The 264,185-nt window shown below is 46.8% G+C and overlaps 5 protein-coding genes and 9 non-coding genes across 19 annotated transcripts; 3 read left to right on the top strand and 11 right to left on the bottom strand.

The window, feature by feature from the left end:
• Nucleotides 1-64: 64 nt before the first annotated feature.
• Nucleotides 65-255, bottom strand: LOC144275914 (U2 spliceosomal RNA). Its single transcript, XR_013348145.1, has one exon. It is a non-coding gene; the product is annotated as a U2 spliceosomal RNA (small nuclear RNA).
• Nucleotides 256-18,034: 17,779 nt separating this feature from the next.
• Nucleotides 18,035-82,126, bottom strand: PXN (paxillin). The gene is made up of 11 exons (XM_077835006.1): nt 82,047-82,126; nt 49,014-49,240; nt 48,402-48,502; nt 44,045-44,184; nt 43,649-43,850; nt 42,777-42,912; nt 26,260-26,430; nt 25,737-25,910; nt 25,082-25,163; nt 24,186-24,334; nt 18,035-21,893 (listed from the first exon to the last, which is right to left on the bottom strand). The coding sequence occupies exons 1-11, from the start codon at nt 82,057-82,059 to the stop codon at nt 21,627-21,629; spliced, it is 1,662 nt and encodes a 553-aa protein (XP_077691132.1). The 5' UTR covers nt 82,060-82,126; the 3' UTR covers nt 18,035-21,626.
• A 5,757-nt stretch (nt 82,127-87,883) lies between these two features.
• LOC144275896 (U4 spliceosomal RNA) lies at nt 87,884-88,024 on the bottom strand. The gene has a single exon (XR_013348130.1). It is a non-coding gene; the product is annotated as a U4 spliceosomal RNA (small nuclear RNA).
• A 1,400-nt stretch (nt 88,025-89,424) lies between these two features.
• Nucleotides 89,425-89,565, bottom strand: LOC144275897 (U4 spliceosomal RNA). The gene has a single exon (XR_013348131.1). It is a non-coding gene; the product is annotated as a U4 spliceosomal RNA (small nuclear RNA).
• An 11,686-nt stretch (nt 89,566-101,251) lies between these two features.
• Nucleotides 101,252-101,386, bottom strand: LOC144275903 (U4 spliceosomal RNA). Its single transcript, XR_013348135.1, has one exon. It is a non-coding gene; the product is annotated as a U4 spliceosomal RNA (small nuclear RNA).
• A 2,470-nt stretch (nt 101,387-103,856) lies between these two features.
• On the bottom strand, nt 103,857-103,997 carry LOC144275898 (U4 spliceosomal RNA). The gene has a single exon (XR_013348132.1). It is a non-coding gene; the product is annotated as a U4 spliceosomal RNA (small nuclear RNA).
• Nucleotides 103,998-109,162: 5,165 nt separating this feature from the next.
• Nucleotides 109,163-109,303, bottom strand: LOC144275900 (U4 spliceosomal RNA). The gene has a single exon (XR_013348134.1). It is a non-coding gene; the product is annotated as a U4 spliceosomal RNA (small nuclear RNA).
• Nucleotides 109,304-111,818: 2,515 nt separating this feature from the next.
• LOC144275899 (U4 spliceosomal RNA) lies at nt 111,819-111,959 on the bottom strand. Its single transcript, XR_013348133.1, has one exon. It is a non-coding gene; the product is annotated as a U4 spliceosomal RNA (small nuclear RNA).
• A 604-nt stretch (nt 111,960-112,563) lies between these two features.
• Nucleotides 112,564-112,704, bottom strand: LOC144275904 (U4 spliceosomal RNA). Its single transcript, XR_013348136.1, has one exon. It is a non-coding gene; the product is annotated as a U4 spliceosomal RNA (small nuclear RNA).
• A 2,865-nt stretch (nt 112,705-115,569) lies between these two features.
• Nucleotides 115,570-115,710, bottom strand: LOC144275905 (U4 spliceosomal RNA). The gene has a single exon (XR_013348137.1). It is a non-coding gene; the product is annotated as a U4 spliceosomal RNA (small nuclear RNA).
• Nucleotides 115,711-116,519: 809 nt separating this feature from the next.
• SIRT4 (sirtuin 4) lies at nt 116,520-133,601 on the top strand. 5 transcript variants are annotated; one of them, XM_077835011.1, is made up of 5 exons: nt 116,520-116,544; nt 124,341-125,037; nt 126,544-126,838; nt 128,235-128,432; nt 129,203-133,601. In XM_077835011.1, exons 2-4 carry the CDS (start codon nt 124,532-124,534, stop codon nt 128,385-128,387), a joined length of 954 nt encoding a protein of 317 aa, XP_077691137.1. In that variant the 5' UTR covers nt 116,520-116,544; nt 124,341-124,531; the 3' UTR covers nt 128,388-128,432; nt 129,203-133,601. The 5 variants fall into 5 exon arrangements, with proteins under 5 accessions (XP_077691137.1, XP_077691135.1, XP_077691133.1 ...); XM_077835009.1 differs by having other exon boundaries at nt 116,522-116,544; nt 124,532-125,037; XM_077835007.1 differs by having other exon boundaries at nt 116,539-116,653; nt 124,532-125,037.
• A 767-nt stretch (nt 133,602-134,368) lies between these two features.
• On the top strand, nt 134,369-141,022 carry LOC144275618 (hydroxysteroid 11-beta-dehydrogenase 1-like protein B). The gene is made up of 6 exons (XM_077835013.1): nt 134,369-136,441; nt 137,673-137,803; nt 138,230-138,341; nt 139,440-139,628; nt 140,299-140,442; nt 140,735-141,022. The coding sequence occupies exons 1-6, from the start codon at nt 136,342-136,344 to the stop codon at nt 140,947-140,949; spliced, it is 891 nt and encodes a 296-aa protein (XP_077691139.1). The 5' UTR covers nt 134,369-136,341; the 3' UTR covers nt 140,950-141,022.
• Nucleotides 141,023-159,899: 18,877 nt separating this feature from the next.
• Nucleotides 159,900-195,460, bottom strand: MSI1 (musashi RNA binding protein 1). Of its 2 annotated transcripts, none has more exons than XM_077834817.1 (14): nt 195,325-195,460; nt 194,812-194,852; nt 194,342-194,423; nt 194,139-194,223; nt 189,052-189,093; nt 187,135-187,227; nt 174,213-174,261; nt 170,804-170,886; nt 170,077-170,194; nt 168,170-168,250; nt 163,679-163,747; nt 163,402-163,556; nt 162,306-162,371; nt 159,900-161,034 (listed from the first exon to the last, which is right to left on the bottom strand). In XM_077834817.1, exons 1-13 carry the CDS (start codon nt 195,381-195,383, stop codon nt 162,330-162,332), a joined length of 999 nt encoding a protein of 332 aa, XP_077690943.1. In that variant the 5' UTR covers nt 195,384-195,460; the 3' UTR covers nt 159,900-161,034; nt 162,306-162,329. The 2 variants fall into 2 exon arrangements, with proteins under 2 accessions (XP_077690943.1, XP_077690942.1); XM_077834816.1 differs by having other exon boundaries at nt 163,402-163,574.
• Nucleotides 195,461-260,040: 64,580 nt separating this feature from the next.
• On the top strand, nt 260,041-263,153 carry COX6A1 (cytochrome c oxidase subunit 6A1). Its single transcript, XM_077834953.1, has 3 exons — nt 260,041-260,256; nt 261,760-261,899; nt 262,899-263,153. The coding sequence occupies exons 1-3, from the start codon at nt 260,154-260,156 to the stop codon at nt 262,983-262,985; spliced, it is 330 nt and encodes a 109-aa protein (XP_077691079.1). The 5' UTR covers nt 260,041-260,153; the 3' UTR covers nt 262,986-263,153.
• The last annotated feature ends 1,032 nt before the right edge of the window (nt 263,154-264,185 follow it).

Raw genomic sequence — 264,185 nt, forward strand, 5'->3', positions numbered from 1 at the left:
AAGTCAGTACTGGGTGTACCAAATTCAACTAATTCTATTTTTTAACCACAATAGTCTCCCCAAGGGGAGGTGCACCGTTCCTGGAGGTACTGCAATACCAGGTCGATGCGTGGAGTGGATGGAGCAAGCTCCTATTCCATCTCCCTGTTCCAAAAATCCATTTAATATATAGTCCTCAGATAGAGGACGTATCAGATATTAAACTGATAAGAACAGATACTACACTTGATCTTAGCCAAAAGGCCGAGAAGCGATAACGATATGCTGAAAAACGAGGCAGCCCTACCTCTGCCACAGCTTTCTATGTCACCACGAGGAGCTCCCAGACAGGGACCAAGTGCCCTCAATGAGACTTTGACAACTAGGAAACTCTCAGTGACAATCGCTCCCCCTAAATGACTCCAATGTAATAATTCAAGCAAGAACTCAACACACAAGTCTGCTCAAGGACCGAGAATTCTTTCAGTCTGGTTACTTGGGTTCATCTCGCTGCTTTCCCTGGCTGCTGCCGCATACTCCTAAATTGCATAAACCCACCCACTTCCTGTGACATACTCAGTCACTGTTAACTCTTGCAGCAAAACAGATCAAAGAAAATGTGAGCAAGCGCTATCCGGCCGGGGTGGCCAAACTGCGTGCGGCTCTTTTACAGTTACAGTGCGGATCCTGGAGCTCCACGTTTCCCCCTACCCGTTCTCCACCTACCACAGACTGGGGACGGGGAGCTCAGGGCTTCTGCCCTGCGGCAGAGTAGTGGGGCTAGGGGCTTCTGCTGGAGGAGACTGGTGCCTGCCACAGATAGCTCAGTGGTTTGAGCATTGGCCTGCTAAACCCAGGGTTGTGATCCTTGAGGGGGCCATTTAGGGATCTGGGGCAAAAATTGAGGATTGGTCCTGCTTTGAGCAGGGGGTTGGACTAGATGACCTCCTGAGGTCCCTTCCAATCCTGATATTCTATGATACACTTTCGCTGCACAGAATGCTTAGGGCAGATTGCTTTTCTTGCAGCATTTTCTAGGCAGACTTCTCTCTTCGTGTTCCCTTCGGTCTCCCCAAGGACCGCTCATTTATCTTGAGAAAACACAGAGGACGCACACAGTGACAACAAGCCAAAGAGAGAATGGTAATCTTTAGACAGGCATGGAGAGAGTGAGGAAAATCTAGCCTATAGTCAAGCAAATATAATAACTAGCCTATAAATCTTATATGCACATGGTTTGAAATAACTTGCTCACCAAGTACTCAGGATATTTTGATATAGATAGATCTAGATCTTCCTTCCCTTCTCTCAAAACCCTCTATTTATCCTTTCGTCAGCACTCTGATGTTTACTGTGAAGTTTCCCAAAACTGATGGAGGGAAGCCAAAACAAATGTATCCTCTTCAAGATCCGCTCGACTCAAGTCCATAAGACGATCGCCTGCAAGCTCAGGCACGTGAAACGTGGATGGCTCATGAAGCAGAAAGCGGCGTGCGCACTAAAATACACTATTGTACGGATCAGAAGAAAGAAAACACACGAACACTTAAGAAGACGAAGAAAAACAGGAACGAAGGCACTATACGACTCAACGTGCTGGACTGTAAACCAAAGACGGCGCCCTTCCGGGTATTACCAGCCAAGGGGGACGCTACCCATGACCTCGCTCCTAGGACGAGTCCCGTACGAGTATGAGCTTGGCAGGATTGCTTCCTGACACTGCCGTCTCTGACCTCACATTTCCTCCCGATTTTTACTGGGGCTGAGGTTATTTATTTAAATGAGTTCTGAAGGCACGGTCAGAATTTTACCAGTAGCAGCTGGCCGACAAAACGCTGCCTTAGGAGACTGACAGCAGACTTAATTGTAGAAATACTAATTTTACAAGTGCAATTCCCCCTTCCCTCAGCCCTGGCCTCGCACCTGTCAATAATGAACAATTAGTAAAGGGTAGGGGGTTTTGTCTAGCCAGATGTGTATATTTGTCATATGTGAACGAAAATCTCCTCTTTTTCCCTTATCTCCTTTATTTATTTATCAACCGATTTTGATAAAATTTGAAATGGAGTCAGTTTTTTCTTTTTTAGAGGCCTCTCCTATTGCGAGGCCCTAAGCTGTTCCTTAGTTAGCTTATGCCTTAAACCGGCCCTGGCCCCTGTGCTCTACGGTAGCCCCAATGCTCTTTTCTGCTCTCCCATAACTCTCTCAAACAGACAATCAGGCTTGCCTAAGGTACTTACTCTCTTGCAGTACCAGTCCAGTTCCTTGCTGACTCTTGTCTAACCACTGCCCCTACACCCTATCCTGAGCTGATTCCGTTCCCAACGCTCCCGCTCAACGCAGGAAAACCAAGAATTAAGAGGTAAGCTGTGCAGGGAAATCCTGTTGAGGGTAGTTTTCTGGTGGTGGGGTGGGTGGCACGACGCATTCCAAAGCATGGAGTAATAGAGACAAATACCTAAATTAGATATAAAAATAGAGCTGGATAAATTTAAGAGTGGGATTGTATTATGTGAGAACAAGGCTTCCAAAAGCCAACTCTCAAGTGACCAGAGGAACTAGCGAACAGGAGCAGCTAACATGAGTTTTGCGAGGGAGTTCTCCAGGTGAAGGAGGAACAACAACGTGACCCCCTAGGGTGTGTTTGGGGGTGTGTGTGTGGGGGGGGGGGTGCTTACTGAAGTCTATAGTGCGCATAGACGGCCAGTTCTAGGGGCCCGTAGTTCCTGGGCACCAGGAATATTCCTGGCCAGGGGTGACAGTAACTCTGCAGACTTACCTGTATGGGGGCTGGGGCCAGTTCCGGCCCCCGGGAGGGGTGGGGCTGGGCTGGGGGGGTCAGCGTCCCCCAGCCCGCCCTTGCAGGCCGCCTGAGCCACACCACCCGGGGCGCCAGTGGCGGTAAGAGCTATTACCAGCAGGAGAGTGTGTGTGTGTATGGGGGTGGGTTTTTGGAGGGGGGTGAGGGAGTGAGAGAACCTGGATTTGTGCAGGAAATGGCCTAACTTGATTATCATGCACATTGTGTAAAGAGTTGTCACTTTGGATGGGCTATCACCAGCAGGAGAGTGAATTTGTGTGGGGGGGGTGGAGGGTGAGAAAACCTGGATTTGTGCTGGAAATGGCCTAACCTGATGATCACTTTAGATAAGCTATTACCAGCAGGACAGTGGGGTGGGAGGAGGTATTGTTTCATATTCTCTGTGTACATATAAAGTCTGCTGCAGTTTCCACGGTATGCATCCAATGAAGTGAGCTGTAGCTCACGAAAGCTCATGCTCAAATAAATTGGTTAGTCTCTAAGGTGCCACAAGTACTCCTTTTCTTTTTGCGAATACAGACTAACACGGCTGTTACTCTGAAACCTATGTATGTATCTCGTGAGCCTTGTAACCGATAAGTGCCTTAAGCCTGACCCCAGATGTATCCTACCTTCCTTGTTAACTTGCGTAAACTTGATTTCAGTGCCCCTCTCCCATGTACATAGGCCAAACCGGACTGTCTCTACGCAAAAGAATAAAATGGACACAAATCAGACATCAAGAATTGTAACACTCATAAACCAGTAGGAGAGCGCTTCAATCTCCCTGGATACTCAACAAACAAACTTAAAAGCTGCCATTCTTCAAGAACAAAAACTTCAAAACAGACTTCAAGGAGAAACTGCAGAACTGGAATTAATTTGCAAACTTGACACCGTCACATTAGGCCTGAATAAAGCCTGGGAGTGGCTGGGTCACTCCAAAATGTAATTTTCCCTCTGTTGATACTCACTCCTTCTTGTCAACTGTTGGGAATGGGCCACATCCACCCCTGATTGAATTGGCCTCGTTAGCACTGACCGCCCCCCCCCCACCCCCACACACTTGATAAGGCAACTCCCATCTTTTCATGGGCTGTATATTTATACCTGCCTCCTGTATTTTTCACTCCATGCATCTGATGAAGTGATACTTACTTTTTAGAACCTGGATTAAACAACTGTGTGAATTAATTAGACTTGGTTGTATTCTTCTCCCCACCCAACATATGTTCCATGGATCTTGATTTGTGAGACCATGTGAAGGCACTAGGTGTCCTACTACATGCAGAGGTCCCCGTCCTGATTTTTTTTTTTTTTCAAACCTACTATAAAAATTCTAACTCATGATACTTACCGTCTCCTTCTTAGGCTGTGACTTGGGACAGGCCACTTAACAGGGGTGGGAGCCTGCAGCGTGAAGATTAAGCTCATCCACAGGAGCTTTGTGATGAGCGTACATGATCTAGTGCTTGTGGCAGGCTTTCCCACTGTGAAGTGCTCCTCGTTACTCTTCCATTCACTCTCTTTTTGTGGGGATCGATTTACCCCTGTCAGGCACTCAGTGAGAGAGTTGCTTCCCCCGCCCTTGCAGTTGTTTATTTTTCTACCAAGCTTTGAAATCCGAACCAGCAGGTGGCGCCATCGCTCCACAGCCGACCCTAGAGAGGGGAAAGTGAAGTCTGCTCTGCAGGCTGAGCAGCGCCGGCTGTTGGGACCCACAGGGCGTGCAGTCGACGGGCTCCTCTGCCCGGCATCGTAGCTATAAGCCTAGTACCTGTTCCAGCACCACGCCCCCACGTAGACTCTATTCCAAATAAAATCAACTTGGTTCCCCCAAATTACGACTCTGCTTGGATGAAAAGCGTCTTCTTCCATCTCCGGTTTTCCATGTACTACCCATGGATGGCATCCTCCAGGGTCCTCTCCAGCATGGTTCTCGCTCTCGGAGTGATGATGGTGCGCTCGGTGTTCTTGACCCGTGGCAGCAGGACTCCCAGCTCCCGACGTTCCTCACACCACATCAAGTAGCTGCCGATATGCTTTTCCAGCTGTTGTGTTGCATTGCAGGCATGAGTCCAAAGTGGAGCAAAGACTCCACCGTCTCTTCCAAATACGGCTTCCAGGCGACCTCTTGGCTGGAAGGGGCCACGGCGATTCGCTTCCCGATGATGTCACGCACAGCACTTGCCACAAGGTTCCTCACCGTAGCATCCAGGCACATCGAAAGATGGAACGCGCAAGTGATCGCCGCAGCGTCAGACACATCACCCCTTCGAGGGATGTTGGTGCCTCCCTACCTGTGCTCGTTACTAGCCCTCCAAGGGAGTGACAGCCTCTTCTTCGCCAGCTGCCTTATGGAGCTGTTTGCCTTGTTGAGAGGTACCTTTGCCACAGCAGTTAGCACCAGGAAACCACGATCTGTATTTTTCAGGAGTTGTCGTACCAAATGCTGTCCTTTCCTGGGGCTCTCCTGTGTGTCTTCATGCGTCTGTCACTATTTGCTGTGCTGTAAAGTCAACTTCTTCCAGCACCACTTCATGGCTGAGCTGGGGCAGGGGCGAAAACCATTTTGAACGCTGCATATCGTTCGGGACTACACGGTCAAACACAGCCATGGAGTATGAGAAGAGTCTCTCGGATGGGATGGCACGGTAGGATGAGGGCCCGTCCGAGGAGCTCCCTCATAGCCTTAGGACTGTTTGACCATTATTGCTTCTGAATCCTGGAATCTGCTGTCGGATCATAGTGGTGACTCAGGTGTTTCTTCTCCCGGCTTCCTGGCTGTAGTTATATCTAGACGCAGGGGCTCTGTGAGAATTCGCTGTGTTCCCCTGATTTCCATTCTTCCCCGATGGAATTTCTGCAGACAGGTCTTTAGTGAGCCTGTCTACAAGGCGGTCAAAGTCACTGAAGGATTCTATCCCCCATCCCACTCAACTCCCTCAGAGCTACAGCCAGGAAGAGATGGTCCAACAACTTACTGCATGGTGTGCCATGTTGTAGCAGTCTGCCGCCGGCCTGTAGGCCAGGTAATCATACATCCTACGTTCAGTGCAATAAACTGGATAGCCCCCACTCTGTTGCTGGACTTCTGCCTGCATTCTCTTTTTACTCCTGCAGCTCTTTCCTTTCTTCTTGTTTTTGTTTTCATCAGGGGGGTTTTATTTACTTAAACTTCATTAACATTCTTTAAACTTATCTTCTCCTCTCCCTCCCCCCCCCCGCCCACTCCCCTCTAATCTCCCTCAAAACTTTCCTGTTCCCTAGTTCCCCTGGTCCCTTAGGAGCAGGCTTTTTAAAGTCTTCTTCTCCCTGAGGAGCCCCACCCACCGATTAAGAGTTAGCACCCACCAAAGGGCTTGGCCATCAAAGCCTTCTTAAGAAGCTCTCAACTTGCCTAGCAGGTCTCCAGGCTCAGCACAGGGTCCCTCAAACGACCAGACCACACTATATACTTCCTTCAAGCAGCAAGCACACAACGGACAAGCCAGGGACCATAGGTGCTGACTCTGCGGGTGCTCAGCACTCAGGAGCCAGAGCTTCAATGTAGAATGTGATCAGTTCTGTGCTGCGAACAACTTCTGCCCTTTGGGCAGGGAGTTTGATTGTAAACAGAGGCAGGGTGATTAATTACAAGCCTTTTGTAATCTTAAATTAAGTTAAGGATGGCTAGATCATGAAAGCATTCCCAGGCGCTCCAGTAAAAGATAGGAAACAAAGGGTAGGAATAAATGGTCCATTTCCAGAATGGAGAGAAGTAAATAGTGGTTTCCCTGAGGGGCTTGTACTGGGACCCAGTCAACAGATTCATAAATGATCTGGGAAAAGGGGTAAACAGCGAGGTGGCAAAATTTGCAGATGGTACAAAAAACTACTCAAGATAGTTAAGTCCCAGGCAGACTGCAAAGAGCGACAAAAGGATCTCAGAAAACTGGGTGACCTGGCAACAAAATGGTAGATGAAATTCAATGTTAAATGCAAAGTAATGCACCTGGCAAAATATAATCCCAACTATATATCCAAAATGATGGTGCCTAAATTAGCTGCTACCCCTCAAGAAAGATCTTGGAGTCATTTGCAGTACTCCGGAAGCACTGTGTTTCCAGCGTACTGCAAATGTATAAGAAGCCTTCTCGCTGTGCCTCTATCATCCTGAACTCATTCTTCAGCTTCAGAAGACTTCAAAATTATCTCCAGTCATCAATGGGACAGACACAACTGAATAACGTAGCTGGGCTTAACATGCATCAAAACAGTACCAAGGGACCTAGATGTAAATAAGATTGCTGACCCTTTCATCCAGAAAGCGACAGTGATCCATAATGTCTTTAAACTGGGACATTAGTGAAGACCGCTTTTAAGTAATTGCAATGATTTTAATCTGCTGTAATTCATAATAGTGTAATTATGTAGTTCAGAACAACTTAATTTTTAAAAGAGTAAAGATAATGAGAGACACATTCAGTAACTAGAATAGAATAGACGTGTGCAGTATAAATGCTGACAATTGCTTCCCCCAAAAACTGGCAGAGTGCCCCCTTCACCCTCCCTCCGCAAATACACACACACACACCCACCCCTCTTCCAAAGCCTCCCCCAGTCAGCACCTGTGCTACAGACAACAAACTCCCCCCAAGGGTCACGTAGTCGCTCCTCCTTCACCTGGAGAACTGCCTCCCAAAAGTCAGATGAGCTGCTCCTGTTCCCTAGCTCCTCTGGTCGCTTAGGAGCAGACTTTTTAAAGACTCGTTCTTCATGATTAGCCCCAGCCCCGAGTGAAGGGTTGGCAGGTCCTACAGGGATGGGGGGATGAAAGCCTCGAGAACATGCTCTCAGCCTGGCATTGCAGTCCGCTAGACTCAGCGCAGGCTCCCTCAAACAAAGCAAGTACACCACACACACAACCACACACACACCAACCACAAACTCACCCCATGGGCTGAAAGTTTCCTGTTCCCAAGCGTCTCTCATCCCTTAGGAGCAGGCTTTTTAAAGACTCGTTCTCCCTGAGGAGCCCCAAACCCTGCTAAGGGTTGATGGATGCTCAAGGGCTTGGCAATCACAGCCTCCTTAAGAAGCTCTCAACTTTCCTAGCAGGCCACTAGGCTCAGCACAAGTTCCCTCAACAGACCACGCTATATCCTTCATTGAAGCAGCAACCACACTACACCACACGCACCACACCACAGAGAAGAAACTCACCCCAAGGGTCATGGACCTGCTCCTTCTTCATCTGGTTACCTGCCTTGCAAAACTCACAATAGCTGCTCCTGTTCTCTAACTTCTCTCCTCCCTTAGGAGAGGGCTTTTTAAAGCCTTGTTCTCCCTGAATAGCCCCACCCGCTGGTTAGGGGTTGATGGGTGGTAAAGGGCTTGGGGATGAAAGTCTCCTTATGCAGCTCTCCACTTGCACAGCAGGCCCCATCCATGCCCTGACGAGGTGTGAACTGCCTCTCTGTTCTTGGAGAGTTTTTGCATGGGTTTGCTTTAAGCGAGGATACATTTTCAGCCTCATAACTATATACATGAAATTGTAACCGTACTATAACAATGACTGTGACAATTTAATAATTTTATTAAGATGAAATTTATCACTATAACAACCATGCTCAGTGCATTATGAGCCTTCCAAAGGCACCCAACATGACAAACTTTGCATTGCATACCAATCGTTTTCTAAAGATGAACCTGGTGTGTAGGGTGTTCCCCCGAGGTACAGAGCATCACACCTCCCCTCTGAGTTTACTGATCTCAAAGGTAGTTTGTTGTTATAGTTCTCTTGGCATCCAGCCATTAAGACTATGAGGCAGCGTGCCTCAGTTTCCCCATTCACACACAGCAAACCAGGTTTTTTTTTTTAAATGTTTTCTCTGCTGTGATAAGGTTTAAACCTGTTTACAGGTATTAACTGAAAAGCAGCATTCTCAAAAAGTTTAATGTCTGTGTTGAAATTCTTATCCCCAAAACTTAACATTAATACCAACATTTTTATCACAGATGGGTGTTTACAATATCTTTTTGAAACCACTCCCCTCTGTTCAGTTAGTGTAGTTTGAGGTTAGTTTGTTCATTACCCATGGTGTCCTTTGACTCTCCCATATAATCAGTCACAGGCTTCTCTTTCCCTCCAGTGTGGGCTCTTAATTTAATCCTATTTCTGGCATTTTGATATCTCAGCCTCTGGCAAGATAAGGGTCCAGGGGGATCCTGCACACTGGCTGGCCCTTTGGGTAGCAGTCTCCCAACCCCAGGACTGTACAAATATGGGCAATCCAGCTCCCCTTTCGGGGTTACCCTGTGTTTCCCCTTCCCTGCTTCCAATGGGCTGTGATCACAGAATATCAGGGTTGGAAGGGATCTAGGCCAACCCCCTGCTCAAAGCAGGACCAATCCCCAATTTTTTCCCCAGATCCGTAAATGGACTGAACTCACAATGCTGAGTATAGGAGGCCAATACTCAAACCACTGCACTCTCCCTCCCCCCGCGATCCCCGCTCTCTGGGCTAGCTGTGTTTACCCTTTGACCAGCTGCACCTCTTCCCTGCAGCTTTCCCATAACTGCTCCCCGTCTCTCAGCAGCCCGGGGAAACACCCCCCCTCTCTGTCAGCTGGGTCATTTGTGTTCTGGCCAAGGACCACCTGGAAATTTCCTGGTCTCAGCTCCCCTGCTGTGATGTAAAGGGACACAGTTACTTTCCAAAAACCTTATCAGAAATAGCATCTTGAAAACTTGGGACCTGGATTGGGGTACCCTCCGCCACCCCTCTCTCTGTCCCTGAGAAGTCAGCTGTGTGACTGCTCCCCTCCAGGAAGTCAGTTACACAGGTCCTTCTCAAAACCTGGGTCACAGGCTGAGTGCCTGGGTGCAGGGATGCTGCCCCAGCCATCCTACTAGTGTCCTAAGCATCCTGCCCCAAGTGACTAGGGAGGAGACACTCCTGTACCTCCACTATTCCTTCCCCAGTTTCCTCCTCTGGGCCCCCTCCTTCAGCTGCAGAACTCTGCCAGCTAACAACTGGGACAGTTTCCGTCATGACTGAGGACACCTCTCCTGCCCCTGTGCCTGAGGGCATGTGGCCTTCTGCTGGAAAGGAGCTAGTCTCAGTCACTCCCATACTTAGAAGCACCCTGCTTCCCTGTGTTACAGAAATCCTCACCCACCTCAGTGCTTTCTGAGATTCCCTGCTCTTTCTCTGGGACACATCTCTCTGCTCCCTAGAGCCGAGTTTTTCTCTGGTTCAGCTGCAACCTGGACAGTTGTCTCCCTGGCAGGCATTACACCCCCATCCCTTCCTGATGTGGTGTTGCCTCCAGCTGCAGTGTAGGAGTTGGTCTCAATCACCCTCCCACCTAGAAGCACACTGCTTCCCCCAGCTGCAGAAGAAGCAAGGGGACTCTCTCCCATTCTCTCAGAAGTTCCTGAGACCTTCCCCTTCCCCTTGGGGGGTCCCAGCATAAAATTCCCTCCTGCTGCAGGCAAACGCTTTAACCTGAGGTAGACAGAAAAAATCGTTACCCAGGAGCAGGCCGAATAGGAGGTGTTCCATTACGCGCCCAGTCAAAACGCCTTCCAAACCACATGGATTTTAGCTAGTGGTATGAGGAATCTGCTTTTGTGCACCCCCAGAATCTCTGCCATTTGGCCAGGCAACATACTGGCCTTTGGGACCCCATACTGCTTAACCAGAGAGATCTGGGCCCCTGTATCCCTCTGCCCCAAGCATTACCTGCCATCAATTTGGACAGCCTTAACATGCTCCATATCTGGTTCTGCAGTGGCTAACCTCACAGAACCAATATGATTGGTTTCAATTGCTTGGGGGGGGGGGTGTCTCTGTGTTGAGGACAGCAGAACTAATGAGCTATTGTTTGCTTGCTTCCTCCTAGCACAGGGCATTTATTCCTCCAGCAATCAGTGGAATTACACTGATCACACCTTTGGGCTCTTCTGCTTTTACAGGAGATTTGGGATAGGAGTTACCAGTAGAGGAATGTTTTTAGGTCAGAGAATGTTTAGGCTCCCAGCCCCCTTCTCTCTTCCCAGGGACAAAATGGGATCCTCCCCTCCCACCAGCTTTAAACCCCTCTTTCTCTAGCCTGCCTTCAATACGCGCTTGATTCTGTTTGAAGGCATCCGCTAAAAAAAGCCATCTCAACCACAGACTTTACATCTTTGTCCCATTGACGCTGCTTCACATCAGCCTTAGGTATGCTTATATTGCACCACAAACACACACTACAGACAAACTCACCCCAGGGGTCATGTAGTTGTTCCTCCTTCACCTGGAGAGCCCCCTCACAGAACTCAGGTTACAGCTCCTGTTTTCTAGCTCCTCTGGTTGCTTAGGAGCAGGCTTTTTAAAGCCTTGTTCTCCCTGAGGAGCTCCACCCCCTGGTTAGGGCTTGATCCATCCATGCCTCAGCACAAGGTCCCTCAAACAAACAGACCACCCTATATACTTCAATCAAGCAGCAAGCACACCACAAACGCAAACACACACCAGCCACAGACAACAAGCTCACCCCAGGCTCCTCCTCCATGTGGAGAGCTCACTGGCAAAACTCACATTAGCTGCTCCTGTTCCCTAGCTTCTCTGGGCACTGAGGAGTGGGCTTTTTAAAGCCTTGTTCTCCCTGAGTAGCCCCACCCTCGGGTTGCCAACTTTCTACTTGCATAAAACCAAACAGCTAGATGGACTTTGGTCTGACCCAGTATGGCCATTCTTCTGGTCTTATGAAAAGTTATACTTGGAGTAGCTTGTGGAAAGTAAATGTAATGAATGTAAATTGTCTCTTAGTAATCAAGAATTTAGTCCCTGAATAAATACAGTCCATTAAAGAAGTATTTTGGCTACTTACCTGTCTTGGCTTCTCACTGAAACTTTAACTCATTTCTCCTGGTATTGCCAATGTCTGGTGATATGTTCTAAATAAATGTCCCTTGACCGCCTGATGAAATACCAGGAGAAATGAGCGACGGTGCCAATGAGACACAAAGAAGGGAAAGCAGCTGAAATTCTTCTCTAGTGGATCTTATTTACTCACAGACAACCTACTTTAAATTCCCAGTTACTGAGGGACACTGTATTTATTCTCTGCAAGTTGCCCCTAGTATAACTTCCTGTGAGTGATGTATCTGAATATTTGAATACTGATATTTAAATTGTACTGCTAAATGTATTAACCCCAATTTGGGATATTGGCATGATTGTTGAACTCGTGGTGAGTTTTGAGGTTGGCGAGACTGTAGGAACCATGACAACAGCTCTGTGACCTTTGAGGATCCTCTACTCAGTGAGTCTGCAAGGAACCAGATCCGGTCAACGGGCCTAGCAATTTCCCTGGCACACACAGTTTATTTCCCCAGCCACCATCACAGATAACTAAGCTGGAATAAGACGTTTCCCCCCTCAGTCCCCAGAGTCTACACTAACAGCACCAAATGGCACCGTTTTCTGCTGATGTCACTGTGGCCTCATAGTCTTTTACCAAGGGAGGCTTTATGATTCCACTTATAGCTCAAGGAGAAGCTACAGCTAGGGGAGGGAGCATTGCTTTTGTGGAGACAAATGGGTAATTTGTTACACAGGCAGGAAAGAAGCTGGTGAGAAACGAATGGGACATGGGTGGAAGGGTCCCTCCGAGTGGAAATTTGCTTTTCAAGTAGTTGGTGCAGGTTTTTTTGTCTAGGAAAAACTATTTGCTGGCTCAGACTACTCTATTTAAGACCAGGGGGCTATTCTTCAAATAATAAGGCTTAGTACAACTGTAAATGCTTTAAATTTTCAAAGTGCCTTAGGTCCTAATTATCTCACACAACATGCCTGCAAGGTATTATCCCCATTTTATTACTAGGTGTATATTGTGCCGTCCTTGTATACAGTGTATTTTCTCTTTCTGAAGAGCTGGAGCCAGATTCTGATTTCTGTGACACCAGTGTAAATGAGGAGTGACTCCACTGACAACAATGGGGTTACACCAGCATAAACCTTGTGAGAGCATCAGAACCACAGCCCCTGCTCTGAGAAGCTTTTGCTCTATAGTGGGAAACAGAGGCACAGAGAGAGAACTGACTTGTTCAAGGCCAAACAGCTAGTCAGTGGCAGAGCCTGGAATAGAACTCACAAATCCATGGGTCTTAGCTCCACGGCAGGCTGGTAATTTTAGTCATTTCTGAGTTGCTGCAGTCCAGATTCCTACACTGAAACTCAGTGTTTAAAAAATGTCAGTGCAGTAGACTCCACCCACAGACAAAGGGTCTCCTGCTGCCGCATACACGTTGAGGCAAAGCAGAGATTTATGATTTATAGGAAGTGGCTGGCGAGAGGCAGAATTTTTTTTTTTTTTTTTTGGCGAAGTGGGGGAGGGGGCAGTTGATCCTGGTTCAGCACTTAATTATAATTACTTCTATTAAAACCAGTGTCAGATGGATGCCAGTGCAATAGAGGAGCAGCTGCTCTCCGAACTCATATTGGTTTGTTGCATTCTGGCTCGTTAAGTGATTCAGCCAAGCAGAGAGCAGTTTAGGCAGGAGAGTAGAGGGTTTAGGGTGCTGTTTTCATTTAGCACATGCTTGGGGTCTAGTTATGCAGCTGGAAATTCTGGTCAGCCACCCCAACACCAGAGTGCTGGGCTAAGAGTCCATGAGGTGACAGGAGGACTGGTTTTGTGAGGAGCCCTTTATTAACACCATTGTATGTTTAAGGGCTCATCTACAACAGAAAAGTGACTCAATTTAAAAGTGTGATTTTCAAACCTGTGCAAAAGTGGGAGTGGCTGGTGCAGTTCAGTTTAAATTGATGAGGAAGAGGTTTAAGATCAACGGAAATAAAATGGTCTTAAATCCCAGTAAGTCTCCACACAGGGTGATTGTGGTTTAAAAAAAGAATTTTTAAGATAAAGTTGGTGCAACTTTCTCATGTAGACAAGGCCTAAAGCCCATTTCCGACCAAAGGGTTTCACTGTTTGCGACATGACACGTCTGTAACAGCCAGTGCCCTGCAGAAGGAAGAGACCCTTTTGCCCAAACAAACAGGGACAAGGTTCTAATCTTACAAAAAAAGCAAGGGGTCTTTCACAGCTGCACAGGGGATGTAGCATCTCCCTCCTTCATGGCTCTCGCTAAAGACACATAGTGAAGTGCTTGGTATTCCACTCATCGTCCCTGCAGGATTTTTCAAGCCTGAAGCTCGGTCCAATAGATCAGCCCATCTGGATTTAAAAATGCGTTTGGTCCCATTCATAGAAGGTTGGTTACAAAATGCTCATCCATGGCAAACACGAGCTTCTGGTGTGGCATCTGGGCTCAATCCATGGAAATCACTAGGCACTTAAGACCCACCCGGGAGGGGGCTGGTGACTGCAAGGGAAAGAAAGGGAGAGAGGCCTTGTATAGAGTTCTCTGAGGCCTGTGCCCACCTCTGAAGTTTTGTCAATGGGCCCTAGAGGGAGCCGTGAGTCTTCTCCGAAGCTGGAGTGTCAGCCAAACTCCTGCAGGGAAAGGCGAAAACAGGGAGGCTCTGGAAATTAAATATAAATGTGGCTGCCTCCACGATCAGGTTTTGTCTCCATGTAAATACCAAGCTGCCCCACGCAGGACAGCGCAGGGGGACTGAAGAGTAAATTCTCACCAAGTCCAAGGTTATTTGGTTCTTGTAGATCCTCTACGTGTTTCTGCAAAATATTCAGAGGCTGGGGCCTGTTCTTAATCCTCAGCCTCACGCTGATCTTGTATATGTTGCACCTGTGCGTGTTGTGTCTCTAAGTGCCTGGAGCCGGTTGTTACTGGGATTAGAGGGGGGTGAGAGAATGTTTGCCAGACGTCGCGTTAGAAATCTCAGTCAAGGCAGTGCTCAGTAGGGACATTATTTATTGAACTCCATTTTTGTGTTTAGTGTGCAGTATGTAGAGGAAGTCACAACTCGGATTCCAGAAGAAACACCCCTGGACTTATCCTACAATACCTATTGTATTGGACATGCCTCGCCGCAGTTCAGATTCTTTATGTTGTGACGTTCCCCTCTGGTGTTATCCGGATGGGTGATCTGCTAGGCCACTCCAATCCTTGACTCTGGGAGCCAGCCTTACCCTGCTTTGCCGTGAGAACCCCCATTCGTGGGTTGTTCACGCACAGCCTCTGGCATGTAAGCTGCTCCCAGCTACTTGCAACCAAATGACACTAGCCAACATCTCCGGTCCCAGACACAACCCTAGGAACCTCCGTCTTGCAGTGTCCAGTTATGCCCACTGGATGCTGCAAGCTTATCTAAGTTCATCAATTTAACAAAGAAATTGATATGTACCAGGCTTGTTATCCCAAGGGGAGCCTCTGATACACTTCAAACCAAACACACTGCTTCAGATAGGATAAACAAACAGATTTATTAGTGATTATAAGTCAAAGCATAAGAAGTCAGATTTGGTCAAATGAAATAAAAGCAAAACGCATTCTAAGCTGATCTTAACATTTTCAATGTCCTTACAAACTTAGATGCTTCTCACCACAGACTGGTTGGTTGACCTTCAGCCAGGCTCTCCCCTTTGATCAGCATTTCAGTCGCTTGGTGGTGTCTGTAGATGTAGGTGGAAGAGAGAGCATGGCAAAATGTCTTTCCCTTTTATCAGGTCCTTTCTTCCCTCTGGGCTTTGCCCCACCCCCCTTCAGAGTCAGGTGAGCATTACCTCATCGCAGTTCCAAACTGCCCAAAGGAAGGGGGTGACTCCCTCAAGGGCATAACAGATTCTTTTGTTGCTGCCTAAGCCAGTTTCCATTGTTCCTGTGAGGCTGGGCTGGGTTTGTCCCATCCATGCCCTGACAAGGTGTGAACTGCCTCTCTGTTCTTGGAGAGTTTTTGCCTGGGCTTGCTTTAAGCCAGGACGACACATTTTCAGCCTCAAACTATACACATGAAATTATAACCTATAACCTTACTATAACATTACTGTAACAATTACTATCACATCACTATAACAACCATGCTCAGTGCATCATGAGCCTTCCGAAGACACCCGACATAACAAACTTTGCATTGGATACCACACAATCATTTTATAAAGATGAACATGGTGGGGGTGTAGGGTGTTCCCCCAAGGTACAGAGCATCACATATATAAACTAGCTCAAGGCAGATGGCCAGGTTCTGGCAGAATATGGAGGTCAAATCACTCCCAGCCCCATTAGCTAGTAGCCCCAGCCTTCAGCACAAATAGCAGGAGAGACAACTAGTAGCCTCTCTCCTCTCTGGAAGACCCACCTAACCTCAATGGCTGATTGATCCACGCCACTCAGCCAGCAGCAGAGAGGGAGGCACACAAGTTCTGGTTCTCTAGCTTGGGGAATTCGGTAAATAGTCAGCATGGTAGTCAATGACACCACCACCACCTAGGCAGGGCGCTGCACTCCTTGGTCCTGTGTTAATGGGAAGGGAGAATTATGCTGGAAACTGGGGTGCAGCAAGTCAAGAAAGGAGAAAGCGTTAGCGAAAACTACTTAGAATGGTCATTAACCACTGAAAGTCTCTGCCATCTACTTGTTGGCTTGGGGCCAGCGGAATGAGTTAGTAGGTCTGAATCAAGTTCCTAGTCCCCAGCTGTCAACATCACAGGTCACCATATTCCAGCTGGCATAATGGACTAGCCCAGCCTAAGCAGGGAGGCCGAGAACTAAATGGAATGTGGAGACTGAACAATGCTCATGATTTCTGTCCAAAGAGGCTGTTGCTGAGACTCTTAGCATGAGGGAGTTTGCAACCATCGCTATGAAATAACTGTCAAATCCTCTCTCCAGCCCTAACCGTCCCACTGTTATTGGGGGCAGGAGGAAATGGCAGGCATGAAAGCAAGAACCGGGGAAGGTGACATTTTAGTCTTTTCCCCAAAGTAGTTTTTTTTTTTTTTTGTTTGTTTGTTTTTTTTTTAAAGGAACATATTTTGTTACTCCAAGCCAGGCAAAAAGGAACGAGGTGGGTGGTTTGTGGCCCTGTGTATGTGCTAAACCAAAAACAGCAATTACAGTCAGCTACATGTTTAACCAGGAAAAAAAAATCCGGAAAATATTTTGTGCTCATAACAGGACCCAGTTAATAGTGCTAGGAGAATCCTTAACTTCTTAAATTGTGAATTGAAGTTCTAAGTCGCGGGCCTTAACACTGCATTCCTGTCAACTTTTGGATTTCATACATACATGCGCACAGCACACAAGGGTTTAGGATTAACCAGCTTGAGAGAATTTTAATTAGAATTTCCTGCTGTTGTACTGCCGCCTGCCATCCAGACGCTGCTTGTATGCTGTGGTGCGGGATCTGGGGGCTTTTAATAAATCAGTTTAGGACTCAGATCTATAAAGGCCACTTCATTTTCTTCACATGCCCTCTGCTCAGAAATCGGAAATCAGACCAGTTCCTCCACATGCAAACTGGGAGTTAACTCCAGTCTCTATGAAGGGTACAGATTTTTTTCTTGATTAACAGCAGCTTTCTATTGACCTTTTACTGCATTATTGTACACAGGACCAGGTTCATGCCCAAAGCCTTGTTTTCATTTGCTTCTTCGTGATCATTCCTTGTGAAGGTCAAAGTCCCAGAGCCAAACCCTATTGTCTTTTTCTTGTGCTACTGGCATTGGCCTGTATAAGTCCCTTTAGACTGAGCTCTTTAGGGCAGGGATGACATTTTCTGTTCAGGCATCTGGGTTTTTTTTTTAATTGTTATTACTGCAAACAGCCTATACATCTGTGGTGTTAGGTGGAATAATCAGTGGCATGATTTCAAGTGCTTCGCACAGAGGTGCATCAGGAAGGTTACTATGCAGTCCAGGGGGTTTAAATGTAGGTTGTGATTTCCAGCTGCTGTCATCATGCAAAGGTTGAGAACGACCTGAGGGTATTAGCACTCTTCATGACCCAGTGTCTGGGCAGTTATTCCATTGCACTAGGGTGTGGCAACACCAGCGTATTGTGCTGAGGCAGGGGGCTGAGAAGGATGAAGTGAGTGTGTCAGGATTCACATCTGCTTATTGCACAAGTGACAGTTTCTGTTTTAGCACCTTCAGTTTTACATCTCTGCCCTGTCCATGCTAGATGTGCACTTTGGCCCTGTCCAGGCTAAGGCAGAAATCGTACTAAAAAACATCACCCTCCTCAGCTCTTGCCAGTGTGGCCTTTGGTTTCTCCATGATGAAAGGCAAGAGGAGCGATAGATGACAGATGCTTTGAACCATTTCCACAAGATTAGAAATGACTGGAACCAAGTCAAGTGAAAATAATGGTAAAATTTTATTAGCATAATCACAGGAATTTTAAATGGAAAAAGCAGAGTTAGAAGTTTACAAGGGAAAACAAATGAAATAACTGTCGACCCAGAGGGAAATCCCCCCCCCCCCAAGCTATTCGGGGCGTGATTTGATTGAGACCCACCTTGTCTGACAGCTCTTTGATTGCACTGCAAGAGTTCATCAGATTAGGAGATCATTGTAAACAGAGCACTAAGGCCTTGAAAGACAGCACTATAGTAACCCCAGCACAAAACCTGTCAAAGCAACAGGTGTATCTAGAGCTTAACTTGCCTCTGAACGGGCAGCGGCAAGGCCTCTGCATGCACACTCCTTTAGCTCCTCAGAGGTTTTGTACTGTACATACCTGCCTCCTGTGTCCAGTTTAAGCCTGAATAACCCGTCTCAGCCTTCCAAAGGCACATTCTTGCCTAACCCCTCCTAAACCCTCTCCTAACCACTCCTTGGGACATGTCCTCGGACCTGCAACAGTGCTAGTACAACTTGCTGGTCTGCACTTTAGCACCATCAGTATCCGTGAAGTATACCTGCAAATCACCCAGGGCAATCTTAACACAGCCCTTTCCCCAGTTTGCTCTGTACAGCATCTCAAGTGTTCGAGTCTAAACTGTACTTGAAATTAGGAAATGTGAAATGGGTATTTCTGGCCCTCCTACTCGCAGCAGCCATCTCGAGGGAAAGTAACATTTGGAGGCAACAATGAGCATAGGACCTATCCCCAAACCAGTTTAAATCCCAATTTATCAGGAAAGCTCTCAACATTTTGCTAAGGCAGTAATGGTCATGGAGACTATTAAACCATTATTAAAAGGGGATGAAACTGTTTTGCTCTAACATTGGGATACTGTAACAAGATTTTCCCTTTCTACAGCACCTTCCCTCCAAGGATCTCAAAGCCCTTCAGAAATATCAGTGAATTAAGCCTCAACACCCCAGTGAGGTAGGTTAAGTATTATCCCCATTTTACAGGTAAGGAAACTGAGGCACAGGTTATAAACTCACTCAGTATCACACAGAAATGCAATGGCAGAGCCACTCCCAATCCTGTGCATTGGACACAGGACCGTTCTCCCAACCAGCAGAGTCAGAACAAGTGTCAGTTTCAGCAGGAAGCTCAGAAATCCCAATTTTAAATCAAACTAATTTCAAATCCAAAGTGACAGTTTAGACAGTTTCTTGCCTTGTGAACTTTCCAAAAGCTGTGCTCAGTCCAGCTAGAGTAGCTTTTTGTTTTACCACTTGTTCCACAAAACCCTGCTTTCACAACCACAGCCTGAGGCTCATTTGTCTGGGAAACCAGTGAAAAACAGTTCCACTTATTCAAGTGGGGTATTGAAGCATCGAGACAAGGTTATTTAAAATAGTAAGCTAGGATCCCTCTGTTAAAGTGAGGGTTTGTTTCTTACACAGTTAATCCCAGAACTCCCTATGCCTTTTCCATGTTGAACACTGTAACCACCCTAATGTTGCACGCCTTAATAATCAAAGGTCTATAATATTCTAGAGTCATATTTTAAAACCCACTTCTCACTGCACCACTTTGGCCATTAGTGTAGAACACTGTAGGGTTGTTTCTAACACACAATCCTTTGCCCTTCTACAGCACCCTGCTTCTGAAGGCCTTTGACAAATATGAACCAAACCTCAAAATCCTACAAGGCGGGAATACTACCCCATTTTGCAGATGGGGAAACTGAGGCACAGAGTGGTTAAGTGACTGGCCCAAGGTTACACAGCAAGTCCGTGGCAGAATCAGGAACAGATTCCAGGTCTCCTGACTCCCAGCCCTTTTCTTTAGCCCCAGGACAATCCTTCCCACCTACGGGGAGGACTCACCTTCCCGAGTTAACCCTCTGCTCTAATTTCTGATGGCTGAAGAGGAATAAAACTATGAGGGTGGACTTTGAGTTCTCCATCTTGCAGCATGTGGCACTGAATTAAGACTCACTTTATTACCCTGGAAGTCGGGCTTTGGGAGAAAGGCAGGTAAGTCAAATACAGCAGTTTACAGGTTACAAAATAAACTTTCCAGGTGATCTGTGAAAATTAAAAGAGCTATTCACAGCTCACCTGCTTGTGCTAGAAAAAAAATACAAGTCACGTTCCCTTCCCCTGCAAAACCCAGAGCCCTCCCAACCCCCAATAAAAAGAAAATACTTCATGTTAATAGTTGGTTAAACCCAAGCATTGAGGTTACAGATACAGTAACCAGCACAACTGGTACACTGCTTAGAACAGCACAGTTTGAGATATAAAAGTAGCTTTCTTAAAATCACGTCAAAACCAATTTCTGTATAAGAGGATTAAAAGAAAATTAGTTAGGAATTCAAACCTCAGTGTAGAAATCCACAGTTTTTATCAAAGCATACAGTATTCAGTTCGATAGCAAAACTCCAAGTGTCACACACACCAGATCTCAGGGACTTGTTAGACCAGTAACAGTCAATATAAAAGGTTATTGCTCGAGAGATTCTCGGTAGAACATGTTTATCAAGAGCAAGGAACAGAACAGTATCAAAGAGGATGGACTGCAGGCCTGCTCAGCAAAGAGCAGAGAGGAAGATGAACAAGGAATATGAAGTCTGTAGCTTTATTTTTTCCTTGCTTTTTAAAAAATCCTAGAGGGGCTTTTCAGGCCCTTTCCTTAGTAAAATGCAGGCCAGACACACAGCATAAGCTACATTCACTCAGAGGGGAGGGCTGGGCCCTCAAATTTCTCTGCATTTTCTTTTAAAATGAATTGGTGCCAGTCTCCTCCTCTCTCCCCGGAGCAGCAGAATTAGGAGCATTTGCCCTAACCACTCCTGGGGAGCTGGGGGTGTCCTGCACAAAATGGGACACTCCATTCAAGCAGGGAGGGGGTTTTCTTCCACCCCCTCCGCCCCAGCGCGTTGAGGAGGGGGAGAGAATCACAAACTAGAAAAACAGACTAACCCCCGACACCCCCTTTCCAAAAAATAAGTGGCATCACTTCCCTGCAGTGTTACTGAACTGGAAAGACTCCACTGCAGGGTCTTTCCAGCTTCGGGGGCTGCTGCTGTAATCTTAGTAAATCCTGTGTGTCCCAGGACTCGACCAGGCACAGCCCAGGCAATGCAGAGGTCACAGCATGGCCTTTGCTGTGCAGGAGCGGAGCTACTGCCTGGGTCACACAGCATTTCAATGCCCCAGCGAAGCCGAGGACACTTTTGTTTGGAAGTGTCACATGTTGGTCAGGGAGAGCTGACTCAAGGCTGGCTTTATCCAGCCCTCTCCTTGAGAAAGGCGTCTCCTCGCTAGAGCCTCAGGCTCCTCTCGGCTGTCAACGATCATACAACACTTTAATGATGGGGCTCAGCATCTCCCCGCTGAAGCACAGCATGGGCATTTCCAGTTTAATGGTCCATCTGGTCTCCCTGGATCCACTGTCTCTCTAGAGCAGCAGTTAGCATCCCACACCCTTCCCCTTTTCCCTCCCCCCCGGCCCTGGTAAGGTTTCTAAATCACAGTAATGCTCAGAGAGACTTGGCTGCCTAGTGAGTGGCAGAAAGATGCCCCGTTCCCAGCTAGGATGAGTCTAGCAGAAGAGTTTGAGGAAGCAGTTCTGACAGTAGGGCTTGTCATTCTGTTCCTTGAAGGTTCCTTTGTTGAGCTGCTTGAGGCAGAAGGCACAGACAAAGTGTTCTGGGTGAAATTTCTTGGCCATGGCAGTGATGCAGCGTCCCGTGATGGGCTTCTGGCAGCCGGAACACAGCGAGCCACGGCGTTCGTGATAATGCACCTCACAGTAGGGCTGCCCATCATGCTCAAAGAAGCTGCCGTTGATGAATGGCGTGAAACATTCCTGCAGGAGGAGGAAGCAAAAGGGAACAGATTGATATGGCGCTGGGGACACAGGCAACTCCACAATCCATGCCTTCGCCTGCCATGCCTAGCTGCCTCCTGCAGGAAGTGGGCAGGGTGAGTCATCTTCATCCAGCAGAAAGGGGAAGGGGGCTGCAGAAGTACTGCTGCAAAGACTGATCGGTGCCCAGCAGAGACAGGGTTACTGAGCGCAAGCAGGGCAGATACAGAAACTGGAAGGGAAAGATACAGAAACTGGAAGGGAAGCCCTCAACTATAGTTCATGTCCCTTTACTCCAGGCTGGCTTTATTAACACAAAGAAAATCCAAACCCAAGAGCAAAACTACTGAGAACACTTGGTAAGCAACACCAGAGCCTCTCGGGAGGGAAGAGAACACCCCCATCCGCACAGACAGCTGCCACAACAGCAGCTTTTATCACCCCACCCACCCCAGCTCACCCAGGTGATAGTCAGGGAACCCAGGCTCTCCTGGAATTCCTTATGCTCCAGGGCATCAGCATCAGGGGCACCTTTTACCTTGTCACACTGGGCTGGTTTTAATTTCTTTAGCTGTATCTGCCCTGCTTACGCTCATATTAATGAAAAAGAAGGTGACAGCCAGCTGTTTTTTTTAATTACCCATATAGAATGCCAGATATTATGCATATTCCCTGGGTACAGCACCCTCCTTCTCCATGCATCCCCAAACTATACACATACAAGAGTCACTTCACCACTGAAATACAGTGGCAGGCGGAGGGTGACAGCCACTGGAGAAATGTGGAGGGGGGAGAAATTTTGGCTAAGGACCCTAGGGACAAGTCCATACCCTTACAAAAGTGATACTGGGTCTTTAATGTCTTTGAAGAGAAGCTGTTAGAGACCAATTTTTTAATAGGCACCCATCTCTCCATAATGGTTATCACTGTCTAAGCCCCTCCCAGACATTAATGGATGTACCTTCACTACAGTCATGGGACTTTAGGAGGAATTCCCCCCATTTTACAGATGGGGAAACTGAGGTATACAGCCATTCAGGGACTTGCCCAGGGTCACACGATGAGTCAGCAGCAAAGTCAAGAACAGAAGCCAGATGTCCTGAGTCCTAGTTTTGTACTTGAGCTTCATGACCATCCTTCCTCCCTAGGGGACATGCACATGACTGCATGTGCACTCATGGTTGGACATCTATTTAGTCACAGGCAAATGCAAACTGAGCCCTGCATGCAGGCATCCAGCAGAGTGCAGCCACAGTAAGTGCATATCCATGCATGTTCACACACCGTGAACTGCAAGGAACTCCATTTGCCTGCAGCATTGAAAGGCAGCAGGTCCCTGGGAGCCTGATGCTGAGACTACTGACCCATCCACCTCCATTTGAAAATAAACACTAGAAATTGGCCTTACTTTAACAACAGAAAGACAGAATCCGCCCAAAAGTTGCGGGCCCCACAAACAGGCAGCAGCATGAAGAATGCCAAGCAACATCTCCTGAGCAGAAGAAAAGCCTGAACCCAGGTCCAGGCAAGGGCGGAGCTGGTCCGCTGCCTACAAGAGGCTGCTAGAATTTCTATTCACAGGGGCCTTCGAGTGATGGAGTTTCAAATGGACAGCTTCAGCCAACTCCTTTCATGCTGGCTGCTCTGCAGCAGAGGAAAGCAGACTAGTGGTCTGAGCACAAGATTTGAAACAGGAACTCGTGTTCTGACCCTCATTCTGAACTCCGCCTTTCTGCCTCAGTCCTGGTAACATGTGGCTGATATTTAATCTTTACACTGCTTCTGGGAGATGGGTAAATATTTGCAAGGCTCTTTGAAGAGGTGCTAAGTATTTATTCTGCAGCATTACAGTTCACTATGCAACAGCATATTCAGTTTACAGCTATTTCATTTGTTTCCAAGTTGGTCCAAATAGGTCAGTCTCATTAAGTTTACATTTCCAGAGTGAGCACACGAGGAAGCTCCTCAAATCAGGGTGCTGAGGCGGAGTGCTTAGAAAGCTTAGCTCACTATTACTAAGAAGCCACTGGAAACATTCTGTGCTTCTCAGTGAACTACTGCAGAAACCCATAACTGTGGCTATGGGGGAAGGAATTAAGCCCCTAGGGAATTTAATGGAAACAGGCAGAGAAGCAAGAGGGTGCTTGGTGACTATCACGCTATGTATTTTGTGGGGCTGGCTGTCCTGTGCTGGCACAGATCCCTTGTTCTGATCGAGGTAACCACCAGACACCCACTTACGGGAACTGGGAGAGGGGTCAGGTGACAGTGGGGCAGCACAGGCTCTCTTACCCGACAGACAAAGCACTCAGGGTGCCACAGGGTATTCAAGGCAGAGATGTAATTTTCCAGGATGGCCCGGGCGCAGCCCCCACACTTTGGAGCGAACATGTCGAAGTAATCCTTGCGGCAATAGGCTTTGCCATCCTTCTCATGAAATCCTGCCAAGGACACAAGGGAAAAACAGAGCCAGACAGCATCAGCCTGTGACCTTCATTTGTGGGAACACCTAGCCAGACTCGATGGGGTTAACAGGGTGGCTGGGATCCCCATCCACAGATCAGTTATCCCCATCCACTAAGTAACGCCACAGTCCATCTCTACCCTCATACCCCCAGTTTTCTACATTGCTTGCTCTATGACAGTAGTCCCCACACTTTTCATGTCATGCCCCTTCTTATCCCTGTCCACGCCCCATTCCCCAGAGCTGCGGTTGGGAGCGGGGCCGCGACTCCTGGAGGGAGGCGTGGACAGGGTAAGGTGGGCGAGGATGGGGCTGGAGCTCCAGCCGGGAGTGGAGTTGCAGCTGGGCCACAGTCGGGGGCCAAGGATCGGGCGGGGCCGGAGCTGAGCCCGGGCGGAGCCGAGCCAGGGCTGGGCCCAGAGGGCAGCCACAGCCGGCCCCAGAGCATAGTACAGGTGGCAGCCAGGGCTGCGGTTGGGTACGGAGCCACAGCCAGGCCAAGCGCCAGAGGACAGGGCCACAGCTGGGGGCAGAGAGGGTTTGGCGCTTCCTCCCCACCCTCTATGGGGGCTGGACAGGGCCCTACCACTCCCCCCAAACCTGCCCCACAGTTTGGGGACCACTGCTCTATGAAAAGGACCCATCACAGCCCCTTACGTTGCCTCCATTCCCATCCCTTACTTGCTTCACCAGAGTGGCTTCTCTCTGCACAAACCAATAGTACCTTCAGGTCCAAAGAAAGCTCCACACTGCGCACAAAAGAAGTGTTCTGGGTGCCATGTCCTGTCCAGGGCTGTCACCACTTTCTGTTTGGGAGAAACCACAAACAGTGAGCACTCAAACGCCAGTGCTGAGTGCAGCAAAAATCAAATGTGCTTAAAGAGCTGAGCTAAGCCCCCTCCTTGGGGATTCAATCCCCCCCTTTACCCTAACAAGGTCAGACACACCACTCCTTTCCTCTGGCCCCCCACAGGGGGTGGGGGAAGGGGGCACAGTCCCTTGCAGTACTCGAAACTCGGGAGGAATGCCTCTTACTATGGTATCCCATTGGGAAAAACCTGGAGCTCCTTACTGCAATGACAATAGATCGATCCTAATACTGAGTTCAGTAGAGTTGCAATAGAGGCAAATCTATTTCAGTAGAACCTGCCCTCTCATTGCAGGACCTTACAGCAGATGGAGGGAGATAGCTGCACTGGGTCCAATTATTTCCCCTACAGCACTAGGGTGAAGGAAGAATAGGGGTCCCAAAACTACAAGAGAGGAGTTATCAGGGATAGATGGACGTGTGCTTTTCTACTTGACTGTACAGAACCAGACTCCACCGTGCATGGCCAAGAGAGACACTCCTACTGACACGCGCTGGCTCAGGGACTCACATCAAGGATCGGCCCGTTGCAGTAGTAGCAGCGAGGGGAGAAGAGATTATGATAGTCCTTCTCACAGTAGGGCTGACCGTCACGTTCAAAGAAGTTGCGTGACCCGATTTCCTCCTGGCAGTGGGTGCAAACAAAGTGCTCCGGGTGCCAGGTTTTCCCCATGGCTGTGACGACCTGCAGGGAAGATGGAGCGGTTATGGGGGACGACTCTACTTCTTTGCTGTGGCAACTCACGTGACAACACACCAGGCAGAGTTTGGCACTAACTACACGTTCTACTACTCAAGTGAGCCCTGGACTGGGGTAGCATGAAAACTGAATTACCTATCATCTCAGGAGAGGGCAGTCCCTCAAGGGCAGGGTAGAGGTCACTGGAGGAGCTTACAGCGTACCTGGCCAGTGGATAAATAGAGTACTTCAGTTTCTTCAGCATCGCCAGTCCCTTCAGCCTCATGATACAGCCCTCCCAGTTACTCCTTGCTGTAGCCCAAGGCTTAGCAACAAGATGGTGCCTTAGACTTACCTGACCAGCAATTGGTTTCTTGCAGGCTCCACAAACACCTTTGGCAACAGTAGCTACTCCCAGTTTGTTCAGGTCAGACTGGAGGCTTCCCAACATACTGTCCAACTGGCTGCCAGGTTTTGGAGGTGCAGACGGAGGGGAGCTGCCCCCAGCTTTCCCCTGGGCCATGAACTGCAAAGAAAAAACCCAGAGACTGTAAGACAAGCACTGTACAGCTCCTCAGGGATTTCTGCAGTCTCTGAACATAAGAACAGCCATACTGAGTCAGACCAAAGGTCCATCTAGCCCAGTATCCTGTCTTCCGACAGTGGCCAATGCCAGGTGCCCCAGAGGGAATGAACAGAACAGGTAGTCATCAAATGATCCAACCCTCTGCCCACAGCTCTTCAGCTGTCCTGCATATGGACAGACCAGGACTTGCTCTGGAGAGGCTAATGTGTCTACAGAAGGCAGTGAGAATCAGGATGAGGGGCAGAGATGCACCCTTGTTACAATGGGGTTGTGACAAAAGTGTGGCTTACCCAGAGACCCCAGGAGCTAGAACATCAGAGTGTGGAGGGGTGGAGATTTGGCCTCCTTACCCTCCCAATAAAGCAGAGATTACTAGAAGGCCACAAGAATTTTTTCCAGTAGAGCCTCCACGGAGATCTTCCCTTTACCTCATAGGTTCCTGGCTGGCTTACAAAGGCAGAGACATGCTCTCTGAGTGGTTCCCAAACTGTCTCCCCTCCCCTGTCACACACAGTTGTTGCTGTCTCTCCAGTCTCTCCTCTCCTCTCCAGTCTCCTTCTCACCCTCCCACACTTCTTGTCTGTTCTTTTCAGGGTATTTCCCCCCTTTTCCTTTGGCATAGTTTTGCTCTCTCTTCTGTGCCCTTTTGGATAGCTCTGACCCCACTCCCCAGATTCACTAAAGGCTGCAATGGAAGAAGTGAGGGAAGGTGGGGAGCATTCAAGGAATCACCTGTCGCTTTACCTGCAGATGTGGCAGCACATCAGTAGTGCATGGGGAGGAGGTGGTAGGCCAGCGAACACTGCACGATCCACATGAGATTTACAGGAGGGAACGTGGAGAGGGGATAAGAAAGGTCTTTGGAAGCCCACTTTGGGAATCACCTCAATGAATACTTAACTTTGAACCCTGTTTTCCACTGGGGGTGGTTGGGGGGTGCGGGGGAGAAAACAGATCTATTTTCTTTAGTATTCTAACCTCAAGAGGAAGTAGGGAAGAGGAGAGAGGAAGTGTGCAGGACTTTGCTCTTTATGTTTGGATACTCATCTCCATGTGACTCAGAGTTCACGTCCTGTTACACAGTAAAGCGTAGGTTATTTTACTTGACCCTGCAGCGCAATGGTGGTGGTCAGGTTTAGAGATCTCCACTGAGCCGTTTCCTGAAGGGACCTTTTGGGTGGATTTATTGTAGGACATTATGTCATGTCGCTGTTAAAAGTGAAATGACACGGCCATAACGCTAACAATATTTGTGAAAAAGGTGCAGGGTGGAAGGACTGAAGCAACCTAACATCCCAGCACTTGTACTGTTAGACTACCGTGGAGTGCCAAAGGGAACGGACACATGCTGAAGTGCCCTACAGCCCTGGTTTTACTGAAAGGGCCCCTTCCACTGCATACACAGGGAGTGTCACCCACCCTCCTGTAGCTACTGGCATTAGACACTGTCCATATAAGCTAGTCAAGTACTAACACTTGTTTCCATTTGTTCGTCAGAAGCTGCATACCACACGCATACTTTACCCCATCATGCCTAACCAGCATGCTGGGACTCAAGAGATCAGCAGCACTCAGCTCCTAATGGAACATAAATGCACCTCCTTCCTACTATCCCCCGACCCCTCTCCTCAGACAGCTGGTTCTAGCAGTCCAGCACCATGAAGCGCACACTGAACATAAAGGCCTCTCTCTAGTCCGTCCAACCCTCAAACTCCTATTCTATGCTGTGATGAATGAGGACATTTTTGTAATATTTCCATGATTCCTATGTGTGTCTCAGTTTCTCACCGGGCTTTGCATTGAGTGTAAAGGGAAGGGATGTGGTGTTGACTCAGCGGCCTTGCTGGAAACTAGAGACAAAACAAGCTGAATGAAGTCTACACATGTGAGTGGAGGATCGGAAGAGACAATGGAACTTCCAATCCCTGGGACAATCACACCTAGCGACCAACAGCCAAGAGGATGGAGATTTCCCCCCCACTTCTCTACAGGGAAGCAGAGCAAAGGCCCCGGGATTGTTAGGCAAGCACTGTACAGTCCTCAGGGAATTTCTGCAGTCTCTGCCCATAGCTCTTCAGCTGTCCTATGTGCAGACAGACAAAGAGGAAAGATATCAGGTGGCTGTTGTACGAGCTGTTCTCACAGAGAGACACAGCACACACACCGCACCTGAAACCAAAGACAACAGGATAGAGACAGAGACAAAATGATTCCACAGCAGCTTGGCTGGCCACACTGAACTGTGTCTTAATCTTTGCTTCTCTGTGCTCACCCCTAACGACTTTCAGATTCTGTACCCCAGCTGACCAATACGCTGTTTTGAAAAGGCTCCCTACCGTCGCTAGTACTGGGAACACTGCACTCTGAAGGAGCGAAGGACACACCTCCCACAGGAGTCTGGCTCTGCCGGATTTGCTGCAGGGAGCCATGGAGGGAAACAGGGATTGCAGGTGCCCAAAAGCCCAGTTTCGGAGTCTGTGGAGTCTTGCCCCTGTGGAACTGGGTGAGTCCTTGGGGCCCGGCACATGAAAGGGGTCAGCCCAAAAAGACTGGTTACAGGCTGAGACATAGACCAGACCCTGTGGATCTGATACACAGGCACACAAGCATTTGTCATTTATACCTACAGTGCAAATTCCCCAAGACAGTGTTATGGGGAGGGAACATCTTGCCAGACACAGAGTTTAGGATTCTCCCTCTCTAAACTGCAGGGCAGTCAGGGGCCTGATCCTGAGAGGTGCAGAGTACAGTGAATTGGGGACGTTCAGCACCTCTAAAAATTAGACCAGCGAATCTAGACTGATCATAACTCAAGCGTATAGAAAATGGGGGTGGGTGGACATGTTTATGTATCTAGTAGCTCTTATCTCCTGCCCTTACACCCAGGTTTCTCTGAAGCTGGTTTTTCTCTAGCATCAGCACCTTTCCTAGTCTGATCCCTGGAGCACTTCAGAGCCAACCCACAAAAAAGGTAACAATACAAATGTGTGGGTGCCCATATGATGCAACAGAGGGGCACAGGGAGCCACATGCTTCCTCATCCTGGCCAGGGGCCTGTGGCCATTGGACAGGGGGTGCCGAAACCGACAAGAAACAGACAAATGAGAAGAGAAGTGCCACTTGCAGAGAGGATGGCAATGAATGGAATTCATAGTTACACTTCCCTCCCTGCCCCAGGGACCAGCCTGCCTCAGCTAACTTCAGTGCAGCCACTGACATCTCAGGGCAGGACAACATGGACTTGACCTTTACTGGTGGTACAGGTACTGCATTCTTACCAGCCAAGGGATGCAGTTCCTTTTGGAAATATTACACACACACACCCAGGGGTGCACACCCAATGCCTGCACTTTGTAGAGAAACTCATGAGCACAGCCCCTTTAGGGAACACTACGAATGCACACCACACTCGTGTGCTAGAAATGCTCATGCAAAGGCCTTCCAAATTCCTGCCCTAATTTAAAAAGTCTGCCACTGCTGTCAGGTTCAGCAACACACCCGTAAACAGCAGACCATGCATAGAAAAAACAACAATCCAGCATTCATAGCAACAGGACTTCTAGGAACAGCTCAGAGGACTGTGCCAGAATCACATCCCTCTTGCCTTAACAGCACACCATGCTGAGAGGGGAAACAGAAAGGGTATCCTGCCTTCTCATGGGTGGGCGGCGTGAGGGGTGGCCGAGCAGTAAGTGGATTGGTGTGTTGGACCAGCAGCGGAGTAGGGATCACCTGCAAAGTATGACAACAATTCATGATGCAGAGGAGCTTCCTTGATGGATTGGTGCCTGTGGAGACTGAAGCTGTACTGCACTGGCTTGTGTGTATGAGGGTCACTACCTATAATGGATGGAATCAGGCCTGCTCAGGTACTGAGTCTTCCTACGCTTTTCTAGCAGTATTCTCCCTGGGTTTAGGCAGCAGGACATCCAGAGCAACTATTTATTGCCTCTGCACTACACCCCAAACCCCATAGAATTGCAGCTAAGCAGTGTCCCCATGGATGGGGTTTAGGGGCATGTGGAATCACTGTTCAGCCTCTTCTGGTTCTCAGGCTCTTCCACATTTTTCTCCCCTTCCCTTAGTGCCACACTGTGGAGGGGAGTATTGGGCCCTAACTAATGAACGTGATTCCTTCAGTTCAATGGAGAGAAACAAAAATCACGGTCCATTCCCAATGCCGCATGTATGTGGCCAGCAAACGGACACAGGATCTGTATCGTTCCATGCATGTGCACCTCACACAGCTATAAAGGGACACATCTGATAGAAAATCAGCCATTGGCAGCACTAAACTCATCTTCTGAGCCTAGTACCAGCCTTTACCCAAACAGTCTACCTAAAGAGCCAACAGGCCAGAAGTGCTGGACTCAGACTTGTAATTGCTCTGTTAAAGGAAGAGCATGAGGAAAAGCATGCCTGCATCGGTGGGAAGAATGGATCTTCATCAGTCTGACAGCCAACAGAAGATAGTGTCTTGGCAGAAGAAGACGCTACCACTGGCTCAGTCAGCATGGCAGGAGGAATCTGGGCTTGGGGAGAATGGAGGAATCTATGATCTTCAGAGGGAGGAGTGCCCACCACAGAGAGTTCCTGGTAGTCATCAGAAGTAGTCTCCCACTGGAATAGAGGCTGGGGAGGCAAGCTGAAGTAGCAGGAGACTGGACTAGAAGCAGCAGCAGAGCATACATAGGAAGATTGTGGTGGGAATGGAGGAGGGGGTGGAGGGAGTGGAGAGGGAATAGGGTGAGAAGAGGAAGAAGCTTTGGCTGGGAAAATCTTGGCAGCTTCTTTGGGATGCTGGAGTGGGGGAGAAGCTGGCACAGAGACTGTTCTTCTCATGGGCAGGGGGGATTCTGGAGGAATTATAATCTAGAAAGAAAGAAGGGAGAAAGGTGAACAAATCTGGAGACGAACCGAGAAGCACTTCCTGCATCAGAAGGACAGGCAGCATGAAACAGACGGTAACACGGCACTCACTACCTAGCACTTCTCTACTTTCCTTTCAAAATAGTCTTCCTTTCACGTCAGAACAGAGTGCAAGCAGGCCAACCTCACTGCTGTAGCCAAACAGAAATAGAGACCATGGTGCCATTTTCGACAGACCTTCTTTGAGGAAGTGCCAGATTCTCAAGGACAAGGCACCTAGTAACACCTGCCTAGCTATAAGCACTTCAGGGCAGGTTCCTTATCTTGCATCTAAAAACATCATACACCCCTATGTTGCCAAATAAAAGAAAGAAATAAGGTCTGCTTATTGACTGAGCTCCCCACTGTGGAATGAAAATAAACCTCACTTCAATGCCTGACCTTAGACAGCGTTAGACTTCCCATCAGATAACACTGCTCTCCCAAGAGATTGCTTACTCCAATTCCTACATCGCTGGGATTTGGATTTCCTAGCTGATCTGAAAAGGGAACAGTGCTAGGACAGAGGAGTCAGATTCCAAAACTATCCCAGGACTTTCAAGAGACCTGTCACGCCCACCTCCTACTCTACATCTCCATTAGAGACCTTCTGAGCAGAGGGACACAGGGGAATACCCTAGTACAGAGTTTGCTCTCTACCTTCTGTACTTGCTGTCCACCATCCTGCTGCTTCCTCTGTGGCCTGGCGGTGACAATGACCCCCTCAGTCAGCCAGTCTTCCTGGCTTTTCCATTCCTCCTCTTCCTGTTTGCTGATGCCCAGTCTGTCTTGCAGCTCTTCAATCAAGCGATCCTGCGACACAGTCTTGTGAAATATGACTGGCCCTACCTTCCGCCTCGGTGAGCGCTCACGATACATTGGGTGCACATTTAAGGTCTCTTTTGTCCTCTCAATTACAGATTTTATCTGAATGACAAGGTGACAGTTTCAGCATGAAAAGAGCTATGCAACACCAAGCCCCAAGATGCAGCAGCACAAACCCAAACTATTAGTGACAACTGTGAGCAGGAAGAGTGATGGTATTTACTGCACAGTGCCAAAGTTCCTCTTGGCAGAGCCCAGAGCAGTGACTCAGTGCAAGGAAAATCACAGCCAGGCCGATCATAGCAGCCAAAAAGAACTCCGGCAATAAAATGAAGAGAGATTAACCAGCACAAAGCCATGATTTGAGGTACAAGGTCACAGGTCAACAAGATCACCCCATTACGTGTTATGGTTTCCCTAACACCACAGTGATCCATGTCAGCCTCTTTTTCACCCTTCCCCTGCACAGTTCTGGGGTAAATAAAATTGCCCAGCACAGAGGATTCTGAGATGCAACAGCATTTCTAGTGCTGGAAGGACCCTAGGGGCTCCCGTGTCAATACCTTAACAGGCTCAGATCTAAGCCAGCAGGGAAGAGGAGTTGCCATCCCAAGTCTGGGCAGTCATTAGCAAATCGCTCCATCACTGTGGAACAGCACTTTGCTCTTCAGAGACCTCTGTGGATCATGCACTTGCCCCATTCTAGCTATGAGACAGCCTGCAGATTATGGTTGCTATTCATGTTCTATGCTGCACAAGCAGCCAATCACTGATCCACATGCAAAAGGTACCACAAAACTGCTGCTAGAGTAGAGGGTCTCAGACCTGTGCGCCATGCAGCTGTCATTACAGTGACTCCAAGCACTCCAGAACAGCATGCTGTTAGTCTGGAGTAAGCTATCAGACTGCTCCGGAAGAGCCCAAATATGCATTCACACCATGCACAGGCGGCTGGCTAGGACCTGCCCACTCCTGCATTCACTCAATGCCTGCCTGGCCTGATGCAGAAATCCGCTCAATAGGTGGCTTGGAGACAGACAGCAGATCCAATTCATCTTTCCAAACATTTTCAGCTGTTTCTGGAGTGACTGTTGAGCTTCTGACTTGCTCTCTTTCCCAGGCTTCTCCTGGCTTGCTCTTAGCAGGGCCACCTTTCCTAGGAGTTCTCTCTCTGCTCTGCCTCTTTTTAGCTATATCAGGAGAGTCATCTGTCCTGCTTTCATGCTCAATTTCAGCATCCTGCTTCTGTCCTTGTTCTGCTCCAAGACCTAACTGGCCTTTAGTGTCTGGGAAGACATCCCACCGGTCCACAGCCACAATAGCAGGTTCACATGCTGACTGCAAGACATGGTCATTCTCAGAATATAGCTCTGGTATAAGTTCAGATAGCTCCAGAGCCCACAACTGATCTAAAGCTGCTTCCATTTTTCCATCCTTCTGGGAAGGAAAGGCTGAATTATCCCTGAAAATTGCCTGCTGCGCTGACTCCTTGGGTGTCTGCATCTTCACTTGGGTGGTTATGCTCGGGCTAGAAACAGGAACAGTTGTGAGCTTGGTCTCAGTTCTATGCTTCTTTTCAGTGGCTTTTGCCTCATCAAGCCCCTGACTGTGGGCCTCTGCATTAGAAGGAACAGACAGAGATTCCATCTTGGAGGATATCATGGACTGGGACATCTCTCTAGGAGGATCTGACTTTTTGCTCAGCCTGACTGAGCTCAAAGAAAGCATATGATCCCCCAAAGGAGAAGAAATAGCAAAGTCCTCTGGAAGTGACTGACCCATCTGAGCCACAGAGGGGAGCTGCGGAGTGGTGGCAGAACGTCCTGGAATAGCTGCAACTGCAGCGCTGCTGCCTTCTTCAATATGAAGGACTTCCAAGGTGGCAGGTGCCAGCAAGGCCGGTAGGTCCTTGCTGTGGCCTGTCCCATGGTGTTTTGACTGGGGCAGCAGAACTGTACCGGGAGGAGTGTCGATTGAGTCTGGATTTGTGGGGCTGGAAAGCAGCTCCAGGGAGGGTTCAGAAATCAGTGACATAGTGGAAATAGCCTGTAAAAACGAGACAGAAAAAAGAGGAACAGAGAGGGGGAAAAGATAGAGACAGAGGTGAGGAAAGGAAAAGAACAAGGCACAACATGGCAGAACAATCAAAACCTGCAAACCACTGAGCCCTCCTGACATAAAGCCATCAAGGTAGCCAGGATGGACAAGTGGGAAGTCAGAGTGTGGAATGTGAACACACAGTTGTGCCCCTTCTCAAAGGAGGGTGCTGGGAGTGAGGAAAGATCATGCAGCCATTGAGTACTTTTTCTTAGGCTCTTCAAAGCTGCAGTAATTCTTTCTCCTGTAAATGGGGCTGGTGCATCTGTCCCCAGGGCCCAGCCCATTAGACCAAGAGTGCCTAGACCAAGACTGAGAGTCACGTTAGCAATGTTCTCCAAGTCAGACACTCGCATTAATTTGCATAGAAATTTACACACTTTTTGAAGAAACAAACCATGAAGCATGTAAGCCATAATATTTGCCTCCCTGATACACTAGCCTCAGGGCATTCACAGCAAGAGGTGTACATGACTCAGGCTCTGGCCTGCTAAAATCACAAGGCTCTCCTCCGGATCGAATACATCATAAATCAGAGGGAAGCATTCTAGGACTTCACAGGCTGTCCTTCAGGAGCCCTGCATTAACTCTCTTCTTCCTTTAGGACTATAACAGGGTTTACAAGAGAACTGGATAAATTCATGGAGGTTAAGGCCATTAATGGCTGTTAGCCAGGATGGGTAAGGAATGGTGTCCCTAGCCTCTGTTTGTCAGAGGGTGGAGATGGATGGCAGGAGAGAGATCACTTGATCATTACCTGTTAGGTTCACTCCCTCTGGGGCACCTGGCAATGGCCACTGTTGGTAGACAGGATACTGGGCTGGATGGACCTTTGGTCTGACCCAGTATGGCCATTCTTATGTTCTTCCTCACCCATCCCACTTTCTTGCCCCTTTCATATTTGGGCAAGAGAAGTATAAATTTTGTTCCAAAACATGCTCTGAAATGGTCAGTGGCAGGTACTCTGTTTTTAGTTCTCCACTGCTTATATTTTAAACCCGACAGATCATGGCTCTGATCCTGTCCACTATGTCAGCTCCTACGTGACAAACAGGAATTCTTTCCCATTTCCTTAATGGAGTAGAAATTAGCGTGCCTTATTTTGTGCACTCCCAAACCAGCCACTGTGGCCTACTAAGTCTGGCACTGCACCCAATGACTCCTGATTTGGGGAATTTATCCATGAAAAAGGATCATTTATTTAAATGAAGTTTATAGCCCATTTCCTTACAGAGTTAGCCTATAGCCACTTTTTTTTGGGGGGGTAGGGGGAACAGTCACAGCTGAGATCACCTGGTCTGCCACAGATAATAAAAGGACTTTTCTCATTCTCCCTCTTACAGCTACATTTGGGCAGCCAGTGAGGCCTCTTACCACAAGAGGGACAGCTCAGTAGAGCATTTAGCATGGCAGTGGCAGCAAAGGAGTCTGTGTTCTAATCCTGGCTCTGACACCAACTCTCTCTGGGGTTTAAGATTAGGGATAATGGTTGGAATTTTCAAAGGTGCCTAAGGGAATTGGGTGTCTAACCACCATGGACTCCTTTGAAAATCCCGGCCAACACAATTTACTTTAATCATGACAACACCCAATGAGGTAAGTGCTCAAATTCACTTGGACTCAGGCAAAACCCTCCAGCAGATGGAAGCCACATACCCTTCCAGAAAGTGTCTCAACATCCAGGCAGTTGAGGTGACTGGAGTGTCTATGCAATCACAGAACTTGTCTGAGATGTCAGGCTGCCGAGCTAAGCAGGACTGGGCTTGGTAAGCATCTGAATGGGAGACCTCTCTAGGAAAACCCAAAGGGCAGCAGAAAGCGATGCTAGTGATTTATTACAGAGCACTCTTCCCCCTGAGCTATAGTTTGTAAGCACAGAGAGGCTCTGGCAGTAAAAGGTGCTATATTAAAGTGTATTTATTATTAGAAAACTCCCTGTGTGTTTACACTATTTGTTCTCCGTTACATACCAACTGCCCTCTGAAGCATAGATGTCATGGTTAAGGTGTTCCTATTTTTACCTGAGTTTGGGACAAAGTTTTCAAGCTTTCTAAAATCTAGTCATTTTCAATAAGGCAGCTTATTTTGCTCTAAAAATCATTTTTCCAACACGTTAAAAATATTAAAACAAGATGAGAGCAGCAGTGAACGTATAAAGAGCTGCACTACAATGGGAGGCTGGTTAATGCAGACACCAAGTCACATAGCAAGGAGGAATCACATGTCACAAATATGCGAAAGGTGCAAAACTTGTGCATTCAGTAACCTCAGTGCCAGCTGACTGATAAGCGGAACAACACTATCAAGTGGATTCTGTAAGTGAACAAAATGAGCAACTCATTAAGGTTAATGCATCAGCCTGCAATAGCACCTTTTACTCTATGGCTTGAGAAAAACTGAACTAAAAGCAAACAAAAAAGCCCACACCACCCACCCACACGCTGTAATTTCTGCCTGGACTTTGTCCTCCTGGCTTTAAATTAATCTTCTTTCTTAGCATGTTTGCCTTATTCCTCTCTGCCTCTCTCATACACGCATAGGACTGGAGCTCAGAAGTAAGGTCAGCCTTTCATCTTTAACAGTTACAAAGTACTCTGCATAGCAGGGCATCAACAACATTTGACATGCAAAGAGCTGCTGCTCCCTGCCTCTATTCATGGTACCAGCAAAGCGAACTAGGCCAGAGACATTGTCAACTCAACTGAGCTAGCACATGGGAGCAGAATTGAGGGGTGAAAATCAAAAAGGACTTAGAGGGAAGTGTGAAACAATTGGGAGGTGAGAGGAAAGGGAAAGTAACTGCTGGGAGCAGGTAGTAATGTCAACAGAGGAGGCTGACAAGAAATAGACAAGTTGCCAAGAGACGAGGTTTAGGAACACACTGATAAATTAAACAATAAAGTCCCCAGGACCAGATAATATTCACCTGAAAGCTCTGAAGGAACTTCAATATGAAATGGCAGAACTACTAACTGTGGTTTATAATCTACTACTTAAATCAGCCTCTGTACCACATGACTGGTGGATAGCTAATGTGACAGCGATTTTTTTTAAAAGGCTCTGGGGTGATTCTGCCCATTAACTGGCTGAGAAGCCTAACTTCAGTACCAGGCAAATTGGTTGAAACTACAGTAAAAAACAGAATCATCAGACAGATAGATGAATACAATATGTAGGGGAAAAGTCAACAAAGCTTTGGTAAAGGGAAATCATGCCTCACCAATCTATTAGAATTCTTTGAGGGGGTCAACAAACATGTGGAAAAGGGTGATCCAGTGGATACAGTGCACTTGGACTTCCAGAAAACCTTTGACAAGGTTCCTCAGCAACCTCTAAAGTAAAATAAGGAGTCATAGGATAAGAGGGAAGGTCCTCTCATGGATCAGTCACCGGTTAAAAGACAGGAAACAAAGGATAGGAATAAATGGTCAGTTTTCACAGTGGAGAGAGGTAAACAGCAGGGTCTCCCAAGGATGTGTACTGGGACCAGTGCTGTTCAACATATTCATAAATGGATATGGAAAAAGGGATAAACAGTGAGATGGCAAAGTTTGCAGACGATATAAAAATTACTCAAGGTAGTTAAGTCCAAAGCAGACTGCAGAGAGTTACAAAGGGATCTCACAAAACTGGGTGATTGGCCAACAAAACGGCAGATGAAATTCAGTGTTGATAAATGCAAAGTAATGCATACTGGAAAACATAATCCCAACTATACAGACAAAATGATGGGGTCTAAATTAGCTGTTACCACTCAAGAAAGAGATACTGGAGTCATCATGGATAGTTCTCTGAATACATCTGCTCAATATGCAACGAAAGTCAAAAAAGCGAACAGACTGTTAGGAACCATTAGGAAAGGGATAGATAATAAGACAGAAAATATCATAAAGCCATGGTACGCCCACACCTTGAATATTGCATGCAGTTTTAGTCACCTCATCTCAAAAAAAGAGATATTAGAATTGGAAAAAGTACAGAGAAGGGCCACAAAAATGACGAGGGGTATGGAACAGCTCCTATATAGGAGAGAGCCGTATGAGGAGAGATTAAAAAGACTGGGACTCATCAGTTTGGAAAAGAAACAACTGAGGGATATGACAGAGGTCTATAAAATCATGAATGGTGTGGAAAAAGTGAATCAGGCAGTGTTCTTTACCCTTGTACATAACACACGAACCAAGTACCTCCCAATGAAATTAATAGTCAGCAGGTTTAACACACACATAAGGAAGTACTTCTTCACCCAACACACAGTCAACCTGTGGAACTTGTTGCCAGGGAATGTTGTGAAGGCCAAAAGCATAACTGGGTTCAAAACAGGTAAGTTCATGGAGGATAGGTCCATCAATGGCTATTAGCCAAAATGGTCAAGGATGCAACCCCATGCTCTTGGTGTGTCTAAACTTCTGACTGCTAGGAGTTGGGACTGGATGACAGTGGATGGATCACTCAATAAATTACCATGTTCTGTTCATTCCCTCTGAAGCATTTGGCACCAGCAATTGTAGGGAGACAGGATACTGGACTAGATGAACCATTGGTCTCGCTCAGTATGGCCATTCTCATAATGGAAGTAAAGTGAAATAGATATGGAGATGTTTATGCATTCTCGACACCACAGGAGTAGCTGTAAGGTTCAGATACAGAGTCAGGCACGTCAGCATCTCACAGAAATGTAATTGCATACAGTAACTCCTCACTTAACATTGTCCCGGTTAACGTTGTTTCCTTGTTACATCACTGATCTATTAGGGAACATGCTCATTTAAAGTTGCGCAATGCTCCCTTATAACGTTGTTTGGCAGCTGCTTGCTTTGTCCACTGCTTGCAGGAAGAGCAGCCCGTTGGAGCGAGCTGGTGGGGGCTTGCAACCAAGGTGCGCCGGCAGCCCCCCTAAGTTCCCTGTGCGGCAGCCACCCAGCAGGCTATCAATTGCCAGCAGTTCAGCTGTCCCTCCCCCCACTGCCATGTACTGCTCCTGCCCTCTGCCTCGGAGCTTCTCCCTGGTGCCTCCTGCTTGCTGTGCAGGGGGGTGGGAAAGGTGGGTGCTGATGTAGGGTGTCCCCCTCCCCCGCTCCTGTACCCCATCACCACAGAGCGCTGGGCGGGGGGGAAGGGGGAGGACAGGGCTCTGGATGGAGGGAGCTTGCTGGCAGCAGCTGCTGTTTCAATTCGCTGATCTACTTCAATATACTTAAGAGTGGGGTCAGCGTACTTAAAGGGGCAATACGTTTGTCTCTCACACACACATGAACTCACAGTGTGTGTCTGTGTCTCTCATACACATTCTCCCCCCCAGCACTTTGGAAAGTGGAGGGAGTGATGCGCTCCAGCATGGGTTCATCATCACATTCAGTTTCTGCAGGGAATGTTTGCAGCTACCACCATGCATCTATTGTGTCTCCTCCCTCCAATTGTGCTGCCTTGTAGAATGTAAGGCTACATTAACAACATGTTAACCCTTGATGGCTCAACTGAGTGCTAATTCATCATTTAGCAGCAAGGCATTCCCTGGGAAATATCCTACCCTCTTATTCCATCACCTCAACCAAGCTTCACAGTCATCACTGCTGTGTACAATATTAAATTGTTTGTTTAAAACTTTGTGTGTGTATGTATTTCTATATTGTCTGGCGAAAAAAATTTCCCTAGAACCTAAACCCCCCCCCATTTTCACTAATTCTTATGGGGAAATTGGATTCGCTTAACATCATTTCGCTTAAAGTAGCACTTTTCACAAACATAACTGCCATGTTAAGCGAGGAGTTACTGTATTTATTAAACGAAAATTATTTTTACAAATAAACAACCTGTCCCTAACCCTTGCTGTCAAGGGTAACTTCAGAAACCCAAATGCATGGGCCCAAATTTCCTGGTTTGCGCCCTGGGCTCAGCTATCAATACAGCTAGGAAACAAGCAAGGGGGACAAGAGTATTCTGAGACTCTAACGGCCCTGCCAAACACTACCCATCCTGCCAAGAAGCTTTTACTAGTGCTCTGATATTTAGTCTCACAGCCTTTCCAATGACTGTAAGACAGGCAAGCTTACAGACTCCCGACCTAAGTGCCTCTTCTGTAGAAGAGAGACAAAAGGCTGGAAAGCTGAAGACCTTAGGCTGCATGAGGATGTTTCTCAGTCATCAAGAGTTCACTTGTGTATACCTGTGCTTAGTGCCAGCAGCCACAATGAGATTTTGTTTGCTAAACATTGACAATAATGTCATGAACATATGGCTGCTGAATGTGTTATCCTGCAGCTTCTATATCACCTGTCTCAGGCTTGAATAATTTACTTGGGGCTATCAAAGAGGGAATTCTTTTCTACCCTAACTGCACAGTTGAATAAACTGTCAATTTTCAACATACAAAAGGTTAATAGTGCTCTGGACTAGGACTGTTATTGTTTAATATATTGTTGATGTGAGAACAAAAGGTGAACAGCCAGGTGACAAAATCTGCAGGTGATGCAAGATTAAGTTAGTCAAAACTCGAGAAGACTGTGAGGAACTTCATAAGATCCTAACAAAACTAAGTGATTGGGCCACACGATGGCAGATTTAATTCATTGCAACAAATGCAAAATAGCGTAGATTATTCCTTCCAAATTTAAAGTACTCACACCAATTTTTGATTTCTAAATTAACTGTAAACACTTAAGAAATACAGACAGCTCAATGAAAGCCTCTGCTCCATACACAGCAGCAGTCAAAAAAGAAAACAAGATGTTAGGGTGCACAAGGAATGAGAACACTGAAAATCTAATGTCATTATATAAATCCATGGTACCCTCTCCCCCATTCTGGAATATTTTGTTCAGCTCTGGTTGCTCATCTAAAAAAAAAATACAGTGGGAACAGAGGGCATTCAGGTGACAAAAATGGTCAAAGGCCTGGAGAAGCTTTCATATGAACACAGATTGAAAAGACCGGGACTTTACTGGATTAGGGAAAAAAACTGAAGTGGGGATATGGTAGAAGTACACAAAATAATGAGTGTTATAAAGAAGGTAAGTCAAGCAGTCCTACTTTACCCTCACTCATAATCTAAGAGAGATTCAATTCAAGTAAAACTCAAAATATTAAAAATAACAACATGGAATCTTTTTGTAATCTTGCTAAGATTGTGGCATAAACAATATCATGTGGCAACGAGTTCCACAGGTTAGCCATGCATTGTAAGAAAAAGTATTATACGTCTGAAAGGATGAGACCGTCCAATGTTTGTGTGCACGTGAGTGATATCTATATCTATCTATATAAAAATCTTATGTAAGGGATACAAACCCTCCCACTCCAGGTCATAAGGTAACCACTAACTGAGGAAGGAACTTTCCTCATGGGCAGGTTATTCCATTATGGGCTTTTTTGCAGCTGAACCCACTGGTACTAGCCAGTGAAATACCTGGATCATTGGTCTGATCCAGAATGAAAATTCTCATGTTCCAGCAGATGTGTTGATGCAGCACTTCCCATCCTTCTGCCCCAAAAGGCTTAGACATCAACCCCTTTTTACCTGCATGGTAGGAGGTCCTTTAGAACCCAACCCTAAAATTTTCCTGCCCTTTGAGATGGAACTTCTACTGCCCAAATCATCTGCCTGGAAGTCTCAAAAATCATCTTCCATCTTCTTGATTGGGAAAAATCAAGGGCACCAAAGGAGATATCCTCCAGAGCAGCAGAGGCTGGTCTTTGCCAGTAAATAGATGGGAGATGGATTCCTCTTATTAAATTACAACCCACCAAAACAATGGGCGCTGCACTTAGAAGAACTCAGCTCCTACCTGTTGCCAACAAAGCATTTCACTTCACTGTGAATCACACACTGTCACACTCCTCCCCACCCCCCCCAAAAGATATCCCCATCCTACAAATTGGTGTTGCTGGGCAACATAGGTACAGTTAGTCATTATTTCAGTGAAGTGTTTTTCCTGAATCAGAACAAAAAAATGGGCACTACACCAGCTGGGATTTCCCCTCATGATGTTGAGGGAGATAGGCATTGCCTTGATCCAGTGTTTGGCATGGGGAGAAATACCACTGAATGCCAGCTAAGCACTTGGTACGGCACACAGCAGCAGCAAATCCTCCCTGCTTCTAAGAGACTTCTGGACATTATGAGATCCGCACTTTGCACCAGCATATCCTACCTATTGCTCACCACTTCAGAAGATTAGCCTACTCCCTTGAATGCTACTCTAGGGCAAACCCTGACAGATCTAAAGAGCAGTAAACTTAATTTACAAGTCTCTGCATATCCACGCCAGGTATAAGACTTCATCACACCAACCACACCTGCAGCAACACTTTGACAGCACTAATACACCACCGAGAATTGACTGGTACAAGGAGTAAAGGTTGCAGTGGGACATCTGAGGAGAGGAGGTGGTCAGTAGAAAAGGATGACAGACAAGTGAGTGGAGAACACAAGCTCAGAAATTATTACGGTTGGGCACCTTGAAGTCAGAGAGAGATGCCATCAGCTCATCCAGTTCTCGCGTGGCTGAAGAAGCAGATATGCGAGTTTGCTGCTGGCTGGAGGTGACCCGCTGTGGGCTGCTCACCTCGCCCTGGTTCACAGTGATGGCAGGGCTGATAAAAAAAACAAAAATAAAACCACACACATTACATTTTAATGCGGTGGTAGTGGTGGTGAAAAATCCCAGGCTGACAGCCTCAGCTCTTGGGATTCTGTTTATCCTCAGGACAGGTACAGCATGGAAAGCAGCACAGCCCGATTCCCCACACTTGGACCCCAAATACACCTCAACATGCCTTCCAGGAGATCAGCTTTTGTGGCACTTCCAACCTTTTGCTCTCTCTATGAGACTGCCAAAGAAGCCAATTAGTGCAGTTGTGGTAGTTTGTGATATGGGCAAGCATCCATTGGGAACTGGACTGAGACCCACCCAATTTATTTTGTCAGATGGTGACAATTTGCAGTCAGCATAACTGCGTTCAAAGCAGAGTTAGGTAAGTTCATGGAGGATAGGGGTCCATCTGGATTTGAACACATACCCCCAAATGGTAAAATGACCCATAAAACAATTATTTGTTTTTCCAACATTAGCAGCTTCTGACTCAATGGCAGTTGCAGTAAATCTGAGCCCCAAAAAGAAGCAGACATGGCCACAATCTTCAACTTCCTCCTTGACCTTCCCCAGTTTGGAGAGAGAACATCCCCTCATTACCAAGAAAACAGGAGGCCATCTGCCCAGATAGTACTGCACTCTACTAGCTGCCGTCATTAAACTGTGTGGAGTCACTAACCCATCTCTTCCCCAATGCCCCCTGCTCCCAAGGGAACAGTAGCTGGGTCAGTACTCACACTGGACTTGGCACAGAGCTCTCCAATTCATCCAAAAGGCTCTCCACACTGGGACGCACATCTTCAATCCCACGCCCTCCGTTCCGCTTTGGCTTCTCTTTTGTAGGGGGTGCTGCCTTCACCCCCAAAGAGCTAGTGCTCTCTGGGACAACATAGAGAGGTCCAGTCCCGCCTGGCAGGGAGGGGCTCCTGCTGGCCTCATCTTACAGAAAAAGAAATAAAGAGTCAATAGACCCTTGCTTACAGTGGAAAGAGAGGCAGGTACAACATGGGGAGGGCAAAAAGGAGGATGAACCGGGCAGGGGAGAAAGTTACAGGGAGATTTATACATGGAGTGAGGTGAGAGATCCAGGCATCAACATACCTACCACTGACACATGGGTCACCACTTCCTACCTGTTGGGAAGCCACTAGGGGGATTGTGCTGAACAGCGTTCAGTTCTAGGAGTAGTCGGTCCAGTTCTGACAGGTTGCTGCCCAATGAAGAGCTCATCATGGTGGGAGATGGTTCTGCAGACTTCTGCTTGTTGGGAAAACTGGGTTGAGAGGAAAAAGAAGAGTGTAAAAATGGAGAGTCACCCCCCTTTCGGGTGAAAGAAAGCAGGATGGGGTCTGGGGAAAGCTTTGTAACAAGAGCCCCACTGGCACCTTGCCAGGAACCCAAGACACATTTAATGTACACACTGAAAATAAAATGAATAAATGCACTCAGCATAGTATCAGCTGGTGCTCACTGTTGGAGCACACTAGCAACAAATTTCAGAGTAACAGCCGTGTTAGTCTGTATTCGCAAAAAGAAAAGGAGTCCTTGTGGCACCTTAGAGACTAACCAATTTATTTGATAACCAATTTATTTATTAAATAAATAAAGCTCATGCTCAAATAAATTGGTTAGTCTCTAAGGTGCCACAAGGACTCCTTTTCTTTCCACTAGCAACAAAGCAGCTGATCAGCTGTGTCCTCACTCTGCAACAGCAGCCATGAACAAATTCACCGATTTCCATGGCTGCATATAGCACAGGGTTAACAGACTGCAGATCAGGAATATGCAGAAGAGAAGCAGAACCATTAGCTAGCATAGAAGAAAGTCATTTGTTTCCACTGACATCACAAAAGCAAGAAAGAAATTCCCTCCTAGAGGAAAAGAGGTGAAGCAGGGCTGGTTTAGAGAAAGGGAAGGCAACTGAAGTAAATACCCCACCCAGCACTCTGGAATCTAGCCTCCCTAAGTACTATGTGATAAAACAGCATACACCAGCAAGGCATGAGGTTTCTCTTTAAACCCCAATAAACTGCTAAACAGTCCTTTACCTTCTAGGGTGCTACTCCACTGAAACAATTTTTAATGATCATCATAACACCCCATTAAATATGTACATTTAATGTTATTTTAATATATAACTGTGTGTGATGTTTGTTTTAGATACTACTTATCCCTTAGGGATATTCCCCACCCCCCATTTTCATACCCATACTTAGCACTTGCTGTGCTTTGCATCTTCAGAGTGCTGTTGACATTAATCTTTGCAACCACTCTGGGAGGGAAATAAGTTTATCACAGTTTATCAGATAGGAAAAACTGAGCCACAGAGAGAAGTGATTTCTTTAATGTCACAAAACAAGTTAGTTTCCAATCTGGATTAGAACTCAAGACTTCCTGGCTGCTGGTCCTGTGACTGACAATCACACCCACTATCTATCTCCCTGCCATACCAGAATTACAGGCTTTAGGACTCCACAAAGCCTACAGTACAAATGACAACCCTGGAGTTCCATAATAGGACCAGTGGATACCCCCATTTTGAATCTGAAGGTAAAGTCCACTGATGATGTAGCCCCAGTATGCAATGTGTCATCTTGATCCATGCAGCCATGCTGCACCTCTTGCTGGGACCCGCCAGCTATGCCCCGAGAGTAACAAACAAGGGAAGCTGCAAACTGCTCCATTTTGTGCCATTTGCATGCAGTCCTCATGCCCCTGGCAACTGCCATTACTGTCTGAGTTGGGAAAGGTCTGGGCATCCATGTTTGGGTAGGTCTACACTGCAACGCAGACCAGGATTAGTAGAACTCGGGTTAACAGATCCTGGGTTTGTTAACCGAGGGCTTCTGCATCTATAGCCTCAGAATAGGAATTGTTGAACCTTGGGTGCCAACCTGGGGCTCTAGCATCTACACTGCATGACACAGGCCTGAGTCCAGCCAACCATATCCCAGACTTCCTCACGCCCTCCCAAAATGTGGCCGCTCTTGCTCTTTGTTCATGATGCAGTGGGGGAAAACTTGACTATCCACCAAAAAAATCGGCCGTAGGAGCGTGGGACACTTTTGGCAGACTGCCAGAGCACAAGTCCAGTGGGGCTGCATTAACACTGCAAACCAACAGGGCTTGAACCCTGGGTCCCAGCTTGACTCAGGTTCGGACCTTTCAGCCCTGTAGGGCCCTGGGACCTTGGGTTAGTTCCATTTGTGTGTAGATGGAAGGGGATTAGAGCTGAGCCTGAGTTTGAACACTGGGTTCACATTGCTTACCCTTAGGGTATGTCTACACTGCAATAAAACACCCACGGCTGGCCCATGTCAGCAGACTTGGGCTTGCATGGCTATAAAACTGCAGTACAGATGTTCAGGCTCAAGCTTCAGCCTGGGCTCTGGGACCCCGGGGTCCTGGCCCGAGCATCTACACTGCAATTTTTTTTATAACCCTGCAGCCCAAGGCCTACAAATCCCAGTCAGCTGACACGGGACAGCTGGAGGTGTTTTATTGCAGCGTAGATATACCTTTAATGGCTTTAACCAGAACGAGGACTGTCAGGCTGCTGCTGAACTAATTCAAGAACCAGCTTTCATTGTGATCAGCAGAAAGAACTGACGAGGTTAGAACTTGTCATGGATCAGGAAAAAGTCACAGCTGCAGCAACTTAAAAATACCAGACAGCAGGTGACAGGTTTCAGAGTAGCAGCCGTGTTAGTCTGTATTAGCAAAAAGAAAAGGAGGACTTGTGGCACCTTAGAGACTAACAAATTTATTTGAGCATAAGCTTTCGTGAGCTACAGCTCACTTAATCGGATGCATTCAGTGGAAAATACAGTGGGGAGATTTATATACACAGAGAACATGAAACAATGGGTGTTACCATACACACTGTAAGGAGAGTGATCACTTAAGATGAGCTAATACCAGCAAGGGGGGGGGGGGGGAAACAACAGACGACCTTTTGTAGTGATAATCAAGGTGGGCCATTAGCGGGGGAGGGGAGAGGAATAAACATGGGGAAATTTGTTAGTCTCTAAGGTGCCACAAGTACTCCTTTTCTTCAGATAGCAGGTGGACTGTCCAGTTTGGGAAGGCTGCTGGAAGCAGCTCTTGGGGTCCTAGAGCTGCAGGGGGAGTTATATTAACTTGAGAAAGAAAGTAACAGCAGCAGAAATTGGAACACTGAAAAAGCGGTCTCACTGTTCTTGCTACTTTTCCACAGTCTCCTAATACGAAAGAGGAGGCGGTACTGGTGGCCGTAAATATATATCTAAATAGTTCTGACCTCTCTGAGCATGGAGATTTATAAATTTGCCATGAGCAGTCAGATTGTTCCTTCATTCAAGGTCATTTTATAAGTCAAATCACTTCACATCCACCCATTTCACAGGTAACTGAATTATATCTGTTGGTCATTCCCTGGACCCAGCTTCTGTCTCCCTTCTAACAAACTGCATCTGGGATGCTTAACATTGGACTGCAGGAGACTATCCTTTGCATTTTTATGGAGCTGTTCATCCATATTGCTCAGAGCAGGCTCAGTTTTACCGTACAGTAACTCCTCACTTAACGTTGTCCCAGTTAACGATGTTTCGTTGTTACGTTGCTGATCTATTAGGGAACAGACTCGTTTAAAGTTGCGCAATGCTCCCTTATAGTCATTTGGCAGCAGCCTGCTTTGTCCACTGGTTGCAGAATTCCCTGGAAAAGCAGCCAGCCTTGTAGAGTGTCAGGCTACATTAATATCTGTGTATTAACCCCTGAGGGCTCAGCCGAGTGCTAGTTCATCATTTAGCAGCAAGGCATTCCCTGGGAAATATTCCACCCTCTTACTCCACCACCTCAGCCAAGCTTCACAATCATTCATTGCTGTGTACAATATTAAACTGTTTAAAATTGTTTAAAACTTATACTGTATATGTATATAATGTCTTTTGTCTGGTGAAAAAAATTTCCCTGGAACCTAACCCCCCCCCGCCATTTACATTAATTCTTATGGGGAAATTGGATTTGCTTAACATCGTTTTGCATAAAGTCGCATTTTCCCGGAACATAACTACAACATTAAGTGAGGAGTTACTGTACAATTGGGAAAACACACAAGGTTAAGTGACTTACCCAAGATCAGACAGCAAGTCACAGGCAGAGTGTGAAACAAAAGCCATTTTTTTCTGATTCCCTGGTGCCCTATTCACTAGATCATGTTGCCTCCTACCCTGCCTATGGAGGGATTAAATCAGTTTCCCATCTCAAAGTCATTTCCACAAGTTTTGACACCCTACTACACTTGAAACAAGGCTAAATTAACAATGACCTCCATGAAAAAGGAGAAGTTCTCAGAACTCTGGAGAGCCCTGAGCAGTAAAACCAAAACAGAATGGGTGGGGTTGGGATCTATCCCGCCTCCTATAACTGGAAGCAGAGTCACAGTGCTTACTTCCCCCAGCACCCCGACTATGACTCAGGCTTCTCATCTCCCTAGGAGGGGAAGGATACCTGTAGACGTGCTCCTCTTCACTGGCCCGTGAGGAAGGAGAGCAGACACTCTCTCGGGGAACGGAGGCACTGGAGCTGTACACAGGAGACTGGGACTGAGGCTGAGGAAAGGAGATTTGTATTGGAGACTGAGAACACTGAACAAATGCGTACACTTTAGTGAACTTAACAGGACAAAGCCTGACAACAAACAGCTACAGATCAGCCTCAACCCCTATTGCACAAGCTAGCCCAGCAACACATCTCATGCGCCCTCTAGCTCACCCACGAATTCTGCATCTGAGTTGGAAACCTCCCAGTCTCCTTTCCATAGGCTGCAAGGTGGATGATTAATACTAGTCTTTTGTACTGTGGTTTTCACTGGAACATTGATGATGGGTCTTCAGATGGTATTTTATTACTAAGCCAGACAAAAGTGGGTGCCTAGACTTTCCCTTCCCCCAGTCACTCCATCTTGTTGGGAAACTTCCCCCATTTCCTCACCACATGCCAGCCTGCTGATTACCCAAATTCCTCCCTCCTCACCTCATCTCCTGCACCCTAGATACACTCCACATCAGATCAGAAGACATGCACAAACCCCTTCGCTTCCCCCTAGCATCGCACACTTACTTGCTGGTGGACGTATCGGGAGACACTGGGTTGCCACTGGTCTAAAGGGTCAATCACAGTCCCATTCAGGGCTTCGCTGGAAGGAGGGGGTGGCACTGGTGGGGGCACTGGGATTTCCTGGTATGTATGGTTTCCAGTTGGATAGGAATAGGGTGTTTCCTCCGACAGGAACACTGGCCGTTTGGAGATGTGAGAGGTGGTAGACTCCAGGTCCGCTAGCAAAGCATCTGCAGAGAAACAACAAAAAAGGTCTTTTTGTCTTGGCTAGGCAGACCACCAGTTTATTCCTCTTCCCCTCATTCACATGGTGTCACATTTACAGCCCCTATGGATGATGTACTGCCCGTCCTACAAAACACTACTGGACAGGGAAAGATTCCATTCTCTCCAGCACAGCACTGCAACGGTCAGTAAAACCTCTGCTATAAAAAGGAAACTTCAAGAGGCACCAAAGTAGCCAGAAGAAACCCCAATCTGGGATTTTGTGCTAAACTGGGGAACAGCCCAGCAGCAAGGAGCTTTTCGTCTCATTGTGCTTTGCAGTAGAAGAACTCGGATGATCTATGTCAGATATTGACACAGACTAATTACAAGCCCCATATCACTAAAACATGGCTGCGAGTGCCACTTTCTCCAGGAAACAAGCTCCCCGGAAGGGATTTTCTCTGGAGTCTCAGAAGCCTGAACCAGCACAAAAGAGACTTAAGTTTCAATCAGTCTATCAGTGCAGCAAGCGAGCATTTGCCTCCCAGAGGAACAAGATTCCTCCTTATCACACAGCAAGCCACACAAATGGTTAACTGGATGGCGCCTGCCAGGTAAAAGCAATTTCATCTCCTGGAAACCGTTCTTAACTTGCTGGGTGGAGACTGCTTATAAATTCCTGAAGGGAAGAAAAATTCTCCATAAAGCTAGAAACGTACACACTAGCATATCAGGCAAACACATAACGAGAGGGTAAGACACACTCTGGAAGCAGAATAGTCACTTTAACCTCTGAGATGAAGCAAGAAAAAGGGTCCCCGCCATTCTGGCTTTCTTCCCACAAACTTTGCTCCTTGCCCAGTCCAAGCACAGCAAGCACCCTTTGCAGTGACTCACAAACAAATCCCAGCTTGCTGGGCCTGTGATCCCACCCCAAGGAGCCTCCTGCAACCCCCAATGGTGGAAACTCCAGTGAAGCATTGCAGGTCTGTACGGTACTTGCTTTCTAAAGAAAGCCTCACTGGCTGGGTGCCCAGCCTTCCAGAGGAGCAACAGACTCCAACGCACACCTGCTTAAGACTAGTAGAGAAGAGAGGAGTTGGTCAACAAGGGACAGAGGCATTCTCCATTACCAAAGCATCCAGATGTACCAGGCAGGACAGTTCAGAGACACAGAATGCTGCCAGAGTGCAGTGAAGTAAAGCAGCTTACATAGGACTAGGAGATGAGGCTGCCTCTCCAGAAGCCCCTTTAACTGCTCTGGATCTCAATCCCCTTCACCACAACTGCAGACCAACAGTCTTCAAGGGATCTCTCAGCCATTTTCCTCTGTGTGCAACAGCTAGCTTCAGTTCCTTCAGAACTCAGAGGGAAAATCTCTCTCATTGCTAGGCTTCACAGACATCTGGGCTTTCCAAAGCACAGCACAGCTCCCAAGCCCCAGCTGGCATCACACAGTCCTACTGGTTGTCTCCTCAAAACCCCTTCGTGAGCTGAGCAGCTCATACAAGCCCAACACATTCAATAGCCCAAACTGTATTCAAGGGTCAAATGGAGGACAGATGTTGTTACACTACACAAAGAAGGAAGGGGAGGCTTTTCTGTTCTCCCAAGGGCATCTTCCTCCATGGGCCAAGGTGTTACCATGGAGAAAGACCTCTTAAATCAGAGCCCCCCCATGGCAGAGCAGAATAGAGAGCCCCAGCAGAGGCGGTATGTTAAATTAATGCCATGACTTTAGTCTCATCAAAAGATACTCCAAGTCATTTAAACCACAGTCGCCATCTTATGGTGGCCAAAATATCCCAGGAACAGATTCCCCAAGGGCTTTTCACAGCCATGGAAAAGTCAATCCAGCCTTTTTTAAGCAACAGAACAGAGGGTGGATTCCAGAGTTATACAGACACATACCTCAGAGGAGCCAGGGATGTACTGCCGCTGCTCTGACTGTGCAGGTCCAATGTCTGTGTGGTTTTGTGTACGGTTTCCTGCACAATCTCTATCAGGCAAGGTGTGGTTCTGGCCTTCTCAGGGCCAATGACTAAAGCAAATCAGACTCCACCAGGAAGCAAGAAAACCACGCAAACTCAAGCCTTCGGAGTCTCCACACCCACAGCACATAAAAGCAGAGTCCTGTGCAAGTCATTCTGGACACACCTTCCTATCCCTCCCATTCTACTGCTCTTCTCCTCTAAGGGGCAGACGCAAGTAACTTTCAGCTCCTCACAAAAACCGCCTTCTCAGATCACTTGCCCTTCAAAGGAGAGGCTGAACAGAGGGTACTCCATTTCCTCTTGCTGCACAGCACAAAACTAAGCAAAACTAGCTACATGCACCTGCTTGGTCCCGTGTGTCTGTGCATGTGACAGGGTGGACAAGGAGGGGAAGGGAGAGAGTGGAGAGCAAGCGCAGTTGATGTAAAGAAGAAACCCAACCTTCCCAGCTGCCCACTGACAAAGGAGAGCCACAGTGCATGGAAAGGAAATATGGACACAACCACTCTACTCCCTGCTTGTGAACAGTAACGTGGCAGACAGTACAGTTTAATGATTAACTCCCCCCCACATCCTCCCCCCTTCCTGACTTGAGCAAACACTACAGAGCTGAGGAACAGGAAGCTGAAGGAGGAGGGGGATCACTCACAGTTACTCAGCCAGAGCTTCTGAGCCAGATGATGGGGGGGTGGTTGGTGACGAACTGTGCTTCAGCTTTACAACTGCTTCCAGAGCAGTTCAGTTACATGCACCAGGGCAAGATCCACCATGGTCTGTGCACATTGGGTGGAGAGAGGAAGAGAGAGGCAGGAAGGGAAATAAGATAGAGATCTACCATCTGAAGAGCTGAGAAGCTCATTGTGAGGTCAACATAAGAGTAACGTTCAGTTCACTACACTAACCTTCACTCCCCAAAAGGGACACTGGAGCCCAGGTGGTCAGAGCCTGCTGAACTGTACCAGTCTGTGGCATTTTTATCATGTGGAAAAGTGCCCCCTAAAGATTAGTCCGTCAAGGCCTTGATAGACTAGCCCAGTGGTTTTCAAACTGTGGGTCATGACCCAGTACTGGGTCACGGAACGTAAGGCACTGGGTTGCGGCAGCTCTGGCCAGCACCGCCGACCGGGCCATTAGAAGTCCTGCTGGCGGTGCTGCCCAGCTAAGGCAGGCTAGTCCCTAACTGTTCCAACACCAGGCTGCACCCCAGAAGTGGCCAGCAGCAGGTTCAGCTCCTAGGTGGGGAGTGGGAGGGGGCATGGGGCTCTGCGCGCTGCCCCGAGCATCAGCCCCGCACTTCCATTGGCCGGGGCGGTACCTGCGGGAGAGAGCCGCGCGCCTCCGCCTAGGAGCGGACCTGCTGCTGGCCGCTTCCGGGATGCAGCACCATCCGTGGTGCCAGGACAGGCAGGAAGCCTGCCTTAGCACTGCCGCTGACCGGGAGCCGCCCGAGGTAAGCCCGCATCCCAACCCCGTGCCCCAGTCCTGACCTCCTCCTGAACCCCAACCCCCTGCCCCAGCCCTGAGCCTCCCCCAAACCCAGAGCCCCCTCCTGCAGCCCAAACCCCTCATCCCCAACCCCAGCCCAGAGTCCTGACCCCCTTCTGCACCCCAAACCTCTGCTCCATCCCAAAGCCCCCTCCCACACCCCAAACCCCTCATCCCCAGCTCCGTTGGGTCATGGGCATCAACAATTTTCTTCAACTGCGTCGACAGAAAAAAAGTTTGAAAACCACTGGACTAGCCCACAGTGCAGGCTGCTCCCGATATACAAATGTTACAGGCTTGGTTGATTTCTTGGATAAAGAAATGTTCCTTCTTGAATATTCCTCTCCTCCTCCCCCTCCAAGGCAGGCAGTGCTGTGTGATATCGGAGAAGCAAATAAAGTTTCTCTTTTCCAACCAACATGAAACATGTTCACTGAATAATCTGAACTCACTGGAGACCCATAGGTTTTATATTGCTGCTGGCCAACAGAGGGCACCATGAAAGTTCTACACACAGCTTGATGGAAACTTTCAGAGCAATTCGCTAACTTGGCAGCAGCCCATCACTCTGCGTGTTCAGCTCCAAAGAGCTGCCCTTATTTTAGATTTGCACACCAACCTTCTGCCAATGCCACTTATACTGCAATTTCCCAGCCCCCAGAACACACTGCAGTATCTCTGGAACCACAACCTGACACCCCAGTAACAGCCACACATGCTGCAGTAACTACTGTTTTACTATTGCTCTTAACAGTCTCCAATTGAGACTTTCTACATGCTAGAGCTTCTCTTGTAGTCTGGAAACTTCCAAGGTCTAAGAAAGGTCAGAGGCTTCACTCCAGGAAATGGATTTAGTCCTCTTGTAGCAATGAGACAGGTACAGCACAGTATGACAATAGAACTTCAGGTCCACTGTTTCCCCAAGGAGCAAACTTGCCAGGAATGAAGCAAAGGGACTGTATTTAATGTGTCTCAACCTGGACTCCCAAAGATTCACAGCACACAGACCTGGGGGCATAGCAGTGGAAAATATTCCACTTATTGGTTACTAAATAAGGCTCAGTCTTCCCTTGGTGACATGGAAACTGTATACAGGGCTATAGCTGCTAATCTCCAACACTGGGGCTCCCATTTTCCACTCTGTTACTGTCAGACCTTCTAGTGTGGGCAGAATATTGCAGGATGGGAAGTTGGAGAAGGGGAGTCTCTACTACAGCAATATTACTCAGTGCCATTCCTACCCTCCGTTATCACTTCATTCCACTCATAGAGCTTGTAAAACGCTGAATCAATAACGCAGAGATGAGACACACAGCAGTCTCAATGCTTACATCATGAGATTCCTTAGCAAGCAATACCTGACTCTGCATGGCTGGTGCTCCAAAGTCACCAGATTGCTCGGCCAACCGTACCTGCGGAAGGAGCTCATGAGACAACGAGCAACAGGCTTTGCTATGGCAAGTCAGACTGTGGAACTCTCTTGGTAAGACCAACTATTACACTCTAAAGTGGAATCTGACTTCAGCTCAGGGTGTAGCTCAAACTGTATCCTTCACAGACTGAGGACACTGTGTTTACATTCAAGCAGCTGGCTATTCTACACCAGCTTTCCTGTGTGATGGGGATTTTTAAAAAACTGAGGCATAGAATATCTAGATATTTCTAATGCACACAGTGACATTGGAACACCAGGTCCTTAGCTTGCACCTCCCCCAGGAAGCTTTGATAACGAAACATAATTATGAACTGCAATGTCCCTGCTATTCTGGTCTTTGAATCCCACAGCTCTGCCCACGCAATTTGATATGAACCAGTGGCAATTAATACTGACCATGATACCTCAACGTAGTTCCCAGCAATTGCCAATGTTCTGTCAATGATTTAGACAGCTTGGGACAGTGGTTCTCAAACTGTGTTGCATGCAGCCCCACTTGATAGTCTGCAGAATGAAATATATAGCAGATCAAGCAGTGCAAGAAAGGGCAGTTGGGGTTGGGAAAGGAGTTGGGTCCATTAGAGGATCCCTTTTTTATGAGAAGGTCCACAAAATGAAAACGCTGGAAAACTTCTTAAGATAAACTACTTTTACCAGTTCAAACAGCACTGAGAGAGTTAATCATCTCCATAAGTAAGGCTAAGCTGTACACTGTACATTCCTTCCCTATCTCTCCTGCACTAGACACCCATGCACAGCCCTATCAGACGGAGAATAGCTCATACATTCCAAGGACTCTGCTGCAGTTTCCCTTGCCATTCCCTTGCATGTCAGCACTTGCTGCTATCTGGAGAACACAGTATCCTCAGGCAGAAACACCTCTACAAGCAGCCACACAGGCAAATGCCAAGGCTTCCTACATCCCAGGTTTGTCTAACAATCACAACACAGCACCAGGAAGGCGCACAGGAACAGTTATCACAGAGCCCCCTTTACACATTTACAGTACATGTCAGTCTCCTTTTCAATAAAACTAGCAGTTGCGCTTTGGCTCCTTCAGTAGACACTATTTAGCAAAGCCTTCCAAAAGAGGCGCAGATAACATTTTCACTGGCATTTTCCCTAGGACATCAAGGTTTCCTCTTTGTTTAGCCCCCTACTGAAAGCCTCCTATGCATCCTAGGAATGTCCCTTGAGGGAGGAGAGAACATGAAGCGGGAGACAGCAGTGAAAGAGTTATGGTAAAGCCCACAGCACAGCACACTGGCAAAGCTAGAGCAGGCATAACTGCTGGCCTCCTATCCACCCTGGCTCCTTATAACATAGGTTGCCTTCCACTACTCATGTGCAATCCATGAGATTTCCACAAACCAATACACTCTATTCCTCCTACCAACCCACCCTCATGCCCCACAGCAAGATTTTCGCACAAAGAATTACCGGAGAAGATGTTTGCAATCCAATTTTAATGATGTCATGTCTAGCTCTCAGCAGAAAGGTACTTGCTAGCTACATTACAGAGGCTTCTCTGACTACCAGTTCATAAGATGGGAGACTACATCCCAAGGAGATAGTCAGAGGAAAGCATATACTCACTCTTCTACCCACAGTGATCCCTCTCTTGTTTCCAACAGCCTATTGCACTAACTGAAGTCTGTGAGTTAGTGGTACAGACACATTACATCATTAATCATACCAAGGATGACAGAGTTGGTGCCAGAGGTGAGAGGAATCCCTAGGATTTCCACAGGCAGCTCATCTTCCTTCACAGCTGAGGAGGGGTCATTATTAAGGTAAGTGGACAGAACACCAAAAAGGAGCGAGTTTGTAGCACAATCTCTGCCCTACACCCAGTCTATTGGTCAGAAAGGAATGGTAACGTAATGAATACAAGATACCCCAAACATTTCATAACTAGCGGCCTTTAATTTTCCACAGCTAAAGGCCACTTCTGTGAATTCTGATCCATCAGGCTATAACACTACTCCTTGTGGAACATCTGGACAGTGAGCAATAAGGATGGATCCAGGACTTTTCCACTAGCCACAGTGCATAGCTAATGCTGCCAATGTTCAGCCACAGAGCTGGTCTCCTAGCAGTGCCACAGGAGATTCTCATCACCTCTACAGCTCCCTCATGTCCCAGAACCAAGGATGTGGTGGGCAGTACTGATGAAATATATTTGGTCATACGTGCTACACTATCCTCACTGCAGCCAGGTTGCTTAGAACTCACACCCATCTTCATATGTGAATGCACCACGACTCTCCCGAGCACCCAAAAATTGTTTGGAACTGTCGGATCTGGGCAGTGGACATCTCCAGGGGCCTGGTAACTGGGAGCAAAGAGCAGTAACTGCTAAGTCAAGTTTAATCAAAAAGGATACGACATTGTAGGAATGGTCACTCTATGCCGGGGCGGCCAAACAAACTGTTGCTCGCAAGCCGCGTTACAGCTCTTTTACAGTTAAAGAGCGGCTCGTGGCACTTCCCATGCCCTCCTCCCATTCTCCACCTCCCAGAGTGGGGCGGGGGGGGGGGGGAGGACAGCACAGGACCTCTGCCTTGCAATGGGGTGGTGGAATAGGGGCTTCTTCACAGCAGGGAGGGGAGTCTCGGGGCTTCAGCCCCGCAGGGCATACCACCAGGGCTCATGGCTCCAGCAGGTGCCTCTCTGCTCTCAAACTTCTGAAGATTGTCCGGGCTCAGAGGGTCTGTGCAAACCCAATCCAAGTTAGCTTTCAGCCCTCTAAGTGACATTCCATTCTCCAGCCAGTTTACCCCAATACCTGAAAGACACGGCCTGGATTCAGATCCTTACACTTTCACTATCCTCCTGTGAGAGACAGTCCTGCTAACTCTCCAAAACCTAGGATTTCAGGGTTGAGAGAGACCCCTCTGGACAGACCTCCTCTCAGACAAAAGCCCAAGAGCCAAACTTTAAAACAGCAACCCTCCTTTCCCTCATTAGTTGCAAATGAATCTTGCCTCCCCCGAGCTCCACAAGTACATGACTTGCACTCTCATTTACAGGGAGACAGCTCAGGGCGGTAACACGATCCCATGCAGGACAGTTTTACATGGTGAGTAACTGCAGAGGAATGGGGAGCCTGGGTATATTTATCCCATTAAGCAGCCTTTCAGAAGGAGCACTTGCAGTCCACTAAAAGAGCTGATCCAACAAAGACATGCTGGAGCCTCCCTCCCCAAAACGCCTGTAGGGGACAGACCTGCCCACGCCCTGGCAGAATCAGGCACCCATGGAGAGGGAAGAGGCGGGGGCGCTCTTGAACTGGAATATCAACAAGGGCAGTCCCTTCAGAAGTGCAATTTTAGCCTAAAAAGGGGAGAGAATAATCAGAAAGTGGAAAACAGGGGCAGGAAGGTGTGTAAGCTAGCTCCTGGTATAAGGAAGCCTAGGCACAAAAGTCTAATAGATACATCTAATTACAAACTACAAAAGGGACTCTCGAAAAACAACTCACTCCAAGGACTACTACCAGAATAATAGCAAAGAAGCATAAACTAGAATATTATATTTATGTGTATTACCATAGCACCTAGGATCTCTAGTCACATACCAGGAGCCCTTTGTGCTAGGTGCAGTACAAACAAAGACCAAAAAGATGGTCCCTGCCCTAAGGGGCTTACAATGTAAGTATAAGACAAGAGACACCAGACAGGCAGGGGAGCACAGAAGTAACTAAAAAGACAATACTGATCAGCATGATAGGCAGTGGTCTCTAAATACTAGCAGCCAAACAGCTAGCAAGATTTTTATAGGCATAAAAACTAACCCCCTAAAATAGCCCACCAATTCATGTATGGCAGAAAAGGTGTAAATACAGTTTAGCTTACCTTCATTCTGGTAATATGTAAGACATTTTGAAAAGAGGCCATTTAAAATGTTTCCATAACTGAATGACACTTTGAGATTCTTACATAGAAGGCACTTGAAATCGAAAGTACTTCCCAGACATTAATGAATTAAGTCTCACAACCCTCTTATGAGGTAGGAAATGATCATTATACCCATTTTTTCAGATAGGGAAAAAATGAAGACACAGGATACGTCTACATTGCAATTAGACACCCGCGACTGGCCCATGCCAGCTGACTCAGGCTAAGGGGCTCGGGCTCAGGGGCTGTTTAATTGCAATGCAGACATTTGGGCTCAGGATGGAGCCCAAGCAGGGCCGTCCTTACCCATATGCAAAGTACGCAGCTGCGTAGGGCACCAGGAAATTTGGGGCACCATATTTCCTGGTGCCCTGCGCAGCTGTGTGCTGCTCCAGCCCCTGCCCCGCTTCTTCCCCAGGGCCCCCACCCCTGCTCCACCCCAGCCCCGTCCCCACTCCACCCTTTCCCCAAAGCCCCCACTCAGCCCCACCCCCACTCCCCTGAGGACTGCAGCAGGGTCGGGCCTGCACTCACTGGCAGCGGGAAGTGCAGCAGCCCGGCCCCAGCCACACTACTGGTGAGTGCTGGGGGGTGGTTCCCTGGTCCCCCTAGCCAGCCCACCCCCACGGTTGCCTGAGGCCAGCCACCCCTCCCCCACGAATACCTGAGGTCCCCCACTCCCACCCATGGGGGGGTGCTGTGTAGGGCCCCAGAATAGCTATGGACAGCCCTGAGCCCAAGCTCTGGAACCCTCCCACCTTGCAGGTTACTATAGCCTGGGCTCCAGCCAAAGCCCAAATGTCTACACCGCAGTTAAACAGACCCTTAGCTCGAGACTTGTGAGCCTGAGTCAGCTAGTATGTATGGGCCAGCCACGGGCTTTTAATTGCACTGTAGACATACCCACAGAGAGAAGTGATTTGCCCAAGACCATATGAGTACTAGCAATGGTAATACAGACCAGACACTGGTATTTTTCCCTGCTCTGCCCAGATCTTGGGCAAGTCAGGTTGGCTTGACCCGCTCTTATTAGGGTTAGATGACATGGTAAAAGACCTCAGCAACTGATTTGTAATAGTGCTCTAGCAAATGTTATTCCATTCAGGTTCTTATACTTTGCCCACCATAGTCATATCTGTGCAAGCTACAGAAACCATGGCACAGACCCACTTCTTTCTGTCTGCTTGCCTTACAATGACCTAGCCTCCACTCTGATGGGAGATCAGGTGCACATTCACAGAGAAATCCTTGGGATCCCTCTATCCTCTGGCATCACTGTTGGCCTTTTGGATGAAAAAATGGGGTAATGTATCTACAGCACTAACCACTACAGCTGCATGGGTGCTACAGTAAGGGGAGGAGATTTTCAGGAAATTGACAGTGTACGCAAGGCTTCAGACATCAATCACCATAGCAAAGCAACAGAATCATAGAATCATAGAATATCAGAATTGGAAGGGACCTCAGGAGGTCATCTAGTCCAACCCCCTGCTCAAAGCAGGACCAATCCCCAATTTTTGCCCCAGATCCCTAAATGGCCCCCTCAAGGATTGAGCTCACAACCCTGGGTTTAGCGCAACAGATAGAGATCTATGGGCAGCTACATCACACAGCAGACGGACAGACAGACTGACACACTAACTTTTTACCAGAAGTATTTTACAATTGTTTTAACATGGTTCAGGCTAACTCAACAACTTTTGACCAGCCAGCATGAATGGAACCAAACCAAGTCTAAACAGAGTTGTAAACACAATTATATTTATATTGCCTTAGGTTCTGTCTCTTCTGAGGCTCCAAGATACATCTACGCTATGTGAGGAAACTGGAGACACTATCATTATATGGAAAGAAGGATACTCACCTGGTTCCAGGACTTCTCTATTCTGTTCAGGTTCTTGTGAAGCCCTCATTACTTTAGTACCCAAACACCTTCCAGTCATATATTAAGTGATGTGACTTACATGTGTCACATATGGCTCGGTCTCTCCCTCCCTGTCCCCAGGAGAAAACGGTATGTTTTTAAAAACTTTATTACAATGTACACTGCGCTATGTATTTGTATTAGTAGAGGCAAGGTTGAAAAACTGTCCCTTGTGTTTGGAAGGAAAAGTGGCGAGATTTGTGGGGGACCTGTTTATTGCTTCCACAGATTCAAATAACTGGGACTGCAATTAGGGTTGCTAACTTTGTAATATTTAAAAACTGGACACTCCAGCAGGAGCGCCGGAAGTCCCATACTGCACATCCTCTTGGAAGGGGAATATGAACACTGCACAAGGATTGCACTAGCTTTTGACACAGACCTCTTCTTGCCTCGATCTTCTGAATAGGAGCCAACTGTATGAGCTGGGGAAACCCTCGAAAATCCCAACAGGTGAGCTCAGACCAGACACAGGAGCCTGGTGTTGCTGAGCTGATTTCTCTTAAGAGAAGGGTCAAGAATACTGTTCATACAGCGTGCTGAGATATGAAGGACATTTCAAAAGCATTCCTGGAACTGGCTCAGACCAACAAGCCCCATCACTTCCTTGCAAGTTTACATAAATAATTTGCTGAAAACCATGACTGCACAGGAGCTCAGCAATGGTACACTTGGCAGCATTAACATGCTGAAGGTGCTCCAGGCTGTCAGCACCTCCAGGGGTCAAACTTTTTGGTAGCAGCTTCCCACCGTGGGAAGCCTTCTACACACGGACTCTATAGGAGACCAGTTGGCCATACTGTGGCTGTGTTCCAGAAGTCCCTGTAAACCACAACCCCTTTCCTTGAGTCAGCTCCTCCGTTCCCCCTCCTCCTGCCAATGAGGCAACAGACTAGGTATTTTTGGAAACGTTGGTTCCATTCATATCAATATTTGGACAGGTAACTAAGCCCAATCTTAACCAGACCCACAAGGTATGATCACATAGATTCACACAGACACAGTGCATAGGCTGAGAGAAATTGCGAACTGCCTTAAAGATCAGCTGGTAGTTTCCTGAAAGATCAGCTCAAATCCACAGCACCTACTTAAAATCCAAACAGTACAAGGAAACCACAAAATAAAAAAGAAAAGGAGTACTTGTGGCACCTTAGAGACTAACAAATTTATTTGTGCATAAGCTTTCGTGAGCTACAGCTCACTTCATCGGATACATAGCACATCAAAAATGTTCCACTTCATTCAAACCTCAGAAGCTAGACTGGATCTAAACTCAAACAAGCTGAGAGGTGTCAGCAAAAGGGTGTGTTAAAAAAGAATTAAAATCAGATTATGCATTTCCCTCTTGTATTCACAAAGACAGCCTGCGGCTCCCTTCCACTAAGTCTGCTCTCAGTCAGATCATGGGGGTGTTTCACAGTGCTGTGTAAGCATCCTTCTACTAAACAGACTAAACTGGACTAGTTGCCCTCCAGACTTCTGAAGCTCTTGAAAGTACAAAGCTGACACTTAGAAGTGGCTGGATAGTACTTGTAGTTATAAATGCCAAGATAATGCTAATCAAATCTCTCAGGCGTTAGACGATTGCTTACAGGGGTCAGGAAGCAACATCCCCTAACCTCTGCTATATGGAGTGTTGCAAGTGAATTGTCTGGAGTGGAGGTGTCACTTCTTCTGAAGCATTAGGTGCTGGCCACAGACAGAAACAGAATGCTAAACTTGAAGAAGCAATGGTCTGATCAGATACCACCACTCGTTTGTTCTTATATGCTATTGGGTTGGAAGGTTGTGCTCGGATTAGAAGGCTACAAAACCAGATGCAGCCACTCCAATGTCTTATGACTTAAGCTACATCCATGCTACCCACTCCATCACACTGCCTAGGATAATATACACCATGAAGTCACCAAGTGGAACCCTGGGAGCAGTAATCCCCACTTTACTGGATGTGCATACCCTGATGAAAATCATTGGCCACTTTGCCCACTGTATTTTGTCCCTTTAAATCTCTATCAGCTTCAACTCGTTGTTGTGTACTTTATACTTTGCTTCCAGTATTGAGCATCTGAACTTAATTGGAATAGTGCAAGTTCTTCCCTGGGCTCCGGGACCATTTACTTCCCTTACTAAATATCCTGCTACTAACTTTTTTTTTTTTTTTTTTATAAATAAAGAGGTGTGGTTTTGTTTTTTTAAAATCTGTACTTCTGCTCTTTAGCCAACAGCAATTTTCCCCACTTAAGAAATAGAAAGACACCTTAGATTTGTTTCCCCTTGTTTTTAAGTTTAGTCCTCATCCTAGCAAACTCACCTCAGGTCAAAAAGGATTATCATATACTGGGTCCTATGGCTTCTATGCTTTGCTCCTTTGTATTAGGTAATGACAATAAATACAATGTACTTCATTTTACAGCAGCTACATGTGGCCATCTGGCTCCTGGTAAACAAGACCCTCAGTTGGGCAGAGTTTAGATGCCCCTGGGATAAAGGTTCACAGACATGAACCCCAGTTGTGTGAAGCTAGAATAAGAAAATATCCCATGCGGTAGATGTATTAGTTCTCCCCATTCATGTGGTACCTTTCCACCCAGACTCATTGCAGAGATCAGGGGTTCATGGACCTCTAGCCCAGATCCTGAATGAAAGGAAGTGATTGCCAAAGATGTGTAAACTGACGGAAACTCCCTTATCTGCAGCTTCACAAACAACCTCTAAAACAGAGTTAGGAAAGAGTTCAAAAAGTCACAGCACATGAGCAAACCAGCAGCCAGAGTTGCTCTCAGTTGCTAGAACACAGTAGGAATGCAAATACCGTTTAAAAAGTTAACCATTTGTGACGAAGCGGGACTGTTCTTAATGTTTCCTCTGAACAGTGTGGGGGTGCCTCAGTTTCCCCTATGCAGTTCTTAAGTATCTAGGTGGTGGGATAAGGGTGTATGATCATTGCAGAGCCCTAGAGGGCAGGTGTGTGCAGGGGTCTGGACACAGAGAATGGCCGACACCCTGTTTCCTGGCAACTGACGGCCTGGGCTCTTCCCCCCTGCACGGTGAGAGCTAAAGGGTTGGAGAACAAAGGAATCAGGTGACCTCCTGGCCTGGGAAAGGGACAAAGCCCAGAGGAGGAGGGGCTGGAGAGAGTTTCAGTTTGGGGCTGGCTGGGGACATGGAGTGAAGTGCAGATATGGTTGTCTGGCTCACTGCACCCCTCCAAAATGGACCCAGCTGAGGGGTCCTGTTCTCTGCACCTACGAGCTCTGTTTTAGACCATGTTCCTGTCATCTAATAAACCTTCTGTTTTACTGGCTGGCTGAGAGTCACATCTGACTGTGAAGTTGGGGTGAAGGACCCTCTGGCTTCCCCAGGACCCCGCCTGGGCGGACTGGCTGTGGGAAGTGCACGGAGGGGCAGAGGATGCTGAATGCTCCGAGGTCAGACCCAGGAAGGTGGAAGCTGTGTGAGCTTTTTGCCCTACAGACAGTCTGCTCACAGAAAGGAGACTTCCCCAGAGTCCTGACTGGCTTGGTAGGGAGCAGATCGAGAGCATCGCCCGGGGACTCCGTGACACCATTTAAAAGAAATATTTTTAATCGTTTAAACGGTTAACTGTTAAGCAGCTGGGCCCATTCCAGCCAGGTGCCACAGCTGGGTCCATTCCTGCCAGGTGGCGCTGCTCTGGCCAGCACAGGGCCATGGGGCCGCTGGGACCAGCTGGCCCCTGGCACGGGGCCCAGGGTTTAACAGTTAAGTCAGTTAACCGGTAAGACAACGCTTACTGGTTAACCGGTTAACATTTTTTACTTCCCTAGAACAGCCAGTTTCTAGCAGGCTGAAGAAGATGATCCCAGATGGGAGTAGATTGGCCTCTCTGCTCGGACTGCCAATTGTGGTGGATAGGGACAAATGGAACAAGTACAAACATTCACAGAGGATTAAACAGTACAAATTTGTCGTTATTGACCTGGGCTGGATTTGAGCCAGCATCCTTGGGACCATGACCAGTCCACTGAGCTATCCAGTCCTCCATTTATTCTATCACGGGCAAAACAGCACTGCAGGAATTTCAATCAGATGCAGGCTTACTCCCAGAAAGTTTCTAGACCTGGGATCAACACCTTAATTCAGAAATAAAAGATTTGCTCTACTCTGACAAAACACCGCCAGGAAAACCTTTATGAAACTCAAACAAGCAGCCACTGACTTGGCCCCTCCATAAACAACTTCCCAGGGCCAAGGTCCCTGATCAAAACACTGGTTCCCTCATATTCCTACAGGAAGAGGGGCTCAGCCAAGCCAGTTATCTGAGGAACCAGACCCTTCCTGCTACATCAGCATGCAGCTCTTCCACAAGAGCCAGGTCAAACACACAGAATATATTGCTATCCCTAGACTCTCATTGAAATACCTTCAGAATCCTGTACAAAGGATACATCACCATTCAAGCGCAGCTTCTCACAGGGAGCAATGAGCACCAGTCCAGCATCACACCCTCGAGGTGTAGGAGACTCCCAGGATTCCAAAGTGCCAGTTCTGGCAGCCAGAAATGCCCATTCCATGGCACACAAGACCAGGACATAAGCTGGAACCTGTTCACAGCCACACATTAAGATTGTCCCAACAGAAATAGGCAGTTCTAAGCTGTTTCCAAAAATCAGAGAAGCATCTATTTACAGGATCATAAATATCACTGAAAGACCATTCCTGAGTGCAAGGATTGTAAGCGGAACTGAGGACACTTTCCAGCCAGAGGACTAGATACAAGGTAAATACAAAGTGGAAGGGGTGTTAGCAGCTACAGGAAAAGCCCTGCAATAGGAAATTTAGCATGTCAAACACAGGGCTGCAAGATGCTTGAGATCTCAGCATGCTACCCCCATTCCAAGCTGTTCTCTCCACCCCAAATACTGGCATCAGCCTGAGCTAATTGATGTCTGCCCTCATAGCTGCTGCAAGAGAAAAGGGATCCCACTATCCTGGCTACTAGGATGGGGAGCCAAGCTCTTTGATTCCCTTACTCTCCTTTCCTAGCAGGCTTTATGCCTGGACGTCTGTTCTTTAGTGTGGGTAATTCCCTCCCACATCTGCCTGAAAAACATAGACAAGACATGCAGCATGGAGAATGCTCTTGGGGCTGGAGCTCTACTCCCCATACTGCTGAAGACCAGAGAAAACTTGGAGAAGAGCTCCAACCTGCAAGATCCAGCTGTGGAGAAGCAGCATACAGCCACTGCTGGGCAGTGCTCCAATTGCCCACTCACCAGCACATCTTGCCGATGGATAGTGGGCGAGTACATTTTTTGAGCCCTGGGTGGACTCTGTTTGGTTACAAAACCCAAGTAACAGAAATACTGACATAACAGTAGGAATATATTGACAGGTTTCAGAGTAACAGACATGTTAGTCTGTAGTAGGAATATATTGCAGGCATCCATATCAGAACAATAATCTCTTAACAAAGCTACAACATCGACTGGTACAATAGTAACAGTGGATCATTTCAACTACCCCAATATTAATTAGTTAATGGCACGTTTGGAACAGTTTGAAGAAGCAACTTGATGCCATATACAACTGCAGGTTAGAGCAGTTTGAGCACCTTTATGGAAGGAAAGGATGCTAGATCTGAATTCCCCCATGAAGAAAGTGCAGGAGCTCTACTGGGCAGTCGTCATGGCACAGCTAGGTTAGACTTCACAGCAGAGGACAACTCCCTTAGGGATAACAATTATCAACTTTAAGGGTCTGACCAATCATGGTGCCAATCACCCTTAGATCCCATTGATGCCACTGCAGACAACGGTTGACTATCAACCTATGAACTGTAAGGTCTTCAAGGCTGGGACTGTCTTTTCATTCGGTGTTTATACAGCGCCCAGCACAATGGGGTCCCGGTCTATGACTAGGGCTCCTAGGTGCTATAGTAATACAATCAAATAAGAATGGCTGCAAGCACATCCAAAGAAAGATGTAAAAAACCTTACACCACACAGCCCCCAAGTGAATTATCTGTCTTCTTCAGAAATCTGTCAGAGACGAGAATGCCTGTAGGACTTTGAGCAAAAAAAAAAAAATAAAAGGAAAAAGGGAGAGTAAGTCGCAGGGCTGTGCAGAGAAGTTACATAAGATTCAGGGGGGAAACAGAATGTTTAAACAGTTCAAGTACTGTCCAAACAACAAACAGATTTGATTATAAGCTGCCAAGCAGGATGGCAGTTGTAAATTTAAAAGATACACACAAAGACAATGATATGAAGGACAGAAATACTAAGATAAATCGTAAATCCATTCAATACACTAGAAGCACAAATGCTGCCATGAAGACTGGGGGGCCCTCCAGACCACCAAGGGGAGAGGGGCCAGCAACAGGATGAGGAAGCAGAAAAGAAATGAAATCCGTATCAGTCTTTAGCACTGAAAACTATAGGAACATTCCGATTCTGAAGATTATTTTAAAACAGGAAAACAGAATGCAGGCTTGATACATTTTAGTCTTTATGGAAGATGTTATGGAGCAACCTGAGAAACTCAAGTGCAGTAAATCATTCACATGGGAAGGCATTTATCCCACGGCTCTAAAGTGAGTGAGTGTGAAGATACCGAGGACAGAAAAATATATCATTAGAAACACAACTGCACCTACAGATTAAAAAGCCAGTAGTGGTGGGGGCAAGGTAGATCTGGGGAATCACAGATGGATGAGCACCACTTCAAGAGGTTAGGTGATTATAACGTGAGTAAATAGAACCTGACAGGTCAAACAAACAAGCCTCACAAACCTGCTTGAGGGTTTTTTTAAAAAAAGTTAAAGGGATGTTCGTTCGCACATAGAATTTGCTTAAAGTGTTTTTCTCTCTAATTCTAGCTACCAATAAAGCACCTTCTAAATAGCATGGCTGGATTTTCTTTTAATTCTTTTTAAAAATATGTAAGGGTTTTTCTGCCTTCCCTGCTGATGTTTACAGAGCGTTTCCAGCAAAAGAGTGTGAGATGACCTGAGAGCAACACCAAACAGTTTCCTTTAAGAGAGAAGAAAGGCGAACAATCACCAATATAACAGCAACACTGACCACACGTTTAACCTACTTTTCAATGACATTTCTCTTAGAACATAAGAATGGCCCTACTTGGTCAGACCAAAGGTCCATCTAGCCCAGTATCCTGTCTTCTGACAGTGGCCAGTGCCAGGTGCCCCAGAGGGAATGAACAGAACAGGTAAACATCAAGTGATCCATCCCCCGTCACTCATTTCCAGCTTCTGGCAAACAGAGGCTAGAGAAATCATTCTTATGTTCCATGGGAGGCACTGGGATCTGTTCCCCTTCCTGTTCCCTCCCTGTCTATGGCCAGGAGAGCTGGGCCCCTGTGTACCCCTCTCATTGCACCCTTGACCCCCACCCCTAAAGAGGGAGAAGAGGATTGGTCCTAGGAAAGCTGCCCTCTGGTGCCACCTAGGGCTCATAATTACATTGGCCAGTCACAGGTCTGCACCTCCTTCCTGGGATGACCTTCCTCCTTTTCTCCCTCCTCTGTCACATTCCATCTCTCCTCCTCCACTGTCTCCTTCTGCCCCTCTGGCTTCTTCTCCCATACAGAGTGCACAGTGAGGGTCTGACAAAAGGCAAGCTGCACCGATTGTCAGCGGGGCTTGGGTACTGCATTCACAAGCCACTGGCTGCATGTTGCACTCTAACTGCCCTGTCTGGACCCTGCTGGCACACTCTAGATACCCAAAGCACATTGACTTAGTCCAACAGGGTCCACAGGGCAGTGAGACTGCAACACGCAGCTTGTTGCTTGAGCGGTGAATCCAGCAGTGCCCCAAACCATTCAAAATCACCACGGCTTGCCTCTTACCAGACCCTCACTGCACAGTCTGTGCATGTTCCACAGGGGCAGTGGAAATGAATGCCCTCATAGGTGCAATGCTATTTGCGGTGTTCATCAGACCCGAGTGATGGTGAGTGGTACACCTGTGTGTGCTTACAAAATTAGATTTTAAGAGAGAAATATTAATTTTGTAATTACAAGTAAAATATAGGAGGATTACTGAAAATGAGGGAGAGTTGTCATCTCTGCTACAGCAGGTAGAAATAGATTCAGACAAAAGTATATATTTCAACCTTAACAGTGCATCCTTAATAAAAACAGAATAGTGACCTGGTGGCCATAATTTCCTTGGACTAGCAATGTTTTTGACACCATCCCTCATAAAAGATTATGGAAAACAACAATGGGGTAGAAGGCAAAGTCATTGCATGGATTAAAAATTAGTTAAGCGTTAAGGACCAATCTTAGTGATCAGCAGTTTCTCAGCATGATAACAGAGGGTGCCCCAAGGATTAATACAAGGAACAGCATATTATTTATAATTTGGCACGAGAAGTGGACAGTGAACTGGTGAAGCCTGTGCATGGCATTAAGGTTAGTCCACTCTGGAATCTTTTGTACCTTTTCCCAAGCAATGGTGTAACCACAGAGCTCAAGAGTTTCGCCAATGTGTCATGTAAACACAGTGGTCCACAGAAAAGCAGGATAAACAGTTGGAGGTTTGGGCAGGAGATGCAGAAGGTGAGAGCTAGCAAAATCTAGAGTAGTTTACCCTGTAAAGGAGAAGTGTTAGAAGGCACCTGACTGAAATTCTCTTACCTTCTTCCACAGCATGAGAAGAAAGGGGGCATTTGTTCTAAATGCACTGCCTTTTATACCACAAGGGGTCATCAAGATAATTGCTGTGATCAAATAATTTTATGACCATGAACATATGTACCTATGCAAGGTAAGACAATGAGAGTTGTAATCAGATCACAGGACATTAGGGTGCAACCTGATCATCTACAAGAGTCAGGCAGGAGTATCCCCTACTCAGAGGGTGGAGATGGATGGCAGGAGAGAGATCACTTGATCATTACCTGTTAGGTTCACTCCCTCTGGGGCACCTGGCATTGGCCACTCTCAGCAGACAGGATACTGGACTGGATGGACCTTTGGTCTGACCCAGTATGCCATTCTTATGAAAACACCATTGCACAAATGGTCAGACACATGATGGCTTTCAACCCTCCCACCTTTCGGTGAAGCATGCAGCATTGGCCAAAGACAGCATAGAGCACTTCATGAACAAACTGTCTGATGTGGCATGGCAACTCCTATGTGCCTAGCTAAAAATATTGCCATGCTGAGCAAGCGTATGGAGACAGGTCTGCTACGTGGAGCCATGCTCCTGCTCATCACATTGCACTTGTAGGTGGAAGCCAGAGCATGGCAAACGGGAAATGAAAGTCTCACCATGTAAAAAACCCAACAACCCTCAATCAATCCCTTAATTTTCAAATAAACTTTATTCTTCATTCACTTTGTTTTCCCTCTACAATTTACCATAGACTTAGATCAGCCTTCCTGCTCTTATCTTCATCCTCCTTTGCTGGGGTCTGTGCCCCACTCCTAGCTGAGAAATATCTCCTGCTTTTCACCCCACCCTGAAGGCTGCCACATTCACAGAATCACAACTCATGGCCGCAGTATAGTGTAGACCAGAAGATGAACCCCAAGAAGGAAATAGGTTTCATAAAGGTAAGAGTAAAGACCACTGAAAAAAACAACCTTTAAGTACCAGTCAAAATTGAGAGGTCTGTATTATTGAAATGGAAGCAGCACAAGAAATACAGCCCCTCCCGACCACACACACAGGATCCCTTTTTAAACCTAAAACCACGTCCTAAGGAAAAAGGGTTTTCATCCTGAAAGAAATTAAAGTCCCCATTTAGCTTCAGCCTTGGTTGTCCCCCTCTGGTCCCTGGACACAGGATCACAACGATCCTAGATAATATGAAACAGAGTAATTTATATTAATGCACTGAAGTCAGGGAGCCCAGCCAGCAACAGTCAGTGCAGCACAAATCCAGAATGACTTCAGTGTCCCAGCTCATCAGACTCCCAATCTCCTGACCTAGGACCTGGGGAAAATCACATTCACACCTTTGCTATACCAATAGCAAAAAAGCTATAGCTTGTAGGCTCACAAACACATTCATGTACACACAATACCTTAGCATTCCACTACTGTCCAAGACTCCAAAATTAACTTGGTATGATATCTGAATTCAGAGAGCCTACAGGGAAATGCACAGAGATGCTAAGTCTTGGGTCAGTGGTTCGGCCAACCTATGAAGATAGCCTCCTTCCCCACCAGCACAGACTCCCCTCCTCTTCCATCTCTGACTGATCCAAGTTTCACTGCTCAGCGCAGCCGGAAACTAGACCGAATTCAACCTCCCAAAGCCAAAAAAAAAGAAAGCTGTTTCTGCCAAGAGAGCACTGAATATGCTGCATTCCATTTCATTAAAACAATTACTAAAGAGCTAGCCAAGAATTACATAAAGCTTCCTCTCTGCACCACCCCGAGACCCTTCCCTCCATCCCCCCCACCCAATCTTGCACACCATGCAGCCTCCCAGCTCCGCACACAACAAGTCCATTACACATCACACCACAGTGAGATCATGCTGGAGGAAGCAATGCAAAATACCTCAAGTGTCACTAGCTACTCCATCCCCCCCATTCCAAAACTTATGCAAGATGAAAAGAGACCAAACCTCCAGCACATCTGAATGCCCCAAATCCTCTCTTGCCACCACCAAAATGGTGTACTAAGGTGGCGCATGCACCTAGTCTACACAGCCCTTTGCTTTTTGGCCAAGATAAAGCTTGGTGGCATTTACTAACTGATAGGCTCTCTATGGGGCAAGACTACAACTGGCCCTTGCAAGAGGATGAACTATGATCTAACCAGTCTTTTCTCCCTCTAACATCTCTGATCCATGCCTCTAAACAAGCTCAAGAAGCAGAGGGTCCTGGAGGTGCCAGATGAAAGCAACCCTTTACTGAAGTATAGCAGCAACATGCCAGATTGGCTATACATAAGAGACACTGCCCACGGGAACTGCATGGGAGAGCCAAACAGCAAACCTCAGATTAAACTCCAACAAAATGGACTGAAAACTACAAGCTTGGGGCTATAGAATCTGTCTGATGATTCATTCCAAATGCTACAGCTCCCAGCTTGACTGACAAGTCAGAGCTCCTCATATTTCACAGCAGGAATAAAGGGCAGGCTTCTCCTGGGCCATGCCTCTCACCCACCTAGAGCAGTAAACTGGCCACTGATGAGAGATTTCGTGATGTGAATGAAATGGCATTTCTCCCCCTTCCCCAGGACTCCAGCTCTCTGCAAGGATCCTAACTGCTGAAGCTGCTCACAGCCAGTCAAAACAGCCCCAGCCCCATATCACACTGCTATCAGACTTTGAGAGCCCAGGGAGAGGGAGGAGGGAAAGAAGGTTACCCAGCTCAGAACCACTATTTCCAAACAGGTTTCAGAGTAACAGCCGTGTTAGTCTGTATTCGCAAAAAGAAAAGGAGTACTTGTGGCACCTTAGAGACTAACCAATTTATTTGAGCATGAGCTTTCGTGAGCTACAGCTCACTTCATCAGATGCATACTGTGGAAACTGCAGCAGACTTTATATATACACAGAGAATATGAAACAATACCTCCTCCCACCCTACTGTCCTGCTGGTAATACTATTAATATTAATATTATTAATATTACTATTAATACTATTAATATTATTAATACTATTAATAATGCTATTACCACCAGGACAGTGGGGTGGGAGGAGGTATTGTTTCATATTCTCTGTGTATATATAAAGTCTGCTGCAGTTTCCACAGTATGCATCTGATGAAGTGAGCTGTAGCTCACGAAAGCTCATGCTCAAATAAATTGGTTAGTCTCTAAGGTGCCACAAGTACTCCTTTTCTATTTCCAAACAGGTTCACTCCATTGGCTACTCTTGGGTGCAAGGGACAACTTGCAGGGACAAAACAGAGTCACAGGGTCACCTGCCAGCAGAGAGGATTGGGGAGGAAAAAACGTAACTTGCAATAAAGAGGGAGTGGAGAGAGAGAAGGCCACTAGATCCCACCCACAGCTCACAGCAGCTTTGGGCCCCACAAACCATAAGACTGACCCCAACTTATGCTCACTTATTCTCAGGCTCTTTTGCCTCTTTCTTCATACAGTTTTTGGGAATATACTTCCCTACCCCACAGGAGGCTTTATTAACGTGAATTAAGCTGGCCCAACTCAGTGTCACCAGTGGTAAAAGGAACCTACTTCACAGAGAAAAGCCTTTAGCTTTATTTATAATAATGAAAGAAGGATGGAGTCCTTAATCCACCGCAACTCAGTTACAGTCCCACCTATCCAAAAGCTCGTCTATTCTTGCCATTTTTACAGTTTACTCATGAAAAGCACCATACCAATTTAGTCCATAGACAACCATAAACACCCCTGTCACAGCAAGGTCAAACCCTCTTCTCATTTTGCTCTCCAGAGATGGAAGAAAAGTGAGATATTATCCGAGAGCTAGACAAGCAAAGGATTAAATCTGTCTACCAGCTCGATTCTGTGACACAACTATGGGGCTGGATTATTCCTGGAGATCGCATGCTGTTTGATTTATGAGTGAGCCACTTAAATCCCTAGCTCCCCATATGAAGTGCCACTCTGTAAAGCCGATTCCCTGGTGTGGCATTAACTGTCTTGGATTTTCTTATTTCCAGGTCAGTTGTTTAGACTGCTATGCAGTTCACAAGGGCTACGGTCAGCGTAGGTCAAGAGATCAAGGTGGACTCCAACACACCATCAGCTAGACAAACTCACCAGCTTGCCTAGCAATGCACTTTACACCCAGGTTTCACATGACCTACAGGGATACATACCATGAACTGTGGGAAAAGCAGCACAGCAAACTGGTTTGAAGTCCCCAAACTACCTTAAAAATGTTTAAATAACAATCTACGCCCATTTTGAATGTGGGGAAGGTCCAACACAGACAAGAAGCTGCCATTTGAGATGAGCAAAATTAACAGTCTCCTTATGTAGCTGGTCATAGGATCTTTTCAGTCCTTAAAGCTTGTCTTCGACAAACAACCAACTCTCGGGCAAGAAAGGGATACTTCCTGTACCAGACATGAATTACTCCTCATTAAAAGAAGAGAAACTCCACCCAGAGAGAGAATGTACCAGGCTCCTGATCAGAATGAACCTGGAATCCCTGGGGCTATTTTAGAGCCATCTACTGCAGCTGAAACATCAGAAATGTTTTTAGCCCCAAGTCAGTGGCTCCGGTATGTCTTGACCAGGGATTTGACAGTGTTAGCAAAAAACTCTAAAACACAGACAAGACAGCGGAGATTTGAACGTGCGCTATAGTAGTCAAGTTGAAGGTTGCCATTATTTAATGATGACCACACTACAACATTTTATTTTTAGAGCATCTTTAATGCAGAGCATCAGAAAATCATTCACAGACTCAGGCCACATCTACACTACCACTTATGTCGGCAAAACTTTTCTGTCACCCCTGAGCGACATTAGTGGTAGTGTTCACAGTGCCAAATCAGTGGCAAAGCTTCTCCCGCCGACATAGCTACCACCACCTGTTGAAGTGGTTTTATTATGTCGATGGGAGAGCTCTCTCCCATTAGCACAATGCAGTTATACAAGCAATCTTACAGTGGCGCAGCTGCATCGGTACAGCTGTGCCGCAGTAAGCTCGGTAATGGACGTAGCCTCAGTCATATGCTAGAGTAAAGAAGAAAATTAGAGAAAGAAACTTATGTGAGGACCTGGGAAGGGAAAAGCTCCAGAAAGATGGGACAGCAAAGTGGAAAACTTGGCAGGTAGGGAACTGTTATCCCTATTTTACAGATGGGGTAAAACTTGCCCAAGGTCTCATAGCAAGTCTATTGAAGAGGCAACAACAAAACCAAGGGTCTGCTGATTTCCTGTCCTGTGCTTTAATCACTAGGCCACACTAGCTTAGCTATGACAGTTTGTACCCCAATAATAAAAATGTTATTCAGGACAGGCTATGGTGAGCAGGGAGCAGATGACAGACCTGCTCATACATTAGAGGGGCTTCCCACAGTTGACATGCCACTTCCGAAGAGCTGCAGTGTAGAAGTGTGCAAACTCTCTAGCATCACAAGGGAGCAAACAAAAATAGACACAAAATCAACTTCAGAATACAAGGGAGGGCATGTGATCTAAGGCCTAGAACAGGGAACTGGGGACCTGATTCTCCTCTCATTCACATTGTTTTTATGCCAGTGTAACTTCATTGACTTCAACCGAGTTATTCCTGATTTTCATCAGTATTAGTGCAGGGGTTCTCAAACTTCATCAGACCGCAACCCCCTTCTAACAACAAAAATTACTACACAACCCCAGGAAGGGGGGTCAAAGCCAAAACCCCACTGCTCTGGGCGGGGGGGGGGGGGAAGGGAGTCAAAACCAAAGCTCCAGGACTTCAGCCCCTGGGGGGGGGGGGAGGGGGCAGTGCCTATACCAATGCAAAACTCTAGTGAAAAACTACATTGATGTAATTACACTAATGCAAATTTCCTTATACAAGGAATGGGGATAATACTGACCTACCTCAAAGGGAGCGTGAGGCTTATTACATTACTCTTTGTGAAATGCCAAGATACCCAGACAAAGTATTAAACTAGAGTTCACGTTCTCCAGCAATAAAACAGCCTTTTTCCTAGGAGTTGTATTTATTATAAATATAAAAGAGGGATGAGGAAAAGAGGGCCTGGAGAAGTGGAAAGTATTAGGATTCCCCAGGAAAAATGAAAAATAGGAACCAATAAGTAGGGAAGGAGAGAGACAGAGAGAGAGAGAGATCCAGTGGATAACAAGGTGTAAAGGAGGTTACCCATTAGTTTCTCTAACAGTTGATGGAGACTAAGTTAGAGGATCCATTTCAGCCAGGAGGGCAGCTGGACATTTGGCTATGTTGACCTCTCCCAGTTGGAGACAAAGAGGCTAAAGACAGCACAGAGTCCAGGCTTTCAATGGAAATATACCAGCAAGAAAATGAGCCTTTTTCTGCATTACACACTGCTTGAGGCAGAGGATTCCCTGTCTGAGTCCCCCAAGACAATAAAGCCCCTGTTTTATGAACAGGGTCAGTACAGCTAAGAAGCTGAAACAAGTCAGATTCCTACTGTGATGGATACTAAGCTACGTCGACACTAGAGACCTCAGAGCGGTACCGCTGTACCAATACAGCAGCACCTCTCGTGTAGCCACTCTATGCTAGCGGGCCGCATAATGGCACCGCCCCCAATAAGCAGCGGTAGCTATGTTGGCAGGAGAAGCTCTCCCATGACATAGAACTGTGCACAGTACCACTTATGCCAGCGAAACTTATGTCGCTCAGGGCTGTGTTTTTTCGCACCCCTGAGCAACGTAAGTTTTGCTGACATAAATGGTAGCACAGAGTTGGCCTCAGTCCTGTTTTGAGTCTTTTTGCCCAGCAGCAAAGAGTCAGGGCTAGTCTACACTGGCAGCCCTTTAATGTGGCTTGTGTAGTCGAGGCAGAGCACTGGGGGAGAGCTCTCCCAGAGCACTAAAAAAACCACCTCCACAAGGAGCGCAGCTCCCAGAGCTGGTGCACTGTCTACACTGGCGCTTTACAGCGCTGAAACTTGCTGTGTTTGAGGGGGGGTTTTCACAACCCTGAGTGAGAAAGTTGAGGCGCTGTAAATTGCCAGTGTAGACAAGCCCTCAGAAACCTGACCCAGCTGAGAGCCAAGAGGCTGAATTTTTGCAGCAATGTTTCCCACCAAGACCATTTACTGAATGTAGGCCACAATGAAGCACTTTCACACTAAACATTCCATCAGAGCAGCCCAACCAGGTCAGCTCTACAAACTGCAAGGCATCTAACCTGAGGGAAGTGAGTCAGTCAGACACACCCATCATCAACCAAGGGAGAGAAAGACAGACAGCATGTTGCTGCAGAGCACAGCAATCTTCCCCATACCAGAAGAGACAACAGACAGATGTCAACATATGCACCCTGTTCCACACTTAGGACTAAATACTGCTTCCATGAAAATCAAAGGCAAAACTCCCTCTAACTTCAATGGAGCAGGGACAAACCTTTAAAAAGAGGATGGGAGAGATGTGCCACCACAGAGAAAAACAAAGTTTAAAATAAAAACTTCTCATGTAGCTGAATTTTTTAATCTAGCACTTTACCTAAACCATCAGACAAAATAAGCAACCTGCCACCAGCAGTCAGCAAGTGTGTCTAAAATCAGAACGCAACTGAACAGTCTAATGGTCTAATGTTTATGCACAGCCAGAATATTGCCATTAATACATTACTTATTAAACACCAAAAGCATAATCTGTATTTATGAAACCTCTTTTACGAACTCTGGTGAACAGTTCCCAATCCTTTTTAAAATGAAGGCACTATTGTTTTAGCTGGATTTTTCAATCAAAATGAAGCAGAACAGTATCATGAATTTTTAACACCTCAAAAGAGACTATTCTAAAAGCAGAACCATTTTTGTGTAAGTTACCAAGACTGTGCTTTTTTTAAACCAAGCTTAGCAGAGGTTTTGCAGAAGTGTTTCCATGCCTCTGTCATTTCAAAGAAAACAGATGATGAAGATTTAAATATCCACCTCAGTGCTTGAAACTCAAATATTGCAATTTGTACTAGTCCATGAGGAAGACACAGAAAGTGACTACGGGCTCATCTACACTTACAATGCTGCAGCAGCACAGCTGCATCACTGTAAGGGTGGGCGTCTCCCGTCAGCATAGATACTCCATCTTGCAAGAGGCAGTAGCTAGTTGACAAGAGAAGCCCTCCACCAACATAGCGCTGTCTACACCAGGATTCAGTGCGTTGCACAGTTATGTGGATTTTCCACACTCCTGAGCGACGTAGTTATATCAACGTAAGTTGCTAGTGTAGACCAAGCCTAAGAACTAACAGAAGAAAAACTGGACTTTTTTATTGTCCAGAGTGAAATGCAAAATACACACCATAGTTAAAAGTCAATGAATTTAAAACAGTACCACACATAAGGGATTATGTTTAATAATGCATTATTTTTAACTTGACAGCAAATTTTATACTTTTAAAGAGGGAAAAACAACCACCACACAGATCACTTCCCTCAGGCCATAAGAAACAGAGAGGAAGCCAAACAATCAAGCTGCATCTGAAATCTACAAAACAAGCAGCAAATTTAAAGCTTCCCTCCTCAGGTGGCAGGCCTAACATGGTATCCAAAATAAAACAAGACAAGACAGATTCCATTCTTCCCCTCCCCTCATTGTGGGTCAGGTAGAGCCCAATGAGCAGACCTGAGGGATACCTGTTCGGACAGGGTAGGTTCTGCACTAGTATTGATGATTCAACATCCTCCTTTGTCATCCAAAAGAGTCATAATCAAAACGCATGCCTTTGGCAGTTATCCTGCTAGGAATCCCCAAACCATCCCTTCCTGCCTTACATCACACTGCATTGTTCTTCTGGTATTCAATGGGCAACAGACCCAAAAATAATGCAGACATTTCCCTCTTTTTAAGAAAGTAATTTCATTTTCCACACTGGTTTATGACACTTCAGAAAGAGAAACCCAGTCACCAACCTTCCTAATCAACTTCCAAAAACCTGTCTATGATATGCACCAATCTCTTCAAAAGAGCAAGGGACACAGATCTAAATAGATCTCTCACCTGCGCAAACTCCCCTTTTGTCCCCATGTGCTGCTCTAGTGTATAACAGTGCTCACACAAAGAATGCATTGCACCACAGACTTCTCATTCACTGTGACGTACAAGTTTCATCTGTAGAATTTCTGAACAGTTTCTAGCATGGCCTGTGTGTTGGAAGACAAATTCCTTTAACACTGGAGAAAAAGCAATAGCAATCTTTACTTGCTGTAAACAAACCCCTAAAACAACAAAGATCTATTCACACAGACCTTTCATGATAGCCTCCTTTCCTGATCTCTACTCACAAGAAGCATGAAAGTAGGATTCTTCTGGATCCTCCTCTTCAATGCATAAGTCTCTCCACACTATTTTTTCAATAGGTTCAAAAGTTTCAGCAATATAGTCAAATTCACCCATGATGTAACTTCACTTCAGTAGACTTACACCAAGCATTACTTTGTCCCACACCATCCGACACACTATCCTTTCTCCTCTCGGTTCCCAAAGACTAACATAATTATAAAGAGTAGACAGCTTTCATGTTAACAATGATCTGCAACAGGAAAAGTAACTGGGCTTGCAGCAGGTTCACTTCTTTATGGTGGATACTATAGATATGAAAAGCTGTTAAGAGGGAGAGAGGATTCTACTTTTTTAACTTTAGCTATTCAGACCTTGTCTATCCTGGAAGACTCTATGGACAAATGGAGAACTGTTACAGTCATGACATGGCAGAAAAGCAAAACTTGAACTGCTGAGAGAGGAATGGATTTTTAATTCACTTTTTTTTTTAAATCTGTTTTGTGTCTGCTCATGCCAGCATATTTAACTCCTAACATCCAGGGAGCACTTGAGAGGAAGGACATCTTCATTAAAGATTCAAACACTTGTATCAATTAAATCAAAGTATGAAAAAAATTCCCAATGTACACCCAACAACTCCTGCAAAACCAGAGAAGACTCGACTTGAAATTTCAGATATTTCTAACATAAAAAACAAAAGCAAAACAAAAAATTAGCTTTCAGGTCTTCTTTATACATTGTAAAGCACCACAAAAAGGGCACAAACCCACTTTTTCAGACTTCTGCAATTCACCTTTAATCTTCCCACTGTATGGAGATATTAGATGGAGGGAAAAAGCCACTATTGATGCAAGCAATAAGCTATCTGGCCAGATGGCACAGCACTTTGAATTTAAGGAATGTAACAGCTGTAGCTGGCACAGCTCAACTCCTATGGCTTTAGAAGCATGTAGGAAAAGCTCTAAGATGGTCCTAAAACATTATCTGTGTGCTCACCCATGAAGATACTCCTCAGCAAGCCAATAAACCACTAGGGATACATTACTAGTAAGAACACACTGAAAACCTGGCACTAAAAGCCAAACACCACTTGGCCAAAACCATATCTCTGAAAGGTGCCTGAGCTGTGGGATATGAGGGAAAACCCCACAAAAAAAAAACAGGACTGCCTCCTCCTAAGATACAACTATCAGTTTGATGCTATTGGAGGTTCTTCTCCAACATCTAACTAGGCTGTTGACCACTTCCATCTGGGAGGGGGCTTGCTCACTAAGAAGGGAACTGTTGCTCCCCATGAATGTTAGAGCTGCAGCATGCCTCCCAAACACCAACTGACTGTTTCTCAACAGTTTTATCCCAAACCAGTTTAGACTATGTTTTCTGAAGGTGCTACTGTCGGCTTGAAGCTAGCACTGTAATTCAAGCTTCTGGGTCCAGTAATAAAATTGTGATTTTCTTGGAGCAGATCTTAAGGGAATGTATGGTTTCTATTAAAGGAATGATGGAAGTAATGGATTGCAGCTCTACCCCAGTGCTTGATTTAATCAGTTTCATAAGCAGAACTTGGTCACCCTAACATCTCCCAGAACACTAGGGAATTTCTGGGGATCCATCTTCCTTCCCTGATAAGGTGTGGGAGGTAAACAGAGATTCTACAGATCTTTCGCATAAAGCCAGTTGTTTGACATACTCCTCTACAGAGGAGTTGTGAATGGTTCATAAGGTTGCTCTGCACCTGAGGGAGCAGCAGAGAAAGGACACGATGACAGAATAAATTCTGAATATGATTGTATCATGGTTGCAATGTGATTGCAAAGTCTGCTGGTCAGTTTCATCTCAAAGGTTCCTAAGAGATCACTTTATACATGCAAGCCAGGCCTAAAAACAGAAGCCAGACACTATAGCAATGGAAGGGGGACGAAATGTGTGCGCACAAGCGTGGTCAAGGTGCAAACTGATTGAAAGAGAAGGTGCAATTTCCTAGTCAGAATACAAGCAGAGGAAAGGGTGAGCGGTCTAATATGTGCACAAGGGAAAGGTGGGGAGGCTATGGCAGATCAATTGGAGACAAGGTGCACAATAATGGAAGAGCACAAGCAGGGTACAGGCCAGTGGTGAGGTAAAAGCTAGGAAAGAGTGGAGTGGATACACACTGGGAGGGAGGGGAGGTGGAGGCGCAGGCAGGTTTACAAAACCAATTGGGGGTATAGAAAAGTGGGAGATGGGGGTGCTGCAAGCTCAGGGAGGTGTGTTCAGGGGGGAGAGGCTGAGGGGGATGTAGGCAGAGGCTGGTGAGGGGTTGCAGGCTGGGGGAGATCTGGGGGCACAGGCTTAGGGATAAGCATATGTAGGAGAAATGAAGGAGGTGCAGGTTGAGGGATGTGGGGGAGGGGGTGCAGGCTGAAGGGGGTCTTGGGGATGCAAGATCAGCGGGTGCATAGGAGGGCAGACTTGAGGGTGCATGGGGGATGCAGGGGATATAGGCAGAGGTGGTGCAGGCTTGGGGTTGCAGGCTGAGGGATGGAGTGAGGGGGATGCAGGCTGAGGGGGGTACAAGCAGAGGCAGGTGACAGGGTGGGGTGTGGGCTGAAGGGATTGGGGGGTGCAGCCTGGAAAGGAAAGGGTGTGGGCTGACGGGGGCTTGTGGATTGGGGGCTGTGAGGGATGCAGGCAGAGGCAGGTGAGAGGTTAGGGGTGTGTACTGAAGGGACTTGGGGTGCAGGCTGGAGGGGAGGGGGCTCAGTGGTGTGTGGATGTGCAACGGGGGGGTACGCAATCTGAGGAAGAGGGGGTGGGGGTACAATCAGATTGGGGAGGGAGGGCTGAAGGCTGGGGGGGAGAGGCTGAAGGGAATACAGGCAGAAGCCGGTGAGGGGTTAGGAGTGCGGGCTGGAGGAGAAGGGCTCAGAAGGATGCAGGCAGAGGCCAGGGAGAGGTAAGGGATACGGGCTGGGGGAAGAGGAGGTTTGGGGAGTGCAGGAAGAGACCAGTGAGGGCTGGAAGGAGTTGTGGGGGTGCAGATGGGGGGAGGAGCTGAGGGGGATGCAGGGAGAGGCCGGTGAGGGGTATGGGCTGGAAGGGGGAATGGGGTGGGGGGAGAACCTGAAGAGAAGGCAGAGAGAGGCCAGTGAGGGGTTAGGGATACGGGCTGGGGGCAGAGGAGATGGAGGTGCAGTGAGAGGCCGGTGAGGGGTGCGATCTGGAAGGGGTGCAGGCAGGGGGAGGAGCTGAGGGGGTGCACGCGGGGGAGAGGGGCTGAGGGGTTGCAGGCTGGAAGGAGTTGTGGGGGGTGCAGGCGGGGGGAGGGGCTGAGGTGCTGCAGGTGGGGGAGAGGGGCTGAAGGGGTGCAAGCGGGGGAGAGGCCAGGGGAGGTGCAGGCTGGAAGGAGTTGTGGGAGTGCAGGTGGGGAGGAGAGGCTGAGGCAGAAGCTGGGGATTGAGAGGTGGGCTGAAAAGAGTTGTGGGGGTGCAGGCAGGGGGGAGAGAGGCTGAGGGGGTGCGGGCAGAGGCCGGGGGAAGGGGGGGGCTGAGGGGGTGCGGGCAGAGGCCGGGGAGGGGCTGAGGGGGTGCGGGCAGAGGCCGGGGAGGGGCTGAGGGCGAGGGGGTGCGGGCAGAGGCCGGGGAGGGGCTGAGGGGGTGTGGGCAGAGGCCAGGGGAAGGGGGGGGATGAGGGGTGCGGGCAGAGGCCGGGGAGGGGCGGCGGGCAGAGGCCGGGGGAGGGGGGGCGGAGGGGCGGCGGGCAGAGGCCGGGGGAGGGGGGGGCGGAGGGGCGGCGGGCAGAGGCCGGGGGAGGGGGGGGCTGAGGGGTGCGGGCAGAGGCCGGGGAGGGGCTGAGGGCAGAGGCCGGGGGAGAGGGGGAAGGGCTGAGGGGGTGCGGGCAGAGGCCGGGGAAGGGGGGGGCTGAGGGGTGCGGGCAGAGGCCGGGGAGCGGCTGAGGGCAGAGGCCGGGGGAGAGGGGGAAGGGCTGAGGGGGTGCGGGCGGACACCGGGGGAGGGGGGGGGCTGAGGGGTGCGGGCAGAGGCCGGGGCTGAGGGGGTGCGGGCGAGGGGGTGGGGCTAAGGGGGTGCGGGCAGAGGCCGGGGGAGGGGGGGGGCTGAGGGGTGCGGGCAGAGGCCGGGGAGGGGCTGAGGGGGTGTGGGCAGAAGGGGGGAGGGGCGGTGATCGCCCATGGACCGTGCCCGGGTCTCGCACTCACCCAGGTCGTCCATGGTCCGCCCGGGCCCGCAGCCGCCGCGCTCCGCTCGCAGCAACTTTCTCGGCCAGCCGCGCGGGCGCGCTCCCGCACCGCCTGGACGGCGTGCGCGCCCCCCGAGCGGCCGGGCGCCGGGACGCTGCCCCCTCGTGGCGGGTCCGAGAACGTCAGCTCCCGTCCGGAGCCAGGGCCGGGCGCGGAGCCGCAGCCTGGGGCCGGCGGGCGGGGGTCAGGACGGAGGCAGCCTGGCGCGGCGGGGCGGTGCCACAGGGTGCCGCGTGGTGCTTGGTGGCTGGATGCTCCGTCGCTGGCCGGGGGTCTGTGCTGCGGCGTGGAGCACGGTGGACACGACCGCGCGGTGGCGCCAGGGCCGAGCTGCGTCCTGAGGTGGGTCCAGAGGTGCTGGACCCCAGGGGGAGCCATGAATTGCGCAGTGCCCCTCGGCGGCGCTGGGCGGCCCGTGGCTTCTTCGGGGCACCGGACGACGGAGGCGGCTGAGGCACTGCCACCTGGTGGTGAGCCTGGGAACTCCAGCTCCCAGCCTGGCGGGATGATCAAGAAGGTGGGCTGCGGCCCAGGAAAGTTTTATGCCCTGAATTGATTTGTTGGTCTCTAAGGTGCCACAGGGCTCCTGGTTGTTTTAACAATCTACATGTATGTCGAGTCTACCTCATGGTGTACCATCCCCTTATGGTAGCCTACCTGACTTCTTCAGACGCCCTAGCAGGAAGCTGTGTCAGTCTGGTTTCCCCAAACAGCTCCCCAACTCTTACCCTCTTGAGAGAGGGAGGGAGTCCCTGATGATCCGGCTAGAAGCTCCTTTGTTCTTGTCGGTTACCAGGCCTTAGCCTTGCTTGTCCAAACCAGTTCAGTAGCCTCAGCTGGAGATAGAGCCAGATGCCTCAGAACCAATGGCTCTGCCACTGTCCCATAAGGGCCGCCAGGTATTTACTGTGGGGTGGCTCACCCTGACTGCTTTTCCTTACAACCGCCTATTAAATTAAGCTCGTATATCCATACAGTAAATGTCCAAACCATATCAACCATACAGCGTTCACAAATTATTACAAGGCAGCCCCACTTCTGTCACAGTTAGTATTTGTACCACTCTGTCCTCTTATCTTATTGTACTCCAGATGACAGGATGGTTAAAAACAGTCACTGGCACTGGTGAGCAATTTCCTGAGAATTGGCAGTGTAGAAAAGGCCAAAGGGATAGGGAACTCAGAGAACACCACTTGTGCACCACTTTTCCTAAAAATGAAACCTAATGAGTCAGGGTATGTTCTTAAAGCCTCACTGCATGTCCTGTAGTGTAGTGTGCACATGCGAGATTGCACTTTTTTGTAAAGAAAACACAGAGACCTTGCAGTCAACTACTAACAATACCCTGTGCTTTATTTTTCACTCTCCAAACACAGGCACACCCAGTTTCCTGGCTAACACAGTCCAGTAGACATCATTATTTCCCCTACTAAAAAGTATTGTCATTAGGTCAAGGGATACTGCACTATCCTCTCCCTGTTCCTGGCCGAGACTTTAGAATAATCAGCAGCCTCCAGAAATTCATCCCAGGTTTATGCTGCATCCCATATATGATGGGAAAGGACATAGAGAGCTTAGAGAGTGCTGTATGGTTATCATTGTGATGCCAATATGATTAATATATAAAACTTATACGTGTGTGCTTTGCTATGAAGTCTCATGGGCGTGAGTTAAGAAACTCCCAGTAACCTGTGACAAAACAGACATTTAAAACACCATGTGCATGTAGTCTGGCCATGTTGCTATTATCTAAAGTCTGATGCCCTGGCTATTATTGTCTCTAGGTTGTTACTGTTGGTGTATTGCAGTGTTACATAGCGAGATGACTTGGGGATCTGTGGTTCTCAGGCATAGAGACACACAACCGTGGAGTGTTGCAGTTGCGGCTGGTAATTTGGAAGTCCTAAATTCACAGGAATCCTGTCTTTCTTTCCCAGCACTGCCACCCAGCTTCCTTGGAATCTACATTTTGCTTCCTAGGAACGAGTGACAGGCATCTTTCTTGGTGTATGCTGTGTTCTGTATCTTAGTGTGAATACAAAATAAACTGCAGTGCATTTGTATTGATGCCTAGTCTGCATTTTTTAATTTCTAAAGTCATCCAGGGACATAGAGTAGTCAAGCGATTAGTGAAAATAGCCATATATGGTAAAGGGAGCTGCATTTTTCCTGCATCATGCACATTAAGGTAGGCTAGGCTGCACTAACCAGTTAAATTCTTGGTTGGAAGTGATGAGCTTTGATTCCATGTACAAAACAATAGTACAACAGTAATTACTGCTGTTGATAAAGATTATATCACTAACCACCTAATGGAGAATTAGGTTATGTGTGCTGGAAAGACTACAGCATGGATTTAGAGATTCAGATAGGTTATAGACAAGAAGAAGGCAACACCAGGGACTAGCTTCAAAGGCCAATTCTGAGCTGATTTACATCCAGTGCCATCCTGTTAAAATCTCAGAGTGTAGATAAGCACAACATTAAACCAACAGTCCAGGGCCATTGTAGAAGAAGGACTCATTGCTTCTGAACAAGTATGTGTCAAGACATGAAAGGCAAATGCAGAATTGGCCGGATCCTGGATGTTATTGATTGCTTGCAACTGCCATTGAAATTAATGGGCCTCAATACCTCTCAGAATTGGGCCCTTAGGAAACAGACTTTGCTCTAGCTGCTGAATTGAGCTCTGTGTGAAATGCCTGGTGAAGTAGAACTGGCAAGGCCATCACCACTGGTGATATGATTTTCCAGTAAAACAGCTTTTAAATCAAACCTCTAAGGGACTTGTCTTCACGGCAAGTTAGCTCAAGTTATAGACTCAAGTGGTCCCCTTAATTCAAGTCCCACCCATACACAAAACTGCCTCACTTGAGTGCCTTGGTGCTTTTAACATGAGTTAACTGGAAGAGGCTAAAACTTGAGTGAGCATAAGATATCAGCTGCTAGCATGACCAATTGTTAGTGTAGGCCCACATTAACTTAATATGGATTCTGTTAGTCCTCCAATGCCTTTCCACAATGCCTCCTCAGCTGAATATTCTTGTCATCTACTTCTTCTCTGCTTCAGGAACAGACATCACTTCCCACTTCACATGTGCCAGTTTGGCATTCAGTCCCCACATTTGTGTGTGGTATCTAGTGCTAACAGATGCAGTTCTCCAGCTCTGGTACCAAACTTTGTTTGACTAGAATGGCAAGCCAGAGAACACATTCCCAGTGTGTTGCTATCTGGCTCGAGGCAGACGTGAAGGTTTTTGTAGCTCAAGAGGAGTAACTTGAGTTAACTATGTAGTGAAGCCATATCCTTAAAGAAAATGACTGCATTTCTGGTGAAAGTTGCCAAATGGGCAACACTGGAAAATAAAGTCATTGTTTTTTTAATAGAGCAAGTACAGTACAGAGGTAGGCTTCCTTACCCCACCTTCGCCCTACTAACAGGGCAATTTATTAAGTGATCCATCCCCTGTCATTCAATCCCCATATCTGGCAGTCAGAGGCTCCAGGCTCCCCCTTCTCTACTCAAACCACTTAGACCATCCATCTGTTTCTCTCCAATGCTCTGGATCCCTAGCCATGCAAATAGGGAATACATTTGTTCATTGAGCTTTGAGATAGGGGAGTCAGATAGGCAATGAGTCAACCGCTCAAAAGCTGCACTAAATTTGCACAAAATGAAGGATTGCAGATGCCCTCTTCAATACAGGGATTCAACCCATGGCAACTAAGGCTGTGATGTGATGTAAGTACCTGATGATCTATCATGATGTGAAAGGTGTGAGATGGGTACTGTCCACATAATATATCTATGCATTAAAGACAATGGCAGCCACAACACAGAATTTAGCCCATTAGGATCAGCTAACCAGTAATCAGCAGGTGCTTTTTCCAAGATAAAAGGCTATGGTTTCTTCATGGTAAAAGTCTAAGATCACTTTTATAAGTGAGTAAATTCTAATACATTGCTTGACATCATGTGATGTAGTATGGGTATATTCAAAGCAGTCTCTAGAAGCTATTGAAATACCTCTGAACTCTCCAGAAGGGTCTTGTGTGTCACCCCCAACTCTTCATTCTCAGTCCTCTGTGGAAGGAAATCCCAGCCTTCTCCCTGCTGGCGGTATTAGCCTCTGACTGGTTTTATTTAATATATAGTATCAGAGGGGTCACCGTGTTAGTCTGTATCCACAAAAACAACGTGGAGTCTGGTGGCACCTTAAAAACAAACAGATTTATTTGGGTATAAGCTTTCATGGGTAAAAAACCCACTTCTTCAGATGCATGGAGTGAAAATTACAGATACAACCATAAATATATTTTGGCACATGAAGAGAAGGGAGTTACAAGTGGAGAACCAATGCTGAAGGCCAATTTAGTCAGGGTGGATGTAGTCCACTCCCAATAATTGATGAGGAGGTGTCAATACCAAGAGAGGGAAATCTGAAATGGTTGTGGGTGAGGACAAAGTCACAAAGCTCAGCCACCAGGTGTGCTGTGGCTACATTCAGGGATACTATTCTTGACAGCTTGTAGTCCATCTTCATGTGGAATATTGGTGTAAAGAGCTTCTGCATCCATGGTGGCCAGGATGGCGTTTTCAGGAAGATTACTAATGCATTGTAGTTTCCTCAGGAAGTCAGTGATGTCTTAAAGATAGCTAGGAGTGCTAGCAGCATAGGGTCTGAGGAGAGAGTCCAAATAGCCAGGTAATCCTGCTGTAGGAGTGCCAATGCCTGAGATGATGGGATGGATTTCCAGGATTATGGATCTTGGGTAGCAGATAGAATACCTCTGGTCCAGGCTCTAGGGGTGTGTCTGTGTAGGTTTGTTCCTGAGCTTTGTGACTTTGTCCTCACCCACAACCATTTCAGATTTGGGGACAACCTATACCTTCAAGTCAGCAGCACTGCGATGGGTACCCGCATGGCCCCACAGTATGCCAACATTTTTATGGTTGATTTAGAACAACGCTTCCTCAGCTCTTGTCCCCTAGCACCCCCCTAGGCTGGCTCACTGTAAAAGCAATGTTCCCTCTCTTGGTATTAACAGCTCCTCATCAACTATTGGGAGTGGACTACATCCACCCTGACTAAATTGGCCTTCAACATATGTTAAAAGAAAAGGAGTACAGCTGTAGCTCAGGAAAGCTTATGCTCAAATAAATGTTAGTCTCTAAGGTCCCACAAGTACTCCTTTTCTGTTTGCAGATACAGACTAACAGGGCTGCTACTCTGAAACAAATATACGTTAGTCTTTAAGGTGCAACTGGGCTCCTCGTTATTTCATATATAATGTCTTTACTTTGCTGAAGAGGTTTCTCTAGTATTTTTTTGCTTTCTCTCCTTTAATTTTCAGGCACATTCCCCTTTCAATAGCTGTGGAAATACAAAATGAGACTTATTTAAAATTAATGTTAGAGTTGCTCTCAGCTTATTAAAATATTTTATTAGCAGGAACAGACTGTGGCAAAAAATAGAGGGAATAAAAGCATACATCTCTATCACACATAGACGCAATAAACTTCTATGTACTTGATAAATTACCAGATTTTATACAAACAGAGGTGGCAGAAAAGGCTATAAAAATGATTTATGAAAACCATTAAAAAAAGCAATAAACAAACATAAAACTAGCACAAGCAGTAGAGTAAACAAACAATTATATACGTGCCTCTATCCCGAATACAAAACATACTAGCCTCGAACAAGTATAAAAGCCACCAATAAACAAAAATTGCTTTAAAAAAATGAATATTTAAAGCTCGTTTGAATCTATTATTAACCAACTTTATTCAGTCTCCGTAGAGACTGTCAAAAATTGCCAATGCCGACTATATTTCAAGTCGTCATGGCGGGGTATTGGGAAAAGTTTTCAATTAGCAATAATCGCGCCTCGGATTAACCTCATTGGCTACGATACTGCCACTGCGCAAAGCTAACGATAAACTCGCCGCCGTCGCAGCCCCTCGACGGGCCATGGTCTCCTCAGTTAGGGAGAACGCTGGTATAACGGGGCGGCAAGTCGGGTACGAGCCGCCCTGAGGAACACCGCCTCTGACACCCAGGAGTGCCAGCCAAATCCAGCAGGGTTGAGGGGTTCAGCGCCTTCATGTCACTCAAAACCATCAGATCGCCGCAGAGATCTCTGGGAGTTGCTATGCAAATTAGATATTGACGTCGCCAGGCCGGAGCCTGCCTGAGGCGGATTCAGCAGCCGAAGCAGCTTTAGAGGAGGTGGAAGGCGGGAAACCAGTGAGGGAGGCACCAGAGAATGGGGGTGGGGCGGAGAAAATGGCGGCGGCCGGGAACTGGGAGCAGGCGCTTCCTGGCTTGTCAGCCCGCGGGACAGCGGAGCTGGGGCAAGGGCGGCGCGCCTGTGCGAGTCTGAGGGAACGGCCTCTCTTCCGTCCGACTGGGAGACAAGCCGCTGAGGGGCGCCCCCCGTCCGCTCCCCGGGGCGGGGGACAAGCCGCTGAGGGGCGCCCCGCGATCCGCTCCCCGCGGCGGGAGACAAGCCGCTGAGGGGCGCCCCCCGTCCGCTCCCCGGGGCGGGGGACAAGCCGCTGAGGGGCGCCCCGCGATCCGCTCCCCGGGGCGCGGGACAAGCCGCTGAGGGGCGCCCCCCGATCCGTTACTCGGGGCGCGGGACAAGCCGCTGAGGGGCGCCCCCCGATCCGCTCCCCGGGGCCCGGGACAAGCCGCTGAGGGGCGCCCCCCGATCCGTTACCCGGGGCGCGGGACAAGCCGCTGAGGGGCGACCCCCGATCCGTTACCCGGGGCGCGGGACAAGCCGCTGAGGGGCGCCCCCCGATCCGTTACCCGGGGTCTCTCAACCCTTCTGCGCGGGGAGCGTCCCAAGTGGTAGCTTTGCTCCACTGCGGCGCGGCGGAAGACCCGAGGACTCGGAGTCATATCCCCCGCTCCGCGGCGAGTACCTCGGGGTGACGTTCACACCCGGAGCTCGCAGCCTCCGCCGCAGTGCCCTGGGGATCCTGCACTGGGAAACTGTCCCTTAACCCCACTGACGGCAGGGCTCCTTAGGAGCCCGGTGTACCTGCGAGAGGGGTCAAAAACTGAATTCTCAAGAGACAGTTCCTGGTTGAACAAACAGCCCAGTCCGTACACACGGCTATTCAGGAGCCCGCCCCGGTAACCGGCCGTGCTTTACCCCAACGGGAGCGACAGAAAAAAACAAGAAAAAGCTACTCCAAGCTTGTCAGTTAAAACAACACGCCACTGACCACTAGCTGCACTCAAAACCCAGATACAATTAAAAAGCGATTAATAAGGGCAACAATAAACAAAAACGAAGTCTGACTTTACAACCACAATATCAGTCTCACATGAGACTGTCAAAAATTGCCAATGCCGACTATATTTCAAGTCGTCATGGCGGGGTATTGGGAAAAGTTTTCAACTAGCAATAATCACACCTCGGATTAACCTCATTGGCTATGATACTGCCACTGCGCAAAGCTAAAGAAAGCTCCCCAATCTTACAAACCACTAAAATCTGATCACTCTTCAGGTTAAAGGGAGTTTTCACTAGACCTCAAAATGCCCTGAAAACTTTCTTCCTTCAGCTCAATGTAAACCTAACTCTGTTATAATTATACAATAAGATATTTACACAGACTTTGACTTTCCCTAATTTTATTACCAATTTAAAGAGATACTGAAGCATTCTGGGATATTGTATGCTAATTAGCTAATTGTATTGATAAGTGCTGAGGCAAGCAAAAGAGTTTAGGACTATAATTAAAAAAAAAAAAGACCCTAATGTAAATTATCAAATTAACATCATACTGGATCATTTACAGTTTGATCTGTCTCATAGAACTTTCATTCTTTCCTTAGAAAAAGCACCAGAAAACGAAAACAAGCTCCTCAGTAACACGGACTAAACCAGTGGTTTTCAAACTTTTTTTCTGGGGACCCAGTTGGGTGTAGGAGGGGCTCAGAGCTGGGGTAGAGGTTCGGGTTGTGGGGGTGAGAGCTGTGGGGTGGGGCCAGGAATGAGGGGTTCAAGGTGTGGGAGGGGGCTCTAGGCAGGGCCAGGAGTGTGGGAGGGGGCAGGGCTCTGGGCTGGCGGTGCTCTGGGATGGGGCCAGGGATGAAGGTTTGGGGTGCAGAAAGGGGTTCCAAGTTTCAGGGGAGCTCAGGACTGGAAAAGGGGGTTGGGGCACAGAGTTGGGGTGTGGACTTACTTCTGGAGGCTCCCTTTTAGCGGCAAAGCCGGGGTGCAGAGGCAGGCTTAGAATCATAGAATCATAGAATATCAGGGTTGGAAGGGACCTCAGTAGGTCATCTAGTCCGACCCCCTGCTCAAAAGCAGGACCCATCCCCAATTAAATCATCCCAGCCAGGGCTTTGTCAAGCCTGACCTTAAAAACTTCTAAGGAAGGAGATTCCACCACCTCCCTAGGCAACGCATTCCAGTGTTTCACCACCCTCCTAGTGAAAAAGTTTTTCCTAATATCCAACCTAAACCTCCCCCACTGCAACTTGCTTCTCGCCTGTCCTGGCACCACAGACCACGCTGTACCCCGGAAGTATCCAGCAGCAGGTCCAGCTCCTAGGCAGAGGCGCGCAAGCCGCTCCACGCGGCTCTCGTATGCAGGCACTGCCCCTGCCTCCCAGCTCCCATTGTCCAATTCCCGGCTAGTGGGAGTGCGGAGCCGGTGCTTGGGGCGGGGGCAACCCCGGGATCTCCCTGCCTAGAAGCCAGACCCACTGCTGGCCACTTCTGAGGCACAGTGCAGTGTTGAAACAGGTAGGCACAGAACCCTTGACAGCACCCACTGCTCTTCAACTCTGTCTAGGGAACCAGCGGATGCTGCTCAGAGGAACTCTGCCCAGATGCATGAAACAAGGGTGGAACGAAAATAATACCCACAGTGGCAGATCACTCCCTCCTCCAGCATCCTCCTCCTGGCGTTGTAAATGGCCACTTTGGCCAGTGCCAGGAGGAGGTTGACGAGGAGTGTCTCGTGACTTTGTGGAGACACAAACAGAGTGCGCAAATACAAAAAGATGTGGGGAAAAGTGTAGCCACAACCTCAGCTGCAACCTGATGCATTCTAGATAGGTGTGTGCCAACTTCTCCGTCATGCTGCAAAAAGGGCAGGTGTTGGGATAGGGGTGAATTGTGTTAGGTACAGGCCTGTGCTCACAGCTCCATGAAGGAGCCACCAACCAATATCCCTGGCGGGGCGTGGGACCAGAGTGAAATAGAGGCTGGCACACGGGGGTTCCTCACCGTCTCAAAGTGGTAGAAACTCCCACCACTTGGTATTGGAGCAGGACACGAGGGTGAGGAAGTGAAACCTGTGGAGCACAAGCATGTAAAGTTGTTCCCTTGGTGCGGTTTGGAAGCCAACTGTCTGCAGGGCACAACGCTGGCTCGGATTATGGAGGGGAGAGAACGGGGGGCTCACAGAACAGGGGCTAGATGAAAAGATCCGGAGTGTCTTCATCCATCAGGTCAATGTAAACTGACCTCTGTTATAATTAAACACAGACTTTGACTTTCCCTAATTTTATTACCAACTTAAAGACAAGAAGAGATACTGAAGCATTCTGGGATATTTTATGCTAATTAGCTAATTGTATTGACCCTATAAAATGCCGAGGCGAGGAAAAAAAGCTTTGGGTATGTCTACACTGTGAAATTAGATTGATTTTATAGAAGCTGATTTTTAGAAATCCATTTTATAGTCGATTGTGTATGTCCCCACTAAGCACATTAAGTCGCCAGAGTGCATCCTCAATACCATGGCTAGCATTGACTTACGGAGCAGTGCACTGTGGGTAGCTATCCCGCAGTCTCCGCTGCCCATTGGAATTCCCAATGCCTGATGGGGCAAAAACATTGTCGCGTTTTTGGGTACATGTCGTCAGTCACCCCTCCCTCCATAAAAGCAACAGCAGATAATCGTTTCGCACCTTTTTTCCTGGGTTACCCATGCAGATGCCATACCACAGCAAGCATGGAGCCCACTCAGCTCACCGCTGCTGTTTTGAGCATTGTAAACACCTCGTGCGTTATCCTGGAGTATGTGCAGAACCGGGCTAAGAGAAGCCAGCACGAGGACGATTGTGATGAGGACATGGACACATATGTTCCTGAAAGCATGGGCTGTGGCAACTGGGACATCATGGTGGCAATGGAGCTGGTTGATACAATGGAATGCTGATTCTGGGACAGGCAAACAAGCACAGATTGGTGGGACCGCATAGTGTTGCAGATATGGGATGATTCACAATGGCTGCGAAACTTTCACATGCATAAGGCCACTTTCCTTGAACTTTGTGAGTTGCTTTCCCTTGCACTGAAGCACAGAAATACCAAGATGAGAGCTGCCCTGACAGTTGAGAAGGAGTGGTGATAGCCTTGTGGAAGCTTGCAACACCTGACTGCTACCGGTCAGTTGGGAATCAATTTGGAGTGGGCAAGTCTAGTGTGGGGACTGTTGTGATCCAAGTAGCCAATGCAATCACTGACGTTCTGTTATCAAGGGTAGTGACTCTGGGAAATGTGCAGGTCATACTGGATGGCTTTGCTGCAATGGGGTTCCCTAACTGTGTGGGATGATAGATGGAATGCATATCCCTATCTTGGCAGTGGACCACCTTGCCAACCAGTACATAAACCGCAAGGGGTACTTCTCAACGGTGCTGCAAGCACAGGTGGATCACAAGGGACATTTCACCTACATCAACATGGGATGGCCAGGAAAGGTGCATGCCATTCACATCTTTAGGAACTCTGGGCTGTTCGAGCAGTTGCAAGAAGGGACTTACTTCTCAGACCAGAAAATTAACGTTGGGGATGTTGAAATGCCAATAGTTATCCTTGGGGACCCAGCCTACCCCTTGCTCCCATGGCTCATGAAGCTGTACACAGGCAGCCTGGACAGTAGTAAGGAGCAGTTCAAGTACAGGCTGAGCAAGTGCAGAATGGTGGATGAATGTGCCTTTGGATGTTTAAAAGCTTGCTGGCGCTGTTTTGCTGACTAGGTTAGATCTCAATGCAACCAACATTCCCATTGTTATTGTTGCTTGCTGTGTGCTCCATAATATCTGTGAGAGCAAGAGGGAGACATTTATGATGGGGTGGGAGGTTGAGGCAAATTGCCTGGTGGCCAATTTTGAGCAGCGAGACACCAGGGTGATTAGAAGAGCACAGTTAGGCTGCACATCAGAGAGGCTTTGAAAACCAGTTTCATGACTGGCCAGGCTATGGTGTAACAGTTATGTGTGTTTCTCCTTGATGCAAACCTGCCCCCTTTGTTGATTTTAATTCCCTGTAAGCCAATCACCCTCCCCCCTTCGATCACAGCTGGCAAAGGAAATAAAGTAACTATTGTTTTGAAACCATGCATTCTTTCTTTATTAATTAAAAAAAGAAGTGAGATAACTGACAAGGTAGCCTGGGTCGGGTGGGGTGCAGGAGGAGGGAAGGACAAGGCCACATTGCTTATTGTAGCCACACTACAAATCAAAACTGTTTGAATGACAGCCTTCTGTTGCTTGGGCCATCCTCTGGAGTGGAGTGGCTGGGTGCCCGGAGCCTCCCACCCCGTGTCCTTGGGCGTCTGGGTGAGGAGGATATGGAACTTGGGGAGGAGGACAGGAGGTTATACAATGGATGCAGCGGCGATCTGTGCTCTTGTTGGCTTTTCTGCAGCTCCAGCAGATGCTTCATCATGTCAGTTTGCTCCCCCATTAGCCTCAGCATCACCTCCTGCCTCTGGTCTTTGCGCTCACTTAATGCTTTCCTGGCCTCTGCCACTGAATGCCTCCATGCATTAAGCTGTGCCCTATCAGTGAGGGAGGACTGCATGAGCTTGGAAAACATGTCATCACAAGTGCATTTTTTTCACCTTCTAATCTGCGATAACCTCAGGGACAGAGGTGATAGTGGGAGCATAGAAACATTTGCACCTGGGGGGAGATAAAAAGAGAGAGTAAAATTTAAGATGATACATTTCTGAGAACAAAAGGGAGACTCTTTCACAGTGAATCAAGCAATTCACAGCAGACAGCACATGTACTTTAGGTACAAGGTCGCATTTTGCCTTTTATATTGAGCACCTGCTGATATGGTGACACATCACAAACGGCTGGGCAACAGAATTCGGTTTCCAGGCAGCCATGGTAAGCCTTTTGGTATGGGGGGTTGACTTCTTACACCTTCATAACATGTGGGAATGGTTTCAAACTGCAGCACCATCCTTTCCCATAGCAAGCAATGCCGGCTGGGTTTCACATTTAAAAGGAGGGGCTGCGGTTTTCAGGTGGATGTCCAGTACACACCTCCCACCACCCCCCCATGTGGCTATTCTCTGGGATGATCCCTTTTAGCCAAGCGCAAACAACCCAGCATGAATGGGGTCCTTTTACTGTTCCCTTACAAAAATTCCCCTATTTCAATCAGGTGACCATGAATGATATCACTCTCCTGAGGCTAACACAGAAAGATATAGACCGAATGTTGCTTGAATGCGACCAAAACCCAGGACCATTCACTGCCATGCTTTGTGCTGCAATGATCCCAGACTATTTGCTACTAGTTTGGCGTGGTAAAGTGTCCTACTGTGGAGGAAGAAATAAGGCAGCCCTCCCCAGAAACCTTCTGCAAAGGCTTTCAGAGTACCTCCAGGAGAACTTCATGGAGATGTCCCTGGAGGATTCCCACTCCATCCCCAGACACATTAACAGACTTTTCCAGTAGCTGCACTGGCCGCGAATGCATCCCAATTCGTCAGGGCAAATCAAACATTAAACACTATTGCTTTTAAACCCTGTACTGTAGTTACAAATGTGCACTCAGCAGAGCTGCCTTCTCCGGTTTCAAGGTCGGGCATCCTGCCTTGGGAGGGTATTGGCTCCAGGGTGATGAAAAGGTCCTGGCTGCCAGGGAGAACGGATTCACTGCTTGCCTGATGCGCATTCTCCTCTTCACCCTCATCCTCATTCTCATCCTCCTCCTCCCTGTTGCGTGAGACTCCCCCCTTGTAGGTGTCCACGGACAGTGGTGGGGTAGTGGTAGGGTCCCCCCTTAGAATGCCATGCAGCTGATCATAGAAGTGGCATGTATGGGGCTCTGACCTGGAGCAACCGTTTGCCTCCTTTGTCTTTTGGTAAGCTTGCCTGAGCTCCATGCGGCACTGCTGTGTGTCCCTGTTGTAGCCTCTCTCCACCATGCCCTGTGCAATTTTGGCATATATATTAGCATTTCTTCTTTCTGATTGGAGTTCGGCCTGCACAGGTTCTTCTCCCGATACAGCAGTCAGATCCAGTGTCTCCCTTTCGGTCCATGATGGAGCTCATTTGTGATTCTGGGGGGACTGCATGGTCACCTATGCTGCTGAGCTCACCACGCTGACCAAACAGGCTGAGGGTGCAGGCTCTGGGGCAGGGTCAGAGATGAGGGGTTTGGGTGCAGGAAGGGGTTCTGGGTTAGGGGTGGTCAGGGCTCGGGAAGAGGTATGGGGTGAGGGAGGGTGTCAGGGCTCTGGGCTGGGGGTGCAGGCTCTGGGGTGGGGCCGGGGATGAGGGGTTTGGTGTGCAGGTAGGGGTTCTAGGTTGGGGGTGGCTCAGGGCTGAGGCAGGAGATTGGGGCACAGGGTTGGGGCACAGACTGACCTCTGGTGACTCCCAGTCAGCAGCGCAGCTGGGGTGCAGAGGCAGGCTTCCCGCCTATCCTGGCACTGCAGACTGCGCTGGTCCCTGGAAGTAGCCAGCAGCAGGTCCAGTTCCTAGGCGGAGGCGCTCAAGCAGCTCAGTGTGACTCTCACGCACAGGCACTGCCCCCCGCCCCAGCTCCTATTGGCCAGGAGTGCAGTGCCAGTAATCGGGGCAGGGGCAGCGAACGGAGCCCTGCGGCCCCCCTGCCTAGAAGCTGGACCCGCTGCTGGCTGCTTCCAGGGCACAGCACGGTGTTGAAACAGGTAGGCACTAGCCTGCCTTAGCTGGGCAGCACCAACTATGAGACTTTAATGTCTCAGTCGGCTGTGCTGACCAGACTGACTCAGTGCCTAACATGCTACAATCCAGTACTGGGCTGTGACCCCAAGTTTGAAAACCATAGGATTAAACCACCACAGCTTTAAGACAAGACCAATGTTTATTCCTGCTCCCATATATCAAAAATACCTCAAAGAAACCCAGAGAAACTGAAAAAATACAAAGAAAGAACCTAGCCTCCTAGCCCTGGTCTACACTAGGACTTTAGGTCGAATTTAGCAGCGTTAAATCGATGTAAACCTGCACCCGTCCACACAATGAAGCCCTTTATTTCGACTTAAAGGGCTCTTAAAATCGATTTCCTTACTCCACCCCTGACAAGTGGATTAGCACTTAAATCGACGTTGCCGGCTCGAATTTGGGGTACTGTGGACACAATTCGATGGTATTGGCCTCTGGGAGCTATCCCAGAGTGCTCCATTGTGACCACTCTGGACAGCACTCTCAACTCAGATGCACTGGCCAGGTAGACAGGAAAAGAACCGCGAACTTTTAAATCTCATTTCCTGTTTGGCCAGCGTGGCAAGCTGCAGGTGACCATGCAGAGCTCATCAGCACAGGTGACCATGATGGAGTCCCAGAATCGCAAAAGAGCTCCAGCATGGACTGAACGGGAGGTACGGGATCTGATCGCTGTTTGGGGAGAGGAATCCGTGCTATCAGAACTCCGTTCCAGTTTTCGAAATGCCAAAACCTTTGTCAAAATCTCCCAGGGCATGAAGGACAGAGGCCATAACAGGGACCCGAAGCAGTGCCGCGTGAAACTGAAGGAGCTGAGGCAAGCCTACCAGAAAACCAGAGAGGCAAACGGCCGCTCCGGGTCAGAGCCCCAAACATGCCGCTTCTATGATGAGCTGCATGCCATTTTAGGGGGTTCAGCCACCACTACCCCAGCCGTGTTGTTTGACTCCTTCAATGGAGATGGAGGCAATACAGAAGCAGGTTTTGGGGACGAAGAAGATGATGATGAGGAGGAGGTTGTAGATAGCTCACAGCAAGCAAGCGGAGAAACCAGTTTTCCTGACAGCCAGGAACTGTTTCTCACCCTGGACCTGGAGCCAGTACCCCCTGAACCCACCCAAGGCTGCCTCCTGGACGCAGCAGGCGGAGAAGGGACCTCTGGTGAGTGTACCTTTTAAAATACTATACATGGTTTAAAAGCAAGCATGTGAAAGGATTACTTTGCCCTGGCATTCGCGGTGCTCCTAGAGGTACTCCTAAAGCCTTTGCAAAAGGTTTCTGGGGAGGGCAGCCTTATTGTGTCCTTAATGGTAGGACACTTTACCACTCCAGGCCAGTAACACGTACTCGGGAATCATTGTAGAACAAAGCATTGCAGTGTATGTTTGCTGGCATTCAAACAACATCCGTTCTTTATCTCTCTGTGTTATCCTCAGGAGAGTGAGATATAATTCATGGTCACCTGGTTGAAATAGAGTGCTTTTCTTCAGGGGACACTCAGAGGAGCCCATTCCTGCTGGGCTGTTTGCCTGTGGCTAAACAGAAATGTTCCCCGCTGTTAGCCACAGGGAGGGGGGAGGGTTGAGGGGGTAGCCACGCGGTGGGGGGAGGCAAAATGCGACCTTGTAACGAAAGCACATGTGCTATGTATGTAATGTTAACAGCAAGGATTACCCTGAAAGAGTGTAGCCACTGTTTTATAAAATGTGTCTTTTTAAATACCGCTGTCCCTTTTTTTTTCTCCACCAGCTGCATGTGTTTCAATGATCACAGGATCTTCTCCTTCCCAGAGGCTAGTGAAGCTTAGAAAGAAAAAAAAACGCACTCGCGATGAAATGTTCTCCGAGCTCATGCTGTCCTCCCACACTGACAGAGCACAGACGAATGCGTGGAGGCAAATAATGTCAGAGTGCAGAAAAGCACAAAATGACCGGGAGGAGAGGTGGCGGGCTGAAGAGAGTAAGTAGCGGGCTGAAGAGAGTAAGTGGCGGGCTGAAGAGAGGGCTGAAGCTCAAATGTGGCGGCAGCGTGATGAGAGGAGGCAGGATTCAATGCTGAGGCTGCTGGCGGACCAAACCAGTATGCTCCAGTGTATGGTTGAGCTGCAGCAAAGGCAGCTGGAGCACAGACTGCCACTGCAGCCCCTGAGTAACCAACCGCCCTCCTGCCCAAGTTCCATAGCCTCCACACCCAGACGCCCAAGAACGCGGTGGGGGGGCCTCCAGCCAACCAGCCACCCCACCACAGAGGATTGCCCAAAAAAAAGAAGGCTGTCATTCAATAAATTTTAAAGTTGTAAACTTTTAAAGTGCTGTGCTTAAAGTGCTGTGTGGCATTTTCCTTCCCTCCTCCACCACCCCTCCTGGGCTACCTTGGTAGTCATCCCCCTATTTGTGTGATGAATGAATAAAGAATGCATGAATGTGAAGCAACAATGACTTTATTGCCTCTGCAAGCGGTGATTGACGGGAGGAGGGGCGGGTGGTTAGCTTACAGGGAAGCAGAGTGAACCAAGGGGCGGGGAGTTTCATCAAGGAGAAACAAACAGAACTTTCACACCGTAGCCTGGCCAGTCATGAAACTGGTTTTCAAAGCTTCTCTGATGCGTACAGCGCCCTCCTGTGCTCTTCTGACCGCCCTGGTGTCTGGCTGCGCGTAACCAGCAGCCAGGCGATTTGCCTCAACCTCCCACCCCGCCATAAACGTCTCCCCCTTGCTCTCACAGATATTGTGGAGCACACAGCAAGCAGTAATAACAGTGGGAATATTGGTTTCACTGAGGTCTAAGCGAGTCAGTAAACTGCGCCAGCGCGCCTTTAAACGTCCAAATGCACATTCTACCACCATTCTGCACTTGCTCAGCCTGTAGTTGAACAGCTCCTGACTACTGTCCAGGCTGCCTGTGTACGGCTTCATGAGCCATGGCATTAAGGGGTAGGCTGGGTCCCCAAGGATACATATAGGCATTTCAACATCCCCAACAGTTATTTTCTGGTCTGGGAATAAAGTCCCTTCCTGCAGCTTTTGAAACAGACCAGAGTTCCTGAAGATGCGAGCGTCATGTACCTTTCCCAGCCATCCCACGTTGATGTTGGTGAAAAGTCCCTTGTGATCCACCAGAGCTTGCAGCACTATCGAAAAGTACCCCTTGCGGTTTATGTACTCGGCGGCTTGGTGCTCCGGTGCCAAGATAGGGATATGGGTTCCGTCTATGGCCCCACCACAGTTAGGGAATCCCATTGCAGCAAAGCCATCCACTATGACCTGCACATTTCCCAGGGTCACTACCCTTGATATCAGCAGATCTTTGATTGCGTAGGCTACTTGCATCACAGCAGCCCCCACAGTAGATTTGCCCACTCCAAATTGATTCCCAACTGACCGGTAGCTGTCTGGCGTTGCAAGCTTCCACAGGGCTATCGCTACTCGCTTCTCAACTGTGAGGGCTGCTCTCATCTTGGTATTCATGCGCTTCAGGGCAGGGGAAAGCGAGTCACAAAGTTCCATGAAAGTGCCCTTACGCATGCGAAAGTTTCGCAGCCACTGGGAATCGTCCCAGACCTGCAACACTATGCGGTCCCACCAGTCTGTGCTTGTTTCCCGAGCCCAGAATCGGCGTTCCACAGCATGAACCTGCCCCATTAGCACCATGATGCATGCATTGGCAGGGCCCATGCTTTCAGAGAAATCTGTGTCCATGTCCTGATCACTCACGTGACCGCGCTGACGTCGCCTCCTCACCCGGTATCGCTTTGCCAGGCTCCGGTGCTGCATATACTGCTGGATAATGCGTGTGGTGTTTAATGTGCTCCTAATTGCCAAAGTGAGCTGAGCGGCCTCCATGCTTGCCTTGGTATGGCGTCCGCACAGAAAAAAGGCGCGGAACGATTGTCTGCCATTGCTCTGACGGAGGGAGGGGCGACTGACGACACGGCTTACAGGGTTGGCTTCAGGGAGCTAAAATCAACAAAGGGGATGTCTTTACATCAAGGAGTATTTCAGGCAGGACTTCACGGAGGGTTCCAATAGGAAATGGTGCACCTAAGTTATCGTTCTTATTGGAACAAGAAGGTTAGCCTGGCCTCTGATTGATACATGGCTAGATTTACCTCGCTGCACCTTCTCTGTGAGTGACTGCAGTGTGACCTAGAAGAATGAGTCCCCTAGACGGGGGAAGGGGGGGAAGCAAATGAATACAGAACAAATCTGGTCTATTTCTTGTTTTGATCCACTCCATCTATCTTTTACATCTTTGGCTGGCAGCAGACGGTGCAGAAGGACTGCATGCCATCCACATCTCATGGCTGCTCAGCAGAAGATGGTACAGTACGACTGCTAGCCATCCTCACCTCTTGCCTGCCTGGCAGAAGATGCTACAATACGACTGCTAGCAATCCTCATCTCTTGCCTGCCTGGCAGAAGATGGTACAGTATGACTGCTAGCAATCCGTATCGCCTGCCTGGTCACCATAAGACGGTTCAATAGGACTGACTGCAGGACTAAAGAGAATGACCTGGTCAAGTCACTCCAAATTTAGTCCCTGCGCCCATGTCTGCCCAGGCGCTCCCAGCCGACGTGGCCAGGAGCACCTCGGACATGACGAGGACGGCTACCAGTCGTACTGTACCGTCTGCTGCCACAAGCCAAGCGGTTGCTGCTACTGTGTAGCAATGCCGTACCGCGTCTGCCAGCACCCAGGAGTCATAGGGTGACGGTTACCTGAGCGGGCTCCATGCTTGCCATGGTATGGCGTCTGCACAGGTAACTCAGGAAAAAAGGCACGAAACGATTGTCTGCCCTTGCTTTCACGGAGGGAGGGAGGGAACGGGGGCCTGACGATATGTACCCAGAACCACCCGTGACAATGTTTTAGCCCCATCAGGCATTGGGATCTCAACCCAGAATTCCAATGGGCAGCGGAGACTGCGGGAACTGTGGGATAGCTACCCACAGTGCAACGCTCCGGAAGTCGACTCTAGCCTCGGTACTGTGGAAGCGCTCCGCCGAGTTAATGCACTTAGAGCATTTTCTGTGAGGACACACACACTCGAATATATAAAACCGATTTCTAAAAAAACGACTTCTATAAATTCGACCTTATTCCGTAGTGTAGACATACCCCTAGAGTACCTTCTTCACCTAATCTAGTCTTCACTGAGACAAAAAATCAACGTCCACAGAAACTACTAAAAATTGCTAACAGCTGTATTTCAAGCTGTCATGGCAGAACACTAATGAAAGTTTTCAATTAGCAATAATCATATCTCCATTGAACTTCACAGACTATGCTACCACTGCACAAAGCTAAACATAGAGGTCTTGTGACCCTTGCTCACTCAACACCCACCTGTTTTACAGCATGGGGTGAATTAACTGCCTGCCTATTTCACGCTGGATGAAGCTGCCAGCAGCTATTCCACCATGAGCCTCTCTTGCTGCAGGACCTAATCCTGTGGAAAAAAACCCCACAAGTCCGCCTCATGTGAGCCTTTTCCCCCAATCTGGTCGCAGGGCATCATGGGCCTGATTATGCTAATTAGCCAATCACCCTCTTTGCAGCCCTAGCCTCTTGTCCCCTTCCTGTCTCCCAAAAGTTCCACGTGTGGCAGCCTCTCCCAGGACTCAGGCATCCTCAGGAGGAGATCTTACCTATTTCTCCTCCCCTGCCCATATCATCAGCAATGCAGCAACTGTCCTGCTCTCCTACAGGACCAATGCCAAGAAACACCCCATTAGACTCTTCCAGACAGCTTGGAGAACAGGAACACAGCCCAAAGCTCCTTCCAGCCTCAGTAAGGCCGGTGACCACTTGTGGAGAGGCTGAGAAGAGAGGCCATGGTACGCCAGAGGGGAGCAGAACTTCCATGCACCTCAGGCCTCCAGTCTTATGGGGGGAGGGGGAAGAACCACACGGCACTTTTGCTCAACCCTGGTTTGACACTGTATACCACCCTGTGAACCCCATATTCATCATTAATATATAATTGTGGTATTTCATATAAAGCATGCCACATAAGGTATTGTGGGAAAGGCTATGATCTGCTGAAAGCCATTGTTCTATATAAATATATATATCATTAGTGCTGTCAGGGTTCCCCCGCCACACTCTGAACTCTGGGGTACAGATGTGGGGACTCGCATGAAAGACCCCCTAAGCTTATTTTCTACCAGCTTAGGTTAAAATTTTCCCAAGGCACAAATTCCTTTCCTTGTCCTTGGATGGTATTGCTGCCACCACCAAGTGATTTACACAAAAATTCAGGGAAGGGTCACTTGGAATCCCTATCCCCGCAAAATATCCCCCCAAGCCCGTTCACCTCCTTTCCTGGGGAGGCTTGAGAATAATATACTAATTAATTGCCTTAGCAATGAGAGCACAGACCAGACCCTTTGTCTTCAGGACACTGAAATCAATCAGGTTCTTAAAAGAAGAACTTTATTATAAAGAAAAAAATAAAATAATCACATCTGCAAATCAGGATGGAAGGTAACTTTTCAGGGTAATAAAAATCAATAAAACACAGAGGATAAACAGGAATAAAAGTACCTCTGCAGCATAGAAAAATTCACAAGCCAAAATAAATGATAACCTAATGCATTTCCTTGCCCTACTTCCAATTTCTGGGGTTTTAGATGGAATCTAGGTATATTTTCAGGAGATGTTGTACCTGCTTGGCTTCTCTCTCTGTCCTGAGAGGGAACAACAAAAGAGAACAACAAACAAATCCTTCTCTCCAGATTTGAAAGTATCTTCTTTCCTCATTGGTCCTTCTGGTCAGGTGCCAACTAGGTTATTTGAACCGCTTAACCCTTTACAGGTAAGGCAATTCAGTACAGCTGCCAAGGAGGGATTTTATGCTACTGCATACATAAAGGTTGTTATTCTTCCCTCTATATTTATGACAAGTGCATATGAAGTTATGAGGTTGTGTTGTATGGTTGTCACTAAAATATGTTGTGAGTTGGGGAATCGCTCAGATATTAGATCCCCAGAGACCAGGACAAAGGAGGTAACCAACACCCGGGCCAATGTCGAACAACCATCAACAGCCATTGCTCAGCAAGGGAGTTACAACGCAAGGGCTTACTTGCACAAGGCCAGCCCAGGGGAATTGTTCAACCTTGCCTGGTGACTCAGCAATGCCCACCAGATATGCCTGGACTTGTGTTCTCCAAGCACATGGACTGAGGATATAAAATAGGGGACATAAGCCACATGGGTTGTCCTGTGTCTTCTTCCACCTATGCTTAAGGCAACAAGAATGCTGGAGATGAGGAGACTGGTCCCCAGGGTAACAGGGAGAGCCTGTGTATGAAAGACTATACCCAACCTGCAATATCCAGCGGGATGAGAAAAACTGCTTAGTCCAGATATTGCCTAGTTTAATAAGGTTGAGAATTTAGACTGTGTGCTTATCTTCACTCCCCCCGCCACAATGCACTAGGAAGCCATACCTTAAGCCCACTTAATACAGGGCTCTTTAGGAGCCCAGTGTACCTGCAAAAGGGGCCAAAAGCTGAATTATCAAGAGACATTTAGTGGTTAAACAAACAGACCATTCCCTACAGCGAGCTATTCAGCAGCACTCACTAGTAACAGGTAATGATTTAGGAACAGTAAAAAAATAAGTGAAAAAAAACAAACCTGTCAATTAAAACAATGAACAGTAGTATCACCCTGGAGCCAAGTCCACACATACTCTTTAAAACCTATTAGTATGCTAACCAATAGTGAACAGCCACAATTAAAATCTGATTTTACAACAACCATATCAGTCTCACATGAGACTATCAAAAATTGCCAATGCCGACTATATTTCAAATCAACATGGCGGGATATTGGGAAAAGTTTTCAACTAGCTATAATCACACCTCAGATTATCCTCATTAGCAATGATACTGCCACTGCACAAAGCTAAAGAAAACTCACCAATCTTACATGCCACTAAAATCTGATCACTCTTCAGGTTAAAGGGAGTTTTCACTAGACCTCAAAATGCCCTGAAAACTTTCCTCCTTCAGGTCAATGTAAACCTACCTCTGTTGTAATTAAGCAATAAGATATTTACATAGACTTTGACTTTCCCTAATTTTATTACCAATTTAAAGACAAGAAGAGATACTGAAGCATTCCGGGATATTGTATGCTAATTAGCTAATTGTATTGACCCTATAAAATGCCAAGGAAAAAAGCTTAGACTATTGTATTAGAAAAAGACCCCAATGTAAATTATCAAATTAATGGTATACTGGATCATTTACAGTTTGATCTATCTCATACAATTTTCACTCTTTCATTAGAAAATCTTTTCCTCATTCAGCTTACAGCCCATTTGTTATTGGGAGAAATGTTCATTTAGTCTCTAAGGAAGTCTTGAAGATACCACTCTTAAATGAAAAATGCCTTAAAGTTGCTTCATGAACTGCTTAAAACACATGCATATCTCGGTTCAGATTCTCAATCGATTAACAAAAAAAAAAAAAAGACAATTTGCAAACTTTATTAGCAATAGCAAAGCATCTGGCTCAACTGGACGTGATAATTTAGTTAATTTTCCCCATATTTATATTCTTGGTTACTTTTTCCACCTAGCAAACATCAATAACCAGCAAGGCTGCTGGAACAATTTTTATAGTAGGGGTGCTGAAAGACATTGAACAAAACTGTAAACATGTACATAATGGAAACCACCTCAAGCACTTCTATTTTCATCACTTTTGATAACCAGGGTTAAATTCTTCTTGCCAGGAAAAATTAAAATCATGGGAAGCCACAGCCTCCCTTTTACAACAAAACTACAAATGATTTCCACTCCCTCTCTCAGAAAATATATCATTAACTCCCATCTCCTCCACTCCCACCTCTCAAACCAGGAAACTTAGGCCTGGTCTACACTATGGGGGGCAGGGCAAGCTAAGTCAGTCTAAGTTACGCAACTTCAGCTAATAAAATAGCGTAGCTGAAGTTGACGTACTTAGAGCTACTTACCGCGGTGCCTTCTTTGCGGTCGATAGACTGCTGCCACTCTCCCGTCGACTCCACCTGTGCTTCTCGCTCCAGTGGAGTACCAGAGTCCATGGGAGAGCACTCGGCGGTTGATTTATCGCGTCTTCACTATACACGATAAATCAACCCCCGCTGGCTTGATCGCTCCAGAGGTAAGTGTAGACATGACCATAGAGTTAACTCCCACTCCCACCTGCATAGAAATAGTGAGATGAGAACAAGGAAAATTGCACTAAATATCTCCTCATTTCAACCCCCCATCGCAGCCTATTCACGGAAAGGAATATGGTACCGAGGTACCAAATCTCTTTAAGAATGAAGAGTTGGGAAGACATTAACAGATATCTATTAGGGTATCATTAACCCAGGACTGACTCAGCTGGCAAACAACTTATTAAAACATCACTAGAGAAACTACAGGGTGAGTCATATGAAGCCCTATTAAATACTTCCTACATTTAATCAACCACCAGTTAGAACAGAAACAAGCTTCGTTACCCAGACTAACACCTTCACATATTAATAAACATTCTAATGCAAATCTTCAGATACTTTCTTACAATTCAGTCTTCAGAGTCATTCACTTTAAAAGAAAATACGTTGCTTCAGTTCTAGAACTACCACGAAACTACACCCACTCTCTCAAAAAGACCTTCCAAAATTACTAGTACAAACTATATTTCAAATCAACACAGAAAAAGTTTCCAAATAACAATAATCACACCTTCCCCTAACCTCTCAGGCTATAGCACCACTACACAAAAATAACCTTTTAAAGTCTTTCACTTTACCACGCTCAGAAAGTGGACAGAGTGAGTTTCTAACATAGCCAGGGAAGGAAGGAAAAACTTGCTTATATTCAGGTAGAATGATGTACGGAAACCTTTATAGAGACTTTTCAAATTTTCTAAACGTTATTACCTTTATAACAAAAGATCCTGGGATCTTATGCTAATTGGCTCAGGAAACTGCAAAAGGCCATAAGAAACCTCTGTTAGCAGTAACCAATTGTATCCAACCTCTGTAAATGTGTAACATTTAATTTGCTACAATGCAGCTGCTTGATCTTTCTCATACACTTTATTTTTTTATTGTTAATCTTCTATTGGGGAATAGCCCCATTTAGATGCAAACAATATGGTTTGCTATTGTACCAACTTCAACATTTAAACGTTGTGGAAGCAGAAGAAAACAGAAATTGCTGGCTACAAATTTGTTCACATTTGTTTCATATGCACCATCTGCAACAACTATATCGCACAACACAGACATGTAACACAGCGAGAAGAGACTGTATTTTGATATTAATAGTACTGTAATAAAAGCAACAATATTACTTATTACTATTATGTAACATATATATGGCCTTTAATATTTAAAGTTTAGTGACTACTGGGTCAAATTCTATTTTCAACCCCCCCCTTTCAAAAGATAAAATTTGAATAGAATTTGACTGATTAATTAATCTTGATAATGTTCATTGGAAACAAGAAATAATTTTATTTATTAGCTGAAACATTTATAACTCTTAATTTGGAAGTGATTTACAGGTTAATTTCCCAGGCATTGGACATAAATTTAATGCTCTGGATGAAAAATAGGGGATTGACATGGGAGTCTGATTATTAAAGGTATTTAGGTGCCTAAAGATACATTTAGGGCTAGATCCACAAAGGGACTTAGGCTTCTGACTTCTACTTTAAGCACCTAGGTAAAATATTTAGATCCTCTGCCCCCATGCTCAGCTGCTGCCAAATCCTATAAGCATTTAAATTCCCAAGGTACCTCAGTTTCCATTGATAAACCATCCTAAATTATCTACTAGTGTGTGTTCACAGAGCCACCTAAATCCAGACATCATGAGTAGTACCAAGCCTAAACCCCGCAGCATGGGGTGCATCCTTGACCATCTGAGCTAATAGCCATTGATGGACTTCTCCTCCAGGAACTTAGCTAATTCTTTTTTGAACTCAGTTAACTTTTGGTCTTCACAGCTATGGTTGCCGGGGCTTCTGCTTTAGCCATGTGGCCTGATTTACCTCCCATTCCTCTGTCTTGCTCTCACTGGAAAGAAGGGAAATTTTTTTTTTATGAAGGTGATGTTTAAAAAAAAAAAGTGAATGGTACAGAGTTTAAGCGTAGAAGTTTCTGGTTATCAGGGAATAACATACAGATTATCAAGGGATGCGAAGTTCAGTTTAAGATCGGATGGCGTAAGGAATATATAATCTGGGGGTAAAAGGTTGACAGATCAAAGTTCAGACATTGACATATGAGGGTATGTTGTTCATATAATGGCTATGTTCAGGTGTGGAGTATAATGAGTGGTTACGATGATGAGGATGGATTGACCCTCCTTTGGTGAGATTTAACATTCAGTGAGTTTATGGTTCCAGTTCATATGGTCCAATGGACAAAGTCTCTCAGTTCCTTTCTTGTAGTCAATGCATGCTGTTGCTCTGGCTTACGCCTCCTGGTACTGTCAGTGGCCAGTGATGTGTTCGGTGTAGATGTCCCTGGACCATCAGATGGTGTCTGAGACCATGAGGTGCCGCATGAGCCGTGCATAGCATCAACCGATCCCGCAGGTCCACAGCACATGCTTGTTGCAGGGGTCCCAAGCGCCCAGGGCTCCGACGATCAGGGCATCCACCTGCACCTCATAGCCCTTCACTCTCAGGGTGTTGGCCAGGGGAGCATACTTTTCCAGCTTACGAGCTCAGGCTTCGCAAAAGGCCAGGATCCTGCTCTCAAAGGAGACTGTGACATTGACGAGGATGATCTTTTTCTGGGCCTTGTCGGTGACGATGATGTCAGGTCACAGCGGGCTGTTGGTACCGGGGATGGTGCAGTTCATGGTGATCTCCCCCGGGGCGGTGCGATGGCTTTCACCAGGCAGTTCTGGATGGCGTTGTGGCGCAGCTGCCAGGCTCTGGAGTGGGGCCTGCAGCTGCACAGGACGTGGGGCAGGGTCTTGTTGGAGTAGCTGCACTTCCTGCAACGCTTGTCTCGGTTCCCGTGGTGGACGGCTCCATTGAGCGGGACGCAGTTGAGCCAGGCATGGTGGATGAACCGCCAGTCAGCAAAATGGGTGAAGTCACCCCCGGTGAGGAAGTGGTTGGTGGCATCCCACTTGCTGGTCAGTTCGAAGGCTTTACCCTGGTCTGTTTACGCTTCAGGGTTTCCACATACAGCAAGTGGATGGCAGCCTTCAGAGTCCTCTGCAGCAGACCCCTGGTGCTCGGGGCGACAATGGTGTTGTTGTCGGACCTGATCTGCAGCACCAGGACTCCCAGCTCCTGGCGCTTCTCACACCACACCCAGTGGCAGCCAATGCGCTTCCCCAGGCGACGCATTGCCTTGCGAGTGTGGGACCATAGTGAAGCGATGTCGTGCCCGTCCCGTCCGAATTCGCCATCCAGGGAGCCGCTCAGGAAGGTGGCGATATCTTGGTTGGAGGGGGCTCTGCCGATCCACTGCTTAATCACGTCACGCAGGGTGTTTGCTGTGATGTTCCTTACCGTGGTGTCAGGACACATCAGCAGGCGGAAGGCATGGATGATCCCCCACAACGTCGCACAGGTCGCCCATGCAGGGAACGTTGGCGCTGCCATGCCTGTGGGTGATATAGACCAGCTCGTTGCTGGCTCTCTAGGGAAGGAACAGCCACTTCTTCACCAGTTGCTGGATGATCTTGTCTGCCTTGTGGAGGGGCAACTTATATGGCTGCCCTTTCACCTTCAGGGTCCAGTCATGCTTTTTAAAGCAAGCAAGCACAGGACTCACTTTAAGAATTTAGGGAGTCTGTGCTTCCCAGCTCTGGAGAACAAGCCCCCCACCCCAAACCCCCAGAAAAGGAAAATACCAGAGCTTCTCAGGAACACAGACTGAACCACCACAGCTTGAAGACAAGATCAGTATGTATTACCACTCTAATATATCAGAAATACCCCCACAGAAACCTGGTGAAAAACTCAGGAACCCCAGAGAAAAAGAAAAGAAAACTAAGAAAAAAACCTAGCCTCTCAGAGACCCTTCTGCACCTTACCTATCTTTTACTCACATAAAAACTCAGCCCCTACAGAGACTGCCAAAAATTGCCAATAACAGCTATATTTCAAGCTATTAAGGCAGGGCATTGATAAAAGTTTTCAATTAGCAATAATCATGGCTCGGTTCAACCTCAAAGACTATGATACTACCACTACACAAAACTAACCATAGAGACTAGGTGACCCTTGCCCACTCAATAGCCACCTGTTTTACAACATGGGGTGAACTAACTGCCTGCCTAGCTCACGCTGGATGAAGCTGCCAGCAGCTATTCCACCATGAGCCTCTCTTGCTGCAGGACCTAATCCTGCGGGAAAAAACCCCACAAGTCCGCCTCATGTCAGCCTTTTCCCCCAATCTGGTCGCAGGGCATCATGGGCCTGATTATGCTAATTAGCCAGTCACCCTCTTTGCACCCTCTTGTCCCCTTCCTGTCTCCCAAAAGTTCCACGTGTGGCAGCCTCTCCCAGGACTCAGGCATCCTCAGGAGGAGATCTTACCTATTTTTCCTCCCCTGCCCATATCATCAGCAACGCAGCAACTGTCCTGCTCTCTTACCGGACCAATGCCAAGAAACACCCCATTAGACTCTTCCAGACAGCTTGGAGAACAGGAACGCAGCCCAAAGCTCCTTCCAGCCTCAGTAAGGCCGGTGACCACTTGTGGAGAGGCTGAGAAGAGAGGCCATGGTACGCCAGAGGGGAGCAGAACTTCCATGCACCTCAGGCCTCTGGGAGCAGCTTGCCTATCGTTGGGGGAGGGGGAAGAACCACATAGCACTTTTGCTCAACCCTGGCTTGACACTCTATTCCTCGAGGGAGAGCCCTGTAAACCCCATATTCATCATTTATATGTAATTGGTATTTTATATAAAGCATGCCACATAAGGTATTGTGTGAAAGGCTATGATCTGCTTAAAGCCATTGTTCTATCTAAATATATATATAATTAGTGCAGTGGTTCTCAAACTGTGGATTGGGACCCCAAAGTGGGTCGCAAACCTGTTTTAATGGGGTCACCAAGGTTGATGTTAGATTTGCTGGGGCCAAAGCCACACCTTGAGCCCCCACTGCCTGGGGCTGAAGCCAAAGCCTAAGGGCTTCAGCCCTGGATGGCAGGATGCAGGTTACAGGCCCCCACTTGGGGCTGAAGCCCTTGCACTTCGGCTTTGCCCCTCTTCCCAGGGTAACGGGGCTCAGGCTTTGACTTTGGTTCTTCCCCCCTCCTGGGGTTGTGTAGTAATAATTTTTGTTGTCAGAAGGGGGTCATGGTGCAATGAAGGTTGAGAACCCCTGCATTAGTGCATATGAAGTTATGAGGTTATGTTGTATGGTTGTCAGTAAAATATGTTGTGAGTTGGGGAATTGCTCAGTTTTTAGATCCCCAGAGACCAGGACAAGGGAGGTAACTAACACCTGGGCAGGTGAAGAACAACCATCAACAGCCATTGTCCAGCAAGGAGTTACAATGCAAGGACTCACATGCAAAAGTCCACCCCAGGAGAATTGCTCAACCATGCCTGGTGACTCAGCAATGCCCACCAGATATGCCTGGACTTGTGTTCTCCAAGCGCATGGACTGAGGATATAAAATAGGGGACAGAGGCCACTTGGTTTGTCCTGTCTCTTCTCCCACCTACGCTGAAGGCAATGAGAATGCTGGAGCTGAGGAGAGTAGTCCCCAGGCTAACAGGGAGAGCCTGCATATGAAAGACTGTACCCAACCTGCAATATGCAGTGGGATAAGAAAAACTGCTTAGTCCAGATATTGCCTAGTCTAATAAGGCTGAGAATTTAGACTGTGTGCTTATCTTTTATTTTCCTTTGGTAACTACTCTGATTTTTGCCTATCACTTATAATCACTTAACATCTATCTTGTGTAATCAATAAATGTATTTTAATGTTTATCCTTACAGGTGAATTTGACTGAAGTGCTTGGTAAATCTGTCAGGTTACAAAGGCTGGTGTATATCTACTTTCCATTGACAAAGTGGAGAAGCAATTGATAAACTTGCATTGCTCAAGAAAGGGTCTTGAGCATTGCAGGATGGTATATTCCTGAGATACAAGGCTGGGAGCTAGGGAGGATTTGGCTGGTGCCTTTCTCTGAGTACGTGCAGGGGGTGTGAAGGGTGGAGAGCCCCATGCACCAACCAAGCGCTCAGGGACATTACTACGGAGTTGTAGCTTTGCGCCACTGTTATGAAACACTAATCCCCACTGCATGACAATAGACCCAAGTACTCCGAGTAATATCTGCTAATACTCAGGGTCACCCAGCCTGGAGACATTCATACCCAGAGTTCACTGCCCCTGCCACAATGCCCAGTGGGTAGTGCACTGGGAAGCTATCCCTTAGGCCCACTTGTTAAAGGGCTCCTTTAAGCCCGGTGTACCTGTGAAAGGGGGCCAAAAACTAAATTATCAAGAGACATTTATGGATTAAATAAACAGAACATTCCATACATGCAGTTATTCAGCAGCACTCACTACTAACAGGTAATATGAACAGTAGAAAAAAAACAAGAGAAAAAACACCTGACAGTCAAAACAATGAACAGTAGCATCACCCACAACTAGGTCCACTCAAAAATCACATGTACTCCAAAAACCTATTTATATGTTCATCAATAATGGACACTCACAATTAAAATATGATTTTACAACAACCATAACAGTCTCACATAAGATTGCCAAAAATTACCAGTGTTAACTATATTTCAAATTAACATGGTGGGGTATTAGTAAAAGTTTTCAACTAACAATAATCACACCTCAGATTATCCTCATTGGCTATGACACTGCCACTGCACAAAGCTAAAGAAAACTCGCCAATCTTACAAACCACTAAACTCTGATCACTCTTCAGGTTAAAGGGAGTTTTCACAAGAACTCAGAATGCCCTGAAATCTTTCCTCCACCAGATCAATGTTAACCTACCTCTGTTATAATTAAGCAATAAGATATTTACACAGACTTTGACTTTCCCTAATTTTATTACCAATTTAAAGACAAGAAGAGATACTGAAGCATTCTGGGATATTGTATGCTAATTAGCTAATTGTATTGATAAGTGCTGAGGCAAGGAAAAGAGTTTAGGACTATAAAAAAAAAAAGACCCTAATGTAAATTATCAAATTAACATCATACTGGATCATTTACAGTTTGATCTGTCTCAGACAACTTTCACTCTTTCATTAGAAAAAGCACCAGAAAAGGAAAACAAGCTCCTCAGTAACACAGACTAAACCACCACAGCTTTAAGACAAGACCAATGTTTATTCCTGCCCCAACAAACCAGAAACACCACATAGAACCCCAATAAGAAATTTAGAAAGCCCAGAGAAAAGAAGATAAAATAAAGAGGGAACCTCCCCAAGAACCTTCATCTCATCTGGTTTTTTTACTCAGGCAAGAAGTCAGCTTTTACAATAACCACCAAAAATCACCCATGACAGCTGTAAATCAAGCTCTCAAGGTGGGATATTACAAAAAGGTTTCCATTAGTAATAACCATGCCTCAGCTGAATCTCAGAGACTACAATACTGCCACTGTACAAACCTGAAACTGTAGGTCATGTGACCCTTGCTCACTCACCAGCCACCTGCTTTAGCGCATGGAGAGATCCGCTTGCTTAGCTCGCACTGGATGGCGCAGCTATGCCATTTGGGAGCCTCTCTTGCTGCCGGATCTTACCCCCTGAAAAAACCCCCACAAGGCTGCCCCATGTCAGTCTTTTTCCCCAGTCTGGTGACAGGGCATCATGGGCCTGATTATACTAATTAGCCTGTCACCCTCTTGGCAACCCCAGCCTCCTGTCCCCTTCCTGTCTCCCAAAAATTCCACAGCAGCTTCTCCCAGAGCTCAGGCATCTTCAGGGGGAATCTCATACATTTCTCCTCCCCTGCCCATAGCATCAGCACCACAGCAACTGTCCTGCTCTCTTACAGGACCAATGCCAATAAACACCCTATTAGACTCTTCCAGACAGTTTGGAGGACAGGAAGGCAGCCCAAAGCTCCTTGCAGCTCCACTGGCTACTTGGGGAGAGACTGAGAGGAAGGGCACAGCAGGCTGGAGGGGAGCACAACTCCCATGCAACTGAGGCATCCAGAAACAGTTTCCCTAAGCAGGGGTGAGGGGACAGAGAACCACACGGCACTTTGGCTCAGACCTGGCTACTTCTGGCTTGTCCCAGTGACTGCTACCACCATCTACTTGCTGTCAGCAAAAGGGAATAGCTCATAAGAATGGTCATACTGGGTCAGAAGAATGGTCCATCTTAACAGTGCTGGAACAATTTGTGTTGTGGGGGTGCTGAAAGCCATTGAACCAAACTGTAAACCCTGTATATGATGGGAACCACTTCAAGCCATGGGGCGTGGCAGCACCCATAGTTCCAGCACCTATGGTCCATCTAGCTCGGTATCCTGTCTTCCCACAGACACCAGTGCTGGATGCTTCAGAGGGAATGAACAGAACAGGACAATTTATTGAATGATCCATCCCCTGTCATCCAGTCCCAGCTTCTGGCAGTCAGAGGTTAGGGGCACCTGCAGCATGGTAATAGCCAATGATGGACCTCTACTCCAGGAACTTAGCTAATGATTTTTTGAACCCAGTTTTACTTTTGGCTTTCACAACTCAGGTAGCCAGGTGTGACGGGTTGGGTCACAGAGACCCCCTTGGTCTGCCACCTGATGTGCTGAGACTACCTCTAAGACAGTTTTCCCTGCCAGCTTGGGACTTCAGTACCCTGTCTTCTTGAGCCAGACATGTTAAGCCTGCTGCAAACACAGATCCAGGTCTGAACCACGTCCTGCAAAAGCTGCAGGCTTAACTGAAAACAGCTTAAGAAGTGCTCCTGTCTCCAGTACCCAGATACTCAGTTCCCAATGGGATCCAAACCCCAAATAAATCCATTTTACTCTGTAAAAAGTTTATACAGGGTAAACTCATAAATTGTTTGCCCCCAATAACACTGCTAGAGAGATGTGCACAGCTGTTTGCTCCCCCAGGTATTAATTACTTGCTCTGGGTTAATTAATAAGCAAAAAGTGATTTTATTAAATATAAAAAGTAGGATTTAAGTGGTTCCAAGTAATAACAGACAGAACAAAGTAAATTACCAAGCAAAATAAAACAAAAACAACCAAGTCTAAGACTAATACAGTAAGAAACAGATTACAGATGAAACCTCACCCTCAGAGATGTTCCAATAAGCTTCTTTCACAGACTAGACTCCTTTCTAGTCTGGGCCCAATCCTTTCCCCTGGCACAGTCCTTGTTCCAGCTCAGGTGGTAGCTAAGGGATTTCTCATGACTGCATCCCCCTTTGTTCTGTTCCACCCCCTTATATATCTTTTGCACAAGGTGGGAATCCTTTGTCCCTCTCTGGGTTTCTACCCCTCTTTCTAAATGGAAAAGCACCAGGTTAAAGATGGATTCCAGTTCCGGTGACATGATCACCCACTTGCCAGCATGCAGGTATACAGGAGGACTTATAAATAAACAGAGCCATTTACAACCAATTGTCCTGGTTAATGGGAGCCATCAAGATTCCAAGCCACAATTAATGGTCCACTCTTTGCATAATTACAATAGGACCTCAGAGTTATATTTCATATTTCTAGTTTCAGATACAAGAATGATACATTTATACAAATTGGATGACCACACTCAGTAGATTATAAGCTCTGTAATGATACCTTACAAGAGACCTTTTGCATGAAGCATATTCCAGTTACATTATATTCGCAAAAAGAAAAGGAGTACTTGTGGCACCTTAGAGACTAACGAATTTATTTGAGCATGAGCTTTCGTGAGCTACAGCTCACGAAAGCTCATGCTCAAATAAATTCGTTAGTCTCTAAGGTGCCACAAGTACTCCTTTTCTTTTTGCGAATACAGACTAACACGGCTGTTACTCTGAAACCTGTCATTATATTCGCACTCATTAGCATATTTACATAAAATCATATAGAGTGCAACGTCACACTGGAGCCTCTGCTTTGGCCATGTTCGCTGATTCACCTCCCATTCCTCAGTCCCCCTCTTGTTAGAAAGAAGGGAATATTATAGGGTTGCCCATACATCTTCAGGGGTCAGTCATGCTCTTTGAAGTGAGTGAGCACTGGATTCACTTTAGGAATTCACGAAATCTGCACTTCCTGGCTCTGGAGAATAATCACCCCCAGAGCACACAAAGCACCAGAAAAAGAAGGCAGCAGAGCTCCTCAGGAACACAGACTGACTCACTACAGCTTTGAGAGGAAGTTCAGGGTTTATTCTAACCCCACTAAACCAAAAACATCACAGAGAACCCCAGTGAGAAATTCAGAAAGCCCAGAGAAAAGGAGACACAACTAAAAAGGAACCTACCTAAGAACCTTCACCTTATCTGTTTTTTCAGTCAGGCAAGAAGTCAGCCTCCAAAGAAGCTACTAAAAATTGCTAATGACATCTGTATTTCCACCTCTCAAGGCAGGATATTTGGAAAAGTTTTCAATTAGTAATAATCATGCTTCAGTTGAACCTCAGAAGTTAGGAGATAATGTTTGTGCTTCGTGGCCCAAAAGACACAAACAAGGTTTTCATCTTGGGGCTAAAAGACCAAACACATCAAGACATTTGATCATAGCTTTTAACAGGCCAAAAGACTTTAAAAATTTATTACAATGATATTTTTTTTAAAAAAAGCAAACAGAATTTAAGCATAGAAGTTTCTGGTTATCAGGGAATAATGTACAGATTATAAAGAGGTGTAAAGTTTGGTTTAAAATCAGACAGCATAAGGAATACATAATTGCAATATTCCCATTTGGGGGTAAAAGGTTAACAGGTCAAAGTTACACGTGATCTTAGCTCTGAGAAGGTAAGAAGTGAACCTGTGACCCTTGCTCACTTGCCGGCCACCTGCTTTCCAGCACGGGGTGAACCAGACTGGTTTCAAGGCATCATTAGGCTAATTAGTCCATCACCCAACTTGCAACACCAGCTTTCTGTCACCTTTCTGTCCCAGGAAAGTTTCACACATGCTGCAACTTTTCTCAAGTTATCTCTGCTGCCTATATTATAAGATGCCAAATTCGTGAATTAAAATATGCCAGTGTAGATCTGCTAAATTAACTGTAATACGCTAAGTATTGCTAGAATCTGTCTCTAGTACACATGTGACTTTCTCCCCCGAGACTTTCAGAAAAAGGATTGTATGATTGGTTTCCCTGGTGTTCTGAAATTTTGCTCTTTTTTCTTTGCTCAGTTTTTCAACATATGTATTCTTTGAATTGTGGGATTTGTAGTTTTCCTTTTTAGTTTTGTTTTGTGAACTTCATTTCCCAGAGTTCTCTGTTTCTGCAGCCTTTTGTCTTCTCTGAAGGTCAGGCACTGCCATAACATGAGAGGTGAACTTGCAAATGCTTATAGAATTTTTCTTGCTGGTTTAGCAACAAGGGCTTTATTTTTTCTGTTTTATTTTTCTCTTGTTAATATGCATGTTTTACAGAAATGGAGGTATGGCTAAGCTGGGTGCTGTGGAGATCTTTAGAGTCAGGGGTTATCTTCAGATGCTGCCCCTTTCCTGCTGTAATGCTGATCTGATCTGTCTCCGTAGTGGTTTTTAGACTGTGTGTGAAATGTTAGTATATTTTTTGCAACTGTAACAGGGGAAACAAAGAACTGTAGATGTGGGACTTGGCAGGAGAGTGAAATGGAAAATGATTTTTAATTATTTTGTGGACTAGAAAGCATTAAGGTTAAGAATCATATTTTAAACATAAAAAGTCCTGTTTTTCAAGTGTATTTCTTTTCTTCATTAAATATTTATTTCTTTACATTTAGCTTCCCCTCACCCCTCAGTAATGCTTGCCACAAAATCTTTCTCTTTCATCTTTCACCACATTTCTCCAATGCAGCCCTTCCTCTTGGTCTTTGCCACTTACTGTCGCCTCCCACCTATACCACTGCAGACTCTGCCTCTCATCTTGCTCCCCTCCAGTCTGACCCAAATGCTGCTGCATAAACAAGTGTTCTCTCCCACTGCTCTTATCATGTCAGTCCCTTATCAAAGATCATGTCGCTGGCTTCTCTTCAGCTCTATCGATTTTAGGCACCTAAAATCTTTGAGGATCTGGGCATAATTGACTTAGATCAGGTCTTCACTACAGATCTATATTAGTATAACGACTTCATTCAGGAGTGTGAAAATCCACTTATACCAACCTAACCCCTAGTGTAGACAGTATTCTGTTGGCAGGAGACCGTCTACTGCTTCTAGGGGGAGGTGGATTAACTATGCTGAAGGAAGAGCTCTCTCCCATCAGTTTAGAGCGTCATCATTAAAGCAGCATTTTAAGTGTAGACAGGCCCTTAGATAGCTAAGTCCATCTTCAAAAGTGGCTTCTCTAGTTAGGACCAGATTTCTAAAGGGATGTTCGTATGGCTCAGCTGAGCAGACCAATGACTAGAAGGAGACTCCGCTGGTTGGAAGGCATGAGATGCACTGTCCTGAGATGGGGGGTTCCACGACCACCACTCCCAAGAGAAGGAGGCGGGTGGTGGTGGTTGGGGACTCTCTCCTCCGGGGGACTGAGTCATCTATCTGCCGCCCTGTCCGGGAAAACCAAGAAGTCTGCTGCTTGCCAGGGGCTAAGATTTGCGGTGTGACGGAGAGACTGCCGAGACTCATCAAGCCCTCAGATCACTACCCCTTCCTGCTTCTCCACGTGGGCACCAAAGATACTGCCAAGAATGACCTTGAGCAGATCACTGCAGACTACGTGGCTCTGGGAAGAAGGATAAAGGAGTTTGAGGCGCAAGTGGTGTTCTCGTCCATCCTCCCGTGGAAGGAAAAGGCCTGGGTAGGGACCGTCGAATTGTGGAAGTCAACGAATGGCTACGCAGGTGGTGTCGGAGAGAAGGCTTTGGATTCTTTGACCATGGGATGGTGTTCCATGAAGGAGGAGTGCTGGGCAGAGACGGGCTCCACCTTACAAAGAGAGGGAAGAGCATCTTTGCGAGCAGGCTGGCTAACCTAGTGAGGAGGGCTTTAAACTAGGTTCACCAGGGGAAGGAGACCAAAGCCCTGAGGTAAGTGGGAAAGCAGGATACCGGGAGGAAGCATAGGCAGGAATGTCTGTGAGGGGAGGGCTCCTGCCTCATACTGAGAATGAGGGGCGATCAGCAGGTTATCTCAAGTGCTTATATACGAATGCACAAAGCCTTGGAAACAAGCAGGGAGAACTGGAGGTCCTGGTGATGTCAAGGAATTATGACGTGATTGGAATAACAGAGACTTGGTGGGATAACTCACATGACTGGAGTACTGTCATGGATGGTTATAAACTGTTCAGGAAGGACAGGCAGGGCAGAAAAGGTGGGGGAGTAGCACTGTATGTAAGGGAGCAGTATGACTGCTCAGAGCTCAAGTATGAAACTGCAGAAAAACCTGAGTGTCTCTGGATTAAGTTTAGAAGTGTGAGCAACAAGGGTGATGTAGTGGTGGGAGTCTGCTATAGACCACCGGACCAGGGGGATGCGGTGGATGAGGCTTTCTTCTGGCAGCTCGCAGAAGCTACTAGATCGCACGCCCTGGTTCTCATGGATGACTTTAATTTTCCTGATATCTGCTGGGAGAACAATACATCGGTGCATAGACAATCCAGGAAGTTTTCGGAAAGCGTAGGGGACAATTTCCTGGTGCAAGTGCTAGAGGAGCCAATTAGGGGGGAGCTTTTCTTGACCTGCTGCTCACAAACCGGGAAGAATTAGTGGGGGAAGCAAAAGTGGATGGGAATCTGGGAGGCAGTGACCATGAGTTGGTTGAGTTCAGGATCCTGACACAGGGAAGAAAGGTAAGCAGCAGGATACGGACCCTGGACTTCAGGAAAGCAGACTTCGACTCCCTCAGGGAACGGATGGGTAGGATCCCCTGGGGGACTAACATGAAGGGGAAAGGAGTCCAGGAGAGCTGGCTGTATTTCAAGGAATCCCTGTTGAGGTTACAGGGACAAACCATCCCAATGTGTCGAAAGAATAGTAAATATGGCAGGAGACCAGCTTGGCTTAACGGTGAAATCCTAGCGGATCTTAAGCATAAAAAAGAAGCTTACAAGAAGTGGAAGGTTGGACATATGACCAGGGAAGAATATAAAAATATTGCTCGGGCATGTAGGAATGAAATCAGGAGGGCCAAATCGCACCTGGAGCTGCAGCTAGCAAGAGATGTCAAGAGTAACAAGAAGGGTTTCTTCAGGTATGTTGGCAACAAGAAGAAAGCCAAGGGAAGTGTGGGCCCCTTAATGAATGAGGGAGGCAACCTAGTGACAAAGGATGTGGAAAAAGCGAATGTACTCAATGCTTTTTTTGCCTCTGTCTTCACGAACAAGGTCAGCTCCCAGACTGCTGCGCTGGGCATCACAAAATGGGGAAGAGATGGCCAGCCCTCTGTGGAGATAGAGGTGGTTAGGGACTATTTAGAAAAGCTGGACGTGCACAAGTCCATGGGGCTGGACGAGTTGCATCCAAGAGTGCTAAAGGAATTGGCGGCTGTGATTGCAGAGCCATTGGCCATTATCTTTGAAAACTCCTGGCGAACGGGGGAAGTCCCGGATGACTGGAAAAAGACTAATGTAGTGCCAATCTTTAAAAAAGGGAAGAAGGAGGATCCTGGGAACTACAGGCCAGTCAGCCTTACCTCAGTCCCCGGAAAAATCATGGAGCAGGTCCTCAAAGAATCAATCCTGAAGCACTTACATGAGAGGAAAGTGATCAGGAACAGTCAGCATGGATTCACCAAGGGAAGGTCATGCCTGACTAATCTAATCACCTTCTATGATGAGATTACTGGTTCTGTGGATGAAGGGAAAGCAGTGGATGTATTGTTTCTTGACTTTAGCAAAGCTTTTGACACAGTCTCCCACAGTATTCTTGTCAGCAAGTTAAAGACGTATGGGCTGGATGAATGCACTATAAGGTGGGTAGAAAGTTGGCTTGATTGTCGGGCTCAACGGGTAGTGATCAATGGCTCCATGTCTAGTTGGCAGCCGGTGTCAAGTGGAGTGCCCCAGGGGTCGGTCCTGGGACCGGTTTTGTTCAATATCTTCATAAATAATCTGGAGGATGGTGTGGATTGCACTCTCAGCAAATTTGCGGATGATACTAAACTGGGAGGAGTGGTAGATATGCTGGAGGGCAGGGATAGGATACAGAGGGACCTAGACAAATTGGAGGACTGGGCCAAAAGAAATCTGATGAGGTTCAATAAGGATAAGTGCAGAGTCCTGCACTTAGGACGGAAGAACCCAATGCACAGCTACAGACTAGGGACCGAATGGCTAGGCAGCAGTTCTGCGGAAAAGGACCTAGGGGTGACAGTGGACGAGAAGCTGGATATGAGTCAGCAGTGTGCCCTTGTTGCCAAGAAGGCCAATGGCATTTTGGGATGTATAAGTAGGGGCATAGCGAGCAGATCGAGGGACGTGATTGTCCCCCTCAATTCGACATTGGTGAGGCCTCATCTGGAGTACTGTGTCCAGTTTCGGGCCCCACACTACAAGAAGGATGTGGATAAATTGGAGAGAGTCCAGCGAAGGGCAACAAAAATGATTAGGGGTCTGGAACACATGACGTATGAGGAGAGGCTGAGGGAACTGGGATTGTTTAGTCTGCAGAAGAGAAGAATGAGGGGGGATTTGATAGCTGCTTTCAACTACCTGAGAGGTGGTTCCAGAGAGGATGGTTCTAGACTATTCTCAGTGGTAGAAGAGGACAGGACAAGGAGTAATGGTCTCAAGTTGCAGTGGGGGAGGTTTAGGTTGGATATTAGGAAAAACTTTTTCACTAGGAGGGTGGTGAAACACTGGAATGCGTTACCTAGGGAGGTGGTAGAATCTCCTTCCTTAGAAGTTTTTAAGGTCAGGCTTGACAAAGCCCTGGCTGGGATGATTTAATTGGGGTTTGGTCCTGCTTTGAGCAGTGGGTTGGACTAGATGACCTCCTGAGGTCCCTTCCAACCCTGATATTCTATGATTCTATGACTAACCCCCTAGGTGGCCCACTGTCTAGTGGAATCTTCAGCCCTGAGTTGGCAGCTTTATGCTGCCTACGCTCCCTAGACTAGAGCATGGAGATAGTTAAGCACCTGCCAAAGGGATTTTCAGAAGCTGGCTGGGAAGTAAAATTTTCAGAACTGAGCAGGAACCACCTAAGCTATCCAGGAGTAAAATGCCAGGGGGAGGGGAGGGCAGAAGAGCGGGGCTTAAGCATCTAAGAGTCTGACTTGGTCCGATCGGCTGATGGGCCAGAGATAGGCGCCTCCGTCCACTTGGGATCCTCAGCCACGAACCTTCTCCTGGAGTTAGGCATCTAAACCAGGTCATTTGCTTAGGGAGCCTGTGCCCTAGCAACTAACCCCCTGCTTTCCACCCCCATTCATACTCCATCCCTCTCTTACCTCGCCTCACCCTACATTGCCCTGGGTCTCCTGCTCTCTTTTGTGCAGGTGCTGTACTGGCCACCCCTCCACCTAATGGTGGCCACCATCCGGCCCACCTGTTGCAGGGTCTGACAAGACTTAGGCATGCTCAGAGCACACCTACAGGATCAGGCCCTGTTGGCAAGACAGACATTCCTCCAATTAATTTAAAAATCCCAGTTCTGTGGCAGAGCCTCTGGGGCTTCAGCTTGTGCTAGGGCTCAGAGCAGCTCTTTAGCTGCAAAGTAGTAGCAGCCCTTAGGCTGCTTTGAAAATGTCAGCTGGTGGGAACTTATGCACCTAGATGGGTTAGGTGGCACCTGGGCTGAATCTTTGAAAATGTCCTCTGAAGTATTCAGGCATCTAACTCCCATTGAAATCCCTAAATACCTTTGGGGCTAGGGGCCCATGTGCCTATCTGTTTGTTTAGCTGCCTAAGTCCCTTTAAAAATTTCAGCTGTCGGTCCCAGACTTGTAAACACATTTAGGGGAGGGATTTACAAGTCAGACTGAGGCCTGCTCTACACCTAAAACTTAGGCTGACCTAGCTGTGTTGCTCAAGGCTGTGAAAATCTTTGCACCCTGAGCACTGTAGTTAGGTTGACCTAATACCCAGTGCGGACACGGCTAGGCAGACCGAGCTACTTCCTCTCAGAGAGGTGGATTACCTACATCATCGGTAAAACCCCTGCCGTCAATGTAAGTCATGGCTACGCTACATCGTCACAGCAGCAGGGCCACAGCTCTGCCACAGTAGTGGCTATAGCAGAGACAGAAGGTGCCTAATTGCCAATTCAGGCATCCGATATGTAGGTGCCACGAGCACTCACAAAATCCCTGCTCAGCTGCTGCCTAAAAGCCGGTGGGCGCCTCATGTCTCTAGGTGCCTAAGTTTCTGCAGTTAAAGTGTCTGATGCACCTAAATTTTGGTGGCTGGGCCTGGGCTCAGCTGCCTCAGCCCTGACCCTGACCAGCCGCTTGGCACCTAATTCACACCTAGGCCCCTTTAGGGTTCACAAATGAGTTATTTCCTCACCTATCTCGCTTGCGGGGCCCAGTTGGGTAGATGTGAACTCAGTGGGCGTTAGGCGCCCAAAACCTTTGAGGGTCTGGGCCTTAGGCCTTGCAATGCTGAGCGGGTCAAGGCCTAATACCTTGAAAAATCCAGGCCAAAAGCTTCAGATGTGGGTGCCTAAAATTAGGTACCTAAATCCAGACTTAGGTACCAAAGGAAGTGGTCAAATTTTTAGTGATGCTGGACAGCTGCAACATCCATTGACTGTACCTGGCACTCAGCACCTACCTTTGCAAATCAGGCTCTTCATTTTAGGCTCCCATGCTGGCCCAAACTGATATATTTGGTGTTTAGTGTGAATTACAAATTCTCTCCCTGTTTTCGCTCCTCTTATCTCCAGAAATCTCCAGGCAGTTCATCCCCTCCATTGTTTTATTTTGTTTTTTTAAATGCTCTTTGTACACAGGGAAATTTTGTAAATGCTCTTTGTACACAGAGTGGACAAAAATCTCCTGAAAATAGGGTGGACAAATGTCTCTCCTTGTGCCCTTGCTCCTCTGCGCTCTTTGACTCTTTCCCAACCCTATTGCCAAAGCAATTAATGCCTCTCCTGTCCCCAGATTAATTCCCCTCCCCCAGCCAATTTACATTGCTAGCTCTCCAAAATCCATTCTCCCCTCCCTCAGTCATTTCATGCTGTCCCCTACTGTTTGAGGGCCACTCTGCTGCCCCTTTGTTGGCCTCCATCTCCCAGCTGCTCCTCCTACACTGGGCCCCTCTGTTCCTAGCCCCCTCCAGACCCCTGTAAGGGAGCAGCAGCTCAGAGACACACCGAACCCAGGCCTTCCTGCTGCTAGAGAAGCAGCAGAGATAGGCCCCATTCCTGCCTCCCTCTCTTGCTCATATTGAGGGGGATGGTGCCCAACATGGCAACTGGCTTGGGAGGCAGCCTAGGTTGCAAACTCACCCACTAATTCAAGGCCTGTTTTGCCCAGGCTCTGTAACAGCCAGAGGCTCTATACTCTCCTCTACCAACAGGGCCTCTATCCTGAAGAGGAGGGAGACAACAGGGCGAGTCATCTCTGTCTTCCCTCATCAGAGTCAGTGGTGAGGAGGGGCGTCATCTGTGGGGAGGGGTTCTGAAGAATGTGGTTGCTGCTGTGGTGAGGGCTTTGCTCTGTGTGATGCTGCTTCTGTGTGCGCTGCTCTCCACCCCGGTTTGGAGACAACTCTGTGCCAAGAGCAGCAGAGCAAACTCCCACCTGAGAAGAAGCTGGGCTCCCAAACCAGGCAAGGCCGGTGGAGATGAGCTTGGCATACTTGGGGTTCTCTTACCCTATCTCTCCACTGCCACTCTTTGTGCCCATCACATGTGCCTGAAAGGGATGCTGTCCACCTGCAACCCCGTATAAAGCCATGTCTTAGGTAGATTCTGGCTTTCCCCTGCCTTGGTGTCCCTTTAAAAAAGTCATAAAATGTGAAGAACTGGCCCCATCTCTTCCAAGTTGGCCCACTTGCAGCGGGGAGCTGCCTTTCAACCAAGGAGGAAGGGTGAGACCTATGAATAGGGCACAGGGCTGGGAGTCAGGAGTTCTGGTCTCGAGTGCCTTTTCTACCACTGACTCATTGTATGACCGTGGAAAAGTTACTTCACCTCTCTGTGCCTCAGTTTCTCTAGCTGGAAAAGGAGGCTAATAATGCCTTCCTCGCAGGTGCTGTTTAATGAATTAACGTGTCCAAAGTGATTTGGGATTGTTGACTAGAAGGCAGAAGAGAAGAACAAAGTATCATTATCAGCATCATGAATTCCTCACAGTAGCCTAAGAAAAAATAACCTTGTCGTTAAGGAAGACCTCTGTGTTCCAAGGTTTAACTGCCATATATTCATCTTCTTGGGTCCTAGATGAGTATATACTGTGCTTTGAAGGTGCCGGAAGGTTGCAGAGCCCTCAGGCTCCACCATTACAGATCTCACTCCGGGGCCAAGGCCTCTCCAAACCTGGCTTTTGTGCCAGCCAGCCCTCCTCCAGATGCCGTGGAAGTAGAGGCACTGCAGCGCTTCTTTTCTCATTCCCAGAGGCTGTTGGTAATGACCGGCGCTGGAATCTCCACTGAATCAGGGATCCCTGACTACCGCTCAGAAGGGGTGGGGCTTTATGCCAGGACGGACAGGCGGCCCATCCAGCATACTGAGTTTCTTCGCAGTGCCAGTGCCCGCCAGAGGTACTGGGCAAGGAACTTTGTGGGCTGGCCCCAGTTCTCCTCTCACCAGCCTAACGCAGCGCACCTGGCCTTAAGAAACTGGGAGAAGCTAGGAAAGCTGCACTGGCTGGTGACCCAGAATGTGGATGCCCTGCATACCAAGGCCGGGAGTCAACGGGTGATGGAATTGCATGGCTGCACACACAGGTACGCTACAGGGTTAGGGAAAAGATGGTTAATGCACAGGTACCATCTTATGGGTGGGAGGGTAGTTTACGAACGGGTGTGGTGTTATGGGGGGGCACAAGGAATTAGGTAAGGATGTCATGTTACTACACAGGTGGGACAACATAAAGGTGCTGCTTGACTGCGGGAGAGGTGAGCACAGAATTGCTATGCTATGGCGGGAGGGTGGCTAATCCACAGATGCTGTTTAAGGGGCAGAACATCTTTTGCCCGGGTGCTCCCACGTTTCACACACCTTTCGTGCAGTACTGTTTGACTCGTTTCCCCTTTAATCTGTTATCATTAGGATCTTCTCCTTTTCTGTCATATCTAGAGTCCTCTCAGCGAGGGCAAGAAGGGGAACAGAGACCATGCATGTGCAGGGAAAGGTAAATGGGGCTGAAATCAGTGGGTTGTGCTGGGAGCACAGAAGGTGGACCTGTCTGGAGACAAGAAGTGCAGCAAGGATAGTACATACCACAGACATTGCATACTATACGTAAACAGCACCACTGCCGTGCAGCCACTTCTTGGGAGGGAGAGCAGCACTCTGCACCACAGAAATGGAGGGGGGATTTTAGCCAAGGCCACTTACCAAAAGATCCCAAGGTACTTTAATGTCTACACAGCACAGATGGGACCACAATGTTTGAAGGCCCTGTGGGAAAGATCTGCACACACAGTAAACAGCCCGGCAGCTAGTTTCTCTGCCTTGGAAGGATGCTGGGCTGAGTTGACACTGTTGGAAGTTGAACCTGTGGTGATATTTCAGAGCAATGTTAAAACCATGAATCCCCCCACCCCGCTGGTGAGGATGGAGGTGGGAAGTAGGTAGAGGACTTAGGCCTGGCCTCCACTGCCACTTTACAGCACTGACACTTTCTTGCTCAGGGGTGTGAAATCCCCACCGCCCGAGTGATGCAAGTTTCAGCGCTGTAAAGCACTAGTGTAGACAGTGCACCAGTGCAGGTAGCTACTCTCCTCGTGGGGGTGGTTTTTTATAGCACTGGTGCCGCGGCTACACAGCCACGTTAACGTTGCTAGTGAAGACATACCCTTAGATCTCTTCTTGAGTAATTCTGACTTTCCAGAGCAGTGGTTTTCAACCTTTTTTCATTGGTGGACCCCTACAAATTTTGAATGGAGATGCAGACCCCTTTGCACTTCTTAGACATAGTGTGTGGACCCCAGGAGTCCACAGACCACAGGTTGAAAACCACTGATTTAGATCACATATTCTTTAGAACCCACCGGCTCCCATGGGGCAGTTTCCTTCAGGGTCATAGTTAAACACAGAGTTGTGAGGTCCATATTGGGCCTTCCAGACTTCACGCAGGAATGATTGGTTACATTCTCTGGCCTGTACTATGCAGGGGGTCAGATTAGATTATCACAAATGGTCCCTCTGGCCTTAAAATCTTTGGATCAGTGAATTGCTGCAGCCCAGTGGAGATGGGGCCCTTTGAAAGACCATGAACTGTGTTTCAGGGTTCTCTGCCTCGGCTGTGGAGAGCAAACTCCCCGCTCTGAGCTTCAGAAGTGCTTTGAAGTGCTGAATCCCACCTGGACAGCTGAAGCACATGGCATGGCCCCGGATGGGGATGTCTTCCTCACAGAAGAGCAGGTGCATAACTTCCGTGTCCCGGCCTGCAGCAGATGTGGTGGGATCCTGAAGCCAGATGTGACGTTCTTTGGGGACACAGTTAGCCGGGAGAAAGTGGACTTTGTGCACAAGCGCCTGGCTGAATCAGATTCCATGTTGGTGGCAGGATCCTCTTTGCAGGTAACTGCTCATCTCTCCTGTCTGTATTCCTATTTTTCTGGGCTACTGTCTCTGCAGTGGTCCCTGATCCCATAATCTGGGACCACCATCCCTCTTATCTGAATCCAGTCTCCAGAATTTCCTAGTATTTTGTTCTACTGTCTTTATAATCTGGCTTCACAGCCATCCCTGTGAGGTACCTATAATGTGCTTTTCACTTCAGTGCCAGTCGGACTTAGCCATTTCCCAGATACTGCTCTGATCTGCCTATGCTATCCCAGATATACTTTCTTAATCTCCATGGTTGCCCAGGTAGCCCTGTTATCTACCTGACTTTAGATGCAGATTAGCCCTGCAAAGATCACGATCCCACTTTTTCTTGCCCAACTCTTTTGTCTTTAGCACCCTATTAAGCCCGGTGTGAAAGATCAGTGCTGCAAAATCCCTCTTCACCCCCACTTCAGGTTTTCCTTTGAATTTTCTAACATATTCCTCTCACGCCCTAGTGTTATGGGAATGGCAACCTGAAATAACTTTGTCTCTAGTGTGGGGAGGTTTACACATTATCCAGGCTGGAGACCTGCAGGAAGCAGACTGAGATAGAGCGTTCTCTGCCTGGAGAGAACAGAGTTGCAAGTGAATTAATTCCTCATTAGACTGCTGAAAGAAGTTGAAGAAGATGAGGGAGCAGAGAGCCTTCACCTGCATTCTGGAACAGCCCTGCTGGACAGCTTCCCTTCTTTGCTTTGCCATCTTTTTTTCTCCCTGAGCTATTTCTTGCCTGTGTTGTTATTTATCCTGACTCTGAGCCCACCACTTAACCTGGGAAAGTGTCTGGGACACAGTTTGCATGAAAGCTACTTTACAGAATAAAGCTGCACTGTAAAATGCTCACACACATCTCAAGGGCTGACGTGAGTGGGTAAGGCTGAGGCTGTTGAGTTCCAGTCCTCACCTCTTCAGGATATTTGGGGCCCAACTGCTGCTTGAGCTTGAAGTGAAGTCATAATCCTGTCCCTGGAAGCGATCAAGGTCTCATGTTTATCCCCAAATGGGCAGAGGAGATAGGCCACAAAGGTGGAAGCATATAAGCAAGACTCTATGATAACTAGCTAGGGGTGGCAAGGAAAGTCACAAAAACCATTGAAGGGGGAATATTTTCCACAGTATTGAAAATCTTTCCTTTGTTAGGAGTTAAGTAGCAGCTGCTCCCATCCTGTGCAGATTTGAAGAAAGAATCTAGTACTTGAATGAAGAGTAGCTTATATAGCATTTTTCTGTGTAGTCTGTATCTGCAAATACACCAGAGGGAACAATCATGTCCCACCATTGGGCAATGGCCTATGTGGACTGGTTCTTTCTATAGCTCTTCCTTTGTCCAGGCTCCACATCACTTTGTTTCTTTGTGTCCCTGCAGGTGTACTCGGGTTACAGGTTTGCACTTGCTGCCCATGAGAAGAAGCTGCCAATTGTGATCATTAATATTGGACCCACAAGGTCAGATCACTTTGCGTCCATGAAACTGAATTCCCGGTGTGGGGAGTTGCTGCCTTTGATTGTCCTGCGGTGACCCAGTTTCTAGTGTTAGTGAGCCAAGCACCTGCACCCACCCAAGGTAAGTACCCTGTTCATGGTGAGTAAACTCCCCAGCCTTACCTGTGACAAGCTGACGTGGGATTGTCAGTCACACCCACTGAGCAGCAGGAGGTCCTTGGACACCCATCAAATGCTGAGCACTTCTGGCAGGATAGGGACTAAGATCAGCCAAGCAAAAAAGCCATCCCAGTAACAGGTGCCAACACTTGATCATATAGTTTCAGTTCTGACTGATGCAGTCCTGATGGGGAAGGCTGACTGCCTACAAATTAATTAACTTAAATAAAGGAGCTGAGCACCCTTAATTCCCATTGACTTCTTTGGGTTTGAGAATGGCTCCCAGGATACTAATCCTTCCAGAGAATGGGGTGAGAGGAATTTTCAGACTTGACTCGTCTCATCAGTTTTCTGGTTTCTTTGGGTTCCAATCAGATAGTTACTTTAACAAGGCAGTTAGCAGAAAGCCCCCAGGGAGTGGCTGCAGGGTCATAGAGTGGCTGATCAGCACATTGTTGAAACTTTGTGTCAGGACATTAAAAAAAAAGTGACTTACCAAGGCCCATTGTGCACTGTGATTTTTAGTGCAAAGTTTACAGGATGTGGTAATACAAAAACTCTGCCGCGTAGGATTGCGCACAGCTAATTGGGCACTGATTTTTAAAGTATCAAGTTCCAACTGGGTGCGATGGAAATACAAATAATAAGCAACATAAAGCAGTTTCTTTTCCTCATATCGTCAAATGCTTATTGACCCATCATAATCTCTTAAGAGGGGCTATTTTAACCCAGCAGGCAAACGGAGGTGAGATCTAAAGGTGCATCTTTTGATGAGACCAGCAGAGGACAGCAATCCATCATCTGTTCCAATCAGATCAGCTTCCTGCACTGAGCCATGGTCTCCATTTACCTGGAAGCAGGATGGGTGGAAAGCATCTGGTATGAGATTCTCTTGGCCCTACCTGTCCCTAGAGTCTACTGTGCCTCTGCTTTGCCTTCACTGCAAGGTGCTGGGACACGGTGATCAGACTTTTGTATCTCCAGACCAAGACACTTTTCTTACAATTGGCACTAGGAGGAGAGTTGGGGAAGGGGAGTTTGGAGGAGGGATTAGACAAATTGGAATGGGGGGGAGCATGGAGCTGAAGAGGGTTTTAGCAGCTGGGGGATCTAATGTCAGAAGAAGGTGAGAGGGGACGGCATAAAACAGTCCCCGTGAAGCCGGAACTCTGCTCTCCCAGAGCTGGGAGGAACCTGTACTGGGAAAAATGTTTTCAGCAGAGAAGTTGAACAAGGGCACCTGCTAAATGCAGCTGCTTTCCAGAGAGAGACTTCTTTGCGGGGTGGGTTATCAGCTGAACAAGTCCTCCTCTTCGAGCAGGGAGAAGGCTGAGCATTACGGAGCCAGAGGGAGGTGCTGTACAGTTTGGCAGCTACCCTTGGCTCCTATTTGAACCTTAAAAAAAAAAAACAATGACTGGGATATTGCTGGAGTTTCACTGAGTCAGCCTGACCAGAGCTGCTCCTAACTAAGCTATGACCTTCTCTGGAATGCGCAGCTGGGAGTAGGGTTTTCCGTGTGTAATTAAATTTAAAAATTGCTTACAAGATTTATGGTGCCACTTTGGAATTTTTTCCTCTCCTATGAATCAGTCAAGTTCATGCCTGGGTCAGATTCATTTTTCCGTTTCAGAAATTCAAGCTGAAATTATTAGCACTAGATGAAGCAAAAGAGTAATACGACGATACCTGCACAAGAGACCACCCTGATGAGGGAACTGTCTGTCTCAACAGGCCACCCTAAAGTATTCCCATCCCTCATTTTGCCCCACCACTAAGAGAAAATCCACCTCTGTTAAGCTACCAATTTCTGTTGGTCCCTTAAGATGTATTTTGCTGTATACAGATTGAGAGGCAGAAGTGTGCGCTGGGCAAACATTGGGTCTTTGAGCTGACCTGCTTGCTATAAGGGGGTTTCAGTGTTGTGGTGAGTTCTTAAGATTCCATTAGGATGCAGATTAAAATGCTCCAGTGCCATCTTCAAGGGCAGTTTCCTACAGCAACCATCCAAAGAGAATAATAATAAATGCACAGGGCCAGGACTGCTGTGGTCACTTGCTGAAAGGACACTACCTCTCCAAGTAGCAAAGTAGGGAGGGCTGCTTATGGGACACAGAGGTTTTCCCTGCTCATGCACTTGTTCAAATCCAGACGAGGACAGCAGTAACTAATAAGCTAGGGGAGACCCTGCTACACATGCCACCATCTGAAGTGAGGTAGCTTAATGTCCCCCTACCACAGACCACCAGCTCTACATAAACGGGGACACCTTTGCAGTGAATTATAGGTCTGTTTGCTGATGCTCACAAGTATCATGCCAGCTCTGGCCTATTAGAATTGCCCCACCTGCCAAAGCTTCCCAAGCAATCAATCAGCTATTCTCTTTGTACTATCATCAAGGCTCCTACACAGCGGAGTTCTCACCCACAGTCAAGGAGCTTGCATGGAACTTTTATTCACGTAGCAATTTTCCATATAGGAAGAGACAATTATGCTCCCTTTGGAGGGGAACTGGGGCCAGGTTTCTCATTATCCATGTCATCTTCTGAGCCACCTTGAAACTTGGACAGCATGGGAGTGTCAAAAACAGAAGGTGTGGACTTCATGTCAGAAGGGCCTGCCTTTTGGGGAGAAGGCTTGGGACTGTTCCCAGGAGGCCTAGAACAAGAAAACATTTCCAGTGAGGATAGCCAGGGAGAAGTAATGTGATGGGTAGCTAACCTCTTTCACCTATCCTTACTTGTTCAGTACCAGCAGCTGAGCACTGGTGAAAGGAGTCACAGCTCCCCTCAGGCATTACTGATAAATTAGGCTAAGCCACATTCCTCTAATGGTTTACATGAGGTACATATAAATATACAGGAACAGCATGGTATGGAATGAATTCCTAGTGGACAGAACCTATCTGCACAGTGTATGATGGTATACAAATGCTCTACAGCCTCTTCACTACCACTACACTTCCTCTTCTCCCGCTCCCAACCAAGGATCTGATCATTGCAGAGTCAATCCTCGAAACTGCATTGCTTCATTTGTTAGCACTCTTATGCAATGGACTTTAACCTTTTCCTCCCTATGGAGGTTCTTGACCAGTATAAGGCTGAGACTATGGGATTCCTTCTTTCTGCTGAACCTGATCCAGCACTGCTGAAGAGGAAGCTTCGCCATCATTGACTTCAGTGAGAACAGGATCAGAGCCCTTCATGTGTAATCAAATTCCCCTTTCCTCCCCGCAAAAGGAGATCCCACAGTGAGCCAAAAGGCCCCTCCCCAAGGGCCATATTCTCATCCCTTTCTCACATGAAGCAGCGCCTTCTGCTATTTCTTCAATGGGACTGTTTGTGCAGTACAGTTCTACTCAGAAAGAACAAGGAGATCAGAATCTGGCCCTGAGATAGTGGGTAACTAATGAGACCTACCTTGAGAAACCGGTGTACCTCAGCTTATTGATGTGGTTACCAGCCTGGAGCGAGGCATGAAAGCCACCAGGGTTCAGCACTATAGGATGCAGATCAATCATGCTGTTGGAAGACAAGACATTCAGGAAGAGAGCTATCACTCACTGCAGCTAAACTGAGCAGTGCCCTGTTGTTCACCCTGGTTCTCTGGGGACAAGTGGAACCTGTGGGGGGAGATGTAGTAGTCCTATAGGAACAGACAAGAGGGAAGAGATCCCTGTGTCACACTGACCAGGCTGCAGGAGGAGCAGCATTACAGGGGCTGAAGGGCATCAAGTGAGTTTTCAGCCCACACCTGACAAGTGCCTGCTTCCCTCCAACTCCATCACAGGTTCACTTTCCCCCTCACCCCATCACCTATAAGGAAGTGGGGACGTGCTTCCTCTCTTCCTTGCTTTCTCACCCTCTCCTAGCCAGTACTGACCCTCCCCAGTGCCTCAAACCTCTTTTGGTTCATTGTCGACACCCCAGCCCAGTGGTGCTTCAGGTCAGTGTTCGAAGCTGTTGCTCTGTCCATCTATTGGAAATAAAAGTACTCGTTAGACAACGGCACAAGCATTGTTTCTTCACAAGCAAGTTAGCTAACCCACCAGTCAGTGCTCCTGCTGGGAAAGGCTAAAGCTGGGATGGAGATGCTGGGAGCCTCCACACAATGAGCATTCCTATCTCACTCTCTACAGGGCCTCTACTGGGAGGCTAGACTTGGAGTAACTGTGAGCTCCCCCACAGCCTGTGCTCCTGCCCATTTCCTACAGAATCTCTGCTGGGAGAGCCTGGGGCTGGAGTTGCTACTGTGAGAGGACTTCCTCCTATTGGGAAAGCCTTGCTTCCTGCTCCTCTATTAATGCCCACAGTCAGAGTTAACTCCACACTAGAGAGGGCTGCAGCCTGGGACAGGTGCCATGTGTACTGTGCTACACTGAGGGTAGCAGAGAGACCCCAGGCAGCCTGGAGGACTTGCATGGCTTGAGGATATGTCAGGACTGGGGTCTCTAGGAACATATTAGTGGAAGATCCAAATACAAACCTGTTTGCTCATCAGTTCGGGAAAAGGTCCGAAGACCCTGGGCATGGTGAACTTGGGAGGAGTGGTGGAGCCAGAAGTCCTGGCCCAGGAGGGACAGAATCCTCCCTCCAGAGCTTGCTTCTTCCCAGTCACTTGCCTCGGATATCGCACTTTCACAGCCTTTGCAGCTATGAGAAAAGAAAACAAAAGCACACCCCTAAAGCACTTCAAACTAGCAACTTTAAGGCCTTAGGGTGTGTTTCACTGCCCAGAGAGGCAGGCAGGGTGCAATGTAGTTCTTCAGTTCTTGTGATACCATGTATTTAAAAATCAAGCCCAGAAGGGAACTGAATGGCTCAGGGTTTGGTAATAGGCAACGGAGCCTAGATCAGCTGTCCTAATGCAGCTCAGGTCAGTTGTGACAGAAAGTTATCAGCCTTGGTGGCTGCTTGTGGCCTACAGGAAATAAATGTGGAGGGGCTCAGTCAAGTTCCTAGGGGGTGAGTGTCCACATCAGCACAACTGGCCACCTGTTGGCCATCTCAGCAGAGAGGTCATGGAGACTGAACTCTCCCACCTTGGGCAGTTGTCCTTCCAGGTTGGAGAGGAGAAATGCTGGTGGACAGTGAATGTAGGGACAGAGGACTTTGCCCTCCAACCTTGTCAATCTAGCACCTTTCACCAGTAATAAATTCAGAGAGGACATTTTCCTTAAAGCACCTGATTGCTCCCTGCTTAAGACACTCTCCTTCTGAGAGGGAGCAAAATCCTGGTGTGCTGAACATACCCAGTGAATGCCCATAGTTAAAACAGATTTGATTTGTTGGGTTTCAGTCTAATGCAGTGACATTCCTCTTAGTCATTAAAATCCAAAAGGGACCCATTGATCTTGTTTATCCACCCATCCTGCCTGCAGCTCAGCTGTGGCTGGGTCCTTTTTTTTTTTTTTTTGGCAAAAATCCCAAACTCTGTGCATACACGCACACATGCACCCATTTTCCGTAACCTATGTATCTTGAGTTTGTCTGAATATAGGAAATAATAACTGGTATAGAGAAGCGTTGTTGTAGCTGTGTTGGTCCGAGGATATTAGAAGAAGAAGAGACCAGTGTAAACTCAAAAGTGTCTCTGTCTCACCACAAGATAAGTTGATCCAATAAAAGATATTACCTCACACACCTTGCCAGTCCTGGGACCAACATGGCTGCAACAACACATAAAAAAGTGACAGGTTTCAGAGTAGCAGACGTGTTAGTCTGTATCCGCAAAAAGAAAAGGAGGACTTGTGGCACCTTAGAGACTAACCAATTTATTTGAGCATAAGCTTTCGTGAGCATCCGATGAAGTGAGCTGTAGCTCTTGAAAGCTTATGCTCCAATAAATTTATTAGTCTCTAAGGTGCCACAAGTCCTCCTTTTCTTTTTACATAAAAAAGTGAAACACAGCCACAATATATTAGTGCATCGTTATAGCTTATTATAGTCTAGAGGGCATGATTTTCAAAAAGCTAGAGGCAAATATACATATTTACTATTTGTGCATGTGATGGCTAGTAAGACACATAGCTAGCTCTTGGCATGTGCAGATACCTAAAGTGCAAGTGAAACCTATGCATTTTTGCTTATAGCTTTGAAAATTAGACCCAATGCAGTTTAAAATAATGTCACACTTTATATGAGTAGGAATGGCAGCTGCAGAGGCACCAGCTAGGGGAATATTTATAAGGGCCAACAGTTGTCATGCTTCAAGGCATTATCTGAATTCTCCCCTGCAATGGGTCAGTATCAAACGTTAGGTACATTATGACCAATAGGGTTTTACACCTCTTATGGTTAGAGGGAGAATACCAGACTAGATGGGCTATTCGTCCATTCTTGTCTGCTGGCATTTATCCCACAAGCTTGAGCATCCCTCTGTGGTGGCAAGCACAGGGTGCTGTGTACAGGCTTCAGACTTGCTTCACTGCATCTCTCTCAAGCATTGCAATCCAAACAACTCAGCCAGCTTTCCCTGCTTACACAACTGAACCATCTCCCTGTGGTGGGTGCTTGAGCCAGTTTTATCTCAGGATGGACTAGACCATAATTCTTAATCTCTCCTTTACAGCAGACCCACAACAGAAAGGCTGCAGGCAGTTCTGATGTGCCCATCACTTTAGCATTAAGGCTATGTTACATAACTAGCATTCACAGTGAATTCTGTCTGAACTTGGAGCCAAACTCTCCAGCGTCCCTTTCTTATAGCCAGTGACGACTGCCAAGCAGGAGAGCATTTCCGGACCTTTCTATCACTCCATTATGATGGGGAGCCAGTGAGAAAAATCCTGCAAAGTGCCATACACAAGGGAAGATTCAGACCCACCCTGGTCTCTAGGGTGACCAGATGTCCTGATTTTATAGGGACAGTCCTGATTTTTGGGTCTTTTTCTTATATAGGCTCCTATTACCCCCCACCCCCGTCCTGATTTTTCACATTTGCTGTCTGGTCACCCTACTGGTCTCTGAGGGAGGCAATGGCTTTCCACTGATAATGTTCTCTATGTTCCTCTGGCTCAATGGCTCTCTCTGTCATAAGGGTAAAAGCTTGTCTGTGCAGGAGACAGTCTTGGACCAGCTCCTGAGAAAGTTCTCAGAGTAGCAGCCATGTTAGTCTGGTGCCACAAGTACTCCTTTTCTTTTTGAGAAAGTTCTATGACATTAACTCCCTCAGGAACTAAGATCCATCACAAGTCACACCACCAGTTATTAAAAAAAAACTGTCAAAACAAGACACCAATGCACACACTTCTTCCTGTGGAGAGAGGATCAGAGACCAAACAACATATGGCAGATGTTAATCATGTTGCTTAATGCACTATTGGAGGGCACTCAGATACTATGCTGATGAGCAAAGTACAAGAATGTATATAGTACAGTTTAGTGACCCTCCCCACCAGCCAGTCAGGATGGAGAAGCTGCCTCCAATGTTCTTTGGGTCTCACCCTAACCCCCCATCCCTCAAAATGCTCATATTGACAAGGGACAGTAAGAGGACATTCAAATGGCTGCTAATGGTCTGCAGCAGCTTTCAGAGTCTGCTCTCCCACAACAAAGGGGAGTAACTGTCTCCTAAACAGGAGCCAGTTAACATCTTCCATGTAGTTCAAGCCAGTTCATTTGGATGCAGCTCAGAAGGGATGGCACCATATGTGGTGCACTGTGCAAAAGGGGATCTGGGTTAAACAGTAAATCGCTGCCCCAGTGCATACCTAGTCTAGTACAAACTGCTGGCAGGAGGGAAGTGCTCCAATGTGAGGCTGGTGAGAGAAATCGGACAGTGACATATGCTGAAATCAAATTGTGACCCTCACTTGTTTATCACTTGGACATGAAAGAGCCTGCTGGGTTTAATGATTCACTCCAGTGTCTATGCACAGAGCTGATACAATGGCTGCAATCAGGCTTCTCCTCTCGCTCCTTGTTGGCCTATGTGCTTATTATTTCTACAGCCAGGAAACCCTATCTGCAGGTAAGCAAAGCAGGACGGGACCCCAGGGAATTCACACCCCAGGCACAGAAGAGGGCTAGCGCTGACTCCCTGTTACAGTCAGATCTTTCGCTGATTGCCAAAAACTGAGCTGAAATCAGGATGGAGGTTAGTCCCCTTTTGTGGCACTCTCACAGCTCAGTGTAAAGGGAAAAGATGACCCCCCATTTGGTGACTACTGTCAGCATCCAAAGCAATTGAAAATACTTTCTAAAACTAAGCTAGATCTATGACAATGATCTATTTAAGAGGTATACAGAAAGTTGGAGCTGAAAAACAAGAGGTGAACAGAGAGAAAGGCCAGTGTAAAAGGGGGTAATGAAGCAGGGAACATGTGGCTCAGCCTCCACTGTAAGGGGAACCACTCCAATGAGTTTAGAAAATGCAGAATGTTGACCGGAAATGAGCCCCAATGATGCCCTAAGAGAAGCCAGATACTTTCCTACAGACGTGGTATCACAATGGAAGCTTGTGGCTGCAAGATTTCCTCCAGGTGGTGACAAAGGAGGAATGCTGGTTCTGAGTAGCAAAGACAGACCAGGACTTGGGATAACCTTGTTTCAGAGGTTGGGGAACCCGAATATCAGGAAAGGGAGAAAATACCTCTTTCTAAAAGAAGCCATTGAGAGAACCAACTTTCTGGTGCTCACCATGAGCTCCCTCTGGGGATTGGGAACTATCACAGGAGCCATGCATTTGGGGAACATGCTTTCTGTAATAGCGGGCAAGGCCACATTTGCAGAGAGCTGCATTAGCCTGCGGAATAGTCTTCCAAGGGAAATGGTGGAAGCCCCATTGCTTGGGACATTTAAAGCAAGCCTGGACAAACTCTAGTAAATGTACCATATCCTGTAGTGGCAGGGAGAGGGATGGGGTGACCTAACAGGTCCTTTCCCTCCCTAACTTGTCCAATTACACATAAGCCCATATCACAAGTGGTCTCTCCTCCAACAGGTCAGGCTGATCAAAGGTGTAACGACTCCCCAGTTGTACAAACAATTTGGTGCCGGTACTCAGCACTTTACAAACGAATACTCTCAGTACTCCTAGAGTATCACTACCTCCATTTTACAGATGAAAAGGTAGACCTTCTTCGATGGCACATATTGTTGGGATTTAGAGAATCAGTGTTGGAGTCCTGGGGCTCCCTGATGCCCAGTATCTTAGGGAAGCAGTTGGTCAAATTCCTGCTAACAGCCTTTTAAACCTCCAGAAATGGTGCGAGGGAAGCGTGTGCTGGTCACTGGTTCGAGCACTGGGATTGGGGAACAAATAGCCTATGAGTTTGCACGAATGGGAGCGCACCTGCTCCTCACTGCCAGGAGGGAGAAGCAGCTCAAGGAGGTAAGACCCCCAACCCAAGGAGGGTGGAGAAATGGAACATTTGGGCTTCTATTATACCCCACTCTCCAATCCCACACAGCAGGGTGCAGAGGTGGCCAAACGCCAGGACACATTGGCCACCCACCCACATTACAACCCCCTTCTCTCAACAGAAATTGTATTCACACCCGAGGCCAGGATGTGGCCTTGAGCACGCTACTGCAAATCATCACTTCTTTGCTCCCCTGCCCAATGTGATTCTTCAGCTGCATTCAGTCCCTTCTATTTCATGCTAGACCGAGCTCCTGCCCCATCCATTAACCTGGGACGAACTGAAGCAGGCGGCTGCACGCTCTACTCTGTGCTATGAAACAGCTGCCACGCGGAAGGCTGCACAGCCTGCTGCAGTGTCAGGTTCTTTGCTGATGGCTGCTCTTTTCTCTGCAGGTGGCACAGAAGTGTCTGGAACTGGGGGCGAGTTCTGCCAGGCACGTGGTGTCCGACATGAACAACTTGACTTCAGCCCAGAATGTCATTGAAGAAACCAGAAACAAACTGGGTAAAACTTGCATCGCTTCCCTCCTTTTTCGTGTCCTCCTGGGACAGGGAAGGACACAGACCTCTCCTGGGTCAACTACTCCAATCACCCACGCTGCCTTTCCCTGAAACAGGATGCTCCATTTTTCTGCTACCCGGAAAAAGCCTAATCATCCTAGGGATTGGCCCAGCCACGCAGATTCCCAAACACTGATTCCCTGTAGGGTTAGTGCAGCTCTCTTTTGAATAACTAATTACTTCAACTGGCAGCAGAGATGCAGAGAATTCCAGAATGACCGGCTTAGGTGCTCTTCCAAACAACGGGGACTTCCCCAGGCCCCAGCTGGGAAATCCCTGCACTAAACCTCAGTGGGCAGGGCAGCTTCACTGGGAAGTTGAACAGCCATTAGTATTATTCCATCACAGATGTTGGGGCCCTCCATGGAAAAGGGTCCTGGCTTTAATCAACAGTGACTGCTTCATCCCAAGTGGCCTGTGCGCGGTGTCAGATGGAACAAGCACCATTTCTCACAATGGAGCACTCGAGTGTGCACGGAGTAGCTGCAGACAAGTCAGACATTCAGTGGGTGCGAGGTCAGATTTATCAGGGAGGGGGGGAAGGCTGCAGTGAGAGTGGGGGAGGTCTCCAGGAGTCTGCACAGAGGAGAGAAAAGCAGAACCTGAGATGGCTCCACTGGCTTATAAGCAGGATGGAGCTGTGAGTGGTTTCTCCGCTAGGGCCCTGACTCCAAAGCCATCAGCCGTCACGAGCAACAGCAGGAGGGTATATGGGAATAGTTGATGTGCATCCCAACTCTGGGGAACAAAGAGTGGGAATTAGCTTGGGATCAAGGCCGACAATACCAGAGTCCAGTAGTATTCCCTTTTAATCTGTGGGAGTTTAGATATTGACTTCAGTGGCTGTAAGTCTAGCTCCACCTAAAAAATATTTGGGTTGAAATGTGAGTGCATCCCACTGCAAATCCCCTGATTCTGGTAGACTCTGATTCAGAACGGCTGCTATCTTGGAGCGGGGAGGGCAGATAGTGTACCGCATCCATCTGATCCAAGAACAGATGCACATACTTCATCTGAATCTGTGTTTCCCCTTCTCTTTCAGGGGGTCTCGACTACCTGGTTTTGAACCACGTTGGGGGAAGTGGCCGGTTTGGCCCATTCCAAGGAGACATGGCAGCAGTGACCAGCTCTATGACTGTCAATTTCTTGAGCTACGTCCAGCTGACAGTTTCTGCAATGACCATGCTGCAAGAGTCTCAGGGCAGCATCATTGTCATATCGTCCCTGAGTGGTAAGGAAGGCTGCTCCTTTCAGTTACCAGTGAACGCATCCAAACTGCCCTACTCAGTCAAACCAATCTCACAGCTAACAATACTGGTGGAATCATTGTTTCATCTCACCTCCTCCACAGGAAAAGCCATTAGTTACAACAACAGCCAATCTCTTCCTGCCTGTTACAAAGGCTTCTAGTTCCAGAGAAGTTTTGTTAACTCTTTGGTGGCAGAGGATGAGTAATTACAACTCTCCTCCAAATCTGTCTTTCAAAATGCTCAGTACAAACTGTTCACTGGGATCACTCACCCATCACTGAAATGCAGCTACGCTGGGGATTTAGTCTGAGTAGGAACTCAAAGCAGAGTAAAGAGGGCCACCTACCAAACCATCTACAGGTGCCCCTGGAGGTCTCCTCCCATGACATGCCCTGACACTGTTTAGCTTGTGAGATTCGATGGGATCCCAGCAAGAGCTGGTGGGGCTGCCCCATCTAATAGAAGACATGTCTGGTTTCTGAGGTTGGCAGTTATGCAACAGAAAAATGATCTGAACAGTATTTAGACTTGGATCTACATGAGACTCCAGTTTGTCCTCTGACAGCTCCACTTGCCTAAAACCTTTCCCCTCAGCGAATCGTTTACTTGGGGGAACTTATCAGCTATTCCTATTGCTTTGATTCTCTTCAGGTCGCATTGGAGGTCCATTCACCCTCTCGTACAATGCAGCCAAGTTTGCTCTGGAAGGATTCTACAGCTCGCTACGCAGGGAGCTGCACCTTCGGGAGATCAGTCTCTCAGTCACAGTTGCTGTGCTGGGATATATTGACACAGGTAAAACAAAAATGCTACTCTCTACTGGGCAGACCCAATCATTAGGCTGCAATACACAGTGCAGAAGGGGAAAAATATCATCCAGATGTTGAGAGATAATCTCAGGGGAATAAGGGGAGGTCAGGAGATTTATTACATGATGGTGATTTTAAGAACTATAGAAAAGGCTTGGGTGTTGGCTCCTGTAGTTCAGAGAGTTTATGCTCCCCAATGCACCCAGATGCAGTCTGTTTAATCTGGAAGAAGAGAGGAAAGGAGATACCCTGTGTGATAATTGTTCTCTTCATCCCAGACAATGCTTTGAAAATCATCGGTGATAAAATCACCATGCAGGCAAGTCCCAAAGAAGAGTGTGCACGGGAAGTGGTGCGGGCTGGTGTGCTGCGACATCGAGAGGTCATATATCCTTACTGGACCCTAAAGCCTCTGCTGCTGCTGAAGGAATGGATGCCAGGCCTGATGGAAAGGCTGCTGGACAAATTCCTCGTCCTGGAAAATATCCTCTAAGCCTTAGGGCAGTTCAATTTCACGTGGAAGCACAATAAAAGGAAAACCCTACTCAAGCAGAGGGGGCAACTGAGATGCTGGACTCATGTTTGTGCTGGACATAATCTTTCCAAAGTGCATAGAGAGAGAGATAGGTTAAAAGATAGGAAACAAAGGGTAGGAATAAATGGTCAGTTTTCAGAATGGAGAGAGTAAATAGTGGTGTCCCACAGGGGTCTGTACTGGGCCCAGTCCTATTTAACATATTCATAAATGAGCTGGAAAAAAGGGTAAACAGTGAGGTAGCAACATTTGCAGATGATACAAAACTACTTAAGATAGTCAAGTCCCAGGCAGACTGCGAAGAGCTACAAAAGGATCTCTTAGAACTGGGTGACTGTACAACAAAATGGCAGATGAAATTCAATGTTGATAAATGCAAAGTAATGCACATTGGAAAACATAATCCCAACTATACATATAAAATTATGGGGTCTAAATTAGCTGTTACCACTCAAGAAAGAGATCTTGGGGTCTTGTGGATAGTTCTCTGAAAACATCCACTCAATGTGCAGCGGCAGTCAAAAAAGCGAACAGAATGTTGGGAATCATTAAGGAAGGGATAGATAATAAGACAGAAAATATCATATGGCTTCTATATAAATTCATGGTACACCCACATCTTGAATACTGCCTGCAGATGTGGTTGCCTCATCTCAAAAAAGATATATTGGAATTGGAAAAGGTTCAGAAAAGGACAACAAAAATGATTATGAGTATGGAACGGCTGCTGTAAGAGAGAGATTTATAAGACTGGGACTTTTCAGCTTGAAAAAGAGACGATTAAGGGGAGATATGATAGAGGTCTATAAAATCATGACTGGTGTGGCGAAAGTAAATAAGGAAGTGTTATTGACTCCTTCTCATAACACAAGAACTAGGGGCCACCAAATGAAATTAATAGGCAGCAAGTTAAAACAAACAAAAGGAAGTATTTCTTCACACAACGCACAGTCAACTTGTGGAACTCCTTGCCAGAGGTTGTTGTGACGGCCAAGACTATAACAGGTTTCAAAAAAGAACTAGATAAATTCATGGAGGTTAGGTCCATCAATACCTATTAAACAGGATGGGCAGGGATGGTGTCCCTAACCTCTGTTTGCCAGAAGCTGGGAATGGGCGACAGGAGATGGATCACTTGATAATTACCTGTTCTGTTCATGCCCTCTGGTGCACCTGGCATTGGGCACTGTCAGAAAACAGAATACTGGGCTAGATTGACCTTTGGTCTGACCCAGAATGGCCGTTCTTATGTTGAGCAAAGATTTCCCCAATGAGCCCCAAAATACACACCTTAGATCTGGGCAGGGCCATGACATGCAACTCCATCCTTCACTCATCTCTAGCATCTGGACACCTTGACACGTGTAGCTTACAGCCTCCTCTAGTTGGACTGTTACCCCCAGCCTGGCCTGAGGTGCACGTGCAGCTACCACAGACTACCTAATAATGCATGGAATTAGACCCTAGAGTGGGGATACAGAGAGAGCACTTCCCTGTCAAGGGCTGTCCTTTCCCTGCTCTTCTAAGTAGTTCAAAACTATACAGTTGTATAGGCTTCTGGGCAGACCTCAGAGCTGCTGTCCGCCAACTAGATCAGAATGATGAGGGACAGTCCCCAATCTCTCTGTTTCAAGCTGTAGGATGTCAATACACACTAGGGAACTTTTAATGTGCATCAGGAGGATCCACAGAGTTAGTGTGAGGCATGCTGAAGTGCTGTAGATTGATACACACACGCACACACACACACGCACCCTCCGCACCCCCTCTCCCACTCTATACCAGCTGCTAATATAACTACCAGGCCGAGGACTGAGAAGGAAACATCAGAGCTATATCATAGACTGGGGTGAAAATGGCCATCAGAATCCAAACAGCTAATTAACAAACAATTACATCTAATATTTCTATAACACCTTTCATCCCAGACATCCCAAAGTGGTTCACAAACTTTTATACATAAACCACCACTAAAACATAGCCAGCTCAGGGGTGGGAGAGTGGCACACAACGGGTGCACAATGAAAGGGAAATTTTGGCACAGGACAATGAGGCAAACTGGGGAGGCTGTGTTGTCCAGGTACTAGACTTGGAGACAGAAGACCTCGGTACAATTCACAGCCATGCCACCCTCACTGTGTGACCTTCACAAAGTCACTTCACCTCCCTGAGGCTATTTCTTCATAGTAACAGAGATAACACTGCTTATCTCCCTTTGTAAAGCATTCAGATCTATGGATAAAAATCAGTAGAGAGATGCTAGCTAAATGAAACTGCCTCAGAAGCATGAAGGGTGGATTTAAGCCTGCTGTTTCAGAGAGCTTAGCTATTTCAAGCTTGTGCTTAGACTCCTGAGTTATCCCTTCCCAATAGGGAAAGGCACTGTTATAACATCGCTGCATTTTCTCTCCTGCATCACAAGCCACAGGATGGAGAGAGGGGAGTCTGAGAGGAAGAGCCAAGAAGGGAAATTTCCAAGAGTTGTGCCACATGTCTAAATGGATACTGAAGCACAGGGATTACCTCGAGCATAGCTGTTCACTTTCTGCATGTCTCGTTTCAGCTGCACCACCTTCTCCTGCATCTCCGTAATCCCCACATAGTTACAGTAATTCATCTCTCCCTGAAGTGTCCAGAAAAACTTGGCCTAGAAAACAACATGGGGGGTGCGGGGGAATGGAGGGTAAGGCACTGCTATTCGCCTCTGCAGTGGGTACTGCTGTCTAATAGCCAAGGTGGACTGTTGGTTCACAAGACTACCTAACCATCTCTCCAGTATCCCACATACCAGCTGTTATGGCTTTGATGTTCTGTTTGTCCCTCCCACAGCTTCCATCCCTGCCCCAAGTACAGGAACAGAGCAACTGAAAACCAGGCTCTGTGTGCAACGGGAGCGTTAGTGATCTGAAATCACAAAGATAGCCTGAAGCTATCTTTTTACCCCCCCTATTCTGATGCTGAGTAGGGCTGTGCCTACTCGCAGTGTAAGTTGCAGCAGCCTCTGGGCTGCTCTAACATTCTGCTTCCCATAGCTCCCTGTGAACTCTGTTAAGCAGAGAACAGCTGTAGAGCTGTGAAATCTGGCCATCCCCTCAATGGACCCTTATGCTATGGACTAGGAGAAGGACTGGGGTAGAGCTTTTACACTGGTCAGGCAGCTCCCTGCACAAGGGGAAGTCTCAGGGGGACATTTACACTGACTTTAAGGACCCTTTACACTGCCAGAGCGGTGACATACACAGAATGGTCAGGTGCCTTCAGGCTGCCATTAGATTCATGTGGGTTGGAATCAGGGGAAAGTTAATGTCACAGAGCAGATAGAGAGCTGGCAAGAGTATCCGAGTCAACCTAAAGAGCCCTTACTACAGGGAAAAGGAGGAAGTACAACAATAGCTTCAGTAGCACTTCCTCTGTCGATTCCAGTCTCTATTCCCTGCACACTCCCCCAGCAAACAAACATAAAAAACTCCTAAAAAAGAGAGTAATTTTTCCATTGGGTGAGGGGAATTTGCTCCCATAATTCCCTTTAGTGGAAATCGCATGACTAGATTCATATTGACCAGGCTGAACATATATCACCATAACCTGTGATTTCAGTAACATTTAACTCCCCTTAAAGCTTGGACCACTTTGCAAATAGCGATCTGACAATCAGAGTCAACACGCAGGTGGAGACTAGAGTGGTGGTCTCAAGCTAGCACTTCATTCCCTAGTCCCAGAAGAGATTGATCCAGGTCATGTGATGAGGCTACATCCAGGCTTTTCCATGCTGGAGGCAGGGGGGAACCCTGAGAGGGATGCGGGTTTCAGGAAAGCTCATGCACAATTTGGAAAACAGACTTTTCCCTCCTCTTGTGGCACAGATACCAGCAGCCTAAGCAGAAACAGGGAAAGAGTGGTGGTGCAAAACTACAAGGTGATTTGTCTCATTACTAGAGTGGTCAAGAGTTCCTGGCTCCGAGAGACACATTCTCTCGCTGTTATTCCTGATAAAATCTCCCCCAATAATCTCAGATATTTGGTGGGGGGAGCTGTTAGTCAGGAAGGCACTGCAGGTACCTTTAAAAATGATGCCAGGCCAGATGCTTCTTTCTCCATCTGCTTCCGCTTTCGCATGACCCTCTCACAGATCCCTGGGCTCTGCTCCATGTTTGTATACAATTCTTGCAGGCACTGCTCAGTGTAGGATAAAGACTGTACTTCAAAGTCCTCAGGGGAAATCAGCTTGCAGAATGACATACTGAGGGGGTATTCATTGTCAAACTCATCCAAGGTCTCCATCCTACACTTCGCTAGAGAAAGACAGGCAGTAAAGCTATCCTGAGTGGGAAAGCGAGCCAGCAGAGTTACTTCCGACTGAAAAGTAGAGGCCACCCTCCTTTCCCATCCTGAGGCCCTGACACTGACTCACAAGAGGGTAGATTGCTGCTCTAGTAGGAGCTCATAGCTATCCTAGTGCCAACCTCTCCTGGCGAGGGTCTGTGTAGGGAATAAGAGTTGCTGAAATTGCTGGAAGCTTCAGGACAGAACATCCTCCCACAGGAAAATAAGGAGATAAGTGATCCTCTTGGGCAGGGCTTCTCTTAGGCTCCTCTGCACACAAACATTTTCCTCCAAGGGCAGCTGGGACCATGACCTGCATCCTGTTTGAGGGAAGTGACTTCCAGCTGGGGAGAGGAGCTGGCTCAATGCCGCTGAGGAGCCAAATCCCCTCTCCTAAGAGAGAGAGGCGGCAGCAGAGCAGGCCCCCTCAGACTCCCCTACCCAGAGTGTGACCACAGTACCACAACCTCCACTTCTGTCCCCACCTCCCTGTGCAGCCAGTGCCCCCGTGGGACATGGGGGTGTCACAAAGTGACAGGCCATGTGCAACAGGACCATGACCCACAAGCACTGGTGGGGCTGGCCTGGACCATGATGACCCCCACTCACTCCCCCCTATTCCCTGACAGGTAAGGAGGGGCCATCCAGCAACTTGGAAAATATGGAGGGGAACAGCCAGGCCCCATTACACCTCAAGCAAAGACCTGGCCCCACCAGTCTACTCAACACTGGGGAAGGCGTAGCAGGTGAAACTGCCCGCCCCTTATACCGTTGAAGGGAAGAAGCAATGGATCAGTTTCTGCAGCCCCAAACCCCCTATGGGGGTGGGGGGAGGGAGAGGGAATGGCAGTGGGCGTGGCTCAGTCTTCGATGGGGTCAGTGGGCGGGGCTCCCTGTCCCCTGTGGGGGTGGACAGTGAGAGAACGGTGTAGGTCTCCTATGGGGGCGGGGAAGTGGGCGTGGCTCCTTGTCCCCTACCCCGGGAGTGGGCGGGGCTCACGAACTCCCTGTCTCCTGTGTAGCGGCTGTTATTGCGGGGACGGCGGCTCCCGGAACACGTGTCCCTAGCGGCCCAATCGGGGAGGTGGGCGTGTGGGCCGCGCACGTGACAAGGCGCTGGTGTGACAGTTGGGAGGGCGGGGTTACTACGTCACTCCGGGGAAGCCAGCGTGCGTCGCCTCGCCCTCTGCCCCGAACCGGCCGGTAGGTGGGGCCAGTGGGCGGGTGGCGCGCCCCATCCCCCCGCCCACCCTGGCGCGCTGCCGTGGGCGGGCCCGCGGGGCGGTTGGTGGCGGTTGCCAGGCGCAGGAAGGAAGAAGGGGGAGGCGCGGCGCGGTGCTAGGCTTTATTGCGCGGGGCCGGGGCCGGGGCCGGGGCCAGTCGGGCGGTCGGTCAGCCGCACAGGGCGGAGTCCAGGTCCTTGTACTCCGGGTTGTAGGGCGCCTCCGAGAAGCAGATGGCCGCCTTGCGGTCGCACTCGCAGATGAACATTTCGCACTCGTCGTTCTTGGCTGCGGGGGGAAAGGAGGCGGCGTCAGCGAGGGCAAAGCGGCCAGCGAGCGTCCGGCCACGGGCCTGGCCCGCCCCAGGGGCCGCTCACTAGGCCGGCTCCTTCCCCGTGCGGCGAGCCCAGCGCGGGGTGGCCCGCGCGGGCCTTGGACCCGGGGGGGGGGAACGACACCAGGGCACGTCTGGCACCCTTGGGCTGTGGGGGCAGAGCCTCTGTGGGCCGCTCGGAGCGCTCCGGCCGGGCCCTAGACGTTGGGCACGTTACCTGTGAGGGCGAGGACGGAGCGCCCCCGGAAGAAGAGCCTGGGACCCCCCCAAAGCTTGGCTCTTACCCTAGCACAAGCTGGGCCAGTAAAAGCCGTGGCCTCTCCCCCCTGGGGTCTACAGGCCTGGCTGAGAGCGGCCCTGCACAGGCCACAAGACCCCTCCTAGCCACCCACGCCAAGCCAACAGCCAGCATGAGGTCAACACCCTGCAGCCCTTGCAAGACTACACGGTGATGTGCCCCAGGCAGGGAACAGGAGGGACCGGCTGCACCAAGGGCCTTGCAATGGCAGGGAAAGGATTTAGTAAGATGGTCCTACCAAGTACATGGCCCATGCTGCGGAGGAAGGTGAAAACTCGGAAGGCCTCTAGTAATGGGACAGCTTTTTTTATTCCAAGCAATGGCAGCACTTTGGGGAGGCCAAAACCTCTGCTGTTTTGAATCAGATATTTTATTCTTTTTACCTACTGCTCTAGTCCTGACCCTGTGAGGAGGTATCAATTGTGCCTATCCCCTTTTAGGTGTCACCAGCCTCAGAGGGTATCCCTATGGTTATCATGGAAATGTTACATATTTTCAGTTTTCAAATGTTTAAGCAATAGCTGTATTAAGAGAGGCAGTTTCAGACTACTTTAAATCTTCCTAGGTGGCAGGGAGGAGAGGCAGCCAAGGTGATTCTCTCTGCTGGCTAGTGAAACTGATAAACTTAAATAGTTATACTCCTTCCCTTCACTCTCATACCTTCTCCTTTTAATTTGAAATGCTCTCAAGGTGCTTTCCAGAATACTTCAAACACACCACTATTGAAATGCAGCCACCCCAGGGATAAAGAGCTACAGTCAAATAGCCTTCAACAGTGGGAGGAGAGGAAACTATGGGCAAGATTCTTAGGCAAACCCCCTCTCATAAGAGTTGACATGAAACTTAATAGCTAGCAAGAAGAGATGGGAGCTCTGTGCACCAGACACTGTGTAAAACTAAGTTTAGCAGGACAAAAGGCTTTGTCCTTTGATGTGTGTCCTGGATATGAACCTGTGATCCCAAGGAGTTAAGGCCTTTCAAACCAGAGCTATGGGCTATGCTGTGTAGAATGTGATTGCTACAGAGTCTCTACAGGGAGGTATACCCACTCCTGGCAAACACCATCTCTACTGAAGTGGGTAATGGTATGGAGGGGAGCTTGCTTAGGAAGCACCTTCCTGCTGAAGGAGATGCAGCTTAGATCAAACCCCCATAAAAAAGAAACCAGTGGCTAAAGTGAAATAAGAGAAGGCAGACATACTACTACAGGTAATGGTGGTGCCTGAGCAGCTGTAGGTATACATCTCTGTGTAAGGGTTGTCCAGAAGTCCTTTACACGCTGAAAGCTTCTTGGACATAGAATAGCAGTTATCATGCACCTGACAGCACCTGTGAAACAATGGGGAATACATTCAGAACCATGTACTCAGGCTTGAGCTCAGCTGGCTTGTTTTAAGTTATCTAACTAGGGTGGATTGTCTAGACCAGTGTTTCCCAAACTTGGGATGCCACTTGTTTAGGGAAAGCCCCTGGCAGGCCGGGCTGGTTTGTTTAGGCCGGTGCCGCTTCCTGCAGCCTCCATTGGCCTGCAGCAGTGAACCGCAGCCAGTGAGAGCCGCGATCGGCCGAACCTGCGGACGCGGCAGGTAAACAAACCGGCCTGGCCCACCAGGGGCTTTCCGTGAAAAAGCAGCGTCACAAGTTTGGGAAACACTGGTCTAGACAATACTCTGAACCAAAGGGCACAATGATCAGACAGCAAATGTAGGGCATCTCTGAAGGGAAAGTAATCTGCCAGATAAGGGGCCAAATTCTCAGTCTTATTGTTGCACATGCACTTACATCATTAGCATTGCAGTGGCATCACTTGGGTCCAAAGCCCTGTGATGTATGCTTAAATCTGGTCACCCTGATTTGTTTCTCTCTTGGCTGCTACTTAGCACCACTACAAGAGTTGCTACTACACATTCAATTCAGCTCTTCAGTATAGCAACCACCAGCAGAAGAGTGAAACAAGGGGAGCTGCTTGGATGATGCGTAACCCCTGAGAATGGACACAGTGAAATACAATACAACCCCATTTCTTGGCACAGGATGTCATATTAGCCAGGAATGTTCTCCAAACACCTACAGGCAGGGGCACCTGGGAAAGGGCTGACAGCAAGAACTGCAGATACAGCTGCAAGGAGAGGGAAGGGTTTTGAGAAGGCAAAGTCTCACCAACCTGTCAAGGGTGTCCACTGGTGTTCCGCTGCCTCCGAAGCCACAGTAGCAGCCATAGTTATTGTAATCATGTAGTGGGTTGCTGTTCGGGATGGCGCATTTGATTAGTGCGCGGAACTGCCACAGAGCCCGGGAGATGGTAGCGGCATTGGCCGCACCCACTGAGAAGAAACACAAACACTCAGGTGGGAGTTATACCTGACAGTAGCAGACAACACATATTCATGTCTCAGACGTGCCCAATGTGGTTCCCTTGTAGCTACAACCAAACTGATGTTAATCAGATCCGAAAGACTGGGATATGCGGGAGGGTGGGAAAATAGCTTTCTTCTTTGGGTTTTTGAAGTTAAAGCGCTAATGCTCCTGTCTATCAAAAATGGGGTGTCACAGAGGCAGCTTCTGAAGGTGGATGAGCTCATTGTCAAACTGTCACTTTCCATAAATTACCTGTGTCTGCTGCCATATGTGTGGCAAGTTGAGTTCATACCCACCAAGACCTCCAGTCCGTGACACATGTGCAAGATAGACAGACTTAGGGCGTGAGAGTGAGTAAATGATGTAGTCATACCTGAAAACAGCAGAATGAGCAGGATGAATTTCATTCCTTCAGCAGGGTATGAAAAATATAGTCTTTGTGGTCTGCATCAGTCTCTTTATAATTACAGCCTTACCTTGACACAAGTGTGATAACAGGGCAGTGTTTACATTGTCGAATGCAGACTTCTGTCAAGGGATGTGGGATCACAGAGTATAGCAAAGTTGGCTGAAGGTCAGCAGTTACCTTTCCAGGAGCCAACAGGCCAGCTGCATACTTTAGCTTGTTTTTTTTTTTAAATTTAAAATTAAGATAATGCTTGTGTAACAAGCTAAATGTAAAGTCCTGGAAATAAATTCTTGACATCCATAAAACAGATACAGTATAACATGGGCAAGCTCCCCAACTACAAAGCCTGAAGAACTGTTTCCAAGCCCAGACAGTGTGGCCTCTGGTGAGACTAGCACCAATGGTAGCAGCTGTGCTGATGACTCCTCTGACACAAATACCTATCCCCCTAGGAACTAGCCTGACATTTTCATGGCACCCTATTTTATCTCTAGTCCAGAAGGTGCACCTGTGTTCTCCTGGCCTGGTCCAGATAATAGGGTGAAAGCAGTTCACCCCATTCTGAATGGACTTCTGTCATGAGGTGGGTGGCCAGGTGGAGGCACTGTGTGATGCTAAGGGATAAGCAGGCTGTTATTTTGAAAACATGAAGGAGGGAGAGGTTGGAGATCTTCAATGATCTAAAAATAAAAAAAAATTCCTACAAAAAGTGGAAACTAGGTCAAATTACAAAGGATGAATATAAACAACACAAATATGTATGGACAAAACGAGAAAGGCAAAGGCACAAAACGAGATCAAACTAGCTAGAGACATAAAGGGTAACAAGAAAACAAATACATTAGAAGCAAGAGGAAGACCAAGGCCGTTACTCAATGGGGCGTGGGGGAGAGAAATAACAGGAAAATGTGGAAATGGCAGAGGTGCTTAATGACTTCTTTGTTTCAGTTTTCACCAAGAAGGTTGGTGGTGATTGGACGTCTAACATAGTGAACGCCAGTGAAAATGAGGTAAGATCAGTAGAGGCTAAAATAGGGAAAGAATAAGTTAAAAATTGGACAAATTAGATGTCTTTAAGCACTAGGGCCTGATGAAATGCATCCTAGAATACTAAGGAGCTGACTGAGGAGATATCTGAGCCATTAGTGATTATTTTTTAAAAGACATGAAAGATGGGAGAGATTCCAGAAGACTGGAAAAGGGCAAATATAGTGCCAATCTATAAAAAGGGAAATAAGGACAACCGAGGGAGTTACAGACCAGTCAGCTTAACTTCTGTACCCCACTCTCCTGCTGGTAATAGCTTATGTACAGTGATCACTCTCCTTATAATAAGAAAAGGAGTACTTGTGGCACTTTAGAGACTAACCAATTTATTTGAGCATAAGCTTTCGTGAGCTACAGCTCACTTCATCGGATGCATACTGTGGAAGGTTTAGAAGATCTTATTATATACACACAAAGCATGAAAAATACCTCCTCCCACCCCACATTCCTGCTGGTAATAGCTTATCTAAAGTGATCACTCTCCTTACAATGTGTATGATAATCAAGTTGGGCCATTTCCAGCACAAATCCAGGGTCTAACAAGAACGTCTGAGGCCCACCTTGATTATCATACACATTGTAAGGAGAGTGGTCACTTTAGATAAGCTGTTACCAGCAGGAGAGTGGGGTGGGAGGAGGTATTTTTTCATGCTTTGTGTGTATATAATAAGATCTTCTAAACTTTCCACAGTATGCATCCGATGAAGTGAGCTGTAGCTCACGAAAGCTTATGCTCAAATAAATTGGTTAGTCTCTAAGGTGCCACAAGTACTCCTTTTCTTTTTGCGAATACAGACTAACACGGCAGTTACTCTGAAACCTCTCCTTACAATGTGTATGATAATCAAGGTGGGCCATTTCCAGTACAAATCCAGGGTTTAACAAGAATGTCTGAGGAACAGTGGGAGGGAGGAAAGGTTACTTTTTATAATGAATCAACCATTCCCAGTCTCTATTCAAGCCTAAGTTAATTGTATCCAATTTGCAAATTAATTCCAAGACCTCCCTACCAACAACACTACAAAAAGAAGGATTCTAGGTGGACTCCTCCTGAAGCTTGAGACAGCAGACTGGACTTCTACATAGAGTGCTTCCGCCGACGTGCACGGGCTGAAATTGTGGAAAAGCAGCATCACTTGGCCCACAACCTCAGCCGTGCAGAACACAATGCCATCCACAGCCTCAGAAACAACTCTGACATCATAATCAAAAAGGCTGACAAAGGAGGTGCTGTTGTCATCTTGAATAGGTCGGAATATGAACAAGAGGCTGCTCGGCAGCTCTCCAACACCACTTTCTACAAGCCATTACCCTCTGATCCCACTGAGAGTTACCAAAAGAAAACTACAGCATTTGCTCAAGAAACTCCCTGAAAAAGCACAAGATCAAATGCGCATAGACACACGCCTGGAATCCCGACCTGGGATATTCTATCTACACCCAAGATCCATAAACCTGGAAATCCTGGGCGCCCCATCATCTCAGGCATTGGCACCCTGACAGCAGGATTGTCTGGCTATGTAGACTCCCTCCTCAGGCCCTACGCTACCAGCACTCCCAGCTACCTTCAAGACACCACTGACTTCCTGAGGAAACTACAATCCATCGGTGATCTTCCTGATAACACCATCTTGGCCACTATGGATGTAGAAGCCCTCTACACCAACATTCCACACAAAGATGGACTACAAGCCGTCAAGAACACTATCCCCAATAATGTCACAGCTAACCCGGTGGCTGAACTTTGTGACTTTGTCCTTACCCGTAACTATTTTACATTTGGGGACAATGTATACCTTCAAATCAGTGGCACTGCTATGGGTACCCACATGGCCCCACAGTATGCCAACATTTTTATGGCTGACTTAGAACAACGCTTCCTCAGCTCTCGTCCCCAAATGCCCCTACTCTACTTGCGCTATATTGATGACATCTTCATCATCTGGACCCATGGAAAAGAAGCCCTTGAGGAATTCCACCATGACTTCAACAATTTCCATCCCACCATCAACCTCAGCCTGGTCCAGTCCACACAAGAGATCCACTTCCTGGACACTACAGTGCTAATAAACGATGGTCACATAAACACCACCCTATACCGGAAACCTACTGACCGCTATTCCTACCTGCATGCCTCCAGCTTTCACCCTAACCACACCACACGATCCATTGTCTACAGCCAAGCTCTGCGCTACAGCCGCATTTGCTCCAACCCCTCAGACAGAGACAGACACCTACAAGATCTCTATCAAGCATTCTTACAACTACAATACCCACCTGTGGAAGTGAAGAAACAGATTGATAGAGCCAGAAGAGTTCCCAGAAGTCACCTACTATAGGACAGGCCTAACAAAGAAAATAACAGAACGCCACTAGCCATCACCTTCAGCCCCCAACTAAAACCCCTCCAACGCATTATCAAGGATCTACAACCTATCCTGAAGGACGACCCAACACTCACAAATCCTGGGAGACAGGCCAGTCCTTGCCTACAGACAGCCCCCCAACCTGAAGCGAATACTCACCACCAACCACATACCACCCAACAGAATCACTAACCCAGGAACCTATCCTTGCAACAAAGCCCGTTGCCAACTGTGCCCACATATCTATTCAGGGGACACCATCACAGGGCCTAATAACATCAGCCACACTATCAGAAGCTCGTTCACTTGCACATCTACCAATGTGATATCTGCCATCATGTGCCAGCAATGCCCCTCTGCCATGTACGTTGGTCAAACTGGACAGTCTCTACGTAAAAGAATAAATGGACACAAATCAGATGTCAAGAATTATAACATTCATAAACCAGTCGGAGAACACTTCAATCTCTCTGGTCACGCGATTACAGACATGAAAGTTGCTATATTACAACAAAAAAACTTCAAATCCAGACTCCAGCGAGAAACTGTTGAATTGGAATTCATTTGCAAATTGGATACAATTAACTTAGGCTTGAATAGAGACTGGGAATGGCTAAGTCATTATGCAAGGTAACCTATTTCCCCTTGTTTTTTCCTTCCCCCTCCCCACCCCCCCCGCCGTTCTTGTTAAACCCTGGATTTGTGCTGGAAATGGCCCACCTTGATTATCATACACATTGTAAGGAGAGCGATCGCTTTAGATAAGCTATTACCAGCAGGAGAGTGGGGTGGGGGGAGAGAACCATTTTTTCATGGTCTGTGTGTATAAAAACATCTTCTGTATTTTCCACAGTTTGCGTCCGATGAAGTGAGCTGTAGCTCACGAAAGCTTATGCTCAAATAAATTGGTTAGTCCCTAAGGTGCCACAAGTACTCCTTTTCTTTTTGCGAATACAGACTAACACGGCTGTTACTCTGAAACCTCCCAGAGAGTAGTTATCAGTGGATCCGAATCATGCTGGAAGGGCATAACAAGTGGAGTCCCACAGGGATCAGTTCTGGGTCGGGTTCTGTTCAATATCTTTATCAATGATTTAGATAATGGTACACAGAGTACATTTATAAAGTTTGCAGACGATACTAAGCTGGGAGGGGTTGCAAGTGCTTTGGAGGATAGGATTAAAATTCAAAATGATCTGGACAAACTGGAGAAATGGTCTGAAGTAAATAGGATGCAATTCAATAAGGACAAATGCAAAGTACTCCACTTAGGAAGGAACAATCAGTTGCACACATACAAAATGGGAAATGACTGCCTAGGAAGGAATACTGTGGAAAGGGATCTGGGGGTCATAGTGGATCACAAGCTAAATATGAGTCAACAGTGTAACACTTGCAAAAAAAAAACAAACATTGTTCTGGGGTGTATTAGCAGGAGTGTTGTAAGCAAGACATGAGAAGTCATTCTTCTGCTCTACTCCACACTGATTAGACTCAACTGGAGTATTATGTCCAGTTCTGGGCGCCACATTTCAGGAAGGATGTGGACAAATAGGAGAGAGTCCAGAGAAGAGTAACAAAAATGATTAAAGGTCTAGAAAACATGACCTATGAGGGAAGATTGAAAAAAATGGGGTTTGTTTAGACTGGAAAAGAGAAGACTGAGAGGGGACATAAGTTTTCAAGTATGTAAAAGGTTGTTACAAGGTGGAGGAAGAAAAATGTTTTTTATCAACCTCTGAGGATAGGACAAGAAGCAATGGGCTTACATTGCAGTGAGGGAGGGTTAGGTTGGACATTAGAAAAACTTCCTGTCAGGATGGTTAAGCACTGGAATAAATTGCCTAGGGAGATTGTGGGGTCTCCATCATTGGCGATTTTTAAAAGCAGGTTAGACAAACACCTGTCAGAGATGGTCTAGGTAATACTTAGTCCTGCCACTAGTGCAGGGGACTGGACTAGATCAGTGGCTCTCAAAGCTGGTCCGCCACTTGTTCAGGGTAAGCCCCCTGGCGGGCCGGGCTGGTTTGTTTACCTGCCGCGTCCGCAGGTTTGGCCGATCGCGGCTCCCACTGTCTGCGGTTCACCGTTCCAGGCCAATGGGGGCTGCGGGAAGGGTGTTCAGCATGTCCCTAGGCCCGTGCTGCTTTCTGCAGCCCCCATTGGCCTGGAACAGCAAACCGCAGCCAGTGGGAGCCGCGATCGGCTGAACCTGTGGACGCGGCAGGTAAACAAACCGGCCTGGCTGCCAAGGGCTTTCCCTGAACAAGTGGCGGACCAGCTTTGAGAACCACTGGAATAGATAACCTCTCGAGGTCCCTTCCAGTTCTGTGATCACTGAATGTTTGGCAAGTTGGAGGAACCATGGGAGTCGGAATGTTTCTCAGCTTCTTAGGGTGCAGAAGCAGGGAACAGCCATAACGTGGAAGATATTGGTGGTAGGATGTAAACAAAGGAGAGGAGAAATGTCGAAAGGAATGGTTTGAAGAATTAACATCAGTTACTAAGCCTGCAGTTCCATATCAGAATTCAGAAAAGATCCAGCAGGGCTTTCACTGAGATGCAAATTGTGAGGGGGCTCCAACAGAAAATTGAGCTCATTCTTGTGCAGAGGTAGCCCTTGCCTTGACAGAATTGTGGCTACATTAACATCTTGCCAAAAGAAATACACTAGCCACAATTAGTTTGTATGAAATGGAGAAGATTTCAGCCAACCTAATTTTTAATGGCATGCTGTGCTTCCCAGGCTGCTGGGATCAAGATGGCACTTTGCATCTTGGGACCTGCCATCTCCACAGGCAACATTAGAACTAAAGATGCACAGGGCAGTGTTGTAGATATACCTGGCCTGTATTTGATCAATAGAACCGACTTTGCAAACCCCTTTCCAGAGGGCATTGGAGAATTACCAGCACCTTGAAGTTTCCCTTCTCCCATGCATCAAAACCATCCTGAAAACACAAATGTTTCGTTCACTCGAATACACTGTGTATAACAGGAATGATGAATATAGTGCCCCACATTAAGAGCAATTCTAGCATGACAGACTTAACTAAGTGCACCTCTAATTAGCACTGCACCACCAGATCTTTCTCTGGCTATGATCCTGCTGACCCATGACCACTCTGGCAACACCTGCATCCACTTCTCTCCAGTCAGATGTCATCAGATTGATGACAGAGTTGCTAATGGAAAGAACTGTTGATTAATTGATTCCAGGAATAAGCAGGTGGCATGGTACTCACACTCCTGGAAAGACAAACCATCTAACTTAGAGAGAGAGCCAAATTTATCTCTAATGTAACTCCAACTTCAGCAAAATTACTCCAGGGGTGAATTGGGTCCACTATTTTTAACTCACCCACCTGGTTATCATTTATCTCAGAGATACTGATTTTCCAGTGCTGGCTTGTGATGGGAGCACCCAGTCATGTCTCTCACGGAGTTTTGACTACTTTCCAGATCATAAATGATATTAAATAAAAGTGGGTTTAAACACAAGCAGCTCCCCACTAGCCACCTCCCTACAACCCACCCAGTACTTTATCATCATTCCCCTTAATCTGTGGCCCATCTGACGCTTTTCAATGTCTCAATTTTTATGGACAAGTTTCATTTGCATGCTTTACTAATATCCAGATATTCCAGGTACTGTGTTTCCTGGGGCTCGTCATTTTGTGCTTTGTGTGATCAAGTCTCTCCAGAACTATTTTTATAAATAAAAACTTGCCATATTTATTACTTATGGTTCCATTATCCTCTAGGGATGCAACTACACTGAGACTTTTAGCCAGTTCTCCCACTCTGTCTAGTATCTGTACCACCACACCAAAACTAGCAAAAGTGGGAGACTGACCACTTCCATTCTTACCAACCTGTCTTCTAAGCCTGCTCAGAGTAGGTCTAGTTAACATGGTGTCAAAACCACTGGGTGACCAGTCTACACTAGTGCTCCTACTTTTTCAAACACTGCTGGAAATGCTCAAGGGCTAGAGAAAGGGTTGGAGAACTGCCTTAAATACTAGGCCTCTGCTCAGATTCTCATTATAATTGTATTAAGGGACTGTAGCTAGTTTTACTGGTTGCAACTACCAGGATTACTTTTTTTTCCTCCTTTGTGTCCCCCCATGTGCTGTTTGTTGTTTTTTAAACTCTTGGTTTCCTCCCCAGTTCTCTAAGACTCCCACTCCTTGATTCAGAAAATTAATTAACTAGTTCCCTTTACACCCTGAGATACAGATTATTCAGAGCATTTGCTTAAGTATGTGTTCATTTTCGAAGTACTCTTCCCTGCTTTTTGTCAACTCATTGTTCAAGATTCTCATGACTAAATTGTCCAAACCTCTTCTTTATTAAAGCCAGATTTAAAACAATTCAGTATCTCAGTTGCTTTAGAATCACCATTAATTTCACCTTTTCCCCATTGTCTTTCCTGCTACTATTTTCACTTTTCATATACTTGTAAGCCTTCTTGTTCTCCACTACTCTAGCTAGCTTATTGTATTCCTTTTATTGCCCTTTCCTTTTGCTTGTAAGCCTTAACCTTCTGGAGTTTCTTTCCTCTCCAGTTTTAGCGTGCGTGTTCCCAAAGAACAACTCAATGGTTGTGTGTGTTGTATTTTTGTGTGTCCCATTTGCACAAGGCCCACATGTGGCAGGTACAATTCAAGTCTCTGAGCAATTGCGTCTGGTGATTTCCAGACAACCAATGCTAAAGTGTGGAAAAGCAAGTTAGTGAGCACCACCCAGACACCAAACAAGGAGAAACAGGATACATTTCATTGTATCACTGAAGGATACTAGATGAAAGCTCTGGTCTTCATGGATCAGTCTATCCCAAAGCCTCCCACCTTGATAGCTGTGAAAACACAGTAGAATTTCCATTAAATGCAGACTCCATCAGGACTCTTGGGGTTACTTTCACCAGCAGATCTTTGAACAGTGTTTCATGAAACTATACTAGCTGCTGCTTGTTATTTGCATTCTTCTCTCAGCAGCATTGTTGTGTATTAATTAGAGTGCTTTTTAGGATTCCCCAACTTTCTTGTACACTAGCAGATTTTAATATTTCCTCCCAGTGCTCTTTATTCACTAGATTTCTTCATTCTCCACAATTTGCTTTCTTGCAATTTAACTCCTGTGTTCAGCAAATCCAAAGAATACTTCCAGGCTTTCTGATTTCCTGGTGTGTTTCTCCCTTTCTGGAATCCACAGACAGCCATGCATGACCCCTGTGAGGTGGAGAAAAATTATCATCTCTGTCTTACAGATGGGAAACAGATGTTCAGAAGAGAGTTAAGGGATGTACCAGAGCTGGGAGTTGAATGCCAGGACTGTGGATCCCAGGCTTGTGTGCCAACCACAGGGCAAGATTCCCAGCATCCCCAAACCTGGGTGAAGCCTTCCCCAATTCAGAGCCACTCATACATATAACACAACTGTGAAGGACCATTTTCAAATAATTTATTAGGAATTTAAAACTGAAATCTGGAAAAAGGGTTACAGGTGTGGAGAGAACAAACATTGGAGTGTAATAACTTACTGGCTTCAAAACATAGTTTTATTTCGTTTTAAAAAATGCCCACCCTCAAACTGGAGCCCCAGCCTCTGGGCAGCAGCAGCACTGGCTGGAGAGCGAATCACAGCCCAGTGGCAATACAGTGGGGCTGGGAGGTACATGGAAGGGGGCACAGAAACAGCTCAGCGCATGTACCAAGAGGGAAGAAAGCGCTGTCTGCAGACCCAAATTTGAAGTATACAGAATAAAAATAAACCCCATACAATGCAGCTCTTCTTTAATTAGGAAATATTAAAAAAACCCAGACATAGACTCTTGTCTCAGTAACAAAAATTATTGCTTTGTGTTTTCAGTACTAACCCATTAAGTACCTCTTACTAAACAGAACTCTCCAGATGTATTGCTTGGTCAGGCACGGCCCATGCTGCTCGGTCTCAAGACTAGCCACAATGCAGCAAGGGAAGCGGGAAGTGGAAGGGAAGAAGGGGTCCATTTGGGCCCTGTGGCCTCCCTCCAATCCTCTCACTTACTGGGGCTCATTTTGGGAGAAGAGCGGGAATGATTTTTAAAACTTAAGATGAAGCTGCATTATTTCCCTGGGGAAAGCATTGGGCTGCATCTTAATAAAAGGCTTAATCACCCCCTCCCCCCCCAACAAGGTCTTTGGTTCACTTAAATCCAGACCCAAACCTGCCCCTTAAATCCCTGCTTGATGCAACCTCACAGCAGAGGCCACTTGTTAAGAAGGGCTTGGGCAGCCTCAGGAGAAGGGACCATATAATCAAATTACAGGACAGAGGATGAACTCCCACAGATTTCAGGACACAGAGGAAAGCAAATGGGAAGCTGTGATTCTAGAATTCATATGATCCCTGAGAAGCCCTTTACTCACCCTTCCCCCATACATTACCACCCCCAGTTAATGACTTCCCCCACCCAATGCCCTGCCCTTCAGAGAATGACCACCCCCACATCCCACCCCTGACAATGAGCCCTTCCCAATACCCTGCCCCCTAAAGGATGATGCCCTTCCCCAGACCATCTTGACACAAGTGATACTATTTGGAGAGTCAATTCCTTTCAAAATAACAAAGACAAGCAGAGACAATAAAGCCCTTTGCCTAGCCAAACCAGATGATGTACTTAGGGAGCCCGTACATCAGGCGACTGGAAGCCGCTTTAACCCGCTCAGCAAAATAGCCGATAGCCGGTAAGTTTCATTCCCCTCTCCCCCCCCTTCATCTCAGAGGTCTTAAAATCTTACAGTAAAAGGTGTACAAAAAAGAAAGGAGTCCTGTCAGAATTCTGCTGGAGAATATTGCTCACACTGAGGTGCCAGGTTCAGGAACCTTGAGTCAGGCTGCAGCCAGGTTCACCTCGCGATATTTACATATTATACACTAGGAAAAAGCAAACCCCACGTAAAACTAAATCTAGGAAAACAAAAATACTTTCAGCTGTAAGGGTAGTGTTTTTACTTAGCAAAATATACATTTTGTTTTGTTCCGTAGCGATGTCCCACCGTTTCAGATCCTTGGAGCTTCACACATTTCAAAACCTCACATTTACAAAACAGAAACAATTAAAAACAGTTTCTTTAAAAAAAAAAAAAGAAGAAGAAATGCATCAGTTCTGCTCAGCCTTCTCTCTCTCTGCATCTCTCTTCCCTTCAGAACTGCGTTCACATCACAGACTGTCCTTTAAAAATGTTGACAACAGAGTTGAAAAAATTCAAAACAATTTCAAAGCCAAATAAAAATACTCCTCATTAAAAACTACCTAACACGATCACAAAGCCAATTCATAAAATATGTCTACTAGCTCAGGAAAGAGCAAACAATGAAAAAGAGGGTCACCCCCCAAAAAATAAAGATAAAAAAATAAAATAAAAAATAAAACTACCAGCTAATAAAATAAATAAAGAAGAATCGGGGGGTTGGGGGAGGGAGAAGCGTAAACCATCGGTGGTTAGTAAGAAAGCGAGATGATCTCCTTGGGTTCAGTCCAGTGTGGTCTGTTCAATGGGAGAGATCAGGGCAGGTCAGCAGGAGCCTGGCAGCCAGCCGGCAGTGTGCAGTTTTATTCAATAAAAAGGAAACCTTGGCTCATCCCCCAAGGCTCACCAGATCCTCCAGCCCGCTGTCCTTGGTTAGGTCACTGGGGAAATCTGCAGGAGACCAGCAGAGGTGGGGGGTACAGGGGGTAGAGGAGACAGAAACAAACAAAAGAAAAACTAACATCCTTTCAGTTTTTGTCTTGTCTGACACAGGAACAGGGGGTGTCCAAACTTCCCACAATGCAGGATTGTGCTGGCACCTTGGTAGTGGCATGAAGATTGCACCTGATTGGCAAAGAAGCGGGGCAGAATGCAACTGCCCCTATCTTTAACATGAAGGTGTGGGCTAAAGGGACAAGCCCCAGCATGCAGTGCAGCCTGACTTCTTGGATCAAGGAGTACTGCATGCCAAGATCTGCGGGCTCCCTGGGTCAAACTTCTTTAGTAAAGACGAGGCTAGTTATACGCTGCAAACTGCACTCAAGTTATCCCTGGTTGAAGAGAAGCAGCCCAGTCACACCCTTTCCCTGGAAACATCTGCCCTACTCATTTCAGTCACATTTCTCTTTTTAAACTACCAAACTTCTGCCACTTTTGAGGTGTGCACCAAGACCCTCGAACAGCTCCCCCTCACCCCGTTCTCAGGGACACAGCTGGAGCTGCGTGTATGATTTTCCCCATTCCCATCTGGCTGTGGAAGCCTCTTTTCTCCCACAGACCACCTCCATGGAGAGGAAACAGCACTCCAGAGATGCAGTGCTCTCAGCAGCAGTGAGATTTGCTGAGTTAGCTGCACTCAGGGTACTGCAAAGTAAAGGGTGGGAGGGGCTTGTGTGCGAGAGCTCACATTGCCTTAGGATTTTGACCAACTGTGCCTGTCTATTTTCTGTCTCCGTCTACTCCCCTATTTCTACCAGGTCTCCATACTATCCCCTCCATTTCCCTCACTCCACACCCTTCCAACTGTGGGCTTCCCCTTCTCCCTGCTACCACTGGGGCACAGCCACTTATTCTTCTGGCCTTAGAGACCTGGATGAGCTTCCCTTTAGAGCCCAACAGTGACGCTCTAACTGGCCAAAGAGGTTACTCAAGCAAAACACCATTTCCTGTCCCTTCCTGCCCACACTCACTGGAATGCCTCTGCAGCACTTCAAGCTTGGGGAACAGAAGTCTGGGACAAGGAATTAGAACCTGGGTCACTGGGTGGACAGGACAGAATGCAGCCCCTCACCTGGCCTCCTTGCTCTCATCTTCAGATGAAGCCCCTGAACGTTGGCCCAACCAATAGGAAACTTTCAGTGTAACTTAATAATAAAATCCCCTCCTGAGCCTAGCTTCACTCCTCTCACACCTTCCCAACCTCTCCTGTTCAAACATCTTACCTCCTGCCTCCTTGGTCGCTAGCTTCAATGGTACCCATTGGTAAAAGCCGTTGCAATCAAGGGACCCTACAGAGGAAGAATTCAAATCCCCCGATTAGACAAACCAAAGGAAAGAGGTTGAGTCCATGAGTGTGATTTGTCCATCCGTCCCTTCCCTTGTAGGAATTTATTGGGATGTCAGTGACACAGCTCCCTAAAAGTACTATTCCTAAGGACAGCCCTACCCCCTTTAGAGATCTGACTGGAATCATTTAGCCCCCAATGCACTATGAGGAGGCCTCTCAGCACCCTGAGATTTACATGGAGTGATACAACCCTCATACTATCTCCCACTCAGGAAACATGCCATCACTAGTCCGTCTCTTCCGAGCCACCTAATATCCCCCAGCAGAGTCCTATGGAATCCCCAGTCCTTTCCCAGCTGTAGTCCCACATTCCATAGGGAAACATGCAGCTAGCAGATATCTGCTCTGCACTCTCCCCATCCCTGTCCAGCCTTGTGTTATTCCTGGGGACCCATGTACGTTCCACCTTTGGAAGGGAGTTCTGTGTTTCATTCTGACAGTGAGAATAGTTGTGGTCTTTCTGAACACTTACAGTGGTGAGCTCAGTCATGGCCCAGCTGCTGGGAAAGCTGTTTCCACTGCTCACGAGTCTCACCGTTGAGGTGCTAGTTCCATCAGCCCAGAGGAAGGTGGCTGTCATGGCAGGCTATGTGGCAGAGTGAGGTAATAGGCCCTTGGGTAGCTTGGGCCAGTTCTGCGGAGGGCTTTGAAGAATGGGACCAAGCCCTAGCACTTAACTTGGTATTCAATGGGGACCAGTGTAGAGAGCAGAGTTTGGGGTGACATGCACTCAGCAGCCTGTTCTGTAAGCTAAGTAGGCTGCTGCATTAGGAACAAATTGGGGCCTTAAGCTCAGTGTTTTTATGCCTAGGAACTGTATATTGCAGTAACCAAGCCTCGAGGTTGCCTGCAGCGGTTGTCATTTGGGTATTCATAGTTGTAGAAATCACCATCCCAAAAGGTTTAATGATTTATACACACCCCACCTCCTTCTACCCCCCAACCTCAACAGCTGGGTGTGAAACACTCACCCCTAGGCTGTGACCAAAGCCAGTACTTGGAGCTGGACTCGCAGCACTGATGTAACTGCTGACCCCTGAATCCTGATTGGCTGCTCCGTAGAGCTCTGCCATTGGCCCAGGACTGGTAGTGCCCAGAAACCCACCAGTGCGGCTCGGAGTAGAACCTAAGGGAGGAAGCAAAACTACATGGTGAAGATCCCAAAATGCAACCCCGTCCCACCCCCCTCTCATGGCCCAGTGCAAACCTCAGCCAGGTTGCTTCCCCGGGTAGGAAAGTGGCAGTTACCTGTCCCTCTCACTACAGCTGCTGCTGCTGCCGCCGCCGCCATCGGCCCATATGCAGTAAGGGGAATTGCTGGAAGAGAAGGAACAAGCCTTTCATAGCGGCACCAAGGGACGCTCCTGAGCAGGCACCTTCCCTTCCCTCCAGGGAACAGCTGCCAAAAAGGTGCACGAGCTTGGCACGTTACCTGCTACACTCAGGATGGATACGCAGGAGGAACACACAGCCCTGCATTTACAGGACAGCTTTCATTTAGAAAAGCCCTCAAGCAACTGAGCTGACCAATTCCGGCATAGGAAACTTTTCATTCAGGACTGAAACACAGCGACATCTGGGGTGACGCTGCCAAACCGCAACGCCACATGCCAACTCAGGACAGGAAGTGACTGAGAATCCCATAGCCAGGTGAACCGGCATGGGGAATTTAGGATGGCTATTGGCATTTGGCTCCAACCCTAAAGGCTAACACCCCAACTCTAGGGATTTTTGGTGGGCACAGAGGGTCAGTAGCTTGGTTTGACATCTCATCCAGAAGACAACTCCAATGCTCAGCATTCTCCAGCCATGCTGGGGCACAGCACCCTTCTCTAGCACCTTCCAACAGCAATGGTTCAATACTCACGCAACCTCCTCCACCCCAGATCTCACACGGCTGCAGACATGCAATCCTCCCTACTTTTCCAGCTCTCCTGCCAACCGCAACCCCCTGGCTGTCCACTCTAGAAGAGTGTGGAGCATGCGCCTGGCAGTGCAGAAGCCGGAAAAGGCACAATTAACACTGGAAGCCTTAACTTATATGTATCAAGTGTCGTCCATATTTCTACTGCCATGGGTGCCCAGCCCTGAAGCCACAAGGCACCTACGCAGTACTGTTCTCATTTCCCCTAACATGACTGGGTCAGCATTTCATGCTCTACTGCGAAATCCACTGTGATTCTGTTTAGAGCAACGTAAAGAGATCAGAACAAATCGATTGAGTTAAAGGGCTGAAATCCAGACTAGCTCGGGAGGGAACGTTTAGTTGCAGGCTTTGTCTGGTTTCAGGTGTACATCACACTGGGGGCTTAGATTTGGGTTAGTGGCTTATCATAGGTCTTCAGCAAACATAAGCACAGAGCGGACAGTATTTTTCTCCCAAAGATGCTGTTGTGGTGAGAAAAGGGCCGGTTTTGCTGAGAAAGAATCCAATTTCCTCTGTAGGAAAAATATTTTTGCCTTGTAGTTTATCTAGTTAGAAACCAGACTTCTGCCTTGCCCAGGAAGCTCCCCTCTCATTAGCTCTTTCATACAGGAGCAGCACCCGAGACTTTCAGAGAACCACCCTTCTTGTTTCAATTGTACTCAATACAGCCCCGGCTGATGGTTTACATTTATAGAGCCACGTTCAGCCAGAAGGTTCCTGAAGCACTTCAGAACCTACTGGCCTGGTCCTGCAATGTCCTCCGTTCCCCCGGATGTCTCAGCAGGAGCTGCGGGAGCACGTACCTCATGGGAGCAAGCCCAAGGCGTGCACATGAATCAGAGCACCCACCACCACAAGCTGCCCGGTGACTGTTTAATAGCCCACAGCAGCAAAGTGAGGAATACCCCCGTCTCCAGCTGAAATTCTGGAGGGAATCTAGGGACAGAGGTTGTAATTACCCAACATGGCAGCTAACCAGGGCACCAGCATTAATAGTTCACTGCTGGCAAAAGTACCAGTCTCTAATGAGCTTCAGTGAGCAGGACTTCTGTTTTATGCTCCTCCAGCAGCAAGGTGCCTCTTCACACCCTGCAGGGGCACTAGTCCCACGTGGACTTAGAGGGAAGAGCACCTTTTACTGAGTTATCCACACTACTCTTGCAACACCCATTTTTTTCTGGGAAGCCCCCTATTCAAATACAGACGCAGTCCAACCCTACTCTGTTTGGGAACTGTCAGAATCACAGCCACAGGTGGAATTTCAGAGGCTTATTCAACTATATATGTGGCTCCAGGGGATGGCTTTATTAACTTAATACACCCCACTTCCCTCTGAGTAATTTGTTTTACCAACCTCAGCGTTCTTTGACGTGCACACTCTAGGAGGATCAGCACTATTCTGAGCCATTGGAAAACTCCCCTTCCAATCCTCCCCAAACCCACTGCGGCTAGCAAAGCTTCCAAAGAATAAGCTCCCTGCAGAAGTCTGTATCCTCACTGCAGGAAAATCCAGTCCTTGAAAAAACAGATGGCGTCAAGGAAGTGTCAGAGTGAAAGGATGTTATGGAAGATGGGATGGTGTATAGGGAGGAGGAGGCCAGCCCACTGCTAGACATAGCTGCTTTTCTAAGACAAATACCATGCATGCTACAGAGCTTGGGAAAATGTGGCCATGGAACAAAGATCCTATGGAAAGAGCAGCACCAAGAATACATGCTACACAAACTCAGAAGTCTGAGGAGCTGGGGGAAGAAGCAGGTGTTTATACTTTGCGGAAATACTCAAGACTCCTGACTAGTCTTTGCAAAACTTCATCACCCCCCCTTCTATTACACCATGCTCAACCACCACCACTGATGAGTACAGCTGGGAGCTCCACCACACTCAATGTTCCTCTACCATTCTCTGCCTAGCGAGCCTGGGGCTTAGGTAGCAGTGAGCTTCACCATACCCAGTGCTGAAATATCATTCCCTACACTAATTCCCAGGCAGGATCAAAGTAGCTGCAAGCTCCCCCAGGTCCAGTGCCCTGCACTACAGCAGCTCAGGCTGGGACTGGAGTAGTGGATTTCTTAGAATTCACATTACTAGCAACAAGGTTTTCATAAATGATTCAGAGGCTAACTGCTGGATAAGGAGCGAAAACAGAGCAGGGAACAGCAGCAGTTCAGAAGCTAGAGAATCTGGGGATTCAAGCCCACTTGCCCTCATCATGTAAGACCTGCATCTCTCATCTCCTCCAATGTGATATGCATGGTTCAGTTCCCCTCTCCACCCCTCGCCCCCAGCCCCTGTTCTTGATGTAGCTAGTGCAGATGGAAGAGGAAATGAGGAACGTTTCCAGTCTCACTGCGCCAAGCTATGGGGCAGCGACATCACTGGAATAACCCAAAGCCCCTTCTCCCCTTCCAGCTTGTGAGTTTTAGGAAATCAGCGGGACTGACCTGTGAGCTCGGGGAGGACGGGGGCACTCGGGAGAGGGGTCCGCTCTACACGGAATTCTAAAAACGAAATGTAAGACAACTTAGGAACTTGTAAAACGCCCCCGAGGGGGATCTGGTAGAGAGACAGCAGCATTGGGCCTTTCTGGATAGAACACAAGGCCAGACAGAGAGGGATGAAGTCACTGCAGCACCCAGCCTTTGACTCTTTATTTTAAATGAATTTTGAGCTGGACTGACAGCACGCGAGACTGAAAGCCTCTGCTTACCCCCAGAACAGGTACAGCCCAGGCAAGGGCAGTGGAAGCCGCCCAGACTGTGCGCCTCAGGGTTGAAAGGGGAGTTCAGTCTCTTTGGCTCAGCCAATCCTTGGCCTCGCAGCTAGGACTGCCAACAAGTGCCAGTTGAGCTGGAGGTGGCTTTGTGATATGAACACCTGGTTCGCTAGGACTGAGACCCAGCAACTGGATTCGCACAGACTACCAGACAGCAACTTTCAGTCGCCGCCAACGCAGGGGGGGTTCCAACTAGCAGCTTAGAGGTGAAAGCTGCCAGAGCCCGTTGCCAATTGCCTAATGTCAGGCCTTCTACACAGTCTATTGGGGATGGGGGGCAGAGGAGGGCAGGGGACACTCAGAGTTGCCACTTGTCCCGAGAACAGCAGGGCAGTCTTTTATAGGGTGGCCCTGCATCCCACTCTTTGCTTGTGCAGGCAGGGGAGGGAGAGGAGGCCAGCAGAAAGCTCAGAGCAGCTACAGTGCATTCATCAGGGATCAGGCAGTGATGGTCACATCTGGGCTTCAAGACAAGGAATGGGACAGCTAGGGGAATTTACTAATATGCAGTGTTGTGAAGAGGGGTTTGCTGGGCCTCTAAGAGATCCAGGATACAGCTCACTGCAACTTAGACTCTCACATTTAGGAGGCCTAGGGAACTTCAGGCCCATTTAAAGCTAGCAGGGGTCAAGTCCTGCACTCTGTTTTCAGAAAGGTGGCGACTCTGGCGGAGAGACAGATGCACACACACACACACACAGAGGCAGCAAGACCAGCAGAGCTGCAAGGGCCCTTCTGTGTAATAGCAGCCCCCACAGAGGAACCTAGCCGAGAGGGGGGCGCATGAACCTAGGACATTTCCTGTCACTGGAGTGAGAGGATAACAACAGCAGACACTCACATGGCTACAGTCTCCTTCCTAACTAGCCAGTAGGCGGTTCCCACCTATTCCAGGCCTCCGTCCCCTCCCACCTTCACAGTTTTAAAGAAAGCCCAAACTAGGGCAAGGGTAAAACAGGCAGAGATTCGGTCACATGCCACAGGCTTCCCTTAGTGTGAGGACAAACTGGATGACTGGGCAGGAAGAGGCACTTACCAGGAAACTGATAAGTGTAGCCAGGCGCAAGGCCCGTGTAACTCCGACTGGCATAAGTGGCAGCTTGGAAACCTGGATAACCTGCCAGCAGAGAAGAGGGGATTGTTACACGAACGCACACAATGCCACTTTCCAGTCCCAGCTCTGCCTGCCTCCCCATAGCCTGAACAATGAACACACACTATGAAAGGACCAAGTAACATAGCAGTTGAACAACACACGCGTGCGCACACAGTGCATACCGTGCAGGAATTTGGGGAAGAATTTTAATGGAATTTTAATACATTGCCCCTTCGTGGTTCCAGACATTGTTACCCTGCAAAGACATGTAGATTTCCCGGTCAGAAAGCTCAAGGTCCCACAAACTAAAGCACTAGCTGGTTTTGTGAAAAGGGGATCTAGAGACAGTGGGAGCATATGGATGACTGACTCGTACTAAATCACCCATCATCTACTTTCGTAATAGAGCTGCTGACTAACATTCTGAAGTAGATACAAAAAAAACAGGTGGCTGAAAACATGCAGGCAGATAGCCTGTTCCTGGCACAGATCACTATTACAAGTCTTCCCATTTCCTGAGAAGCTGTCATAGCTAATCACCTACTTTAAACAGTCCCATGAGAAAGCCAGCAGCTGACTAAGAACTGAATGTTTGATTTGAGTTCTCCCATGACAAGTGTACATGGATTTCCCACTGACTCATTTGAGTCTGCTGGTTTAAAATTACAGTTCTACTCAAAAAACACAAAAACTAAAATCTGAAGTGGCTTTGTGGGGTTCCAGATCTATTTTATCTCAGCAACTCCAGTGAGAATGTGATGAGTACAAATGCAAAAAAGAGGTGTTTTTCCTCTGCCTGCCAGCCCAGCCAACCCAAGCTGGGATCCAAGTGCCAGGTTGAATGTTCCTCCTCCAGCACCACCCACAGGGGCCCTGACCCAAAGGACACTTGTGTTTGTTCACCTTAACCACACCTACAGGTTGGATGGGCTCGGGTTGCTGGTGATGATCAAGCAAGAAAGAACCAAGTTTGACTCTCAGACCCTAAAAGGAGCTAATTGGGCTGGAAGTCGGAGGGGACGATTCACACCTTTTCCTTTGTAACCTGAACACATTTGCTCTGAAGTCACAGAAAAAAGGTCCCCACAGTGCCACTCACAGACACTCCTTTGTCAGAATGGCCCGTTTGATTTCCCCCAAGGAGGGAAGTCAGTGGTATACAGGCTCCACTGGATTCTCAAGAACATTTTTATCCCCCTTGAAAACAAGGAGACTGTTTATTAGGATGCTACACAGAGAACATGCTCTGCCTGTGTATCTGAAGTGATACTCTCCCCTTTGCCCAACAGAAGAAGGGTGACTAATACTACTGGGGGCTCCTGAAGCAAACATTCATTGTAAAGTCTGGCCTAGCATGGCAGGAATATACCTGGACGTGGAAAACTCTGCTTTTGGCTCAGTTGTGTTGCCAGGGCATATACAGCCCTTTTTTTGTGCCGAAGCATAGTGTATATCCTGTTCTATAGGTATTATATTGGACAGGAATTCCAATTACGCCTTAAAATTCCTCCCAACACAACTGCATTCCTGTTTTTTGTGTGACCCCACCTCTAGAACTGTGCATAGGAGGTACATCTACAGTTCTTCCATGCTGCCACCAGAGGGCGATTTGTGATCATACATTGATCCCAACCCTCCTCCTCCTAGCTTCAGTGTTGCTTTTCAAAATGGGGTCTGATGTCATAGATCCAATTTCTTCTTGAACAGCCTGAGCCACCTCCCCCATTGTCTTACACCTAGAAACGCAGTCCCAGAATAAAGCCTTCTGCCCCAAGCAGAGCCCCCTGCTGCTGCCGCCATTTATGATGTGGGGGCTAGAGAGAAGGGTTCTCTTTTGCAGTGCTTACCCAGCATGCCAATCCCAAGCATGAAGGCATCCATCCCATAAGGCATCACTCGGGACCGCCCTCTCGCAGAGCCAGTGGGGGACATCACTTCCTTTGGCTGAGCTTTTTTACATTCCACCTGCCACAAGAAAAAAAAAAAGTGTTGGACCTCGGCCTTGACTTGCACTGCACATTTGCTCGGAGCACATACCGTACTGCGGGCCACGGGCCAGAAGGGCTGCCTTATTGCATTGGAACCACTGCGCCTGCTCTGTCCCACGCACCACTCCCCAACCCTGCCTCCCATTCTGCAGCCACGAACACTGCCTGCAGCCTCCCCCGCCCTGTTACTCTGCTAGAGAAGCAGCATTATTGAGTAGTTAAAACAGGTGACTAAAATTCTACCCATGGTGCTGTCCTTGACTTTCTCTGTGACTTTCGGCAAGACAACCTTGGAGCCTCAGTATCCTCATTTGTTAAAGGAAGATACCTGCCTCGCAGGGCTGGGGAGAAGTTTTGCTAACGCTTGTACAGCACTCAGGGTCACAAAGTTACAATTCCAAGTTATGGTTAGACTGCATTGCCTTTTGGGCTCCAAATACCAGCAGTCATTCCCCTCCTTGTTGAGTATCTCCTCCCTAGATCTGGGGCAGTGATTTCAGGGGTCCCATCTGCTTCCTACCTGCAGTCCCAGAGCCCTAGTGCTTTGCCCCATCCTTCCACTGCCGGTTTTGCAGTTCACACTCACCATTTTGTTATTGATCTCATGGAAGTGGATCTCACACACCTTCTCCACAATATCTTCACTCTCAAATGTGACGAATCCAAACCCTGAAGAAAGGGCAACACTTCCTGGTCAGGGCAGAACGCTGTGTGATCAGTACCTGCCAGTCCCACATGCCCAGGAGAGAAGGCAACCCAGAGTTTCCTGGGGTAGACCAGTAGGGTCATGGCAATACTTCCACTCCCCTCTGGTCTCCAGTAAGTCCTGCATGCATGCAGCACTCATATGAGGAGCAGGGAAATCACTGACCTCTCCCAGATTTCCCTCTCTCCTCTCATCTCCATTTCTGCACCTTCCCGCTTCATTAAAGCCCATGGCACTTAGATGGCTTAATGACGGATACCACAATAGAGGGTTCCAATCCAGCAGAGGTCCATATGAACAAAACTGTTTCCTGCCAATGCTGTTCAGCATGTGAAATGAGTTTGGTGGGTCCCAGTCCAGTCCCCAACAGACAGGCGCCCACATCACAAATATCACCATCCCAAATAGTGATACTCAGCACATTTCATCTTCAAAGCCCTGCCTGTACACAAATTAGTCCTTACAGCCTGTGTGTGACAGGAGAGTATCAGCATCACTATTTCTGGAGCAAAACCAAGGCATGGAAAGGTTAAGTGATTTGCTCAAGTTCACACCATCTATCAGTATCTGAGGTGGGAACAGAACTTGGAAGTTCTTGCCTCCCACCCTATGCTCAGAGCACATCTCTAATGGACCCCTTTGCTGACAGTCTTGGCAAAGGACTGACTGGGCTCTGGAGTCCAAACTTCCTTTTCACAGCTAGGGGTGGCCTGAAGAGCTGAGGCATGGCAGTGAGGGACTTTGAGTGAGCTTGCATTGCAGCTGCGGCTAAATGGAGCTTTCAGCCTCCAGGGCTTCTGAGTCAACTTCACCAGTGCTAAAAATGACTTTTACACACACACACACTTTTCCATTTTTCAGTATTTTCCAAGCTGGACTGGACTCTTTCTATGAGCTTCTCCTTTCTCTCCAGGTAGGCATTTATTTTGCCCCTATCATGATCTGATATCTGGGTGCCTTGGGAACTCAAGATAAGTACCCTACACTGAAGCCAAGAAGTTGCCAATACCAAACCAGATGACTGGTCTATCTGGTCTAGTATCCTGCCTCAGGCAGGGGCCAATACCTGATGGCTCAGAGGAAGGCAGTCCTCCCTACCCCTTCTGTAATGCACTGCATAAGAATGGCCATACTAGGTCAGACCAGTGGCAGATGCTTCATAGGGAATGAACAGCACAGGGCAATTGCTGAGTGATCTGTCCCCAGTCATTAAATCCCAGCCTCTGGCAGTTGGAGGTTTAGGGACATGTGGAACATGGGGTTGCATCCCTAACCATCTTGGCTAATAGCCATTGATGGACCTATTCTTTATGAACATACCTAATTCTTTTTTGAACCCCATTATGTTTTTGGCTTTCACAACTTCCCCTGGCAATGAGTTCCACAGGTTGACTGTGCATTGTGTGAATTATTTCCTTATGTTCATTTTAAACCTGCTGCCTATTAATTTCAGTGGGTGACCCCTGCTTCTTGCATTATGTGAAGGGGTAAATAACACTTATTCACTTTCTCCACGCCAGTCATGATTGTATAGACCTCGATCATGTCCCCCATTAATCATCTCTTCTCTAGTCTGAACAGACCCTGTCTTTTTAATCTCTCCTAGTCTGTTTTTGTTGCCCTTCACTGTATCTTTTCCAATTCTAACACATCTTTTTAAGATGGGGCATGCAGTACTCCAGGTGTGAGCATACCATGGATTTATATAGTGGCATGACTATATTTTTTGTCTTATTATTTATCCCTTTCCTAATCGTTCCTAACATTTGGTTAGCTTTTTTGACTGCCACTGCACACTGAGATGTTTTAACTAACCACAATGACTCCAAGATACCTTTCTTGCGGGGTAATAACTAATATAGAGCCCATCATTTTGTATATATAGTTGGGATTATGCTTCCCAGTGTGCATTACTTTGCATTTGTTGACACTGAATTTCATCGGCCATTTTGTTACCTAATCACCCAGTTTTGTGAGAACCCTTTGTAACTCTCTGCAGCCAGTTTGGGAGGTCACTATTAGTTAGTCTCTAAGGTGTCACAAATACTCCTTTTCTTTTTGCAAATACAGACTAACACGGCTGCTACTCTGAAAACTATAGGGAGTAATTCTGTATCATCTGCAAATGTTGGCACTTCACTGTTTACCTCTTTTCTAGATCATTTGTGAATATGCTGAACAGCATTGGGTTCAGCACAGAGCCTTGGGAGACCCTGCTGTTTACCTCTCTCCATTGTGAAAACTGACCATCTATTACCACCCTTTGTTTCCTATCTTTTAATCAGTCACTGGTCCATGTGAGGACCCTCCCTCTTTTTTCATGACTGCTTACTTTGCTCTAGCCAATTCCTGTAGAGGGCAGAGGTGCCGGATCTGATAATTTATTATGGGCTAGCCATTTCCCCCCCCCCATCAGGCTAGCTGGAATGGTACGTGTATAAAATCAGGCAACCAGAATCACCTAAACAGTAACAAAATGGGATGCACTGAAGGGCACCCTGGGCAGCAAGAGTGAATACGCAAGGATAGCTGGGAGAGAGAGCCACAAGCAGAAAGTGCTTCCTGTGTGAGTCTGAAGCGGACAGACACACCATGTAAGCGCTTAGTGCTGCATGTGAACATGGCCGTGGCCTAGGAAAGGGCTGCCACCATCACAGCGTAGCTGTGTCCTCAGTATGGTGCACACCATTGTGGTGTCCTCCTAAGAGTCGTAGCCAGTTAGAGGGCACATGTACAAGAGAATCAGGCACCTCCAAAACTAAGGCTCAAACTCAATGCTCTCCTGCCTGATCCGAAGAGCCTGAATACCAAAGCCAGGCTCCCACTCTGTAACCAGATACCACAAATGGGATTTGATTAAAAGGTGACTCGGGAGCCCCGGGCTGAGGAAGGGGCCAGAGGCAGGCACTCTTCTGGGTCTTGCGTCAGCTTCCCCAGGGTTCGGATTGCTCAGGACAAGGTAAGACACACAGACAACTGGAGCCACGTAGGTAGCTGGGGAGGGGAGGAGGCTGCCTCCTCTCACATATCGGCCATTCGGCAAGTTTACAGCACAGGAAACGGTCTGGACAAAAGCTCTCTGTGCTGCGAGGGACTCTGTTAAAGGATGTGGATGCGAAGGGATGGGGTGATGGAAGGCGAGATAAAGAGCAGCTGTGACCTGCATGCCCTGCTGCTGGCCACAGGATACTACCTCCGCCCCATCACCACAAACATACATCTGCTCCTGTCATTACGCAATCCCCTGCCAACTCTACACACACACACAGCGCCAGGGTGCTGCCCTCACCTCGGTGTCGATTGGTTGTCTTGTCAAACATCAGCATAGCATCATCCACCTGCAAGGAGCACAAAGGAGGAAAGGGCTCAGATCAGGTTATTACTGAGAAAGACCTCTGCCGGCCCCATGCCAGAGAGAAACGAGACACCCACCTGCCCCCAAAGCAGAACATGACACAAAAAAATCAACCATTCACTTACCCTTGGGAGGCCCCCAAGTCCCAGGGCCCTGACCCAACAAGGGAACAGGATTTCCCCCCACATTAAAGCTTTCCCACTATACTGCAGGCAGGGGCTCCCAGCATGAACCAAACAGGTCCATCTCCATCCAAAACTTAGGGTGCTGGAACAGGTTCCCACCTAGCCATGCTCCTGGGGAAGGCAGGCACTTTCCTTCCCACTGAACCAGGAAGCAGCCCTGGACAATTTGCCTACAGCTCCACAGATGGGGGGTGGGGAGAGAGAGAAAGAGAGAGACTGACTGACTGTCTCGGTGTCCGTGTGCACACACCAAAGCCTGAGGAGGGGAGAAGGAATAAGGGGCCTCATAGAGATGGAAAATGGAGGCCTCAAACAACAGAGACTGCTTGGGGACTCTGGGAAGCCACCCCCACCCCAGAGGAGCTTTCATCTAAGAGAGGTTTCCTACTGCTGGAGGGTGTAATTAGAGCAAATTTACTACAAGGACTGAACTAGTGCTGCCTACTGAATGGGGGGAGTGGAGGCGGACACCAACCATCCCCCTCCCCCAACCCTGGGGCCACTCACCCCCTCCACCCCCTGCCCCCACCAGTGCCTGGTGCAACTTTCCTTCCCCTGCCTGTGCTCTGCTGGGTAGTTCCTTGTAGAGAAGCAAATCTGTGCAGCTCCAAGTCAGGCCAAGCAGAGTTAAAAACGCACTCCAATCCCCTCAGCGTAAACCACCATGTAAACCTGTCCCACTGACCCATGCTCCTTGCTAAAGCACTGCCTTAATCTGATTATGAAACTGGATGTGCAAGTGCTCAAGGGAGGGGCAACAGGATCTATACAGCAGCTAGCCAGGGCCTTCCTCCGCCTCAGTCAACGACAGCCGGGAGGGACCAATGCAGCCTACGTTGCTTGGAATAAGCTATTTCTCCCTCCCCCACTTACAATTCCCTGTTTTCCTCCTTCCCAGCCTTGCTCAGTGAAGGAGTCTGAGATGCTGCCTCCCAAGAAAGGACTCGGGGTGGAGCCCATCTCCACCAACCAGCACTGTCAGATGGCCAAGCCCCAGGCTTCCTTCAAAAGAGAGCTTGCAGCTGGAATGAGATGGGAGAGGGGGTTTACCAACATCCCCCTGACAAGGGGGCTCCATCCACTTCAGCTGCCAGTGAGATAAACGGGCACCTTTCTCCCATAGGTGAGATGGGAGGATGGAAGGAGGCCATTACTAAATACCCTCCACAATGTCACATGGAAAAGGGTTGTGTGGTCACTTGGGTCCCCCGAAGAACAGGGGTCACCACCCACATCTGCCAGCTCCAAAGAGCAGAATGACATACAGAGGACTCAGCTATCATCCCACGCCACACTACAGCCAGGGAACTGGGACTTGAACTTTCCCATCTAGGCCCAAGATCCATGCGATTAGTGAGGCCAAGACCCGAGAAACTCACTAGTGATCCAAGCTGAGAGGAAGGAGTCCTAACAGTTTAGATGGAAGATAGGACAACCAACGCTTTGTCTGACACTCCGTGCTACCTGCTTCTCTCCACTGAGGCAGGTGGGAGGGGGAGTTGCCCAATGGGTGGAAATATGCTCCAGCTGCTCGCTTACACTATCTTGTCAGCCATACCCACTTTTTACAATGGTCTTTATTACTTCAGAGCTTGGAAAGGGAGGGAGCTTTCACAACTGGTGGATCCCATGGGTTAATTAAGGTTATGTGGGCCTGAGTGGGATGGAGCACAATACCATGCCCCTCTCAGTAACATCCTGAAGTCAGCAGCTGCCCCTTTGCAGTGCTTGAACCCCAATCATAGCAGTTACCATCCCAAACTAAGCCTCATGTCCTGATGGAGCTAGCAGTAGTCCCCTAAAAATCAGCCAATCCCCTCCTTTGAAATCTAGTCCTCCAAAGTCAGATTGCCCACTCTGTACTCTAAAATAAGCCCCACCGGACTAGTAAATGTAAAGATATTTACAGTCTCAAAACAACTATCCCCTACATGAACGCTATAGCAGTGCCCCAAAACTCAGCCAACTCCTGCACCCTTTCAATATCTTGAGCCTTCCATCCAGGAACTCTAGGATCAAACAAAATCCCGTTAGGACCTGGACCATTTTATATACCAGCACACATGCACTTTTAGAGTATCAATAGAAGCGTACACAGATAAATAACAGTTCAAAACACAGCAAAATGGATTCCTCAGACTTTCACCTCTCGAGACCCTGCGTCACATCTTTCCAACATAATAGGCTAAATAAGTTTGGTGAGCTCAGACTAGTTTGGAAATTGACTCACAGTTCAGCACAGCTGGTGAATTTCTTTTAGGAGAGGTCCAAACTAGAACACGAGTGGATTAGAATTAAGGTGCCTCAGCAGCCCGAGAGGCTCAGGTCTGGCTCAGCCAGGGTTACAAATCGTCAGGATTGAGGTGCATTGTCAGAGCAGCGTGAGTGGTCCAGGACTGTCCGCATAGGGTGGCCACTTGCAATTCCCCATCCCACTGGTCAAACTCCCTTGTAATTGCCCTGCTGTGTCACACAACAGTATCACGAGGAGTTATCAGGCTAGCATTGCCACAGTAACTCCCAGGACACTTCAATAAGCTGAGCTGGCCCTGGTTCATCCTAAGAGCCTCATGCTGTCCTGGGGACAAAGTACACTAAAACACTCCAAAACCCACACAACACAACACAACACAAGTGGAGCTCATTGCAGGATACCCTTCGCTCCAGCAGCTCAGAGCGGACACAGTGCAAGGAGGCACTTTGCATCTCAAACACCACCCTGACAGGGTTTCTCAAACTACACAACACAGGACTCAAACAGCGCCACCCTGTGGAGAGCAAGGTAGATGATGGAAGATAAACAAGAACAAAGAAACTTCCAGTAGAAGAGCAGAAAGAGCAAGAATTCAACCACAGAGCAAAAAACTAAGCAATCCAAACAATACGGCAGAACTGCAGGGAAACCTGGGAAGTGCCTAACTGTGAGCTCAGCTGCCGCTGCCTGCTGTCACTAGGCAAGGCCAGGGGGTTCAGACAGGGGGCTCACTCTGCCAGGGAGACGCCCCTAGGAATGCCAAGCATGGGTGCTTTACAGACATGAACCAATAAAGCCCACAGCCTCCCTGTGAGGTGGGTCAGGGTTATTTGTCCCATTTCACAGATGGTGAAACTGAGGCACAGAGCAGCAAAGTGACTTGTCCAAGATCAGTGGCAGGAACGGAAGCCAGGTGATGCGGAGCTTGCAGCTCCTGGAGAGCGGAAGGCCAGGCTCCCCTTCAGCCCTCAGCACATTCCCAGCGGCTCAGGCCTTTCCGAGCACCGCACCGGGCGCACATTCAACTCGCAAACTGCTAATGTGTGTCCTCAACAGGCTTCTGTGTCCATGGAAACCCAGGGCAGGGGAGGCGGGATTAGTGGGGCCGGCTGGCCCCAGCAGCCAAGTTCATGTGGCCAAGCACTAAGTGTGAGTGGCAGCCCTTGGCGGGCGGCTATTGTTGTGGCTGGCTGTTGGGTGCCTCTCTGGGCAGAGCCCCCGCTGGGATCCCTGCCACTCCCTGGCCCATTCTCCTGAGCCTTTCTTCTCCGGTCCGCGCTAGCTTTGCCAACGCCGAGTTAGGCCTGAACAAAAGAGGCTGCTGGGGACAGCTTCTCTTGGGGCCTGATTACCATGGTAACCCTGGCCCCTCCAATCCCAGCTGCTGGATCAGATTAGTGCGAGCTCTAATGCTCTTCGGCAAAGCGCTCAGCACAGACACAAAGACACCCTGCTGCGGCGAGTCTCACCAGGAGCCGGCCTCGCAGGCCTGTGTGAGAGAGGGCCGCCCGCACCCCCCCGCCCCGGACACACACACAAAACGGCCTTTCAGTGCCACCTCACTCCCCCTGCGATGCCACCTGGGCGCACAGCGCTGGTGCAACGCTACACCTCATACCACGGCATACCCAGCACAGCAGCCCCCATCTATGACCATACCCCACGACCGGCCTCCAAACGCCCCATCCCACCCATATTCCAACATAAGCTTGCCCAAAGAGGGAAGTAGCAATGAGCCACCCCCCTCTCTTCTCATCAAAGGGGAGGGATGCACAAATCTCCCCCAATCTCACAAAAATAAGTGGAGGAGGAGGAGGAAGGGGAGCACAGAACCTCCCCAGAGCTCCCCCCCCAACGGGGTCATTTAGAGGACAGAGCCACCCCGATTTCTGCCAATTTCACAGAGAGAGTGTTGGGCTGAACAGGAGCAGAGTTACCCCAGATTTCCCTCGCTCATGCACACAACCAGCAAAACTAAAACAAACAAGCACAGCCCAGAGAGGGCTTTGCTGCCTTATTCTCTGTAAAACAAAATCCTGTTGAAATTCAAACCCCCTCCGCCCCAACAAAAGGGATTGCAGTGCACAAATGAGGCTGTGAATGTATTCTACTCCCTTCACAAAAACTACCCATTATAAAAATATTATAGTTAAGAATTTCAAGTCTGGCAGCAAATTCTCAGTTAAGGCTCCAACACCAACTTGAATCCTGTCCCTGCCCCCACTCCATACACAGGCCAGAGACCACACCCCCACCACCCTATTGCCATATCAACTCTCCCCGCCCTCTTGTGCATATGCATTAGGATAAATTATTTCATTCTGTAATCCTGCCCATGGACCACATGGCTGGGCGGGACCCATCTTGGGCGGGGGTCTCAACTCCCTATTGAGGAGATGTGAGAAAGGGTTGGAGAGGGGGGTGTTTCAGTGTACGCATGGGGGAGAGAAAGGATCTCCACTCTGTATGCTGAGGATAGGTAGGAATGTGAAGAGGGGACTGGGGACAGGGTGGTGTGGGGGATGGCACAGAATACGTTGGCCACGAAGAAAGGGACAGAGTTAAAAGTGGTTTGCAATGGGTATGTGGGGATTCTTTGGTCTGTGCACTGAGAGGTGTGAAGTCAGAGAAACATTTTGAGCTTGTACTGAGAAAGGGAGAGGTTGCCCAGTGGGAACAGGAATGCAGGGTGTGATCTCCACCCCACGTCGGGAAGGTGGGCAGGGATACTGGAACATGATGAAAATTAACTTCAGAATGTTCTGATTTTTTAAAATAGCATTTACAGTTCCAACAATATAGTTGCAATGCACTTGTAATGGGGAGTGGACAGAACATACAATAGTAACTGGGCATTAACAAAAGTTTTGCTGGGTGAATTGTCTTGTTTCTCCCTCTTACATAAATAGTTGTTTTAATTGTTGAAACACAGCAGATGAGTGTTTAGCTTAGTGGTCAAGGCTGTAGCTGTCCAACTTCTGAGGTTAGAAGTTCAAGGCTTATGTTTCTTCTATAGCTATGAGAGAATGTCTTCCTCCTTGTTCAATCACTAGGCTCAGCCGTGTCAGGGGAAGGAAAAGGTTAACTTATCAACTCCAAATGGATTGCCTCCACAGAGCTCAGCCACAGGAATCACATGGCAATGGGACTTTTTGAGCACTACTTGGTAGTTAGGGGGCGTACGCATGTTCCCCGAGTCCTACATTCTATAGACAGAGGGTATAATGATCCCCCCTCATTAGCAGCCCCCCAGCTCCTTCAGAAACCTTATCCAGAGTTGGGCACCAAATCGATGGGGAGGAGGGAGGAACAATGTGGCTCTGTGGAGGAAATACATTCAGGGACAGGGGCATCATTAGGCATATGTAGCATACGCGGCTGCGTAGGGCACCCGAAAAATCTGGGGCCACAGGTACTGACTTCTCATCTTGCTGGGAGGGTGCTTAGTTCTTCATGGCATTGATACTGCTGAGCCCTACTTTAGGCAGTTTTACTAGCAGTGTCCTCCCTGAGGAAACGGGCTAAGGAGCTGTTAGCTGACCAGGAATTGAAGCTCTTCCCTCCCAAAGTCGGCCTTTGATCTTGCTACAGTACTGAGAGCAACCTACAGATTTCACAGATGGGCAAGTGGCACTGAAGCTGCCCTCAGTAGGCCCTGAGACGTTTAAGCAAAGGGATGTTAACCAGTTCACTAGACTGAATGTACAGTATTATCCATGTAGATAGCCTTTGAGCAGATAGGCCTTGGCCTCCAGGTTTTCCCTCAAAAGGCCACAAACAGTCTAACCTTTTCAATTACTTAGTAAACTGAGTTTAAAAAAGAACTGATGGGACTAATACAGTCCTGGGGCTTTGGGGAGGGATGGGCAGACTGATTCAGAGGAAAATCCAGTAAAGTTGTGGAGTGAGCTTCTGCAGGTGGACATCTTGATGAAAGTTGCAAATAAGAACTTTGAAGGCAGAAGTGGAGAAGGCTTCCCCATGAACAGCAGATCAGCTGACCCGTGTTCATTTGAAGAGATACTACCGTATCTTTTTAGAAAATAGTAAAAGGAGTGATGGCTGCTAAGAATGAGACCTTCAGGAAGAGACGGAACAGGAAATAGTAAATCATGATGAACTGGAAACCTAACAGCCATGCTATCAGGCGAAATGACATGAGGTCCTGGTGTCCTAACCAACCAAACTGCTGGGACAACACAGCTTGATTTAGGGGAGGAGTAAATGGTTGCTTGATCCATGCACGGGGACAGAAACTCCTAAAAGTAGATGTGTTGTGCCCATGCCAGTGCTAAGACCACCACCCTGGCTCGGTCCTGCTGAAACTTTCTCACGGCTCTGGGGATGACAAAAGTGAGAACAGGAGTCCCTTTCCCCCAGTGTAAATGAAAGGGGGCTGATAGACATGCCTGTGCCTGCCTGCTCTTGAGCAGATCCTTGGACACCTGGCAAATATCAGATGAACCACCAAGAGTCTGAATGACCATTTATACTGATCTGCGCTTTTCTGACTTAGGTCATTGGCTGTAGCATCTTTGGTGCCATGCCTGCCAGATGCAGAGTAAAGGGAATCCCTTTGTTCCAGATGTAGCATTGCCACAAGACAAGTTGCCTGCTGACACAATGGAGGTGATCAAATTCCCCCCCATCTGTTCAGGATGTAAATTGCGACCATGTTGTGAATAAAAATTTGCATCAGTTGCCCTTTGATCTGTGGAAGAAAGGATTTGAAAGCAAGTCTGACGAGCCTCTGCTGTAGTAAGTTTACGTAGAGTTTTGATCCCTGAAGTGGACTGTGGACAATTAAGGATCCTAATTGTGCTCTCCCAACCTAGGGCAAAGGAAATCATGCCTATCATGAGCAGGGGAGAAGGACATTATTTTTAAGACATTCTCCAGCAGTGTCCACAAGAGTTTTTGATTAGGGGAGTGGGGAACACTGATTTCCCAGCTGTGAACTACTAGTTTGTACAGGATTCAACTACCCTTGCAAGGGTCACTTCCCTGGCCTTCTGATGGATGTGCATGTGCGTGTAACACAAAGGTGCAGGCAGTTATCTGGCCCAACACCTAAAGATAAAATCTCACAGGGTCTTCTAGCCTGGACCTGGCTAGGTTCACTGCCTGGATGAGATCTCAAAACCTGCCCTGTGATGGACAAGCTAGAACCCTTGTAGAATTTAAGGTGGCCACTATGAAGGTGAAAACCCAGGCTGGACCAAGGTAGATTTTTCCTTGTTTACCCTCAGACTGGGAGATATATAGAGGGAGCACAAGATATGGGCCACCTCACTGAAAGACTGAGCTCTCATAAGCAAGTCATCTAGCTATGGATGCCCCTGCAGGCGCAAGCAACATAGACAAGTCACAGCCACCTCCATGGATCTGGTGAACACTCTGGGGGCTATAACCAGCCTGAAGGGTTGAGTACCTTGTACTAATTGGTAATTGTCTACCACAAACCTCTGAGGTACTTCCTGTGCTTTTTCCTTACCAAAATGTGAAAGTAATCATTGTGAAGGTCAAGGGCCTCAAACCAGCCTGGAGGGTTAGGAGTCAGGATTAATCTCTCAGGAGAAAACCTTGCAGAATTGGATTTTCCTTATGTAATTGCTCAGTCATTCCAATTTCTAGAATTGGGTGCAGACCGCCATTCCTTCTTGAGAAAAGGAAACAACACTTCTATGGTTCTAGTTTAACAGGGCCAAGAGCTCATCCTCATCAGAAGGCTCCCTGAAAAAGGAAGGGGGCTTGAGCTTTCTCATTGTCATGAATGGGAAGAAGTACCCCCATACAGTGAGCTTTAGGACTCAGCAATCCAAACAAATTACTCAGATGCCTTTAAAAATAAAAAAGGGAGTTGTTCCCAAGGGATGAGGTAAAAGAGGAAGAAGTTGAGGATCTGGGTCCTCCAAAATTGCTCTGGGGTTCTCTGGGGCATACTCACACTTGCTGAACTAGATGCAGCACCAGCTCCGGCTGAGGTGGAAGATATTTTCCTCCTCTGATGGTTTCTTTTTTTAAATTTCACTTTAAAAAAGACTGTCTAGCCCTATTGCTGGTAGTCTGATTCCAGGAAGGACTGTTGAAATTGTCCCTTGTGAAATCTAAACTATTTCCTGCAAATAAAAGCTGACTCAAGCCCAGAGACATCTCCATGGACTTTGTGACCTTAATCCTTTCCAGAACCTCTGTCCCAGAGCGGAAAGATTGGTTCCTTTAAAAGGCAGGTCCATGACCTTGACTTGCATCTTGGTGGAGAGGAGAGTTTTGGAGCCAAGAGCGTTTCTTAAGGGACCCAAGCATGTTCAAAGTCCTAGTATAGTGCTGTCTGAGACATCAACGGACGCTTTGGGAGTATGCTTAGACACCTGGCCTTCCTTAAACAATACCACACATCCCTGTATCTTCTCATAAAGAGAGCTGGTCAACATTTTTCATTCACAGCATTTTAAAAATAAAAAACAAAAATGGCCTCTCTTTGAAAGGAAAAGCTTTTTTAATATTGATTTTTAATCTTCCAGTTTTTTTGTAAAAAACCCCCAAACATTTGAAGTTTCGGGGGGTTGTTTTTACCCTTTCCCTCCATTTTCCCCTTAATTCTTGAGCAATGGCTAGTATTTTCCCTACGTGCACTTTTTCATTTTTTCTTTTCTAAAGGTCAGAGAAGTTTACAAAAACAAAAACAAAACATTCTATACTTGTTCTCCGTGGCAACAATTTTTTTTTTCAAAGATTTGAAATTAAAAAAAAAAATTGTGATCAAAATGGAAAGTAGTTCCATTTCAAATCCAGCAACACAAATTTCAAATTTGCTCATTAAATTGTTTTTCCATTTTTCTGCTCACGAATGTGCTGAGCTCAAGATCCTGCCTTTGATTAGGCAGGAAACTTATATCTGGCAATAGCTACCTTGGCAGCTGGCAGTTCATAGATTTTAAGACCAGGGAAACCACTGTGATAATCTAGCCTGACTTTCTGCATAACACAGGCCATAGGATTTCACCTAGTAATTCCTGCATCATGCCCATGTCTTCTGGCTGAGTTAGAGCACATCTTTTAGACTGACACTCCATCTTGATTTGAAGATTTAAAGTGACAGAGAATCTACCACATTCCTAGGCTTGTTGTGTCAGGCTTGCCTAGCAGTTAACCTTCCACCTTAACACATTCAGTTGTTTGAGCCTCTGGTCCCCAGAAGTAGATGACAACTTCCCAGCTTTAAATATTTCACTTGCAGCTGAAATCACAATTGAGCTTGGGGTAGGATTCTGGAAAAACAATCCAAATCTTTCCCTGGGAACTGGTAGAAGGATCTAGGAGTCTGACAAATCAAGGCGCAGAGCCCAGATGGTGCCTGCCAAATCCTGGGAGGCTCTGGGGTCACACAGAGGAGGGAAAGGAGTAGTCATGGCAGTCTCATCAGTTGCTAAGGTACCACGGGCACCTTAGAGGATAGTCCTCACCAGTTCCTGCCTCTCAGAGTACCAATGTCCTGTGGATCAGCAGTGCTACTGGATGTGGAGTCAGAGAGAGGTCAGGTAGTCCCTAAGGAGACTGCCTTCTTTGGAGGAGATTTCCTGCAGAAGAGGAGACCTAGGTCTCCTCAATTCCTTACACTAAAGAAATCACAGATGCGGGAGGACCACAGGGCCAGACACAACAAGGGGTAGATACCCCTAAGGAGGAGATCCTGGGTAACTCTTTAACTGGGCTCTCCAAGGTGACAAGGTTCCAAAGATGTCGCTGTATTAAAATGAGGCTCCCCATGAGGAAGAACCATAGCTGACTGGTACAGAACAGTCTTTTCATAGACCTGGATATCATACCATGCTGAACTCAGATCTCATGGGAGCAGAGAGCCCCCCAGACCGGAGGGTGGCACAGACTTGCCTCAGAACCACAACACCAAGGAGTCATCCACACATGGCTGGAGGAAGACCATTTTGGAGAGAGCCTCTCCGGAAATGATCCCACTGGGGAGAAACAGCTGGGGCTTGGCACGGAGAATGGGGACATCCCTCGCACCGGAGCTCTGAGGGTGTGTATTTCTGTTGGAGTGGCCAGGTGAATCAAAATGATGCTCCGAAGCAGAGGATCATTCCAATCAACCCAGATCTAAGAGGTCCTTCCTTGTGAGAAACTCCTACGATCCAAGCAGGCAAATTACATCAGAGTTAACCTAGATCTAACTGCAGGATGCTTTCTGGAGCACTCCTCCTTTTTGCTATGAGGCTTACTGAACTCTCCTTCCAGGCCTGTCTAAGGAACCTGGAGCCTTAGCTGGGGGAACCAATCTTTTAATTTTGGACATTCTCTTTCTGCCTGTGTTCTCTCTCTTGGCTTCCACTCTAAGGGAGATTTCAAAGATACATTACACAGCCCTAGACACTCCTCCACAGAAGGTCTCCTAGAATACTGCACCTCCAAAGCCTATGGCAGCAAAAAGTTCTGCTGTTTTCTTTTTGGGTCCTTTTAGAAGGGCCCCTTACAAGCCATCACAGCATTTCCCCCAGGCATGAAAGGCACTTTTCGTGCTTTTATGGAGTAGGAAACATAGGACAAGAGGAGCATTATTTAAAGCCAGTCTTTTTGGTAGCGTTCTCTCTCTTGGGCAAACCCTGACAAAACAGTCAAGAAATTAGAAAGGAGAAGTATGCATTCCTAAAACTAATTATAAAAGTACAAATGCTGTGTGTCTTACATGACTGAAGGGAGAGGTTGGTTCTGTGACACTGTTTGGAAGGCAGAGGGACGGTTACTAGATGCAGGGTATTTGTGCTCTATGGAACTTAAGGCTAAGAGAGGAGCATGCCCCTGACTTTCCACTACCGATCAAAAGAGTTCTGTGGCCATTGAGCAGACTCATGACTCCTGCAATTGCACTCTGGAGACATTACCACGGAACAGGACATACGGATACAGCACATTTACTTTCTGTGGTAGAAGACAGAAAAAATGTAAAGAAGTGACTAACGTGTATATTGATTCCCAGAGCACTGAACATTCCCCTTTCTCCCAAGATTGATTGGAAGCATTAAGCAGCTGCAAGTTACTGTGATGTATATTTTGTTCATCCCAGGATGCACGTATCAATCATTCTACAAGACAAAACACAGATACCAGACAACACCACTCCAAGTAGAACCACCTAACTTTATAGGTGACAAAGAATTCCTGAAAGCTACATTGATATGACACAGCCAATTGGCGAGGATACTCTTTTCCAACCCATTTTCTTCTCTCCAAACGTTAAGGCATTCACACACCATAAAACCATCTTATGCCCTCCTCTGGGCTGCTGCTGGTGCCCTCTTTCAGAAGAGACACAGATACTGAAGTCCTCATCTGTCATGGTCAGCATTTCATGGCACTTTCTGCAAAAATTAGGGTGCTAATCACGGTGTCCTAGCAAGATTCCAACATAGATAATTACATTCTACCTCCCTAAAATCCCCAAGAAGTTCTAATTGGCTATGGTGTCCTTCAAGTCCTGTCCTAAACAACTGTGCAATGGTTTTGTGCACTGATAATTAAACAGTTACTGTGCTCCACCCCAGAAGCGGTGGCATATCAGCAGTAGACCAAAGCAATCCCTATCTGTAATAACTTGCATTATTTCTTAAGTGCATAAAGTGCTTTAAGGATCCATTAAGGTGAAAGTGGTAACATTATACAGCACCTATTACACCACAAAATGCTCACCCTTCCCAGTGCATAACAGGCTAAGATCTTTATCACTTCAAATTCTACCCCACTTGTTTTCCAGCATGTGACAGGCACATGTGCTCATTGAGGACTGACTGAATTGGAGTTAGAGGAGCCCATCTGGTTTTGAATGATCAGCTGATATAAAACAGCTATCATAAAATGCAGAACCACCTGGAGCTTTGGGCAGCTTGCTTGCCAGATTTTCTTCCAGCTTCCTAAAAATGTCACTTCTGGCCCAAGACTCAGCAAGAGAAGTTTCAGCCCAAAAGATTTCTTTTTAACCGAAAGTTACAAAGGGGTCAGCCATGAGGCTGAGAATCAAAAACGAGCCACAGCTACACAGTTTGGTTCTTGATCAGAACATCTCCTTAGTTCAGGTGTGTTCAGATCTAGGGTTTGAATGGCTTTCAAACACCTTAACCATGAGACTATGGGACTCCAAAGCCTCAGAGGCATCTCCGGAGAGATTCAGGGGAGGGGGCAGAGCACGCAGTCTCCCCTCTCTCAGGTTCCATCTTCTCCATGAGCAAGCAAGGGGCTTCTGTTCAAAATCATTACAGGCCAGGCACATCTGGCCACAAACCCCTGCATGAAAATTCCAGCCACCCAAACTGTCTGCTGACCTGTGGTTTACCTGATCACCAGGAAGCACCCCTTTCTGCCCAGCAAAGAGATAACCTGATCCATCTTCACCCATCAGACTTACCTTCCCAAACTGCTCAAAATACTGTTTCACATCCTCCACGGTAGTGTTCACAGAGAGACCCCCCACAAATATCTTCTTCGTCCGCGTTACCATCTGGGAAAGGGAAGGACAGGGATTCATAGGAGAAACAGAGTTAGCAGAGAACAAGATCTGTCTCCAAAACCTCATTTGTGAGCTGAAGAGCATGTAGTGCACTGTATGCCACTGGGAGACTGCCCGCACCAGTGGAACAGAGTCCCCTAACGAAACACTGTATCTACTGAAGGACATGTTTCAGGCCCCAGAAATTTCATACTGTGAAACTCCATCACTCAAGTGCCATCTCAGACTCACCCAAGCATGCGCCATATTGCTGTCTCCTACCCTTTCCCTCCCTAACCCCCAGCATGCACAAGCTCACTAACTGCCCGTGGGACTTGCCAGGGCACGGCCACTAATCTCCCATCTAACCCCCTGGGGACGGGTACAGCATATTAAAGTCTTTCCCCCACTAATCGTTCAGTCACCCACTTTCACAAACCTCCTCGCAAACACACAGAGTGCTGCCATCTCCTTCCCTACCCTCCCGTCACTCACATGGGGCACTGCTGTCACCCTGCCAATCCCCAGCTCACCCTCCCACCCTGCAGTTTCCCTGAAATGGGAAAGCAGAGCATGGCTGTGATGCTGCGATGTGAAGCCATCAGGTTTAAGGAGCCAGAGGAAATGTCCAGTTAAGCTTTCTTGTGCATTTGGGAGGAGGCAAAGGAAGAAACCCTCCCCTTTCTCTTCCCCCAGCCACAGCAGACTGAGGAGGAATAACTGAGGGGGGCGATGGCTGCTAGGATGAAGCACACTAGTGTCCTTTGAACTGATGCTTCAGCTGCATCCTCCCCTCAGCCCCTTGGCCACACCCCTGCTCCAGCAGGAACACATGGTCCTAATAACCCCAAGGAGCATGGGGCTAATCCGCAGCAATTCCAGGCTTGGAGAGCAGCCTGTTCTAACACTAAAGCACCTTCTGTCACCAAACTGCTTAATGGAATTAACCCAATTCCTACCATGTGCTTCCTGGCTCGTTACTCAGGATACCTGTTCACTAATTGTTCTCTGCTTCTGATCCCTTGTGCTTTCCTCCCCACATCATTCTCTTCTTCCACTCTGCAATTCTCTCCCTCATCAGCCCGTTCTCCCCCTGCAGTACTTGGGGTGAGATTGTAGGCTCTCGTCCTCCAGCCCAGTTAAGTGAGACCCCCCCCCCAAATCTGCATTCTACTTTGAAGGCAAATTGCCAATTTGCTCTTCACTCTGCAGTTAAAAGTTTCTCATTGAGCATCTAGTAGAACCTCCACAGCTGCTGGCTTCCATCGAGCGCCCACCTTCCTGGTGCAGGTCAAGCCCAATGTCCTTCTCTCTCTGGCCTTTCTAGTGCTGGTGTGCACCCTGACTTTCCACAAAATGAAGTTCTTTCTCCCACACCTCTCCCCAGTCCATCCTACATGTCTCCTGCCACAGATTGGAACTACTTCATGTTTCTTGCAGGCCCTCAGGTTCCAGATACAGGCTACCAAAGAGCAGAAGGTGCTATGTTCTTGAGCAGACTTCTGCATTTCATCAGCTCCACTCATGAAGCACACTCTAACCGTAGTGGAGTAGAGCTTGGGCTATTCCAATCCCACACTGACAATCACAAGAGCATCCCAAAGCTCCCTAGTGAGCTAGACCATGCACAACAGAATGCAAGTCTGGAGGTGGAGCACCAAAGGTCATCATTAAGGTAGGAACTAAGCCTGAGTATCAATCATCAAAGCCTTAAGGACCAGTGCTGGCAGGTGCACCAAGATGTCCTTCCGGCATCCTCTGGACAAAGGCACAAAGAGGATTTAAGTTCCTTGAGTTGCACCTTTTCAATTTGTAAAGGCTGCACATGCTACCTACCTTGGGCTGTGCTCGGCGGGGGAATGCTACTTTTGGGTCGATCTGAAAGAGACATGGGAGAGAGAGAGCAGGTGAACATATAATACATGAAATGTAGGCAATTAAAGTAGGCTCTCCACAAACTTTGCTCAAGTGATAGTTTGCCAGACCCAAGGAAGACACCTAATGAGCATAAAGTAGACTGCAGACAACTTTATCTTCTAATAGAGGTGTGATCCCTGGAGACTACAGTTCCCAGCATGCAATGTTCCATCTGAATGTGAGCAGCAGCCGTTCAGCACAAGATGGAACACCACAGGCTGGGATTAGCAGTCTCTGTTAGCCAGTCCTCTGTGTTCAGACTCCACCTTGACCACCCTGTACCAACAATGTCATATTAAAGTACTTTATTCTCCCCTTCACTCTGGCTAAGGGTACAGAGCTCACCTGGTTAACAGTGAAGCAGGAAACAGTCTGCACATAAAAAGCTAAGAACTTCAGCCCCAAAAGCATGGATTCACATGAGAAGGGAAGATGTGAACTAAACTGGAAGAGTCCCAAGGACAGAAAGTTGCAATACAGACTCCTGTCATCAAATCACACAGTATACTGCTGCCCCTTCTGCAGGCTGTATGCTGTGCAATAAAAAGAATCAGTTCCAATCATCCTACTGTGCTAGATACGCCTATCTGTTTGGTGTATTACTAAACCTGCTGTCCACTAGAGTGCCTTTATCTCAGCACCAATATTCAGATGGTGCACATTCTGCTGGGGTCAGCAATGGATGAACACATGGCTGCACTATTCTTACCACCACCACAACTTAAACTAGGAAAATACTAATGCACTGAAAACGAAACACCCACTATAATGCACACACAGCAACTCTTGTGATGTCACCTTTACATTAGAAATGATCCAAATCTACAAATGACCTTAGAGAGCCCTGTACTAAAGGAGGGTCTGTTCAGCCCACAGCTGGAAAGTCTGTAGCTAGGAGAGGAGCTGAGAAGTTTGTCCCATTAGCCCAGCAGCTCAAACAGCCCGCAAGGAAACTGCACCTCTCCAGCTCCTCTCACTGCTATTGTTCTACTTTCCAGCCTGGCTTTTCTCCCTTCATTCATCCTTTCATTTGTCAGACAGAACCCAAAGCTCAGTACCTCTTCAGATCACTCCCCTCTGCCTTCCCACCTCCATCCTGATTCACAACCTAGAACATAAATAAACTCAGCGTATAAGTAAACAGAGGCAAAAGTGAAGAACATAAATAAACCTCCCCTTATGACCGCCAAACACAGCAACATACCCTCTTGGTGCCTCATAGGGACATCTGAGCACCTTTCCTTCTCCTCCCCCTTCCTCCCAATCCAATCCTCTGGCTTCCTGGCTAGTGCAGAAATCCTCAGTGAATTCTGAGGACAGAGGACGGCAGGAGACCAAGAGGCCGATGGCAGATAATAAGCAAAAACAATAATCTACTGTCTTTTAGTTCTCAGCCAGTGTCATTCAGCTCCTGCCAAGAAGATGCTTTCATACACAGCAAAGTTAAGCCCAGGCCTCATTTTTTCATTACCCTGAGCGTGATAAACTGGGTAGAGATAACGTATCCACCTGGCTAGAGGGGGCAGGCAGTAATTTCACAAATTCTTCTGCACAACTATCTACTGTTGCTGGTAAACTGAGGCCTAACCAACCAATTGCAGACACGTAACTGAAGGTGCACAGAGGAGAGAGCGTTCAATACAAGACTCAAGGTACTAAAACGGGGCTATTCCTCAAGTACAGGAATTTTCATAATTAAAGGAGAAGTGGTGGTAATCACTTCCTGTATCCCTGGTATTAAAGCCAATAATCTGGTTGAGTTTTACTTCACTGTCAGTCATGGATGTGATAAAGATTTGTACACAAGGAATTCAGAGTTCCTCAGATAATGTCCTAAAAAATGTAACCAGTATCTGATAGTGGTTAGGGGTGTTATTTAAATACTTGTCACTTTCATTTCAAGTTACTAACCTTTAGGGACAAATTGTGCCCATGGTTATATCCATGGAATCCCACCGCCCTCACAAGTGTAAACAAGGGCACAACTGGGCCCTTCATTACCACTTTTCAGGCCACGTAACACTGTTTAATTCCCATGTAAGCTCATATAACTACATTTAACTTGCTGACATCATTATCTGTGTTATCTATATCCATTAGCTGGGATCTGAAGCGATTCAAAAAAGCACAATTGTCATATCTCTAGTGCCAGCTTTGTTACATTTGTTAATAGTGAATCTGAAAATGCCTACAGTACCCCTTTCACACACACACAAATAAAAACAGCAAAAGCAAAAAAAACCCAAGCAAGAAAACCTCTAACACATCAATGTTTCTAGGGCACATAGAGAAACTGAAGGCAGCAGTCGTCTGCAGCTTTACAAAGGCACGCAAATCTTTTACCTTGAGACGGCAAAGCCAACTCTCATATCAAGCATTTCCATAAATAACCCCTGTAGGCTGCTATCTAGCTTACAAACAAAGAGAAGTCTGAAAGGCACAAGGTTTCCTCCAGAGAATCAGGCCAACAACATTAATTACAATAGAAAGAATCAGAAAACAATGAAGCAACAAGTTGGGCAGACATTATCTACCAAGTGCTGTTTACCAGGAGACACCAAAAACAGAGAATGGGGTGTAGTTTCAGGACGCTGGGCCTTTTCCCACAAAGTTTTATAAAAGCCTAAGTTAGGATTCAGATGAGTTGGTGACATTTAGTCCATGACTAACAGCAGAGACTTTCAACTAAAGAGGGGGAAAAAAACAAAACAAAAAACCCCACACACATCTAAGGCTCCAAACAGGACTACAAAATCAGCATGTTTTAGGGGAATTGAGAGCCACTGAACTGCACATATAGATCAGTCTTAGATCCTAATCCAGCAATTACCAGGCAACATACCCCAAAACATTCAGCCCAGATTTAAACTTTAAAAAAAGAGAGAAAAAAAGAAAAAAAAATCCAAGTTCCTGACAAAGAAAGGACTTTAGAGAAACTGCCACCATTCTTCCTGCTTCCTCAGCATACAATCAGCAAGCCAGATGCATCAGAGAATTTCAATGGCTGGCCAGCCCCACATGTTCTTTACGCCACAAGTCCCTTCTCTTTTCCTTCAGCACACTTACCCATTCCACATCCCCTCCCTTTCCTGGGCCCACCCAGTGGATTGCAGAATTGCTTTAAGACCAGAAGCAGCATTAGTTTAGACAGGTAAGAATGGAGACCATAGATTGCATCTCACTTCTGTCCCAGAAATGCTCTTGGGATTGCTGCCACCATCAACATCCATCACTCACCTTTTCAAGAGTGAGCTAGGCCAGTCCCACAGATTCACCATCAGACCCCATGTTTATACGGACTATAAAATAAAACAAGCCTGCCCCCACCCCAAAACATTTAATCAGAATCCTCCCCCAAAGCAAAACTAACTTTACACCACTCTCACAAGAGGACGAGGTTTTTAAGACTCCTGGCAATCTGCACACTGCAGAGGCGGCTGGAATAGGTTTAACCAGGAGCTCCCACGGGGAGGAAGGTCCTGTATACATCAAAGGGAACGATCCATGCAGTTAAACAGGAACAGACATAAATCTTACCGCAGCTCATGCTGTAAGCCTCAAGAAAGGGTCTCTCTCTCTCCCGCTCTCTCTATTCAACTCAGATAAAGAATTTGATGCCTGAACTGCCTCACTAGACTTCAAGTTACACATGTGGACTTTTCATTAGTTCATGGCTGGAACTGGAACTTATTTTTTTCCCCATGTGCCCCCACCACTTGTATCCCCACCCCTGGGTCAATATTAAGCAAAAGAGGAATTTGACAACACAAAAGTCACTAAAACTACTCAGACAAAAGATCTCTAACACCCACTCCCCAAACACAGATCCTACATATCTCCCTGATGCCAAGGGCTTGCAGTGCAGGAACTGACAGTCTATGCTGAGAAACCCAATGACTCTTTAAAAAACTATCTACAAGTTCACAAAGTGGCTAGAACAGCTTGTAATTGCAAGAACGGATGTACCACCCTGGGGGATGGAGGCACCACTGATATCTCAAAGAGCAGAAGATGGCCCACAGAGGCACCTTCTGAGCACACTAGGAGACAATAAACTTCAGGAATTCATGGCCATTGCAAATTTGTATCCTGGGGAAGCCATAAGAGAGCATGAGGCAACAACTCCTCAACACAAAGGGATATGGGTCTATAACAGGGGTTCTCAAACTGGGGGTCATGACCTATTAGGGAGTTGCAAGGTAATTACATGGGGGGTTGCAAGCTGTCAGCCTCCACCCCAAAACCCTGCTTCACCTCCAGCATTTATAATAGTATTAAATATTTTAAAAAATGCGTTTTTGATTTATAAAGTGGGTCGCACTCAGAGGCTTGCTGTGTGAAGGGGGTCACCAATACAAAAGTTTGAGAACCACTGATCTATAGCATCACCAGAGAGAACAGGCCTAGCTCTTTGTAAGGGTCAAGCGCCCATCATGGAGGGAAGGAGTACTTGTGGCACCTTAGAGACTAACCAATTTATTTGAGCATAAGCTTTCGTGAGCTACAGCCGAAAGCTTATGCTCAAATAAACTGGTTAGTCTCTAAGGTGCCACAAGTCCTCCTTTTCCTTTTACATGAGAGCGTGAGGCTCTGCATGTCCTCTCCACTTACGGGGCAGTTGCTCCCATAGACACTGTTAGTTTCACATGGACACACTTTTTCTTGTGCAGTCCTGAATGTATTCAGTCTTTTCAACTCACAAAGTGCCACCATCAGTTTCTCGAAAGGGATTCTTGCAATCAGTAGGCAGAATGAAAAATCATAACCTGGGATTCATAATCAATATTCAAACATTCACAAACCAATCCATACTTGGTCATCCACAGCTCAGAAGAGCAGCCAGTTAGCAAACCATCACCAGGATGCAGAAGGGCAGGATAATTCTTTATCAATAATCAATAGTTTATAACCCCTCATTGGGAATCAAACACCACAATCAATCAGTGTTCTAAGCACTGAGGCTCAGTTGACAAATGAACCCCCTTAGATGGGAGAAGAAACCTCACCGTCTTGGAGTCCAGTTCATGTCTGGATTGGGCCAGAACCTTGTCCACACCGGCCTGGTCCATGAACGTGACGAACCCGAACCCCCTGCACCCCGAATCCCAGGCAGGAGATGGGGGGAGGAGCAAAGAAGAGAGAAAGTTGGTTAAAGTCGGGCCCTGGCTCTGGCGAGGAGCAAAGGAGAAGCAGGGGCTGGTCTTCTCACCTGGATCTCTTTGTCAGCGGGTCCCGCATCACCAGACACTCCTTCACCTCCCCGAACTGGCTGAAGTATTCCCGCAAGCCCTCTGCAACCAAAACACAAGGCCATGGGCCCCTGCCTAGCGCAGGCCCCTCGGGGCTCCCTCCCCACCGCGCCGCCCCGCCCGGCCCACGGAGAAAGCGCCCCAGGCCCGGAGCCGACCCCTGGTGGCGAAGAGCGACGCGCCCCCCACACGCGCGTTCGGGGGCGGCCGCGGCTCCCCCCCCTTCCCCGGGAAGAGGCATCCAGGGAGCCCTACAGAGCGGACTCCCCCCCCGGAATAACAGCCCGGGCCGGGCGCAGCAGAGCCCCGACCCCGCTCCGCCCGGGGAGTTGGGAAAGTTTGGGTGGCAGGTGCCCGGTCCGGAGCTCGGCCGGGGCCCGCGGGGGAGTGGGAGCGCCGCGGGGAGCGGCCCCTGCCCGGCGGGCCTCACCTTGCGTGGTTTGCCAGCTCAGTCCCCCGATGAACATTTTGCTGCGGGAGACACAAAAAGAGCCGTGAATGGAGCGCGGCGGGCCGGGGGGCGGCCGGCGGGCCGGGGCGGGCCGCCCGGCGGCGGGAGGGGAGCAGCGCGGGGGCAGCAGGCGGGGCGGGCTGCCCGGCTCCAGCGGGGGAGCGGACCCGGCGCGCCGCGGATGCGGGACGAGCTGCCCAGGCTGGGCGGGGGGGGGGACCCTGCGCGGCCCCCGGGGGGGCGGGGCGGGCTGCCGGGTGCCGGGGTCAGCGCGTGGCCTTATGCCCGGCTCGGGGCGGGGGGGCTCGGGTCCGGACTCCGGCGGCGGCCGGCGGCAGGGCGAGCTCGCAGGGATCGGCCATGTTGGCAGCGGCCGCCGCCACCGCCGAGCCTGTCCGGGCCACGAGCTCGCGGGGAGCTGGCTGGAGCCGGCGGGAGAGGCGCGCTGCCGGCCCCGGCTCCCGCCCCCCGCCGCGCCGGGCGGAGCGGTACCAGGGATCGTGCGGGGAGTCCGGGGAGGCGAGGCCGGGCTGGCTGGCTTCTGTCTCCATTCGGACCTCTTCTCCCTGCGAGGCGCAGAGCCGCACTCCCGGGGCAGATGAGCGCTGGAAAAGGGGCCGGACGGACAGGCCATGCTGCCCCCTCCCCCGACCCCTCTCAGCCAGGCGGGGAGGGAGGGAGGAGGGCCCGGCGGGGACAACCTGCCCGGCTCCTCCCACCCCCGGCGGGCGGGCAGCCGGCGTGCGCATAAAACCCGGCCGGCTGCTGCCTGCCTGGCCGCCTGCACCGGGGGGACGGCAGCGAGCGGGGCTCGGGCAGAGCCGCGCCCAGGCCAGGCAAGTACAGCGGAGTCGACCCGTCCGCGGCTGGTACCGCCCAGGAGAAGAGCAGGGACGGGAGCCGCGGTGTGCGCGCCCCACCTGGCCCCCGTCTCCAGCCCAGGGGGAGGGAGCCTGTAGCCGGCGCCCGGAGGATTCTCACCTGGCTCGCCATGGAGGGGCTGCTGGGGCTCACGCAGCGTGGTGCGCGCAGCTAGAAACAAAGGGGGCCTGGAGCTGGCCCCGGGAAGCTTGTGCTGAGTCGCGTCTGGCTTTGGCGTGCTACCGTGCGGGTCTCCGCTGCTCTGGGGGACCGGGCAGCGCGTCCTAGAGCGGTGGAGCGGAGCTATTTCTGCCAAGAAAGCCGCGTAACAAGCTCCCAAGTGCTGGCTGCAGTTGGGGCTGTTCAAACGTGCGGGCTTAAAACGGGGCTGGAGCGGCCTAACTTTAGGCACTCACGTTTGAAAACATGGCACCGTGCGGCACAAAAGGAAAGCGCGCTGTGAAAGCCCCCGAGAGGCTGCTGTGGAGAGCCCTGCAGCCCCGCTGGCTCAGATGCGTGTCCGGGTTTAGCTTTGTTAGTCTGCCTAAAACTTGGCTTTGCGCTTCTTTCACTTACCCTGAATGGAGGCCAAATGCCCCCGTGAGCTTGAGTGGGGCAGGAATGTGAGCCATACTCCTCTCCAGGGCTGCCTTGCACACCTGGGACATCACCTCCAGCCTGATCCACCAGGACACAGAGGAGAAGTTTGGTCTGAGAGGGTTAAATCAATTTGACAACAATAACAGGTATCCCAGACCTGAAGCAAAGCCCCCTGTAAGCTCAAAAGCTGGTTTCTTGCACCCACAGAAGTTGATCCAATAAATTTCCTCAACTACCTTGTCTCTTTAATATCATGGGACCAACACTGCATACAGTAACATGTGACACAAACATAGCCTGAAGCAGGATCTGCCTGTTGTGGCATGTACCATATTTAAACAAGACTGCTTCTCTTCTCCCTCCTCCTCCCCCGCCCCCCCGTGGTACTCTTGCATAGCCCCAGTATCACACAAACATTAGCTAAACCAGGGGTTCTCAACGTTTTTCTTACCCCTCCTTCACCCCCCAACAAGCAATTAAAAACTCCACAGCCCATCTCTGCCACAACAACTGTTTTTCTGCATATAAAAGCTAGGAGGGAGCAAGCAGGGCAATTGCCCAGGGCCCCACACCACAGGGGGCCTGCAAAGCTAACTTGTTTAGGATTCAGCCTCAGGTGGCCAGGCTCAGGGCCCTGGGCTTCAGTGCCGTGTGGTGTGGGTTTGGCTTTCTACCATGGGCCTCAGCAAGTGTAATGCTAGCTCAGCTTGGCAGACCCTCTGAAACCTGCTCGTGGCCCCCAGGGGGCCCCGGACCACTGGTTAAGAACCTCTGCACTAAATGATACCTTATATTGACTCCTCTCAATCCATGGGTAGCATTATCCCCATTTTACAGATAAGGGAATGAGGCACAGATGTGAAGTGACTACCAAGGCCATAGTCAGGTTCAGGCAGAGCTGGCGCATGAACTCAGGAATTCCTCACAGAGGCCTTTGCACAGTCCCTTAACCACACAGTCTCCTTAGTACATGCTTAGTAAGATTGATTAGCGATCTAACCCCCTTTCAATCACCAGAATGGAGACAGACTAGTGTAACTTTTTCCCCCTCAACATATTTTTTCTGTCCAGATTCATGTAACTTGTGCCCATCACTGTAGTACTTGTATCCTGATACTTCACTCAACTGTTATCACTATCCAACCAGATTCTGAGTGATCACCTCCCTTTAAAAGAGAGCGAGCACCTTCACCAGCTCCTATCATCACCAAGCGACTGTGATTGCAGCAGAATCATTTTTTTAATTAGGTACAGTGGGCCAAGACTACAACAGCAGGGCTACATACTACAATGGATCATCAGCTCAACTCCCGTTGATGACAGTGAGTGTTGTATAAAAACTGAGCGTAAAATACAACCATAGTTTCCTTTTGCAGCTGCCTTTCTCAGAGGCACTGGAGCCTTGTTTCAGCTGCTGTGACAGTAGCCCAAATCACAGTGCAATTTTACATGGATTAAATTGGCATTTCTATCCATGTAAAACCGATCGGCCCATAGGCACCAGCCTGACACTTATGCCATGTTCCAAATCTTCCCTACTACCAAACTAGTCTGTCCTGCATGTGTCCATGTACAGATACTTTGGGAAGCCACGGGAGTGCACCCTCTTGTTCAGCCCCAAACCGTACCAATGAAGTGCTAGTGTCGGGAGTTGGGAGTAGCTGAACTGCTAGATTATCCACCATGGACCTACAGTCAAAAAACACTTCTTACCTCTTCACAACTACAGCTCTGTGCATGTCACTTGGAAATGGAACATTCACTCAGATTACATAACGGACATTGGGCCAAAATGCCCAATATATCTGCTATGTCATGCAATATGCAAGTTAAACATTTATTATACTCATTCTTCTCTCCAGTTTATCCAGAATGGGCTTCCCTTTTATTTTCTGATTCCCCATTGTGCCATGCTGCCTGGTTAGGAATGGTAAGATAGATATCAAGAAACTCCCATTCATCCTTGACCTTTCATCAGTTTTATTTCCCAGTCTCCCATCCCCTACAGTAATCTCAATACTGTACCTCAGCTGCAACCAGGAGAATAGACAAGCACTTTTTTCCCCACACACTAAGATTGCTGGGGCAGGCACTATTTCTTACTGCATGTTTGTACAGCACCTAGCACAATATGGCTCAGATCCTGAGTGGGGCCTGTGGGTACAACCACAATACAAATACAAAAGTGTAATTGCTAATATTGCTGCTAGGCCTGGTACAGGTTGCTGCAGTGACCAGGCCTATCCATTACCCTTGGATATTTTTCAGTGCCCATCCTCTTAAATCTGGTGACATGTCTGCAAAATCTGCAGAACTGGGCAAAAATCTCAGCAGAAGTTGCCAGCAGTTTCTTTGGCTATACATTGACCCTAATCATTATGTACAGTAATGTTAAAAAGCAAAGACTTTGTAACCATTTCTTGGGAAATCAGTTACATAGTATGAGCTCAAGCTGCTAAGTATCCTAAACTCCTATGGGTGTCAATGGGAGGTGAATGTGCACACTACCTCACAGGATGAGCTGCTTCTATACAACAACACAATAATTCCAAACTGTGTTCCACACACACAAATAGCAAAATCCTCTGGTTTGTCATCAATGTATATCTGCAAATTACCATTCTTTCCATCCATTATAATATCTTTTTATTTAAGAGATGGCTAGATAAAGGATGCCACACTGGAAGACCCAGACAGCGTTAAATATTACATTGTGTTATTGTTGTGTTACTCATGTTTTACTCCCTCTTCCCCATCAAAATAATGTGGGAGAAGGGAAAGAGGGTATTTGATTAATGTGGGTTAATGTCTGTGGGCCTCAGAGAAGGAGTGAGTGCTTAGGAGAACATAATGGCCATAATGGGTTTGACCAACCGTCCATCTAGCCCAGTATCCTGTCTTCTGACAGTGGCCAATGCCAGGTGCTTCAGAGGAAATGACCAGAACAGGCAATCATCAAGTGATCCACTCCCAACTTCTGGCAAGGGCTAGGGACACCCAGAGTATAGGGTTGCATTCCTACCTATCTTGGCTAATAGCCATTTATGGACCTTTCCTTTATGAACTCTGAAGCACAGGCAGATAGATATTTGAGTTATTCACAAAGGGACGCAGGACCCAGAAATTGAAGGATGAGGGAGGAATAGAGTAGCAGAGACTTTTTTCCTCCTCCATCATTGCAGGAAGCTGAGAGAGACAGCGTTTTGGAGATCCATCTCTTCACAGGAGGTGGGAGGCTCCAGCAGAGGGGTAAAGGGAAGAGCCCTTGCTTTAAATTTCATTTGGCCAGTTAATAAAAAAGCTTGAATGTGAATCCAAATAATTTTTGTAATATTTGTTTTAAGATAGTGAACATGTAAACCTGGAAAATATTAACCGCGGCTTTTTAGCCAGCCTCGGGGCAATACCAGTCTGCTGACAGTAGCTTCCAGTTATGCTCACGCCTGCTTTGGAAATGATGCTTGCTCTCTGGAGAGAATGATGGTAGACACTCCCTGCTGGCCAGTATATGAGGCATACAACTGGTGTCTGCCTCAAAGGAAACTGCCTGGCCATTCTCCTACATGGTGGAAACTGACTTGAGGCAAGTGGTTTAGGTATGTAAAGGCAAAATTAATTAACTAGAATGAAGGGATGAAAAGGAGCCCTAGGCTCTCAAACACTACAGTTATGGGGGCCCTATAAGCACCTAGATAAATAGAATTTGGACCTGGTTCATGTTTGGGCATCAACAACAGTAAAACAGAACAGCTGAAAAAGCAAAAAACTTTCCTCTGTTGCAATACAACCCATTAAATAGGGTTAGATTATTATAAAATAGGTTATATGCTGTAGAGCATTTGAAAAAAGAGGAAGAGAATGCACAAAAGGAATAGGGATTTGGATGCAAGACTGAAAGAGTGGGAGAGGAGAAATGCAATGATGAATAAGAAAGAATGGGACAAAGAAGGAATATGAAAGCTTAAAGGGGCCATGACTAGTAAGTAAAGTGTGGATGAAAGAATCATGGCAACAGGAAAAGGGGGAGAATACATCAAATGATGCAAGAAAGCAAGAGAGGACAGGAGTGGGGCCCTGGCACCACAAGGGAAAGAAGGTCTGATGTGGGAGGGAAAGCAAGAGCTTTATGATTTCGGTAACAAAAAAGGGGAGTTTGTACTGAGCAGACTAGTAACGAGTAGGGAGTTCAAGGTAAGAGAACAAAGAGGAAGGGAATTTTAAAGGACACAAAGGGAGTTTTGTGTAAGGGGACTGCAGTGCACCATCTGCTGTCCTGGAGGTGAAATAGAAGATGGCCCGAGAATAGTTCAGAAAGACCTTTCCATCATTCACCCAACTCACAGACTCATGTAATTATTATCTGGCACCCAGTCTATATGATGAAAAACTCTTCAAGTGTAGCTCAGACTAATAGAATCATAGAATATCAGAGTTGGAAGGGACTCAGGAGATCTAGTCCAACCCCCTGCTCAAAGCAGGACCAATCCCCAGTTTTTGTTTGCCCCAGATCCCTAAATGGCCCCCTCAAGGATTGAACTCACAACCCTGGGTTTAACAGGCCAATGCTCAAACCACTGAGCTATCGCTCCCCCTACATGATGTAAATGGAGGAAACTGTAAATATAAAGCCTAGACTAACTGATTTGTTTCACAAAAAGAAAAGGAGTACTTGTGGCACCTTAGAGACTAACCAATTTATTTGAGCATAAGCTTTCGTGATGAAGTGAGCTGTAGCTCACGAAAGCTTATGCTCAGATAAATTGGTTAGTCTGTAAGGTGCCACAAGTACTCCTTTTCTTTTTGCGAATACAGACTAACACGGCTGTTACTCTGAAACCTGATTTGTTTCACACATCTGAGTATTTACGGGTCTGAAGGATGGGCAGGTGCTACCAAGTTGCTATTGTACTTTAACGTCTGCCATAGACCCATACGGGCTTTGTTCTTCTCCCTTTTCCAAAATGCAGTGGGCACAGGATTCTCTTTTCCATAGGTAAGGATAGAGGTACTTATCTTTGAGCTGAGAACATTTTTCTGCACTGACTCCATATTCTCCACTTTCCATTACACCAGATTTTTAGTAAAACAAGACAAACACTAACATGTTTACAGTAAGAGCAAATTAAAACAATTAAAACAGGTCTCGGCTCCTCCTCTCAAAAAGCTACCTGAACTCATCCTCACTGTCCATACTCTATCCTCTCTAAGCCCTGGTCTATACTAGGACTTTAGGTCAAATTTAGCAGCATAAAATCAATGTAAACCTGCACCCGTCCACACGATGAAGCCCTTTATTTCGACTTAAAAGGCTCTTAAAATCGATTTCCTTACTCCACCCCTGATAAGTGGATTAGTGCTTAGATCGGCCTTGCTGGCTCAAATTTGGGGTACTGTGGACACAATTCGACGGTATTGGCCTCCGGGAGCTATCCCAGAGTGCTCCAATGTGACCGCTCTGGACAGCACTCTCAACTCAGATGCACGATTATTTGCCGTTGCTCTGATGCAGGGAGGGGCGACTGAGGACACGGCTTACAGGGTTGGCTTCAGGGAGCTAAAATCAACAAAGGGGGTGGCTTTACATCAAGGAGTATTTCAGGCAGGACTTCACGGAGGGTTCCAATAAGAAATGGTGCACCTAAGTTATTGTTCTTATTGGAACAAGGAGGTTAGCCTGGCCTCTGATTGATACATGGCTAGATTTACCTCCCTGCACCTTCTCTGTGAGTGACTGCAGTGTGACCTAGAGGAATGAGTCCCCTAGACAGGGGAGGGGGGGAAGCAAATGAGTACAAAACAAGTCTGGTCTATTTCTTGTTTTGATCCACTCCATCTATCTTCTACATCTTTGGCTGGCAGCAGACGGTGCAGAAGGACTGCATGCCATCCACATCTCATGGCTGCTCGGCAGAAGATGGTACAGTACGACTGCTAGCCATCCTTATCTCTTGCCTGCCCGGCAGAAGATGGTACAGTACGACTGCTAGCAATCCGTATCGCCTGCCTGCTCACCATAAGACGGTTCAATAGGACTGACTGTAGGACTAAAGAGAATGACCTGGTCAAGTCACTCCAAATTTAGTCCCTGCTCCCATGTCTGCCCAGGCGCTCCCAGCCGACGTGGCCAGGAGCACCTCGGACACGACGAGGACGGCTACCAGTCGTATTGCACCGTCTGCTGCCAGAAGACAATGGCTTGCTGCTACTGTGTAGCAATGCAGTACCATGTCTGCCAGCACCTAGGAGACATACGGTGACGGTTACCTGAGCAGGCTCCATGCTTGCCGTGGTATGGCGTCTGCACAGGTAATTCAGGAAAAAAGGCGCAAAACGATTGTCTGCCCTTCCTTTCACGGAGGGAAGGAAGGGGGGCCTGACGATATGTACCCAGAACCACCCGCAACAATGTTTTAGCCCCATCAGGCATTGGGATCTCAACCCAGAATTCCAATGGGCAGCGGAGACTGCGGGAACTGTGGGATAGCTACCCACAGTGCAACGCTCCGGAAGTCGACTCTAGCCTCGGTACTGTGGAAGCGCTCCGCCGAGTTAATGCACTTAATGCACTTAGAGCATTTTCTGTGGGGACACACACACTCGAATATATAAAACCGATTTCTAAAAAAACGACTTCTATAAATTCGACCCTATTCCGTAGTGTAGACATACCCTAAGTAACATTGGCACAGATCTTTATCATAGCTGCTGGTTCTTGTACTACCTTTATTCCTAGCTTGTTATCCCCAGTAACTTTCACCCAGTCCCTCAGTCCAGCACCCAGTATATAGGGGGAACATCTTCCAGTCCTTCTCCCCTGTCACCAGACTGCTCAGTGCCCTCTGGTAGGGGCACTGCTTCCAATCTCTCTCCCCTCGCCTTCACTAGGCAGATCAGAATTGGGGGTTGGGGGGGTGAAATCAAACCTATTTTACCCCATTACAGGCCTCCCCTCCTCTACTTTGAAGCCTGATTAGCTGAATTTGGCAGTCAGTGAAAGATTGCCGCCAATAAGCAGACCCTAGTTCCAGGATCAGCTTCAGAGTTCTAAAAAGTGACAATTGGAATACTACTTGTTACATCAGAGACCGAGAGTTTCATTGCCCAATCCCTATGCTGGAGAGTATCTCTCTCTCAGCCTCTGCTACCTTCAGCTCATGCTACTTTGTAGATCTTCTGCAATGGCCTGAGGGGCTTTTTAAAGCTGATGCCACCCTATCTCTCTACGGTTGCCTGCATCCTGTGGATAATGCCCTAGCCAGGCATTACAGAATGGATAGTACAGGTGCCACAATGGGGGCGAGGGAACATCATTTTCATGTTCCTTGCTGATGCCCCTGCCATCACCACTCAAAGCAGTTGCACAGCTCACATTTTCACTCTCCACGGTTTTCTGTACCTACAGGCCTACACCTTTTTAGGAGCACAAGAGTGAATAAGTATTTGGAGTAAGGATTTGAGTAAGACAGAAGGGGATTTGGGAGGAGTAGAGGCGTCAAAGTGAGGGCTTGGTTGGGGAGAAAGGGAGTTTGGGGTGTGTAACAGAGATGGGAAGGCTAGAGAGAAGGACAGAGAGAAAAGGGGAAGAGAAATGCATCAGGGCAGGGAATAGTGAGAGGCTGTAGTTTGGGTCTGAGATACAAGAAGAACCTGTAGAAGTGGAGATAGGAATAGAGAAAGCATGTGCGAGAAATGGTAGAAAGAGAAGGCATGTGGCGAGGTGGGTAAACAGAGAGATTTGGAGACAGAAGGGGGATTCGTAATGTGCAATCAGACAGGAAGTTGGTTGCAGTTTGGGACATAGCTCTTATTCCTAATTAGAAGACTATACAATATGGGCTTGATTCTCTATTGTCCTGCGCCTTGCCCACCACATTAGAATGGCAGTGTTTTACACTCACTTTGCACTGATGTACATGACTACACCAAGTGAAGGGCAATGGAGAATTAGGCCCAAAGAGCTATCCTGTACTTTGGATAGTCTCTGCTTAGTGCTCAGCAGAAGCATACGCTCACAGGAACTGGGTCCCATTACAATGCTTGGGAAGAGCATGAATATATGCCTCGCAGAGCAGTTCAGCGGGATCAGATTCATATGAGCTGTTCCCGACCCTCTCCCCCACAGCACTGAGTGATCACGCACAGGGACAGACAAAACAAGAACAGTCATAATCCACTGTACAAATCCATGGTACACCCGCACCTTGAATACTGCATGCAGTTCTGGTCACCTCATCTCAAAAACGATATATTAGGATTGGAAAAGGTGCAGAGAAGGGCAATGAAAATGATGAGGGATATAGAACAGCTTCCATATGAAGAGAGATTAAAAAGACTGGAACTGTTCTGCTTAGAAAAAAGATGATTAAGAGGATATATAATAGAGGCCTATAAAACCATGAACAAAAGTACTTCTTCAAACAATGCACAGTCAACCTGTGGAACTCATTGCTATGGGATGCTATGATGGCCAAAAGTACAATTAGAGAAGTTAATGGAGGATAGGTCTATTAATGGCTATTACCAAGATGGTCAGAGATGCAACCCCATGCTCCAGGTGTCCCTAAATCTCCGGCTGCCAAAAAGATGGGACTGTACAACAGGGGATGGACCACTCAGTCATTGCCCTGTTCTGTTCATTCCCTCTGAAGCATCTGGCACCAAGCACTGCTGGAAGACAGCATTCTAGCTTAGATGGACCATTGGTCTGACCCAGCATGGCCATTCTTATGTTCTTACTTGCAGGACTAGAGTACATCTGGCGCAGTGCTCAAACATACTCTGAGTGAGCAGAAGCTGTTTTTCTGTCCCTCTCAAAAGCATTCACTCTTGCTCATGATATAGTCAATGCCCCACCTGCGTTATAACACAATCTGTGATTTAAAACTTCCACTCACTTTCTAATCGTCAATAAATGGACATTTGCGCCACAAATCCCGCCCTAGCCACCCTTTATAGCATTGCCATGCTGAGGATGGTGTTAAAGCAACCTGGGTTACACTGAGATTTCAAGTAATAAGATTTTGGAAAATCTGTTGGCCATTTGAGGAAAGGGTGAATAGAAAAAGAGCATCTTCTTGTACGCTGAAACTCCTGTAACAGGGCCGGTTAAAACCAAATCCAGTGCCCAGGACATAAATACATCTCACAAATCTTCTTAAGCAGCTCAGACTGTCCTGGTTCCTCAGGGCTTTGCCAAGGTATTTTGTTTGTATCTGTTACGTGACTTATATCAGGTATTGTATCCTAATCAAGACAGACACCAGTGTCTTCCCAGGCAAAACACCATCTTCAGACTGTAGGAACAGCTTTGTAGGCTGTGCAATCACTCACTGTCTGAGCTTCCTTCCCTTTGTAGGGGGAAGGGAGAGAGAAGTTCCATGAGAATATATGGAGTGCAAAGACCCAGGTGATTTTTGGGTTCAAATGACCTTGATTTAAGTTTCTATAGCTGCAAGTCTGAAAGTCCTGGAGATAGACATATAGTACCCGTTCTGTATTCTCCGCTCTGCATGGCGGCAACAGTATAATTTTCCTCACCCCCATGTCTGCCACACCACTTATTGTAATTCTTTTGTCAGAAGTTGAAGAATATTTTCCTAATCATTTTATCAAGCAAGTCACAGTGACCAAGTTCATCTAATGGACATTGTACTGAAAAAAGAACTGCCATCCTTCTCTAGCTATGCAACTGGAGCAGGTGTCTATGACCAGGAATATCATCTCTTAAAGAAGAACCTTTTCCAGGGGTCCAACACACTATACACATCATTCACTCATACTTTTTGTGGATCCCTTTCAGGCTAGGGAATGTGAAATAGGCAGGTTGTTGCTGTGCCTTTAAATGCTTCACACAGTTTGGACAACCTTAGAATATAAGAACTGCCATACTGGGGTCAGACCAATGGTCCATCTAGCCCAGTATTCTGTCTTCTGACAGTGGCCATTGCCAGGTGCTTCAGAGGGATAAATAGAACAGTGATTTATCCCTTGTCATCCAGTCCCAGCTTCTGACAATCAGTGGCTAAGGACACCCAGAGCATGGAGTTGCATCCATGACCATTTTGGCTAATAGCCATTGATATACCTATCCTCCATGAACTGATTTAATTCTTCTCTGAACCTCGTTATAGTTTTGGCCTTCACAACATCCCCTGGCAATGAGTTCCACAGGTTGACTGTGCATTTTGTGAAGAAGTACTTCCTTGTGTTTGACTTAAACCTGTTGTCTATTAATTTCATTTGGTGACTCCCCAGTTCTTGTGTTATGCAGAGTAAATAACACTTCCTTATTTACTTTCTCCACACCAGTCATGATTTTATAGACCTCAATCATATCCCCCCTCAGTCATCTCTTTTCCAAGCTGAAAAGACCCAGTCTTTTTAATCTCTCCTCATATGGGAGCTTTTCCAGACCCTTAATCATTTTTGTTGTCCTTTTCTGTACCTTTTTCAATTCTAATATATCCTTTTTGAGATGAGGTGACCAGAACTCATGCAGTATTCAAGGTGTGGGCATATTATGGATTTATATAGTGGCATTGTGATAATTTTCTGTTTTATTATCTATCCTTTTCCTAATAGTAAAATCTTGATTTAAAAAATAATAGTATTTTGAGTTTGGAACTAACATGGGATCAATAAATCATCTTGACCTTGAGCCATGTTGGCTCACCTATGACCGAAGGACAAACGATCTGATCTCTCACTGAAGAAGAGGTCTGATTCTGCACTGCTTATGATCCAGTTTGGAATATTTTTCTTCTCCTCCTATTTGTCCATTCTTGCCCTTGTAGCCCTTGCTCACTCTTCCCAACCCTTTTATATTTATCTCTCTGCTCTCTTGCTTGCTAGGGACTTTCCTCTAGGCTGGTTTTGCTACATTTGGGTCCTTATTCCATTTTTTCCAGGATACGGCCTTCCCACCTACGACATGCCCACGCAATCCTTTCCATAGCTGCTGAAGCAGACTAGCAGATTCACTGCTTCTTTTCTTAACAGGTATAAAAAAGAATTCCCTTGTGGCACAAAGTATTTCCCAAAGCCACTAGCTAGCTGGCAGTCACAGCACTATCAAGGCCAACCATCACCATCTTCCAAATTAGCTGTCCAAAGCCATTTCCCACAAGGAAAATCTGTTATGAAAATAAGTAGGAATATGGGGACATGCTCCCCCAAAACCCCAGGAATGCAGGAGAGCCAAGGGAGATATTCTTAGAATGAAGGGGCACTGTAAAATACCCTAATGATCTACTTCTCTTTAAAATATGAAAAAGAAAAAAATCAATATAAAATCCACAATTAAAAGTTTTTCAGACAGATGTAATAAGAGACAGGGGATGATTGTGGTAAATCCCTCAGCTTTTTGGGAAAAATAAAGTCCCAAAGGTGTCACACACATCTGTCATCTAATATATTAAACAATGAAGGGCCTGATTCTGATCTCCCACTAGTTCAACACTGGAGCCACTCCACTGACTTCAGAGGAGTAGCTCCTGAATTAGACTGATGTTAGTGGAGTCATGCTCGGGCTTGAAACATTTTGTCTCATTTGACTTGTAATCTGACTACATAGTTGTAATGCCCTAGTTTAGGATGGTTTCTTTTTTTTTCTATATGTTATTTAAAGTTTTAGGCCTTTCTTTAGCACCTTCCATCTGAGGATCACAAAGTGCTTTCCAAATATGAGTCAAGCCTTAAAAACACCCTCTGAGTTTTTATCATTATTCACTTTTAAGAGATGGGGAACCTGAAGCAGTAAAGGCCCATTTTTCAAAAGTTGCTACTGATTTGGGAGCCCCAACCTGAGATACCGTAGGCCTGATTTTCAGATGCACCGAACACCCACAGCTTCACATGAAGCCAATGGGAGCTGCAGGTGCTCACCATCTCTGAAAGTCAGGCCTAAGGTGTCTTACATTGGGCCTGGGAAACCAGTGGTTACTTTTTAAAATTTTGGCTTAAGTGACTTGCCCATGGTCACACAGCAAGTCTGAAGTGAAGACAGAAATAGAGCCCAGCTAATCTGTCTCCCACCTTGTGCTTTAGCTGCAAAAGCATCCCTCTTCATCCCTGCTCAGTTTCCCTCCCCAAAAAGTCAACAGCAATATTTTTACAACACAGATATTCACCATAGCGTCCATGTTTTTGTTTCGAATCCAAGAAAACCCCTCTGATCCCTGAAACAAGCTGAGAGGGGGGTGGGGGGAGAAGAGAGTTGTTAATGGGGAAAGGAGCTTTTAAGTCAGGAGAATTCTTGAAATGGGAGATCACCCTTACACACTCCAATTAGTTCTACAAACTGCGTTCAGGATGGTTGATCATTATGGAGTCCTGAAAGCTATGCAGTCTGCCAGGCAAATCCATTCCTGGATGCTGGGGATAGCAAAGGGCTGTGGCAGTGGATTTAGGAGTGCAGAAGTAGTTTGCTGCAGAACAGAGGGAAATCAGTAAGTCTGTTCAGTCTTTTGGACAGTGTTATTTTTTGTGCTCATGTCACTTTAAGGACAGGAATGCTGGAAACAGAGGTATTTGATATCTTTGCTGGCTAATTACAGTGCAAGATCCCGGTGTCCTGACAATGCCCTTGTCCCTGACCTGGAGGGGCCTCCCTGTCTCAGGGTCAGATGTAATTTAGTCTTAGGTCAGACTTGAGACTCTCCTTCCAGACTGACTGCACTTTGTTTTGAAGTGGAAACCGTTTTCCGGTTTGAAATGGATTGAGACCATCAAACTCATTTTACTGATGAGAAACAGGACACAAATGCAGAGAACCAGAGGTGAAGGTCAGTGTGTTCATCAGAATGAAGAGTATTCAGCTGTGTCACCCAGGAGGTGATTGTTCTGCTCATCAGGCTATATGAGCTCAGACTTAGCATTTCCTGTTTCCATCAGTTATTATGCATGTTTACTACAGTAGGTTCTAGGGACCAACCAAGAAAGGGACCCCATTGTGGTAGGCATTCTACAAATAGAGTGGTAGTCAGTCCCTGCTCTGAAGAGCTTTCAATCTAGTAACTAGACAGTGGGAAGCTTAAAAAGGAGGGATGGTCATGTGGTAAAGCACAAGGCAGGGGGTCCTTAGATCTGAGCGCTATTCTTAGCCCTGCCACTGAATTGCTGACTTTGGGTAAGCTATTTCACCTCTCTGTGGCACAATTCCTCCATCTGTAAAACAGGGATAAATTCTTCCCAACCTCACAGCAAGGCTGTGCATAAAGTGCTTTGAGATCCTCAGACAGTAAGTGCTAGAGAAGAGTAATACAATTAGGAAAGAAAAGTGCTTTCTGCAACTGTCTCTGAACCACCAGCATTAACTACCTCCCAGCAAAGGAAAGATTTTTTTTAATCCAATCAGTCCAGTTCCCATCCTCCTGCAGGTTTCTGTCCATATCAGTTGGCAAAATATGCTCTGGCTACAGCTGAGCTTGCCTGGAGTCCTCTGGCCAGAATTTGGGGGGCACGGGTATCAAAACTCAACCTAATTCATGCTGTTTGCATCATCATGTTCTGTTGGTATTGGAGAGATTATGACATTGCGACAGAAATGTTCAGTGTCACAATGTTGCCCAGAATTAACCTAGCACTTAAAAAATCATCCTGTACACCAAATATGTTAGTTCCTGAAAATCAGGTATGTTATGCACATTTCTATTGTCCCCTCTTTTCCATTTGCATGCCACCATGGGATTGAATTTGCCTATGTAACACTTATATCCATACATGAGGGAGTTACGTGTTTTGGGGTACGTAAACATTGTATGGAAAGGTGTGCAAAGCTATGCTTATCCAAACAGAGGTCAGGATGCAGAAGTATTTTGATAGCAAGAGTAATGGGTACCCAACGCCATTTAAGTCGGGGGAAAGAAACACAGGCACAGAAGCAAACATAAAATTTGGTGATGTCTCTACCAGCAAAAACATCTTCATCTCTAAGTGGGTAGCAGCTGGGCTTAGCATTGCCATATGCCATGCCATGGTTATATATATATGAATAAAGGGATGATTACAATTTACCTCTTGCTTCAGAAGAAGGTGAGCTCTTCACCCTACTCTTCCATGGGTAGGAGGAGAGAATTTGCTAGTCCCTGCAGGTCGCCATTGTTGCAGGAATGTTATGAGGATTGACACATTTCTGTCGCAATGTCATAATCTCTCCAATATCAATAGAACGTGATGATGCAAACAGCATGAATTTATAGCATGAGGATTATCTGTTGTGATAAATTTGTGACCAAAATAGAGATTCTCCATTCAAATGGGAGGGATAAGATACAGGTCTCATCAGCTCACCTAAGCACGCATAGGACCTACCAGTCTTAGTAACTAATAACACTCTCTCGTTCTCTAGGTGTTCTCTCATCACATTCTCCAAGTTCAAATTCTTACATTTCTTCCTCTGTCTCTGCCTTCTTCCTCAAAGACATTTTTTAAGTTTATGGAAGGGGAAAGCAGCAATAATGGTATCTCACAGACAGTTGGCGGAGTCCTGCCAGAGGCTGGAGGAGATGTCACAGAGAAGCAGGACGCAGCCAGGATTGTCAGAGGTTTGCTGAGGTGGAAGTTGCTCTGGTCAAAGGTAGAGAGGGAACTAGCTGGTATTACACATAAGAACATAAACATAAGAATGGCCACACTGGGTCAGACCAAAGGTCCATCCAGCCCAGTATCCTGTCTACCAACAGGGGCCAATGCCAGGTGCCCCAAAAGGAGTGAACCTAACAGGTAATGATCAAGTGATCTCTCTCCTGCCATCCATTTCCACCCACTGACAAACAGGCTAGGGACACCATTCCTTACCCATCCTGGCTAATAGCCATTAATGGCCTTAACCTCCATTAATTTATCCAGTTCTCTTTTAAACCCTGTTATAGTCCTACCCTTCACAACCTCCTCAGGCAAGGAGTTTTACATGTCCTATGCTGCATAGAAACCCACAAAACCTGGGGTCAGCTGGTTCATCTCATGTCCCTTATAAATATAGGGGCCTTGTAGTGGGAAACCAAAGCTGTCTGCTCAAGGTCTTGGGTTATCTGCTTCCAGAGACACCACACCTAATGGGTGTCATGACATTGAAAATCCTTTTAGAATGGGCTTTACATCAAGATCTTTTTCTCTTACAAGATGCTAAACGGCATGATAAGTTTTGATGTGCCTTGTGGCAATGTATTTGCTGGCCCCACGCTGGAGAGCTTAACAGACCCTGCCTGAGTCTTCAATAATTCTTAATGATCTCCCACAAAGCCAACATTGGTCTTTACTTAGGCAAACTGGATTGTAATTCCCAGAAATAGAGGGCCAGATTCTGTAATCCTTTATACCACTTTTGCCCTAGAGTAATTCCATTAACTTTAGAGTTAGTCCTCATTTACACTAGAGAGTAAATAAAGAATCAGGCCCAGAGAACTTCTAGATACCAAGGTGAAATTTTTGGGACACACAGTGGCCAGTCTCCATTGAAGCTATTGAATGCACCATTGTGTGCATTCCATCAGTGCAAGTTCTGATAGATGGTGCTTATAATTGCTTCTATAATACTCTCAGGAAGACTGCAATAAAAATCAGTTCCATAGCTGCAGATAAATGTATAGCTCGTGTCGATTGGCACGGCACTAGAGTAGCTGAACAATATAAAGAGACAGGAAATTCCCAAGTACTCAATAACCTGACCACGTCAAGCACAAAACAGGGATTCTGTCTTCCTCTGTGTTTGTAAAGTAGCTAATACATTTTGAGAGTTTCCAGAACCTAATATCTAACAATCATTAGTATTTTGGTTACTAGTCCACCATTAACCTTCTGTGGGTCTCCTTCCAAGTTCATCCCCATGAATAAAATCACCAGTCAGTTTCATAGAATGGTAGGTCATAACTCCATCTAAATGTATACCACCGGATCTGAAGCAGCAGAAGTTGTGTGAAGGCAAGGGCCAAAGAGCAGGTTTGACCATAGTCAGTGACTTGGCCCTTTTTGCCATACAAAGTACTAAAATGGCAGGAACAGATCACGTTCATGCTGAATTTGAGAAGTGTAGGACCTCATGAGTAGGATGTGGTGAGTAAGCTTTTCAGTCATGAAATATCAACTCCAAAGCCATGCCACACTGGGAGTATAACTGCCCTGCCCAATCAGGGGAAGGATGTCAATCTACAGTACATCCCAGTTATTAAACTATATATCATTTAAGTCCCCAGTTAGACTTTCTGGATGAGTAATTCTGCCTTCTCACCTAAGGGCTTATCTACACAAGGGTATTCAGAAAAGTATATCCAAATTAACTGAAGGTGTAAATTGAAAGTGGATTATTTAAGCCCCATGAAACCCGTGGATATTCAGAATTAAAGTGGGCTTAAATCAGTTTATCTTATTCATAATTAACTTATTCTAGAGCCAGTTGGCTTCTGGCCATGATCTAGCCCTACCAAATAAATTCTCACATCCAGAGTGACTGACAAGTGAAATGCAAATCTGCTGTGGTTTTTACTGATGTAACAAAGCTGATTTATATTGCCACCTTTCATCTATGCTTCACTGATATGTCCAGTAGTTAGTACACTGGGACACAACTTAAAACACACACTGATTTGCTTAGCATCTACCTAAATGGTAACCCAACTATACGTGGACACAGATTGCATTTGTCTGGTAGCACAGTCTGCATCTTTGCACACCCTGAGCTCATCCCCACCTTTTTTTTTTAACCCTGATCGCTTTCTCTCGAAATGGAGACTCAAAACTCACCTAATGAAGTTCATTAGCAGCTGCTTTCATCCCATACTGAAGTACAATGAAAATTTGACTTCAGAACGAAGGTATCCCTAGCATGCAACACATCTGGGAGTCCTTCTGGATGCTTCACTGTTAGTGGACACTCAAATAGTGATGTTTGTTAAAACACATTCTTCTGTGAAAGGTTGGCTAGGAAACTGCACCCCATCCTGTCGGACTCAGATTTGGTCACAAGGATATTAGCCATTGTTCACCTCCACACTTGATAACTGCAATGCATTGCACCTAGGGATGGAAATGCCAACCCTGAAAAAGCTCTAATTGGTTTAGGGTACAGTAGCCCAGCTACCATACAACCCAGGTCCCTAACAGCACATCACCCCAGTGCTCTGCTCAGAGAACTGGCTCCCCAATTAATCTCAAGACAGCTTCAAAGTTTGGACCCTAATCTTTAAAGCTCTTCATGGGAATGGCTCAAGCCACCCAAGAGACCGCTCAGTCATTTTGCCCGATGACAGGTACGTCCTTCAGATACTATAGATGTGTCAACTACAAGGATGAGACTCATGAGCATTGGAAATAGGGCTTTCTTGGCTGCTGGCCCCAGCACTGGAACTCACTCCCATAAGCAATAAGAATGCACCTGTGCTTTGACACCTTAATAATTAAATGTACAACTCACTTCAACTTAGCTTTCCCACAGTAGCAAAAAAAAAATAGGGAAACCCTCCTCCCCAACAACTGGGAGCTGGAAGGTGGGGGACAGAGATCCTTGTTACCGTAACTCGTAGAACTTTGTAAGGTGCTTAGATAACAGTAGTCAGTAAGGGACAGATGGAAACATTGAATAGATAATGTTTCACATGAGGGAGAATAGCCTGATAACCAACTCTGATTGGGGCATTACGTTCTTACAGAAGATGGGCCAAAGATAGATCTGTGGTTGCAAAATTTTGTGGTGACATTTTAAAATCTGTGACATAAGATAAATTAAATATAACATGAAAAATACTTCATGTCACAGACAAAGCACCTCATTAGAGCCTCTGTTATTATTTTCCAGGGGTGGCACTAGAAAGGAGTTATCCTCTGCTTCCCTGATAATGTAATTTATATGCTGGGTGGACCAGAATAAAATTTAAACTCCCTTATACCTTGTCTTCATTGAGACTTCTCCCTGACTCCAGCCGTTGGTGTAGTTACACTGACACTGCAACCCCCAGTGTAGGCGAGGAAAACCGATTTACACTGGTAGAACTTATCCTGGTGGGCTACATAAGGGATTTTGCACGGATGTAACTGCAGTTGGTTGAAAACTGGGCTAATTCTTATGGTAGACATGGTCTTAGTCTCCCCACTGCCTGTGGGAGTTGAAGCTGGGTCTCCCGCATGGCAGTGTGTAGCAGTAGGTCACCACCCCACCCAGCAGAACTTTTTTTTTTTGCCTGCCGGTATCAGTTACCACGGCCCCTAGAACTTACAAACATGGAGTTGTCTTCCTGTCCTCTGCTCCTCAGATTGTTGCCACAAGACCAAGTTTGCACAGTGAAAGGGGGAGAGTAAAGCTCAGGGCTGGGCTACATTCAGGCAGGCAGTCTTGGCCTGGGAACCCAGTGAGGAACAAGGAAGGAGGGGATGCTGGAATGGAAGTGATTTGAATTAGAACAAACTGGCTGCTGAATAGAAGCTTTTATTCCAGCCTGGAGAAGGCTTTGTTAGTCAAGCACATGTGATGCACAAAAGCCTCTCCTTGAATTCATTGAGTTTTAATTGGTTCTCAGGTGGGGGAGGAGATGGGTGTTAGGAATTAGGGATTCCTTAAAGAGACAATATCATTAAAACTTCACCCCTAAGATTTAGGAGTCTGGACCAATTCATTATTTTATTTTATGTTAAGTAAGAGGATCAGAAAAATTGAGAATGAGGAGTGGAGGAAGATCAGTAATGGAGACAGATCAGAGTGTTAGGAGGGTGAGGGGCAGAAGAAAGATTAAAAAGAGAGACAGAGAGAGAGGAAGGGAGAGATCCAGGAGAATGAGGGGAGGTCACACAGAGGGAACACAGAAGAATGTGAAAGGGATTGGGGGAAAGGGAGAATGATGCTGTTTGGGGCAGTGCTTCCCTTCCTTGCCACTGTGACACAGAAGGATCCTGTTGGTCACATTTCCTCCTTTACTGAATGCTTTAAGATAGGGGTGGGCAAACTTTTTGGCCTGAGGGCCACATCTGGGTATAAAAATTGCATGGCGGCCCACGAATGCTCACGAAATTGGGGATTGGGAGAGGGAGAGGGCTCCAGCTGGGGGTAGGGGCTCTGGGTTGGGGCAGAAATGAGGAGTTCACGGTGTGGGAGGAGGCTGCAGGCCGGGGCTGAGGGCTTTGGCTGGGAATGTAGGCTCTGGGGTGGGGCTAGGGATGAGGGGCTTGGGATGCAGGAGGGTGCTCCAGGCTGGGACCCAGGGGTTCGGAGGGCAGGAGGGGGATCAGGGCTGGGGCAGGGGAGCAGGGGGATGTGAGGGCTCCAGCTGGGAGTGCAGGCTCTGGGGTGGGGTTGGGGATGAGGGGTCTGGGGTGCAGGAGGGTGCTCCGGGCTGGGATCGAGGGATTTGGAGGGCAGGAGGGGGATCAGGGCTGGGGCAGGGGCGTGGGGCTCAGGGGTGCAGGCTCCAGACAGTGTTTACCTCAGGCAGTTCCCGGAAGCAACCAACCGTCCCTCATCCGGCTCCTACATGGAGGCGCAGGCAGGCAGCTCTGCACGCTGCTCCGTCCACAGGTGCTGCCCGTGTGGCTCCCATTGGCCGTGATTCATGGCCAGTGGGAACTGCGTGGGCAGCGCTTGGGGCGGGGGCAGCGTGCAGAGAGCCCCCTGGCTGCCCCTACACATAGGAGCTGGAGGGGAGACATGCCGCTGCTTCTGGGAGCCGCGCAGCAAGCCCTCAACCCCACTCCCGCTCTGGAGCACCAGAGTGGGGCAAGCCCCCAACCCCACATCCCAGCGGAAGCTCAAGGGCTGGATTAAAAGGCCTGAAAGGCATGACGCGGCCCGCAGCCTGTAGTTTGCCCACCCCTGCTTTAAATCATCCTTACTTCTAGATCCTCTTCCTCACAATCTATGATTCTGTGCTCCAAAGCAAAATAATGAATCACTGCAGCAGTGTGAGGAAGAAATTGCTGGGACAGGGGGGAAGGTGGATAATGCCAGAGAGGTGATAGGAAGAGGAGAACAGAATGTAATCCAGAATTCCTGTTCTGAATAACCTAGTAAAAGCTGAATCCAGGTTTGGCCAGGCCCTGTATAAAACACATGGGTTTTTCAGGAACATTTCAGTAGTGGTATAGCACATTTTCAATGGAAAAGTTCTACCATCAGGGAAGGTGATTGGGTACTTGTCAGTGGAAGAGGAAAGGTTAGATCAAAGTGCTTGCCTGTGGAGGCAAGGGGGAAACAGGGTGGCCAGCAAAGGCTGGGCTCCAAGTTTAAGTTCAACATGTAATATGGAGGTGCAGAACACGGACTAGCAAATCGGGGAGACTGTAGGTGTACGGGGTTGTTGATAGAGTCAAAAGCATTGGGCCCTGAGCAGCCACACACCTGGTACATGCAAAAGGACAGCCTTGATCCTTATAAATGATTACCATTATTTCAACACATTTTGAAGGAATGAGTGAGGGATATTAGATACTGACATAGGAATCCTAGGTGGTGTAAAGCTTGAATGGCCAAGGTTAGACAGGGGAAAGGATTTCTCACAATGTCATCTTTTGTGCTATTCAGTTCCCCCTTTAAGACAGGAGTTTGTATTTGCCACACTGTAGAAAAATCTCGTTCACCTTTTGTCATGTGAGTTTCAGGCTAATTCAGCTGGGTCTTTTCAAACCAAACTGGTTCATCAGGAATGGACAGACACATTCACCATGAACAGGGCAACCTAGGAGCTTGTCCCTGAAGTGCGTCCTGCTTGTCCATAGTCCTTGTTGTGGTCACTGGTTTCCCTGTGAATATCCACAGCAACTTTGGTAGACAGCAGGGAGAAATCAGACTGTTTGTTACAATACACTGCATCTGAGACAAGAGGAGCTGCAGCTCCTGCAGCTCCCATCCTAAAAGGATTATCTTTCCAAAAACAGACTCCTCAGAGGCTCTAACACAGTGAGGATAAGTAGTCGATTTTCCTGCCAAGTTATTCTCTATCATTTCCCTAGTCCTGTTTCAGGGAGTGCAAGCCCTTTTTCTTGCTACCTCCACCCTACACCCCTCATTTACCAGTATTAGTCTTTCCTGCAGTCATTTTTCTCTCTTTCAGGCATGTTCAATCTTTCCTTTATTACCACCACAATGCTGGAATATCAACCTTTACCCCCACACACTGCTTATGAATAACCTCCCTGCCGCATCTGGTAAAATCCAGTGGGAGATGGGCACCTAGCTGCCACTTGTACCTCTGAAAATCTTCCTCTTATGCTTGAAAATGTTGCTGTTATCTTATGGCCTTTGTAGAGGCACTCAGCACATGGGATCCTCTTACAGCAGTTTCCATAGAAAGCACCATTTCCACAGCCTTTTGGTATGCGAGATCAGGCTCCAACCACAGGCACTTCTGAACTGCCTGGCTACATAGACCACAGACCTGCCAGTCACAAAGAATATAGTTTATCACAGCATCAGATTCACAGTGTTCAAAAGGCCTCTTCAGAGCTGCCATGAATTGGGAAACTGATTCTCCTTTTTCATGGTGTCTTAGAGAACACGAATGATCATTAATGGCTTTGGAGCGAAGTGTGACTGATGCATCTGCACAATCTATGCATTTCGTTTTGTTCCTGGTCTGCCTGGTTGCACCAGAGTATATAACAGGCAGAAGTTTTACCTTCCATTACCCCTTGGAGAGAGGGTACAAACTAGTATTAGATAGGGCAATTTTGTCTACTAAATATTCCCCATGTTCAGGATAAGAAACAGCGCCTCAATATAACCAAAATGGCTAAAGTGACCGTTCGGAGCTCTAATTATGGTAATTAAAAAAAATACGAAGCAACATCTTCAGCGGTGCCCCAGCAACACTTACCCACTGTCAGCAATCCCTTTTCACTCTGGCTCTGTTCAGCTGCACCCAGTCAGGGTTTCCTCCCTGACGGCTACTGACAGTTTTCCCTTTTTCTTTCAGTAGGTATCTTTCCCCTGAACACACACAAGCCTCTTTTTAAATTACAGCTCATAATGGCCACACTTCTTTCCCATCTACATGGAGAGCTTTTCCCTCCAGGGAGCTATTTTCTCTCAATCCAGGATCTAGGAAATTTGGAGAGCATACACAATCCAACAAATTCAACTGGTTTCACCTACCAAATCCTCCCAAACCTACAAAGTGCATCTTCCTTGCCACTAGTAACGAATAGGTGCTTACATAAAGAAAAGCTGCCTCAGGTCAAATTCATCCTTAATAATATAACTCTGCTGAATTCATTGATTACACACCAGGGATGACCTTGGCCAAACTGCTGGTCAGCAACAAAATATTATATTGTGTTTTCTTCTATGGAAAAAAAGATGTATGATGGCTCCTGCCATAGTTCTAACAACTCAAACTATTGTGTAGTTCTTTGCAAAGCCACTCAGAACACCAATGTGTACAGCAGAACCTCAGAGTAACAAACCACCCGAGTTACGAACTGACTGGTCAACTACACACCTCATTTGGAACCAGAAGTTAGCAATCAGGCAGCAGAGACACAAAATAAAAATTAAAAAAGCAAATACAGTACAGTACCTAAATGTAAACTACCTAAAAAATAAAGGAAAAAATAAAAAAACATTTGACAAGGTAAGGAAACTGTTGCTTGTTTCGTTTAAATTAAGATGGTTAAAAGCAGCATTTTTCTTCTGCACAGTAAAGTTTCAAAGGCAATGTTTTGTTGTAAACTTTTGGAAGAACCACCATACTGTTTTGTTCAGAGTTAGGAACATTTCAGAGTTACGAACAACCTCCATTCCCGAGGGGTTCATAACTCTGAGATTCTATTGTAATACAATCAAACCAACCTTCCTGGAAATAATTTTATTTGTGCTAGAGTGAATAAAGGCCCTGCAAGGTCTTCAGGAGCAATCATACTTGTTCTTAGGACCACAATAGCAACTTACGTGGAGCCCTTGGGCTACGGGCAATTAGCAGAAAATTAAACTGTTTACAGATTCCTGCATCTTTTAACACAAAAATGGCAGGTTCCAGCATACACTGTTCTGTCAAAATCCATGCAGTTACTTGTCTCTTAAAACTATGACACCAGGGAACTCTAAGAGTTGCATTTTGGTCTGCTCCTGAGCTACAGTGCCCCATCAGGATGAGGACAGACTTAGCAGAACTGAAAGAGGGAGGGGGCTTCATCCTACATAGACAGAATGAGGCTAGGATGACTAATGACAGAAACCAATGCTGCAGAAGCTTTCCAGCCCAGTGCTCTCAGTTATGGGTGTCTACGTGAGACAGGTTTCAGAGTAGCAGCCGTGTTAGTCCATATTTGCAAAAAGAAAAGGAGTACTTGTGGCACCTTAGAGACTAGGTGCCAGTAGTACTCCTTTTCTTTATGTGAGACAGTTTATGTGAGATCTGTTGGTGTACTTCTTCCCTGAACTTGGTCTGATGCAGGGCCCCCAATTACTCGTCACTGGACTTTGCCTTGGAAGATCTTTATAAATGAATTTCATTGTTGACCAACAGTACACAAATTACCACTGTGAACTTCAGAAAAGTGCTTTGCCATTGGTTTGGCTCTATCATTTTGTCTAGTGCATGTTATGATTTGTTTGAATGATGTCACTCCGTTTTTGGGGTACCCTTTCTTCCCACGTGTTTTGATTGGTAAGTAGGAACGGTGCAGTGTCTCTTTAAGAAGGTCATTTTCACTGTCCTGGTGGTATAATTAGCCTGCTAAAGAAAGAGCAGAGACTGGAAATTGGATTGAACAAGCCAGGCTTTAGCCCCAGGATGAAGCCGGATCTACAAGGATTGTTATGCTAATCATCTGAGATCAGCAGTTCCAGTGTCCTTCAAACTCCCAGGTAGTTACAGGCGGAGGATACCTTACTGATCCAAAGCAAAATGTAACTTTTCTGCACTTCTATAGCACCTTTCTCATGAAAATATCAAAGTATATGACAAACATTTAGCTTCTCATTACTTCTGGAAGATGAATATGTCCCATTCTACAGATGGGGAAACTGAAAGCACTCAGAAGTTGCCCAAGGTCAAACAGAAACAGAACTCAGGAAATCTCAATTTCAGCCTCCTGCTCTAACCCCTTAGGCCACACATTAAATTTATTTATACAGTTCCTTTGATCCAAGGTACTGGGAAACAGTTAACAGAAGGGAAAAAACAACAGAAGGTTATATAATGACACTATAGCCAATGGATCTATGCCAATTTACACGAGGTGAGGATCTTGCCCGTACAGATGACACACGGTGAGTCAGTACACATTTTGCAAAGAATTGCTTGTTAACTGCTATTTTGTTTACATGAAACATTGTTAAGAGCAATAGGCTAGATTCATCTCTGGATTAACTCTATTGAAGTCAGTGGAGTTATACCAGGGAGGAATTTGGCTCAATGTCGTAGCCAGCTCAGACCCAATTTGTACCTATTTGGCACCAATCCACATTGGGGGTGGTGAGGAGTTTCACTGCCCTGCAGTGGGACACACTGGGACACACAATGTGCCCCCTGGAACTCCCCAGAAGAGGCATACATTGTGGTCCACAATTAGCCAGCTCTGCTAGCTGGTTCAGAGAAGGGCATGGACCCACCTCATACCTGCCCCTTTTGGGTTTCTAACACCTCGTGGGAAGTAGCAAATCTCTGCACTCAAGTCAAGAGAGTAGACAGCTACAATTTTGCCTTGCCCCTGCACAAGGGGTCCAAGGTGAGGGAAAGGAAGGCTGGGAAAGGCGGGAGAGGGCTATCCGCATCCTCTCACCTTTACGCATCTGTGCAAAAGTCAGACAAAGGCTGGCTCTCAGTATGAGCATCACTCATTACTTGACGGCTGGTGGTAACTACTGTTGCCCTCACCGTTTCCAGGACGTTTGCTTTGATAGGCATTCCATATGCTCAGAGTGTGTGTGTGTGAACGAACTCTTACTGTAGTGGTTACTAGTCCTGCTGCTGTTCCCATTGTCAGATGCAGCCCACAAAAGTGTCTGGAGAGGCCCCTATGACACAGGGCCAAATTTGTCACTATCCTAAGCTGGTGCAACTCTATTGAAGAGGATGGAGTTGTATCAGCTAACCCTGGTGAATTTGGCAGGGGTGGCTGTTAGTTTGCTGAAGTGGTGTGTCTATGGCATTAGTGAGAAAGGGCTGCCTATAAATTGCTCCCAGCCACAAACTGGCTGTTTACTCTTTCCTGTTTTGTTCACTGTCTCCTCATTCCACAGAGGAGCAAGGCTAGTTCACCTCACCACTTTATTGGTTTCTCGCAAGCATGCCAGCCTGGAAATGTGCTGCCTCTCTCCCTTCTAACCACTGGAAATTTAGGCTAGGAGTCCATCCCTCCATCCTTTACTACCCACTCCTTTTAACACAGAGAATCAGGCCAGAAATTGCTACTTTTCTTCCTCTGTTGCCTCTTTCTAAGGTATAAATTGCTTCTTTCCCTCATTCCTCCACCTGGATCTCTGCATTACCTCCCTTGTTCTTTCACACATTTTTTCACAGTGCCCCTCCATTGCCTGAAAGTGGGGGGATGGGTGGGAGGGCACTGTCTGGCTCTGTATCCAGAGCACCGGATGGCATGGTTTTGGAGAGGCCTGGCTTAGTGAAGTTATTCAAGCCAACCGCAGCCTGGCAACCAGGCGGTGACAATGGGAGTGCAGGAGGCGGAATGTTTCCACATGCCTGATCAATGGGAGCGAGTGAGACAGCAGAGCAAACAGAAGCTGGGAAAGAGACACAAAGAGAAAGCAGCCTTTTCTCTGCTCAGTTCCTTTCATTTATCACAGCTCTTTGTGAAGCTGATAACAGCGGAGGCCCTTGGGAGGCTAGTTTTAGGGAGTTTGGTTTTTCTAATTAAATAAAATGCTGTATCCTTTTTCTTCACTTGTCACCTTCCAGCTCACCAGAAATGTAAAAGCCCCATCTGTGCTAAAGCCTCTAACTTAGTGTGCTCCTGTGAGCCCCAAAGTGTTCTGCCTTCCTGGAAAGGCAGCTTTTCCTTCAGAGCAATTCCCTTCACAAAAAAAGCAAGGGTATGCTGAGGCAACTTCTAAACTAAACATGGCAATCATTCTCAACAGCAACTCCCTCCTCTAACATGGCTACGACCCAGGGGCAGTAGTGTCTAACAAGCAAATACAAACCATGACATTCCAGGCCACTTGCTTTCAAGAATAAGAAACTCACAGTAGAGGGCGCAAAAAAAAAGAAAAAAAAAAAAAGAAAAAAGAAAAAGTGGCAACAGCAGCCGTTAGAAACATGCTTTTAACAGCCTTCAGAGGGCAACTCCCTATGGGAAATTGGCAGCCTTCGGCAGAGAATTACAAGGTAGTTGTTACCTAAAGAGACTGGACAGTTTCTCATGGGTATAATGTTCCATTACTCATCCCAGTCAGGACTTAACCTAGGACAGGCTGCAGCATATGGGACAGCAACTCTTGTGTGCTGCCCCCTGCAGCCTCTGGAAGCTTCTCCCAAGGAGAGGTTTCTCTCTGGAGGAATGCAAGAGCTACGTTTGTTAGGTTGCACAGTAATAACTAGTAGCTGGTTCCAGCAGTTTTTTGTAACCAGTGGTGGGAGTTTGATGTTTTTCTTCTCACTGCAAGAGCTGATAGCAACAGGCTACATCTACACAAGAAATTTACTAAAAGTTTCTTCCAGGTTGTAAATCAGCTTCAGCTGAATGACCCAGGATTTTAGGGGGGGAATTTCCCTGGTGTAGATGTGGTCATAGAAAGAGGGACCAAAAGAGTGGGTGTTTTGAATTAAATCTCTCAAAAGGAAAGAACGAACTGTTGATTTCTATAGCACTTGGATGTACAAAGAACTTCTGGCTGCTGGGGATCAGGAAGCAGAAACTCCTCAGCTTTTTCAGTCTGCTGGACAACATGCAGGCATCCATTCCAGCAGCAGCTTCCTCTCCAGATGGCCATTGCTGGAACAACCCAGACGCCAGCATCTTGACATCATGCATCCAGGAAGAGGATTAGTAACCTTACCTGCACCTTCAGTAAGGAGGCGACACTTAATTGTAAACAGCAAAAGATCTGGAGACTCAATAGCCCCTTTGAGTCACAATTAGACTCAAGACTGTGACCTAAATACTGGGAAGGGGAAGACCTGGCAACAAGTGACAGAGTAGGACCCCAGTGAAAGACTGAAACTTGATTCTAATCACTTCTGTAAGAGTGTTTTAACAATGAGAAGGAAAATTTCTGGTCAAGATTTTAAAAAACAGATGCCTAAAGTTTAGGCTTCTATATCCACATTTAGGCACCTAAACATGTGGCCTTACTTTCAGAAAAGTGCAGGTTTCCCCAACTCCCACACAAAATAAAATAATTAACAGGAGGCAGGAAGATCTATGGCTTAAGTCACAGTAGTGAGTCTCAGCAGGCCTTGTTTCTACTCCCAGCACTGAATCATGGTGTGACCTGGGACAGTTCACCCTCTCTGTACTTTTCTTTTCCAGTCTGTAAAATGGGGATAATATTTACCCCCACTTTAAGATCTTTGCATGAGAAAAGTTATGGAAGTGCCAAGTGTTAGTCATTATTTCACTGGAAAACTTGGTATTTCTGTAGCACTTTTCCTCCACAGATCTCAGAGTGGTTCACAATGTTAAGCCTCACCCCTCTGAGATAAAAGCTACCTATCACCATTTTACAGATTGGAAAACTGAAGCACCAAACAGCTCTGTGACTTATTGCCACCTGGGACATTTAAAACCAGACTAAAAAACCACCAGGAGATATACTGGAGAGAGCAATCCTATAGCTGTAGGGACATGGACTGGGTATTGTAACAGAGATAATCTAAGAGGATCTTAGAGCTTCAAACAAAGATTCAGGGCCACTCCAGGCACTTCTTTGAAGTTCCATTCCCAAGACAAATCGAAGTGTGGTTCTGAGAGATCTTCCATTCCCTCTAAGTCCAGCCCGCTCCTTCGAAATTTCAGGCACCTACTCCTTGGCCTACTTCATAATCAAAGAGAATCCCTTGTTCCACTGCCACCTAGCCTTTCTGAATAGGACAGTCATGGGGTCAGCAGCCTACAAAATCAGAATGGAATTGGATCATTTCCCCAATCCATAAAATAGGGATAATAATGGTTCCCAGCCTCACAGCAGTATTGTAAGGTTATATGAATTAATGTTGTGAGATGCTCATTTTCTATAGTGATGGGCATCATAGAAATCCTATAAATAAAATAAATGAATAAGAACTGGGGAAGGGGTTAATATTGCTGCCCATCACCTAGTATCTGACTATCTTCCAAGTAAAATTAATAGTGAAGTCCTCAGTAGACTTCAAGGAGTCCCTGGTGCTTCTCTTCCTTTTTGAAGTAAAAATCTCTCTTTAGGGTAGGATTGTTTGGTTTTGAGTTTTGATTTACTTTTATTTTAAAATTTGGTTTATTCGTTTCGAGGTTTTGTTGTTTTGGGGGGAGGGTAGTTGGTTGCGGGTTTTTGAGTAGAAGGTGTGTCAGTGTTACGTTACTCTTATGGTGAAAAGGCCTTTTCAAAGAGCATTTGGTAAAGGGGGTCAGACTCCGGATTCACCTAATTTCCTCTGGAAGTTTGTTCCATATCTAGATCCCCTCAATCAAGAATACTTTGTCTCCAGCTCTCACATACTTCATCCTGGTTTGTGTGATCTCTGGATGTATTTTCTCCAGTACCAACAATCCCCAGCAATATCAGAAAAATCAGTTGAGATCGAGCACAAATACTATTCCTGGGTCCAAATTTGACTAGACAGTTTTGGAACTTGGAGTTCCTAGACCTGGCAGCAGAACTGCAAGTGCTTCTTTCTTTTCCAGACTTTCGATAGCAAGATCAAATCCTTCATCCAGATCCAAAGCCTCTACAGCTAACAGCATGGATCATACAGCTAAAAGGGTCTTGGGAGATAAAATCTTTTCACAGGAAGTCCAAGAGATACTTTTTGAGTCAAGGCCTTTGACTAAAAAGTCCTATGCAGCAAAATGGGAGATTTTTTTTGTCCTAACAGCACAGAGAAACACACTGCCAATGTCAGCACATGCCTTAGACATTCGGCACAACTTTGTTACTCAAGAAATCGGGACATCCTTTACACTCCCATAACAGTTCTTCTGCCTGCCACAGCTCAAGCACAAGTAGCCTCTGTATTTGTACATTCTACAGTCAAGAGGTTTTTAAAGGGACTGTCTAATGTTTTTCCACCTGTACATGAGGCAGTGCCTTTGTGGGATCTCAGTTTAGTATTAACCAAATAGATGGATTCTCTCTTTGGGCCCACAGGAGACTGTTCCCTTTGTTATCAATTCTTGAAGCCTGCTTTCTAGTAGCAATAAGTCTTCAAGCTAGAAGAGTCAGGGAATTCCAGGATGTTGTTTTTGTCCTCTTCCTGAAGCATAAGGTAGTGTACTACATCCTCTTGCCAGTTCACCCTACAGTGGTCACTGATTTCCACTGGAGTCAGTTTGCATCTCTTTTCAGCAAACCACGCTGACAACCAGGGAAGGTCAAGTTACATACTTTAGGGATCCAGAAGACTGTTAGTTATTCCATTAACAGGACAAACCTGATGACTATTTGTGGCTTATAATGACAAGGTCAGAAGAAAGGCTGTTTCCGCTCAACAACTGTCAAAGCGGATTAAAACCTGCATTCAAACTTGCTTTGAACTAGCAGGTACTCCGTTCTCTGATGGTATCAGAACACATTCAACTAAGTCTCAGGCAGCCTCTAGGGCATGTCTCCATAATGCTTCTATTGTGAAAATAAGTCCATATCTTTATGAAGCATCACTCTGTTGATTTGACCTCAAGGTCTCATGGTCAGTTCAGGAGAGCAGTCCTGCAATTACTGTTTAATTAGTCTTTCTCAAACGCAACTCTGTTGAGAGTTGTTACTGTTTGTCAACCTCTCAAAGGCTTGGGGGTTTTGTTTTTCTGGGGGGAGGGAACTTTATCATCAGTATTTGAAGGAGAAAGAAAAGTTACTAACATGTAACTGGAGTTCTAGGAATTGTACCAATTACTTGCCTCCTTTTGTTGTTGTTTCATGAAGGAGATCCAGTAACTCTTCTCCACTAAGTTTCACAATATTCTCTTAGCCCAGCAAGACTGATAAACCATTGCTAAAGGAGAGTAGTAGCACAAACATACAAATAATATTCACGAAGTCCATGCAATACAAGTCTAAATACTCTACATGTGTTTGCAAGATCTGACACAGTCTAAGAAGAGACCACCTGGAACACTAAATCCAATTCTCTGCTGTCACAGATTACTACATCACATCATCCCCTCCATAAATTTACCAAGCTCCGTATTAAAACTAGTTAAGTTTCCTGCCTCTGTTTGGGAAATTGTTCCAGAACCACACTCTTCTAATGGTTGGAAGCCTTCTCATTTCCAGCTTAAGTTTACTCATGGCCAGTTTGTAGCCATTTTTTCTTGTGCCAGCATTATCCTCTGACTTCAATTGCTCTTCTCCCTTTCTGGTGTTTGCCCCTTCAGATGTATTTATAGGGAGCAAACCCCCCTCCACAGCCTTCTGAATGCAAGTGTAAATAAGCCAAGCTCTGTTAGTCTCCTCTTAGAGAATAGGCTAGCATTCCCCAGTGATCCTAGTAGCCCTTCTCTGCATCTGTTCCAGCATGAATTCATCTCACTTGAACTTGGTTGACAGGAATTGTACACAATATTCCATATGAGGTCTTACCAGTGCCTTCTACAATGGCATTTTCCCAGGATTCTTCACACATATGAACATTAAAATAAAAACTTCTTTGATGATCAAGGCCATGGATTCCAGTTTGAATACTATTTCTCCTCCCCAATGCATCTCTCCCTTTCTTTGGGTGTACTAAAAAGGAATGGTGCAACATAAGCAAGTGTGTTAAATATTTTCCACACAAATCAGGGCCCTGGTGACTGCTAGTTTTTGGGGCTCAGTGCATAGTTACACTAGGTGGCTGAACTGTAAAATGTGATCTTCACCATGGCTGCAACCATCCTCTGCTTGCTAAGCAAGTTCTGACATGATAGCATTTGGACTTCACTGTCCCAATCATGAAAGAGGTTCTAACCAGTACAGGGCAGAGGGAAGAAACCAGAAGACCATGAACGTGAACTTTAATATCTTAATAGACGTAGCTATAATATATTGATTTTAGTAAGGCTTTTGACACAGTCCCACGTGACACACTCATAAGCACATTAGAGAAACGTGGTCTCGATTAAATTCTTATAAGGTGGGTGCACAACTAGTTTAAAAACCATACTCAAAAAGCAATTATCAGTGCTTCACTGTCAAACTGGGAGGACGTATTTAGTGCAGTCCCACAGGACTCAATCCTGGGTCTGGTACTATTCAATATTTTCATTAATGACTCGGATAATGGAGTAGAGAGTATGTTTACAAAATCTGCAGATGACACAAAGCTAGGAGGGGTTGCAAGCACTTTGGAGGACAGGATTAAAATTCAAAACAACCTTGACAAATTAGAGAATTGATCTGAGTTCAACAAGATGAAATTCAATAAAGATAAGTGCAAAGTATTTCACTTAAGAAGGAAAAAAAATCAAATATACAACTACAAAATGGGGAATAACGGACGAGGTGGTAATACTGCTAAAGAGGATCTGGGAGATAGTGGCTCATAAGTTGAATGAGTCAGCACTGATGCAATTGTGAAAAAGGCTACTATTCTGGGATGCTTTAATAGGAGTGTCATATGTAAAATATGGGAGGTAATTGTCCCACTGTACTTTGCACTGGTGAGGCCTCCGATGGAATACTACGTCCAGTTCTGGGCAACACATTTTAGGAAAGATGTGGACAAACTGGAGCGAGTCCAGAGGATAACCTGACCTATGAGGAAAGGCTAAAAAAACTGGTCATGTTTAGTCTTGAGAAAAGAAGACTGAGATGGGACCCGATAAGTCTTCAAATATATTAAGGGCTGTTATAAAGGACAGTGATGAATTGTTCCCCATGTCTACTGAAAGTAGGACAAGAAGTAATGGGCTTAATCTGCAGCAAGGGAGATTTAGGATAAATATTAGGAAAAACATTAACTACAAGGGTAGTTCAGCTCTGGAATTAAGCTTCCAAGGAAGGTTGTGGAATCTCCATCATTGGAGATTTTTAAAAATAGGTTAGACAAACACTTGTCAGGAATGGTTTAGTTTATTTGGTCCTGCCACAGCACAAGGCTAGGATGACCAGGTGTCTGGTTTTCAATTGGTGTTGGATCCTGGCGGTTCCAGTCAGCACCACTGACCGGGCCGTTGACTGACCGGTTGGCAGTGCCGCACAGCGGGCCTGGCAGGCTCCCTGCTAGCCTCTATGCCGTGCAGCTCCCAGGAAGCAGCCGACATGTCCCCCCTCTGACTCCTACACGTAGGGGCAGCTAGGGGACTCCACACGCTGCCCCCGCAGCTCCCACTGGCTGGGAATCGTGGCCAATGGGAGCTGCGGGGGTGGTACCTGCGGACAGGGCAGCGCGCAGAGCCACCTGGCTGTGCCTCCACATAGGAGCCGGAGAGGGGACATGCTGTTGCTTCCAGGAGCTACTTGAGGTAAGCACCGTCTGGAGCCTGCACCCCTGCCCCCTTCCCAAGCCCACACCCTCTGCCCCAGCCCTGATCCCCCTCACGCCCTCTGAACCCCTCAATCCCAGCCCAGAGCACCCTCCTGCACCCCAAATCCCTCACCCCCAGAGCCCACACCCCCAGCTGCAGCCCTCACCACACCTTGCCAGTGTAGACAAGCCCTGAGGGTTTTGATCCAAGTGACCTTTTAGTAACCTCAGGACAAAGTTTTCCAGATTTATTCACTGGGAGAAATACTTCTTTCCTTTCAAACCTTATCAGAGAAGTATTGAGCTGAAGAGAATGAGTTCAGCTTTCCTTTGATTAATTATTAGAAAGTGGCTTTGATGAGAATTTGTTTGTGATGGCAGATAGAGGATCCTGCTTTTGTTAAGGTGTACACACAGCAGAAAACCTTTAAAAATTGAAGACAGCCATGAGAAAGCTGGAGGAATGAAGCAAGAATCCAGACCAACCAGCATCTTTGAGGGGAACAAACTAAAGTGTGTGGAGCTGAATTGCCAGGAAAAAACACCTCCCCAACCCAAATAGGACAGTTGAGACTATGACATGAAGAAGTCCCATTCTCCTCCTGAAGCTAGTGTCTCAGGACTCTACTGCCCTGGGTCAAACCCTGCTTTCTAACTTTTCCTCTTTCACTCAGAAGCGTCTCCCCACTCCAGGCTATCCTGGTCCAGAAAGCAGGTAGAATCCACAAGGTGCTTAGTCCCACTTCCCCTCTCCTACTTGCTCCTGGGATGCTCTTTGTGCTGCGTATCCTGAGAAGTGACGTGCAGAACCTAGTCCTTAGTCCTTGTATCCTGAGTTCTCTACTGAATCCCTCCATGAAGCAGAAGTAGTCTCTGCAGCTCTTATGTGTCATGCGCTTTCCTTGTGAATGCCAAAATGCACAAAAACCCACAACTGAGGACAAGGCACAAAACAGAATCATACATGAGAGATGGAAATCTTTGTTAGGTCATCTTGTCCATCCCCTAACCTGAGGAAACAAAAGCTCAGCATCCAAAATTATCACAGCACCAGTAGTGTTAAATAAATCACTCAGTCAAAAAATAGTTTGTTCCAGGTCCACAATAGACCACAGCCAAAGCAGAAGAGTAAAACTGTGTTGAGCTGGGATGCCAAGGGAAGTCACAACTGGGTTCTATCTACTGGGGAATTACTCTTACAATCAATTCAGCAATTTACGGGTGAGGTATTTCATATGCAATACTGGCTTGATTAAACAGAGCCATAATGAGACGGGATGTAGGGGAAGCATCCAGCCAAGTATGCAAACTAGCCTTCTCAGCCTAGAATAAAAGCTTCCTAACCAATAATTTCATGCTTTTATCTGTAAGATCATTAATACAGATACCAAACAATGCCAGCTCAATGTGGTGTCAAAGGCTCTGACAGCCTCTAATTGATAATAAATAATTCAATTTCTACCCCAATCCAAAACAGCTGAATCTTGGGACATGATCCAAATAAATGATTAAAAAGAACTTTGAATGTAATTATATTTAAACACAATTGGGGATATTGCCCAGATGAAATTTACATCATCTATTCAGAGATACACAATCTTAATGTAGTAAATCACACTGGCAAGTCTTTATGCCTACTAGAAAATGAAATGTTCTTTACTCTAGCAATGGCATAGACTCAGTTGTTTTCTGACAGCTGTATGTCAGCATCTCACCCAAGCCAGTTGTGCTTCCTAAAGTGGTACTCTTTCCCATAAGCACCCTAGAGAACCTGGGCACACATTTAACCAGTGTAGCATCACACAAACTAGATTTTTAGCATACTGTAGAGGCAGAACTCAGTCTTCCTTCTGGTATGATTGATACCCCACCAAAATTGCCTACATTACAAATAAAGGAAGTCTCTTTTTAAGGAATTAATATCCGCAGTTCCTGGAGTTAAGAAACTAAGACAAAGCATGTACAGCAAGAAAAATTACTATCAGCAGAATCCTAAAAATCAAGAATACGGCATTCCAGAGAAACCGCAACAGCAGCAGCTTTTCTTAGAGTTGACATGTTTTGGCAATTTTTTTGGCACACAGATACAGATCAAACCACGGCTGAGATCATCGCACCAAGGTCTCAACTGTTACTCCAACAGAGTGCACGCCACTCACTAGCCCTTTGGAGGAAATCCGATTACGTTATTAGCCAGAGAGATTGGTTCTCCAGTTAGAAGTTCTAGAACTGCTTGCAGCATGCCTAAGGCTCATGTTCCAAATTACACTGTGCATATGTCGAGAGAGGCCATGAAAGCCAGCAATGAGTCTCAGGACCTAAATAGCTCAAGGGGGACTGTTCTGGCCATTGAACCTGTGTTCTACCCAGGCACTGTGAGTTTAAGTCAACCGCTATGCAGAAATCTGAAAAGGGGGGAGGGGATATCAGGCTACAATCTGCCTCTGTCAGAGGGTTGTGGGGTGTGGTTGTTTTTTTTTTTTATTTATTTTGGGGAAATTTAATCTGAGTGCAGCAGAATATTCAGTAGACACAAACTATTCTTTAAAAGAAAATAAATTACACATGCAAATACTTGCTGGAGGGGAGGGGAGGGGAGGGGGATAAATGGGGATGGGTGCGCTGGAAAGGAGTTGGGGTTAGGTGATGGTGAGGGGATGGGGCAGGACACTGAGGTGAGTGACAGAGGGACCGGGGCAGAGTAGGGACAGAGGCACGTGTCAGATTCATGTTCCCCTCCAGACTGTGCCCCATGATCTTGGGGGGTGGATGTCTGAACCTCTCCCCCCACCCCTGTGTGTGTGCCAGGATCTGGGGACCCCCCCAATCCCTGTAGGGTGCTCTGACCCCTGCCCCATCCCTGGCCCACTCATATGAACTGGGGGTTCTTGTCCTTTTCCTTCAAGAAGGGGGTGTCTGAGCCTCTCTCTCTACCCACTTCCCACATGTGCCAGGCACATTCTGCCCCTCTGGGTGTGAAGCTAAGAACTGGCATACCAGGAGCATGCACCAAGAAAACACTGCTCATGCTGGGATGAGGACTCGAGAATGGTCACCCTTGGTGCATATCACAGGCTCTCCAGCATGGAGACGGCAACATCCAGTGCCATGAATGGAGCAGTTGACGCATCTCAGAGCTATTGTTTCAGGCTATAGCCATCTCTATGGAGTGTTCTCATTCACAGAGACCATCATATTGAGATGAATGGGACACGTCACATCTCTGAGTCTCCTATGCTTTCAGGATTATCCTGTGCCTGGGACCTGCATTAGCAAAGAAGTGGATGCTGATTAATGTAATAAATATTATGGCAGAGAGCCAGCTCTGCTGTGGTTAAAGTTGAGAAGATTTTTCTGTGTAAAAGGATTATTCTTCTAAGAGCTAGTTTACACTAGGAAATTAGGTCAGTCTAACCATGTTGCTCAGGGGTCTGAACAATACAACAGTTTAACCAACCTAATGCCCAGCATAGACAGCACTAGGACAACAAGAGAATTCTCCTGTCAATCTAGCTACCGACTCTTGCAGAGTGGAGTACCTACACTGACCTTCACTGCAGCACTAAATGTAGACAAGCCCTAAGTGTTCTAAAATCCTCATGTGTATCCAGATTGTCTTTAAATTTGCTATGCTTTGGGTGTTGGGTAGGGTTAATTATCCGAATTTGGGGTAACTGACCAGGAAGTTTATGAGAGAGCTCCCTTGGGGGTGGGGAGGGTGGGGGGGAACCAGGTTGTCTTAAATTTCAGTATACCAATTCTTGTGTGCACACTTGGCTTCTAACACACTAATGGCTTAATAGGACAGCAAAAGGAGGACACACTGTAAATGATGGGGAGGGAGGGAGGGCTACATGCTATGGAAGAAAGGATCAGGAAAGAGACTAGTCATCTTGCACATGCTTAAAATTATTGTAACCACCATGTAATAAAACGGTCAGTTCTTGGGACATAGATCACTGAAATTTCTCTCACCGGCTCTGTTAGGAACTACACATATTCAAACACGACCATTATCACCAGTCCATTGTAACAAAGCATACAGAGGGCGAGGGGGCATTTAGGAATTACATAGGAATGATGTGGCCTAGAGGAAAGAACAGCAGACTGGAATTCAGAAAACCTGGGTTGTATTCCAACTCTGCCACTAGCCTGCTGGATGACTTTGGCCAAGTCACTTTGCTTCAGTTTTCCCCATCTGTACAAAAGAAATAATGATGTGTCTCTTCTTGAGATCTACTGATGAAAAGCATTATGTAAGAGCTAGATATTATTTATTATTTTTGTTACCTGCCCACAAGAACATCTGAACTTTACATCTTCACTATAATTAGACCTCCTAACAATATCTCTGTTAAAAAACAAAAACTAGGAAGTGAAATGGCAAAAAAATTCACTAACTCAGAACTAATGTTACCTCATGATAACTCATACCCTCCTAGAACGTCAAGTTCAGCAAGTCAGGTCAGTTACAGATGACAGCACTGTGGACCCAAAAATGGCATTGGAAGCAGAGTCCCCAGTGATCGCATAGTGTTCTGCGAAAGTGTGGACTGAAGCCCATGTCACCACACTACAGATCTGAGATAGGGATCCTCTTGAAGAAGGTGACGGATGAGGAGATAGACTTTGTGGAGTCTGGAGGGGTCATGATGCAAACTTCATAACACTGTCTGATGCAATTTGAGACCCACTTGGAGAGCCTTTGGGCTGATATTGATGAGCCCTTGGATCTTTCCCCAATGGAGAGGAAAAGCCTAGGGGACTTCCTGAAGGCCTCTGTCCTGTCCAGGTAGAAGGCCAGGGTTCTCCTGACATCTAGGGTATATGATGTAAGCAGAGTCAGGATGAGCTCTACCCTGACATCTGGTGGCGAGTCATGGTGGGTTGTGGAAAAGAACTTCAGGGGCTGATCTCATTTGCATAGGGACACCCACCCCACCTAGATGGTCACTTTGTCTGCTGTAGGAGCCCCTGTCCCAGGGGAGAAGGAGAGCATTGCCCAGGAAGTGTTGTCCTATCTCAAGCCGGAAAATATGAAGTCACATCAAAAGTCACACAAGGAGTGAGTGGAAGAGCTAGATAACACCTAGTCCAATGTTCCAATCACCATACAACATTCTCACCACAAACTCAAAACCATCATGCATTTGTTCACATAATGTTACAGAGACCATTAATGCCTTGTGACACTGAAGCAATAGGTCAGACTTGAATTCTTATTGTAAATCTATAGAAATTGACCTTCCCAATGACTTGTGATACAAGCAAACTACAAATAATCCCAGGGGAGTTCATACTGGAGGAGTCCCTCAAAATCTCCAGAGGACATGATTGTGCTTTAAACTGCAGAAATTGCAGGCTGTATTATCTGGACATGTACTGTAACTCACAATACAGATATTCTAATAAGTCAGTTCTAAGGAGCACCCTGCTGGCAGCAAAATGGGGTTTTCCATCAGTGGGAGACAAGCTCGTATCCTGAGCTCAGGTTTCACACTCCCAGGCTGGCAGGGGCTGGTCGTGCTGCAGAAGCTATATGCTTGGCTCCTGGGAAAAGAGAATGCCTCACGTCACCCCTTTTTCTGATGGACACTGAGAGCAGCACCGAAAGGCTTATTCAAGCCTCCTGTGTCCGAGAGAAGCTCACCACTATACAGAATCACTGTGGGGTGTAGAAAAGGGATGAAATAGAGGAGTGGGGAAGGCCATCTCAAGGCTCTAAAAGGGGCTGGAAGTGCCTCCCCATGGGACAAACATAGTTATCATATTGATTATACAACAAGATGGCACCATCTGGAAGAACACTGTCCCTGTCTTTTCTTTCTTTCCCATTAGCAGCAGCAGCAACTCCTCTAGATGTGTGGTTGGCTTCATTCCCTAGAAGTTGTAGCACACAACAGTCAGGATCTCATGGTGGTCATTCTGGTTAGCATATGATGAGAAAGTGAAAAGTCTGCAGTCCAGTCTGACTCAGAGAGGGATGAGTAGATTATTCTGGCCTTGCTGAATGGAGACACAAGATCTGTACTGCTAGGCTGAACTCAGTTTAGTAGGTTGCTACTTACAGGATTAGACTGATTTACAGGTGTTTGCCTTGAAATATGACCATCCCGTGTCATCACCACTAATCTTTTCTCTAACGAGTCACCTCCCCCTCTGAAATCCTCCCACTCTGACAGGTTCCTATTTTTGGAGCAGAAAACCTCCCACACATACGGTACAGCAACAGCACCCCCTAAATCTCTCCACCTCCCTATTTACACAAATAATGTGTAACACAGCTATTGAACACATTGTGCTACTCAGCTATTAAACAACAACACTACAGCAAATCTGCGGCTGCCTAACAGCGATAGAACTCGGATCCTTCTGATCTAAAACCATGTGAGCTAAAGGAGAAACTCTGTGAGCACTTTAAGGCCTATAACACAGACATTCAGTAAAGGGAAGTGACACACATACAAGGCAGGTCATTAAAACACTATGCACTTATTTACTGTTTGCATTGCTCTGACAGTGTGCAAGGCACTTTACAGACACATATGAAGACAAGGTCTCCAGCCTACATAACCTAGATATAATTGTATAGCATTTTTCATTCAAGGAGCCAAAAAAAAAAAATCACTTTACAAAGGTGGATAAGGATTATTTTTAAAAGAATGCAACACAGCTGCTAATTGCAACACCCTTGCCAGTCCTTTAGCTTGCATTAGATCCAGTGGAAAAGACAAGTGTTAGATATATACCACAGTTCCCAACTTTCACGTGGTAAATAAGCACTCCAACTTTCACAATAAGCTAAGAATCAAGCTATTCCTATTTCAAAACAAGGCCAAAACAAGCCAATCCCTAAGAACCCCAACACACTATGTGCCCCCCTGGCATGCAGTCTGGGACTGTGGTGGGCCCGCTGTGCACCCCGACTCTCTCCCCCCATTGCCTCTGCTTGCTCCCCCTTCCCAGGAGTCGATCAAAACAAAGAAGCAACAAGCTACAAGCGAAAACAAACAACAAGCTACAAGCCAAAAACTAGTGAACAAGCAACTCACAGCCAAAAACAAGTCCAATTTCTTCAGGTTTTTTGCGGGTTTGGCATGTCTGATATATACTAGTAAGGCACAGCTTTCAGGAGCTATTGAGGGTCTTGAATTCCAAAACCTACTAACTCAGACACATGAGCCTGGATCACCCATTTCTTATCCAGAGTGTCCAGGAGACTCCTTGAAAGTGTCATTATTTCCCAAGCAGCCAAAACACACACACACACACGGGCAAAGAAGTCTACAGGGCGTGAGAGGAGTTCAGTACCCAGAAGAAATGAGAAAATTAATCCCTGTGCCACTGTAAATAAGCAGTCCTGGAGTTCATGACACTACAAGAAAGATCCAAGCCAGAAATCAGCTGTTTCCAGCGCTGCAACCCAAACACTTCCAGCAAGTGCTAACAGTGACTCTACTGATGGGACATGGATTCCATTTACTGTAGCACAGAGGAACACTGAACTATATGCCACAGCCTCAGATTTTACTGCTGGCTATCCTATTCTTAGCCTTGTTAACAATTATTTTGCTGTGTGCGCGCACAGACCAACACAGCAGACTTTCCAGGTATTTCTGTAGGCCCTACTGCTCTACTCAACCCTGCCCCACTGTGTAGGGAGCAGCATATTTTTCTTTTCACCCCTTCTAGTTTCCCCAGTGTCTGCCTGTTTCTACCCTTTCCAGTTTTTCTGTAGCACCATGTTTCTCTCTGCCCCCTTTCTCTGTTGTTCCTGCTTTCCTCACCTACCTCCTCCCTCTTACTCATGCTTCTCTTTTCACTCTGTCCCTGTAGCAGTTGCTTGTTATTTGTTACTCAAAATCCTGAGTAATTTAGGTCACAAGCCTGGTGAATCTAATGTGGTTTATTTCGCATGAAAAAAAAAAGTGAGAAATTGAAAACCACCTTATTCTTCTCAAGTGAAATGCTGCATCCTATTAATTCAGGTGTATAAATAACAATCTCGAGTGCAGCATCAAGGGCTCTGCTGTGTGATTAAACCTGCCTCCCTGACCTGTAATTAGAAACTTTACCCCTGAAAGGCAGTCTGCAGAGAGAAAAGAAGAAGAGAGGGAACCAGCTCTCAGACCAACAATTTTGTTCTTAATCAGTCATTCAGAGTTTTTGAAAGTTGAGATGGATTTCCATCTGCTAGCGTTAAACACCAAAAAGGAAGCTGAATCTGTGTTCTTGCTGCAGAATACAACAGAACAGAACTCAGGGATTGGAACAGGGTAAAGAAGCCTCTGTTTTAAAAGAATCAAGAATCCAGCTTAGCATTTCTCTTTGTCCTCCACCTGTCCCTTTACAGCTGGAACCCAAAATCTACCACTTCTTCTGCATGCAGACACATCTGCCAGGTTTTGGAGTGCTGCAGAGGATAACCCTGCACCAGTTCCCATGAATTAAGAGGTCACGTATTTGAACTGTACAGTCAGAAGAAAAACACAAACCTTTGCAGCATCCTATACTAATGTCAACAGGAACAGACCCTGAACCCTTAGAAAGGGCTGCTGTTCATAACTAAAGTATTCCTATGAGGATCAGGTTGCCTCAGGCCATGCAAGTAATAAGAATAACCCTTTCCAAAGATGTCTTATTTCAAGATTTCATATTTTTAGCAAGATTTTGTGACCCAGGTTGTGGGAAGTATTGAAGAGGAGACAACAGTTACTGTTTGAGACACCCAGAAAAATTATTGGCCCCGATGGGAAGGTTTCCAATCTTAGGTACTAAAGACTGAGGTTCCTTAGTTCTGGGAGATTTCAGGTCTGAAGCTATGTCGACACTACCAGTCATGTAGGTATAGCTTATGTCACTCAGGGGTGCAAATAAGTCATCCCCCTGAATAAAAGTTACACTGACCTAGGCGCTGGTGTGGACAGAGAGAGAGTGTCTTCCACCGACATAGCTACTGCTGCTCATTGGGGGTGGATTCATTAAATTGGCAGGAGACCTCTCTCCCGCCAGCTTAGAGCAGCTACACTAGAGCTACGCCACCGTATACTCTCTAGTGTAGCCATAGCCTGAGAAATGTTGGGATAATCCTTCTTTTGGTTACACCTGTACAACAACAAAATCACTGGCTTTGATGGGTGAGAGTGAGGACATAGTTTGGACCACTTGTGTCTTGAGGCCTCAGCTCCACACATTTATGTTCTCCACTGCCTTGCACAGGAGTAAAAGACTGCACACGGTGTAAATTCAGCCAGTGTAAAGATGATGTGAAATTCTACTGAAACAGAACCCTTGCCTAATCCTGGTGGAAGGGTTTTACCCACACCAGGCTCTATGTCTGCGTGCCTTGGGGTTCAAGGAACTAACAGAGACTTCAAATCACAAGAATCCTTAAAAAATCTGCCCTGTTAAAAACGTTAAAGTAATCTTTTGTGTTTGTTATGTGGTAAAGCCCAGGTTTATTGTACAGCTGCCAGAACATAAATCTGAGCTAAACTACTTTGGATTAGATAGTGCAGCAGAAAGAACTTTATGGCAGCACCGTTAAAAGTTTTAAGAACTTCTTAAAGAAACTGTGCTTGGAGATTATTTTAAATCATGAGTAGTATATATTACCACTGGGAAAAGAAAAGTTTACTTTCATCACACAAATCTTCATTTGGAGGAATGAGGTAACCAGCCTTGGTGTGAAATTATTCCTTTAAATATTAACTGAAGGTTAGAACCTACTTCTGTGGTCTTGTGATAAAGGTAGTTTGAGTTTTTTCTGATTAAATCCCATGAAACTTGCAACCCACATTGCTTAGAACAAGAGGAAACATGGCATGCTGGGATTTGTAGTTTCCACTAGCTGCACCTCCAAATTGAAATGTATTACTACACTGAAAAGTGACTAAAAAAACCTGAGCAATGTGGAGTTCCACATTTGTGTCTCAATGACTGCAGAGACAATGCATTCAGTTTGTAAGCACAAATACTCCCCCACCCATAACCAACAAATTGCAAACACACCCTCAGATCTGAAAGTCACAAGCTGGGTTCTTTCCTGCTTGTGCATCACCAGCCGTAATAAAGAAATGGAAGGCCAGTTTCTCCCCTTGATTTTACAGTAATACTTGAGAGAAGAATTTGACTCTGCATTTGGAATCCAGCTCACTGTGTCATAGCTACGTTTGTCGCATATCTATCCCTGTGTCAACAGGAATAAAGTAGCAGTAAAATATGTTTATTTTTGTCCCTAAAGTCAGCAGATTTGATTCAGCATGCACATAGGGAACTGATCTATCAAATTAGACTGGTTTTTTGTTGTTTTTTTTAAATACAGAGTCACTGTTCACACTTCAAAGATAAGGGCAGCCAGGGGGCACATTTTAGAGCTCTATGGAGCACATTTGACCTGCAGGTTACACTTCTGGTTCCCCTGCATTCAAGTCCAAGGCTCAGACCTACATCTCTAGGGTCACACATTATAAGGGGCTAGGCAGAAAGGAGACAGACATTAACATAAGAGGTTATTCCAAGGTCAGTCTTTTTTAAGCCCTGAACACTCAGTGAGTTGCAAATTCGGTTTAGTTGAAGCTGATATATTGGAACTTGGGCTATATATTCTCAGTGACACCAGTGTAATTCTGGAGCATTACTACTGACTTCATTTATGCTGGTGTAAGAGCAGAATCTAGCCCATTCTATTTAATCAATGTTTAAAATAATTGCTGCAATTTTCCAAAGAGTTCATCTCCCATTTAAACACCTAAATAACGGCAGGATTTACAAAGATGCTCAGCACCCAATATACACCCAAAGTCCTGAGCTCTGACTCTAAACTATCACCCATTTTAACTGTAGTGTCTTCAGTAGAGTTACCCCGGATTTATACTGGTGAGGGATCAGAATCAGGCCCTCAGAGTCTAAATTACGCCCATGAAAGCCATAAAATTCACACTCAGTGTTACTTCCTTCCTTCCCCCTGCTGTGGCACAGCAAGGAAGGAGTGCAGGAGAATGAGAGTAGCGTATGCTGATATGTCTTTAGGGCCATATCCTGCTCCCACTGATCCGGACTGGGCACTCTCCATGCTGTACGACCATGTGAGCTAAGAACAAAATAAAAGCCTTCATTTTGTAGTAATAAAAGCATGACCAAATACAAGGATACTAAACTACCGAAGGGTTGGTGGGGAGAAAGGAGGACCAGCGGTACACTCCAGTTGTTCTAAAGTCCTGGGCAGGAACACTGAGGGAACCTTTGCAGGACATTCTATCTACTTCTCAGTTTCCCCAACAGTCTGCAAAACACTTGCAAAATGCCAACAGGAAATTACTCTGATTTTAAAATTGTATCTTTATAACTCAAAACAGACAAATGAATCTAAACCAAATTCAGTCTTACATAAAAAAAAAATGGAAATTTCTCCAGATCGGTGCATTGGCCAACCCACAGCCCAGTGAAGAGGACTGGTAACAGACACACTAACATATCCTTAACCATGACTGCACTGGGGAGTTTCATTATAATGCAGTACTATTGGCTTGATCTCGCCTTCCTTGCTTTCACGCATGCAGATCAGTCCAAGCCCCAACTCCTAGGGCAGGGAACATCCTGAGGCTACATGGCTCAGGTAGCAGGTGTGAACCATCCTTCAAAAAAAGGAACTTGTCAAATCAGCAGGGGAAAGATTAACCCTTTGGGGCGAGAGTGATTATCTTACTGAGTTACAACAGGAAAAGTCAAAGAGAGACAGAGGGGAAGGGAAATGACCTGAGGTGAGTATCCCAAGAGATGCTCCCAGCTGTGTTGACATGGATATGCTTCTCTGACAGCACAAGACGATTTTTCTGTCCCATGGAAGAGAACACACACAGGGGTACTGGGCAGCGCAAAAGCAACTCCCAGTGATCAGGATGATGTCACATTTCCCAAAGGAGAGTGGGTGGAGCAGTCGCCAGGACAATTAATGCTGACATGGAAACCAGACCGGGAGAAAACAAGAACGTCAGAGACAACTGCAGGAAAACTGCTTTAGTTTTAACTTTGGCTCTATTAGGTTCTCATGGTAGAAATGTAAAGTACAGATATGGAACTATTCAGCATAGGAAGGACATACAGTAACAGTACTCTATCTTTCAGCAGATGATCACAAAGCCCCTTACAAATAGGGCAGACAGAAGCTAAAGGGGTATTTTCTTGAGACTAAATGACTTCTGAGCACAAGTCTCATAGAGGCACTTTTGAAAATCCCACACTAAGTTACTTGCCCAAAATCACACAGAAGGAGATTTTCAAAGGCACAAGTGGCAGCTGGATGCACTGAAAGTCAGTGGGACTTGACTTTAAAGTCAATGGGAGTTAGGTGCCCTACTGCCATTTGTGTGCCTTTGAATAAGCTGGATATGACTCCCAGGCCACCACCACCTGACATTCAGCAAACGCTTAAAACCTGACCAGGTTATGATTCAAACCAAACTAGCAACATCAAGGTTTAAATACAATTCTAGCACAAAAAGAAAAGGAGTACTTGTGGCACCTTAGAGACTAACAAATTTATTTGATCATAAGCTTTCGTGAGCATCCAATGAAGTGAGCTGTAGCTCATGAAAGCTTATGCTCAAATAAATTTGTTAGTCTCTAAGGTGCCACAAGTCCTCCTTTTCTTTTTGCGGATACAGACTAACATGGCTGCTACTCTGAAACAATTCTAGCACAGTTTCCCTGACCAATGTGTTTAGCACAGTGGTTTTCAGCCTGTGGTCTGTGGACACCTTGGGGTACGCAAACTATGTCTAAAATTTCCAAAAGGGTCCGTATCTCCATTCAAAATTTTTTAGGGGTCCACAGATGAAAAAGAGGTTGAAAACCACTAGTTTAGCGTATAGCACAACTTGGGCAGGACTATCCTCTGCCCCAGAAACAACAGCATAGTTTTATAACAGTTTTAGTGTGGTTCTCAAATAAAAAGAATCCCTGTCCTTAAATTTTGAAGTTATTAGTCAAAACTTTCATTGAGGGCAACTGAAGTTTTGTCTGAGCAAGGATGGAGAAAACACTGAGTAAGGACATCAGAATTTTGCCCTCTTATTGCTAGAACTGTTTCCCCATGTGGAGTCAGGGTCTCATTTAGATGTATATCATTTTCTTGGGTTTTGAGCAGTCACTACTAAAATGGGAGTGCCATATAAGGAGAATGGGATAACATGATTTTGGCAATTAATTGATCTTTAACTATTCATGGTAAATAGGCCCAATGGTCTGTGATGGGATGTTAGATGGGGTGGGATCTGAGTTACTACAGAGAATTCTTTCCTGGGTATCTGGCTGGTGAATCTTGCCCACATGCTCAGAGTTCAGCTGATTGCCATATTTGGGGTCGGGAAGGAATTTTCCTCCAGGGCAGATTGGAAGAGGCCCTGGGGGTTTTTCCCCTTCCTCTGTAGCGTGGGGCACTGGTCACTTGCTGGAGGATTCTCTGCACCTTGAAGTCTTTAAACTATGATTTGAGGACTTCAGTAGCTCAGATATAGGTGAGAGGTTTATTGCAGGAGTGGGTGGGTGAGATTCTGTGGCCTGCATTGTGCAGGAGGTCAGACTAGATGATCATAATGGTCCCTTCTGACCTTAGTATCTCTGAGGACACACAAGCCCTTGAAGGTTCTTTTGTCCAAACCCCATTATGGTGTGAAAAGGAGCTGAGGGTAGAGAAGAAAAAAAAGCTCCCTACCAGAAAGAGGATCAATTGGAGATGGGATTTAAACTCGAGACAAACAAGACGTGAAGCATCATTTCTGAAGAGGCACATCTCCAAAATGCAGAGGAAGAGGGTTCTCAGTCTTATCATTTTTCTTCCCCTGCTGAGATTCATTCGCTGTCTCTCTTCAGCCCTGGTGCGCCTAAAAAAAAAAAAAAAAAAAAGTCAGAATTATCCTAATCTATTTTCCACAGCTTCACTAGGAAAAGCACCAAAGTAGATGGTCAGAGAAAGCTGAAGTCACTCCCCAGCTCAGCCACAAACTTCTGGGTAAGTCATTAAATCTATCCTGTATCTCAGTCCCCCCCCAACCTGTAAAATGGGGAAAATATTTCTCCCAACCCCAAAGAATGTTGTGAGGATACAATCCATTGATGACTGTGAGGTGCTGAGACATTGTAATGATGAGGCCATGTAGCTAGATACACTGTCATTAATACAAGCACTGAGGTCGTTTCTTTGACCATTTATATCTCTTGTAAGACTTTATAAGGAAGTCATGTTCTTCAAAAACAAATTCATTCTAAGTGGAGGTTTCACTGAGCTCTAATTTAACGCCCCATCTACACTAAGAAGTTGACTTGTTGCTGAAACCCCTTGTCATCAGTGGTTCAGATTCCTAACGTACAGAGGGTCTGAATGTTTTGGCTCATCTTATGGATTTAGACATAGCAACTCAAGTGTCCACTGAGCTCCTCACCTCCCCCATAATACTCCACCTGCCCTGAATCTTCATATTCTGGATACAGCTAGGACTCTCAGTTATCTTTGCTCACATACAGATATGGTATCCAGAGGGACAACATGAACTGAGCAAATTTCTTGGGATTAAATGTCAATCTCCTCTTTGCCCAAACTCTCCTTTACACAAAATTCTAGATTACTTATTTTCACCACAAAGGTGTATTTTATTTGTTTCTGGTAGTTCCTGTAATGGGGTTCACTCACCATTGTGGCACCCTTCTGGCTACATCTGGGGATTAGCTCTCGCCTAGTCAGGTACTACCCCCTGCCTCTGGTTGCTCACCTAGGGCCTCTCTCTCTGGACTCAGGATGCTCCCTCTTCATGACTCAGTCCTCCAGCCAGGGCACTATAGTTCTCCCCTTCTAGGAGATCACAGGATCACTGGACAGGCTACATCTACAGTCTCAGGCAGTCTTCTGATCTACTACCAAGTTTGTGCCACTTTCCCAGTAGTGGATAAGGAAACCCACTACTCTGGTTTCCAGTCCAGGGACCTCACACCCAACAACCACAGTCTACTCAAACCCCAACCCTGTTGCTGTTTCCCTGGGCTCTTTCCTTTCTTCCCTATTTTCTGGTCCACTTCTGGGTTACCACTGGCGCTTCCTCCCCTCCCTGCTTCTTGCCAGAGTCTACAGTCCAAGGCAGGATCCCAGGACTTACTCTCCACTTAGACCTTGACTTCTCTACAGAGAGACTACAGCACTCCTCTCTAAAGCCCTCTTCCTACCACCAGCTTCCTCTGTTTATAGGGTTAGCTCAGCTTCCCCACAAATCTGGGCTCCATTACCCATTAGGTCTCATCAGGCCCTGGCTCCCTTCCAGGTGCAGCCTATAAGACTAACTGGCCTATTTTACCTGTGTAAGCCTAGTGTGCATTACACACCCCATCACAGAGCCCACAGTGGGGTTCGCACTTTCCAATTATAAAAGATACCAACCTGTTTCAGATAATTTACAGCCCAGAAGCTGATCAAGTCAAGTGTCTATCAGAGTTGTATTATACCAGGATCCTTGGAATCTAGCTCACAGGAAGCCTGGATCTCACAGTGAATCAGAAAAACAGGAGGCAGACTGTTGCTGGTGCAGGACTTAGAAAGAAGACACACATTTTAGTTCAATCCTAGCCTATGCAGGGAATTTAACCAGAATAGCATCTGTGCTTTAAATTCGCACCCTATCATAATCCAAAATCACTTTCAAATGAAGACAAGCCCTCATCAGAGTAGAGAAGGTAAAGATGGGACCCACCCTCCCTGGCCCCTGCGAATAAGGTACTAAGTGCCAATCAGGCTTTCTGGGATCAGCTAGGTGGCTTCATTTGGGAGGAACTGCCAGGTTTCAGGGACAAAGAAACACTCCACCTTGGATGGGAAGGTAAATAGTCAGAGTATTTTATGAGAGAGGCTGGGGGAAAAAGAACAGTACAACTAGTTGGGAGAGATCTGAAAAAGTCGATCAGGGCTGGGGGCTAGTCTGGGGAGGGGAAGCTAAAAGATGCTCCCACCCTTCACATAAAACCCTTCTATGTCCTGTGTCAGAGACCTAGCACATAAGAAACCCCAAATGTTTTGATTCACAGTTATCTCTGCAGGGGAGAAAGCAGACTTGCTCATTTTCAGTAACAGCAAAAACAAACCTAAATGAAAGAGAGCTAAAGGGCGATCTCCGAAGCAGCAGCTGCTCTGTCCTGTCCATTTTCAGTCTCTACCTAAGCGGCAAAGAGTCCTCTGGCACCTTATAGACTAACAGACATATTGGAGCATAAGCTTTCATGGGTGAATACCCACTTCTTCAGATGCATGCCCAGACATCCTTGTTCAACTATGTTAATTTAGCCACAACAAATTTTCCATTGTATATTAACAAATACTTCCCTGATTTAGGCCTGATCCTATTCACAGTAAAGTCAATAGCAAAATGCTCATCAACTCAACTGGTAACAGGATTTGGCCCTTAATTATTATTTTTAGAAGACTGAAAAGGTATTTTTCTTTCTGAATGTTAGCAAGCCACATGGAACACAAACACAAGCAATCACCTCCTAGACCAACCCAGGCTACTCTAAATCTCCTTGATCTCCTCTGTTTGAAATTACATAGGTAAATGACATCCTGTGTGTTTCAGAGGTGAGTTTGTGGATCGTGTATGTTAGGGAAATTCTTTCCTGCCTATTTCAGAAACAATATGACCCTTGGAGACTTGCATCTCCAGGAGTGATCTTATCTCTTTTAGATGATGTTTAATCTCTTGTCTATGTCAAATGAGAACCTATCCTCCTGATTCAGAATTTTGGTGCCATAGGAGCTTTAGAGGCAATACTGTCTCCTGCATGTTTCACTAAAGATCTCATCTCCTTCATATGTCTCCTGGCTGGTCTGGATCCCACATTCTGTCTATTCTATAATCAGATCTCCTCCCAGTGCTGTATGATCCATGAGCCTTACAATACAATCAGTCACAATCTATGGGACCATTATATTCCCCTAATATCAACTATGTCTCACATACCCTCCCATGATATAATCCATACTACCTTCCCAAATGATCCAGAGCCTCCGTTTTCTTGCATTATGATATATGTACACATATACATCTTGGCTCTAAGTAAGTGTGCTTTCCCTATTAACAGTTCCTGTTAGCCATGTTCCAAATAGGATTGAATTCTATGTTTTGCAGGAGATTTTTACCTGTCTTCTGGGTTAAACCCATACACCACATTCCACATGTTGTCACTTTACTGTGCCATTATATGCTAGAATCAACAGCTAAGTCTGAACCTTTTGTCTTTATAGTAAAAAGCTACTAAAAACTGCTACATGTCTTTTCTTTCTCTCTCCCCTTGCCCCGCATGTTCCAGTGTTCTATGATTCGCCAGCCTCCTTTATGTCTTAACAATGCCAGGCAGGCAGTTTCATGTGCACACAGATGAACTAGCTCCTCAAACTCACAGTAACTCAGCATGTTTCTGTGATTCCCAGAGACTGCATTCTTCTGTGCCCATGTCGGATGTCAAACTAGTGCCCTGGACTCACATCCCCACCGCCAAACCAGTCTTAACCTAACTCGCAGCTCTCCACAGGTCTTCAGAATGATCCCACCATCAGGTTTCTTCTCTTTAGGCTCATGTTACACATAATAAGGGAAACCTGGGTGGTGTTTCTAGGAAAGAAAGAACAGGCTTTCCCCTGAAGTAGTAGTGTGATTATGTGTCTTTTTTTTCCTGCAACTTACTGATTGTGGCTCTGCTCCATCTCACACAGTTCAAGTATCTCGTAACAGATTCGAAGTGTGGACAGTCCTCCTGAGGTATTTAAAAGAAAATGGAGACAGAAGCCACTAAAAACAATCTTTCGCATATGGTGAAGATTGAAAAATAAAACTTAAACTTAAGCCCATTTGCCTTTCCACTTGTTTTCTAATTTCCTTCCTAAAACTGCTACATGATTTCTCTGAGCACGTGTCTGTCGCTCTCACTCTCCCTGGACCCAAGTCTCCAGTGCCTTGCACCCCTATACTCATTGGCACCGTTGCAAAGGCAGTGTAAAATGCTACTCTTCTGATCATGCATCACTTTATATCCACTTTGCAGAAGTGTAAATGATGACACAAGGCATCACATTGTGGAGAATCAGTCTCTTTGTCTTTGTTGCCCCCATTCTGAGCTGAATTCAGCAAAGATCAGGATGTGATGGCCAAAGTGGCTTTATGCCACCTTTGCAGACCCCTGGATTATGAAGGCAGCTGGGGACCATTCCAATCCTTGGTGTGTAAATTAGGCTATGTCTACACTGGCAACTGAACAACAAAACTTTTGCCTTTCAGAGGTGTTAAAAAAACCAAAAACCACACCTCCTGAAAGACAAGTTTTGCCGTGACAAGCATCAGTGTTAACAGCGCGTTGTTGGCAGGAGTGCTCTTCTGCTGACAACGCTAACACCACTCATAGAGTGTGGAAGTTGTTTGTCGCTAAAAGCTGTGTAGTGTAGACATAGCCTTAGAGTTGCCCATGGAATTCTCTAACTTTTGGTTGCCTAACATGGCTCTATATAGGCCGTTACAGCAGCCAGGAATAGCCAGAGCATAGTTCACTCTGACCTGGGCCTCCCTCCCCGACACATCCCTCCCTTCCCTGATACACTCCCTGACCATAGCTTTGGCAAGTCAGGAGCTGCAAGGGGAAAGGAGCAGTGCAGAGCTGTTTCCACAGCTGTACTCCAAGAAGGAAGCTCCATCATACCAGGGGATTCCTCAGCAGCTATTTCCATCCCCCACCAAGAGAGATGGCATACAGATCACACATAAGCTAGAACTGGGGCCTGTGTCACTTTTTAAAGTAAATTCTCCGGTTTGAAATCATTGTTGCCAAACTTTTTTGTGCCATCATAACCTGCCTGTATAACATCACATATCAAAAATGGTTCCACTGTGATCTATAAGAGAAACTGAAGGTGCAAGTAGTGGGAGATGAAAGTGAAAGTGCCTGTTTGAAACAACTTTGTCCTAAACAAGCAATTTGTGGGAGAGGAGAAAAAAATAACTGGCCGCAAACAGATACGTCTATCCTACTTAAATGTTTAACTAATAAAAATACTCCGCTTTTACACAGCACAGTTCATGCAAGAATCTTAAAGGACTTTAGAAAAAGTGTGTCAAATATTATTATCCCCATTTTATTGATGAGAAAATGGAACCACAGAGGTTCCTGACTTGCCCCAGCAAATTACGGATGGAGTCAAAATAAGTTAGGTGTCTTAATCCCCATTCCCTTGATTATGTACATTATTTTACACCTAGCCCTTCAATTTACTCACGCTAGAATGCAGGTTACAGGAAAGGCAGTTCTGAAACAGAGTCAGATATGTTTCAGAGTAGCAGCCGTGTTAGTCTGTATCCGCAAAAAGAAAAGAAGTACTTGTGGCACCTTAGAGACTAACAAATTTATTTGAGCATAAGCTTCCAATGAAGTGAACTGTAGCTAACAAAAGCTTATGCTCAAATAAATTTGTTAAGAGTCAGATATGTGTGTTCTACAACATAAAGACAAGATGCTCCTTGTGGAATTCTAATGAAGAATGCCATGAAGCCAGATGTTTTCCATGTAGTTCTAAACCACCCATTTCCCTGGCTCTGCTCGGCTAGGGAGGATAACTCTCATTGCATATACATTCACAGTGCATGGAGTGGAGGGATATGACAACAAAAGCTGTGAAAGAACTCCATCAGGAAAGTCCTTTCAGTCCCCATTTCTATCAGCTCATAAAAGGAACTGCCAGTGCCCACATGCTGGTCTCTGCTAAGGCTGCTCCAGCTCTTCATTTGCAAGAGAAATGATCCATTCATTTCCCTCTGACCTCTTCAAATGCTTCGGACTGCTGACCTCATCTGGGATGGCTCCCATGACTACTACTTGCTGGGACTGCTTCCTCAAACAGGTGCTCCCAGACAAAACAGCCCAACCCTTCCTATACACCTTAGTTCCTGCAATTTCAAATCCAGTGTACTTGGGAGTCGGGCTTCCCTGGGGCCATTCCATTAATATTCTGAGTGGGGCTGATTTTCAGTCCCTGAACAGTTTAATTTCTAATCTAGAAAGGTGGAGGCAACCTGAACAGGGGCGGCGGTGGGGGGAGATGAGAGGAGGCAATTTGACTCTGTGGCAGATGAAGGAAAAGATTTGTTTTCGGGGTGGGGGGGTGTTGTGCTGGACAACACATCTAATCTCTGATGCAAATGCTGTTTGCAGTTGCCTCCCAAATCTGGGCGTGGTTGAAGAAGAAAGTCTTGTGGTTCAGGGATAGGACTGGGGGGCAGGAGATCTGGGTTCTATTCTTGGCTCCGCCACAGGTTCTCTGCCTCACTTCCCTGTCTGTGAAAAGGAGAGGAGTGTCATGAGCCTTAGTTCGTTAATGCCGGTAACAAACTGTGAGAGGCTCTGAGGGAAGGTATTGCACGAAGGCAAAGTGTTACTACTGAGGGGCTCTGTCTTTATGGAGACACCAGCAAAGGGGATGTACAAGGTTTTGTTCTGTGACCTGATTTGCTCTGTTACCTTGAGATAGTCATGTAGCCTCTCAGTGCCTCAGTTCTTAATCTGCAAAATGGAGAGGTGGTAGCAAAGTACCTCCACTGCATTCTGAGAATTACATTTAAGCCCATACCTCCTCTTTACCAGCATCTCCATCCAGGTACTTGCAGTGGCCTATCACCACAGGACCTAGAAATCTCACAGTGCTCAGTGGATTTTTACCCTCACAATACCTTTGTCAGGTAGGAAGTATTATCCCCATTTTACAGATGGGGAACTGAGGCACTGGGTCATTTAATTTACTTACCTAAGGTCTGTTGCTGAGCTAGGACTTTAACCCATGCCTCCTGAGGTCAAATCCGATGCTTTGTCTACTGGCCCCCTGTCTATGTGTACAATAACACTCCTCTGCCTCACAGGGGAACCTGGCAGCTTCATATAAGTGAAGTGCTTTGGGCCCTCAAATGGAAGGCTGTAAATGTGCACAGTAAATCCAGCAGGTATAAGTGAATGAGTTAAACTGACTTAAAACAAAACTAGTATTAAACAAACACATAAAACTAACTCAGCTGGCTTATCCTGTGGTCCCCGGGGAGCACCTGCTCTGTTTGTGAGAACGAGTATAACCTTTCTCCATGGGAAGAAACCCAGTGTGGAAGCTGATCTCGTTTGCTCCCAGTTGGCAGTGTCATATATGCAGCATCTCAGCTGGAGGAGGAAGAAGGGGCCTCTGCAGAAACACTCTCCCAAGGTTCTGACACAAGAGAAGCTTGGGTGTCTCAAACTCCTTTCCCTAGTAGAGAACAACACTCTTAGCTTGAGAAAGCCTCCTGTCTGCTTTCTCTCAGAGTAATTAAGAGTGAAATCCTCCTCTCGATGACCCCAATGCTCCCAGCCTGGACTGATTTACACATGAAAGGAGCCCTCTGAGGGGCTTTCTCCCTTTCACATTCACAAAGAGGCAGGGCCTATAAATAAAACCTTTCTGAAAACAAGAGCTTTTTAAAATGTCTGTGTGTGTGGGAAAGAGAATGGATGTGTGTGTGACAGAGAGAGAATGTGTGTGCACGCATGAGAATGTATGTGAAAAAGAGTGAGAGCTTGTGTGAGGGGAGTGTATTCTTGGGTGTGCAGTGAGAGTGTACGTGAGTGTGTGTGCAGGTGTGAAAGTATGGGAATGTGTCTGTGTGTGTGTCTGTGTGTGTGTGTGAGAAAATGTGAAGGGGCTACATTCTGATCTTAGTTACACCAGTGTAAATCCAGAGTAAGTTCACTGAAGTCAGTGGAGTCACTCTGGAGTTACACAGGTGTAACTGAGATCAGAATCTGGCCCCACGTGTATTTCTGAGCATGTGAGAGACAGATAGAGGACCTGAATCGCTCACTTGCAATGTAGTTATTTACACCTGCGCAAAGTAGTTGAAATGGCAACATTTTACACTTGCATCAGACAAGCTTAAATAGCTACATAAAGTGCAAGGCCATGGAGAATCAGACCCAGTGGTTTGTCTATGAGTGTGAGTGTACATGTGTGAGAGTGACAGTGAATATGTGTGTGGTTTCAAAAAAGCACAATCTCCTCCTGAGATCCAGGAGTGAGCAAATGGTGCTGGGCATTACTGATTTGTCCTCATTCGAAGGCCATTTTTACAGTTTGTTGATAAAAAAAAAAGTTAACAAAACAAACAGTGCAGCTGTTGCCACTTCTAGAAGGGAAAATGAGCATCAGAAAATCAGGCAGAAAAGAGTGCCCATGGATGTCTTGGTGTGGATCTCTTCATGTGAAAATGCACAATTTGAATCTCCACTCTCCGTCCCCGATACCCCCACTCACCGATGTGTCTCCATGTCTTGGATATTTTCCTTCACATGAAGCCTGAGAAGGACCCAACACAGTTTCCAGGAAACTGGCAGCTAGTGTGACCCTGTCTTAATACAAAACAGGTGACACAGAGCCCTGAGCCAAGCCAGGGCAGAGCAGACTGTAGGATTTCCTAAAGCAGGTACTGGACTCTACCATTATCCCTGACAAGGGAGGGCTTTTAAGGAGATGGCTTCAGTGTGATAGTTTAAGAAGTATAGAACTGTTTTACCCCATTGCTCCTGATCAGCTTAACCATTTGCTTACCGAGACTGTCTATGCAGTGGTATATAAATGCCAGCAGCCGTCTACACTAGCACTCCCACAACTGCTAACGTGATAGGAGTTGCACCACTATTAATGAATGGTGGGAGATTTTCAGCTAAAGTTCAGTATAGACAGGGTGAGAGAAGGGAGACTGGGGAGGGGACACTGAAGTGTACAGATTTAACAACTTTTACATATGCCTCTTAGACTCCCCCAGATTCTCATGCAAGAACGACAGGCAGCAAGCAGAGAAACACACAGGGCAGTTACACGTGGGAATGAGAACATACCCTCCCATGCATGCACAATGCATGAAATGTTTCTTCAGCCTGTGAAAAACAACAGCCCTCTTCTTAGCTACTGACACTGGGCAGGAGTGTGTGTTGTGTGACCAGAGATGCACAGCTCCCCCTCCTCCAGAGTTTGCAGCTAAACTCCTCCCCCAGTTCCCAGGGTCTTCAAATGAAAATTTGCATAGTACTTCCAGATCATTCCTGAGAGAAGGGACAATGGCTTTCTGCTCTCCCCATTTCCCCCTCCTGCCTTAACATACAAAGCTGACAGTGCTCTGGTAATGAGACAGACAAAGAATTTGGGGATGACTGAATATTTATTTCTGATCAGTCATTTTTCTGACCTGTAGGGAGATGAAGTGCTCCCTGAAACTCTGTGCCTAAACATCAAACTTCATTGTAGTATGGTCTCTGCACTGGTCAGGTCAGTACCCCTTCCCACAGCTGACTTTGGACATGTTGCTTTTCTGGAGGTCTGGTAATTTCTCTCCAAACTTGAAAATGCACAAAACTGAGATTGTCCCTTGGAAAATCTCACAGTGCCATTTGTGTGTGGCCTTGGAGTTCCAAAATCCCCACTGAATGCATAGCTTGCCACCATGTGGAACACGGATGTACTACACCCCGATACTACTATTTGTACTTGTATAGTGCCTTCCATCTGAGGATTTTCAGTGTTTTTGGAACATTAATTTATTCTCACATTACACCAGTGAAATATGGATGCATCATTATCCCCACTTACAGGTAGGGAAAATAAGACACAGAAAGATCAAAGCCAACATTGTCAATGGTGATCTTTGATTCGGAGTTACTCAATGTTTGGATGACAAATTAAAGACACTTGAAACCAGATTATCGAAAGAGCTCATGGGCATATTTTCCAGTACTCAGTATCCACAACTGGGACTAAATTTTCAAGCATGCTCAGCACCCAGAACCTCCCATGGTGATACTTATGGTCAGATTTTTAAGAGCTCAGCACCCAACATGCAACTGAATTGTTGGGCTTTTTTGAAACACTAGCCCAATTTATGAGTAACGAGCCTTAAGGATGGACTTTATGAGTAAAAGGTTGGCCTTAAGGATGGACTTCCAGAGGTGATGAGAAGCTCCAAGTAGCTTCCAAATCAGACCCAAGATTTCATTTTGGATGCCCAAAAATGGAAGCACCCAAAAGCAGGCCACTTTTGAGAATACTTGTCTTCTGCAACGTCATGCAGCATGCTAGGGAATCCAAATGGCAGTTCACATGCCACATTTCTCTAAGATAGAAGAGCCTAGTGAGTCAGTGGCAAAACTGGCCCCTTGTCCATTGATTCTCTGCCCTGTCCTTTGAGGAAGTCATGCAATATGAAGCACAGTCAGGATGATACTAATAATAATACCTTACACAGCTATAGCACCGTTTATCCAACCATAATACTCAAAATGCTTTTCCAAATTCAGAAATTTAGGTCCAGATATGCTACATAACAGAAGAATGGCCAGCCAGAGTCAGACCAATGGTCCATCTAGCCCAGCATCCTGTCTTCCAACGGTGGCCAGCGCCAAATGCTTCAGAGAGAATTAACAGAACAAGGCAATTATGGAGCAATCCAGCCCCTGCCATTCAGCGGTTTAGGGACACTCAGAGCATGGGGTTGTATCCCTGGCCATCTTGGCTAATGGCCATTGATAGACCTATCTTCCATGAACTTATCTAGTTGTTTTTTAAATCCAATTATAGTTTTGACCTTCACAATATCCGCTGGCAACAAGTTCCACAGATTGACTGTGTGTTGTGTGAAGAAGTACTTCCTTATGTTAGTTTTAAACCTGCTGCCTATTAATTTCATTGAATGACTCCTGGTTCTTTTGTTATGTGAAGGGGTAGATCATGCTTCCTTATTCACTTTTTCCACACCATTCATGATTTTATAGACTCACTTAGTTGTCTCTCTTTCCTAAGCTTTCACTTACAAGGGATTTTACATTGATAGGTTTCAGTGACTTCAGAGAAGAGCCACAAGAATGATTAAAGAATCAGAGACCATTCCTTATTGTGATAGCCTCAAGAATTCAATTTAGCTTAACAAGGAGAAGGTTACCTGGGAATACTCACTATCAGTGCCACCTAGTGGTCAGTCAGGGGTATGGCAAGTTGTTTTCCAGCCATTCCGCTTTCTCACTGAATGCATCCGATGAAGTGAGCTATAGCTCACAAAAGCTTATGCTCAAATACATTTGTTAGTCTCTAAGGTGCCACAAGTACTCCTTTTCTTTTTGCGAATACAGACTAACACGGCTGCTACTCTGAAACCTTTCTCACTGTAACTCCACTCTGTGGTAGGTTGTCATTTTAGTGACTCCATCCTCTGGCCAGGTTACACCTTCAAGTCCACCCTTCAGGATACACATAAAGAGTTCACTAATGTGGAACTCCTCAGAAGTCAGCAAGGGATTCAGGGCTTTCCCCTTTATTTGGGATCTTGGGGCCTGGACCCTTCCACATTCAGGGTATTCCCCGACTTGGTTCCCTGTCAAGGTATAGACTTCTGTCATTGTCCCCTCTTTAGAGGTTGATAGGGGAGTCTAGGTCCACCCTCTCCACAAGGCTCTGATCCAGGGCCCAATGATAGGCAGCTAAGCCCTGCACTTTAGGGTGCTATGCAGCTGCCTCCCAGGAGCACGTCCTATCAGTGCCCCTCTTCCCACTGGGTAAAATAAAGAACTGAACACAAAAATAATGTTTCTGACCTTCAAAAGTCACTAGTTCCTCCTTTGCAGCTGCAGGTTTGTTTAAGTCAGCACTACCAGACCTCTTAACAACAAGAGCTCCTATGGTGGTCCTTCCCAGGAATACAGGTCATCTCACCTCCCCTCTCTGCCTTCCGGCAAGCTACTCTGCTTCCCTTTTAAAGCTCTTCCCCTACCTTGCGCAGACTTTACATGTATGGTGGGGAGGGGCTGCCTGGGCCCAGAGCAGGTCCATAACCCTCCTTCTACAGTGTGGGATTTGTATACCCCACCACATTTGATCACAGTCTGTAAGTACCTACATGGGGAACAAATATTTGATCATGGGCTCTTCAGTCTAGTAGACAAAGCTATACCAAGATTCAAGGGCTGGAAGTTGAAATTAGACAAATTCAGACTAGCAATAAGGTGTACATTCTTAACAGTGAGGGCTATTAACCACTGGAACAATGTACCAGGAATCATGGTGGATTCTCCATTCCTGGCAATTTTTAAATCAAGATTACATTTTTTTTCAAGATACACTTAGTTCAAAAGGAATTATTTTGGGGAAGTTTTACGCAGGAGATCAGACTAGATGATCACACTGGTCTTTTCTGGCCTTGGAATCTATGAATCAGTGAAGTCTCTCCTGATTTACCGCACTGACTGTAAGTGAAAAGGGAATCAGACCTTTAAGTCTCCCAACATCCCTAACAAATATGGATAAGAACTATCATCTTCATTTATACAGACGGGGTGCTGATTCACCTCTACAGTACTTCAATTTTAAATCAATGTAATACACAGATTTCAATGGAGTCAAACCAGCACAATGCGGAGGAACATATGGGTAGTGAATCAGATTCAGGATAGCTAAGCCACAGAAGGCCAGATTCATATTTGCTATCCTAGGGCTATACTAGCCTATATCAGAGATGACAATCCCAAATAGCAAAGGGAGCTGATAGCAACCTGGCCCAGAATGACCTGCCCAAGATTACACAGAGTCAGTGGTAGAGGCAGGAACAGAACCGCAAACTCTTACGTCTGTTCTCTAACCACTAGATGAAGCACACATCTTTCTTCCATTTTATGTTTGTTCTGGACGGGACAGTTTACTTCCAGCATTAGGGAGATGAGTTTCCTTGTCCGTTGAGACTCTTAATCTGCTAGATTAATAAAGGTGCCAAGTACTATCAGTGCCAAGAGCAGGTTAGTTTTTGTGTACTCTCATTACAGTGTGTATGGTAACGCCCATTATTTCATGTTCTCTATGTATATAAATCTCCGCACTGTATTTTCCACTGAATGCATCCGATGAAGTGAGCTGTAGCTCACGAAAGCTTATGCTCAAATAAATTTGTTAGTCTCTAAGGTGCCACAAGTACTCCTTTTCTTTTAACAATTTGTGGTCATTACAAATGTGGGCCAGGTATGAACCACTGATATAGAAGTGAAAGAGTTCTTATTCCATGAGCAATTATTTGAGTTATTCAACCGAGATAATGCCAAGTGATTGAAACTGCCACCTAAAGAAAATGTGAACCCCAAAGTTTGGTAAAAAATTGTGACTAATGGCGGAAGATATTAATAATAATGAACAATGACTAATTGCATTCTATTAACAAAGTGCCACTCTCCCTTTGCCAAGGATTGCTGTACATCAATAAAGAAATTAGAAAACATAATTACATTTAAAAAACTCTCTAAACTAAAACCCCAGAAACCAAACATTGGGAGTGGTATGAGAGGGAAGGAAAAAGGAAGGTTCTACCCCTAAGGCCAAAAGTGCCCATGATACACAAAAAACCCATCTTTGAAACAGAAAAGCATTCAAGTGTTTCTTAAAAGTGGGGAGGTATGATATCAACTCTAGATGTCAGTCTAATCAGGATTCAGCATACATTACTGAAACCTGAGCACATTTAAGTCCTTGAATTTGTGATGAAATTGCCTAGGACTCTACCCAGAGCACTAAGATCTTCAAACTTTTGCTCATACAGCTACTTTGAATATTCCCATTTTATGCTTTTCCTCTGATCTTGGTGGAGCAACTTGCTGTTGGTTTAGCTAATTCACCTTTTCTGGTTTCTCTCCTTTTTCTTTGCTCGACTGGTTCCATTTGTATGGCCAGTACTGATGTTAGCCGGGGTATGGCTTGAAAGTGTAGATGTCTGTTACTTCTTTACATTTCTCTTCTCTGGCTGTAAATATAGGAGTGTACTGTCTATATGGAACTTGCTACACAAATGGTATTTTGTTTTATAACTATAATAAAGCACTTAAATCTTGGTCTAGTCATTTAAACAACATTATAAAATATGTGCCTTCTGTTCATAAAAATATTAATTTCAAAACCTCTTCTTAGAGCCTGATCCTGCAAGCCTGCCACATGCTGAACTCCAAATGAAATCAAATGGGAGCTCTGTATTTGGAGGAGCGGCAATATCCAGGCCCCAAATCCAGAAAGAGTTTAAGTATGTAATAATCCCATCCTGATTCAGCAAAGACTTAAGCATGTGCATAAATGCTTTGATGAACCAGGGCCCAAGTCCTTGGTGTACAAATGTGTATTAATCAGGGGCATGCAACGTACTTTGAAGCATAATGGTCAGGGTCTTACAACACAGCTAGTGAACTACTGTGTAATAAAATAATCTTGACAAAATTTGCCTGTGTATTTGGGTCCTCACTGTTCTTTCTTTCTGTGCCTCATCATTTCTCACTGACTTTTTTCAGCAGACACCAGCACCTCTTTTTCTCTTAGGAAGTTCCTTCTCTATCATTCACACACAGATCAAACCTTGCTGTTGTCCTTAGTTTGAACTCCACAGGCTCTCTACTTTCCCAGTTCTCTGTTGCTACCTGTACTACCAAGAACAGGAATCCTCTCAGTTTACTGCAGAGTTGATGAGTCTTTGAAACTGTACCTGCTCCGTTTACATAGCTTCTCCCTGAGGTCTCATGGGCATCAGTCAGACTCCAATAAAATGGTGCTACTAGAAGAGAACTCAGGAACTGTGCTGCTTAAGCACACAAAATTGTGTTGGGGGCCAAATTCAGACATCGGGAAGCAGGCACACCATCCTTTGACTTCAATGGAAGCTGAATTCATTTTACAGCAGAGCTAAATTTGACCCTTGAAATTTAGTACAAAGGACTAGTGATTAATTCAAGGGTGGACAGAGAAGAATGGGTTTTCTCTTTTAAATTTAGTTCTAAAAGAGCAGCCAGCAAGAGAGAAGGCAGTGTTTGTGACTTTTTTATCTTGTGATCGTCTATCCCAAACTCTTTTGTGCTTTCAGTCAATAAACCAACAAACCCCAAATGCAATACTTAAAAAAAGAAAAGTGCCATATAGGGCCTGTAATAGGGTGACTTGACATATGGTCTGGAGAGCCTAGGGCTAAGTAAACCCTTATTACAGGATAAGTCCACCTGAGAGGAATCCGGTGATTCCAGTGTACAAGGAACATGATGTTTCAGTTGAAAGAGGACAGGAGGAGGTGCTCAGGAAGCTGTGGTAGAAACTACAGAGTGAAGAAAGCTCTCCAGGCAGGATGGACTGGGAGAAAATCTGACCATGTAGGAAAGTGATTGCAAAGGTCCAAGACAGGAAAGCCTGGGAGGAGGAAGAAAAACTTTGGGTTGTGTGGACTTGGACTTTGTTCAAGAGGTTTATTTACAGTTTCTTTGATATTAATAAACCCAATCCCCAAGGAGGGGTATTCTGACCAAGAAAAAGCATCAAGTTTATTTGAATAGTCCAAGAGGAGAAACTGAGTTGGACTGCCATGATCCTAGACCACGAGGGGGCACACGGGAGACAGCTGGACAGGTTACAAGGCCTACGCAGACATTTACATTCCATCGTTCAAATTATATTCTTGTTTACATCAGTGTAAACCCAAAGTAACTCCACTGACTTCAATGAAGTTCCTTAGGATTTACCTCCATCTCGCAGAATGTAGGATTTAGGCCAATACATATACAGCTGATGATTTAATACTGTACAAATAGTATCAGAATGTATAATTTATATATTTTTAGGAAAATGTCATAAAATACAGAGGTCCCAGTCCTATATATTTATTAGACTCAAGTTCTGCAGCTATTTGCATTCAATATGTTTTCTTTGCAACCACAGGGTCTAGAATTTTTTTTAAAATGAAAACACAGTATGTAGAAAATAAATTTAAAAAAAAGAACAAAACAGAAAAGTTTGTCCACTCCAAAGATGAGAACCACTCCTTTACTTCTGTCTAGTTGTAAAAGGGGCAAAAGACTGTATACTTCTTTTAGACTGTACATTTATTCTATTTGTGTAATCAAATAAACATTAGAACCAGAATATGAACCAATTTTTTAGAAATGAATCAGTGGGGATGGTAAGAGTATGTTTCATTAAGAAAATGTACTTTTACTGACATGGTCAGCAGCCTTCACATCCCAAAGTGATAAGTTAAGGCCTAGCAGAACAGTGGCTACAGAGGCAAATGCAGCAGCCATTCTGCACTCAGAAGTGGCTCACACAGAGCTGTGGGCATTGTGATCTCTTTTACTGGGCTAGAACCAGGGCACCAGGATTTTCTCCTACTCTTCCAGAGTGCTTGAACGGACCAAAGTTCCACAAGGTTTTATGGCAAGGTTTTCCCTGCAGCCCAAAGGGTAACAGCTTATCATACTTTCATTTCTACCCCACTTCCATACAGCTATTTTCAGTTTCCTGAAAATTATGTAACTTGCTCTAAGTAACACCACTGTTTCTCTTGTCACTGGGGCTTTAAAGAAAACGTTCCCGCTTTCTGGCCACACCTCGCAGAGAAGAGGGTTTGAGTTGTCCCACCTCCGCTGGCTTCTAGATGAGAGCTCATGCTGACTTTGGATACTGTGCAGGGCTGCTAGAGTCAGGGGACTTGTTTTGCTGCCCCTCTCCATCCATCACCTCCTACTGGTACCTGTAGTTCCAAGAGTCACATTCTTCTTCGGCTCCGGCTGCTCTAGAACCTCACAGTGCTCTTCTGGAGCCATCTCCGGCCTCTCAAGAAACCCGCCTTGACTCTCCCCCATGCTGCTCCAGAACGCCCCCTCAGGCCCTTTCACTGCCCACAGCACCTTCCGCCCCAAGCCTTGCTGTTCTAGCGCCCGCCCTTCCCTGCTCTGGACCCCCTAGGCCAGCCTGCTGCTCTAGAACGCCCCATCCTACTAGAGCCACCGCCCTCGCGCTCTACGAGCCTCTCCAGTTCCAGCCATGACGCTCGGCGGCGCTACACCGCAGGGGGCGCTGTCGGTCTAGCTCAGCACCCAGCGCAGCGCAGGTCCCTCTCAGAGGGCGCCGCGGACAGCTCGACGTCCAAAATGGCTGTCAGCCAGGTGAGGCGCCAAAAGGAACCACGTGATTGATGAGAGGCCTCCCATTAGCGCATGCGCAGTAAGGAGGACTTTGAAAACAGTCGAGTGCAATCCTCAATGTCAGCCTCGAGGTGGAACCCGTTCGGAGCAGGACGCATGCTCAGTACGAGTCTAGGGGCAATCGTCACGTGGGTGCGGACGTAGATGGTGCCCGCATTGGAGCACATGCGCATGGTGTGCCGGCGTGTCCCACGCAGGCCGCCGTCTTCCCGCCCGGTTATTGCCTGTTCCGGGGATTGGGGAAGCGACCCCACCCACAGCGGAACCTGAGCGGTAGAGATGGCGGCGCTCGCAAGAGTCTCCCGGCTGCTTCTCGCCGGCGCCCCCCGGGCCCCGTTGGGACGGCTCATGTCGGCAGCGGCTCACGGGGAGGCTGGGGCAGGTAACGGGGGCGCCGCGACCGGGCGGGGCTGGCGACGGCCGGGTGACCTTGCGCTGAGCGAAGCGCCCGCAGGCCAAGCCCCTCAGCGGCGTCTCTGGGGCCTGGGCTGAGCCCGCTTCCCCGGGCGCGCAGCGACGCCACCCCTCGCTGCGGCCAGGGAGACCCGGACCCAGCCCGAGGGAACGGGCCGTACGCCGCGGTTCGAGCCCGTCCTTGGCCGGGGGCATTTCCCCGTGTGCGGCGGAGACGCCTCTTCCCTGCCCCTCCCCAAGTCCGTGCGTCTCCCTCCCGCTGGGCTGGGGGTCTGTGCCTGCCGTTGCCGTCTTGCTCCCACAATAACTGTAGAAAATCACAAGGGTGTTCCTCTTTGGTCCGAGGGCCTGCTGCCATTAGGGACTCTGCGGTGATGAGCTTACGTTGGTGCAAAGCCCTCATGTCCCAGAGAAGTCTTCCCTGGTGCAAGGGTGTACACCGATTGGTGTCGTGGGGATAGAAAACGGGAGTCAAGCGGCTACTTCACAAGAGATCCTAACCCTTATGGAGTAACTGTTTTGGCCTAACCTGACGATTACTTTAGATAAGCTATTACCAGCAGGACAGTGGGGTGGGAGGAGGTATTGTTTCATATTCTCTGTGTATATATAAAGTCTGCTGCAGTTTCCACGGTACACATCTGATGAAGTGAGCTGTAGCTCACGAAAGCTCATGCTCAAATAAATTGGTTAGTCTCTAAGGTGCCACAAGTACTCCTTTTCTTTTTGCGAATACAGACTAACACGGCTGTTACTCTGAAACCTGTTTTGTGCAGTGACACTGAGAATGCAATGCACCATACAACCACATCCATTCCTCCTTGGCCACGTTTTGCATAGTTCTCTAAGTGCATCAATTTGCTGATAAGGAAAGTGTTTGTAGAACATTGGTAGTCCTGTTCGAAAACCATTGTATTCGGAGAGGTCTGTCCAGGGTGCTTCTCAGCTGAATTAGTGCTGCACAGATGTATGAAATATTCAGGGAGTTAGTGCAGTGTAAGACCCTTGCTACTGTCTCAGAAATTACTGTTAACTAGAGCTGATCAGAAAATATTAATTAAAAGTCTTCTGCCAAAACACTTGATTAAACCAACTTTTTTTCACAACACTGAAGACTTTGAAACTTCCTTTCAAAATGTTTTCAATACCACTTGTTTTGGAAAATTTTCAAAATAGAATTTTTGAATATGGTATTTGATTTGTCATTTTGTATGTAATACCAGATGCTATATCATGTGAAATCATGACACAACTGCTTTAATATAAAAATTGAATACAAATTTTGAAAAACTGTGTTCAAACAAATCTCAAATTATCCAAAACCAAAATATTTTCATAATCTTTCAAGTCTGAAAACTTGTTTTCATTCTAATTCAAAACAGATTTTGAAATGCATCACCACTTGGAAATTCTCATTTTTTGGATAGCTGTACTGTTGAGCATCTTCATGGTATTTTATTTCCTTCATTAGCTCAGACATGGAAGATCTTGTCTTTTGTGGTTGCTCTTCCTGGTGTTGGTGTATGCATGCTGAACTGCTACTTAAAGATGCAGCATGAACATGAAAGAAACGAGTTTGTTCCTTATGCTCACCTCCGCATCAGGACCAAGGTATGTGCAACAGTGCTTATAAAGGTGCTCTTATCTTCTCCAGTCACTGAATTATTTATTCCAAGATTACTACTGCTTGTATCGTTTTTTGCAGTAAGTATAAGTGATGTGAGGTGGAATTGACTGATTGGGAAATATGTGTATTTGTAATACCATGAATAAGAACTCACACCTGTTAAGGCAGGGGGAGAGCTTTTAGGCTGTCAGCTGTGGTATTTATATGTAGATGTGGAGTTCTCCTTCCATCTTAAAGTTTCTTACACTCACGCATGAGTGTAAAACTTTAAACATCATCAAGGTTTTGGTCCTAAATAGTTTTTCCACTTAACTTACATTCACGCAGCTCAAAGGGCAGCTTTGTCATGAATGAGAGGGTGGAAGGAACTGGAGTGTGAGTTCTCAGTCAAGGGGTCACACACAAGTGTTGGGTTGAGATCACCCTGTCTTTCCCAAATTGCTAAATGGGAGGGGAGGACTTGCTATAAAAACTATTGAGAATGCCTGAAGTAATGTCAACTAACTGGCATCCCTAGCAGAAGCTATTGATAAAAGAATCCTAAAGGGGTGGAAGTAGTGGTGGGCTCTTTATTGTTGAGTCTACTGCTACTTATAAGTAGAATGAATTTGTAATATACTGCCTCTAGTATTTAGTTCAAAGTACCATGGCTTAGATTTTGTCTTGGGATATTGGTAAATCAAATTCATTTCTACATTTGTGTGTCTATTTACCATAGTTGCTTGTAAACATTACAAGAGGTGCAGTGCTGACTAGATTATCAAGTTTAGAATTGTAGATTTACCCAAGCATTCAAGAAAGAGTTCTGCTCTGTTACCACAAGTGGTGGGTGTAAATTCAGCTTCAACTTACTTACTCCAGGCTTTCAAATTCTGTAATATGTACAGACCCAAACATTGTTTGTTATAGGAGTTGACTTCTTGTGCCTTAGCAGATTTGTCAAACAGTTACCAAGCAATCTTGTCAATTACTTCTTTCAACAGCCCTTCCCATGGGGAGATGGGACCAAAACTCTGTTTCACAACCCTCATACAAATGCTCTCCCAACTGGCTATGAAGAGGATCACTGAACACTTGGACCACAGCATCAATTGCTCTCTTTGGACCAGAACATCGTATGGGACCCTCAATCTAAAAAATATTCTGCATTCCTTGTACTGTCATTATAAATGCATTCTGACCTTTGGCCCTGTACTTGAAGGGGAGGTCACTTAACATAAATAAATCCTAAACTTCCATTTGTGTGTGGACCTTTGTAAAGAACTAGAAATCCTTGATCTAGTCTTTTCCCAATTACAGAGTTTGTTAAATTTTTCTTGGGTGGCTGGAAAAGGTTTTGTAGGCAGTAGTGTAGTGAGGGATTTAATTGCTGCTTATCTCCTTTAAGCAGCCATTAGAGGTAGGAGTGGCCTATAACAGACTAGTGGTAGGAATGCATACTAGAAAACCAAACTAATGCAAGCAACAGGATTGGATCTAAACTGCAATTGATTTTCTCCCTAAACCATTACTCATGTTGAAAGGAGCATAAGTGCTAGATAAAATTCTTGAAAGCTATTGAACTGAAGCATTGTTTAATGGGAACTGTCATACCATATCAGGGCAGTGGTCCATCTAATATAGTACATGGTCTGCTGAAAACTACTGCTCTTAAAGAAAGATGCAAGAAATCCTACACTGGATAACTCTGGAAACTAACACATCCATAAACAAACCTTGTCTCTGAGAGGTATACTCTACTAGATAGCACTGTCTTCCCCAGCTGTAGTGCTCCTATATTGTGGCAGAGCAAAGTTCTATTCTTGCAGCATCCTGAAGAATTTGCACTGTTCCGCACCTTGCTAGTACTTGTGCCTTCTGTTTTCCCTATGCAATTTTGCCAGATGACTTCATAATCTAATACTGATTCATACGTATGTAACTGCATAAGTTAGAACTTAACATGCCCAGTTAGGAATGAGGTGCTGTGCAAATTCATAAAAACTAAGATGTCCATCATGGACAACAAAGTAGTAACACCTGTGAAAGAAGCTTCCTTTTAATTCTAACTAGTCAGTTCTGAAGCAGCAGTGTTTTCATATTCTACCATAAAGTCTTATCCTACAGAAGTTGAGAGGAGTGAGCTCTTTAGTTATGACCTTGTAGTACTAATTAACAAGAATCTATGCTGTAATGCAAACCATTCAGTTTAACCAGAGCTGAATTCTCCTTGACCCTGCACTTTCCATGAATAGGTCCCACCCATTCATTGTGGCAAACTTAAAAAAAAT

The sequence above is a fragment of the Eretmochelys imbricata genome, chromosome 15, assembly GCF_965152235.1.
Source record: "Eretmochelys imbricata isolate rEreImb1 chromosome 15, rEreImb1.hap1, whole genome shotgun sequence".
Classification (NCBI taxonomy): Eukaryota; Metazoa; Chordata; order Testudines; family Cheloniidae; genus Eretmochelys; species Eretmochelys imbricata.

Excerpts from the sequence above, each read along its gene's own strand:
- PXN (XM_077835006.1), bottom strand. Across the intron at positions 42,913-43,648 it reads AGCTCTGTGCCAAGTCCAGT|CCCTGCCATCACTGTGAACC; the intron begins GTGAGTACTGAC and ends TTTTTTTATCAG. Across the intron at positions 21,894-24,185 it reads CTGAGTGCTTTGTCTGTCGG|GAATGTTTCACGCCATTCAT; the intron begins GTAAGAGAGCCT and ends CTCCTCCTGCAG.
- SIRT4 (XM_077835007.1), top strand. Across the intron at positions 125,038-126,543 it reads TTGCATGGCTGCACACACAG|GGTTCTCTGCCTCGGCTGTG; the intron begins GTACGCTACAGG and ends ACTGTGTTTCAG. Across the intron at positions 126,839-128,234 it reads TGGCAGGATCCTCTTTGCAG|GTGTACTCGGGTTACAGGTT; the intron begins GTAACTGCTCAT and ends GTGTCCCTGCAG.
- LOC144275618 (XM_077835013.1), top strand. The coding sequence starts at position 136,342 with ATGCACAGAGCTGATACAATGGCTGCAATCAGGCTTCTCCTCTCGCTC. Across the intron at positions 136,442-137,672 it reads CCAGGAAACCCTATCTGCAG|AAATGGTGCGAGGGAAGCGT; the intron begins GTAAGCAAAGCA and ends TTAAACCTCCAG. Across the intron at positions 137,804-138,229 it reads GGGAGAAGCAGCTCAAGGAG|GTGGCACAGAAGTGTCTGGA; the intron begins GTAAGACCCCCA and ends TTTTCTCTGCAG.
- MSI1 (XM_077834816.1), bottom strand. The coding sequence starts at position 195,383 with ATGGAGACAGAAGCCAGCCAGCCCGGCCTCGCCTCCCCGGACTCCCCG. Across the intron at positions 194,424-194,811 it reads GAGCTGGCAAACCACGCAAG|AGGGCTTGCGGGAATACTTC; the intron begins GTGAGGCCCGCC and ends TTTTGGTTGCAG. Across the intron at positions 194,224-194,341 it reads CCGCTGACAAAGAGATCCAG|GGGGTTCGGGTTCGTCACGT; the intron begins GTGAGAAGACCA and ends TTCGGGGTGCAG.
- COX6A1 (XM_077834953.1), top strand. The coding sequence starts at position 260,154 with ATGGCGGCGCTCGCAAGAGTCTCCCGGCTGCTTCTCGCCGGCGCCCCC. Across the intron at positions 260,257-261,759 it reads TCACGGGGAGGCTGGGGCAG|CTCAGACATGGAAGATCTTG; the intron begins GTAACGGGGGCG and ends TTCCTTCATTAG. Across the intron at positions 261,900-262,898 it reads ACCTCCGCATCAGGACCAAG|CCCTTCCCATGGGGAGATGG; the intron begins GTATGTGCAACA and ends TTCTTTCAACAG.